The following is a 286,583-nucleotide window of genomic DNA, read 5'->3' on the forward strand; positions in this document are numbered from 1 at the left end:
TGTGATCACTCTAGACATGTCCCTGTGCAGCTTCATACACCACTGAGACCATCCAGCCTCTTTACCTCCTCACCTATTCACAGCTGTCTCTTGAAGGTCATACTGGCAAGGTGGCATTGCTCTTCAGCCACAGTTAATGTCTATGGGCATTACAAGGAAATATCTATTTTTCTGGAGAAATTCAGAGGTTTGACATTTACCAGCAAATAGAGCTGTGGGTTCCATCACGTGCCACAATGAAACTTGGGAAATAAACACTTCACTGTCCACCACTGCTCTCCTAATAGCAAAATATAGCATTAAGAAAACATAACCAGTTTTCCAGGACCAGAACTGTGGCCTAGAGTATGGCTTCATCTACCATCTCCAGGAATAGCTGGAAAACAATGCAGTTAAAACACAGGCTGAGTCATAAGATGGTAAGAAAGAAACTGTGGGTGTTAGTCCAAGTTCTCGAACTCCAAACTATATAGTCTGACTTGTAGCAACAGGAGAGCAGAGCTCAGGATGCAGAAAGATGAGAACAGAGCCTTTCACTGTGTCCAGCCAGTACCTGTAACTCAACAACTCTTGATAGTGTTCTCTGCACGAAACAGAGAGAACATGTGAGTTTATACAAGTTGCTGCTTGCTGACACAAATTTCACATACCATAGCTCCCCTACTCACTTCAGGGGCTGGTTTATATCATTTTTCTCATGACTTTCTCATGCCTACTTCAGACATACTTACTCTCTCCATCCTTGTTTCACACCCGCTCCCCTATTTCCTTCCACAACACCTCACTGCCACTTTTTTTTTTTTTTTTTTTTGCAGCACCATCTGTCTAGCATGGACTTGTGTATGTTTTGCCTCATCAAATTCTTTCTGTGAAGCAAGAGAAGGATTTTAACAAGTCCAAAAAAATCAAAAATCTCAAGCTAATGATATAAAGAAGTGGTTCTTCCTTTCTGGCTCCCCCACGTTCAGAGGTCCCACCTGATATCCTCTGTCAATAGCATAAGAGGAAAAGAGAGAGGAGATAGGAGGGAACTTGTTTAGTGGCAAGGATTCAAACTCTAAATGCTTCCAGTGGTGGAGGGGAGAGAATTATAAAAGATAAATATTCTGCATGTCAGACCCATAGAGCATGTCAGCACAGCTCCGCTGCCATCTGGCTGGCTTTACCTCTTCCACTGGGAAAGTCCTTCAAAGGACAGACCCACAGGATACCTATTTGAAATGCAGAGCCAGAAAGATCTCAATCACATTAAAAATAAAATTTTTTAAAAAATGAATGTTTGGTACCAGTAGTCCAATGCGATTTGCACTGGATGAGAATTTGCTAATGACAAGTTTAAAGATACAAAGAAAACCTCAAGAAATGGAGTTTCAGAAGTAAGAACCAAGTGGACTTACAGCCAGCTTATGAACTCCCTCAGTGCCCTTTACTTAGGCAGCTTTCCAATTAGTATCAATGGAAGTTTTGCCTGAGTAGCAACCAAGTAAAAATAGATCAGAATATCAGGGCTCGACTCAGAGCCTCTAATACACAGAAATAGAAAGACACACACACAAATGCACAGAGAGGTTAAACCTCAGGAGTGATAATGAGCTTTGATTTTTTGTCAGCCACAAAAATGTCAACTATGCTCCCAGAACATTCCACAATGGAGCAATATTTATATTTGATCTCTACAACAGCTTCACGCTGCACGTTACATAAGCCAGTCATTCCCCATACAGTAATGGAAACAGGCAGCACTTGCCACGGTTTATTTTTTGCATCAGGCATTCTTTGGCAGATACTTATGGGAAACAATATGGCAGCGGAATGGCATTAGACTTCCCCTGTGCAAACGCCAGGGAGGCCGTGAACAAGCAGTACAGGACTTTTGCTCTTTTTTTGGAACTGTTGCAGGAGCTAATGGCTCATCTTGTCCTCTCTGCATACCAAGAAGGACTTGTGTGTTATAAGAGCAGATTCACTAACAGAACAAATTTGGTCCCTGTGCCCAGGAAACAACAATGCCAGCAGTGAGCTCCCCCTTTTTCCAATGCAGAAGGCTACCAAAGCTGTCACTCTGCTCCTGCAGCCCATGGGGTAAAAACCGCTCTTCCCATTAGTGCCACTATTTCTCTGGGGCTGCTACTAGAAAAGCATATAAATACAAGACTCTAAAAGATAACTTGCATCTGGAGTTGAAATGCCACTACAGACCTGGTTTCAGCTTTGGCTTTTGACCTATGACAGAGGCAGAATTATTCAGCAGCTTTGCTTGGGCTCAGCTTTGGTTATGCCTGTGCTGCATGTTGAGGTTTGGACAAGTTATTTTCTACTGATAGATATCCTAAAGAGGAGAAGACTGAACCACAAAGAACTTTGCTGGAAGCAGTCTTTGCAGGTTTTATTGACAGGAATCAGAAGACAACAACACGCTTTAAATCTGCCTGTTCTCTATAGCTCACGGTAAGTTGGTTTTTTTTTCAGTGCATAATTGCCTACAAACTCTGAAGGAATGCAAAGGCTGGAGTTCTACCAAGTCTTTAGCTCCCAGCAAACACATATGATTATTTTTTGCATCCTTACTGGAAAGAACAGAGCAGACTGTACTCCAGGACTTTGTCACCTTAGGGCATATGATAAACACTTGCATGTGTCACACTCACACCAGCCTATTAGCAGAGCAGGAATAGTGAAGGCTGCAAGAGGCGAGATGCATTTCCACAACCCTCCAGCTATCTGGAGAAGCACAGACTGACAGAGATAAGCTGCGTGGAGGACACAGGCCAAATCAGAAATAATCCATCATATGCCACAGTTCCCAGATTCCTCAGGATCTTTTCCAAGGAATCTGATGTCAGGTGTTGAGCATGTCAGCACAACTTGCACTTTGGTGATTTTCCATCTGTAGCTGCTGTTTCTGATATCACACACAGGTTCACCACTGACATGTATCAGTTTATGAACAGCTGGAGGAGTAGCTGCCAACCTTCCTTTTCACGCTGGAATTTCTGTGCAGCCAGAATCCACAAGACACACTGAACCACTAAAACATCATAAAGGCAAGGAGAACAGCTTCACTGGTGTCCTGCTGCTCCAATATACTGGCAGTGAGCTGTGCACACCATGACAGTAGTTTTACCCTCTCTTAGTTTACTTCTAGAAAGATCTAAAGGCACAGAGAAGCCTGCAGAGACTCTACAGGCTATGCTGCTGGTTATGTGCCATAGTCAGTGCTTGAGGAATTGTACTCAGGAAGAAGCTGTGGCTCAAGAGTCGCACAACCACTTTAAGAAATACCAAGGGATTAATGAGGGTTGTCAAGAAAGCAGCTGGAAAGGCAGATTTGAAGTTCCTTTGAAAAGAAGGGTAGCTCAGAGTTGTCAACATCCAGTTTGACCAGCAAAATTGTAGACTTTGGAGAAAGAACTAACAGAGTGTCCAAAGGATCACAGAATCATTAAGGTTGGAAAAACTACAACCATCTCATCCAGCCAACTTAATACCACCATACCAGGATGGAAACGACATCCATTACACTAGCCACGTTCATTGGGATGGAGACTAGAATCTTGCATGGATTAATCATGCTTATCCTCTCCACCTACCTCTGCCACCAGCATCCCCTGTGGCAGCAAATTCTCCTGGAAGATCCATTTGGTATCAGATCTGGAAGTAACAAAAGCCCCAAATTCACAGAGCAGGGACAGCATTTGTCTTCTACCCCAAACGTGATCATCAGTTTGGTTCTCCTCATTTTTCCAAGGCAGGTGCCAGATTCCTGCATATCTGCCATGGCACTACCCACTGCTGCCAGTCTGCCCTATCCAGATATTCAAAGGGTGAAAAGAAGGCAAAGCACACCTCTGCCCTGCCTGGATCGCTCTAAGTCCATGCACACACTTCACCATCACTATTCCACTCATTCTTCTTCATCACCATTTCTATCTATTCATAACCATGTTAAGCATTTATACTAGTTATGAGGAGAAAAGGAACCACGCCAAGGAGGTGGTTAAAAGTTAACTGAATTGATGCAGTTAGGATTACTTTTGAAAGCAGCATGTCCTCATGAAAAAAATAGCATTAACAACTAGCCAGCTTCATCTCACCTCTGTTTCCCATATGGTTGGAGCTACAGAACCACAAACCTTACAAGAGGTGGAAAGATGCAACTCTTCAATGCTCAAAAGTAACACTCACAGTCAGCTAAGTATCCTCTGAACAATATGCCAAAAGGTACCCAACAAATGCCAACTGACTGAGGAAAACAGTCACATTTCTCAGCCATGAATCCCAGCTGAACTTTCTGTTCCCTTCTATCATTCAATCCTAGCTTTTCTCAAGTGATCAAAGGGTGCCCCAAAGCAGACTGCGTACCAAGTAGCACCACATTCTTGTTTCAAATTGAATATCTCTCAAACTACTGCCTCTCATATCATCAAAAGGGACTCACAGACATATTTAGGTGCTAAGCAATCCTTCACAGCATTACCAGCTACAACAAAGGTCACTGCTTTTCCACTTCTTGTCTTTATCCAAGTACTTTATATATTATATAAATACAAAACACACACACACACACACACACACCTTCTCTGATTTCAGCAGTTTTTCTTCCCTTGCCCACTCTGTTACTGATGCTTAATGATCTTCTACAAAGTCCTTTTCCCATTTCCAGGTCAAGCTACTCTCCTCCCCCCAATAAAAAAAAAACAAAAAAACAAAAAAAACACCCATATGATTCTTTTCTGTATTCTTATTCAGTTGTTGCAAGCAAGTTCATCTAACCAACCAGATTCAGTGGGCAGATTCCCACAGAAGGCTATCCTCACCTAGATCTCATCCCTCTCCCTTCTCCAGCTTGCTCCCCATCCACACAAAGAGAATTATCTGTCAGGCAGCACAGAGAACAAATTCTACAGCAACAGATGTCACAGTAGTACAGAACCACAGGCTATTCAGTGATCCAGTTTAGTCAGACCCAGTTTTTAGTAACAAACTATCTCACTAATATTCTGAAAAGGCATGGCATGACTTAAAGGAAAAAAGCTGCACATACACAAAGCTCTGTTGAAAGTTACATGGTTAAAGTGCTTATAGAGCTAAAGAGAAGAGCAAAAAGCACATTTGTGAAGAATCATACTGTAGAATGATAGAATGGCTTGGGTTGGAGAGACCTCAAAGATCATCAAATTCCAACCCCATGCTGAGGGCAGGGTTGCCAACTGCTAGCACTAAATCAGGAATAACATACAGAATCGCATCTGCTGGCATTGACTTCAAGCCACAATGCCACGTGCCACCTGAGATCAGACTGCAGCTCAGCACACATTGCAATATGATGACAAAAGCATGCTTGGTCTAGACTGGGACAGCCAAGTCAGGGTGTGTGGATCATCACAGGTTTGCAGAGCTCAGTTCCACCACTGTCAACTACTTAAATTACTCATTAAGGTTGGAAAAGACAACTAAGATCACCAAGTCCAACCTCAACCCACCCCCACCGTGCCCACTGACCACATCCCTCAGTGCCACATCTCCACAGTTCTTGAACACCCCCAGGGATGGTGACTCCGCCACACCCTGTCTACTACATCACCACCCTTTCAGAAAAGAAACTTTTCCTAAAGTCCAACCTGAACCTCCCCTGGTACAACTTAAGTCTATTTCCTCTCATCCTACCACTTGCTGCCATCACTGTTGCCAAACAGTTGTGGAAGCCTGAACCAGACCAGTACAAATTGATGTGGACTAACCATCGGGATCACTCCTCAGGCAGCAGAAGCAGGTTTCTGGAAGGTAAAACAGCATCCCACATTTGAAAGAGTTCTCCCACTAGTGCCTCACATCTGCCAGTGAGAAAGAAGATGGCAGCAGGACCATGACTACAGCAGAACTCTCCTTCTCTCCCAGAGGAGAATCCAGGCATGAAGATCTTAAAGCACCAGCATTCCCACCCCCCACCCCCCTTTAAAAAAACAAAAAACAAAACAAAACGAAAACCAACTTTACTTAACTTGCTCCTGCCCAAACATCTCTCCTTTTAAATAAAACCTTACAGCAGCCTAATTGCAGCTCCAACTCCTTTCCCCATCTCTTACAGGGCCCTCTTGAAAAATCTCAGACTTGCCAGAATTAAGGATTAGACTGTACATGGCTGTCCCAGCACAGAACAGAGAGAACATCATGTAATTTCCATTTTTCTCCCGGTTGTGCTCTTTCAAAGCCCCACACTACTTATGGTTTCCACTCCACATATTCTTCTGTCCGTTGCCATGGCATAGCCACTGGTTTGTCATTAATATTGTGGGTAACTTCAGATCCTTGACCTCAGGGCTTTCAGAGCTTTTCATGGTGTATTTTCCTCTTGATTGAATTGCTCTGCATTCCCAAGCACAGCTAAAACAAAAATAAAACACTGCTGCTTTTGAATGGGGAAAATTCATTTCACAAAGACAGGCTGGCAAAGGATGGAGACCCATTGAAGAACAGCAGATTTAAAGGAAAACAGCCATTCTCTGCGGATGTAGCAACTGTGGGATGGATTCATACTTACCTACAGCGTCTGAGTCAAGCTATGGTCCCCAGTGCCTATGTATGAACTCAATATCTGGCCCAGTTTTGACTCTAATAATATGACATCCCACTGCCAGAGAACCTCAAATCATTCTGTAAGGTCGTATCCACAGATTTTCACAACATTTTTGAGAAGTGCAGGGTTATCCTTCCCAGACTGCAGATGGGAAGTCTGAGGCATAGAAATGGTGTGGTACCTCATACCTGAATGACCAATGAAGCTTACAGCTTTTCATGCAGTTACCCTACCTTGATCTGTGTTCTTCCCTTAAAGGACTGCAGGTGTACTTCCACATCTTTGGATAGATTAGTCTTACAGCAAGCCTGTGCAAATGCTTTTGTGCCCATGATTTTCACTCAGTGAGATTGTTACCTAGAGAGCAGCCAGTAAGTCATCTGTTATCTGCCCTTCTATATATTCAAACCTCAAATTCACCAAGAGCAGAATTTCCTCTTAACTAATTTTTAATTCTAGCAATAATTCTCACTTCAGAAAGCAGTCCACTTCTAAAAGCCATTAGAAATCAATGAGTTCACACATATCAGACTGAGTCTGTGGTATCTCTGCTCAATAAGTTTGATTATTTATTTATTTTTGCAATCTGAAGAAAGGTAACAGCCATCACCACAGAAAACATGACAGCTGTTGTTCTGATGTTCGATTGCTAGAGCTATGTTACCCTTCAAAACTACAAAAAACAAGTTCCAACAACTGTATTAAAGATGTTGATTTTCTATAAGTTTCTATGCTAAGTGAGCTCCAGAAAATGGTTTTGCATTAAAAATGCCAAAGCCACTGCGTTTCTGAAGATCAAACCCTCCAGATCAGTCTGGTAGTGGTTCATTTGTATCCTTCTGGATACAAAAACCTCAAGGGAACAGCATCACTGGCATTTTCCTGTTTTTTTTTTTTTTTTTTTTTTTTTTCCCCCCCCCCCTCCTCCTCCCCTCTTTCCTTCTTTCTTTAAAGGTACAATTTGTAATAAGGGAAAAAAATGCATTATCATCTGCTCAAGGAAGCAAACAAAACACCTGAACCTTCACGTGATACAGCATGCAATAGGCAGGCAGCTCTATCCACACACACACTTAAAGACATCTAATAGCAAGGCTGAGGCTGACAAGAACCACTTGAGCATATTAGAATCAATAGAAATATCTGCCTGGAAAAATAAAGAGCTGCACAAGCCCAGTGAGGTGCACAGCCTGATGGTTTTTCTGTTAGTGCTGGCAGAGAAAAGAATAAGCAAAGGAGAGGAGGAGAAGCAGCATCTCCTCAGATATAGGGCTGGTTCAGCTCCTGCTGCCACTGAATCAATTTTAGGACAGCTCTCACTCCAGCTCTGTGTCCCCAGCCCCTTTACAAGGCCAAGAAAGCGCTATGCTGAGGAAAGAGCGCAGCCATACAATGCAGTGTTTTGGGACAAAACCCTCTCCCTGCTGCAGACACATCCCTTTGCCAAAGGCTGAGAGTAAGAGAGTAAGGCCAATCCTACCACTTCTTCCCAGCAGAATAAGAACTCCCTTTACGATTTGCTCAGTCAAGAGGACATTCCAGCTGGCTTTGCTCCCTCAAGAGGCCTTTGCTCCTGCAAATCTGCCTCACCAGGCCAGCTCTATCAGAGCAGCTCTTTTACTATTGCACTGAGGGCAAGTTTGCTGTGAGATCCCCCAGGCAGCCGGATTGAAAGCCCTTCATTGGGAAGGCTGGTCACATTCCACCTTAGACAAAAACACCGCCTGACAAACAGCCTTGTTCCTCATATCCCCAGCTGGAATTAAGTGGGGAAGAAAAAAAAAAAAGTGCTGTGAAATCCCACAGCTTCTCAGGGAAAAGCACCTCTGTGCGTGTGTGTGTGTACATGTGCTATGCTTAACATTACAAAAGCCACACAAAACGTGTCTTCATAAAAAGACTGTGTTTTGAAGATTTATAGGAGCAGAAAAAAATAAGAGGAAATGATATCCTCTCCTGGGTTAAGTCATGTGAAACGCTGAACACTGCCATCTCCGTATGGATAAGGCACTTAGAACCCTGAAATCATAATATAGTTCTCCTCATTTTAACCAGCCAAACACACCTGTGCTCTTTCTGGACCCAGGTTACCAACCTACTGCTGCCCAATATCTGAGTTCCTTTTCTACCCACTTACAAACAGAATAACGCTGCTAGTGGGATCTCTGCCTATATATTGCAAAAAGCCATATCTAATCCCACACTGTGTAAAATGTGATGGAAAATATTGCAACAACAGAGTAGCACAATCCTAGGCTGCAGCAAATGAGAACAAGCCCAAATCCAACAACAGCGGATACAGAAATATAGGAAGAAAAGCAGTTTACCTTTAGAAGACCACCAATAGACAGAGAGCTCCAATGAGATACCTTTGCCTCCACTATGAACCCTTAAATGAGGTCTGGGAAGGAGTGCAGCCAGGATCCATCCCTTCTAGTCACTCAAGGTACATTGCATGCACCTGAGCTTCCCTGGGTTGGTCCTGCCTTCCCACCAGGTGCTCAATCAGTACTTCAGGAGGCAACTTAGCATTTCAGCTACACAGTGCATCATGCCAGATTAGCCTGATGTGCTCTGCTCTAACTCAGACTCAAAGCATCTGCATTATGCTTCAGGAGAGTGCAGGATGCCCACTGAAACAGTGCTGCCTGGTCATTTCCAGGACCAAATCCAATCCAGAGCACTGCCATTCTATCATGAAGCACAGGAGGCCTTTCCATATCCAGCACTCAGGCTGTGACAGTGTTCAGATCAGGGGCCTGATGTGACCCAGTCAAACTGAGAGGTGATCCAAACCCAAACCTTCACTTATGGTACTGACATACCTCACAGCCTCATCATTCTGTCTATTCAACATACTGACCTGATTATAAGAGATGAATGGAACTGATAGCATTGCACAGAAAAGTCTTGCAGTTGTCTGTTAATGCATTCAAGAAGCTGTTTTCTCTGAGCTTACATATGGCCCTTGAACATTAACAAAGGTGAACTTAACATGTATTTCATTTCCACGTTCTCCAAATTTTTTGCTACCACCTCTGCTCCAGAGAGGTCAAGATTCAGCATGGCCATAGAACTGTGTGTTCGTCCTTATCACAGAGAAAAGACTAATGAGAATTTTTCACTTGGAAGCATTTTATTAGGCAAGCTTTGTCCCACACGTTGAACATGATGCTTGAATGGAAATAGCTTAACCCATTTTGCAAACTGGCTCAAGTCAAGGTAAAGATCAGGTGTGGAGCATATTAGAGTAGCAGTGTTGTTTGCTTCACTTAGTAGATGATGATATAATTTCATTACCATTGATTAACTAATGTTGTTAGCATCTACGTGCCCTGGACAACCAGTTAAGAGGGTAACTTTGTGCTGAAGTAGGAACAAGGTGGATTCTTTATACAGTGGCACTACCCATGGTGTTTGTCTGTCTGTGTGAATTTTTGTCGCAGCTCAAAGTGCTGTCCCCAGAGAAGGAAATATATTTTCTCCCTCCTCCCTCAGCTGTGTTTTATGGTTTTCTTCTAATTTTACAACACAATCTGTGACAGCTGGTCACACAGTGCATCTGGGTTGAATAAAGCCCAGGAACCCTTCGCCAAGCTTCTATGCAATGTGCTGAGCTTAATGAAATGTGTCAGCTCCACTGTGAATCGTGCATTCATGGAAGTGAATGAATCTGAATTTTCAAGGAAAACTGAAGGGCTACAAAACTGCACACAGCAAACCCTGGGAGCAGGGGATGGAAGGGGAGGGAAATCCCAGTAAAAAGCTGCAGCTTACTCACAGCAAAGTAGATCCTTATAACTGGAACTCAATCAATATATCAGAGTAATAATTTGAAACTATTGGTCAGCTCTGATGCTCAGGAGAACACAAGTACAGTGGCTGAGTTAAACACCGGCTCCCAGTGGGTGAGGTTATAGTGCAGCTCTGTCCAACATAATCTCAAGCAAAATCACATCATTTTTGTGCCTCTTTCTCCCACTCATATAACAGGAATGAAAATGATTCCTTTTGGCTCAGCTCGCTTCTCTTGTCTACAGAGATTACCAGCCCAGGAGGACACTGACTATTCCTAATAGCATGGGCCATCAATACAATACTGTCCCCATCCTAGCTGTCCCTAGCTTTGGGACAGGTTATCCACTTATTTGGGATGTGATTTTAACAAAAAAGATCAAAGCATTCAAGATCTTCCTGTACCTTGTCTGTTTGGGAAAGTCACAGTCCCACTGCACCTCCCCCCCTTGTAGTTCCTTGCTAGAAGCCAGTCAGTCAAAACTAAATTAATAGCATGATTCCCATTGGAAACAAATGAAAAGTGAATACTCAGCATCCTTGAAAATCATAGAATCATAGAATAATTAAGGTTGGACACTACTAAGATCATCCAGTCTAAGCACCAACCCATCATAACTGTACCCACTAAAATAACACAGCATATGCTCTGGGAGTTTTCTTGGCATACAAGAGCCATAGAAAGAGTGGGTAATTTTTTACCCTAGTTGATATAAAGAAATAGCTCTGTTTTTTTTTTTTTTTTTTTTTTTTTTTTTTTTTTTCTCCTTAGTGTTTTCAGTTATCTGTTGGCTGAACTGCCTGGAATCTAGACCTGCTGTTATCTCCGCTGAGCACTCCACTACAAAACAGGGAGAACTATATCAAGGCACCTGATGTCAGTAGTTGGCCCCTTTGCAGTTTGCTGTCAGTGTGACTGACACCTCTGTCTCAGACAAGCATCCATCTGCCCTTGTCACCTGAGTTTAGTTGGGAAAACAGCAAACAGCACTTGCACAAACACTCTAAAACTGGAGAACAGATGCCAAAATGTGGATGTCCTATGGGACATTAAATGTCAAATATTTTTTTAACAAAGCCCTGAATTTTTGAATGTTGCTGTCAAAATTTTCTACCTCACACCAGAAGATTTTACTTCAGATGTGCTTTACTAAGGAATTAAGCCTTAAAATATCTTTACGAGATAAGAAGTTGTTATCCTCTTCTACATTAAGGAAAATGGAAGGTTAAATGACTCCTGTAAACCTTTCACCTGTGTTGGGACCAGAAATAAAACCCCTGCTATCTTTCTTCCACTCCTTGGCTTCAGCCCAAGAGTGTATTTTCCCACCTCCTAGCACAAACCCTGCAGAAACACGCCTGAGAAAATCATCTCCCCCTGCAACCCAGAGCTGCAGGCTGGAAACGTGGCTGCAAACTGTGCCAACCTGCCACAACGCACCCGCAATGCTGGGAGCAGCGACAGCCACTGGAGGAGCTGCTGCCAGACGCTGCCCAGCGCCCGCCATCCCGTCTGCAACCCATTCCTTTTTGCCCCTAAACGAGCAGCACCATTCTCCTTGACCCTGAACTCTCCTCTCTCCACATCTGTTGCCTGCAAATCTTCCTGTCACCACCTCCTTTTTTAAACACTATGGCCTTGACTGTATCCCTATTCCTATGGCCATGACCGCTTCTTGCCAGCAAAGTCCTCTTCTCCTTGATCCTCCCCAGCTGCCCACAGCCCCAGTCTCACCAGGTGCAGCACTTCATTCCTCACCTTCTCTCCTCATGAACAAAGGGGAGCCCCATGCTGGTCAGAGCAGGCAAAGGGCTTCAGCTCCATCAGAAACCTGCAATCCCACAGGCTGTGGAATGGAGCCAAATGCAGTGCCAGTGGGATCCAGGACCCACAGCCTCCTAATTTTTGTGATCCAAGAAGAGTCCTGCCCACAATATCTTATCTACACTCCATTGTTTCTGGGATCCAGTTCAGAAGAACCTTTGGAGATTTCTTACTCAGCTCTCTCCCCTGTTCCCAGTTCCTCTCTGTCATGAAATCAACATGCTGCTGGTGGAAGACCCTTCCATGGTCTGTGAAGAATCATAGTCATTAAGATTGGAAAAAAACACTAAAATCATCAAATCTAACCATCCCCACCATGCCCATGTCCCCCAGTGCCACATCTCCCCTTTTCATGGGCACCTCCAGAGATGGTGACTTCACCACCTCCCTGGGCAGCCTGTTCAAGCAATGAGATCTTTCTCTCATCTTCTGCTAATGAGTTTATGAATATTCAAATATATTCTATGTGATTTTAACCAACTTTGTATGTAATTACCAATATCTATCCTCTGCTGTCCTGTGAAACATTGTGGAAATGGTTTAGGATCAAGACTTATTGTAGGCTGCTGCACTGTGCTCTTGAGCCTAATGAAAGCAAGGCTTACCCTAGAGGAGCAATTAATCTGAGTGTCCTCTGTTTCAGCTATAGCAATATTTTTAATCCATGTGTTTATCAACAAGTCAACCTGTTCAGTCCCAATGATCTGTACAAGAAATACAAAATTCAAAGCCTCAGCAGCGTACTGTTCTTCAGCATCTCTGGCTAGAAGTGAAGTGATAGAGCTCCAAATCTTACAGCTTGTTCTTGAAGTACCCCTAATGATGGTTGGGTTCTGAATATGTAGAAGAGGTTTTAATTACTAAACGGAAAAAAATGAACTCAAAGCAGAGCCAATTGCCAGAGCTTCCACAGAACTGACTACATTCACAAATCTTCTAATGTTTTTATGTTCATTATGAGAATACTACATTAAAAAAGAGCAATCAAGTCTTGGCCAACAAATTAAATGCTTATTCAAAAATTAATTCACATCATCTGTACTTCATTAGATGTTCTCTTTTGCCAGGGAATATAATGCAATATTTTCAGGGGGAATAACTGCTGCTGTTGCCAATACCTTACAATTTACTGGCTCTTGCAGCACTGACATAGGATTCACGAGGCTATGCCACAGCTAAAGCAAATAGTGTAGCAGTGTACACTATGTGACATATGGAGCAAATCTGCTTCATTCTGGCGTTAAAAGGCTCTGATTATGACTCTGTGATGTCGCCAAGTGACAAGGGAAAAGCAAATCCATAAATTAATAAAAGTCTATCCTTTTCTGTATCATGGAGGAAACAATTTGTTGCTGATGGGTCTGGATTTTTCCCCCCAGACCATAAATACACTGGGATTCATTTGCAAATCAGAAGATACGAATGAGGAAAGTGTGACTTTTAACTTTGGTTTATCTAACCTGAGACATCTCAACACGGCAATCTTTCCAAGAACAAATTCGTGGCACTGCTAAAGACAGATTCCCAGAATTATTTAAAAGCAAATCAAAACAAAAACAAAACACACATCACACACACACAAAAAACCTCAAACTTCCCTAAACAATTTGTGATTCCTCTTGGAATGCACAGTGCTAGAATGCCATTGGTTATCATGTCTATTTTCACTTTTGTTCAACATGAAGATTTTACCTTCTGTTTTCTAAGCAGAACCTTAATGTGAAAGATGAGTTTGAGATAATGTGCTAGGTGTAGACAAGAAGACAGAACATAGTATTTACGGGAAGTACCCAAATCAGATGAGATGGACTAAATTCTCATGCTTCTTTACGTAGATCTTGGAAGTTAACACTATTTTGAGAAGAAAGTTGGACCAGAAACATCCTAAGGTTTCCTCCACCCACTGTTATGAGTCTATGGGAACTGTACACATCTGCTCCTTTCTTCACCTGCATTGGACACGAAGCACTGTAAGGTAAGAAGCCCTGAGGTATCAGTAATACATGAACCAAGTGCATAGTGTTCTGTTGATAGGGATGGACAGTGCTATTGGGGTTACACCATGTGGATGAAGTCCCTGCTTTAGGGATGGGCTATTCACTGATGTGTTCTTCAACCCTGGCTCCTTATGGCCTCACTACCAAAAGCTGTGGGTAAAATAATCCCATTCTGGTAAAGATACCATTTGGCCTCCTCCTAAATAACTCCTACAAGTCATTTAGGAAAAAGTGATGTTGCATTCATGCTCTATCATCCCCGTGTTTTCCAGACTAGAGACAAAGACACAGAAAAAGTAAGGAGAATTTATGGGTTTTTATTTAATGCATTAAATGAGTGTACATACAAGAGTGAGACTCCTGAAAATTACCATGCTTGGTGCAGAATTGCCTATAGTAGCTCATGGGAAATGATAATTTTTTAGTTTTCACCTCACTGGGAGCTGTTAGTACTGGATTTAAATAGCTACAAGGAAAGTTACACAACACATAGGTATTTGCATCCTTTACTGGATTTAGTTCCTGATCCCTTTTTTATGCCAAATGCCACAGGAGACAACACAGCAATAAATACCTCAAAATAGTGGTTAATTATCCAAGGCCCATCTTTCTTTTCTTCTTTTTCATTTTTTTTTTTTTTCTCAGAGCTGAAGGAGATCAGAAAGAGTATCTAAATGACAAAGATAGTGCTACAAAAGCAAACAGTACAAGTGGGAGAATTTCAGCTGCTAAACTGATTTTCAGAACACAGCAGATGAGGTGGATGCTGGTGGGTACATTGTACCCCAGATTTAAGTAGCCAGATCTTACTCACAAAACAGTCCCTTCCCTTCCAGATGTTCCACTGCATCCAGGTTATTGAAAGACATGAATTTACAGATGTCACAGAATTCGCCTGCAGTGGTAGTTTTCATTTACTATAAACAAACTACCATGAAATCTAGGTGCTACACTGCCATGAATTATACCCTCCTAGGCTGCTTTGGTAGAGGCCCAAATTAAAACCAAATGGTGTCATTCTATTGACTTCACTGGGCACTGGATATGGCCCTGCTTCCATTTGGGAGGAGGAAGCCAGATGCTGCAAAGTGGCCATTTTAAATGGTTGAAGAGCAGAACTAAGCAATGTAAAGCTGTTTTTTGTCCTATAGGAGCTATACAAGATCTGGGCTACCTACTCAGCCTTTTAGACACAGAAGTAAGTAAACAATTTGGCTCCAAAGTAGTTTTATGAAAAATATTACTTTTTGACAAATTAATCCCTTCTCCCCACTACAATCTGCATTGCTTGTTTCTCCCATTGGCCTCTCAGAAGTAAAAGAGGGAAATGGGATTGCTCTGTTTAATGAGCTGTTATTACTCTTATTTTATTATGATGCCCAATAAATATTAAGTTTTTATTTTTCCTGAGCTCTTTCCTTCAGGAAATGTCAGCCAAGCACAACCCAGCAAAAGCAATCTTTGTGTTTGCCTTGGCTTCTGGGGCTCGCCATCTTCCCAGAACAAGGACAGAATGGAATATGGGGCACACTGCCTGCCTCTAAAATTGGGCACTGTCTAGAGCTAGCTTGCATATGTTGGAAGCCAAACCTGCATTATGGGCTTTGCCAAGTCTGGCGCTTTTGCTCCATTTTCCCAAGCCTGTGGTAGCCACATCAATATGTATTTGGGAAAAGCATGAGCGCATCCAAGGTGTTATGCAAATATCCTCTCCTGTGCTCTGCTGCAATACATGTCTTGAAATAACCTTTTATAAACTGCATTGCAAAGGCTTTGCAGATGTCGTCATTTTTGTATTAATTACCAAGCAAAAGCCAACAATTTTTGTGCTTTAATATACATTAATAAAACCAATTAGCAGTGTCTAGTTGTCAAGCAATGTCAAAAATAGAGCGTCACGCTTGGTTTGTGAAAAACAACTTGGACACCATGCTCTCTGATTTTGGCTCATGTATTGTAAACAGGAGGACACTCTTTTTTCTTCAAGTGTGCCCCTGATGGAAAGTGTTCATACTATAAATCACTCCAACTTAAATTACGTGTTTTTATTTTCTGCATTAAAATTCCAGAACATGATTCATCCTCTCATCACTGTATTTTGACATTAATGCAACTCCTCCACAATTGGTGGAGCTGCTCCAAACTGGGGTACTAAAGCTGGCTTTTAGACAACATTTTTTTCATTAAGTCCATCCTATAAGCGACTTCTACTTTCACTGAGAGATCCATACTAAACAGTGGAATGATTCTGTTCTTTGCAAAAAAGCACTGCAGAAAACCAGGGCCTTGTAGCCCACCCCATCACAAATATCAGCCCCACACCAGCACCGTGTGTCCCTGATGAACTGGGTGCACTGACAAATGCCAGCAATTGGACAAGAATAGGAGTTTTCCATTGAAAACCTAGTTAATTCTTTCCTTTATTTGATACTGATAAGAATTAGAGTCTAGATACTTCGTATCTGCTTTTTTTTCTATTTGGTATATTGTGTGTAATTGGAGGACAGCAGCTCCCAGTACACCAAAACCTACTCTCTCGCATTCTTGAGTTTTGACCTTGACATGCTGTGGGGCATAATCTCCCTATAGGAATGTAACTGCAGAGCTTACAGAGGATACACAGCTCAGCTACCAGTGTACTGCTGTTAACTGATTAAAAACATTTCAGTTCACTTATTTGGATCTTTCTGAGAGTATGTCTCAACATCTGCGTACATTACAGAGCTAGACCAGAAAGCTTTTGGCACAATTATTGTTTCCTAACAAGAGAAATCTCCAGTCTTGTGATACCAGCCTACTTGTACCATACGCCATTTTTAAATGCAGAAATGTTTTAACTGGCACAACACTGACCTGAAATATGCTGGGCCTTTGGAAGGAAAATGGAGCAGGAGAGAAGAAGAGAGGGAGGGCCATCTCATTCATCTAACAGGCTGCCTTACAGGCAGTCAGCACGCTGTAGCTGCTCAGGATCCTGGCAGGCTGAGAGCTGTTCTGGGGAAGAGAAGCAGATGGATGAGAACTGCATGCAGAATGCAGTCCTGTCACACAGCAATGCTGCTCATCATTCACATTCCCCTCTTGGACACTTGGTAACATGCACAGATGCTAAAGTCTCTTGGACTTAATTGATGCATTTCTGCTTTCCTTACACATGCTACCATCACCAGAGAGAGACCTTTAGCAACAGCTGAAACTCAGAACACGAAAAGAAATTGTAAGCTTGTGCTCCTTAGTTTTGTCTAAAACATCTCTGATGAGACTTGTTGAACACGGAAGAGAGTCCTGAAACTTCCAAGGTGAAAGCAGAACAGCAAGCATAACTCCCTGACTCCATTTAACACCTCTCACATTAGGATCAGAAGTATTTTTCCAGAGAAACACAGGCAGTAGACTAAATATGTAACTGAGAGACATTTTTCCCTGTCTGCACACCCAGCTCTGCCACTGCCATGCCCCATGACTTCGTTTGGGGTCTTTAACTGCTGGTTGCACTGCCTTCCCTACAGGCAAACAAACACAGGGAGATTGAATGTCCTGGATGAAGCAAAGACATATTAACATGAAGTGCTGGATGTTTCCGAGGCAAGCACTGTACTTGTGTAAAGCATTCAGTGTGCTGTGCAGAGGCTTATTTCTGCCTCTGTTTTTGCTAGTATTGGCAGCTCTGCTATTTATTTCCGCTATTTATAATGAGAAGGTTCACATTGCCTTCTTGAAGATGCACAGTGTATGCTATATGTTATGAGAAGCTGCTCCTAACAAACATCCATAAATCCACTTTGTTCTTGCTTCAAATTCTTAATGAAACACAATTCTGCTACAAAGTCTCCTAAAACATCACTGTGACCAGGAAAGTTATAAGCTGAAATTTTATTGCGTTACACCAATATGGACAACAGACACAGAAGGGAGACATTTCCACACAACTGGAGGCTTGTGACCACATGACAAGAGTTTAAAATGGGATTAAACACATTCAGAGAGTCACAGGGCATTAAATGTCCATCTGGGAGATGGCTAACTTGCTGGACAGTGCTGTGCTGGGGGCAGACCACCCAATACACACCATGCTCTCTGACCTCTTCCTTTCAGCCTTCCTCAACAACTGCTGTCAGACAGAATCATAGAATCATTATGGTTGGAAAGACCAATAAGATCATCCAGTCCAACCATCAGCCCACGCCTGTGACAATTCTAGACCATGTCACTGGGCTAGATAAACCTTTGCTGTTACCAGTAGAATATTCCTTACCTTTTTTAGTACATTAGTAAGATCTGTGTTATTTCACAGTAATACAGCACAGTCTTACACCATATTGCTTCTAGCACTTTGGCAGCCTTTATGGAGCTGGGTACCCCTCCACACCATCTTGTTACAAACCTGGGTTTCTTGCCTCTACTGAAGTATTTTATTTAGCATGTGTATTAGTGTATTATACAGAGGGGGACATTCTTTTGGTCCATTCTTTTGGCTTACTGAAGGGTCAACATGACACTATATAAATATTAGGCACAAGAGGTACTACGGTAAGCTGCAAAGGGAAAACATGGAGACCTGACCTCCAGCCCCCATGATGCATTACACAAGGTCAGCTGATATGACAAACACTGTAAATAGAAGTGGCTTGTTCTGAGCAATAGCTGTTAAACCAGTAACGGAGAAAACTTCGGAGAAAAATCACTATTTTTCCTCATTTATCAAACAAGACTCTGTATCTTTTTATTTTTTCATTCCCTCCTTTTTAAACAAGTTCAGTTTGTGAAGATTGAAGAAAAACAAGACGTCCTTTCAAATCCCTTCTCTAGATCAAACCTCATTAGGTTTCGATGTCAATGGTGCATAGAAGGCTGACCGCTGCCAGCAGAAGTATTTGGCAGCCGGACTGTTACATAATACAATCCTGTCTTTCAGAGAACAGAGATCTCTGTGCTGCTAAATGTGCTAAAATTTAACCCGATGCTTTGCTCCATCCAGCCAAAACAACGCTGTGCATTTTCCATAGTACTAAAAATGATGGTTATAAGAAAATAAAAATAAAAAAGGGAAAGTTTCTGCCGAAAAATAAAACATCCCCAAACACTAAAAATGCATGTAGGTATTTATTTAAGGAAGTACATGCTTCCCTTTTCCCACCTCTGACCAAAATCAGCTCTAAGAAGGGAGATGTTTGTCCCAAGAAAAGCAAGAAGGACATTTTAAAAACTTGTACATCTATCAGAATAAATATGCTAATGAAAAGAAGTGTGTTACTCTCAAACCATGTCACTGCTTCATGGAAACGTTTGGATTCAGAAACTCTGGAAACACAGAATGTTTTCCAAGGCTGTTTACAGTACGCCTGGAGTTTTCAGCTCCCATGAGTAGGAAGAAAATATTTAAACTTCAAAATTTTTTCCAGAATGGCTTCTAGCTGTGCCTGTTCAGAAGAACACTATCAGCTTTGAGTAGTGTAAATCGAGGGTACTTCAGTTCCTCCTCCTAGTTTTTGCTAGTATTTGTCAGTTTGTCAACAAATTCACAGGGCAATCTATTGTGCCAGATACTGACAGGTGATATTCCCACTGAACCCAAGTTTTCAAAACCAAACCATCTTCTCTAAGCCTCCATATGCAACCACTGAGCCATCCCTGGAGCAGCCCCAATATCCTGTGTTCAGCTAATGAATACCCTCCAGCGACACTGACATTAGCATATCTTGGAAAGAGAAACCCAATTACAGGTCTGACTGAAACTGGAAGAAAGGTCTTTGGCACTTGCCTGACAGAAACCAAATGGCAAGAGTTCAGGAGGCACAGCTCTACCCAGTCGGCTCCCAGACACCAGTAAGGTTGATCCAGTGGACCTCTGAGAGCTGAGAAATACTTGGGGTAATGCAAATCTGTGCTTATGCATAGATTTAAGAGGAACTGGAGGTACACTGGAGTGACAGGATGTGCACTCAACTCCACACCAAAGACATCCAGCATGGTGCAACCATAGCCACCTCTCTACTCTCTGGCAAATGTCAAACAGACAGAATCCTTCCCCAAAAAGCCCTGGTGTCAGCTACTGCTGCAGAGGCTGGTGTTACAGGCATGTCCTTGCAAAGCATGGACAAAGGTAACTACATTGCACATGTGAGACCTGACCATACTCCATGTCACAGAACCATAGAATCACTAAGGTTGGAAAAAACCACTAAGATCACCAAGTCCAACCACCATCCCATCCCACCATGCCCACTAACCACATTCTTCAGTGCCACACTGCCAGATTTCTCAAACACCTCCCTGGGCAGCCTGTTTCAATGCATCATCACTCTTTCAGAGAAGAAAATTTTCCTAATATCCAACCTGAACCTCTCCTGGTGCAACTTAAGGCCATCATCTCTCATCCTATTGCTGTTAACAGGGAGCAGAGTGACCACTGCCTTGCTACAATCTCCTTTCAGGCAGTTGTAAAGAGCAATAATGTCCTCCTGAGCCTCCTCTTTTTCCAGACTGAACAACATCCTGCATTTCTACACATTTTGTTTTACTGATCCTGAAGGAGGGAAGATACAAACCAAGGCAGATAAGGGAAAATGCTATTCATAAACCTCTCTGAAAAGAAGGCCAGAAGAGGACAGGGGTTTATACGGTCTGCACTGCACACTGAAGAAGCCACTCTGTCCACTGGAAGCAAACTAAAGCCCCAAAGCTCGAGCTCACCTCTGGGGGCATCACTGCCCCAAATGTCCCAGCCTGGCAAATAGGCCAAGCAAACATGGTCACCCAGGGGACGGTGGTCACGATGGCCTGTGGCACTTCATTGCCCCCAGTTAGAGCTGATGCTGCCACAGTGTCCAGAAAAACTCTGCTCAGCATGGTCTGAATATCATTTTCTTGGTTCTCCTCCAAACCCAAGTGGAGCTGATCATGCTTTCAGCTGAGCTGCGTGTTTCACGGGTGGCTGCTCTGTACCCAGGGAGGAGTGCTAGAGGAGAGAAAGTAGGTGGAAAGAGTTAGTTTTAGGAAAACTTAGTTTACTTATGAATTTATCTCATTTCCCAGAATCAAGAGTTAATTAGTCCACATTGCTCTCTTTGTTCAGATGTTGTGCATTATGCTTTGTAGGCAGATAATGGCCTAGAGCAAGTACTACATAAACAAGCCCTTGTTAATTGCAGCTTGGAGCATGACAGAAAACCTGGGGATATGAACGGGCATTACTCACACAGCCAAAAACCTCTACACAGCCCTTTCACATACCATGACCGCCCAGATCCCAGATGACATCCTGCAGTGCCAGCAGCCTCCTCTGGCCAGAGGCTGGGGAGCAAGTGTCCCTCTGAGCCCCAGCCTCAGCACCAACGCCTCACAGGGATGATCCAGCCAAAACCTGGGTCTTGCAGCCAGCCAGCTCCAAAGTTTCTCTTGGCTTGGAGGCCAACTTGTGTAACTAGGGTGAAGTGGTGTGGGGAGCACAGAGGGTGACAGGGGATCCTGCATGGATCAGGAGAGCTTGGCTGGGTTTTGCTGCTTGTGAACAACGTAGTTAACAGATTAGACTCATTCTGGCTTTGTATGGACGAGGCCTGCTCTAGTCAGAAAGAGCTGGGGATGCCTCTACAGGCAGGGACAGAGGTAGGCCTTGTTCCAGCAACCCTGGTGTTAGTTCCCTTCCTCATTCTACTTCATTCAAAACTAGCATGTTCTCACTCATCTTCAACATTTTACGTTGGTCTAAAGTCACACAGGTCCCTACGAGGTCATTAGAGGGATTTTGAATAACAGTAATTTCAATGTCATCTGTATTTCACAGAATCACAGAATTGTAGGGGTTGGAAGGACCTCCAGAGATCATCGAGACCAACCCCGTTGCCAAAGCAGGTTCCCTACACCAGGTCGCACAGGTAGGCGTCCAGGCGAGACTTGAATATCTCCAGAGAAGGAGACTCCACAACCTCCCTGGGCAGCCTGTTCCAGTGCTCCGTCACCCTCACCGTGAAGTTCTTACGCACATTCGTGCAAACTTCCTATGCTGCAGCTTATGTCCGTTTCCCCTCATCCTGTCTCCACGTACCACTGAAAAGGGACTGGCCTCACCGCTATGGCCGCCACACCTCAGATATTTATAAACCTGGATCAGGTCCCCTCTCAGTCGTCTTTTCTCAAGGCTAAACAGACCCAGTTCACTTAGCCTTTCTTCATAGGGGAGATGCTCCAGGCCGTTCACCATCTTTGTGGCCCTCCGCTGGACTCTTTCCAAGAGATCCCTGTCTTTTTTGTACTGGGGAGCCCAGAACTGGACACAGTACTCCAGATGAGGCCTTACCAGGGCAGAGTAGAGGGGGAGGATCACCTCCCTCGACCTGCTGGACACGCTCTTCTTAATGCACCCCAGAATGCCATTGGCCTTTTTGGCCACGAGGGCACACTGCTGGCTCATGGCCAACCTGTCGTCCACCAGGACACCCAGGTCCCTCTCTGCAGAGCTCCTCTCCAGCAGCTCATCCCCCAGCCTGTATTGGTGCATGCAATTATTCCTCCCTAGGTGTAAGACCCTACACTTGCTTTTGTTGAACCTCATCCGGTTTCTTACTGCCCAGCTCTCCAGCCTGTCCAGGTCTCGCTGAATGGCAGCACAGCCTTCAGGCGTGTCAGCCAATCCTCCCAACTTCGTATCATCAGCAAACTTGCTGAGGGTGGCCACTGTCCCCTCATCAAGGTCATTGATGAAGATGTTGAACAAGACCGGACCCAGCACAGACCCCTGGGGGACACCACTGGTTACAGGTCTCCAGCCAGACTCTGCACCACCAACGATGACCCTCTGCGCTCTGCCAGTCAGCCAGTTCTCAACCCACCTCACTGTCCACTCGTCTATCCCACACTTCCTCAGCTTTGTTATAAGGATGTTGTGGGAGACAGTATCAAATGCCTTTCTAAAATCAAGGTAGACTACATCTACCGCTCTTCCCCCATCCACCCAGCATGTGACAGCATCATAGAAGGCCACCAAGTTGGTCGAGCACGACCTCCCCTTGGTGAACCCATGCTGACTACTCCTGATAACCTGATAAATTTGATTTCCTTACAGTCACAGGCAGGAATCAAATTAACTTTCTTTTTGTAATGTGTAGGCATTTGAGTAGGTTGTAATAGCAGCACTTATCACAGATTGGACACCAGCCTTTTATGGCATGTCTGCCTTCCAGAAACTGTACTGCCTGCCAGAACCTGGCAATTTCCTGCTGAAATCAACATCTTTATCATCTATTACAACACCAGCCCGTGCTCATACTTTATAATCATATGTACCAAACCGTAATGTTACAATACATGAGGTTAAACACAAGAGATTTGTTTACACCCTCTTGAGCTCCCTATGTTCTGTGTTGTGTTGAGCAATTCAACCTACACACACATTGTTAGCTGAGCACAAAGTACCGTGTAAGTAGTCATGCTGCTATTATTGGATAGTATTTGTTTTCCAGGTAAACAAGTAAATAGCAGTGACTAGACAAATGCATTTTAATAATACCTTCCATCATATCATCCAGATATTTCAGCTCTTCAATTAATCACTGATTTCTTGCATCTTTAAATTTGAACTCCTTTTCTAGGCATGTCTCTTTATAATTACATATGCTATTCTTCTTTCCAGATAGAATGTTCAACTGTGTGTGCACCAAAAATGGATAGTCAAACAATAATTCATACCACTTGAAAGTCTACCCTGAGAGATGGCCTAGGAGCTCTAGGAGTTCCCTCAGAAGTAAGAAATCAGGCTTTCAGCCAGCCCACATGCAAAATAATTTGTAGGCTACTAGTTATTGGCTCCTCAGGACAAGAAAACGAACCTTCACAGAATCGTATCTATTCTCAGATGAGAATAAACGGGGCAAGAGAAAGAAAAAAAGAACATAAAAAAGGCACTTAGCATTCAGGGCTTCAAGCTGGAGGCTTGATTTGAATTGCTCAAAGGTTGGCATTTCTACATACATCTCAGATGGAAAGACTGGTAAAACACCCAGTTTGACCAACAGAGCCAGGATCAAAGCAAGATCTTCAGAGCTGAAGCCAATAGCCACTACAAACTGATCAGGAAGTCCAGATTCTTTGAGCTGGGATGAAGCTCTAGAGATGAGCAGAGATTGCTAAACTGCACGTCTGCTAGATGACACATGCTCGCTGTGCCCAGCACTAGGCACCACAAGGTGCCAGGGCTCAGCCCCCCATCCACATTAGAAAATTCCCTGCTCCACCTACAGAGACAAAAACATCTCTAGTACATGAGTACTAAAAATAATCTGAAAATTAAATAAGAATTCTAGCAGGTTGGGACATTTTGTGCTACAATACTGCCCAACTAATGACTTTTTCCTTCTCCCATCTCCAAACTTCATTTGCAAAAGCAGCCTGTTTCCTCACATGGACCCATGTTACTTCAGAGAAATAAACAAGCCAAGGTTTTCAGAATTGCAAATTAGCTACTGCACACGTACATGTAACATTTGCAGAACAATTTCCCAACACGTACATTTGTACTAAGAATTGTAATGTCCCTGCAATGCAGAGTGATTTATATCTGAGCCATGTGCAGCGGATTCATGTTACCCATCCAAAGAGGCTGTGTTATATGCCGTATATCAGTTCTCAGACTTGTTTTCTTTTCATGTTCTCTGTTAAAAAAATTAAAGAAAATGAATTGTGGAATTAAGAAATTCAGTTTGCCAACCTCCCACATTTTTTTTTCACTGGGGTTTAAATAAATCAAATTGGGATTATAAAGGGCCAAGACCAAGAATAACTATTGCATTAAAGAACATTGTTCTGTATCTGGAGTGACTAACAGGACAGCCTTGTGTCTTGACTCATTTCTTTAAACACAAGCTGTACATGAGTAGGTTTCAAGAAATTAGCACAAATAGAGAATTGTATTCCCGAAAATATATATATTGCCAACTTTTTGTTGTTGTTGTTTTTAATATAACAGTTGGGCATTTACAGATTTGGAAAGATGCCATAGTGAGACAGATTGTCCCCGGCCCTTACGTGAGACAAGCATGTCTTGGAAAATGGAAGACACAAGGAGATGGCTCAAAGACAATCACAATCCCCCTGCAAAGTTCTGCTTGGAAACCTCACCCCAGGGCTCTGCCTACATGGCACGTTCAGAGTCAATTTGCACTCATCTACATCCAAGCATTGGATGGAGCATGGTTCTCACCAAGGGGGAGCCAGATTTAAACACTCCTGAGTTTTGGGAAGGTCTGGATGAAAAATCACATGGCTGAGGTCCACTTCTCATTGCAACCAAATGCCCAATTCTGATCTCATTGAAAACAATGGCAAAACTCCTGGAGAATGATCCTGCTCAGAACTGGCCATCATTTCTCTTACTATATATGCTCTTATTTTTACTTTTATACTTGACTATACCCCCAGCTATCTTTGTTTTTTTCCCAACCTGATCTCACTTGAATGACGTCAGACAGGGATAGGGAGACAAATTCAGAAATGCATAAGTGCCAAAGGTGGAATCAGCAACTCCAAGAAATAAATATAATAAGTAGATACAGTGCCAAGGCTGGAAACAGCAACCGAGGAAAAAGGGAAATGTAAAACTTTCTTGGCAAGGGCACATGGATTCATCCAGCTGAAAGAGGCACATTCCAGCCCACACCATTGTAAGCAATAATATATGTCTCCCTTGAGAAAATACAGATGTTTATAATTTTTTTTGTTGCTTTTTTTTTTTTTTTTTTAACTGCTCATAAGAAATAACTTTGTCTTGAAGAATTCCTCTAGGGCTCAGTATTGCAAACATTACTTCTGTACAAACTGTGAATTGCTGATTCAAACTGAACAGAAACAAATTTATATAGAGGGCAATTTTGAAACACTTTCTAATAATAAAAATGTACTTGAATATTAACTGAGACTAATGGATTGAAAACACATTCAGGGTAGAAAAGATGCTATTAGTAATAATAAAGAAATTGCAGTCATCATTTCTTGTCTGTAACAGCATCCTCCTCTTTGGCGTCATCTATTTCAGAATTTTCTTTGCAGAAAAGATACCCATAAAAACTGAAAAAAACCAAACACTCTAACCCTCTTATTTCAGTTGAGCTGATATTGAAGCAACTTTATTGCCTTTTAATCAGATGCTGCTGATTTACAGGAGTGTAAGCGGTTGAAGAGTACAGTCATCACATTCTTAGCGAGGCTTACTGAATTTGGCACCAAGTCCTTTGCTGGCAACTCTCATGATCTGGGGCAGAGAAATATTTTAACTGAAAAGGCCTGATTCTTCTCTGCTCTCCACTATGCATTGTTATTTACATTTGCATGTGGTAACTGTCAAGTGCAGCCCTTCTAATTTTCACATCTTGATGTGAACAGCTGTGTGCTCAAGAGCACACTGGTGAAAAAAGTTGAATGTGCAAATACATTTTGGAATAATTATGAAGACTGAAAATTTGTGTACTTTCTCTACGTTAACCAGGTTGCTGTTTTGAATGCTCTTTTTTTTTCTCTCATGTTCTTTTTTCCTTCTCCTCTGGCTTACAAGAACCAAAGATTCAGCCTCCTGGCTGAGAGTCAGCCTTTAGTTTTTCATCTAGGGAAGATGATAAATTGGAGATTTTAAAATACCTCTTCACAGAAGGGCCCAAGAGCACAAGAGTCACCACTCAATCTGTCAGAATTCAACCTCAAGGCAGACACTAGGGAAATGTGTTGAATCTGCAGCGGATGTAAATCCTCCTGACTTTGTTCAATACTGCCAATTTACATTAGAAGAGAGTCTGGCCCAAATTTTGAAAGAAGTCCAGGATAGACTTAAATGTGCTTATTTGTGTAGTTACATACTTAGAGAAGGGTGAGCCTTTGAATCCTTGGAGATGATGGATGCCTTCTCAAGATCAGATAATGAACATCAAAAATAACATGTCATCTCTGTTTGGACATTGGTACCAACACCGGGAGCACACACTAGTACATACATCCTCTTCTACAAGCATTGAGTGACTACAAGTGGATACCAGTCCTTTCTTTGAATCATCCCTAAATGGGCCAAGGTGGCAGAGAATTCCCCAGGTAGCTCATAGATGCATTGAATTATATTTCCTTTTATCTACCTTATATGTTATGTTCAAAGTGCAGCATATAGCTCCTCACCTACAAGAAGACAGATGAGGAGGATAGAGACGAACAGGGAAGTGGTTTTCCATTATGCTCTTTGTTACCTTGCAACCTCGACCTAAATTTTAAGCATTTCATCTTTTCTACCCAAATGTTTCTCAGACAAGGCCTCAGTGACCTCCTTACTGCCTAGTTGATCACAAGTCAATGTATGTTTCAAAATCTTTCATTTAAGTGTACCTGTGCTTAATTTCAGGATGCACATCTTTTCATGCACCACCTATGATTACCTCTGGCACTGCCCCCTCCTGGCTTCAGTTTTTCCCCCCACTCTCAACTACTCATTTTCTAGTCTCCTACATAAGCCTCATAGGAAACACAAATTGGCCATTTACGATGCACTGTAAAAACAGGACCACTCCTCCCTGCTGAAACAATGACACATGGTTTTATTGTTTCCCAGGCTCTGCTGTGTCAGCAGGTCCAACTGGGAATTATAAAGATGAAATTGCTAAAGTTGGTAAAAGTCACTTTCTTATTAGCATCTAATTATCTACCAGTAGATCTGGATCCAGCCCTCAGTGCCCATTCCACATATTGGCTGCGGAAACTGGAAAGTTTGTGATCTTATTTTTAAGGACTCTTGTGAATAGAAATTGAGGAGTTGGAAAACAAAAAGCCTGTAAACTTTTTGTATTGCCAGAATCCATACCCTTCCATTCATTTGGATCCCCAGATCATCTATTATATCTAACAGATTCACTTTTTGTACCAACTGCACGTCCCACTCATGTAAGCCCCAGAAACTGAGAGCTCTTTTGAGTGTGGAGCTCTTTCCTTCATCTATAAACGTGGGATCAGAAAACAATTTGACCTCTTTCTCCCTGACAGTATTTCCCAAAATCTCTGACGAAGATGGATCCTACACTGGATGTACTTTCTTCTGGGTTTCCTCCACTGAGAGGTATCAGAAAGCCAGTTCTTTCATCAAGGAAAGATAGGGAAGCTTTCCAGATTTGCCAGAGATCATCCACATGTTAACTCCCATTTGCTTTAAGTCCCATTCCTGACGCTTCAGATCTCTTATGCTCTTAATTGTTCCATAGTTTTAAAACATTCGTGCAGAGGAAAAGGATCATCTGAAGTCCTTTGAAGTTGATCAAAAGCCTTTTAAAAGGACTTTAGGAGTCCTTAATGAGTTTGGATTGAAGGTGGGTTAAGCACACCATGTGTATTCCACTTTCCTCATACTTTAAGCACTTTCAGGGCATGACTGAATAGTGAAAATCAAAATCTTTTAAAAAAGCAATGATTATGGTAGACAGGGAATCATCATAGTAGTAGATACATGCACCATAAGTACATTTGAATAACTTGGATCACTTCAAGTAAAATAACAATTGTTTCTCAGTGCTCTGGGAATTCAGACATTTAACAAAAAGGGGTTGTTCTCTGTTTTAAGTAACCTGTTGTGGTTGTTAAAACCAATTATTTTTCTTCCACATCTGAAATGGATTCATGACACAGTTTAGATTCAGAGCCAAATAATCTCCAAATTCAGGGAGCTTGGCTCTAAGATTTGCATCCAATTTAATCCTATATTTTGGTCTATCTTTAAGATTACCACAGTCAGAATTACTGCTTCCAGTATCCAATTCAAAGGGGAGCCCTGAAGTTGCTTAGAAAGGGGTTTGCCATTAAATTTCTTTATCCTCTTCCAATTTTGCTGCTGAATAAAATCTGGTCAGCTGTTAGCAGATTCTTTAGAGTCTTGATTTGTAGAGTTACAAAGTGAACATCATGTAGCTTGCACACAACTGCTATATCTGAGTGTTTGTCCAACACAGTTCTTATTCAAAACTGGTCATCCACCGAAATCTAGAGAGATATTTTCCTTCTTCAGTATGAGAAAAGTTGTTTTTCTTTTCCGACTTTGTTGCATGAAAAAGCCTGGCCAGCAATTGTAAAACTTAACTCTCCAAGGACGGAGAAAATTGTCTACTTATTACTTTGTAATTATTTGGAAGTTCTGGATGAAAATGCCTTCAGTCCACTGTCCACATTTCATCCTGGCTGACAAAGCTGGCAGATGATCCAGCACCAGGAACAGAGAAGTAGGAAATGACTTGGAAACATGCTAGATCTGGAAGAGAAGGCTTTGAAACCGCAAAGGAGCCTCTGATTAAGTGCTCACTCTGCGTATTCGTGACTGATTCAGGTTAGAAGAAACAGAACAAAAAGGCACCTCTTTTCCTGTGCGCTGAAGTGAACTCAGGATGGGGAGTTGTCCTCATCCTGAGGGTGCCTTAGCAAGTCTAGATCTAGAGGGCAGAGGGGAATGGGAAAGTCAAATATACAAAAGTCCTACTATGCAAGCAAAGAGGAGCAGGGTACTTAATCTTATTATTTTCAATTTACTCCAGTTTATATCCTTGCACCTCTCTATTGAGGCTGCAGAAACACTAACTATTGCATTGACACAGGTGTTTCCTCAGCTACATCTCAGCAATCCACTGTGGGTACAGAAAAATGTACGGTGCGTAGGTGCCTCGGAGCTGAACGTCAATATCTGCTCTCCATTTTTTCCCTTTCAGATGACAGTAACAGCACCTTGTGAAGGGGCCCCTGAGTACGCTCACAAGCATAATGACTAATGGTTCCAGAGACTGGGATGGGATGCACAAATTAGAAACCAGGCATTCACACACACACACAGCCACACTGCTATCTCATTTACAGAACTATTCACAGTTCCTTGCAAGCCATTTAAGCACAGCTGCTCTTCCAGCATCTTATTAAATGAGTCGAAATTGCTGCTCAGTTATGAAAAACTGAGGAAATTTGTACCTTGAAAATCTCCACTGAAGTTCTATCCATAGCTTCCTTTCATATCTCATACTACTACAGTAATAATCAAAATGTCATCTTTTTATGGAATTAACAGATTATTTTCTTAGTAATAAAAACAAAAAGAAACCCGTGTTCCAGAATTTAATTGGCTGGTGTCTCCTCATGACAAAGTAAAAACACATTCATGACACGACATCCATTTATCTTCAAACTGTTCCCTTACAGTCAGAGCCATGGAATATGGATCTCATTGAGCAGGGTGGAAAACAACCCAAACATCTTTTGGAAAGAGGCATTACAATTATGGGTTTTCAGAACGGACTGAAATCTAATGATTTCCGAGCAAAAGGACACTAAAGCACTTCCCTCCAGAGAACTAGCTTTCATTGAGGGACATTCCAGGAAAACAGTCTGAACAGATGTATCTTGCTAGCTGTAACATTTTTGCAGACTTAGTTCTGAGTGCCACCAATTCATGGAGGAGGCCCAAAAGATAACGTATTTTACAAGAAAAGAGAAGCATACCAGAAGACATGCAGCTCAGAGCTCCATCGTGAAACTTCTGCAAGTTCCCATTCAGCTCCATTTTGCACCTTTCATATCCACCAAGTCTCACTGCTGCACAAAACAGGAGGAGATTTTCCATGAACTCAGACAAAACTCTGGCACTATTTTCTTTCTTCAGTTCCTCAGCCATGCTGTCAGTCATCTCATATCACCTTTGGTAACCATATCCATCCTTGGATCTTTCCTCCCATTGCAATACTTGCTTCTCAGAAGCTGTCTGGAAATAGAAATCAAGCAGTGCCTCAGAAAAATTTTAAACCCCCCAAGTGACCCTGCTAGACAGCATGCCAAACCTCCTGTACTCACTATCAGAAAGGCCTCTGTGGGCTGCTCCGTCCTCTGTTCTTGAAAACACCAGTCGAGGGACATTAGACATGCTAAGGCCTTTGACTCTTTGTCGCACAGGAAGGGTAAGTTGTCTCAAAACCTGACATTTCCCTTGCAAGAAGCATTTATCCTTTCTTCCAGTGCTATAGAGCATTTTGATCAGTAAGTGAAAAACAAACCATTACACTGAGGTTGTATTCTTTCATCTCTTACAGTTTTGCCTTTGCACCCATGACCACCACTTCCATCTTGCATTGCTTGCGCTATAAGGGCTGTGTCTGCATGTTTTTGTTGGTATGTTTTTGTGAAAACTTGCGTGTATCAGTCTGTCAGCTCTGCTAACAGCTGGACTCACTACATTACCTCTTTCCTTTTCTATGCTAGGATAGAAAACAGCTTAGCACTGCCCTAACTCATCATTAGCTGACTTAGGGACCACATTTGCTCGAGAAGATCAGGACTAAGTTGCAAGCACCAGCATACATCAGACTTATGCTCACCCCAGGCCACATTTAATTTCACATGGTGGCGGTTCCTCTTTGATTGAACAGCACAATGGGCTCTCTGTACAGCCAGTGCCTTCTGCTTTTCTGGACAGAGCTATGCCTCCAATAATTTGGGGGGGAGGAAAGAGCAGCAGCTGAAATCCAGATGACTTGAGAACTTTGCTAACAAAGACAGATTGTTGGAGGCTCAATGAGAATGATGCTTCCTAGAAAGATCTACGATTAAGTAAGTACTGCACAGATGCTAGATTAGGATTCAAATGAGGATTTCTGTACAGATCATAAATCACACCTTGCCGTGCAACAGGTTTGTAGAAGAGCCAACCAGATGTGGAATGATTGGCTCAGTATTCAGTTATGTTCCTTAAACCATAAACCCACTGTGGTACAAATGAAATTCAGAGTTTTTAGGATTCTGCCAGTTCCCAGTCAGCAGTAACTATGGTGTTACTCAGAGATTGACAGCTAAAAAACAGTGAAGGTCAAAAATCTATAAAGATAATTTTTTTAAAACAAGGTTTAATTACACAAACCCGGTCCCACATTCTAACCTTTGACTTCAGCCTCCCACATCACAGCCTTCTGATACAGAATGAAAGGGAAATCTTCCTCATCCCTAGCAGTCCCAAGCTTGATCTCTGGGCTTTCAAACTCAGAAGGGCACATTTGGCCCACACACATCAGACATTCTTTCCAGCTCACAGCATGCTTCTGCCTCTCTGCACAATACAAATACTGCATCAGAGCATAACCAACTTGTGCCTCGAATGAGCCACAGATCTTAGATGTAAAGAGAAAAATGAACCATGGAAGTCTTTATACAAACTTTGTGAATAAAATAGCCAAATAAATGAACCTTTCCATATATATGCTGTAAAAGGGGGTTTGTGAATTTGTGAATATTTGAACTTGTCCCCTATCAGTGAGAAACAGTAAAAGGAGATATAAAAAAAGTATATAAAGGGCCATGAGCTTTAAGACTAAACTTTGAAAATCCACCATTTGATCTACTACAGCATCCGAGTTTGATGAAGCTTCATTTTTTTCAAAAAAATACCCTCCAAATAGCCACATACGTGGCCACAGCATTTCTGTGCAGACAAATGCATCTTTATTTTAGTTACTGGAGCCCTCTCAAAAACGCGCCTATAAATCCTCTGGGAGTGGGGCGGAGTCACAATGGAAAGACTGATGGCTCTGCAACACTACAGCAGCTCACACAGTTCAATTGCCATAAGAGGTCCTTTGTGGATGCAGTATTAGCTGTGTGCCACTAAGCCTTAAAAACACATTTTGAAATGTCCTATCCAATATAGTGGGCCCTGGTGGATGGTTAAAGACAAAGGAGGAAAATAAAGCAGCAAAGAAATATGATGTGAAAGCACTCAGTTCTTAAACAGCAGAACAGGAGCTGTTGTTGAATACAGTGCCTGATGTCTACTGTGTTCTGACTTTAAGATAAAGGATTTGTTAACACAGCCTTTGTAGGTTTACTTAGTTGTACACTCCAAATGAAGAACTGACAGTACTTGGAGGCTCTCCCTGCTACTTTTTGTGACTAGAATGTTCTCCAGCAATGCAATTTCCAATTGACTTATCTTGAGGGCACATGGAAACAATAGGGAGAGATTAATGGCCTAGGAAACCTTGAAGGGAACAATAGCACGATCTTGGGATGAACTAGAACACGTGAAACGTAGTAATCCTGGGGGGGAGGGAAGTAGCTCTGCAAACAGAATCCTTTTCCATAGCTTATTTAGCAATGAGCATAAAAGAAAACGTGCCTAACTGTTTTGATTTAAAATTTGCTGGCTATAAACAATGATTTTGAAATAATGTGAGTCAACGTTATTTTTCTTAAAATGTGACATAAGGTTTAAAAGCCAAGTTCTCCTCTGGATGGACTGATACCACTGTGATCAAGAGCAGAATTTGTGTTGATTGCGTTTGGCGCCTGGCAATGCTCACCCATGAGATGCTGTGACAGGGGATTGTATGTGGAAGTCCATGAATGAGCAGTTTTGATCTGCAAATGGATTCGGGTTGTTCCAACAGGAAACATGCTGTTGTTATCAGTACAGAATTACTCTACAGTAAATAAATCATTTGTACTGCAAGTGAAACTTTATTCAGTCATACACTGAGCTGGGGCTCTTCAGCCTAGAGAAGAGAAGGCTCCCGGGGAACCTTATAGCAGCTTGCCAATACCTGAAGGGGACCTACAGGAAAGCTGGGAGGGACTTTTTATAAGGGCATGTAGTGATAGGACAAGGAGAAATGGTTTAAAACTGGAAGAGGGTAGGTTTAGACTAGATATTAGGAAGAAATTATTTACTGCGAGGGTGGTGAGACACTGGAACAGGTTGCCCAGTGAGGTTGTGAATGCTCCCTCCCTGGAAGCATTCAAGGCCAGGCTGGATGGGGCTGTGAGCAACCTGGTGTGGTGGAAGTGTCCCTGCCAATAGCAGTGGGTTGGAACTCGATATCTTTAAGGTTCCTTCCAACCCGAACCATTCTATGATTCTATGATCAAGGACAAATTCAGCCTTTCCCATTCCTAGTTTTTTGTTTTGTTCTGGTGTATTTTCCAGCATATTAGGTACCTTTCAAAGGCTTCATGAACTAAAAATTAGATGTTAAGAAAAGGCAAAACAAAGACGTTTTGAGAGATATGTGGTATACAAACGTCCACACAAATCACGATAAAACAACTGTCAAGGAACACAAAAGCTCTTAAAATAATCAACGAAATGATCTTTCCTCTGCACTCCCCAAAACACAGCTTTACAACAGCTCTATGAAGAAAGGCAACCAAACCTAAGCCCAGGCTACTCAAGAAAGCCAACATTTTCAGGAGCTTGGCAAATGCTTCCATACTTTCTGGAAAAAATCACACACAGTTTTCTATAGCACTGAATCCTGACAGTTGATCACTCAGCATCACTCAAATCCTTTGTGACACAGAGCTTCTCTGGTACTTCAATATTCAATTCATAGAACAGGCTGTCCAGGGAAGTGGTGGAGTCACCGTCTCTGGAGGTGTTCAGGAGCCATTGAGATGTGGCACTAAGGGATGTGGCCAGTGGGCATGGTGGGGGTGAGCTGACAGTTGGACTTGGTGATCCTCAATGTCTTTTCCAACCTCAATGATTTTGTGATTATTTGGTCATATAACTTCTCTGACACCTTTTCAGAGGTGCTACAGACCTTCTTCTCTTAATTGCTTGTTGCTCTGAAGCAAGCAGGAAGAAAACTACCACCTCTCAGCTGAGTGTAGCTGAAATCCACCTGGCAGAAGGACAGACTGACACATGAAGACAAATGCTTAAAATTGACTGCTTCAGAAAGCTAGGAGTTTGAAAACAAGGTTTCTCGAGATGAATACTTCTTACAGTAAATGTGTAAAAAAAATGGAGAGAAAAGATCCTGAAATATTTTTAAGTTAACATCACAAATATTCCTGAAAAGTCAGAAGAGTTTTTGAGGTTCTGCTGCTCGTGTGCATTGCTTCTCTTGCCATCCAAAGCATTACTGGAGGCAGAGACATTGGTGGGAGGAGGAGAACACCAACACAGGAAAAAATACAAGCTGATACTCAGCTGTTATGGATATCCAGCTCTTGAGGCCTGAAAAAAATTGAAATCCACACTTAAAAGAACAGCACACTCCCTTCGTCTGGAGCAGGCACGATCCTCCCCTAAAGTTCTATTTGCTTTTTCCATCCAGCTTTATCTAGATGAAGCACAAGCCAATCTGCCATTAACTATGTGCTGGAAAGATACCAGCTTTCTTATTCTACTGCACCAGCTCTACTTGCATACTGGTTTTCAGAGCTTTAATGCACTTTCCTACTGGCCTTACATCCATGCTGTGAGACTCAGCTGTCCCTCAGGAATGCATTAAAGGAGCCAGTGAGTTAAGCAGATAAGTTGCCATCAAGAGCTCCCAAAAACTTCATCCATTTCTACTATGGTGAGCACTTTGTACCCAACACAACTGAAAGATGAATATAATACCACTGCTCCTTTTATTTCATTTATTCCCAGAAGAAATCAGATGTTCTGGTATCATCAGTGACATACCTGTTTTACCCAGCTGAGTAGGATTTAGGAAATTTAGAGGATTTCAATGTTCAGACGACATCTGCTATTATTTTGATGACCTACTTCCTGTTACCAGGATGTAATGTGGGTCAGAACAAAGAGGAACTTGCTATGTGCCATGAATTGAGGATGTAGTTTAGTGTTGTGTTTGCTGATTTTCATACAGATTAAGTCTTGTGGTTTATTTCTCTTTCATGCACAACTTAAAGGAAATGGGAACTCACTTCTCCCATCCCCAAGCATTTCCACATGCACATTCAGCCACTATATGCAGGAAAAAAGGAAAAGCAAATGGGAAAATTAATTCAACCTGTCAGAGGCAAACAAACTAAATTAGCATGGACAGCCACAGAACATCTTGAATATGTAAACATTTTTCTTATGTTGGTATGCACTGCATATAACTGCTGAAGGAAGTGATCTGTCCTTGGAGAATGAAAGAGCAGAACAAGAGACAGAAGCAAAGGAAATAGCAGAAACATTGGACATTTATCTTGCATCTGTCTGCGCAACCAAAAGGAGAGATTGTTAACCTACATCAGACGTCAGCTACACAGCAAGGCTGGAAGGATGCTGATTGGAAAGAACATATTCACCAGCTGAAAATACATGTATTTCCCGTTTACAGCAACTTGGATCAGCTGCACAGCATGGGAGAGCAGACACAGCCCTCACTCTGCTTTGAGACGATTAAAGTAATAGAAAAGGAACTAGCTTGAGGGATGGCCAATATTCTCACTATAATACAGCCCTTAAAAGCCACATGTGTCATTCATTCATCATCGATAAGACTTCAAAGGTTTCAAAGACAGGGAGACTGGTTTCATTCAGGGAAGTTAGGGGGGTGCAGCTATGATCACCATTTGGGGGCTTGTTCAGGGCATGCTGTAATGGAAGAGAGAAACTGGAAGGGAAAGATACGAGAGTGGAAACAAGAATCCTTCTGCACCATGTGGGAAGGTGAACTTGACAATGGCCCTGAGAGGAATTTAACGAGTTGGATGCAGAGCCAAGAGGCCACACTGGGTGGAGTGCTAAGTATACAAACCCAACCTGTAGCTGAATGCCTTGCCTGACCTGCAGAACGCTCCCAGATCCATCTCCAGGTCTGTGCAGAAGGGCCTCCATCAACGGGTGAGCAAGGAGTGAAGCAGCATGCTTGGCAGTGCTGGGCTGCCTGGGCAGGCACTGACCTCTGCATACAGCAATTAAATGAGAGCTGCTTTCAACCAGCAGCGTGGTTACCTCAGCATACTTGGCGTGAGAAGGAAATGAAGCTGAAGGCATTTGGTGGTTTTGGAGAAACATATAAAGCCTTATTTCATCAAATATCATCCTTTTTTTTTTTTTCTTTTTTTTCTTTTTCCTTTTTAGGATGTTATGACTGGAATGTACGGATTCCATGAGCTTGTTTTCTTCTCTCTGCTCTCTGTTCCCTTGGACTTTCTCCCTCAGCTGCTTTTTCCATCAGAGGACTTTGCAGTACATCTTTCTTTGTGCACTCTGTTTTCTAGGTGAGTAAACATATCCTCTAGCATCCTGCTTAGCAGAGATGTATGCTGCCTCCAACATTCATTGTTATACATATTTTAAACAATTCAACATACTTATCTTCTAAATTCATGCTGCACTCACTTCTTGCTCAATGCACTTACATGCTTGCATAGATCAGCTTATCTTAGAGTCATAGAATCATTTTTTTGTGAAATGCATCCTGGAGTCATAGAATCACTGAGGTTGGAAAAGACCCCAGTCATCCAGTCCAACCATTCACCCTCCACCAATATTGCCCACTGTCCACTGACCACATCCCTCAGTGCCACATCTACACAGTTCTTAACCTTTGGGGCAGTGACTCCAGCACTCCCTGTGCAATCTTTGCCAATGCCCGACCACTCTTTTGAAGAAGAAATTTATTGTAATCTCCCCTGGCTCAACTTAAGGCCATTCCCTTTTGTCCTATTGCTGTTACCTGAGAGAAGAGGCCAACAACACCTCACCATAACCTCCTTTCAGGTAATTGTATGCGCATTAAAAAAATAAAAGTATAAGTTCAATGAAGATAAGGCACTTGGCCAGAGCCAGAGGTTCTATCCCTTCCATTCCATTTCAGCACAGAAAGCAGAAATAAGAGGAACACTAATAAATAAAATGCACGCCCTGGCTGCTTTGCTACGTGCGTTCCCTGCTCATTTGCTTTATACTGCTTTGGCTCACTACTCTGTCATGTGAGCAGTATCGAAGAAAGCCAGATCCTTTTTACTTGAAAACTGATGATGTGTGTACCCGAGTGTTGATCCAACTGTCTTTATGGCCCAAGAGTAAAATATTTATCTTTTATCTCCCCTCAAGCTTCTTGATATTAATAGGATGGGTCTACACAAAACCATGGCATTTATAAATGCCTTCACTCCAGCTTCCTTTTCTGAAGCTGCTGTGCAGCTTGAATACAATTCCAATTCCAGGCCAAGTGTTTCCACATCCAAGCATCCCACCCTCTTCTTACATTTATACCACTTGCCCTGCTTATTCTAAGTTTCCCCTGGCTGATTTCCCAGAATATCCTTTCCCTTTGGCAAGATAATTGCACAAGACTAAAATTTTGTCACCACAGACCCTTAGCTACAGTATATGCTGCTGTCAGTACACCTGGGGGACAGAAGTGCTATTCCCTGAAGAGCCAATTCTCTTTCATATTCCAGAAATCATGTGGTTTTAAACAATTGCACCAAGTTTGGGGTTTGAGTTTGTTTGGTGGAGGTTTTTTTGTGTGTGTGTGTCTGTGTGTTTGTTTTTTGGTTGTTCTTGCTGCTGTTTTAAACCTCATTCAAGTTTAATTTACCACATGAATAATCTTTTAGGAGACTTGGATATTTTCCCACTTTTCACTTTATTTAGTTCAACACCTAGCTTTCTACTGAAGAGAAGGACAAATGGAAAATTTTACACTGGTGTCTTAAAGTATTTGATCCACTGACACTATGCTAGCAGAGAATAAGTATTACCAGCCAAAATGCCAGCTGACAACACAGCAGAGACTGAAATTTCAGGTCAATGACCTTTCGTGGGTGCTAGGAAAAACTTCTTCCTAAAACCATAGGGTGGGGATGCTGACAGACAACATCTGAGAGCAAAGAATTTCTGCCCTTCTTGGAGGCAATACATTGCCATCAGCCATCACCTCTCTGCAAGCAGCTTTTGAGTCCCACCAGGATATGATCTTTTACCTATCCTGTTAAGGGCAGACTCTTTTTGACTGCCTTTATTTGTTCTTTTGGTGGAAAAGAAAATGAAGGGTGGTTCTCACAGCCAGCAAGAATCCAAGAGGGGTTGTTGTGTGATCTTAGGAGAGGAAACCAGATGTAGGTGTAATTGCAAGGACAACAAACAAGCACGGTAAAACCTCCCTGTCCCAAGCACTTGTCTATGGGATAGTCCTAGAAATCCAGTGAGTGGAGAGGCTGCCCAGGGAGCTCATGGAGTCACCATCCCTGGAGGTGTTCAAGAACTGTGGAGATGTGGCACTGGAGGATGTGGTTCAGTGGGCAATATTGGTGGATAGTTGGACTAGATGATCTTAGAGGTCTTTTCCAACCTTAAAGATTCTATGATTCTATTCAGGCTTTACCTGAGTTGATACTCAAGACTATGTATTTCAGCTGGAGTCCTCTGTTGCCAGAGGGAGCTGAGGGCCAATGTGTAACAGCAAGAGAACAAACCCACGGAGATTAACAGTCCCCCATATGTAATCAGTTTAGCACCAGTATCAAAGATGGGAAACTAGAGACTTGTACTTTGCCTTCTGCCCTTCTAAACATGTGTGACCTCAGGAATCACACTGGGTAAGGGGATCTCATGCTCCACTATGAAGTTTAGCAATAGTAATCTTGCAGGCTTATTTAACTCAGCCTTTTATCCAGAACATCACTGTATACTAGCATTACACCCTATATTCAGTCTCATAAAACCTTCCTCCACCAGGGTAAAACCTGAAAGTTCACCTTCTACAGAAGACAGGCTGTTGGCGTAGAGTTCCTAGTTCTCACCAGAGCCAGGTCACTAACTGCTCTCTATGTCCCTCATCCTGTTATCACAGAAAACAGACCAAGTTAATTCTCTGCCACACACAGATGCACGCACTGGCATTTAAAAGGAAGCACTTCACATTAACAGCAGAGTTAATTGCAGTGGAAAAAAGTGCTTCGGTTCAGCAGAAATCCTGAATTTTGAAAAAGCAAAGAGGAACTTATTATCCAACCAAAAGATTAAACAAAGAGCAGTGATTGCCACACTGCTCAGCAGCTGATCAAACCTGATTGAACTCTGTCCAGGAGGATATTGATTATAACCACTTGCTATTCACTTTGATGAAATTAAAGACGTTGAATTCTCAATCAAAATTGTCCTGCTGTCACAGAACTGGGCTGCACACATCCTGAGCCGGTGGTTCTTTTTGCCTCCCAGATTAGCTCTTCTCACATAGTTCATGGCTGAATCTCCATTGCTAAGCTTTAACAAGACCTGAATGAAAAAGGCAGTTCTTCAAATACACATTCAGGAAAATGTTAAGAAACCAATAAGATATCCAGTAAGTCAGAAGCATGAGTTTTGTGATGTGTCAGAACAGCACGTTATATTTGGAGCTTGGGAAGGGAAAATCTAAAGAAATTCCATCGGCTGGTAGAATCCCAAAGAACAGTTTTGTGCTCATACCCAAATCCAGAACAGCAAATTATACTACAGAGTTCAGCGAGGGAAAAAAATCAAGTCAAAACAGCTCTCACACAAAACCCAACAACCCTTATTCCTGTTTTACTCATCCGCATGAGCAAAAGAGCTGAGGAGAATATTTCAACAATCTGTGTAATTTTATCTTTCCTGTGTTCTTCTACTTCGGATAGTATGTGTCATCTCTGTTTGCACAACAGCCAAGTGCCTGATCCTGCTTTCTCTGCCAGCCCTAGAGATCGTAGATCAAGCAGTGCAGTTCATAAATCACGTGCCATTGAACCAAACTGAAACACCCAGGCAGATGGCACTCTGTAGGAGCTGAAGGGCTTCAATGGGGCTGAGGCATGATGTGCAGGAATAGGTGCAGGTTTCTGCAGCAGCATCCCCTGGTAGGGTTTCTGCAAACACTGGCTCAGCCCCAGCTCACTCCTTTTGGATCATTTCAAGCCCACATGTATTCCCATGTCATATATATCAGCAGTAAAAATGATTTTTCCACTGTATCCCTGTAATCTACTTTGTAATCAGTCTGAGCGAGGGGAAATGTTCAGATTTCTGTAAAATATTCAGTAATTTGTAACCAACAGTTTCATGTTTTCAGTGACATGAAGGTCTCTTTCAGTTTTCTTCCAAGCCCATATTTTCATGAAGGCAACTAATTAGCAGGCTGCCTAGTTCTACTCAGCAAGGCACTCCAGAAACCTTCTCCCAAAGCTGTAATGCAGCCTTCAGTGTACCACTGCTGCTCCTAACAACTAGCCCACAGGGTTGCTCATGAGCACTCCTCAATCTAGGCAAAAATGAGCCAGATCAACCTAAGCAACAGACCTTTAGAACCCCCTCCCTTTCCATCTGCCCTTTTTGCAATGCACTTAGGAGCACCTGCACAGACGTGCCCTGGCTGAGAGGAACCATGCAATGTGCAGCCACAAAACCCACAAACAGGGTTATCAGAAATGGGACCCAGCTCGCACCCCCTGTCCCAGCACTTTGCAGCAATACATCTCTGGATGTGGGTGGGGTGGGGAACATGCTTTGGGGAAGAGCAAGCTTAGAGTGACTCAGTGTTGTTTTTGGCTCTCTGTTTTCAGAGACACGGGGAGGAGAAGCTTAAAAACATCCCCAGTGAGCTGAGAAAATTTTCATTGTAGGTCTTTCACAGAGTTTGACATCTACTGTCATGTGTAGCACTGAAATACATGGATGAAGGTCTTGTAGACAAGGTCACAGACTATGCTGGGTAGTATGAGAATGATAAAAAGCTGGAGACATGGGCACAAAGCCATGTGGAATGATGGGCTTTACCAATGGGCTCCACCATTCCCATCTATGTTCAGTCTCCTTCTACCCATACACCGATCTCAAGAGAGCCATGCAATTACTGAGACATATCATTGCAGTAACTACCACCAGCACAGCCACTTTGCCTCCTCCAGATCCTGACACAAGCTACACACTGAGATTGTGCAGTAAGGGAAGATGTGAGTCACGAGCTGTGCTCAGATGTGCATGTTCCCACCATGCTGACAGGAACAGAGCCCATGTGCCCCAAACCTTCTAGTGCCCTGCTCAAACTGCTCTCAGCATCAGGAAGAAAGCTTGAAACTACACACTGTAAAGTAGAACATGCCAAATTCCCAGCTGGTGGACCCCCGCCGAAACCTGGGGAGTTAAGCAATAGCACACCAGGCCCAAAACTGAATATAAATGATATTGCCGTAAATAAAGGCATAATTTTGTTCCCAGTAATCTTTAGTATTAGCAGTGAGTCAGAAAATTATATTTACTTGTGATTCCTTCCAGCCCTTTCCCACCCCCCCCCCCCCCAAGCTCAGAAGAGTTTGGATCCGTGGGCTTGGTTCAATTCTGCATTCGGATTAGGAAAGTGCTAATATTATCTCAAAAGCTGCCAACAGAGGTAATGCTGAAGTGCATACATGGTCTCCAGAAGGTTAATCTCCAGTGGGAAGGGAATTAGGCTGAGGCAAAGGAATGACTCTACTAGGAAAAGAAGTTCTGCTTCAGCTGTCATACAGGGTTATATGTATGAGCATGCTTGCGGTTAATCAGTATTTTATTTTGGGTTTGAAATGTTTGGGCCTTTGCAGATTTTATTTATTGATTTCTTTTTAAGGTTTATTATTTCTTTCAAAGGCTGAATCAAGCTCCCCTGTGCCCCCATCTGTCAGCCACACAGGGGACTCATTTGGAGCTACGATGGTTTCCGTTACTGGACGCACAGACCTCCCCTCTGCTGAGACAGCTTCACAACACAGAGCTGGTTGCCTTGGGATGCACAGGCATGGTGTGCTTCATCAGTGAGATTTCAGAACCTACGTTCAGTGGACTGAAGCCCTCCTGGATGCTCACAGGTGAAAATAAGCCCCAAGAACTACTTCTGATTTAACCCCATAACTAAAAAGCCAGGCAACAGGAATCTATCTGGAACTCAGCTGGTCCTATGTGTACCTCAAGGTGACCAGCTGTGAAGGAAATCCTCAGCACATTCTCACTGAAGCATAATGAGCAGCTGCCATCCTCCAGCCTTTATGGCAGCTCCAGGAAACCCCACACAAACTGAAGATCTCTCTGAGCTCCCTCAGAGCACAGTACTCTGCTGCATGATGTCTGACAGACACGAAAGGAGGTTGTGGTGAGGTAAGGGTTAGCATTTTTTTCCCCAGGTAGTCAGGGATAGAACGAGAGGTGATGGCTTTAAGTTGCACCAGGTTCAGGTTGGGTATTAGGAAAAATGCCTTCTCAGAAAGAGTGATGAGGCACTGGCACAGGCTGCACATGGAGTGGTGGGGTCACTACTTCTGGAGGTGTTCAAGGAAAGGGCAGATGTGACACATGGAAGGTAAAGCAGGCATTCCCTGATGTTTTTGGTGGTTAGCCCCAGGCACTACAAGACCTGATGTCTAGCTCTGAGCCCGTGATCCACTTCAACATTGTGGGAACTTTAGAAGCTGAAAGAAGCAGTTGTTTTGTCCTTCCCCAAACCCCAGCGTGTTGGATACAGTGATCTGCAGACATCTGTGACAAGCTGCTGAACAATTACTCAACATCTGGCTTTCCCCACCTTACATATAGAGACAACATCAATACCACATGAAGCCACTGAACCGAGGTCATTCATTTCCCAACAGCAAATTGAACTCAGCTGAGGATGATCTTCTTGTGGATTCAGAATAAATAAAAAGCAGAGTGGAAGTAAAGCAGAGCATACAGGTCACAGTTTCTAAAGCACAGTTAAGACCCTTCTAATTCTACAAATCATCTCAAAGTACCACTTCTCTATTTTCTTATCTCCCTATGAGCAGTATCAGGTACCATCATATTTTCACATATATAACAAAACAACAAAAAAAGCCAGATCAACTGTTTTCTAGGTACCAGATGCCTATATATCAGGATAATCCCCACAAAATAAAGAGAGAAGAATGGATTGGAAGAACTTGCTTCATGAAACATATCAGTGTGGACTACAGCAGTAGAACATCGTTGTTAATGGAAGGGAGTGGAAAAATGGGTGTAAACTCCACCTGTGATCCACCACTGCACTCAGGTGCAAGGTTTGCTTCAAAGTGATGCATAATACAGAATGAAAGATGCAGTGCATAGAGTTATTTTGGGTAGGTACCATAGACCAGTTGCCTCCAGTATGGTGTAAACACTTCTGGATGTACATAAAATATAGCTTTTTTCCCCTCTTTGCTTCTCTTGTTTTTCTAAATTTTTATTATCTGCTTGCTAGTAAAAAGAACACTAAGTAGTAGCAACTGTACAGTGCTTTCCCACAACAGTATTCTGAAAATGACACACTTGTAAACAGCTCCATCAAGTAGGGAACAATAATGCAATCTGGCAGAGGCACAGAAGCCAAGTTACACAGAGAAATTATTGTTAAAATTACATTAATCAAAACCAGTTAGGAAAAGATGAGAGGAAGACTCTGGCAGAACATGTCTGGGATGTTTCCAATTAAACTTGTTGTTCTTCCTAAAAGGCAATAGCATTCTTTTTAATTAGCCTCTGTCATTTTAATTCTAACAATAACCCACGGCATGATTACTATTTGAGCTACTTGAAAACTGAAAGCCTGCACCTCATTTCTTTTAAAGATTACTCAATGAACAACTGGTGTGGGTGTCTAGAAACAAGTGAACAGTCTACCTGGCCACTTCTAAAGCTGAGCTATAGCACAAGATCTATTCACTTAAAAACAACAACAACAAAACACCACACAAAACTCACATATTGAATAGTCATCCCAGGGATAGACTAAAGCTGAAGCTGTCTATAGCATAAATCACCTAGCTAGGAGTCAGAAATAAGCAGAAAGATATTTTTTCCTGAGTTCACATTTATTTGTGAAGCAAGACATTGGCAGAGAGCTCTGCACAAAGTGTGGCATTACAGGGGCTCACACTGGGAAAGTGCACAGAGACACAGCTCCTATTCCCGGCGATGCCATTGGCACTGAAGAAGTTAATGCCTGCAGGCTGCAATGCTAATCCTTTGGCATTACTACACTTTGCAACAGGAACACTTGGCTGAAATGAGATTAAACATCTTAATGGTGTTAATGAAAATCTGACCTATAAAAACTGCTTAAGAACAGAAACACTGCATTTTTCAAGTTCTCTGGGCTGAAACACTCAGATTCTCCCCTTTGCTTTAGTAATGCAGGTTCCAAATGGGAAGTACATGACTTCAGACCTTTCAAAAAAACCTGTGATTCCAACAGAGAAGGTTCATAAAGTTACATTTTGTCTCACTCAGCGTGTACCAGATTCCCATCTCATCACTCTTTTCCCTATCTATCAAGGAGGTATCACTCTGTTCATACTCTGTGGTGTGAGCAATGGAAGAGAACTGGGAAAGACGACGGTTTGATAAGAGTTGCACTATAAGCCATGTGAAATCCTCGTTCACATCTGCTCAGACCTGCTCTAGAAACACACTAAAACAATTATATATATTAAGTTTGTGAAATATGTCTGTTCTTGTTGATAATCCCTTTCATACCCTCACTCTGGCCTACATTCTATGCCAAGATAGCTTAGCAGGGAAAAAAAAAATCCTTCAGTGTTTCTAAATTTCTTTACTATGGAAATAAGTCATTACTAAAAAGCTCCCTGACCTTTTCAGTTCTTTTCCTGCTCTTTTTCTTAGAAAATATGGTTCTCTTAAATCCATGAAAAGCAGCTGCACAATGCAAACCTTCATGGTGGCAGCTTTCTGCCCAAATAAATGAATTAGCCCCTTCCCGCCTGGCCACTCTTAATTCCCTTCTGCTGTTACAGAACAGCAAGACACAAAACAAGAACACGAGGAAGGAAGCAGAGACAACTTTTTCCTGGACAAAATACATCCCCTCCCTCCTACTGGGAAGATGCCTCCTCCCTGCACTCCCAACACAATGTACAAGATAGAAGTAAACAAGCACTGTGAGGTATAATGAAGCACATCAGAGGATTGAGAGAAGGATTTAACAGTTCTACAGATGATCAGAAAACATCCGCAGTGACACTAAGCAGGATATGAGAGAATTCAGGCTCCAGGATGAAAGCCAAATGTTAACCACCAGGAATTCAGAAGGAAATTTCTCTAGGTAACAAGACTATGTAATTGTTTAATAGGATTTAGCATCTTGCTCTGAAGCATCTGGTAAAGTTTAGCACTGGATGGAGTACCTGGCTGACCAACTCGTTTTATAAGGGTGGGAATATTACTCTTTTGCCCTACAAATTAGCAGCAAGTTACAAAGAGCTTAGCCTACACCAACCACACTTTACAGTGCTGCATATTCTAGTGGCATGCTGTTTCCATTACACTTCAATAGGTATTTTAAAAGTGTCCCAGCTCTTCTACAGAATACAGTTTTAAAATAGCCCAGCACAAGACCTGTGGTATGCTGGCAAGCACTACGTGTTGGCATCTAGTCCAAGACCAGAGCTGGCAAAAATAGGGCACCTGTTGTCAGTGTTCTACCAAACATGATCCCTTTAATGTCAGGAATGTTTGGAATGGTTTCATAAAACGTCAAATTAGCATCCCAGACTACCAGCAACTCAATTAAATTTTCAAAGTGTCACCAAATGGTTAACTTTGAGCAGACATGAGAAATCTAGATAGTCTTGATAGGCACTCGTGTTTCACCTGTAACTTGAAATATTTACTTGCAAAAAAAGTACATGCCAAAAAGAGTATTTGAAAGATAACCACACAATGCAAACAGGTATTTCTAGTGAAAGCTCCAGTGAATGAAAGGTAATCACTAGAAATATATGCTGAAGAAGTTCAGAAGAACACTAAAAAAAAGCCACATCAGAGATTGAAGTCACAGCCCCAAAGCTCCTGTTACTAATCTGGGCACTCGTGAGCAAACAACAGGAGTGGAATAGCCAGAATTCCATCAGCTAGCATTGCCCTTTCGTGCTCTCCTAGAGTGTTGGGTTTTTTTTTTTTTTTTTTTTTTTTGGAAAGAAGCACCGTATCTGTCTGTACGAGTCAGCATGATGGTAGCTCAACAACAATTTCCAGATAAAGCCATAGAAAATGAATCTGTGAGATGCTCTGGAGAACAGGCGCACTTGGCAGAACCACTGCATCAGCTGTTGAAGCAAGAGGGCATTTAAAGAAACAGAGCAGGAATACCCTGGGTACCACACTTTCCATTCCAGGGATTGCCACAGGCAGCAGTTTGCTATTTATGGGTATATATAGGGATGCCATGTGATGCCAGCATCCAAAGATCTTGCCTCTTCCTGTATGCATATTGCCACAAATCCACCTAAGGCGTTGTTTCTAGGAAGATCCTAGAAGAACAAAACAGCTGTGATTCAACAAAACACATCACCACTGATGTCTCTGCTCCGCCAGTTAGGTACTGCTTAATCAATGAATATACACATGGTATAGATATATATCCAGGAGCTTGGCTAATAGAATTTATATTGGAGAAATAAGAGAAAGTCACTCACACTGTCCTGGGCTCGCGAGATGAACTCCTGATGGAGCGGATCTCCAGAGAGAGATCCTTCCCTACTGGCAGTCAGCTCTTAAATGGGTCTAGGAGAGGTGGAGCCAGGCTCCACCCCTTCCTGCAGCACAGGTGAATTGCCTTCACCTGTGCTCCCATGGCTGACTCATTGCTCGCCTCAGGTGATCAATCAAAGGTTCAGGCTGTGATTCAGCAGCCCCATACAGGTACACTGCCCAATATTGCCAAGAATTCTTTCTACCATTAGTTAGGTTATGAGTTTTCTCCATAGAACTCTGGTTCCTACAGGAGCTCGCTCCAGGGCTCAGTTCAGACTGAAGAAGCACCAAGGTACTCTTGAAAATTAAACTCATTATATAAAGAATCTTTCTCATAATGCAAGCAGGATTGTTTTTTTTTTTTTTTCTTGTTGTTGTTATTGTTTGTATTGTTATGCATTCATAGAAAAAGGAACAGCAGGAAGAACAGTCCTCAAGGATGGTCACATTACTTGGTAGAATCAGCTCTGATCCCTCCATGCTCTGGATGTGACTGGTAACACCTAATGCCATCAGCCTGAGCTGGAACCCAGTCATGACTTCACTCATCTCCACGTTTGTGTTGGCACAGTCAAAGCTAAAATCAGTGCTTTGGAAAGTGCTCAAGAGGAAACACTGTGCAGGAGGGTAAGGCACATCCGTCACAACAACAGAAACAGACAGGCATCCAGCACAAAATGAAAACAAAAGGAAATTACTTTCTCATGCTTTTCTTTTTCTCCTTTGTAGTTATTATTTTAGTAGCACCTTAGCTCTGGCACAGATTAAGGTCTCATTTTGTTTAGCACAGTAGAGACATGAAGGTTAAAAATCCAGGCTATAGCATCAATTTAAATAAAGCTTTGTTATTAACATAACAGGATTTCTCCCACAGCAAGAGGCCATCCCTGCCCATTTTTAATCTAAGCAAGCAAGACCAGTAAAAGGCAGAACAGAAGAGGCAGCAGTAGGGGATGAAGTTCAAAAGTCATGGAGAGGCAGAACTCCAAGTATTGCTTCATGTGTTACAGTCCATCATGACAACAGCAAATTCTGCTAGGCTACATGATATCAGCTGTAGGTAACACAGAAAAAAAATCTTTCCCTTCTTAAGCTAGTACTTTATTTCCAAGAAAAACAGCAGAAACAATGTTATCAACCCAAGAATAAAATTACTACAATTCATCTAAGATGTTACTGTCTTAATTAACTTACTGATGGAGGACATCAGCACTTCGGGAACTTGCCGGCTCCATAGATGAAATATGAGGTCCAAGAAATTCTAGGAGCAGCTACCAGAAAAACTTACAGTCTTCCAGCTCTGCCCTTGGAAAGCTGCCTGTAAGGGCTAGATCGACCTCTACCAAGCTGCAGGAATTAGTATTTGACAATGATGGTGAGCAGCCTCCAGTATTACAGTGCTGTCTCATCACAAATACAACAGTTTCCTATAAAGTAAACCAGGCCATTCTATCTGCGTGCTTTTATTCATCTCACAAGCACAGATACCGGCTGGACCATAAAGTTTTGAAATAGGGAAGAGCTCTCTGTATGTGCACTCCATCATACACTGGTAAGAAGAAGATCTTAACACTGCACAAGTTTTTTAAGTCGAGGTCCATCAAGCACATGTACAGTCTCAGCTACTGGTGCTAAAACATACATTACAACAATAATCAAATTGACATATACAACAAATTTAAATCAATTAGAAATCAATTACTCCTGTTTTGTTTTGTTTTGTTTTTAGTTTGACTTTAGTTACGTTCAGTGTCATTTGTCTGTGAGGCATTTATTCTGTTGGAAGCTTCCACTGATTTATAATAAATATGCTTTAACCATTTCCATGCCCAGTCAGCAGCAGCTCTGCATGGAAAACTCACTGATTAAACACAGCCCACAGCCTGAGCTATGTACTGCACCTTCTCTCTTCTATTCCAGATGATGGGACCTTTTTTGACTTGAATGGCTGAGACAGAGTAACAACTGCCCCACCAGAATCAGGTCCATTCCAGGGCAATTGCAGTCAGAGCTTGTTACCAGTCCTGCAGGTTATGTAAATACCCAAAATAAATAATAGGTCTGTAGCAAACAGACAAACAATGTCTCTGTCCTCTGATACCATAGATGAAGCCCAAGCACAACTGAAGCAATACAAGAGTGACATAGAATGATGACTAACATGAAATGAACACAAACTACATACCCTCAAGTCAATGTAGAATGGGCTCAATTCCAGTATATTCCCAAATACAGCACTAGCTATCTACATCTCTATTAGTATCTGTAGTGGGCAACCTCACTGCAGCCAGCTGTCCCTAGAAGACTATGGCAGATTCTCCAACCCACAGTGCTGCACAGACAGAAAGAAACAGTTATGTGCCAATATCAGGGACAAATGCTCAGGCAAGAGTAACTCAGACTTTCAGCCCCAAGTCCCTTCATTCAGTCCCCAGACTGCTTGGGAAGATGAAAAGCCCTGCAGATATATCCCATTTTCTAACTTTCCTTACAGCTGATTCTTCCAACAAAGCCAACTGTAGTGCTTACCATCTATAAAAATACATCATATGAAAGTAAATAGATTACAATAAGGAAACCGAGGACTCAGCTGAGGATAAACTCTTGAGCATATCAAATAACTGTGGAATTTATGTGTAAAAAGGTTGGGGACATCTCTTTCAGCGCTTTTATGCCAACTCAAGAGCAAACTCTTGGGGCCCAGGTTTTTCCAGTTTCTCTGGATTCAAGACAAATATGATGAGATGCACAGTTGATTTTATCCTGAAATGAATCCTGTTCTGAGTTACATTTCTTCCTTTGTAGTGTTCTTAAGCATTTCCAGTAAAGCATATGCTCAATTTCATAAGAACAGTTACAGCATGATAGTAACATATATGTAACAGCAAATGAAAATTCTGAAGATGACATCTAGGATGCTAAGATACATTCTACAGAAAGATAATTGCTAAAAGGCTCACTCAGCAAATTTTTGTTGCCCACAAACTAGAAAGTACATGGTGAAAGTAGCAAGAGTACTAATGATGGCGATCCATGACGCTTATCTTCATCTTCTGGCAATCTTCACATAGGCCTGGATTACAGAAAACTTCTAGAAACACTGCCACCCAGTTGGTTTCAAATCAAAAATTTTACATAAAGTCTTTTTTCCACTGCCTTTGTTTCCATTCCCCTCACACTTCTGCTGCATGTTTCCCACACAGTGCAGACCCAGATGAGCAGACCCAGCTCCTAACCACCTCCTTCAGTCAAACCTATTGCCTCACTCTACCAAAGATGACCACACTGCCATTTGCTTTGGCATTTGGACCCCAGTCCAACTTCAGAATATCCAAGTCTTCCTTCTTACATATACACTGCTGCATCTTAATGTCATTTCTCTTCTATGATTTTGGAAGTTCGGTCTTGCCCTTCGTCCATCATGAAGAAGTGTTAACTAGATCAGCTCAACTATTTAAGCTCCTTTCCTCCATCAGCCACATCTGTTACCCTTCTGTTGGATTAATGCCATTTTTTTCAATCGACTCTGCCTGCATCTCCTCGTCTCCCCCTTGTCTGAATCCTTTCATTAGCATCTCATCCTCCAGTCCATACTTTTCAAGTCTTCAACTCGGTCCTCCAATTTTTGTATCCCTTTCATCTCTAAGTTTATGGTGTATAGAAAAAGGAAATAGTTTACATATGCATACAGGATGTGCAACGTTTCCTGAGTGAAGTTCTCTGGTATTCTTATATTGTAAGCTCTTTAGGAAAAGAGGCAGAGACCTCTGCATTTGCTGTGGTCAGTAACAGCTCATTTTCATCATCTTCTTTGACAGACAAAGTAGTGCATCAGCATTATTATCCCTTCCATGAAAAGGATATGTCACCAGGGTAATCTCTCAAAAATCCGAGATTTACTTTTGCAGAGCCCAATCTCTTTTTGCTGAGTATCTTGAATAAGGAATTCAAGGACACTCGATACATCTCACAAGAAGTATCTTGGCTGTTGTTGGGTGTTTTTGCATATTTTTTTTAGTCCCACACTAGTTTTACACTTAATCATGCACACCTATGTTAGTGATATTTCATTTGCTAGTATAAACAGTGGTAAAGAATATTTAACGTATAAGGTCCAACTTTCTCCTCACATAGGGGACTATTCTTTCGCAATAAGAACCATGGTCAGAAGAGCCTCCTGCAGTCATACCATCAACTCACTCAGTTTTTACTTTTTTAGATAGGTCACACCTACCCAGAGCGCTGATTAAACTGAGGAATTGTTTGGGAGAGTGCTAGGTGACCAACAGCACGCTAGGAACAATACCAATAATACCATGGTACAGGTGATTGAGCTTCCATCTCTGAGAACATTTCTAAGATGCTTTAGCATCTGTAGGCTTAAAGATTTAAAGCATTTTTCTCCTGCTACCTTCAGTAAGTACAGTACTCATGCAAAATAACAGAGATAATATACATTCTGGACTGACAGCTTGGCACTGCTCTTATGAATGTGCATGCATGTATAATAAAACCTACATACAGGACATTATAAATTCTGTACCTTATAAAGTGTGCGCTTGCAGCCTGGAAGGCCAACAGTGTCTTGGGCTGCATCAGAAGAGGGATGGTCAGCAGGGAGAGAGGGGGGATTGTCCCTCTCTACTCTGCCTTTGTGAGGCCCTATCTGGAGTACTGCATCCAGGCCAGGGACCCCCAGCACAGGAAAGATGTGGAGATTTTGGAGAGGGTCCAGAGAAGGGCCATAAAGATGATCAGAGGTCTGGAGCACCTCTCATATGAAGACAGGCTGAGGGATCTGGACTTGTTCAGTCTGGAGAAGAAAAGGCTGAGGGAAGACCTCATTATGGCCTTCCAATATTTAAAGGGAGATTATAAACAGGAGGGAAATCAACTGTTTATGTGGGTAGATAGTGACAGGAAAAAGTGTAATGATTTTGAACTAAAGGAGGTTAGGTGTCAGAGGGAAGTTTTTCACTGAGAGGGTGGAGAGGTGATGGAATGGATTGCCCAGAGAGGCTGTGGATGTCCTGTCCCTGGAGCTGTTCAAGGCCAGGTTGGATGAGGCCATGGGCAGCCTGATCTAGTGACTTCCTGCAGCAGTGGGGTTGGAACTTGATGTTCCTTGAGGTCCCTTCCAACCCAAGCCATTCCATTATTCAATAATCACATTAAGAACTGCAGACTCATTCACTGCATTTGATAAGTTTACAGATAAGTGCTGCACTTGGATGACAACAGTTCTAAAGGAGAGAACTAAAAGCTGTACATGTCCGGGAAGATTAAAGCCATTATACATTCAGAAGCATACACTGCCCAGTGATGTGTTAATCCTGGTCTATAATAAGGCAGCTACTGACAGTTCAGAAAGGCTTTAACAGCTTGCATGGGACTCAGCTGATAGGAACACACTGATGTTGGAGCCAGCTTTTTGCAGTTCTGCAGTAAAGATAACATCAATTCAGATACAGAGTGTGTAGAGAGCCTTGGAACGCCTCACCTGCTACACCAGGCAGGCAGTGGCTGAACACACATACAGTATACTTTTAAAATACTCTCAAACTACGCATTTATGACTTAGGATAGGACTCCAGCAAACCTTTGCACTTAACTTATCCCCCTCACCACCATCCCCGAACCATTAATACCAGCAGGGAGATACCAAAGTACAAAAGTACAGTTTGCCTTCAGTCGGGCTGGTGCAAATCTGGAGCAACTCAGCTGAGGCTAGCGTAACTGACATCAGAATTTGGCCCAGACTCAACAAACGGAGCCAAATTACCACACTTTCTCTACATGCCTGCATATTAAAAAAGCATGTTTTTGGTTTTGTTGTTTTGATGGTTTTTAAATCTTGAGTGCACATTTCAGCCAGTCTAAAAGTACATTCTGTAACTGTGACAAAAATGCCAACTGACGTAAAGAAGTTCCACAGATTTAATAATATTTTGCTTGGAAAGGGGTGCAGAAACATTTTCAGTGTGCTTTGACTCTGAGCTTTAGGAAACACCTTTCTGAGAAAGAAGGGAACTTTTCTCCTGCATAGAAAGCTTCCAAAAGATCTCAGCAATGAAAACTACTTTTTTAAACTTGGACATATCCATTAGTGCCCAGATGAAGACAATTAAACCAAGATGGACAGACGGAAAGCACACAGAAAAGACAGGAAGATTCCGGGGACATTATATATAATGAAAACCTCTCTTCCTGCCATTTTCCTTCAATTGCTATCCAATAAATACTTGGCTATGTCCTGCCTCTTGATTGTGAAAGCTCTGGCTGAAATGAAGTTATCTTTCTGCCTCTTTGATCTTCTTTCAAGAGCAAAATTGAAGAACTTGCTGAATTCTGCCCCTACATACACTCTGCTAATCAGAGTGTCTATTAATGTATGTGTGCTGTAACAAACCTGGGCACAGCTCTGGATCCATATGAAGAAAGAGGAAGGAGCCACACTCACACAGCTATGGGCGTACTGAATGGAGTCCAAAACACAGCTGTGGAAGGGGAAGGATGATAATCCCCATAAAACAGCATTGCCCACCATGGTACATCATCACACTCAGATTTGGACTGCACTTTCAAGTGCCATGACAGATTTGTAACAGACAGACATTCTGGACTCATACAACAGTAACAAGAATCAGAATCCAGCTCTCAGAGCCAGCACACAATTCCTCAGCAGCAACAGCATCATTCCATTTTCCTCTCCAAGAACCAGAGGTCATCTATTTCATTTTCTCACGTGGCATAGCAAGTTCTGCAGAGGGTGACTGGGTCCTACAGGAATGTCAGCTGAGGAAGCATTCTGGGAAACGCTCATAAGAACCATATTTAAAGCCAGTCTCTCTCTCCTGCTTTACTCCTTCCAATTTTCCTATTACCTCAAGGTTTCAATCTCAAGTGTATGGGATGTACTCTCCAGAAAACTATCATTTCCCCCCTATGCCTCTGTTCCTGCAGAAGGCATGAACTGCTCTTCTCCTCCTCTTCACCTTCTTCCATCCATTTAAAGAGCTGTAGCTGCAACATCAGCACTATCAGCTTCTACATTCTCTTTAAGGCTGCTCCTCACTGCCAGATGTTGCCAAAGTGGCTGAGGAATTAATGAAGTCTGGGCGTAATAAAGCCTATTTATGCTGTCTCATTTAGCACAGCTCATGTTTTGGGGAATTTATTAGGCACTTAGCTGTATGGAAGAGGAAAATATTTGTTGTAGTTTCAATGGCTCTGTATGGTTCTCTGACTCAGTGGCCTCTGAAAGCACACAAATATTTTCCTATAAACAAAGAACTGGTTTCAAACTATTGCCCATTGAAAATGAAAGACTGAACACAGATTCCATTTTTTTCAAGAACTAGAAAGCATTCAACATTATTTATTTATTTATTTATTTATTTTTGCTGTGACGTGACAAAAGTCTTCAATTTCAATATGTACAGAGGGCAACTAGATTGTTAGCAGCCAGCCTAATGTTATGAGCTCAGAAGTACAACAGCACAGACATAATTTTGCTATCACCCGTTTCAAAGAGGACCGAACCAGAGATTTCTTGCATATCAGCATCTTCCAACTCGAATGCACAATTATCCTTTGTAGGTCAAATTTATACAAACATGCTAGCACGTGAACAGGACCCAATGAGCTCTCAGTAGCATGGAACAAGTGGATATCATAAAACCAAGCAGAAACAGAACTGAGTCATTGTGTCAGATTAGTCAATATGCAAAATTCAGTGGAGTCAAAGCAATCGAGAACAACCTCTCTCACAGTGATTAAAGCTCCTTGTTTCTTCAGTAATGACCACAAAAGTTTACTCATCAATTGCTATCACATTCAGATTTCAAGCTGACCAAAAGCTTTTTAGCTCTTTGTCAGCTGGACTAATTTCTATTTTATAAATAACTTCCTACTTGTCTTTGCTTTGTAAGTTATTCACATTCCCTTCTAACTACGGAACAGCCACACCACAAGCCAACAGTGTCAAACCTACTTACAGGCTGGAATGCTGAACTGCACGAAGAATGCTCCAAAAGTAATGCCTCATAGCTTATTGTGCTGGTCCATGATGTCAGAGGTGGATGGTGGTGGTATGGCAGCATGGCAGCAGGGGCTGAAACCTGCCAACATTCCACTACATTTTGTTGCCATGAGACAGATGGCAGCAGAGGGGCAGTCCAACAAAGTGATAACTGACATGGAAGTGCAGATGAAGCAAAGGGCTGGAAATGAATTTCTCCATGCAGAAAAAATGGCACCCACTGACATTCACTGACAGTTGTTGAACATCTATGGAGACCAAACAGTGGGTGTGAGCACAGTGAGGTAGGGGGTGGGATGTTTCAGTAGTGATGACAGTGACAGTGGTCACCTCCACTGGTGCAGATTGTTACAAACGTGTCACGCAGGCTCTTGTTCATCACTGGTGAAAATGCATAGGTAATGGCACTGACTGTATTGAAAAATAGTGTTTTGCAGCTGAGAATTTGTTCATCCAAATAGTGTTACTGTGCTTTTTGTATCTGTTGGAGTAATAATGGAAATAAATAGGATGCATTATTTTCAGAGCAACCTACATCAATGTTTTCTCAACAGATAAACAAAACCCTTGGATTAGAACTGGTGTACACGGGTATTCATGCTGGGGTGTACCTTCTACACCCCCTGCATTTTTGATGTGTATCCCTCTCAGTATGCCTTAGCATTTTCATTTAATACCACTGAAAAGACACAGGTCTGACTGAAAGTCAGGCTCCATTGATATATTCAGTAGAATTAATCAGACCTCAAAGTGGGAGTCTATTTAACAACCATTTACTTATTTTGGGAAGTATTTCAATAAGAATCACGTGCTGATATGCAGAGTAAGAAGTCAGAAGCATTAATACTCTTAACAAAAGGGACAGTCTGAATTTCCAGGAGATCACAGTATGAAGAGATCACAGTATGATACACAGAACTCTGGAAAATGGATACACTAGAAAATGACTTGACCTTGGGCAGAGATAGGAAAATTTATTTAAAAAGGAGAAACCCCTCAGAATACCCTTACTTTCAATAGCTGCAGTCACATAATATTGCTCTCCAACCAGTATTTATTTTATTATGGCTTACACAATATTTAGCAAGCCATATATAAACACAGGCACTGGTGTCTGTTGGACAGACTCTGATGTCTCCTAGGAATGGATTTCTATATTTGTGTACTCTTAATACCACGTGGCATCTGTCCAAACTGGGAACTGGGAAGGGTGTGCACATTTTTGCATCCCTAAGAATGATGAAAAATCTTCTATATGTTAAAAGTTTCCTTCCTAAACTATTTAAAACACTAGGTTCCATTTGTATTTTTTCTGGTTTGTTTTGGTTGCATTTCTAGTAAAATAGTTCTAATATCTCATTACAACCTTGTTTATCCCATAATTAAGGCAAGCTGCCTCTTTTTCTATTCCCAAATGTCTCCAATGAGAAATAAGGTCTCTGAATCAACTTATGTGAAAGAGTTACTCACTGTGAATGACACAGACCAAGCTTCTGGATCGAAAGGAAAAAAAAAAAAAAATCTTCTTTTTAAATTATTATTATTTTTAATAGAAGAATTTTTCCTTCCCTCCACTGGAAAATTTCAAAACTTATTGCAGCAATATCATAACTGTGATTGGAGAGAGATCCTATTTTTATGGAAATAATTTTTTCGGGGAGAGAATGTTTAGAATCAGATCAGAAATTATATTTAGAATGAAAACAATGAAATTTTACAGCACAACTTCCAACTCACTTCCATTTAAAACAGAAAAGGCAACTTCCCTTTGTATAGCAGTATTTTCTATTTTAAATACTGCTTAAGAAAACAAAATTAGCTTCCCACTAAGCGACACAGATTTAACATTTTCAATACAGAAAATACAATAAATCTGCCCTGTCTGATGAGGGATACAGTTGTCCCTGCTCAGATCTTCTCTAGGCCCAGTTTCTCCGCAACGCTGCCCATTTATCAGGCAGCACCAATACCAGGGAATAGCACCGTGATGCTGTAGGGATACACACCTCAGTACAGTAGTCTCATTTCCATCCGCTTCAAAACTACATCCATCCAAAGAGCATCGTCTGCTGTTCACACCATTTTCTCCAAGGGATGCTACTGCCAGTGATATTTAAACCTGTCCTTGGGCTGCTGTATTATTCTTAAGCCTGTCCCTGAACTTTACAGTTTGTAAACCATATAATGCATTTATTACAGAACAGTTTATCAATATAAGAGTTTCCACATCGTCCTCAGCACTGTATCAGCATTAAGCATTGCACACAAGCATGACAGAAGACTGGTCTGTGAAGCTTGCTGGCAAAACCCAACTGTTTGGCATATTGCTTTCCGATTTTAGAGGACTGACACCATAAGGAAGATTCACTCATTCATTCTTTCTTCCTGTCCAGACACTACAACAAACTGGGATCTTTACATCATGGACTATGAATCACATCAAGCTGTGCTGCATTCTGGAAAGTCCTTGATCTCATATGGGCGCAGATGAAACACTTGAATCGTACTGTAAAATGGAAAAAATCTGCCTTTGCAGTATTGCAAATCTCATGATTTCATCTTGGAGCCTGTGATCAGTTCTCAGCCTCGTGATTACCAGAAAGTTCCAGCTTCCACTTTGAGAAGTCAGAATCTTGTTTCCATAGAGAACATAATCCTATCGTACCCTCAAATCCCAAGTGGTTCAAAAGCTGAGCCTCAGGATGCAACATTTAACATTTTATGGGAAAAAGATTTCTTTTTAATGTACCTTAAAATTGAATTCCTTTTTTACTGTCTTCCCTCCTCCATGAAAGTATATCTCCCCCCAGAAAACACTGATCTGAGAAAACATATTTTGAAATACAGAAAGCACTTCTGTTTTCCAAAAGCAAATTCAGATTCTTTTCTTTTTCCTCCACAGTTCTTCATTCGTCAGCATTCTGGCACTCACAGACAGCGATATTTAGAAACTGCTTTAAATACTTACACATTTTAACTACTGTTCTCTACAGGAGAATAAGAGAAAGCTGTAGTGATTGTAGGAAAACTGAAAATGTAACTCGTTGTCACAAAAATTACCATTTTGAAGGAAGCCTGAGTATGGATATCATAGTACCAAGAAGCTGCAGCTTTTAGAAAAGAAGTTCTTCCTTTATTTAAAAAGCAGTCTGCAGATTAAAAAGACAAACTGGCACATCAAGCAGCATTTCCTTCCCTTTTCTGAAGCTTCAAACTCAAACCTTCACTGTAAACTATACCTACTGTTTATCACTGTGCACTTTACTGACTAGGAATGGTAGGAGCAGCCTTGAATCACACAATGGCTTTGGGTTGGAAGGGACCTCAAAGATCATGTAGTTACAACCCAATGACAAAATGCTTTGCTTCTGCTGCTTTTAGAGCATCAGACGGACTTGGAAATTCTCTTTTCGTTTATGCCTGTGGTTTTGAAGTTCCAGCGTACTCCCAGACATTCATAAAGAATAAAAAAACAATCTATTTGGAGCCATTGCATGAGATCCATCCCTCTATTTACCCTGACACCATCCTTTCTCCAAGAGTTCAGCAAGAGATCAGAGCCTCAGTTATCTGGTATTTCAAATTGTTACTGTTTGAAGCTTAAGTGGCAGAAGGGATAACATTCATTCTTCTTTCTCTTCTAAGAAAGGACACTGACAGCATTGAAAAACTTCCATCAGCTGCTTCCAATCTTAAATCCATCCCATAAAGTTAAGTAATTAAGATTCAGTTTAGTAAATGAAGCTGTACACAGAGACGCTAATGGTTTCTTGAACCCTAGTAACAATGAACTCATTTTAACTGTATTGTACTAAATTAGATGGAGAGGGGAGAACAAAAAAAGAAGAAAGGAAAAAAGAAAAAAATTAATGAGTTCTGAACAAGCCCAGATAAAGCTGGAATTTCAAGCCTGATGAAAATACATACACAAAGCAAATCAGATATTAGACATTGGCAACAAGTAGCTTCTAAGCTCACTCTGTGGATGACTCAGGCAAATGTTGTACGAAACTGTCAGATTTATAGTGCACAGATCAGTTGAAAAGCTTTATGCTTACAATAATAGCCTGCATGCGTATATGCCATGACATTCTTTCTAAAGTGCTTTTGCAAGCCTCCCCCATGCAGAGATTCTTCTTTTACCTTTAAAGCAATCAAGAGCAGACAATTTACACAGAACAGAAATTCTACATGGCAAATTTTACAAGAAAGCAAAGAATACTCCAACCAGCTGAGAACTTAGAGGGGAATGAAAATGGCTGTACACAAATAACAGTCTGGCCAGGACTCTGGGATTAGAAACAAGGAGAGATCTTCAGTCCTTTGACTCCTTATCTGCTGATCTCATCACTGCAATTCCTCCCATGATGGCCTCAAGATATTACACTAAGGAAAAAGCAATAATGAGTTCATAGCCAAAATGCATGCTTATTTCAAAACTCTTAATATTGCCTTTACATAAACAGTTTCTGTAGAGATAACTGGAAATTCCACTGTTACAACCAGGAAGGAAATGCCCTTATTGGACTCTCCAACATCACACCCAGCACCATTTGACATCCTCAAAAAGGTTTTCCCCACCTTTTGCTCAGGGAATAACCATCTTTTATGACATCCTATAATGAGTGAAAAGTCAAGCAAACAACAATTTTTTGAGGTGGTCAAAATAAGTCATTTCAACTCCTTGAGCACAAGCATACAAGTCAACAAAGTCTGCTTTAGCAGTGACCTACAGGTGCAAGCAGGCCCCTTAGGCATGAGGAAGAGGAGAAAAGTAAAGGAGTGCTCAGAAGAGCATTATCATCATCTTAAAAGTAGCCCAGGCTCTCTAAAGATATGCAGTGAAAGGTGAGGAGGCAAGCAGCTTCCATACTCCAAACAATTATATGGTCATTTTCTTATTTTCTCTTGCTCAGGAAGAAATGCAGCTGTCTGGAATCCTAATGGTTTTGTTTGGTTTTGCACTACATAATTAAATTCTTAAGTTTCTGTCTCTCTTTGTGTTAGATGCACTGTCTGGGGTAGTAAGCAAGGCTGGTGGGACTAAAACTCATCCATCTCCATGTTTAGAACTACTGTGAGATGCAACACAAGAGTAGAGACTACTCCAGTAGGAACAGGCTGCCCAGGGAGGTTGTGGAGTCTCCTTCTCTGGAGATATTCAAGTCTTGCCTGGACGCCTACCTGTGCGACCTGGTGTAGGGAACCTGCTTTGGCAGGGGGGTTGGTCTCGATGATCTCTAGAGGTCCCTTCCAACCCCTACAACTCTGTGATTCTGTGATTCAGTTTTACAGGCTATGCTGAGCAACCACAAGTCACCCACTGTCTGGGCCTTTCTCCTATCATCTGCAAGCCTTCCTCCAGCTTCAGTATTGCTGGGTCTCAAAGTGGAAGTTTTCAATCATCTTCAGAAGAATTAATAGAGAAAAGAGATTCTCGTTTCACACATCTCCAAAGCTCTCATCTTCCTAAAGAACTGAACCTGTTGTGTTCCTGGAAAGAGGGGAGGGGTGAGCTGAAAAACCCTAAGAGGTAGTGAAATTCTGATAACTCCCTCCTTGAAACAGCCACACCAGGCACTCAAAATCTACAAGAAAACAGATGTGTGGGACCCCACATCCTAAATCAGGGGTTATTTATCAGAAAACAACTGCCACCCCTTTGCTACTGCCACTCTCCTGTTTTTTTCATTCCCCTTTAGCAACCTCTGTACCCAGAGATCATTCCATCTCTTCCCTTCAAGCTGGAGCCAAGTGTACCATCTGCCAGCCTGAGCATGCACGTGGCAAAAGCAGACAATGCAGCAGCTACTCTATTTTTCCATTTTAAACATGTTCTGCTGCTGTTATTAAACTATACCCAAGCTTCCCCCTCTTGGGGCTCTGCACATGACTTTGCCAGATATTTTTTTGTTGTTGTTGTTGGTTAGGTTTTTTTCCTTAGGATGGGGGAAAATAAAATCTTGCTCAGACTGCAATTTAACTGCTACAAAGGTTATGGACACTTTGTCAACACCAAAGCAAATGAGGTCTGTCTTTCTAAACCTCTTACTTAGCATTAGTTTCCTCATAGTCTGACTACTGGTGGATCAAGACAGAAATAAAGAGTTTAACTTCTTAATTTTAAAGGGGCAAGAAGTATTTCTTACCACTCTGCACTTTCCTCTCTCTCCTTTCCCCTTCTTTTTTAGCCTAGCCTGAATCATCCTTCCTTTCTCTGTCCCCATTCCCTCTTACAGCTACTCACGTGTAAAGCAGATTTCTCCCAAATACCTTCTGTTAATCCAACAGCTCAGCAGGGACTAACCCCATCACTTCCTGCCTAATGATAAATAACTGCCCTGGTATAAAAATTGGGCAGAGAAGAAAGGTATGCTCGAGATCAGTAACATCTACCATTGTGGTACCAAGTTGGTAGGGAAGCACACCTAAATAAACATCTTTACCACCCAAAACAATAGATCTGACATTTGTACCCCCTGAAGAACATCAAAACAGCTCCATGTGGTGTGTAGCTCATAAGTGCAGCGTGGATCTTCACTATTTAGCTCTTACAATATTTTCTTTAATTAATCATTATTGTTCTATTTTCCACTCTCACTAAGGCATCCAACCAGCTACTGTTGCCTAATCAATGATAATATTTAAAGTTGACAAAGAGTAAGCTGATGATTTTGCTATGTCAAACTAGACATGGCCATTTGAAGAAGATCTTGGACTCAAATTCTCTCCTATCCCCTTAATTCTCCAAAGACACCACAAAATACTACAAAATGCAGCAGCTTCCCAGAGAAACCAGGTGACTTCTGTCTATGGGAAAAGGTTGTGAGCCTTCACTGCTCATGAAAGGGGGCACAGTAAAAGTCTCAAGCCCATGGCAACACTATTTTAAAATTCATTACCATCCTACACCTTTGAGATCTCTTATTTTAGAGCTACCTCAAGTTTAGGAAGCGAGAGAGAAGGCAAAAGTTCAGTGGGACAGCCTCCTCCCTCTGCCTCTCAGTGCCCTGCATCCAAAAACACAGCACTGGGAACACAATGTTGGAAGAGGAGAAAAAAAAGCAAAAAAAAAAAGTCAAACAGAAAGATTTTAGAAAATCTCCAAGACTTTGAGACTTTGAAAAAGTTCATTCTTAGATCCCAGCTTTGTAGTCTGGTCTTAGATATGCATCTAATTTAATCAGTCCATCTCACCTGTTGGGAAATTCTAACACCCTCAAGGAGTTAACTGCCAGGAACCTCTTTTTCTTGATATATGTGCTTCACTTTCCATTGCTCAATTTACTTCACTAATTCCTCCAAGTTATAGCCTTGTTCTTGGCTGCTCCTTGAGCAATCCTCTTCTTCTATCTGGATACTAATGCCTTCCAGAGAGTCTGTAAATAGCTATTAAACATTTCACCATCTCCCTGATCAGATTAAAGCAGGTTTCTAGCTTTGTTTGTTCTTCACCTGCTAAGGAGAAAGGTGGGACAGAAGACATCAAGGCTCTATGGGAAAACAGAAGTACAGATTTAGTCAAGACATGGGAATAGAGAGTAATGAATGTGGCAGGAAGACTGGATTTATGTCAGGCAGTGATACCTCTTGTGAGCAACTCTGCCTCAGTGGTTTCTTGAATTAGAAGAAGAAAGAAAGGTAACTTGTTATCTTTATCAAACTATAGGCCAAAAATCAAAGAAAGAACATGAGAGGGGCACCAAACATGTTACAGTACACAAGCTATTGCTACAAGAAATTTTAGAGGATTTTGCATCTGTGAAGTGCTTTGCATACAGCAGTTGAGTAAAGCAAGCCCTACTTCTCAGCAGCTACAAAGGCTCCACACACCACAAGAGGCTGAGCATCACTTGGCCATAATACAGATTCATGAATGGAGCAGCCTTTTGACCCAGCTGAGCACTTTTCCCCTCCTCTTTGAACTGTGCTAGGCAAGGTAACCTCAGGAAGTTGTATATGCAACATAAAATCATCTGCTTCCTCCCTTAATATGCTCCCACACCAGTTTTGTCTTCATTTTCCCTGTCTCATCTGACACGTACTCCTCACTTTGATTACCAAGAAATTCAAAGGAGCACAGCAACAAGCCCTCATGACAGCTGCAAACAGATCACAATTACCAGGCAGGAACCAGGAGCTAAACAGTTTGACCTTAACAGTATTTGTCTCAGAAGAGAGACAAAACTCTGAGGCAGGCTCCCAGAGCAGCAGGTTAAGCAAACACCGGGTGTGATTTCTCAGCTGTTTGTTACATGGCATTGATTGAATTCATTTGCCTGACAAAAGCCACTTTATATACAATAGTAATCAAGCAAGGTCGCAGTGACATCTGGTTGTTCCTGCAGCCACTTTGCTCACAGCGCTGTGCACAGCGGCTTTGGGCTCAGGCACACTGATAATCAGCTGAGCTATTCTAAGCCACAGGGCTTCACAAAGAAGTAGAATCTGGCTTCAGACTTAAAATACACCTGCAGCTGACCAAACACAAGGCTCAGAGGCAAGGAGCACTGCTGGAGCCTGCTTATTAATGGGAACTGGGGCACGTAGACACAAGGGACATTAGAGTTGGGGTAGCTGACACCTCAGCCAAGGCATGCATAACTAGCCCCATCCTGCTCAGGTATGCAATTTCATTCTGCTACTGGTGATTGCTGCATTAAAAACTTAAGAACAGGGCTTTATGCAGACGAACAAATGTTTTAATTGCTTCTAAACTCATCTGTACTATACTTTCTCCTATCAGACTTTACCACCTTCTGGTTGCTTATTAACATCTCTGTTTAATTCTAAAGATTTAAAGTTTTGACCTTTGTGTCATACGCAAAGGCACTTTCCTACTGTGTTGACATAAAGCTGTTCTTTCAGCATGTTTTCTCATACCTGCCCATCTCAGAAGTTGCAGAACCTCCAACAAAAGGCTCTGGGCGTACCAACAGATCAACAGGAGAATTATGAGACTGTCTGCATGGAAAAGCAATGTTTATATAGGAGAATGGCAGCTGCTAATCACAGCCATTAGCACTAAAAACTATCAGCACAAGTCCATGTGCAGTGGAACAACGTGTTCAGGTACAATACATCCTACAATAGCTGTCAAGGCCCAATCTGACCCAGTTCCCAGAAGCTGTACTTTCTTAAGTGCTGTGAACTTCAGTGTAGTTACTTACACAGACAAGTGTATCCACAGGCAAGTCCTGATTCAGTAACCTCTATGATAAGACTGACGTTCTGGTATGCGTATAGTCAGCAACATTCAGGATGACTCAGGTTGCTCTAAATATACAGTACCATTTTGTCTTAGAGCTTGAGACATTTTTAAACAACACAGATACAAAGCAGCACATGATGAGTTTGTTCCTATTGCTCTGCTAGGTATTGCTAAACAGGAATGTTAAGTAATCTACTGTGTAGCACATATAGCGCACTACTCCATAGTACACAATGTTCCACCCTTATTCCAACAGCTGCTTGTTATGTAGTTTGTGATACAGTGCACAGGCAGTGACTGTATCTTGCACATTTCATATTTTAAGTCACTGCATAATCAATGACAGATGCTACTAAGTAAGTTACCAGCCCATGATCTATCCCAAACAATACCAATTTTGAAATGGTCAGAGAAGCTTCTGGTGTTCAACACTCAAATGGCCACTACAGAAACATCCCTCTGTCATTTGACTTCTTTATATCTGGGCACAGGAAGGGACAGGCAGAGGATGGATGGGCCATAACTCTTTCTATTTCAGCTGCCATTTCCCATCTTTGAAAACATATCATATCTCATTCTCTCTTGACTGATTTCTCATGCTGAGGTAGGAAAGATAAATCAGCATTCCTGTGCTTCAGACACACCAAAGCTTTACTATTGTGGCCATTTCATATTCATTACAGTCTGAAACATCCTTCTCTACCCAAAGATAGTGAGTGCAACAACCAAAGAGAGCTCAGATGGATTCATATGGAAACAGACCATCTGAGAGAATTATACTTCCTGATGCAAGTTCAACATAAACTGGTCTGCTTGCCCAAAGTATGCAATATAGGCTACATTATACTTGCCACCAAAGTATTATTTTCTGGAACTGCCTTTGTTGCTGAAGACAGCCTCACTCTTTGAGCCTGACTCTTTTCATCCCTGCCCTTCCTAAAGGCTTTCCTAGCCTAGTTCACATCAGTAATCAGATTTACACGGAGGCCCTACAATGCATCCCTTTGGCACAACCCAGAAAGAATAAGCTGTAGGAGAGGAGCAGGCATTCCTTAGACTAGCTTTGTTGATCAAAAACACAGTCCTTCAAAACTTCTCAGGTGAGTCCAACAGCAATAGCCAAGCAAACTCGGAAGTCCTGGCTCCCACCCAGAACAATGCAATTCTTCCAATTTCCAAGTTGTATGTGATCAGTTTATCTCTCAAAGTAGCTGCACAACATACCCTCGACACACACCTTCATGTGAAAATTGCTCCTATATGAACCCAGCTCACAGGCTTCATTATTGAAAATGTGTCTGGACACTGAAGCATTGCAGAGTAAGTAGCAATAAAAGGGTTGCACCTAACAGATTCAGGTCCAATTCAGTTAGCAAATCTCTGTGGACGCACTGGAAATAGCATAGATAACAGCCAAGGTAACAAAGTTTTGGGAAGGTCTTGCTGTACTTTGCAATATTAGTGGGAAATTTCCCCATTTTATTTGGGGAAAAGACAAGATATCTGACCACAGTAGGCAAGTAGGAAGAATATACGCACTGGAAGACAGACTGTTCTGGGAGGTACTCCTCCACCTGTAGATCTGCACACAGAAATTCAGGTGACAGATGCACCATCTCCAACAGTGCACACTGCAGCACGCTGCTATCACCTTTCTGATCTATGAGATAAGCTTTCTTGGACTATCCTTGCCACGATATTGTTGTCTCATGCTGCACATAGTCCAAGTAAATTAATACAGGTATCTGATGAGTCTTACCAGTGCCATGTCCAGGAGAAATCAGGAAAAAAATCTCACCTCAGTTGTACAAGGGGGACAGATGAAGGGCAGCTCTCTCCTTTCCTTAAAGAGATCACTACCAGACACTTAATCATCTGCTTTCTATGGGCAACAGCCCTTAGAGATATGCAGACAAAGGGCAGAGGCATTATTTCCTCTCAACAGCTGAATAACAGAAAAATAAATTATCAAAAGGGAGGACTGCAAATACTTGTCCAGGCACAAACAGCTTTGTTTGCCTGAGAGGGAAGGTGTTCATGTGAAGAACAGCTGCTCCTGTACAGGCATCCTGAGACACAACACACTCACAAGGGCATCTGAGTCCATGTGGAGTGTGAGCACAGGCAGCTCTGCCTCCAGTGAGATGAGCTGAACACTCTTCACTGCTCCTTTCTGCTCAGAAGCTGGCATTCTCAGGCTTGCAGTAGATAACCCACTGCCAGCCAGTTGTCCTGCTATTGTCCCCATTAAATTAAGCATGCTTTATTTCTTACTCAATTTACCTCATATTTACGCGTCACTAGAAAACAGAAGTGGGCTTTTAGGAAAATTACTCCTCTATCATTTGAAGGCTTGTGGTTGGACATAACATCCTACAAGGAAAACAGATCCAAAGGTGATGGCTCCTACAAGAACTCACTTCCATCACCCTAGGAGCTGGAACACTGGCTGGGCTTTAATTGGCATCTTTTGTAGTTCTGCCCAGGGTTCCCTGGCCCCCTCCTACAACAGCTCCCAGCTGAGGAACAACACCGCATGCTTTCATTGCCAAAATCTTGCACAATGTACTTGCAAGTTTTGAAGGCAGACTCTGCTGCTTGTTCTGGGCTGCTGGAGAGGAAGGGAAAGTGAATGTGCCCATTTTAGCTTCAGACTATTTAAAATGCATGATGACAGACGCTCTGCAGCAGGAAGGGCCCTCTGGCTGCTTCCATGGCAGAAGTACACACAGACACGCACACACACACAGTGCAAGAGATGGAGAACAGAGCTCAGTGCATGACCCTGCCAAATCCCAAATAATGGCACACCACAGTGGGCTGGGAGTTAGCAGTCTCCTACCTTCCTCTGAAATCCAAGATGACACCATTTGTCCAGTATTAAAAGAAACAAGCAACAAACAAAGCCAGTTACATAGCAAAGAGTTATGTCATATCCTATCAAACAAGTGCCACACTCCAGCATGCCACTGCATTAAAAAGGATTTCTCACAGCTTGGGGATACTGTATGTTTAAGCCTATATAATCACCTCTCTAACCATTAGTCAGCACAGAGAGTTCAGCTATCAGTCTGCGCAAGGTTGAAGATCAGATCAAGCACCACTGGAAATGAGCATTTCTAGAAAAGGCTTAAACCTCCACCTTAGCACGGGGTGGATCTGTCTGCAAATGTACAGCTGACCCTTAGCAATGGCTCTGGGAAGAGCTGATGAGCAACAGTCACAATACCCATAGTTAACATAGGTGATAATTGTCACACTTGGAATTGTGGTATTGAAATATTCAGCCATTTGTAAATTGGAAAGAATCAAAAGGAAAGAATTAGAGTGCATATTAAGAAGGAAAACATTTTTCTTGTCTTTTTCAAGGTGTGATTCTCACTGCAATTTATGACTCCATATAAAATAACACCTTTAAAAGGGCCCCATAGTGCTACCAGGAGAAACCTACATAATTCCAAAACTACAAAACTCTACCAAAAGCTAGTCTTCTACTCTACAACTTCATCACAGATCTGCAAGCTTTCCTTCAGCCATTTTTGCAGCTTCAGAAACATTTGAGGTGTAGACCCTGAGGTAAGTCTTCCTACGCCCATGATATCCATGTAGGCATTTTTCAAAGTCTCTCTCACTGTGGAATAGCACTGCCTCCACACTTCTAAACACCTCTTGTAGGCAATTCTTGGGAGACAATTCTTCACTGGCCATCCAAGGTGTCCCCAACCGACCATTATTCTGGTGAGATTAAAGATCTGTGACAATAAATCCCCAACACCCTGGAGATGCTTGGACAAGATGTTGTAAGACATAAGAGAGATAATGATCTTGTCATATCAGAAACAGATCCCATCTCTTGCCAACAGCGACCAACAAAACCAGTAAAATACTCCTATTCTCCTTCCTTTTCTTCCTTGAAAATGATTCCCAAATGGATACAGCAAAATGAGTGAATTTAAAGAACAAAGAGTTAAATGTGATGGTACCTTAGCTTCTGTTCTCCCAGGCTTCAATTCCACATACACATATGCCTATGCTTATTTTTAGCACAGAAACATGCTGGGTTTTGTAGCTCAGCTTATGGAATCTAGGGTAAAGACACTCCCACCTGCAGAATGGGACCACACTGCAGCATGGGCTGGGAAGTATTTCATTCTGCAAAATGGAAGTTGGTGGGAAAATGTCACACAGTTTGAGTGAAAACTGCAGGGGAAATCCTGTGGGTGAAGGGCAGCTGCCACAGTGGATGGATGTGCAAGACCAGTTTGATCTGATTTTCTACCTTAGGGAAAAAGCAGCAGCCATAAGAGTTCTCTAGTTCTACATGCACCCACTTAAAACATTGTTGGTAAAACTTATAACTTACAGTCAAAGAATCATTTGAGTTGTTAGAACATAGTACATGCTACAGTAATATAGCAAAAGGGTTAAGGTAAGTTCCTAATCACACAAATTGGAACTAGGAAAGGACAAGCATTCTGGTGGAAAACACAAGCCTAGAGCTAATCTCACCTCAACTCCTGTAGCAGTCACTTTAAGCACGTGCTATAGCTTTTTGTCAGGCTAGAACCAACTTAGCTGCCTATGGGCCAAATTTTGATTACTCCATACTCTATTCATTGTTAAAAGTCATCAGGATGCAAACAAATATTCAGCAGGGGTCAAGGATCTAATGTTTCCTTCACATGAATCACTACAATGGGGGACTCACCACATTCCAGTGATCTCAGTAAAGATGTTTTGGTGAGAAGGACCTTTAAATAACATGAGTAAGTCAGATGATTGCAATGTCATAGTCTACACAGCCTTTTAAATGCATCAGCCTCATCAGATGCAGTGCCTCCTGCTGCAATATGTCAAGCTTCATTAGTAGGCTGGTTGGGGGAGTCACTGAATTGCTATTTTGTCTGATTGCCGCCGTCCCAGACAGCACAATTTACACAGCAGGATTTGTTGCAGATTCATCACAACATGAGTTTCATATCACAGACCACTATCTATGAAACATTCTAGACAGCGTCACAATTTGAGTTGTATTGCTGGCCTTCTGAAGACTTGCCATAACATGTCAACAGATGGTCAATTCTTCATTTAGAGAGCCTTGCTTTTTTCCCATTGGTCAGATTTAGGAAATTGGCCCATCCCAGGTAGCAGCTTATTTTACTTGCTCTCCCATACTGAAGAGAACAAAAAGACATCTCACCCCTTTTACTCCACTTTGAAATTGATTTTTAGACATCTGACAAGAAGATCTTTCTATCTCACAACAAATGAACACATGGAACAGTGTAAAAAGTGATAGTCTCTGAGATTTAAGACTTTCCATGAAACTCCCAGAGAAAGGACTGAATAGACCAGGAGCAAGCCTAGATCTAAAGTATTGGGTCACTTTTAAAAAAAGAGTGGGTCAATGTGTCTTCTTGTATCTTCTGATTGCATTCCTTTTAAAAAAATAAGAAGAAGAAAAAAAAAAAAACTGGCCAGACATTGAAAGGAAAATGAAGGAATGAAATCCGTATTTTTAGTTTGTTGTTCCTGGCTTTTTTTTTTTTTTTTTTTTTTTTACTATATCCATTTTTTGCTCAGAAAGTCAAGCACAGAAGTGTTCAAGTTTCAATCTTCCCTCTTGAGTTACAATTTTACTATTATTATTTCTATATACACGCACATTCTCAGTAACTCAGTAGTTCCTTGCATTCCCAAAAAAGCCCTGCTTCTGAGGACAAGAGTAAGATTATGGAGACAGCATTAAAATATAACCTGGTCAAAATATGAAATTGCAAGACCAGGAAAACAAGACTCGTACTGCCTATAGACAAGGCTACACACATGCCTACCCATTCTAGGTCTTAACATCTCACACACACACCACTTTGACATCAGCTGTTGCTGTGGACATGAGATCTAAAGAGCTGCAGAGGCCATTAGATGCCTAATTACCCATGATTAATTCAAATGGAGCCTTCCCATTCATAGGAGCACTCCCTGCTTCTGAGCTGCAATGTTCTCAATTGTGTCTCAACATGCTCAATCAAGTGTGATGAAAGAAGACAAGAAACTTATCCTGGAGGAAGACAACAGGCTACTAGTGTTTTAATAAACATAAACTTAGTTCTGTGTGAATGCAGACTCCCATTACCTGTGCCAAACCAAAAGCCTTCACCACATGCCTCCAGGACATTCATTTAGTGCTCTTAGACCCTACATCAATGCACTAAACGTGCTAAGGTTTAACTTTTATTTGTCCCTCTCACAGACCCATCTGCTATTCCCGTAGAGTGAGACCCCAGCTTCAACAATATTCACACCAAGAAAGATCTGTTCTGGCAGGTTTGTAGCTACATCTGCTGTTCCTTGCATAAGCCTTTCATGTTTTAGCAGTGCTAAGTCCTGCACTTGGCCCATTCTCATCCGTGCACTGCGGCAGACAAAAGTAGGTTTCCCTACAGAGACTCTACCTTCAGATCACATACAGATGGAACTATTTGTCATACCTATTCTTTTTTCTTCTAGGGGGAGAACATGGATGCAAGCTAAAGATTCTTCAAAACCAAACATTATTCCAGACAATTCACTTCTACAGTATCCAAAGTAGTGCAGTTACAGTGCCTTACATCATTTAGATGGAAATGAACATATTAATGAGAAGCCTGGAGCGGGGGAAGACACACACACACACCAGTCTCCATTAAGTTCTCAAACTGAGACATCCCAAATCATCAGTTCCAACCAGAAGTCATGGCTAGAATCCTTGATGACACCTCAAGCCTTTCAGTGATTTCATGTGTAGTCTTAGCCACTCCCTGCTTCAGTTTTCCCAATTGCATAATCAGTGCTTCAAATTTCCAGGTAAGTAGTGACAAATAGGAAACTAAGATGGATAAAGCAAATGCTGACAAAAGAAAGCAACCAGACATTACAGAAACACATGCCAGGAGCTCCACATACAGAGGGCCCAGCCAGTTCTCTAGACAGTGAAGCACTTGCTCCTTCTCATACACCATGACCAGTTTTTCATCAGTGAGCCAGCACTATGCAGATCAGTAACAAGAGGCCTGGAGAACCCCAGCTGCTTCTCCAACTCTTCCTGGACTATGAGTGCAAAGGAAACCTTTTTTTAAAAAAACAAAAACAGGAATGAAGCTGAATAAATGCAAAGTATTAGCTTGTCTTGTCAGCCAAACCAAAGAAGTTGCATTTTCAGGACTGAGTTTTCCTGACACACCACAACTGCCATCCAGTTTCTTGAAAAGGACCACATAATTGATAGAAGATATTGATAGAAGATTTTGACCTACTTGATTTCCCAGGAAGAATCTTTGGTATTCATCTTCTTGGTATTCATAATTAAGACTAAGAGTTAATTCCTCTCACATGTCACTTCTTTAAAGTACCAAATCTCTGCCCTACGGTGATACAGTTTATTCCATTACCTCCACTGTTCCCAGATTCTCCTCAAAGCTGATGAAGCCACTTGTCTTGTAACTTGATAGGTAAGACTCACTGATACCATGTGCACAGGTCCCCAACTGGCTGCCAGATGGCAAGCAACCCACATGATTTCTATTAACTTTATTGAATGGAACCTGGGAGTTGCAGACCCCCATATCCCACAGCCAGTCCTCAGCCAAGTCCATTCCTTGCTGCTCTCCTTTCTATGAAGATCCACATTTCATGCAGACAACGAGACGCTCTTCTAGCCAAATAGCACCTCTAGCCCTCACGTAAAGTAAATCCAAGTATCTGTATGAATGATGAGACAAACTAAACTGAAGCTCTAAACTACAGCAACTGAGCAGGCACTTGGAAATGAACTCTCCTATGACAAATCCAAGACACCTGCACTGAAATCGTATTTATACATCAGTACTGTCTTCCATGAAAAGCACTTTGAAGACTGTAATGATTTTAGTTTCACTGTTACAGCTGTGGAACTCGTTGTGTGAGCTATAACTGCTCACACAACTTTGCAGATTAAGAGCCCTGAGGCACAGGTTTGTTAAGCAACCCAAATCTATAGTAAAGCTTGGAACAAAAACAACTCTCTGCCTTATAGTATTAAGCTGCAACTATAATAACAATTTTCCTTTATATTAACACCTCCTCTGCCCAGTGTCATCAAGACTAATGCAATAAAAATTGCACTAACATAACTGGAATGGAAATTAATTGGTAGTTTTTGATAGGATTGTTTTCTTTGCAAGGTGATACTGCTTTGTTAGTGTCCAGCTGACGCGTGCAGAACTGGCAATAGCCTTGTGCTCTTGCACTGAGACTGAAAGATTCTCTTTTCCAGCTGAACTTTGAATGAAATGCATTGATTTTCTGACCAGGAGCGACCTTCATGACCAGGGACCTTAAGCAGTTGGCATAAGAGTTCACCCTAGAATTGGCGATTTTGACAGGAAAGCTCTGTTAGATGTTACACCATAACCTTGTTTGAAGGGTGTGGAGGAAATGCTGTCCAACCTGTTAACTGAGTAAAAGGTCCTTTGAACTGTAGTTACCTGCCAGCACAGAGTTCAGTTGGGCAATCCTAATTGTTTGCATTTGATTATACATATAAAGAAAACGTGAAGCTGCGTCACTTTGAACTAAGGTATTTTCAAAAAACATGGACAAACAGCTCAGGAACATGCTGTAGGAACACCTCGAAGTCTCTGCCAGGAGAAAACAGGTAAGAGAGACCACAGGAAAACCCTTTATATTCACTGAGCTGGTTGTTCATCCGTTCATATCATCACCATCATCTTCTACAGTGCACAAAGAAGGAAAGTCTTGAATGGACAAAATACAAAATCTGTATCCTCATGCTATCACTGGTCCTCACAGCATCTTTTGAGCATATTTTGAGAGACCGAATGTTCACCTTATACGTGGACCAGATCTGGACCCACATATGTATGTGCAAAGGTACACAGCAATGTGCACTTACTAGCCGTTTCTGTGGGACTGGTAGTACTGTAAAACACACAAAACAACACAAAGCATTCTAGTTATGCAACATACATGCATTCCACACTCTCTGTGGTCAGGTATTTATTATGTGCTGTGGGGGTGTTAGTAACAGAAAGACTACCACAGCTACAGGAAAGCAGCTAGTTTGGTTCAAAGATGAAACACTGACTGCAAAAAACAGTGTGATGACTAAGGGAGGGAAGACGGAGAAGATGATATTCAGTGTCAAGGAGTCCAATCCATATCCTGATTCTTGGCATTAGAACTTTTGACAGTACCCACATTTACATGGAACAGTTCCGGGGTGGTGGGAGAGAAAATAAATGTTGTTCTGTAGGCTATACGCCAGAGTATTCATTGAGCTGCAGATGATTTATAGTGTACCAAAGACACTGAGATCAGTGCTTGGATCACAGAGGCTATTTTTCAATGGCAAGGCATAGATCCATATAGCACAGAGGAGTGAGGGGCTATCCTCCATCAGAGGCACTCATGGGACATTAGGTTTCTGATGCCAGGGAAAAAGCTTCCTGTTTGCTGCCTCCTGGCTCTGCCCCAGGAGCTGCAGTGTGTTGTGTGCATCATTAGTGTTTCAGCATCTTTGTTTGCTTACAAAGCAGATGTTTGACAGGCACAGAGATAATTCCTTCAAGAACTCCAGCAGTTGTGGCCAGCATTCAGATAAGAGGCCCTATATTTCTACAGCCACCCAGCCAAGGCCTTATGCAACTTGGTTAAATTGCCCTTTGAGACTCTGTCTTGCCAGCTCGAGTAAGTGGCAGACACCTCTCTATGGGAGAAGAAAATCACTCCTTTGTTAGATGCTAATTTACTTTTCCTTTGGGCTTAAATTTTGAAACGCTTAATTTTTCCTGTTGTATTGTTTTTGGGAGGTTTTCATAATGTGGAGTCTTCACGCATCCCAACGTGGGCTGCTTCTGCCCCTGCCAGCCTTCCATGCTTTGGCGTGGAGGCGGGCTGAGCTTTCGAGGCCCTTGGTGTTGAGAGGCCATTTTTATAACCCTGGTCCTCCTCCTCTCTGCATGACAGATTTTGCTCTGTCAGGGCACAGCCTACGGTTGACGTGTGGAATTTAAAGGATTCCTTTTCTGGAACTAAAGTATCATTGTATGACTATTCATTAAGGAAGAGAGAAGAGAAACCAGGCTGAACTCAGCAGTGTCCTTGAGTATCCTTCAACAAGAAGATGAACAATCCCAAGATATTTTTGCAAACATAAGAGGAAATATGGGAAGATACAGAATCATAGACTGGCTCAGGGACCTTAAAGATCATCTAGTTCCACCCTTCCAGCTGTGGGCAGGGTTGCCAACCATCAAAACATGCACTAGGTCAGGCTGTTCAGGCCTGCATCCAACCTGGCCTTGAATACCTCCAGAGATAGGTGGGCATCCCCAACTTCTCTAGGCAATAACATAATACAAAGGTACTCACACTGTGTGGATGTAAGCCATTTACAGCAGTCTAACACTGGCCTGGTATTGTACTCACTTAAAAAAGAAGATTCAGCATCAAGTATTAGTACTTTGATCCCACCACCACCAGGTGCTGTTGACTGGGCTCTTGCTGGCTGAGGTATTTTTATGTTATTTCTACATATCTATGGTGTCATCGCAGCTTCTTGGTTCACTGATATCCAGACTCGGTACACCCAGTTCAGAATTTAAACACACACCCTGTTTGCTCCTGCTTGCTGCAGTCAACAGAAAGTTTACCTGGCATATTTACACGTGCTTTTGGTTTTCAGATCCTAGATCATGTGCCGAGGACATAGAACAGTTGACAGCAAAGACAGAACTCATTTAGTGATCTTTAAACTAGGGAAAAAAGCACAGATGGAAGAAAGCCTTCCATACTGAGTCTGAGAATGAAACTTAGCTCCATCAGTCCAGACAGGAATTTCCTCAGGGTTGATTACTGAGGGAGTGCTCATCACAAAGGCAGATCTGGGAAACAGAACAAACGCAGGGTGAAGTTCAGAACAAATCACACGATCATGCTTTTCAAAACAGGAGTCATAAAAAGCCAAAGGAACTACTAACATTTCACCCTCCTGTTGGAACTCCCTTGAAGACACTTCACTGAAGACACGTGCAAGGTTCTGATGCCTTTACTCATGCACCTAGCTGTGTGTGACCTCTTTTAATTTTATGGTTTAATGTAGCCTGCTAAGTACAAAGGGATCAGACTTTTGCCCAAGGCAATGCCTTGTCATCATTTTAAAATTGTTTTTTATTAATGAAAATATTGAGTCAGAAATTACTACCACTTTCTCTTGTCATTAGTTTTCATATTCAGAGTGCATTGTATTATTTATATTATATTATTTAGTGCACTAAAAGATATGAAGGACTTTGACATGCTCTTACATCTGCTCTTACAGATTCTGTTGCAGGATTTTCTTAGCTCTTCAGCCCTTGCTGAAACGAAGGTCACCCACAATGACAATTCCACAGTGAGTAAAATGTAATGACTACCATAGTGTGGCATTTTCCTATTATTTTTTATAGTAAAAACACTCACAACGGTTCTCCTAGCTGTAGCTGTCAATAAGAAGGATTGCAGTATTGTGCAGTTCAGTTAAATGATGATTCCACTCAGGAACAGCGTCCCTATTTCAGTAGTATGTGTGTCATGATTCTGCAGAAGCTCTACATTTAAAATAATTGAAACGATCTCAGATGTTTTTATGGCGATTTCAAAGTAGTGAAAAATGAAATTAGATCAAATGGGATTAGATTAGATTAGACTTTGTTGTTGTTGTTCTAAACTATATTCCAGGGCATTTCTGAGTGCTTGAAATCCCACCATGAATCCATGTTGTCAAGTGAAAAACACTGGAGTAGAATTTCCAAGAGCTTTTCTGCTGTTTTCCTCAACTCCCTGGTGTAGATCATGTTGATTGCTCCCCTTTAGTCCCTTCCTCCGAATTAGCTTAAAGGACTTGGGAAGGTCCTGCTGAGCTCACTGAGGTAGGGACTGCCTGTACTTTACAAAGACCTTGGCTTCTCAGAACTGCCATAAATCAACCATCATCACTGAAAAATCAATATTCTTCTGACACTAATTCATGGTCAGCTGTTGAAACATACAGTAATACAAGAGATGCTTCAGTAGTTTGCTGTGGGAATCAGAACTAATTAAACATTGTACTTTCATGTTTCAGTCGCTAGCTCACAGCTGATGGATTAGCTGAAGAGGTGATTTCAGAGAGCAGCTAAAAAGCTGGGCAAGGGGAACTGAATCCTCTCATTTATATATGGCACAGAGCAGGCAAAACCATACTTTCCAAGAAGGTGAGGAGGAATGCATTGAAGCACAGTAGATCTGGGAGCTGATTACCAAATTTCTTTGCTTCTTCTTCAGCTATTAATCAAGTATTTCCATTCCAGATGGATATCACTTCATGGTTTTTAGTTTACAGATGTTCTTCAGAATGGTTCATTTTTTCACTTTCTCCCTTTTTTTTTTTTTTTTTTTTTTTTTTTTTTGCTCAACCAGGTCATAATTTTGAGACAAACTGTATTAGTGAAGGGCAAAACTTGGACTGCGATGCCAGAATTTTGCATTTGCAATATTTTTGCAAGCAGATTTCTTTGTTTCAGCCCTCAGGTCAGACATCTAGCTGATATATATAGAAATGACTTTCCATGGACCCAACTAAAATGAAGCTGAGAGTCCAGAGAGAATTATTGCTTGCAACCGATTGCATTCAGAGTTGCAACACAGGCGAGAGTGGATTTTTGCTATTTTGCTTTTTTTTTTTTTCTTTTCCCCTTGTCGCCTTTGGAAATTTCACAACCTTCATTTAGCCAGACTGAGTCTGAGCTGAGGATCTTGCAACACTGGTTTATCAGTGCCACTGAAAAACAAATCCATATCACGTCATGATTTTCATTGATCCAGCAGGTTGGTTCCAAGCTGATAGCAGCACAGACAAGATCTCAGGAAAAAAAGAATCAAGCCTTGTTGATTCAAACCAACCCAGAATTGAAGCCTGGCAGACTCCTGGTCAGCAAATAGACTGCATGGCCCAAGACTTGGCTCAGTGCAAACTACATAGTACAATGAGGGAGGCACCTTCTGTGATAGGGCTTCTCAGAACTTTCTGTTTAAGCCTCTACTCAGAGCAACCAGGAGTCCAGGGTGAGGGAAGGTTGGGAAGAACTAGAAAAATGCTACATATTACAGAATGCATACATTTAAAACAAACACACAAATATATCCCGCACTGAACCTCATGGTCCTATGACACTGGTTGCTGCAGAACATAATGGAGTCCAAAGGCATGTATTGAAACAGTGGATCATTCTATGGCTGATCTCTGGAAGTAACCTAACAATCCGCAAGGAATGTGAGGCTTAGAAGGCCTCTGGTTTGCTGCTTAGACTTTAGCTGGAAGAACAGGCTGTGTCTGCAAGACACCACTACTGGCCACAATCAGCAAAAGGAGCTAAGGCACGTTTGTTGATGCTTTTCTCCCCTGCAACTCCGCCAATGACCCTTGCAATACTGATGCAGACAGCACAGTGGTACTTAGTGCGGGTGGCCTGTGTAGATGTGTGAGCTGGTTACACAACTAGAGGATATCTGGGGAATGGTTTAAACCCCTGACCTGCTGCAACTCTCCAGATTTCTGCAGTAATTGTTATCGGATTGGTCCTGCCTGGGGTTGAGAGTTTGAATTTGGATCTAAGAAAGAGCTTAAGCAAGTAATGTTCTTTGCAGAATTCTTGCTAAAATTTCAGCACGCTAGTACATTCTCTTGGAATTACATCTTCTACACTTACTTCCATCATTTCCATCATCATCCATGGTGAACAAGGCATGTCAGTGTTGGATTTCAGCTTTCTTATCCAGCGCCAGCAGCACTGTGAGTGTGCCAACAGCCATGACTACAGCATCTGAGAAGGTAGAGGTCATGAGGAGGTGACCCCATCACAAAGAGAGATGCCAGGCTCCTGGGACAGGGGGTGCTGCTGACCTGCTGTACCTTTGGAAGCTGTAGTATAGAGTCAAGGACACAGACCCTTCCCAACCAGATAACCACACAAAATCAAGGTACACTAGTTCTGCTCTTGCACAAGAAGAGTTTTAGAAACACTCTCATTGATGCTCTTGGCATATGATACCTTGGGAGCTGTTGTTTTTGTAGGGAACAGCTGACATCCCAGGAGATGGAACCCTGCTTTTGTGTGAAATGCCCCCTATGAATAAACCATTTGAGAAGGGGAAAACGTGAGGACTAAAACTCTGCCATCAAACATTAGATTTTCTTTAAAGCTGGGCTTAACAGGGAGATGAAGGGTTAGGGTATTCACACCAGCTTTATCTCCTCCATCCTGTCTTCTTGACAGCCCTAGTGAGAACATGAGGACTGACCTTTCCTAGAACCTCTTCCGCTTCTCCTAGAAACAAGTCTTCAGTCACATGATTGTGTTTTGCTTCTCTTCAGGAATTCCAGATCCTGAATAAGGCAGACTGTAAACAAGGAAACCTGATACCTCAAGGACAGAAAGAGGGAGAGAACAAGATGTCCATAGACGTACTGGAGTGTGTTCAAGGATTGCAATGTGCTCTGTGGTTTGTTTATAAATGTGTGTGTAAACCTAGAGACATGCACATATATACACTCCTACAGAGTACATACTGTGATTTTTTATCCTGCATCACCAAACGCTGCTTAGAAAGAGCCAGTGCAAGTGAGACTTCCCAGGACAGGCTCTGCTCTTTCAGCCCAGTTCTGACCACAGCTCTCTGTGTCTGCAGCTCTGTGATTTCAAACACAGTTTTTCTCTGGCACAGGGCAGGGATTGCAAGGGGTGCAAGCAGGTACATGAGCACCCACAAGCTGCCATGCAACACCAGTCTCTCTTGGCTGACTGGATATTAAAACCCTGTCTGGCTTTTAAGGAACAGAGACAGCACTGTGGCTGGGGTGGATGCTGAAGAGCAAAGGGAGGGTTTTTGGTACAAATGAGTAGTATGGTTAGTAGAAAAACTGGGACAGATTCCTCAAAAAGCAGAAATTTCAGGAATTAAGGGTAGCAACTGGATTGGTACACCACACCTCTGAGACCCTTCCCCAAAGGGAGGAAAATAACCACAGGGGAACCTGAACGTTTGCACCAGAGCATGGTTTCTCCTCTGAATCAGACACAGTTTGCATTTCTACATCAAATATTCACATTAATCCCAAAGAACTCCTTAATTCTAAGGCATTCTTAGGCTCAGTGTTATCACAAAACTAGCCTCAAACCTAATAGAGCTGGAACCCAGCCATAAGAGGGGTCAACAATAACCTTTTTTCCCTCCACTTATTGCAGAATACTTCTAGACAGTTGGAGACAAACCTTATTATCAAATCCTTCCCAAGTGAGTAAATTTGTTGCTGTATGCACACTGTTGATCAGGGAGCCCTGTTTGCTTTATTTTTTATTTCTTATTTTTTTTTTTTTTAACAGGCACAACCCTCAGTGTACTGGAAGAGGAACATGCAAAATCATAGCAAGCAAGCCATTAATTATAGACTTATAAAAACTCTACTGAAGTTACTGGAAGGATTCCCATTGATCCATTAGATTTTGGGTAAGGCTTAAAATACAGCAACTGAACTAAAATGAGCATAAAAAACCTCTTCTCTCTCTTGTAGGATTTTTGCTGATATTGGTATTTTTCCTTGTGTGTCCAATACCAGAGGAATCAATGACCAAAACCTCTGTGCAGCATTGGTGGTTGGTTTGGGCTGCTGAGTATTGTCTCACTGTCTTCCTCCTGACTCTGTGGTGTCCCCAGAACCTTTGGACACCAACACAGCTGTGATTTTTACAACATGGCACAGTGACTTATTTGTAGTACAATCCCACAGAGTAATGAAAGTGTTTAACTCCAGGTTCTGCTATATCCCATCAAACTGAGTTGAGCTTTACCAGTCAACGTGGACAACAGCCTCATCACTGAACAATTTCTCATAACAAAATTATTTTCTGTACCGTGTGCAGCCATTGCCCAGAGCCACTCACAGAACCATTCTTTGGTCCTCTCTTGTTACACACTGGTTTAGCCCAGAAAGCACCAAGACCACATAGTGGAGCAGCTGAAGCACTGAAGCTGTTGGACAGAAAAAAAAGGACGGATCTCCAGGACTATGGCATTGTAGCTTCTCGGTTAGAGAGCTGCTGATGACTCATTTTGTTACAGCCCTGAGCTAAACACCTGCCAAGTCATTTCTCTGTGTCAGTGTTTCTGTAAAGCAGAACCAATTATTGTTAGATGTCACTAATACTATTGGTACCTAGCCCAAGACATCTAATAAAGTACTGGAAAATTCATGAGCAAATACACATAGAATTGCAAAATGATGTTAATATTCATCTCATAACTAAGCATTCAGCTCCCCTGCTAAATCACTGGGACTATGATGTTTCTGCTATCCCCTCCTGCCTGAGTACAGCTACACAGACAGATAATAGCAAGTTTCTGTCCCATAACCAACTGCCTGTGTGCAGCTCCCATCCTCCAATAAATGTCAGTGGCTTCCTTGGCCATGAAAGCAGGGGAAGCTGCTTTCCAGCCTCTGTGGTGCCAAGGTGGGCAGCTGGGTTCAGTCCAACTTGTTCAGGCAGCCATTGCCTGGAGCCGCTACAAGACTCTTCTGAGCCCACGTCTTCATCTCTTGATCCTCTGGAGATAGTTCTAATGAGCTGAAACATCTCAGAGGAAGATTAGAAAAACAGCCAATGGTGGTATCATCTGCCAACCAGCAAAAATTTTCCTGACAGTCCACCAGTGCGTGGATGCCTGATGGCTTTATATCCCTTCTGATATTTCCTCTTCTATCACATAACTGTGATTTCTCTTGTTAGTCATACTGTAGCATTCCAGCACCTTATTTAATACTTCTTCATCAAAACACCATTTAAACAAAGATTAATCTATTTAAAAATTTCTTCCCTCTGTGCCATATTTATTTACTGCTCTATTCTTTTTTGGGGGTAGTCATGCCAGGTAGCTTTTGTTGATGAACATGCTGCTTGCATATTCCTATTATGGTCAACAAAGCCCCAAAGAGACCAGCAAAAATGAAAATAAAGCTCATTATATGACAGTGAAATAAGCTTTTCTGCAGGAACAAAAGTGTTGTCTGACAGCACAGCATGCCCTATGCTGTCAGACAGCACTTTTCCGTATCATTCTCTTAGTGCCTCTTTAGAAAACATCTTGCTTGCTTGCAAAAAAAAAAAAAAAAAGCACAAATTCCCTAGATCTCACACGAAGGAAGCATAATGTCTCAGTAAGAATCACTTTATGAATCATTAAAAAGAAAAAAAATGCAGGTATAAAGCATTTGGGAGGGGTAGAATATTCCTGCTGCATCTACAGCCGCTGTACAGAGGCAAATTGTTCCCACTCAGGTTGGTGCGCGTGCCCATTCCTTGGCTAAATACTCAAGCATACACCAGGGATGTTTGCAAGCATAAGCTAACTTCTGTTACTGTTGCAAACATATTTGCAAGTAAAAGTATGCAGTTTCAGAAATCTGACCTGATGTCTTTCTCTGTAGAAGTGGCCAACAGAATGGGCTGTATGTGCAGCATAGATATCATTTGGATCACTGCTCAATGCCCACAGGGCCAGGATTAGTAAAGCAAAAGGGAACAGAGCACCAAAGCACTGTCATAACTGTATGCATCAGAGACCATTTTATTGGCTTCTGTGAAAGACCTTTCTATCATCTCATTGCTCAATATTCAAAGTAATACTCGATACTGCTTACTCAGAGATCTACAGTTCCAACCAGAAAAAATGTATAGACTGACAGAAAAGGCAGTGTTAGGAAAAGTCACAGCAAGAGCTGCAATGAGAAAGCATCTAACCAAGGAAAAATATCAGTGATACTACCAGATAGAGGTTGGTCTGGAGTCTGTAATAAATTCAGGCTTTGCATGGCAAGTGTGTAAGTCTGGGAGGAATTAAGAGGTCTCCACAGTAATTTGAAATGGGCTGCTTGTTATTCTCATCACACAGGTAGGAATGAGGGCTAATGGCTTGCCCAAGGCCATATGGCAGAGGAGTAACCAAATGTGGAGCATAGACTTTCCTCTATATGATACCCTTTCGTGCTAAACCTGATTCCATCTATCTACTGACTCAAAGAGGGTCTCAGCTACCCACCCTGTGGACACATACATTCATATGCAGATGAAGCCTGTATATCTTCTTTAAAGAACAGAGAGAGGAAAGTAATAATTAAAGACTTTGAATAAAGAAACAGATTGTAGAGGCTTAACCCCGCTCATATTGTCACTGACAGCCAAAGTCCCATTGCCCCCAGTGGGGTGGTAAGCCTAGCTGTGTTCTGGTACTTGCTGATCTGTGCCTAAAAGAGTCACATATAAATAGATCCATATTTGATTTAAAGTTTTAAACTCCTCTGGACAAGAAACTCTTTTTTCACTGTGTCTGTAATAACATGAAGCCCACTTTGAGCACTATAATATATCCACTACCACTGATAATAATTCAATGATTTCAGTAGCAAACTCCTCTGGCAAGATATAGCTGCCATCTCTCCAAAATAATAGCAGGGAGATGCCCAGAGATGCTCATATTCTGTCTTTTACTCCACTGGATGCAGGATAAGAAACTCCAACAAAACCAGTGAACCTCAGTTGAGTTGGGAGTTCCCCAGGACACACACTTGCTCCAAAATCAGACTGAGTTGTACCAGAGTATGAATGGAGTTTGCCATAGGAAAAGTTTTCCCCTAGCAGCTTCCCAGGGCTGTCCAACAGGAATATCTGAAGCATAGGCTGCTAAAGATCCCCTCGCCTCTCACGGGCTCACGATCAAGTTGTAATTGCTCAGCTATTGCATCTGTTTGTGTAATTAATACCAGCTGTTGCTGTGTTAGCTTCCATCCAAGAAATAGCTGTGCAAATACATTTTTTACTGTTAATGTAAAGAACAATTTTGTGGCCTCTGCCCTAACTAGACCCTGAGAAGTAGCATTTGTGTTTTAATTCCTTCCAAGTTCACACAAAAATGTAACCCTCAAGAAAAGTCTGTTCCTACCCATTCCTATTATCCAGTATGTGAGCCGAGGAGTTTCCCATTTGTATGGATTTATTGCCTAGTAATTATAGTTCATGAAACCCATTCACTGGAAAGCGTGTCTTGGATACTCCAACTCTTCCTGGCAAACCAAATGCTTAACATCATGAGGGGTATAAAAATACCAGCAAGCATGTTTGAGTCACTTTTAACATATCAAATTAGTTTGCAGGGTCTAGCAGTGCTTCTAACATAAATCACACTTTAGAGATAGGAAAATACTCCTAAATTATCTAGTTCAACTGTGTTTTGCAAGAATCTATTCTCTGCTGCCTTCATCTAAACCTAATTTGAGAAATATCTCTATGCATGAGATTTCCACCACTTTCCTTTGGGATTATCCAACAGCTTGACAGAAATCACTGTTAGGAAATATATCTTGACATTTAAGTCTACAGTTTCCACCGCTCAGTTTAAGCCTTTTACTCCTAGTTCTCAAACCTGAGTTACATAAATTAGGTCTCCTGTTCTCTCCCCTCCTTCAACGTTCACCACTTCTCCAGATATTTGCAGAGGGCTCAAATGTCATTGTTCCCCATTTCTCCCAGCCAGATCCCGGGCTGATACGGAGGACACCTTCCCAGCTGCAGCTCACTCTACGTCAGAGATTACCTTATAGCCCTTAGACACAGGTTTCACAGCAGCAGAGAAAAGAAGGGTGAGGACTGCTAAGGACAGGTCATTGGCCAAGGCAAACAGTCCCTATTGCACAAGGGAGCCATTTCCAATATGTCAAAGTATTTCATGCTTTGCAGTTGTTTTCCTTGCTCTGATAGTGCTTCAACCACCTTTCCCTTAGCTGAATCAATCCTTGGACCAAAAAACTGGAGCAACCAAGTGAGACGTTGAGAGTTAAAGGCTGTCGCTATTTGCTACTGTATTTTTCTTTCTCACAGAAGTACTTGGTACATTGTGGCCTTGAGTGAGTAGAGGCAGGGTGTATGGGGCATGTAAAGTACATATTACCCGTTCTGGTCAGGACTTGGCAGGAGGCCCTTAGCAACAGCAGCTTAACGCACAGTTGGGCACCCTGACTTCCTCCTCCCAACACCATGCTTCATCTGGGACTTGAGACACACGAGTTCTCGGTACCCTTTTAAGGACACCAAAGGTGGAGCAGTGACCCTGGCTGAAGTAGTGGCAAAATTTCCACAGACTGCTCTGAGGCCAAGATTTCACTTTAAATGACTGTTCTTCAAAGGCAGTGAAGGATTAAAACCGTGCCACATGAGTGCACTGGTTAAAATGAAAGACTTGCTAAGCAGATACAGGGTCCAAAAAGAGTTACAGAAGGTCAAGTTTCCAGTTCAGTGAACCCTATCAGCTGTCCCAGAGCAGCGTTTTGCTCAGGAGGAACGGACCTGTTGTCAGCACACACTCATGAGAATCAAAGGCTGAGATTTCCAACACTCGTGGTCTTGAAGGCATAAAACCTATTTGCTCTTATGCTGGTTGAGAATTGGAGTACAAGGCAAAGGGAAAATCATTCTTCTCCTGTTGAGCCTCTCTGAATGTTAGGCATTAGGTACTTACACACTCGCACCAACTAGAACGTAATGCCTGATTTGACTACTGTGCCTACTTTCACTATGTAGGAACGTCACCAATGGGATGAGAATAGATATTATGAAAAACTTCTCAAGGAGAGCATTTGGGTGCTGGCACAGGCTGCCCAGAGAGGTGGTTGGGCTACATGATCTTATAGATCTTTTCTAATCTTGATGACTCTATGAAATTCTGGGTTGGAGCATAGCCAGAGGAGCACTTCAGTCCTTCCTACAGACTCCTGTTCCTGGAGTGGTTAATTTCTTAGTCCCCAAGACACACCTCTCCAAGGAGATAAAGAGCCAACTTCCCCACCGTAGAGCTTACAAAAGAGCCCAGGTGAGGTCCTACATAAATTTCCTTGCTGACAACCCACTGCAGAGCTGGCCCCACCAAACAACGTGGGCACATGTCAAACACTTCCCATTTTGAACAAAAGGACCAAGGAGCATTTCCTTGTTCAAAATACCACACATCATCACATTGTGCTTACCCACGACACCATAGGTCAAAGATCTGCAATCTTTCTAACAAACCCTAGCCCCAGCAACACGTGGCCCTGCTGGGAGAGCTGTGTGAAGATTTACACTCCATCCTGTCATCTCTGCAAGATATTTCATCAGTCACCAGGCTGTTCTGCAACATACTGAATTGTGTAAACTCAAAGAAAGTGAAGGCAAAGAGCAACTTTGGCAATCCCTGTGCAGGACAGTGAAGGTGGTGAAGGCTGGGAATGGTCCTGCCGCTCGGTCATATTACAGGTGGTGATAAGATATTTGCAGAAAGTTTTGCAGGTGTTTGCGATCCTGAGACAAGGGCTCTGAAAGGAGATATGTGTGAGATCTTTTATTGAAGCGAGCTGGTTGACCAAATGCAGCAAGCGGAGTAAAGTCTCATAACTGTGTTTTCACCCTTTACTGGAGCTGATACCATGAGATAAAGCTGCGGTTTATAACACCTTTATCAAAAAAGTGGTAATCAGCACTAATCGTAATCAACGTTCTTCTGCAAAACAACAGCCAAAGTAGGGAGCTGAGCCTAAAGGAATGGATTTAATCAGCTTCATTGACATTTGGCCTGATTGCTATAACTGGAACTTGGTCTCCTATCTTATTTAAAGTCTAGGAAACTCACCGCCAGTAATCCCCCAGACTGACAATAGGAGCTAGTCTTCACTTCAGGTCAGAGAAGAGAAACAACCCACATCACATTTTCTTGTGTTTCTATACAGCTTTCTCCTGCTCCAAATTATGCTGCAAGAGCCTGTCTTCCTCAGGCAGTCAAAAAGTGGTTTATGATCTTGGGACATATCTGACTTGTTTCCACATTAAATGCAAGTGAAGATGATTCCAATTAAAGGTGCTGAAGTAGCGGAGACTGAAGTCCTGTATTGATCTCCCAAACGGTCAACGGCAACACAATGTGCCCCAACCCTGACCCATACGGCCAGTTGCTCTTCTGAGCCCTTGGCCACTCCATTTGAGAAAGCCAGCCCAGAGAACAGGTAATCTCTCTGGCCATATAGGGAACACTTGTCTACTGGGTATGTGCATTTACTCCATCATGAGATAGTCATGTTTAACACTGTTAAACAACTCTGAAGTATTTTTTAAGGCCCAAAACCTGACACTGCATCCTCCAGTATAAATCAGCACGGTGGTGCTTCTTTATGGAAGGGTAGCAATACTGGGGTCTGTCTCTGGCAGTTAGCATAGCAGCATCTTGCCCACCCCAGGGATGCTGGAGAGCACAGTACCAGTTTGCTGACAACATGCAGTAATGCAATTGGTCCACAGAAAAACTTACTCTCAATAAAGATTAGAGCAAGTAAAAGCTGACTCAAAAGTTCTGTGGTAGGATACAAAGTCTTTTTTCCCTTAGATAATTGTTGGTAATTACATAGGTTGGTTGATCATTTTTTGTTTGCTTGTTTTTGTGAGGGTTTTTTGATGTTGTTGTAAAGTCAGTCATTCAGATACTTCTCAGGTAAAATTAACTCCATTCTTGTCACTCAAGGCAATGAAATCCCAACAGCAGGCCTCTTACTTGTCATCTCAGCTTCAGGGACAAAGGTGGGCAAGCCCAGGATGAAGACCTGCTTTCTAAGGTGATTCTTCTCTGCTGAGATGCAACCCATGTTTCTGTTATCCTCCCAACAGCAAAGTGGTAAAAGGTATTTTAAGACAGTCTCATAGATAAGATGCTTGTGATGAGGGCTTGTAGTCAAAGGCAGATAAATAAAAAACACAAGAAAAAGGGAAGAAACTTGAAAGCAACTGGAAAGCACTAACTGGACCCTTCAGGCTGCTCCAGCAGAGCCGTTCTGGAGACCAACAGATAATCCCAGGGCTTTGGCTCTGACAGCTTTTGCCAACAGCACCCTTTGGTCCTAATAACATAATCATCACACACCTCTGGAAGGGCTGCTGGAGACATTTGGATTCCCTGGTGGCTAATTATAGATTTTAAAGCTGTGGAGGGAGCGGGTGTTTCCCCTATTAAAAAAAAACAAAAGGTATATTTATACAACTCCACACCCGTTTGCTTTCTAACGCAACACACATCGGGAATCTCATACATCAACTACAAAGTGCCTATTGTTCTATGTCAGCAGATAAATAAGTCACCCTCTAAAGACTTGGAAGCTTTGCTCTCGGTTCAGGATTATTGTTCCACTTGATGCATGAAGTTGGCAGTTTTTCTTTCCTCTTCTTCCCAAGCGAATTGGATCACTCCAAAACTTGAGTAACATCCAGGCTAATAGCTCACCAGAATTGTGTGTGTGTACACACACACACGCCTGTGGAAGAAGTTAGGCTGAGAGGTGATTTCATTTGTCTTTTATTGTCATTTGTTTTTAATTATATACTTAAGCGATGATGTTGCAACTGTTGCCTCTTGTACTTCTTCCAGATGTATTTAAAACCTATGATGCTCTATCAGCCAGAAGTTCCAAGGGAGGAAGAAAGGTCTATATTTCTGGTTTATAATTTGTTTTGCTTTTGTTGTTGTTTTTAAAATCAGAGTGGCTTTGTATTAACATGTCCGACCACAACACTACTATGTAGTCAATGCTGTCCTTCACAGCAGACTGTCATTGACTGTCTCAGAAAGGAAAGGAAGATGTGCTACAATTTAGGTTCAGAAAGCTCATTTCATCAAAGCAGGAGTCCAAATCCTTTCTTTTAGCCTCATTCCTACTTTTCCTTAGTGCAGGAAAAAAAAAAAAAAAAAAAGAGTCAGTACAGACCTCTATCAAGAGATCAAATTCCTAATGTGACTATGCTTTTTTCCTGGTATTGTTAATAGTAATTAAAATTCTCTCAAAGAGGAATGTTTTTCATTTTGGACGAGAAACAGTCTGGAGGTTGCTGGAAAAAAATGCTATTTTTGACAGAAAATGCAGACTCACTGAAAGAGAGCCTGGGAATAGCTTTCACACCAACAGCTCAGTTCTGTCAGGTCCGGGGTGTACTTTTCAGAACCAAAGCAGGAAACAAAAGCATAAAGTAGCAAAGGACAGATGGCCAGGTCACCCACCCCAACACAGCAGGCTGATTCAGGCAGCCTTGGGTCAGACTGGTGGTTGAAGCATAAGAGATTTTTTACACAGACTGAAAGTGATAGGAGAAGGAGAACGGCTTTTGACTAAAAGAAGGCAGATTTAGGTTAGATGTTAGGGGGAAACTGTGGTGAGGCACTGGGCACAAAGAAACTGTGGGTGCCCCATCCCTGGAGACATTCAAGACCAAGTTGGATGGATCCTGGGCAGCCTCATTTGGTGGGTGCCCACCCTGCCCACGGCAGGGAGTTGGAGCTCAATGATCTTAAACAACTCCTCCAGCCATAGCCATTCAATGATAGAGAGAGGACTCAGCTTCCCCAGAAGAATGCACATCACTGAAGCTGTAGCTAGATGCAGCAGGCTGCTTCTGCTCTCCAGTTTAAGAGCTTATCTTCGCATAGAGCAGGACTGTTTCTGAAGGCTTCAAGTGTTCTTTGGGATAGGGGAAAAAAAAAAAAAAAAAAACACATTTCCTGCCAGCTGTATTGTAATCAGACTGTAAAGACTTATGTTTAAAAACAATTGTGAAATAACTCAAACAAGATGCCTTCAAGGATCTCTACTAAAGACAACAACAGCTTTGCCATCAGTTTTGATAAGCACTCAGCTATGCATCTGTAGCCCTACATTTAACTAAATTTCTACTATCTTTCTAAGAGAAAGCACCCTTCCTACCAAAAAAAAAAAAAAAAAAGAAAAGAAAAAGAAAGAAAAGAAAAAGAGGTGTGCTGCTCTTGCTCTCATCCTGGACCTTTGCACGTAACAGAGATGGAGATTCAATTGCCCAGAAATAGCAGTATGAAAGAATAATTGTCCTCAAAAATTAGGAGAGGAATTCAAACCACAGTGAGAAGATTAACATTCACAGAAAGCAAGAGGTTGCTGCTGCTGCAAAAACAACCAGCCAAAAATTCGTCTGGCATTAACTGGCACAGCTGCAGTGCATTCAACAAGGCAATATTGATTTACACCAGCTGAGAAGCCATCCCAGAACTTGTTTGTAAAATAGGACTAGCATTTAGGGTAAATTTCAAATGCTTTAAATGTGGAAGTGGTACAAGAGGAAAAGACCTTCTAGCCAGAAGTTGTATTTGAAAGGGATGGAAAAGCAGCAGCTGAGATTTGCCATGGTGCTGCATGCAAGCACATGTGGAAAGGAGGGCACAGATGAATGCTGTCCTTCCAAAAGTCAGCTTACATTGTACGTCAGACACCTGCTGCACACAGCAGATTGACAAGGGCATGAACATTCACGTGCCAGAATTACACTGTGTACAGTGATAATTCCACAAGGAGAACAAACGAGTCTGTTTGCTTTCTTAAAACAACATCCCTGAATGCCTTATAGTGCATGTCAGAGAAGGGCACAAAATTTAAGGGCTTTTTTTTCTGAACAGTGCACAAGAGCTGGTGAATTGGGATGGGGTTGCGCAAGGATTGCATTAAACCCCACAGTACATTTCCAAGCTTTGTTTGTCTGAACAATTGACTCTGAGCACAGACACTTATCAATAGAAGCCTAAACAAATTTCAGAACAAGCTTTATTTTATTTTTCGCTGACTTGAACATCAAGGTGTTCCAGGATTGCAGTTGCTGTAGCAACAGGAAGGAGCTCATTAAATGATCAACCTGAAGGCCAAAGCTATCAGAGTTGAAATGGACGAAGGTTAATATTTAACCTAAATCTTCTTATTTGTTTAAAAACATGCAGCTCACTTTCTATTAGCAGTTGCCTTGTGGAGCTACTTCAGAAATGGCTATGGAGCTGTGAGACCATAGAAATTTTCATACATGTCCCAAATAACGTCCAGTCCTGAGCTGTGCAGGCTTTGATGGCTGTAACCTACCAGAAATCATACAACATACCTAGGCAGAAAGCTATTTCTACTGATATGTTATGTCTGACAATCATTTGATATGCATGCTGTCACTCTTAAAGATTTCCACAAACTAATAGCAACACACATTATTTTTAAGAGCTCATGAGAATGTGTGATCTCTTTTCAGCCTCCTTAGATTCTGTCCTTCAGACAACCGTTCTGGGATGAGTTACACTTTGCCTTGGGCCCAGCAAGCAGAACCAAATGGAAATAGATTGCTGCAGCAAAATGAAGTGACCCATCCCCTGCTATTGCTTAACCATGTCTAGCCTCCCTCAGTGATGTTTCACACGTCTGGCAGGCTACTCTTTCCCCAGCTTTCAATATTAACTGCTATTTTTCATCAATGAAATGGCATCTGCTAACAGCCAGGAGGGACCTCATAGCTTTATGCTCGCCCTCCAGTTGAACAAGGACACTTCAGGGAAGGCTGCATCTGAGAAACATTGCTTGATCAGCTCCTGCTTTAGGAACAAAGCAACACATCTCCTTCAGTACGTAACTGCTAAAGAACTTCAGCAGACCATTACTTTCAGCAATTTCCTGTAGCTCAGATCTGCCCAGACTATACCTACCCCAGCTGAACCTAGCTTTTAATGAAAATGCTAAGGAACAAAACTTTTCTCTACTTTTGTCTCCAAAACTTGTCTCAAGAAAGGGTCCTGCCTGTTTTGAAGATACTCCCATGGTTGCAGTTTCATTCAGGGACATCTCATTGCAGATAGTAGCCACTAACGCAAAACATTTGGATGCAATAAGAAACTGCACAGATAGTTATTTGCCAACTCTGCCCTGTCCTAACAAAGGCAACAGATTTCTCTAGGAGCAACTGAGGATGGCAATTTCATTTTGCAGTGTATCTCCAGACCACTTAAGGTCTTTCAAATAATCATTAACTTTGGAAAAAACCTCTAAGATCATCTAGTCCACCTGTCCACCCATCACCAATACTACCCACTAAACTATGTCTTTAAGTACCACATCTACACATCTTGAACACCTCCAGGGATGGTGACTTCACCATTTCCCTGGGCAACCTGTTCCAATGCTTCACCTCCCTTTTGGAAAACAAATGCTTCCTAACATCCAACCTGAACCACCCCTCACGCAACTTGAGGCCATTCTCTCTCAACCTACTCTTAAAAAGATGGAAAAAAAAAAAAGTGACAGCTCGCTGTTATTTGTGATCTGATCAAAAATCATTTTGTGATTCCGATTGGGCACCAGCAGAACCGAGATAGAATGATAGAATAGAACACACAGATCACTCCAGCTATCAGCTACACACTTCATCAAACCATTCCCTTTTCCAATGCTTTTCCTTCCTATGAATATGAAACCCAGAGGCAAAACCACACCAGTAATTTAAACATTCGAGTTATTGGTCAGTAAAATTGCCCTGTAAAATAAAGCTGTGAATCATGATTATGTTGTCCAATAGTTTCATAAAAACAATTTTTGAGATTGCTGATGGCATAGGGGAACACAAAGTTCTAAGACGACATTACAGGAGCCAGGCCCAAGTTACAGCTCTGCCAGTAAATGACTGTGGGTCCAACTAGAAAGAGTTCATGTGGGTTACCTCAACACTGATGCTGAGAAAGGACCACTCCGCAAAGCGGCACAGAGGTTTCTGCAAGGGTGAGGATCAGAACACAAGCTGAACCATCCTGAGGACGAACCCTCCAAGTGGTAAACCCCAGAAACAAGCAAACAATAAAATAACCACAAACCAAGAAACTACCCAAGATCAGCTTTGCTATTGCACTGTCTCCTGGATGCTTTCTGAAGCCAGTCTCCAAGGAGGAAGAGCACTTGGACTTCACACAGTCAGTGTTGAAAAAGGCTGGGAAGGATGCCTGCAGGTCTCTTATCCCCCAGATTCCCTCCCCCATGCGATCTAGCTGTGCTCTGCAGACCTGCAGCTGTCAGAACTGACTCCCAGTGCTCAGTAATCTGAGGCTCTGCAGGCAAGCGCTCATTGCCTTCCTAAAGCAACACTTGCTCAGCAAACACAAATATGTTTACTGTGGAAACTTTGTACTTGCCTTACTGCCCTCGCTCTTTGCCAGGTGTTTTTCTTTTTATACCCACAGGAGACACAGAGCCATGTTCTAATATAGAAATATAGATTTGCACACATTTATTAATAAACAGGTGGGTAAATCTATTTGCTCATTGCCTTATTTGAGTGATTTATTCAGTTATTTTTAGCCTTCTTAGACTCAAAGCAGCAGCATCAGGCACTGGCTATTGTAATATAACAAGGCTACAGCAACGAGTTACCTTTTATTCTCTGGAACAAAACAAGTAGATACAAGGGCACCAGTCAAGCCCATATTTCTCTCACCACTTTTAAACCAGTGTCTTCCATAATATTGCCCTGAACTGCTAAAGATAAAACAACAAGAAAACGGTGGCCAGGTAGACCAGGCTCTCTCCTAAGGGCTGCAGTATAGAATAATGTATTCACACCCCAGTAGCACAAAAATACGCAACTCTAAACAATGTATATATTTATTTTTCCTATAGATTATATACATATACACACATGAATAGACATCTACTAAAATAAGATAAAGGATGCAGCCCCCAGTATTGCTCCCTTCTCCACATATGGGAAGCAAGCAGGCACTGGATACGAGCACAAATCAGCCCTGCTTTGCTGAGATCAGTACTCAGAAGGGTCCTCTCAGACAAAAATCACCTTGACACCCACTTAGATCATTCGTGGGAAAAAAACAAAGATCAAGTGCAAAACATCCTCTCAAGGGTGCAGTACTACCCAAGACCACGAGGACATCACAGGAGGAGACCTGAAGAAGCACTGTCAGACAAGATGGGACACAAAGAGCTCCTCAACTCTCATGGGTCAAGGTCTCCCAAGAAATTTCACTCTTATAAAGCCATTTTTACACTCCTTCTGCCTACTGCACAGGACCTCCTCAATTTGGCTACTCTGGGTTTCGTGCCCCCTCAGGGTGCAAGCCCAGCTGAACAGGCATTTTCACTGTTCCTAGCATCCTTCTGCTACCCCCTGTTGCAATAAGCAGAGTTAATTGTCTGCCTCAGCCAAACAAGCAAGCATAAATGCCAGTAAAACAAAAATTGCATACATCTCTCATCTGGAAGTTATTTTTGTTTGTATTTATGTTCCCACTTGTTGCCAGGGTGATGCCTGGGCTCAGGCCCACATGTGGAAAAATCTGGACTGTGCCCTGTACTAGGAAGCTCTCTAGCTCAGAGGCTGAATTGTGCTTACTCTTCCTCACCTCCCCGCCCCCCCCCCCCCAAAAAAAAAAAAAAAAAAAAAAAAAAAAAAAAAAAAAACCAGTTTATGTACTTAGCCTTACATCTCAAAGCACAGCCTCTTTTATCCTGAAAAGAGGAAATTAAACAGTTGAGCTTTATTTCCCCAGTGTGACAGGAGAAGCAGGAAGAAGCCCTTCCTTCTATGCCAGGAGAGGAGACAGGAGCACATCCCCATCATGCTTTGTAGCACAGTATGGATCCAGCCACCTGAACCCATCTCACATCTCCCTGAGCACCTGAGCAAGGCCAAACTCAGCCAGGGCCCTGACACCTCAGTTAGGGAGCTTCCTCCTAGCAAAGCACAGTTCAAAACCACACTGGCGCAAACACAAGTAAACCACCTTCACCAGCCAGCCTCAAGCCCCTTCCACCACTATGGGATCCTTCTTTCCCTCCAAATAAGCCAAAAACCTCAAGATATTACCTGCTGAAGGCTCATTTCCCAAACCATCTCACCCACCACCACCACCACCTTCTTCTCTTGAGCATTCCTTAGAAGGGTCTGTGCTAAACCATGTCCTTTTGCACAGCCCCAAGCCATACACATTTCCCCCACATTTCAAGTTCCTCCCCTCATTTGGGCTTGGAAGCACCCTCAGCTGAGCTCTCTAATTAGCTCCAGACCCTGCTGACAATCCCAGTTCCCACCTGGGCCCAGCTCAAAGTTATCTGCCCTGAATGGGAAGGCTGCCTGAGGGCAAACTAGGGTTGAAGCCATGGCTCTAACCAGTTTAGGTTTTGGTCATTGTTAGCAGAGCTGGGACTTCACATTTCTGCATTTTTGGTCTCTGCACTCAGAGTCTGACTGGGACAAGCTCCAAATCCATGTGCCGCTTATCAGCCTGGCAGACACAGGCTCTCAGATTAAACACAAGATAGGACATCAGATCTGCAAATCACGTTTCCACCTCTGTCATAAAATCATAGGATGGCTTGGGACTATAAGCATTTTCTAGCTCCAACCCCTGCCATGGAGGTCACTGCTGTCCTCATGCCTTCCAAAAAATTAGGAGAGAAAGAGCCACTGCATTGTCTAAACAGGACTTCTGACTAGAGAAAGCAAAGCACAGTAGAGGTTATAATGTAGAAATGACTGAGAATATGAGATAGGAAATTGAAGCACCTTTTCTCTGCAAGATTTTCTCCTTTCCCTCATGATGGTGGCTGTCACTTAGCCATGCTGATCAGAAATATCACGCTGTTGTGGATGGATCCACTTGAAGGCCCTGAAGGCTTCAGTTGAGTCTTTGCATCTCTTCAGTTTTGCATTTGTCTTGGAATAAAAAAAATGGCATTGTCATAAAAACAGTACTTCTTAGGTTGCTGAAAAGTGAAGGAAAAGTCAAATTAAAGGATAACAAAACCAGACAGTTCTCATGTAAATTCCCATTTGACATTTTTTTAAATATTATAAAAAATGACAAAATCTGATGCTCATTTGACAGAAGTTTTGACTGGTGGCAGACCTTGACCAGGCAGGAGGAAGGAGGCATGGACAACAGAGAAAGTGTCTTATGGAGCCCAGCACTGCCTGTTCCAACCTTTGTGCCCCATGGTCCCAGGGCTCCTCCATTAATGTGGGCACAGATGTGCCTCCCCATAAAGGATCCTCAAGGAAGAAGTCTGACAGAAGTGCAAACACACTGCTATGACGCAGAGACCCTATTTGTGAGAGTCTCTGGGGGTTACAGGTACCTATGTACTCACTATGAACAAGGCATGTAGAAAGCTCTTTCTCAACAACACATCTCTCTAGCTTGTGACTAGATATTTGTTGATCTAATTAATTGCCTTGAAAGTATTAATTAGAATTCATCACAACAAATAATGGAGTTTGTTTATTCCAACACAAATTATCTTGCAGAAGTTGAAGAAAAGATGAGAATAAACAGCAGAGATTAAATTGGACTAGATCTTCTGTATCAACCTTCAAAATGAGCACTCTTATGCAATCTGAAATGTTTGTGTTAATAGATAACAGCTAGAGAGATAGCTCACATATGGTGCACCAGCAATCAGTCGTTTTCTTTAAAACAGATGTGTTTGAGAAGATTCCTGATAAGCAGAAAATATCAAAGTCAAGGAAGGAAAGGCTGCAGGCAGATGAATAGAAAGATCCAGCAAGGTGCAAGTTAGATTTTAGCACAAGGAAACCCCTGAGGTGCTAATCAGCTTCCTTTTGATCACACAATAAGGGTGAAGTCTTAAACAGTGTCAAAGTGCTTTATGGAGTGACAAAATCAGTAATAAAAAGAAATCAAACTGAATTTCTCCTTGCCAATTACTGTTGAGCCAAATGGTCCCCACAGAAGAACACAAACCCATCTGCAGAAGCCACTGAGGGCCATTGGAAGGAATCAAAAAGCCACAGGCAGACAGAGCCAGGCTGTCCCCTCCTGTTCCCCAGGGTCCTGCAGAAGTTGCAACCACAGCCCGCCCGCTCAGCACCACTCACGCTAGAGCAGAAAAATGCATGCATTTGTCATCCCTTGTGCTCGACCTCATGGTTTTCTACAGTGCAGATATTAGGCTTACACATCTCAAAATCGCATCACATGATTAAGCTGTGACTGAGGCCTAGGACTGTAGAATGAACTGGTTGCTGTACATCTCTGCTACACAATCCCTGAGAAATATTAGCCAAATAATTTAAAATCCATTTTCTGCCTTTGCACAATGAAGGTGACAACTGCTCTTCAGGGGCCTTGAAAGTCTGAATTCCTCACTGGGAAGCGTGTTCTCCTCCTCAGCTGGAAAATGCTAGTGAAGTGCCAAATATTGTTATTAATTTAGCACAGCTAATTTGTTCCACAGAGATCAGCGTGCAACTGCTGGAGCAAAGTGAAGGAAGTGGTTCCAGCTCTCTGCATTGACCGTCCTCCAGCTACACCAGGGATCTGTGGCATGGTATCAGGTAACTTGCATGAAGTCATCAGCACCAATTCTAATTTGCGAACCATTCCCTGAGGCATGACACAGATTGATTCACATTAAACTTTCATGGATGCCTCTGATCTCATGCACAAGGCTGGATTATCTACAAGGCTCTGCCAGCAACGCTGATCGTGGGGCAAGCGCTCAGGCAGCTGTGCAGTGCTTGAGATGGGCTGTTGTGAGCTTTGGTGCCAAAGAAAACCCATGCTCCCTTGAAGAGAAATGTGTTACCAATGTGTGTTTATTTATCAGATCTTGGAATACACTGTGAGGAGACTAAAGGTCCCCATGGCAGGTAAATGAACACCCTCCAGTTGTGCCATTAATTTCTAGAGAGTGAGAGGAAGAGTACGCCAGCAAACTTGTTGGCTGTAAATCACTAACTGGCTTTTCTGGAGAAGACAGATCTCTTCTTGCCCTGTGCTCTCCTTCTAGCCAAAAGCAGTCCTCCTCAGCAGCCCCTGCCCCTTCTAGAAGAGGTGAGGATCTGCCTTTCCCTTATCAGAGGCTGTTCCCCCATCCCTCAGGCTGAGAGGTCTCACTGACAGCAATGGACTCCCTGCATCAGCCCTACCCTGGAATGCTCACATCCCGTCTCAGCCCCATGGTGTCACGCTCAAACCCCGGCTCCGCTCTCCGAGTCCACGTGCAGACACGCTGCTGCCCTCAACATGTTACAGCCCGGGTGTTTTTCCAGCTGCTCTGACATAACAAAATTTCCAAGCCCTTTGCCCTCCCCAATGCATTATCTGCCACCAGGGACAGTTGGTCTGAATGAAGCAAGCCCCAGCCAGCTCTCTAAGGTCCAGGACATGTTGTCCATGGAAAAACAACACAGCAGAGAAACAAAAAGTGAGAGACTACCTGGCTGCTGTTTATAGGCTTCTCAGAAAAAGTCAGCAGTCAACAGCCAAACTTGAACATGCACGTCACTCCTACGCTTATGGAAGGCGAGCATGCTGAATGCCTGGCCTTCATTCTGCCCAGCAGCCCCATCTCTGCATTTGAAACCGTAACACTGGAATAAGGAGCAGAGCTCAAGCTGGTGCCCATTGGAGTCAATTGGAGATGCAGGTGCCAGAGGCTTTTTTAGATACAGAACAGTGATTCTTTGTACCTTTTTTTAGTGTGGGTTGCTGGTCTCCACCCTCACTTACACACAAAACAATTCCTGGATGGATATTTCTACTAAGGATCTGAGAGTGCCTTCTAATTAGCGAGTTTCCCAGTACTCGCGTCATATGGATAAATAACTTATCTGCCTCAGGAAGTGCTAAGACTCACTCAAGGCCTCTCCAATCAGCTACAGAGTCAGGAAAAGTGACATTGTTGTAGCAGGAAGGATGCAGAGGACCAGCAATGAGCCATCCCAGCCCCATTTCTCCATCTGTCTGTTGCAACCCCGTAATATGCTTTAGTTTCTGTTTCCATTCCTCCCTTTGCTCCCTTCCAGGAAACTATAGGTCACTTTCCCCTTGATTTTCTCTGTCTGTCAGCACATGAGCAGAAGAAGAGTTACACGACATGCACTGGTGCAAGCAGGATGAGAGCTGGCTTCCCCATCAGTTCCTTGTCACTCCTGTGTTTCACTCCCATTTTACCTAATGACTTGGCTCACAGAGATGTGAACGCTGCCCTCCGCTCCTGCTGGCCAGAGCCCTGCTGGATGCTGTTCTGCACTGCAGGATGCTTGGATAGCAAGCTGGGGCTCAGCGAGACGCTGGCTAAGGCCATAGCGCAGGACAGGGGAGCTGATGAAAGCTCTCTGCAGCGATGTCTCCAAGGGCTAAGAGTTTCATCCAGCCTTAGCTATGCAGGAGACCGAGCACTAACAAGGTTTTGAGTCAGCCTGACCCCAAACCACTGAAAAAGTGGTGCTTGGGTAGGCAATGTGGTGAAAGCTGGAAAGGTGCTCTAACTGTGGCTGGAGGAAGACCTGCAGAGTTGGCAGAGCAGACCAAAGCTCAGCCCTGTGAAATGTTGTGCACTGGGTAGCTACAAACCCAGCAGTATAGGAACATCAGACCAGAAAAGCCATCAAGTACCATCTCTGTAGCTGCATGAAAACACACGCAGTGTAAAAGCCAGAATATTCTTCACAGCATCTATTTAGATTGGATTGGATTTAGATCTAGAGATTTAGAGATCTGGTGATTTAGATTGAATATAAGGAAGAAGGGGTTTTTTTTGGAAAAAAAAGGACAGTGAGGCACTGGCACAGGCTGCCCAGAGAGGTGGTGGTGCCCCATCCCTGCAGACAGCCAAGGTCAGGCTGGATGGGCTCTGAGCTCCTGACGGAGCTGTGGCTGTCCTTGTTCATTGCAGGGGGGTTGGAGCAGATGGTCTTTAAGGTCCCTTCCAACTCAAACAATTTTGATTCTATTTCTATTTTTCACACATCACACAGCAGAGCAAGCTGGAATAAAACTAAGACCTGTGAGATAAGGGATTGAGAGCCACAAAAGCACTGATGTCCCAGAAGGAACAAGCAAGGGAAGCCAAAGACCTGCTGGGATCTGCAGTCTCTGCCCTAGCTGGAAATTTTTCCTTGAATAAGCCATGGCAGTCACTACCCTTGGTTTGCACTGAAGTCAGTGGGAGCTGAGCATAGCTCATTCTTTAAAAACAATGTCTCTGAATGACAAGAAAGCACAGCATGGCAGTTGCTGAACTGAATGAATAATGGGTTTCATAGGTGCTGTCAGAAAGGGAGAAGGAAAATCTCAGCTGTCTCCAAACAACTTTCTCTGCACACTGGCAGATCCTTGGTATTTCTCCCAGATGGGGAGTGCAGGTCCAAGCCAAGTGCCCATGGTACAGCATACTCAGGCTTACATAATCCTAGGGGCCCAGGGTAATAATTAACAGTGGCTCATTGCCATTGGCTTTATGCTTGAGTCACCTGGCTGTTTGGATCAAACGTACAGCAGCCATTTAGACAACAAGAAGGCTCCCAGCAAGAGGATTTAGGTAAAAACAACCCGTAGGGAGGTTATGGAGCAGGGGCTGTTGCAGACATTTAATGTGATCAGAGGAGAGGGACACTTTTTAGGCAGATTTTCCTGGGTCAGTCCCAAGCGCAACACACTGGCAAGCAAGCTCTCACTTCTCTCTCCTTGGCACCTTTTCTAAAAGTGGACATTATCAGTGCAGCCTGATTTTATCTCATGCCCCGTCTTTACCTTTCTTTCCTTATCTGATGTCTCACTTATGTGTCCTATCACTCTTAGCCTTCTGTAATCTGCTGTGTGCTATTGATATTTGGTCTGTGCCACTGTCTGGGGCAAAGGAGATTTGGGACGTCTTGGTTCTGTTCCCATTTCCTTCTGCTTTGCTTCATGGTCTCAAACACATCACTTCACTGTCCTCCGTTTAGCCAAAGGTCAAAGAAATCAGGTCACCTTACAGAAAGGTCACTTTACTCTCATTCCTTACACTTAGTTCTTACCTTCAGTGTGACCTTCTCAGACGATGTCTGCTCATAACACCGTTCCTCCACTGCTAGCTCTGGGTCTATAAACAGCCAGAAATTGCCAGTAAAAGCATTCAGAATTACACAGAGCACTCACAAGTGTTAGGAACCGCCTTTCAGTCACTATATAGAAGCTATAATGCTGCATATGCCCATTCATGCCTCCAGTTACAGATGCCTTAAGTCAGTGAGACTTAGCCATATGCGTAACGGTGCCATGCTGTGCTTTACCATTCAGAGTTGCAAAAGCAAAGACATAACAAACCTTTCTATGGTTGTGGCACAAATGCACTCTAAATAATTATTTATCTTCAGGTGTGTGGACAGTAATCAAGCTTAAGGCAATGACACTTTTTTCATGAGTCAGCAAAACCCACAGTAGGCCCAGGCAGTCCAGTAATTCCAAGTAAACTTAGTCTTTTTTTGAAATTTTACTTTTTTTTTTTTTTTTTTTTTGTGGCAAACCTCTGAAAACATCAATAACTTTCATGCAGAACTAACTCTCCTTTCACAGCAAAAACAGCCCTACTCTTCTGGAACAAAACGTTGAAACTTTTGCTTAAATTTTCCTACAGGTAAGCCTTTAAAACCAGGGAAAGAAAACCAACAAACCACAACAAACCATACTCAGAAACTGTACTTAGAACAGAAGAGGGGAAAAAAAAAAAAAAAAAAAGAAGAAGAAGAAAGAAAGAAAAAGGAAGTGTTTCATAGAGAATATTCCAGGCTAAAACATAGCTTAGATTTCTGCACTGCTGTTCTCCAGCAGTGGGCATTTTGCGTTACTCCACTTATGCTCTAAGTATTGCCTCTTGCAGACAAAGAACAACTTCTGCCCCAAAGGCGTTGCAGGGTGAGTTGCCCAATATTACAGCAATATCAGAACTCCAGAGGAGATGGGGAGGAGACTGGTTAAAAGAAAGCAACTGTTTTAATGCATTCTGTTGGTAGGGTGAGAACAGAAGGGAATTGGTGATCCTCTTGGCACAGGTTTGCTAATTAAAGCAAGTAAGCAGTTAGAACACTTGAAACAGCTCTCCTTAGGACTCTAGTCTTCAGGCTACATCTCAGGAGGTAAAAACACAATAGAGTGACCAGAGCTTGCTATGCCACGTCCCTCAGTCCTCTTGCTGGGCTCCTAGGGGTGCTCTGGGAGAAATAATCAAGATCTGGAGATCCCTGGCAGATCAGCTGGCATCTTGGTGGCTGTACTTCAGGGAGACACTTTCATCCCCAAATGCCCATCAGTCTAAGAGTAAGCCTTGCTGGGAGATCTGGACCTGCTGCACTATTGCTCCCGTGGATACTCAGATAACTTTACTGATTTCTTCTTCCAGTGAAGACTGAACACATTACAATGATGTTCCAGCTTGCAAACCACAAGAATCTCATGTTTGTGCCCATGTTGTTCTGCATAGGAAGCAATGGTTGTTGCAGGACAGGGCATCTTCTCCTCAGGCCTGAGGCATGCTCCATACTGCAGGTCCCAACACCACTCTTCCAGACGTAGAATTCGCAGCAAAGCCAACCAAAGCGCCTTGGCACCTTTGCTGTGCTGAGCTGCTCTTTCACAATCCAATCCTGTGACTGTTGGTCTTACTGCATGCTCCTTCCATCTAAGGATTATTCATAAATCAAGTCTTACAGTGTCACCGTGATGCATTCACCGTCCCCATTTTACAAGAAAGGGAACTGAGGCACATGGCAATAGAGCCCTTTGCCCTGGGTCACGCAGTGAGTCACCATCCCAGCCTCAAACAGACTGAAGCCCTCTTCCTTGACGCTAGCCACTAGAGCTTGAATTTCCTCAAAACCTCAAAACCTGCTTGCTCTAATTTATTAACCGCAGTCTGGCTGCAGCTGCAGACCTGCTCCACAGCCAGCAGAAACCATAGACGGCATTTGGGTCCCAGCGCTGCCAGGCGAGGTGTGAGGGCTCCGGCGAGACAGCTCATGCCTCCCAGGAACTTCGGGATGAGAAAAACTGAAGGCAACTCGAGGTGTGCTCCACCACCTCTCTGTTAACCAGCACCTGAAAGGCTACATCCAGGTGAATCAAAATTTCCAGCACTAACGTCTTGATTACGGAGCTGGTGACAAAGGAAATGGATGAATAATAATTTCAAAAAGGGATTTAAAATTTCCATTTTCATTTTATTGTCAAAGTATTTTTTATGAAGAACAAAAGAAAATATACAGAATTGTAACTTATGTACACTGGCTTTATAGGTATTTTTGTTTCCAATTTACACAAATTTTGATATGTTATTAAAAGATATTTTATATAGATATGCATCTATGTACAGTTTTATTTACATACATTCATAGGATGTGATATAAACCAGTCAATAGATGATAGTTCATTTATATTAATTTCTAGAGGACAAAAGGAATGCATTCGCCTTTGCTAGACCTGCTGTTCCTGCACAGTGCGGGCTCCCGCTCTGCCTGGCGCTAGGATCGCAGCTTTCTATTTCCCATTTTGCCAACAAAAAGACAAACAGATGCCGTCTGCGAATGGAAAGGAAATGCAACATCCATTATAAAATCGCTCCTAATTACTGAATTCTATTTTCTTCTACAGCTTCTTACAATTGCCAGAGTTCAAAAGGAAAAACGAAACAAGAAGAAACACAATCACTTGCCTGCTACAATCTGATCATTTGCTTAAATTCCCTTCTTAGCCAACTACCATACAAACTGATTTCTTTTGGCTGTTCTCACCCATTCGCCCACCCCAGCTGTGTGGAGCTCTGACATGGCTGTTGGTAAGGAAAAGTTCAGCGCTGAAGCTCACCCTGGGACAGAAGATCTCCTTGTGTTTGCTCACCAGGTTGGCACCCACTGTTGGGTACTGGGACACCCAGACAGATGGACAGATAGGGAAATGGAGCCTCAGCCCCAGCCAGTGAGGTATCAAGCTGAGCAGGCAGTGAGTTCTCAGTGCTCAACAGGTGCAGAGCACAGTCGTTTGTAAGCAGCCTCCTGCTGCCTTACATATTAGACAACAGCTCTTCTGCTAAAGGCAGTGGATGCTTCAAGGCAAAGGAAAGCAGATTTTCCTTCGATTTGTGGGCATCCTTTCACCCTCAATGGTAGCACAGGACAGGAAAAACATGCACATGGGATGCAGTGAGTCACACCAAAAGGCCTCTGCGCCAAACCATTTCATCCAGCCTGAGCTTTGGGTTTGTTTGGGGTACATCATAGCTTAAATATATATATATATATATATATATATATATATGTATGTATGTATGAATATATATACATAAATATTTATATATAGCCCTAACCAAGGAAAAGGTAAATGCAAGCTGGAGAAATGAGAGCGGTGTAGAGGCACGTTCCAGTACTCGCATGTCTCGCCTCTCCCTCTCCCTGACTCCCACTGTTCCTCCTCCTATGGCCGGCCCCTACAAATCCTTGGCTCAGGCGACCCAAAAACAAAGGAGTTGTTTTCATTTCAAAAGGAATTTGCTGTTTCCAAACTGGACAAATAGAGCAGCTTAATAAAAACTCACAATGAATGGCCTGTACATGAGCAAAGCCCTCAGGAATGCCAGGGCTATAATTAACTAGCAGAAAGCAACCCTTACATTTTCCTGTGCAGCAGAAAACAGCTAAAAATAAAAATTTCCAAAAGAAGCAGCAGCAAAGGAGGGAAAGATAGAAAGAGAGGAAAAAAAAGCATCCTTAAAGAAAAAAAAAAAAGGGAAAAAAAAAAAAGGAAGAAGCATCCCCCTCCCCTGACCCCAAAATATCTTCGTTCTCAAATCATCTTTAAAGGACACGGTGGTATCAAGTAACAGCATTGACTGTTCTGTGAAGACAAATAAATTATCACTAGAAATATAGTGAGCAAAGTGCTGTCATCGGCTGCTGTGGGACGGCTGCGGGAGGGGAGGTGGGAGCAGTCAGTTCACGGAGCGCACAGAGCGGCTGCTTCGCGGGAACCGATGCACCTTGACGTGTTTGGACAAGTGGTCGCTTCGAGCGAATTTCTTCTCGCAGACGGGACACTGATAGGGTTTCACCCCTGAGTGGGAGCGCCGATGCCGAGACAGCTCATCTGACCTGGAGAACCTGCAAGAGAGGAGAAGGCTTTTGAGACAAGTGAATAAATTCCCTTATGGCCTCAAAACATCCCCTCGGGTCACTGGGAGACTCTCCTTGTGGAAAAGCCCAAATGAGCAAACTGAAAGGGTCAGGACACACAACAGAACGACTCTGGTCCCAACCAGTGGCCAGCAGCAGTGATGGAAACACACAATTAACCCGCATAAACTCTGAACTTGGTGCAATGCATGGAGGTAATGTTTGTGTGTAGAACACTTGCACAAAGCCCAATAGTAAGGGTAAATAATAAGGGAACAGCTCAACCGAGACAGCTCTGCTGCTTATCCCTCCGCAAGTCCCCTTCAAAGACAGTCCCTCAGTCTCTCTCTCGCAAATCCAAGCACAGATCCTTCTCAGGCAGTGGGAAGAACCAACATCCCACAGCACTGCTCCAAGCTCCATCACCAGCATCACAGTAGATGCATGCTGAGATGGGCCCCAGATAATAGCCAGACACAGCTACACAGAAGCTACACAGTTTATCAGATTCAGCCAAAAATTGGCCTTGGTACATGTTCCTGCTGGCTAAATAAAGACTTAGTACATCAGTACCAGAGATGCTCAGTGTTATTACAGTTGAAATCCAGGTGAGCTCCAATGACCATTAGCATTGATACTTCAGGGGCAAACTGAAATCAAGATGGAGACTCTAATTCCCAAATTTATCTCCCTGAGTCATTTTAATTTTAGATGTTTCCCAATTTCAATCTAAACAGAAACATCCCCAGTCAGCCATCGTGAGTCCCACATTACGCATTAATGAACTCAACTCAGCCAATCCTTTGGTCTCAGCAGCTGGCTCTTCTTCCAGTCTGGACATGACTGGGAACCGCAGGGTTAATTAACAATGTCACACTAAAACAGCCCTGTCCAAATAGGTACAAAAAATTTGCTGCTTGACAAAGGGCAATTAAGAGTTTTGTTGCCAGAACAGTAACAAAGAGCGGTACAGAAAGCGAGCTTGCAAGAAATGGTATCAGCTGTCTATTTACAATAAATAAATGAAGTCATGGACACTAATGGAATAAATGGGGGAAAGAACATGTAGAAAAAATGTGCCCTTCTGAAGCAAAATATCACATCATCAAGCAGGAGGGTACACTATTTTTATGAAAGGGAAAAAACATGACTGCTGGGCTCCTATGAATAAGTCCTTCATGCAAAGAAAAAGTTTCCACATAAAGGTTTTAATTAGCAGAGATCTCCTGCCATGAGCTGCAGAATGAGGTGTGGGCTCTGGGAAGGGTTCCTTCCATTCCCACAGCACTTCAAACAAGCGCTGCTGCTCAGAAAGAGCCCTGTGGATGGAGATATTCATCCTGAGCGAGGCACAGAAAGGATGCATCCATCCCAGGGGTTTTTCTATGGGAAAATCCTTCGCCTATTCTCTTGCTTTCTTTGCCTTGCCCTTGCTTCTGGTGTCCTCAGAGTCACAGGTACCAAGAAGAGCAGCAGGCAGATGCGCTAATGGAGCCACCAATTCATTCCTTGCTGTCTCTGTGGGATTTGGCTAGGCAAGGAAGGGACCAGTTGCCCACAGTGGCAACCACATCCAGGAAAAGAGGGAGCAGAGGGAGGAAATCTCCTTTGCATAGAGCCGTCCTCTTATATACCAACTTATCACCCTGAGGAAGAGTGAAACCAGATGTGACTGTGTTGCCTTGTCCCATGTCCTTGGCTGTTAAGGTCACCATCTGCAACATATGCAGCTAATCCTGACAAGAGCTTCACAAGCACATTTCAGTGGGAAATGTGTGGATGGTGAAGGAGAAAGAGGTGCACACTGGGAACAAGCGGCTCTGCTCCTACTCGGGGAGCTCAGATGAGTTCATCCGATAAAAATACTCGCTGCTTCATAACGATGTCCTTAGCTGAAAAGGCAGGAATGTTGCAATACTGTTCTCCAGCAGTCATGGAAAGATCATCTTACGGAGCCCACAGAAATAAACGTCAAGCTGTCAGTGTGTTTACAAAAAAACAACGCAAAGGTTAGGACAAGGAAGCCGGGAGATCTGGTGGCCTGGCTCCACAGCGACACGATATTTGCAGCATATTCTGGCACTGAAACCATCCCCAAAGATGCTGTAAACAATCCCTGACGGAAAGCCAAATTCAAATGAAAACAGGGCACCCCCAAGGAAGACCTCAACTAGCCCAGCTTATTGCTTTTTGCAGGATTCCTCCTTCAAAAGAAAGTTAGAGGGAACTGGGCAATCCCACAGAAACTGAAAGTCTCCTTCATCCCTCTCTCTGGTGGTTACCTGTAACCATATCTCCCTCAGAGAACAATCTTGGAGCTCTGCAACGCATGGGACTCCCAGCCATGCAAGGACCCATGGTGCACAGGGCATCAGGGTCAGTACATTCAGCTGGGACTCCATGGTCCCAACCATGGCCACCAGCCCCAGGGCCACCACAGGTTGTGCCTTTGCCTTCTGGTGCAGGGTAGGCCCTGGATGCATCCTAAGCTGCTCCCAGCATCTAAATCCTCACACACAGGCTGTCTCGTGCAGAGTGGGTTATGGGAAGTGCTTCCAGATGAAGGATGTGCAGGACATTTGAACAGTATTGCCTAATCCCACAGCTTTTCATGCTGCTGCCAAGTGGAAGGACAGCAAGAGCTCTCCAGCTCCTGACACGGCAGAGCTGCTGGGCCATCCCCGCATGCTGATGGAGCCATCTCAAGAGCAGAGAACCAGAGGCTGCCAATGGCAGAAGACACGGATCAGCACATGGGTACAGAGGAGTACGGAGCACAGTGCGTTACCTCAACACCTCCTCCACTCTGCCAAGCACATCCAGTGCCAAGATTCAGCCTCTTCGTTGGCCTTCCCACTGTCACAGGGGCTGAGGAAGGGTCTGCAGTGCACACAGCCCTACCCTGGTGTATGCAGCTTCCACACAGCAGCACTGCCCAGCAAGGAGGGTGAGATTCAGTCCCCCCCCATATAGCAACCTTTGTTGTATTTTTGAAATGACCATCTTCAGTGAGCTCACACTTCAGTGTCTTCAGAGAAGAATAAATACACAAGCACAAGAATGTGGGGAAAGGGGGAGGATGCAGAGCCCAGCAGTGCTTTAGTGTTTAAATTCATTCAAGATGATCTAAAACTGGGGGAGGACAGAGGATTTGGATGCTTTGACGTAAGTCATGTGGGACACTGCTCTGACTGCACTTCTGGAAAAGGCAACAATTCTGTACTGATGGAAGGGGCTGAGCAATTCAGCACTCAGCAGGGTCTGACATGGGAGCAGGGTGCACAGAGCCCTTCTGGGCTGCTCACCCGGAAGGATGCTGCAGGTACGGCCACCAGCCTCAGGTCCCCCCAACAACACATCCCATGCCTTAACCCCCGCAGCACCCAGCTGCAATGCTCAGCCTCCACCCCTCCTTGCCTTACATGCTTCCCCCCAGCTCTGCAACCTGGAAAATGTCTTCTCTACAGAAAGAGAGAGTTAGAGCAGATCACCCAGAGGCAGCACTTCGCACTCCTGATCCTGAGCCACAGAAGTCACAGGAAGCCCTGCTGTAAATCTCGGCATGGACCAGATCCAAACCTCACGTGCTACATGTATTTGCCACAGAAACTGGATTTTTGTACAGGGAAACCCAACACAAGACCCAGGGGCAGGATGAGTATTGCTGTCTCCAGCATGCACACTCACAACAAAATAAATGGGAATGAGTGCCATTGCGACAGGCCAGGGGCAAAGTGTCTGTGCCTGGTGGGACCAGTGGGCTGAACAACACGGTGTTGCTTTCAGCACATCCTGAGCAGCCACTGAGCCCTCTGCTGTGCCACACCACTCACATGCTTCGAAAGAAAATCCCCACCCATCCACAGAGCCTCGCAAATTGAAATGGGGAGGAAAAATATGTATATATATATAATAATCAAAGAAATGAATTTAATCAAATCATCTAGGAGGCAAACTTCAAATTTGGGCCAGTTTGGGAACAGAGGATTGTGCCACATTCTGACCTTTTCCCTGCATCCAATTCTGCCATCTCTAACTGCTGCCTTGTCTCACAAAGTTGCATTTTTACTCACAGTTTCTCCTGTTACTTTTTACCTTGTGTTACCCATGATCACCACCTATTTCCTCACTAGCCATTGCTCATTGGAGCTCTGAAGGATATTCTTTGAAAGAAATTTGGTTTAAGTTAATACAAGGGAGTTAAGGCTATGTTTTGCTCCCATCATAACTCGTGGCTTTTTATTAACACTTGCCAGCAGGCAGACTATTAGCGCAGCTAATTGGAAGGAGAGACAGAGGCCTCCATCAAAGTCTCTGGCAAGAAATTCAACTTTTCTTCTTTAATTTTTTCAACTAGTATTAAGAAAAAAAAAAATTAGAGATTGCCTCTACAAAATGCTTTGCTCAATCAAACCTGCAATCTTCCATTCAATTCCATCTTAGCCTTCTGGGGATGCTGTTACATCTGACAGTTTTCTGCAACTTTGAGCAGCACCCACGCATTTTTCTCAATCAGTGCAGAGAATAAAACCCAGAGAGCCTGGAGTGCCACTGCCAGCACTTGCAGAAGGCGTGGGATGGAGCGTGTTTTCTACAAAACTGCACAGAATGCTGCTTTTCTTAACCATACTCACTTAGCACAGCTCTTCCCCAACCACGTTTAGCCCCATGCAGCCCTGATTCACACCATGATTCTGCCCTAAAGCACCCCGCTCATTTGGTACCAGCTGAGCACCTGCAGCAGCTGCCGTTTTGCAAACAGGCTATCACAGCTGCAAGGTATTGCCTGCAGTTACAAGCTTGATCTGACCATCTTAGTACAAAATACCAGTTATAATAGGCTTTTTCTTTTCCTTTTTTAAAAAAGACACTCATCCAACTGGTGGCAGCAGGTGATGCTCTGCCATTTAATATATCAAGTCCATGGGATTACCCAACAGGAAAAAAAGGTCTTAATTCTCAAGCAAACCGAGCCAGCTTTGGGAACAGAAATTGTTTATAAATGAGAGTGCAAACCTATTTGTTCAGCAAGTTAGAGGGGGGGGATCAGACACTGCTGTGCCCCGATACTAACCTCCATCCACAACCTGGCCACGTGCAAGCAAAAGGCTTTTCTCCCGTATGCCTCCTCAGGTGGGCTTTCAAATGGCTGCTTTTCGTGTACATCTTGGTACAACCAGGGAAAGAACATTTGTGCATTTTAATGAGTTCTGCTGCAGGGTTCTTTTGAAATTTCTGACCCATGATGATTCCCGTCTGACCCTGGATCATGCCTCCTGGCCCAATTGGCTTGGCGGCGATGGGGACGGGAGCAATGCGGACAAATTTAGAGGGCAAGTTCAAATTGGATGACTGAACTATCTGGGGCACAAGGGCAAATGTCTGTCCTTGGATGTTGACTAGGAGCTGTGCAATTTTAATGTTCTCCTGTGCTGGTCCTTGGGAACTAGGGCTCGTGGTGGACTCCTGTTTGATCTGTACAGGCTGAATTTGGAGCATAACCGGTATGCCATTCTCCAGGGACACTCCTCCATTTGAAGCTTGGCCACCTTCCGTCGAGCTGTTCAACTGTTCATTTTTACTCTCTTTTAAAGTAGCACTGGGTAACATATGGTCTTTTTGCTGTAGCGAAGCAACAGAAACTTGGCTGCAAGCTCTCAAGTCCTTGGTCTCACTTTTAGGTCTTTCTTTGAGCTCCAGCTCCATGTTTTCTTCCAGAAATTCCTCAATTTCCTCAAGCGTGGGCTGAAATGGTCCAGAGTCTTCCATATCCACAGCGAATTCAGGCAACCTAAAATACTCCTCTTTCACTATGGGCTGAAGTCTCCTTTTGTCCCACCATGATGCAGCGGTGTTCCCCAAAGATGCCTGGGACAGCAAGTAGTCTAAGATGCTGTCCTGACTCTCCGCACTGGATGTGCTTCCATAGCTAGAGCTGAGAACCTGGGATTCCGGGCTGGAACAAGAACAAAAGCTGGACGAGTCGCTGTCATCTTCTGACAGAGGAGAGGGCAGCATTTGGTAGGACCTCACCCCTGCTGTCATGTCCCTAAAGTATCCCAGAGAAGATCTTGTAGATGAAAAGGATTCATCAGTAGGCACCAGGTGATCCACCATTCCTGGGCAAGCTCTTACAGGTATCCCAGCAGCATATACCACACAGCGAAGGTTCAGGTGAGAGCCTGGGTGCAAGGAAACAAACCAACAGCAGTCAGAAGTCAGTTTAATTATTCACCTCCATGAACTAAACCTCACAAAGCCCTCCAGCTTGCAGAAAAGTCCGAAGCACACAGCCTCACCATGCACATGCTGCTGCACGCTTTGCTACGTCTTTGCCACCCCTAAAGGACTGCCAGGGCTGAAGCATTCTGCAGGATTGCACCACGTATTTGCAAAAGAATTCTTTCAGAAATCATTTCACAACTGCATGTGCTTTAGATTTACAGCACCCTTCCAGAATATTACTGCCAAAAGGAAATAAATTATGGGCTCTCACCTAGTAGTGAAGCCAAGAGCCAAAGAAGGGAAGGGGAGAAGAAAAAAAAATTGTTGAAATTTTTACCACCCCAAAAAACAGAAAAACCAACAAACAAAAAAAGAATTTTATTGCCGGGGTCCATAAAATGCAAATCCTTCCCTCATCTTGTAGCTTTCCACCAACCTTATTTTTAACTTCCTCCGTTCCACAAATACAGGCTAATCAGCGTAATGCAGGGATCAATCTGTCAGGAGCCAAAAATATTTACTGTGCTTCAGCATTCACTAGGCGGATTTTCCCCTCCAGATGTAATGAATCAGTGTGCCAACGTCATCATCACCTGCACTGCCCTTAACAAGGTTGGCACAGCGCTGAGCTAATTACCATGGCCAGCTGCCGGCTGCCTGCACCCCATCCCTTCACATCCCATCCCTTTGGGTGCGGAGATCCAGGTAACCCAAGCCTTGTGCTGGATGCTGAACTGGGAAGGCTGGAATGGTCCCAGTTCCCCCTGCAGAAGTGGCATCCTATGGGACTGCACTGAGCACCAACCCCATGGCACGCACACAGGCAGCACCACAGCATGCCAACAGCCGGGCACGTCCCACGGTCTCCCATTCAAGCTAAGCAAAAGGATATTGGGAAGCGGGGAAGGTAGAAGGGGTATCTGTGGGTCTGTTGGTTTTTTTTGTTTGTTTGTTTTTTTTCTTTCCTGCTCCCCAGGGAAAAGAAAGAAGTTGCTTACTGGCTGGAGCCTGTGCCCCTCGCAGTGACCACATCCCCCCGCACGGAGCGCACAGTGGCCCTCAGTCATCGGCTGAAGGTGACTGACTGAAAGCAGAGCCCTACGTGTGCATAATAAAACAACTCTTTCTGGGGAAGGCATGCAGCGGGCAGAGATAGAAGTCATTTGATCAGCCTATGAGGGGTGCGTGTGTGAATTAGGAGGCATGTGACCAGCGTGAAGGAAATGCCACTCAGGCTTGCTACACGCTGTCATTTTCCACAGGCTTTGCCTCTGCGCTTTGGACGCTTTGCCATGAATAGTCAATAGCTCCGTGCAGGGACAAGAGCCTTCCTGCTGCTACTGCAGCCCCAGCTCCAAGATTTGCCCATCTTTGCCTTCTCTGGGGAATAATGAAAAGCCGTATGTGTGCTCAGCAGCGAACGTGGCACACAGCACCGTCAGAGAACTCCATCCCACTGACAGCATCTATTCATATTTTACAGGAAACAGAGGGGGAAAAAAAGCCTCATTTCTTAAAGACACAGCTTCCTCCTCCATCCACACATGGAGGCTGAAATTGCTTAGAAGCGAGCCCGCGTGTTCCCCTGGTTTGTGCAGTTCCGAACGCTCACATGTGCTGAGCGCGAGGAAGTTCACGCAGAGGTTAGCGCTCAGCCTATAACCATATCCTATAGTAAAAGTGAAGAGCCAGAAGAGCTGAAATTTGACACACGGCTCAAAGAACCAACAACAAACCGAACACTGCTGGAGGAACTCTCCGCCCGGAGTGCAGCAGAGCGGTGCTGAGAGCACACCGTGTTTTTTCTAAGAAACGCTGGCGCACTCCGAGCAGCTGGCAAGGTTTCCTTTTGCAAAAGGAAAAAGCTCAGGTTTTCTTTAAATGCCTGCAAGAGGCAGGAAGCCACGTATCAGCACAGTCCTAAACACAGGGAATAGAACTAAACCCTGGTGTGAATGAGGGCTGAAAAGAAGGAATGCCAACAGGAGCAATGAGCAGCAGAGCTGGCAGGGGACAGTCTGTGTGCGCAGTGCCACCTGCGTCTCACGAGGATGGGGACTGTCAGGGTGAACACATGAGGCACAGCGCACACCGGGGCTGCATTCCACGCTCCCAAAGCTCGCGCAGCAGCCAAGCGGATTTTGGGGAATGCCTGGAATGCAGGATCAAGCCCAAGCTATATTTTATCCTAAAGGCCAAGCCAACAACCGAAGGCTTTCATCCCTGCTTCGTCCGAAGGCTCAGCCAAAATCAGGAGCTTCAAAAACAAAAACAAAACGCCAGGGCTACGTGAGCTATGAGAACGAATGATGGTGTTTACATAAAGCACCTCCATCCCTGACAGCAATGTGAGCACGGGCAGCTCAGCACGGGGCAGCAGCTGCTCAACTGTGCAGCACCACAGCCGCCTTCGGAGAGGTCCAAAGTGATAGGATGGCCCCCGTGCCAAAAACATGTTGTTCTGCTGAGATGTGTCCATCTAACCACCGGCTTAAAGAGCAAAATAATAATAAAGGGAGTGAGAGGGTACATTCTGTCTCACAATGACACCAAACGTTAAGCCCTGGGAATTTGCTGAGAGCTGGGGACTGTTTCCCAGTTTGTCACTTCTGGACTGTCAGCCCAACACTGCCGATAACACAGCGCTACATGGGCTCAGATGCACTGACACTCATCTGCTATGTGTGTTGCTGCAGCTCTTTCAAGTTTAGAGCCGATCCCTGCAGGATTTACCCTTGCTCCATAGGTTGTAAATCAGTGCAGGCTGACTCCTGCCACAAAGTGAGCGGTGAATTTCTAACATATTAAAATGGAAGTCAGAGGAAAAAGAAATAATAATAAAAATTATATATATATATATATGGAACGAGAAGCCAAGAGCCAGAGAGCCCATCTGCTCCCAGCCCTGCTGCAAGGTGGCCGCACAGCTTATCGGACACCAGGGCATAACAGCACTATTTAGGGGCCTCCCTGCCTTTTTCCAACCCTTTTGGGAAGCCTCAAAACCCTCCCCAAGTCCCTATTTTCTTCCGACCACCCCTTTCACACCCAAACTTTGGTTTCTACTCAAGGCAGCCAGCAGCGTCTCCCCCCCACACTGAACCCCCAAAACAACACGTGCTGACATGGGGGGCCCAGGGGGCACAACTCACACTCCAACACGAGCACAGCTGTATCTCCACCACTGCAAAGCATGTGGTTGCTTGTTTTTTTAGTGGGTTATTGGTTTTGCTTGTGTCTGGGTTGTTTTTTTTTTTTTGGGGGGGGGGGGGGAAGAAGGAGGGGGGCTGTTCAGTTGTTTATTTGTTAGTTTTCCCTATTTTTAATATATTATTTTTCCTCTCTCCCTCCTCAAGCTGTTTTTTTCCCACCGCTGGAAAATGTGACCTTCCCGGATAGGCAGCCCCTCGCAGCCCCCCCCCCCCGCCCCATGGCGGTACCGGGGGTTCCTCTGCCGGACCGCGCACCCCTCGCACGCCCTTACCTGAACTCCTCCGCCAGCCGGCCTTGGGGGGGTAGGGGGAGGAGGGAGAGAGTAGAGACGGGAGAAAACGCCGAGAATTCTCAAACAGCGTTGAAAACGCAAAACGCGATACCAAAACGATTAACGAACAAATAAATAAATAAATAAATTTTAAACCCGGAGAATCGAAAAAACGGCAAAAAAAAAAAAAATTAAAAAATAATCAACCACTTAACCGCCAAACGGGCGGAAAACAAACAAACAAACAGAAGAAAGAAAAAAAAAAAACCCCGCAGAACTAAACCGAAGAACGACGAAGACCCCCCCGGTCCCAACAGCGCGGCGGGACGCGGAGCGGAGCGGGCGCAGCTCCCCCGGGAGGCGGCGCGCGGTGCGGCGCGGCCCCGCGGCGTAGTACTATAAACCCTCCGGCACGGCGCCGGCGGCCGCGGGGGGGCCGGGGAGAGGCTCGACCGCGTCCGCAGCCCCCATTGGCCCCGCAGCGCCGGGGGCCGGCCCGTGTTCAGCCTCAATGGGAGCCGCGCATCGCACGGCCCGGCCCCCGGGGAAGGCGGTTCGCGGCCACGTGCGGATCTCCGCGGGTGTGCGAGTCCCGGGCTGGGCAAGGCTCGGGGGTGTGCAGGACCCCGGTTCTTCTCCTGCCCGTGGGAAATCGCTTCTGGCTTTCCCGGCATTATTACGATCGGTTTAATGTACGCATATAAATTACTGGTTTTATATGTGCACAGTATTGTTTGTGTATCTGTATACACATAATATATACACAAACATACACATACAAACACATATGTATATATACACACACATATGTGCAAACATATGTATATATACACACACATATATGCAAACATATATTCATATATATGTATACACAATATGTATATGTATATATACATATATACACACAATACTATTGTCTACACATATGTATGTATGTACACTAGTTATATATATATATGTGCATGGATATAAAATCATAGAATGGCATAAAGATCATCCAATTCACACAGAATAACACAGAATCATAGAATGACCAAGGATAGAAAAGACCTCCAAGATCATCCAGTCCAACCATCCATCACCAGTATCACCCACTAAACCACATCCCTCAGTACAACATCTAAATGTTTCTTTACACCTCCAGGGATGGTAACTCCACCACCTTCCCGTGCAGCCTGTACCAGCACCTGACCACTTTTTCAGAGGAGGAATTTTTCCTAATATTCAATCTGAACCTCCCCTGGAGAAGCTTAAGGCATTACCTCCTTTTATCACTGTTAACAGGGAGCAGAGGCCGACTCCCGCCTTGCTACAACCTCCTTTCAATAGAGAGCAATGAGGTTTCCCCTGAGCTTCCTCCACACTGAACCATCCCAGCTCCCTCAGCCGCTCCCCATCAGACTTGTGCTCCAGACCCCTCACAGCTCCGCTGCCCTCCTCTGAATACGTTCCAGAACCTCCATGTCCTTCTTGTATTGAGTGAACCCCTCAGTACTCAACTGAACACAGTACTCCGTCCCAATCCCTCTGCAATGGACACACTATTTATATATGTTATATACACATTTCTAAGTTACATATGTGTGCTCAAACACACCACCATTCATTCACTATGTCTGTTGCTGCAGCTCTCACTTCTTTAGGACCAATCTCTTTAGGGTTTTCTCCTGTTCAGTGGAAGATTTTAAATCTGCTCATCAGCTGTTTTTCAAGTTCCATTTATATGTTTCCAACCCTGGAAAGGCCCAAGCCGGGCTACCAGAACACAGCTTCATGGCAGCAAACCTGTACAACTTTCTGAGATCTCCATTAGGAAAAATTAGGATATTAGGAACAATTTCTTCTCTGAAAGAGTTGGGATGGACTCGCAAAGGCTGCCCAGGGAGGTGGTGGAGTCACTGTCCCTGTAGGTGTTCAAGAACTGTGGAGATGTGCACTGAGGGATGTGGTTATGGGCATGGTGGGGGTGGGTTGGGGTTGGACTTGGACATCTTAGAGGTCTTTTCCAGCCTTAACAGTTCTATGATTCTGCTCCTCCAGGACTATGGGCTTTGGGGATGACTCGGCAGTGCCCAGGCAGCCCCCATGTTTGCAGACCTGGGGAGCAACAACAGCTGGGCTGGGTGGGGGAAGGAAGCCCTGTGGGGTCACAGAAATGGTTTGTAAGGGGGGTCCTGAGGGATGGGAGGGCTTTGTGCCTTCTCTTCCCTCCGGGTAAGTGAAGTTTAGCTTGATGCAATGCAAAGGCATTAGATTGAGAAATTCTGATACAGCTAAAATCCCAAACCCTTAAGATTGATCTTATTAGAATGAGAACTGCTTGCTTGTTCAGACAGGAAATTACCTTAGAATGTTTAGTACCATGGAAACAAACAAAATTTACAACCTTAATTTTACTATTATGACCTAAATATGCACTGGGACACGTTAGAGGTCTCTCTAAATTTTGGACAACTTCTTTAGATTTAAGTTCCAGTAAATTCCAGCTTTCTACTTCAGAAGAGGGAGGGAAATCACGTATTTACTCACGTGCAAATAAAACAGTGCATGCCCCAGTTCTGCTTTTCAAGCTGCTTTCACTTCACGAGGCCAAATCCTTTCCATTTCCCTACCAGCACCATGCAGGGCTGGCTGCATTCTGCCGTTACACAAAGGCTGAAGTGTGCAGAGGGCTCTGGCAGACCCAGATGCGTGCAGCTGCTGAGATGAGTTGTCCATCCGCCTTTCCTTGTGCCAGTGTACAGCTGCACGCAGAGGCAGTGGAGGGACCCGTGGCTGTACCTGCTATGGACGAGTCATTTTGAGGGATGGGTTGAAACCTGTTCAACCAGGTAACGAACTGGTGAGGTTGAGCCCAACTGCGCTGGTTCATGGGATGAGTAACTTCAGCCACACTGCAGAACCCTGCAGAGCATTGTATCCATTTAATACTAGGCAATAGCAATCACTGGGAAGCAAAATGCAATGGAAATAAGCACACGTGTAACTAGAGGTTTTGTAGTTCTCCAAGATTTCCCTGGGGAAAAAAAATATGCATGTAGGCAACACACAGGGAAAATGAGTCCTCAGCATCCAGGGTGAGCCTCTGATCTGAGCTTGCTTGTGCACTGTGTGACACATTCTGGATGCACCAACATTCTTACATGTCCAGATGCCCTCTGCCACACGCATGGGATTTGCTGTGCTGGGAAACTCCAGAAAAGTCCTTGCACATCTGTGTGGTGCCTATGGGACCTCTGGGTGTTCAGTAGTCTTGCAGATGTTCCTGCTCTGACCAGGCTACTGGACAAACATCCAAAGTCCGCTTTTTCTGCCCAGGCATAAATTCTAGACAGACAAAGGACACGCTGAAAACAAACAAATACAATATATGATAGCACGAGTTCTGAGGTTTAATTTCAGCATAAAGAATTTCACTCCTGTGCAACTGTGCAACAGAAAATAATGAGAAAAAATGCGCAAGTTTTTTGTGGGTGTTGCTTGGAGCCCAGATCTGAGGTCATCCTTTGTGAAGGATGTCCACAGCTTCATCCTCTACAGCACCTTTTCTGAGCTGAGATTTTATTTGAGGAGTTTTCTTTCCCAGGATGATCACACTGAGGTTGTTGTGTGGCCTCAACCCACAGCCATGGTTCTGGGGTCCATAGATGCACTTTTGGGCCTAAACCAAAATTGAGATTTACATGTGACAATGGCAATACCATGCACCTCTCAAGCTGTGAACTGATCTTTTGATCGATTCCTTGAAGCCCCATGACAGTGAAAGCAATTGGCACACAGCTGAGCTTTGCTCTTGGTGTCGGAATCACTGTGAGGTTTTGCTTAACAGCAGAAGAAATGCACATATCTCCATCAATACAATGACTTCTGGTCATTTCTGACTGCCAGCTCTCGGTGCAATGACTGCTGGCCTGGGACAGGCTGTCAGGTTAGGGTTAGAGAGATCCGTGCTGCTGTCACCAATGGCTTTGGATCAGCTCTCTTCTGCTCGATGGCTTCATTTGGTACTGCAGCAAAACTGACCCCTGCTCCATGCTGTAAGATGCATTTGTCTTCTCCCCATCTCACGCTTTTTGTGCATTAAGACACTTCCTTCCCTGTTCATCTCTTCACTGGGAGTCCTTTTAAAATCTGTTTACCTCTGTCCCTTGATCCTGCCTGGGGATTTTCCATTTTCTCTTTGCCACCTTTCAGGAGGGAATTTCGGTCAGACTGGTTCTCCTGCTCAGACAGCCTCTGTGGCATTCCTCTGCCCAACAAATGCAGGGCCCAGGTGAGGTTAAGGGACTTTTCATTGTCCTTTGTCTCATAACTGTATGCTAAAGATCCAGTCGGGAAAGGCTAACACAGCACAGCATTGGAGCCTTTTAACATTTTCCTGGAGATAATAATAGCACAGCATTATCAAGTCAAAAAGAAAATGCAGGCTGATGTTGATCCCAAGCTGTTATGCACAAAACTGATAAAGGTGGGAGAAGGAGCAAAAGGCTCATCAGCTCTGTGCTCAGCTTCACACACTGTTTGGCTCTGCCCACACACTGCCTTCCCATCTGTGGCTGTCCCAAGGCTCATTTTTCCTGCCTCAGGTTTTCCCATCTTCTGTAAGTTGCTCAGTATTGTGTTACAGATGACTTCCCATTTCTGAGTGGGCTGGAAGGGAAAGGAAGCTTTGCAGATGGGCAAAAGGAGAGATTGTGCTGCACAGGTTAAGCAGTGTGCTGCCTTAGAGGTCACCTGCTATAGTTCTGCACTAGCAAACTGTTAGTAATGAGGCAAGCACACTTGGCAGAACAAGGGTTAGTTGGGCTGCATTGATTGCTTGCACACTTCTATGTACAGATTGACGTTGCTCTTTTCCAATGAGAGAAACAAAAATAATCAGGCAAAAAAAATTGAGGACTTCAATCCATCAGCAGATGGTTCTCATTTAATGCCACAACACCAGTGCTTGGACCCTGCTGTCCTGCATCTTTCAGCCCCATTGCAGGGACCAAGGGGAGAACCCAAGCCTGTCAAACTGCAGTAGCACTGTGAGCACTTTAGCTCAGCAGTCCTTGACATTCACAGATAAGGACTGCAAGTTCTTTTGGTACTACAGAAATATTGACACAAAGAATATGTTTATCCCTGACTGTGGTTCTGCAGGACAAGGTGGAAATGGCAACAGCAATCTCAGGGCTTAATTTCTTTGGCCTTGCAAGGGCATCTCTGCTGCAGACAACAATTCATTGATTCCTCTTTTCCTTCTTTTCTTTCCTTAACTAGTTTGGAAATTATGTTTTCTTTTTAAGTCAGAATTATAGGACTAGAGATAAGATAGAAGAAACTCATCCTAGGCTTTTTTTTTTTTTTTTTTTTTTTTTTTTTTTGTTAATGCTCTTTGGAATATTAAAGACAGTGGGGAGCTGAGCAGAGTTTCTGATTTTCTCCCAAACTTTCTGCTCATTAAGATACTGAGAGAGAACATTAGCTGACTTTCTGGCTGTTATTTTCCCAGGCTATGTTTAACTAGGTCCACGTCCAAACTTGTCTTTCTAAGCACACCTGCATTTCAATATATGGTCAAACACACCTAAGAGAAGTGCTACACCCATTGATATGCTGAATGGACCAGGGAATCAGACCACCTCCTGCAGCTCCTAGAGGTTCCAGAGCAAGTAGAGCAGCCCAGTTCAAGCTGTCCCTCATGAAGATGACTCAGGAACAGGCAGATCTGTCAGTGTGACAAAATCCATTGATTCACTTTGAGATTCAGCACCTACCTCTACTGCGTTTAAAAAACCAAAATAGACTGGAGGACGTACAGGAAGATCTGGGCCATGAGTAATCCTGGCTGTGGTTCAGGAGCAAATCTGCAATAAGCTGTATTCCCCTGCCCTCTCCTGGAAGGAATACGCAGAGTTGGGTGTGTTTATGCAGAATCCTTGTGCTAAGGACTCCGGGAAGCAGTTTGAGGTGGTGAGAGAAGATGGTGATTTTGAAGACAGTGTTTAGAAAAATGAAAAACTTTGGCTGTGTTGTATCCATCATGTGTTGCCAACACCGAGTGTGTGCCAGAAATTGGCATATCTCTCAAGAGAATGTGAATGTTCACAAGGAAGAGCTGCCCTGCCTGTCCGTTTGCATTGAATTGGGAAACCAAGAAGATGACCCAACCAACAGAATCCAGAGCCTCTCCCTCACCTTAAACAGTAAACACAGAGCCTGCACAAAAACACTGGTAACCTTCGCTCAGGTCACAGAGCAGTGACAGGTCAGAAATGCAACACTGACAGGGGACAAGTGGAAGAAGGCACATGAGAGCCCATCACTTGGCCAAGGACATGGTGAGAGCCCAGCAAGGAGATTCTTCTTTGTCCCAAACTCCAAACATCCAAAGCAACACTAGTCCTGTTTTAGGAAGAGGACTGGTTAGGAAATTGCTGCTGTTAAGATAATAGTGGGAGCAATGAACCACAAAAGATGAGTGTGGTCACTCTATAAGTAAGACTATAGTTCAATAGTTGCAGTGTAGGATTATGAAACAGGGTCTCCGGAAGGACAGAACCAATCTCATGTGCACTATTTAACCTCAAAAATTTTCTCACACTTTGAGTTTTCTTTGTCCTTATGTTTCACCATGTCCTTGTAAGCCCAGCAACATGGCAGGCAAAACTCCTCCACCATGTCATAGAATCATGCACATATTGGAAAAGACCAGTAAGATTACTATGTCCAAATGTCAACCCATCCCCACCATACAACTAGCCATGTCCCTCATTGCCACATCTTCAAGTTGCTTGAACACCTCCAGGGATGGTGACTCTACTACTTCCCTGGGCAGCCTGTTACCATGCTTTCTGCAAAGAAGGTTTTCCTAATACCCAAACTGAACCTCCCCTTGGTGCAACTTAAGGCCATCATCAAGAGCTGAGTCCCCTCCATGTTGCTGAGGTGCTGCTCAACACAGGAGAAAATGACGCCATACTCTGCAGAGAGACCATGAGTGAGTACTTATGGGTAGGGGGGCTTCATCTTTCAAATCTTGGCAGTTCTTTCTTTTTTTTCATGTTGGGGAGTCACTGAAGACCACGTCAGACATCACATAATACCTCAACAAGCTCTACAAGTGGGTCCATTTCCCATAAAGCCTGTTTGCTGGGTTTGCAGTATGTTCAGGATATTTCTCTGCCCTCCCCTACACCATCTTGTCAAAGAGATGAAATCAACAAAGCAGTTCCAGCTGCCTTAAGAAGAGAGAAATCTCCTATTTTCTGCTTCAGCACAGGGGTTAAGAACAACGTTTCTGTTCATCACAGAAATAAACATTAAATGAATGTTGAGTTATATCCCTCCTGTGACTAATGTTCTAGCTTGTTTTCTAACATTAATTCTTCATATTTTTTTCCCTCTTACATTTGTCCAGACTCCCGTGTTCCTGGGGGAATAATTACCCACTCAGCAGTTACTCTGAAGTCCAATTGTAATAGTTGGCAAACCTCCATTCTTCCATGCAAGCTTTCAAAATAATACTTTAGCTTATTTCCAATAGTACCACTCTCTGGAACTTCTTCCCAATTTGCTTTGCCTTGGATTGATATTCATTTCACTGCTTGTTGAGAGCTGACCGCTTTGCTTGTCACAAGGCAGATATTCTCAACAGAACAATTACAAAGAAACAAAAAACAGAACAGAGGGATGGCGTGTTTAAAAATGATCCATTGTGATGTAATGGTCTATTTCCTCATCTAATGAATCCTTACAAGGAATGTAAGCAATGAAGAAAACACTGATTCAAACCTGGATTATACTTCCCCAAAATACAGATGTGATCATAGGAAGTATTTTCATTCACACCAACCTTGAAGTTGTCAGAAAGTTTGGGTAAATTTTAGTCATATGTTCTGTGATCTAAAAATGCATGTTTTCTTATTCTGTAGGGACTTGGGGACAAAACATTCACTGTACTGGCACAATAAGAAATAACTGAGAGCTGAATTCAGAATCACTGGGATATACTTCTTCCTATAAACACTGCCTGGGTGGAAACAGCGTCCTTTCCCAACTGTGCTACTATTTAATTTATGTTTGTATGACCAGAAGCAACCCACCTCATCTCCTTTCTCTCCATCTGTTCCCTGAGGATAATAGTCTTGGCACTGTATGATACTGAACAAACTGATGTTCAAAAATTGCATTTAGGTTGTCTGGTGAAGAATATAAAATCAAAAAGTTGATGACAAAGCCTTGTCTTCGGGACACTTACGCTGTTCCAATGTCATGGGGAGTGTGGCAGATCCTGGAAGAAGAACCTGGAATCAATGAATGGGAGAGAAGAGCACATCTTATTTAACTATTTCACTCTTCCTTAACTCTACTTAATGACATGCTAACTCAGTTTTTTCCTAAAATAAAAAGAGATGGCTCTAAACCTTTGAACATCACCCAGTGTTTGACCAAGTGTCTGGATTTCACTTTTTTTGGCCTAAGCCTGTATTTAATTGTGAGCATTTCATGAACCAGTGGATGCAGTAGGGCTCCTGTCACTCAACAAGCATCACCTCCATTTTTATAGTTAAGCATTGATCATGGTAACTTGTCAGGCTTAGCTAAACTTCACTACTGTAATTCCCTTTTGCAAGCAAATTCCTGTCTTGATATCACAGCCCCTAAGGTAAATGCAGAAAAGTTTCTGCTCTGCAAAGTATCACAGTGCCAGACCTACTCACAACATTGCTAGGGTGACCAGTCAAGAACACTGACTTTGCTTTTACTCCAGAAATAAGAGAGTTATCACTGATCTGAGAGGACAGAAAAGAGGTTGGTTCTAAGACATTATTTTTCTCTTTTAGCGTGCAAAGTCAATTATAATCACAAGTGTATGTTATTTGCAACAACCAGTACTAACCAGGAATTTCACTGCTTGGCACAGAAGAGGATGAAGAAATCAACTGCAAACTCTGTGTCTTTATCAAAATCGATCCTGTAATTAAATATTTACCTTCAAGACTTGTCCAGCACAAAATTACCTTTTTTTTTTTTTAAAGGATGATATCCTTCCCTCTGCTCCTACACGCTAAACTCAGTGTATGTGGATTATTTAAATCCTACCAAATTTTACTCTTTTTCTTTTTATACACTTTTAAATCTTCCAGTGTCTTCACTTCATGAACTCTCGTAAATGCTCCTGCTAACATTTCAGGTCACTTCTTTGTTACTTTCCCATTCCCCCTGCTGCTTTTGCCCCATGTCCAGCTTCTGCTGAACAGCACTAATTCTGCTTGAAGGAGAGGACTGCACTGCCACAGTTACACTGGAAATTCTGGAAATTCTGTTGGACTTTAAACTTGGAAAACTCAAGCATTTCCAGAATCTTGGGAGCCATTCTTAATCTGTTAGGAATGATCTAAGAACTGCCTAGGCATTCATAGGAAAACTGAAACCGTCAAACACTCTTTCCTTCCTTCTGATTTATGTGCAGAGTTGTCAAGATGGACTGTTGCTTGGGCCAGCAGACAGCCAACAGCTGAATTACAAGCATCATCTCAACAACTTGAGGTTGGAATCTGCCCGTTTCAACCCAGGCCTGGCAGATATGCATTGTCAGCAGTGCTGTATCAGGTCTGATAAAGGGCCAGCGAGACATACGCAGTGCCAAGTCACAGCAGATCCCCTCCTACAGAGCAGCTCCACATGTTTCACAACTTGCCTGTCCTGCTGTAGCCACTGGGGACTGCAAGAAGTTGGGGTGCTGTGGGTTGACGGGATGGAGGTCTGTGACACCTGCTCAGGTGTACATTCTACCCCTCCCCACAGCACCCTGCTGCAAACAGCTCCATATGTGCCACCCTGATTTCACCGTGGTTGAATGTAAGTTGAGGCTGCTGCTTTATGTCTGCCTTCAGCAGAGCTCAGCAGCAAGTGTTCACAGCAGCTGCTAGTAGATAACATGTTCATGTTCTCTCCATCAGTGCCACAGGGATGAGCACCATGTTTTACTGGCACTCTCTGTGATGCTTGCTGCTGCAGCTCTATGGCAATTGGCATCCACTCGTGCTAGCCTGAGCCCCAGGCATGGGAAAGGCTGCACATCTGCTGGAGTTTTATCCCAGCCATAGGCTGAAACACAAGATCCTTTTTTAAGCAAATTCCATTTGCTGGAACTGCAATTTTTGTGCAGGAAAGGGCCAGGTGTGCAAGTGGATATCCGGCGTGCAAAGGTGGAAGCAGTGTGGCCTCCAGAAAAGCTGCAGCAGCAGCCCAGTGCCAGACTGAAGTACAGTATTGCAGCCTTTGACGTCATTCCAGAACAATCAGACTCTGGTGTCTGCCCGGGTAGGACACTGCACACAGTCCCCCCTCCCTGAGAACAGGCTCGTTGTGCAACACTGAAACAGATTTCACTGAGGAATCAAACCCAGCTCTGCCCTGCAGAGAATTGGCTCAGCACTGCCAGGGATCAGGCCTCCACTGCACAGAAATAGATTAAATCGGTGTCAGGCTGCTCAGAAAGCTGTATGATTATTTGTCTTCAGGCAAAAACATTTTAAAATAGAGGGAACACCAACACGCAGCAGCAAAATGATGGATGCAAGAGGTGTTTGCCCTCCCAAGCTGAGCTGTTTGCGTGAGGCAGAAGGAGAGGATTTGAATACCACTTCAATTTGTTACTGATAGGACAGTGCTCACTGCAATTGGGCTTGGGCAAAAGAAGTAAAGGTTACCAAAATCTGGGAGGCATATAGGATAGAATCATAAAATCATAATGGTTGAAAAAGACCACTAAGACCATCCAGTCTAACCATCACCACCAATATCGCCCACTAGACTGTGTCCCTCCACATCACCATGGTTACTGAACTCCTCCAGGGACGGTGACTCCACTACTCCTGGGCAGCCAATGCATCATCACTTCTTCTGAGAAGAATTTCTTCCTAATATCTAACCTAAACCTCCCCTGGTGCAACTTAAGGCCACCTCCGGGTATTGCTGTTACCCAGATGCAGAGGCCAATCCCCACCTCACTATAACCCCTTTCAAGAGCTGTAAAGAGCAGTAAGGTCTCCACTGAGACTCCTCTTCCCCAGACTGAACCGTCCCAGTTCCCTCAGCCACTCATGTCATCAGTCAGAATAACTGCTTGGAGATGTTTATGTCTTTTCTGGGATAAAGGAATCAAGGGACATTCAAGGGGAAGCCAAAAGACGATGATATTTTGGGGCAGGAGGTGGAAGAAATGAGAGCATAAGGTGCAAAAGGCACAGGAAGAGCTTGACACAGGCAGGAGCAAAAAAGGCCTAAGGGCTCCCAGGCAGCTCTATTGGAGCAAATGGCTCAATGTTGGACTCGGGCATGGGTTGCCACCTCCAAGGAGAAGGCTGAGGGCTGGCAGTTCCATTCAGCCAAGAGAAAAGAGCAGCAGACGGGCCTCTGGCCTGGAGGATGGAGCAGCAGCAAGGTGGGCTGTGCAGCATGGGTGAGGCACAGTGCTGGAAGTGGGGATGGAGAGGTGTCCCAGCCCTCAAAGCTCAGTGAGTGAGACAAGTCCTCATAAAAACATGAGCCAGCAGGAAAGTTTCAGCAACACAAAAGAAGAGGTGCAGAAAGGAATAAAAATGCTGAGAAGTCACCTCAAGCAGAGGCTCCTGAGCCGCGTTGGAAGGCGGCCACAGCATGGGACAGGGCCAAGCAGAGAACTTGGCACTTCTCAGCCCTCTCTGGAGCCTGCTGAGACAGTAGACAAAAAGTTTTGTCAGCTCAGTTACTGCAGCCTCCTCCTCCCTCTTCCCCACCTTCAAGAGGAAGATGTGCCAGGAGCTTCTCTGGCTGGCTACAAGGCCACGTGCCTGCAGAGGAGCCATGTGGGCTGCTCCAAGGGGCCACAGTGAGCAACTGTACACTGATGGAGCTGCAGGATTCACCTCTGAAAAGAGAATGCGCTATGACCCACAATGCGCAAAGTCCCAGATTTAACACAGCATATGGGGCATGGAAGGTAGATCAGTCAAACTGCTGCAGTTCTCACTGGGCTGATCCCAAACAACTTGAGACCTTCAGTTAAGAACTGGGCTCTGTTCCTTCTGCTGCAACAAAACATGGATATATTGCAGTGGTGAAACTGCTTGCTTCACACTTTACCATTGCCAAAGACAGAAGATGATTTACAAGATGCTAGGAAAAGCATCAAGAAAATAAACAAGAGACTTCAACTAGCCCTTGAGAATGGCTTAGCCATAGCTCAGGCTCAGTAAGCGCTGAAAAGTCTAAAGGAAACTAAATATGAGGATAACAGAAACCTAAGCATTCTTACAAGAGCCTTTCCCACAGCCACCACTGATCTGAGCAGCTTTAACAAGCTTCATTAAATTCTATTTGGGAAGCTTGCAAAGGGGTACTGGCCAGAGGGGCTGGATCTGAAGGACAGGCACCAGCTGGCTTTCACTGCAGGGTACAGCCTTGGGATCAGCAAACTTCAGTCTGTGTAACACGTGGCAGGCCACTGGAGAGCATGCAGCACAGCAAGCACTTGCAGGCTCTTCTCCATGCCTGGATAGTGTCCTGCTGCGTTCCTATAATTTGAATGTTAGCTGCTATATCAAGACGTTTCCCAGCGAGACAGAGACTGCCAGCCTGAGCCTGAACAAAGCTGCTCCAAAAATTCGTGATTTACTTTGGACACGCTGCTGCTGGCTGGGGAAAAGTGATGGGAAAGCAGAGAGTCACTGAGCTGCTCCTCTGGCACCAGCTGAGCAGAGCCAACATTTCACAATCCCTGGGGAGATGGATGGGAAGGGAAACCATTTCAGTGGGCACCTGAATGCAATCAAGCCTCTTCAGCAACAGAAATTACTGTCATCCCTGTGCCGTGCCTCAGCCTTCCAGTGTTGCAAAATCCCTCCTCATGTTATATGCAGGCAGTAGGGTTTCTAATTTAGAAGCTGTGCTGGAACAAGAACAGAAGAGGCATTCAGGGGTGAGGGTTTCATCTGGCACAAGTCTGCAGTCACCAGCGAGATTGCTGCTGTACCTGAAAGCAGCTCCCATCAGAAGCTCTGAGCACTGCTGCTCCTGTTCCCTCAATGACAAGTCCACCTTCTACTATCTCTGGTATGGCCATTTAGATGTAGCAGCTACTAGGATCAACTCAAGGAGAGATCACAAAACCTGTGGAGGAGCAGCCCCCAGCCCAAAGGCAGCAATGCTGGTGCTTGCTCCAGGCAGCCCAGCTGTGCTTAGCACACGGGTGCTGATAAGGAGAGATGCTGGTGCAATGTGGGAAGTAAACGTAAGGAGGAAAACATCAATTAACCTTATCTCCTCACCACTAAAATCAGATAGCAGCATGGGAGCTCTGTCACTAAGCCCTCAGTAGTCAACAAGACACCTCCAGAAGGAGGATGGGCAGAGAGCTCAATGCAGTGAGAACGAAGTCAGACAGAGCCACTTACCTAAGGCACCGACCTCAGGAGACATCTGTCTGCATCTCAGCTGTGAGGAAAAAGTGTTTTCCTGCAAACCAAAGGGACCCATGGGGAGCAGGTGTCATTCAGCAATGACAGCATTCACACTTAGGAAGAGAGAACAGCCAAAAAAAATGAAGTTTACATTAGAATTAGTGTTGGCAGCACTGCTATGAGAGAATGCTCAGAGGAAGGAGAGAGGTTTTAAGTCCTGTCTGTAAAGGCAATGGGGACAAGCACCATTTAGAGTGTGACCAGTTCTGCGTTCTGCGTTCTTGGCAAAGAAAGAGGGTGACAGCTCAGGAGGACTCATCCCCTCTGCTGTGGGCTCTGAGGACAAGAGCTTGATCCAAGTGAGCCCATCTGCACCCAGCACTGGAACAGGAAGGGCAGGAGCAGTGGTAGAGAGTCGTTACCCAGATGATGCCTTTCCTTTGTCTCTTGGAAGGAAGGAATTGGAGACAAGGACAAGACCAAAGAACTGCCAATCTGCAACAGAGCAGCAGTCAAGTACCCGGCTTCCAGCAGAGGCCAAGTTTGGATGCATTGGAGGAAAATCTTCGATAGCATCCCAGTTCCAGGAAGAGTGCAATACGTTGAGTGTTTGCTCATGTTAGGATAGCTACAGAACCATAGCAGGGCAGACAGGCTATTTATAAGTGTATCAGATGTCAGCTAAGCTCTCTGCACTTTCTGCAGAGCACACAAGCCTAATGAGAAGGGACACAGGCAGAGAGGAGCAAATGTGCACAGGTTGAAGAGGTGTCCATTAATACAATACATATCAGGAAGAACAGCAGCTGGCCCCATGCCCAGCACTGCTTACAAGGCCTCTCCAAGCCAAGGAAGATCACTTTACTACCAGCACCGTGAGAAAAAAGGGCTGAGAATGCTGAATTTGGTGGCTGTGCATTATTAGATGGAGAATTGTTTGCCCCTGAAAAAAAGAGGATCCAAACCTATTCATAGATATTTCATTATGCCCTAAGTATGTGGTGTGTAACAAAACAAGAGGCCTGCTAAAGAGTTACTTACCTCTCTCCAAGCCTACTACAAGAGAGCTAAAATAGATCTAAGCACAGTCAAAATATAGTTGTTCCAATTAGTGTTCCAGCTAGCATCTGCTCTTTTTAATTAGTTGAAGCCTGGTTTCATCTGGAGACAGAATTGCTGAGCAGAAGCACGCTGGCTTCTTTTCTGCTTAGCCTGCTCTTCTGATCTCTCTTGGTCTTTGGAAACTTTTTCCCCACTTCACAGAGGCTAGAGCCTCTTGTGCACTCAGTGCTCACAGGTTCTCCATACATTTCATTGCAATCAGCTTCAAATCTGTTTCCAGTAGGGGGAAAACTGAGTTTTTGCAGATGGCCTCCCTACCACGCACACACATCTCTGTGTTTGTGCATTGTTTCATTTACTGATAACTCAGTTTTCTTCTGCCTGCAGGCATTTTTGTTGAGCAGATGCAAGTAGAAGGAGAAGGGCTCCCCAGAACCTGTTAACCTTCCTGTTTTGCTCGAAGGTTGCTGATCCTTCACCTCACCCTTTGTAACACAACCTTTGAGGATCTGCGTGTTTCAGTTGCACACAGATGAATAATTTACAAGCCACGGCTGTTGGAACAAACAAACTCCTGCTCTGCCCTTCTGCTCTGTCCAAGCCCTCGATGGCTGATCTTAAATTTCCCTCACTTTGCTAAAAGCTCCAGGATGTCAGCAGCATTCAGAAACCTTTAAAGGAGAAACTGGTGAGGGAACAGAGTGGCATTGCAGAGCAGCAAACAGCACCCACAGCAAGTATTCCTTTTATCTCTGAGCAGGGCATTGACCTGTTGTACAAATTCTGGGTAGGAAAGCCACTGGCAAGGCAACCTCAGATGTAATATTTACCCAAGAGGAGACATTTCAGTGGAAAACAAACTGCAGGATCTGCTGACATCCTGGTGGAGAAAACAGTGGGCATTCACTCAGGTGCAGTCAATGGGATAGGAACAGGATGTGGAAACTTTCTAGCATTTCCAAGTAACAAGGCTGTCCTTGCATGAGTTTTCACTATCCTTGATTGCAGCTGCACAGCTACAAGATGCCCCATGTGGTATCAGTGCTTCTCTGAGCCTCACAGCTCCACACTTGAAGCAGAGATGCAAACTGGAGGGTCCTGCAAGAAAACAGCCAAGCTGGCACCAAACGTTTACAAACCACTATGACCAGTACCCAGCGATGCCTCATTCCCTGGCAAGAGAAGGTAGATCCTATGAGCTACCCTGGGGATATGAGCCACAATTTTGGATCACAGATAATAGCTCCTGTCAGAGTTTCTCTGGAGCAACAGACAGACAGGATTGAATCAGCTCTGGAGCAAAGTGAATAGCAGGGTTGTTTTTATCTTTAATCCTTTCCACATGAGCAGAAATGGTTTGGAGCCATAAAGCATGTGCTCTCTTTTGCAGCTCTTAGAAATCAGCCTGACCCATGACTTTAGGAATCCTTCTTGTTCTGACCCACATGCCCCTCCGAAGGAACTGTGTGTGCAGGGTGCATGGGATCACCGGTTCCACCACCACAAACAGCAGCTTCACCATCTCCCTAAGCACAGACTGGTACTGACAGAAGCAATTCCACCATCCCATGTCTCTTCCTCAGCCCATCATGGTGAGCAAAATAAAGGGATCTTTTCCTCAGGCAGGGTATTTTTCAGCTGGATTGGTTCCCATGCAGTCACAGCAGCTGTAGTTTTGCCACAAAGCAAGCGCCAGGAAAACGGCTGGAATGGTGCCTTAAGAGCTTAATGTAAAATCATGAAGTTGCAACCTCATGTTCCTGGGTCAATTGTCCCTGCAAATAGCAAGAATTTATAGCCCTGGTTAGGCAAGTCTCTTTGGCTTCAGCTCTGTGGCTCTCTTTACAATGGGCCAAATGCAAACTCCTAGGCCCCAAATGTACTTAGCTTTGAGGGAAAGCTGGAACTATTTTTCGATTTGGGATTAGGGCTAAACAGTTCTTCAGAACTGGCCTTGAAATTGCAACAATATCATTTATTTATATCATTACCAAAGCAAGGCAGTGGGGCCATTCAGGGGCCCAAGGTCAGCCTCCTAGACCTTACCTTCTGTTATTTGGAGAACATCTGAAATCTGCATCCTCAGAGATTTTCAAATCAGCTGGGAAAGGCCTTGGGCAGCCTAAGTTAGCCCTGCTTGGAACAGGAGGTTGGACCTGGGATCAGGAGCTAGCAGAGCCTCACGCAAACACGGCTGAACCACAGAGCAATACCATTTGGGAATGACCACCGAAGGCCTCTGGTCTTCATGTCCGGTGAGGTAGCCCAGGAAGACACTGGGAGTAGGGATCAGTGGCAGGATGACCTGAATAAATCCTGCTCCATCAGCCTGTTTGCCAATATGAAAGCTGAGCTGGCAGGTCTTCTTGCAGAGCAGTCTCTGGGGGCATTTCTCCTTCTAGAGCCAGAGGCTTTTCTTGGTGCTCCTCATGGCTGGAAAACTCACTTATAACATAAAAGGATGGGAAATAAGGGTCACTGAGCCCTGCAATACAAGATTGCTGCCAACCTGTGGCTGGCCTCCAGCTAAAAAAATTCACCTTGAGATAAAATCCCTCCTTGAAGAAAGCTTCAGATGAAGAGAAAGGGTAAGCAGCAGTGCTACTGGCAGACCACAATCAAACAGAGCTGGCCTCGCCACCTCCAGTAGGGCACTTATACCGTATGTGCTATGGACACTCAACGTAGCTCCCTTCCTCCTGCCTTGAGTGCTACCCTGGAAACTGACTCTGATTTGCCTTTCTTCCTCTTGGGATGCTCTGGGTTCTGCAGATGCACTGTTCAGCAGGAAACAGAAGAACAAGAGCTCCAGAGAAAAAAAATAACCACCAATCCATGTGGTGTTTCTGTGCCATTTGCTGTTAGTTAGGTTGCTCCCCTTGTGTGGTGTGTATCAGAGCTCACTTTGAAGAAATTGAAGTGAAAAAACTTAAACAAGTGAGTCTCCTTGAGAAGACTCCAGGCAATGGGGAGATGGCTGCTCAGTGACCTGTGCAGTATCCTGGGTACACAGGGAGTTTCCTGTAAAGATAAGACTACAAAGGAATATTTATTTACCGAGATACTTCTTTAGCTTTCATCTCTGGCAGCGTTTCTCAATCAGCCGTTTCAAAATGTTTTGCCAACACTAATTAACCCTCACAGCACCTCTGGGGTAGGGATCAGCATCCCCATTGTCAGAAAAGGAGGAGAGAAGGCAAGCAACTCCCTCCAAGGAATCATAGAATCACTCATGTTGGAAGGGACCTCAAGGATCATCAAGTCCAACCGCAGCCTAACCATAGTACCCTAACTCTAACAACCCTCTGCTAAATCGTATCTCTGAGCACCACATCCAAACGGCTCTTAAACACATCCAGGGACGGTGACTCAACCACCTCCCTGGGGAGCCTATTCCAATGTTTAACCACCCTTTCTATAAAGAAGTGTTTCCTAACGTCCAACCTAAACTTACCCTGGCGCAACTTGAGGCCATTTCCCCTCGTCTTGTCATCTGTCACCAGTGAGAAGAGACCTACCCTGCTCTCACTGTAAGCACCTTTCAGGTACTGGAAGAGAATAATAAGGTCTCCCCTTAGCCGCCTCTTCCCCAGACTAAACAGCCCCAGCTCCCTCAGCCTCTCCTCATAGGGCTGATTTTCCAAGCCCTTCACTAGCCTCGTTGCCCTTCTCTGGACCTGCTCCAGTACCTCCACGTCCTTTCTGTACTGAGGTGCCCAAAACTGAACATAGTACTCGAGGTGAGGCCTCACCAATGCCAAGTACAGGGGCAGGATGACTTCCCTAGTCCTGCTCACCACACCATTCCTGATACAAGCCAGGATGCCATTGGCCTTCTTGGCCACCAGGGCACACTGCTGGCTCATGTTCAGCCAACTGTCCATCAGATCACCAAGGTCCCTTTCCATCAGGCAGCTTTCCAGACACACCTCTCTAAGCCTGTAGGGTTGCCTGGCGTTGTTGTGACCAAAATGCAGGACCCAACACTTGGCCCTATTGAAACTCATGCCGTTAACTTTGGCCCAGTCTGTCCAGGTCCCTCTGCATTGCCCTTCTCCCCTCTGGCAGATCAACACTCCCTCCCAGCTTGCTGTCATCTGCAAACTTACTGAGGGTGCACTCAATCCCCTCATCAAGACCATCAATGAAGATGTTTAACAGAAGCGGCCCCAGTACTGAGCCTTGGGGTACACCGCTCGTGACCAGCCACCAACTAGATCCAACTCCATTGACCACGACTCTTTGGCCCGGCCATCCAGCCAGTGCTTCACCCAGCAGAGCATACACCCATTCAGACCATGGGGACCAGGAAGAAATAAAGGGAGCAAAGAAATAAACATATCACAGAATCATTAAGGTTGGAAAAGATCTCTAAGATCATCTAGTCCAAATGTACACCTATCACCAATATTGCCCACTAAGCCATGTCCCTAAGTACCACACCTACACGGGTCTTGAACAACTCCAGAGACTGCAACTCCACCATCTCCACCCACGTCTTCATTTGGAGACAAGAATATCCTGCAGTCCCAAGTCTATGCCATAACAAAACCTTCTCCTAAAGGCCCCCAGATCTGCAGACATCATCCTGTTGGAAACACAAGAGGCAATCCTCAACTCTTATCATGCAAACAGCTTGTCTTCCCCAGATCTACATCAGGGAAGCACAGACCAGGCATTTAATAAGACCCAAAATGCAGTGCCCTGAAGCTATACTGCACAACCAGAAATCCCTAATGAGCTACAGCACCAGTCAGCTGCACAGCCTATGCCACCAAGCAGCCTTTCCCATGATGTGCACATGATATTTATTCCATTCATTAACCAAGTTAATGGTGGCTAAGAATAGACCCCAGATGTCCTTCTAGCCTTAAAAACTTCTTTGCCCTCAAGGAAACACAAAAGCTTAAGTGGCTTATGGCACGTTGGGGATACGAGCCACCAACACCATGAGAAGCTTCCACATTACCAAATATTCCCAAAACACATTTCTGATTTTAAATAATCCCTGTTCCAGTTTTGGGAAATCAGAGTTTAGCACAAAACAGAGCAATGGATATATAGATATCTACACGATGTAGGGATTAGGCCAGACAGAGCTGTAGCTGTTCCAATGCCTTCGTTCTCTATGTTATCTGTTTCTGTGATAGCTACTACTGCAAATTTGTAATCCTGTAATAAACTGGTATTTATGAACAAAGGGCATTTGATATTACACCTTTAGAAAAATGCATGTTAAGTACAATTTACTCCTAAATTATTTTTTTTGGTAATGGAAATTATTCTACAGTCTTATTTTTGATACATACTCCCAATACATCTGGGAAATTTCCTAAAATACATAAAAAAAAATCCTATGATTTTTGTATCAGTGCTAAGAATCAAAGTACTCATGTACAGAATAAAGATTTTTTTTTTCCTCTGTAAGCATTTCCCTTCTGTTGCCTAAATCCAATCTCTTGATAATCAGCAATCACGGAAAAGAATTAAAACAATCAAATGGGATTTTGCACTTATAGAAAAGTGTGCTATTTATTGCATGACTTATTCAGATGGAAAAAACTGTTTGAAAACCTATCTGTAAATAAAGGAAACTGCTATTTTGGAAAGCCAAAATTATTTTAATAGAGAATCTAAAGAAGAATATGATCCATTTGGAATTGATTTGGTCTTCTCTGAAGCAGGAAAGAGAAAATACAGAAACCGAAGATCGTTTCCTCCTTAAAACGCATTACTTTCCTCAACTAATAGTTTATCAAGTCATATAGAATCATAAAATTGTTTAGATTGGAAAAGACCACTAAGACCATCCAATCCAACCATCCCCACCATGCCCACTGACCACATCTCTCAGAGCCACATCTCTACAGTTCTTGAACACCCCCAGGGACGGTGACTCCACCACTCCCTGGGCAGCCCGTGCCAGTGACTAAAAACTGCAGTCACTTCCACTGTCAGAGGGCTCCATCTCCCAGTTCCACATCCCAGTGCTTTATTGTGGAGATGGGGTTAAGCACCTGAGCCCCTTTTCTACCTGAGAACTTAGGGATGCATGGAAATACCTGTATCGTGATGCTTCTCACTGCAGCTGACCCTGTGAGCCTTCTCTCTGTTGCACCAGGCCAGGAACGCTTGTCCCAGACGCAGGGAGCCCAGCTACACGTGTCACCCAGCAGCAGGAGTGCAGGTTTCTATGGCAGCACAAACAGAATATCAACAGCACAGTGCCAGCCGTGTCCATGCCTCTGTCCCCGTCCAACCACGGCTGTGAGGAGCGTGGAGTCCATGGGGTGAGAAGCCAAAAAATAATGGGGGGAGGGCACCTACATCATTTTCTTTTGTTGTCAGTGTCGGATGTAACGCTGTGCTCAGACAAGAGGAGGCAGCGGGCGTCTCATGGGAGATCTCAGGCGTTAGCAGTCTCTGCCTCTGTGTGTGAGCTGGGGTTGTGCAGGGGAACAGGGCACATCTGTGGGATAGTGCCCCGCAGATCCAAACTTGGAATCACTTCCCTCCTCTGCAAGTTCCAGCACTGTGTATTATTTGAGTACAAAACACGAGCTTGTCGTGTACTCTGGGAAGATGGTGGATGAATCTTCTGTCATTTTTAGAATTGTTTGCACGTTTACTTGGTTATTCTGTGTTGTTTTTTTTCTTTTTTTTTTTTTCCTGCTGCACAGCAGCTTGATGAAAGGGAAAAATCACTGAATAACTGTTTCTGTAGATTAAAACCCTGAATGCTTTATCTGATTTACGTCCTGCTGGACACTGATGTGTAGCTACTGAAGCATAAAAATGTAAGAGGCAGTGAGATATATATGCCAAATGATTCCAGCAACAAAGCAGTTTCTATTTGCATTATAGAGTGTAATAATTGTAATTAGCACAACCAGTGCTTCTGCAGCTTTTGGAATTGTTTCCAAAGTGCTGTGCAAACAATCTATTAGAAAAATCAACCATCTCAGACCAAGAATGTCTTCATAAAGTGAATATTTATAAAGTTGATCTTAGAAACAGCTCTGTATCCTTTGCTAAAGGTAATATAAAGTGCTTTTTATTTCAGGAAGCTTCACTGACAGATTATTTCCCACCTGCCAGTATCCTCTGCCTAGTCCTGCTTTCCAGTCCTATTCCTTGTGGCAGAAATCGGAACAACCCCGTGGAACAGTAAGGTTTTTATGGGAAGGCTTTTGGGTTACAGAAGTCAAGCTGTGCTCTAAGAGGGCCAAACACTCAGGTGTTTGCTACAATCACCCCACATATTTCACAAAGTGTATTCACCAAACACTGCTTTTGGGAAGGCTTTTGGAGTGGGTACTTCAAGACCAGAAAAGGAGAGAGAAAACATTGGGGTGCATTACAAACTGCTTTAGTTCTACCTCAGACTGTGTCTCACCAGTGCTGAAAGTCTGACACCTGAAGAATAAGACACTAATTGGGCAGCTACAGAAACACAGCCAACAGGAAACGCATCGCACCAAGGACATACAGGGAAATTAGGCCAGATGAGTTTAGCTCAAAATACATAAAAACTGGAGGCTGTTCAGAGCAAATAATGATGCTTTAAAATAGCCTTAAAACTAGCTCAAGCGGAAGAGGATATTTTCTGCTGTGCTTACGGTTGTGTGGATCAGGAATACAGCAGCAGAATTACATCAACTGAACCAGTACCAGGACTCTGCCTTTTTTGATTCAAGGATAACTGTAACAATGATCTATCTGTTCTCTGTGAATGAGATCATTACAATTATGCCTTTTCCCCTAGGACCTGCAGCAAAGACTACAAAGGAGACTGGTTTCAGAGAAACTAAAAACTAACTTTTGTCGCTTTGCCAGCCTAAAATTAAACGCGACCAAATCTCCTACAGCATGTCTGTGCTGTCCAGCAATCATTCAGCCTTATCACAAGAAACCCACAGCACTTACAGTGCTGGAACAACTTCTGGTAAGAGCTTCAGGGAGTAAAATTGTTGCTTGTGAACCAGCAACGTGCAGACAAAAGTGTGGGTTTGGATCAGAATTGGAGCTCGGTGGTTAAGATTCAGAATGCCTCGAGGTCCATTGCTGCTGTAAAACCTCACTGCATCAGTCTCCGGTAGGTCCCAGTTGATTAATTTGTTTATGGTTTTCTTTGGGCCAGAGTCAATGATGCCATCTGTATATGAAGAGTCAGTCTGTGAGAGTCTCTCTTCTAAACCTGGAATGGAAACCTACCTTGTGTCAGGTAAGGTCATGATGCTCCAGCAGCTTTCTGTTCTTTGGTCAGAGAGGTCTGTGTTCATACTCTTCTACCCATGATCAGATAAGATAGGCTCCCAAAAGCTTCAGTAAGTGTTCTGCCCGAGGAAAACAGTGAACAAAGACTTCAGTAAATGAGGTAGGGTACGGGAAGAGAGAATGCAAAGGAACGCAGCTCTTGGCTTTGTCACTAACAGCTCTGCAGAAGGGCAAAGGAATGAATCTTCCTTCTGATAGATCTCCTAGTACAGCCAAGGTCTGAGGTCCTTACTCCCTTTTTCTTGATCACTCAGATACTAATTTGAGCTTGAGCATCTATCAAAGTTGATTTTATATCCCATCATGAAATCATGAAGCCAAGTATCTCCTTGCATAGGGGTGAACAGTGCCCTGCTCTCCAGAATCAGGCCTGGCTAAAGCTTTCCTACAGATAGGAAAACTACAGATAAACTAATTGTCTTCAAGCTTTGACAACTGACTAAGGGCTTAAGCTTATATTAACAGTAATGACTTATATCTTAAATTCACCTCACTGCCTCTCCCGAGAAGACCACATGCCTACCAGTAACAAGAGACCCAGGTGGCATTTAGTATATTGAGGTTTCTAATCATGGGTTTAGTTTGTTAAATGCTAATATTAAATGTTAAAGTGAGCAGTCAATTGCCACCAACCAGAAGCCAACTCAAGAGACGTGTTGCCATGATGCAGCAGATCAGAGTCCCTTTGCACTAGGTTCTGACATCCTGCCTTGTATCTTCTACATCCTTGTCTATTCCTTGCAGAATTCCCAGAAGAGGATGAAGAATCCATTTACAAAAATCCATTTACAGTTCCTCCAGATATTGATATTTTTGCAATAAGGAACAAGGAAAGAAAAAAGGCAAAGGAGGTATGTTTGTTCTTTACACCCACGTGTTACTCAAGGGGTCCACTAGGGCAGGCAACCAACCAATGTAAAACCAGACCAAGGATAAGAAATACATGCATAAGAAAAACAATACCTGCTAAATTCAGCTCAGATTCCCCCTTATCAGCTACAAATTCACTGAGATCCATGATGTGAGATTAACCTTACACAGAGCAGTGTGAGCGCAGAGCTGCTAGTTGCTATCGCACAACCTACACACTATCATTTTGCTTCCATACTCAAAGGTAGGTTTGCCACTTTCTCCTGTTCCTGGAGAAGATGCTTGCTAGTGCTGCTAGTGCTGATTCTCTACAGAAAGTTTTGGTGCAAGATCTCTCTCCTTCCAGTTCAACAGGCCTAGGAAAAAGGAGAACATGGGCTTCACGACTTAAGTTTCTCTCCATAAAACAGTGAATTACAACCCAACAGAGCTGGGTCTCTGGAATGTCTCTTTCTTCCTTATTTCCACTGAGAATTTTCTCTAGGGCACATGATCCAGCAACACTGGGAAATCACAGAGAGGTTATGATGTCTCAGAGAGGCCTAAGCATTGATGCAGCTGCAGAAGCCAAACAGTGATGTGAAAGCAAGAGGTCTTTGTTACTAAATCACAAAGGGAAGCCTCCCAACAAGCTTATGCAAGCCTCCTCAGCTGACTGATAATTTGATTTTAGCTTGGGTTCAAGGTCACTAAGTAAGTATGGGGAAGGACTCAGCAGGAAGGGCACCAAGGATGTCCGCTGGGCAATGCCCTTAGCACACAAACTGTACAGAGAGCAACGAATTACAGACTTCAGCCCATGTGAAAGCACTGAGCACGAACAACATTTCACCTTCCAGAAAGCTTTGGAGTGGGTTTCAAGAAACTCTCTTAACCCAGACTTGGGCATTTAGATCAGCAGGTTATTAGTAGCTACAAATTTCTAGACTGTGAATGAACACTTGATGTCATTAAAAACCACAGCAGACAAAACAGATTATCAATTTGTCCACATAACTGACTTCTTATAGGAACGTGAAAAGATGAAGACCATGAAAATTCATGAGAAAATGACTTACTCCGTTAAAAACAAGGCAAAGGAAAAAGGGTTTAGGAAAGCTTTGCAAAAGGAAGAGGAAGAAGAAAACAGAAAACAGGCAACAGACGAAGAGAGACTGAAAGCTCTTCAGGAATGTCTTTCATGGAAGATAGCCATTAAAAAAGGTAGGAAGTGATTCCTGTCTTTGTAGCAGTGATATTCAGCTGAAGAGCAGCCTAAATCCAAAATCAAAAAGGGGATGGGATTGGCAGTTAGCTCTAGCTGACCTTGGTGAGCTCCTATAGGCACAGTAGTTATCTGCTTCACCTTGATAGCCTGTATGTGGCTCAGCTGTATCCATATCATGCTTTTACATTTGCAGCAGATGTCACATCACCAGGGCAGCCTGGGTTCCAGCATCCCCTGGGCTTCCACAATAGCTGTGAGCCCTGTGAGGCAGCACAGAAATCAGCTGAGAGCTTGCAGGACCTCGTGTCATAAGGACGTCTTTACTAAGCTGACCTGGAGCTGGATTTTGGTGGACATGAACCTATCGTTTTCTGCCTTTGGCAGAGGAGTAGCTTTGCCATTAATGTCTAGAGAACCAAATTTGATCTTTGTAAGGACAAGATTCTCCCCTCAATTCTACATGTTTTTACAGAGTCCATTTGAAACTGATCAAAACCAATGTCAAAATGGTATTAAAATAATCAGTTTTGCTAGCTTCAGTGCCAACCACATCCATGCTTATAGCTGCTACCATATTCACTGCTCTTTGCATCACCATATTTCTCCCTGTAGTCTGATGAATTTTTTGTCTTCATTTCAGATTATCCATTAGAAAAAGAAACTTTCCGTGACTACATAAATGACAGAAGAGAGATATTTTTACTTGAGGTACTTGGTTTTCTTTAAATGAGCAGAGAGTAACATTCTTAATTATCCTTCATTGTTGCCATGGGTTTTTGTTTGTTTTCAAGAGACCCATTGCCTAGAGGTTACATCAGCAGGGCATATATCAGATCTCACTAACTTGATTGTCCAAGCCATGTGTTAAAAACACTTGTAGTCTACAGACCGTCAGTCCACTAAGAAATGAAATAGGTCATTCACATCACCCAGTGGCTGCCATCCAATTATTTCCCCCTTAATTTGCAAAATACACACATATACTGACCTTCTGGCTTTTGCTCGCCTCATATAATTTATTCCTGAGAGCCATTATGAAATTAAAATAACGTTGGAATATCCCCATTATTCATCTCTATTGTTGTGTTATAACACTGCTGAGTCATCTTTGTCACTGCTTATTTGTTGTGTTACTTCTGAAATACCTCCTGATCTCTATGTGCCTAGTTTGCACTAAGACATGTCTTGATTTGAATCATTACCCTCTGCCAACAACTAAAAGGCAAGAAGGTAACCAAGAACAAAGCCAAACCAACACACCTTTGGTATTAACCAATCACTGTGACCATGTTATCTTTTGGGTTCATTTCAGTATGCCATAGCCGTAAAGAGAGAAGAGATTCAAAAGTTGGAGAACATAGCAAAGAAAGAGAAAAGAAAATTGGAAAAGGCTGAATACAACCTGGAAAAGGATATTGCCACATTTGATGAGTTCCTGAAGGAGAACCATAAAAGCTCCATTCAAGCCCTGAAAATGTAATGGAAGTTGAGGGAACCATCCATGCAACTCTTTTGCGTTGGATAAAGGAGGTTTTTCACTTGACATTTCCCAGAGGGTTTTGGATAGCATCCAACTCAGATTCCCTGCATCTGGGTTTTTCCCAGAGTTACAGTCCTGGTAGCATTTTCTCTCCACACATTCAATGAAAGAGAGGAAGGAACCAGTAGCTGGGGAATCCCCTCATTACTGAAGCCTTCAATTTGTCTGCAGTGAAGAATCCACCATTGTTCCCGCCACTTCTCACAATACTTACAACAGGCAGACTCTTCTCCCTAACCCCTCACAGCAGGAACAGTCCCCGAAGCAAAGCAAGCTGGGCATTTTGGCCCATTACATAAAGGCAGAGCAGAAACTGATGCTTAGCAGCAGGCAAATTAGGAACACCCTGACCTGGAAGTGCTGCTGGACCCCATGCTCCCTTTGCCAAAGCAGGGCCTTCAGGCAGGAGACAAGTGTCACTGATGATATGTCTTTACCTACAATAGAGAGGTTTCTAGGGTTCCTCCCCATCTTTTTATCCATGTTACATGCATCTCAGCTCGCTACCTCTTTATTGCTAAACTGTTTTGTGGCTCATTTTGCTGTATTTTTCTCTAGTGCTGAAAAAGAATCTGCAGTGAAAGCAAAGAAAATAGTAGAGATCCATGCAATTAGTTCCCAAATAATGAGCCTCCAAAGGTAAGAATCACACACTATCCCTGCCTAGCCTTTACTAGTCCCTGCAACATAGAGAGGTTCACATTTATCTCCGTGCGCACATGAGGACACAAGCTCCCTGTCCCTTCTCTAGGTGTAGTTGAGCATCAAGGGTTAAAAAGAACCCGCTCAGACAGGGGCTTTCCTCCCTGCTAACAAACTGCCCGCTTTTCCCACCCCAGTGATATAACCAGATTTGAGAATTCTCTGCGAGAGTACAAGATGTACAGAGACTTCCTCTATCAGCTATCTCCAAAAGAATGGCAGGAGGAATATGAAAAAAAGCATGAAAAGAAGTTGAAAACAGCATCCAAAGCTGACAAAGAAAGTGCCTCAGAGAAGGGTAAGTGCCGTGGCAGAGCTGCCCACTCCTCTACAGGGCAGCCTTATGCTCCAAGTGTCCATCTCCTCTTGTGTCCAGGCCATGGTCTGACTATTGGGATGAATATAAGAGGTATAGATGTGCCAATTTCTCTGCTGTCTGCAGAAAGTTTGAACTCAAGTTTATCATCTGGGACCAGACCATGGCTCAAAAGTCTCCTGAAACCTCTCACAACAGAAAATCCGTAAGTACTTGACCAAAAACAACAACAACAACAACAACAACAACAACAACCCAACCTCAACAAACTTAAATAATAAAGAGAGCACTCAACTGACTGGGAGTTTGGTACAGAGGAAACCTACTCCTCAAAGTAGGACCTGGGCACTGTCCTGGAGCAAAGCTTCTCTGTGCCCTGTTTGTGGCTGAGTTTCTGGTTCACGCTGTTGGCCACAGTCAGCTGTTCGGTCATCAGTGGAGGACCAAGGACACAGTAGACATTGCATTTGCCATCTTCTTTCAGTAATAGGCCGCAGGCAGTAAGAGGCATCCGTACCACAGACAGGGTCACCCCTCACACGAAAGCACTGCCATTACTGGGCTGCTGCCACATGGCAGCAGCAATGTGGACACAGGTGGGCCTGGCACTATGGGGGACACAAATTGAGGTTTTCGCCCCTCCTGTGGGCCAAAGTTACAGCTCCTGCTGATCCCTCAGCAGCCCACAGACAAGAGGAGCCATACTTGTGAATGCTCCAGAGACTGTTCAGCAGCAAACGGCCAATACGGGAAGCTGCCAGCTACCTGCAGCTGGAGCCAGAGGCTGCTTGTAGGTGTCAGCATTGGCTGTTTGCCTCACTCCCCGTAATATTAACAAGGTCTCTTTTGAGTTGTCGTTTCTCTGAGGGCCTGATAACACAAAATGCTTTTTCAGAAATTCACCGGAGGATCAAGAGAGTGAAGCCTGCTCGGATGAAGATGAGGTCAGAAGCCTTACACTGAAATATTTAACTTTGTCCTGTGTCACATTACTGATTTCCATCACCTTCTAACCATTTTTTGTGGGGTTGAGGTGTTACCATAGCCAAGAACTATATGTTTATATATGTATGAATATTCATGGTTTTAGCAAGCCTTATTTTAAATATTTTGGCTTAGCTTTTCTCCTCTCTTATCTGAAATCCTACCATCATTTCAAAGCTCCCCACCCTGCAACAAGATATGATCACAATAGGAGGCGTTGGGATTAATGAAGTTTTCACTATATCCAAAAGGGAAGATTTCTCACTCAAATGTTTGCAACACTTTTTGCTCCCCAAAATGCAACCTGAAATGAGCCTTACCACCTGCTTTTCTTGAGTTCACCACATTGGCTGTTAAGGACAAATCTCAAATCTCACCACTAGGCGAGGGTCTGCTCGGTAATATCCCTTAAGTAAGCACATTTAATTGGGGTCACATAGCAGTGCTTGGGGGCTGTGCCTGACTGTCCTGCTGGGGGAAAACCACAAATAACTCCAGTAAGCAAAGGCACCAGGGGGCATTTCCCTCGTTCCTCTCACCCAGATTTACATTTTCATCTGGAATAGAGAGAAAAGGATCACAAAAACATTTTATTTTGATATTGAACGGTTTCTACATTCCAAAAACCATGGAAACGTCTCTTTTTGAGAGTGAGCTCCAAATTACATGTTATTTAGGCAACGTTTCTGTAGAAAAATAATACCTTTTTCAATACTGACCAATACTGTTAAACAACACATGCAAGCTTTAGGGCACTTTCTTCAAATCAAAGCAGCAGAACAAGGATGAGCTGAGGACAAAGCCTCCAGGTTTACGTAGTTATGTTTGCGTGGGCAGAGAAAGAACAGCTGGGATCAGGAGCACAGGCGAGGCCCTTACCTTGCTTGTAGCCTTACTGCAACACTACACAAGCAGTTATTTATAGATATCACACATTTTCTGTTCCAGGAGCCTGAGCTGTATTTTACTGACCCCCAACAACTGCTGTCTATTTTCTCGGAGATGGAGGAACAGAATTTCTCCTACCTCTGTAATTTCCAGGAGATACAGAAAGAAATGAACGAGCTTCAACACATCTTCATCAACACACAAAAAAGGAAGTGAGTGTGATCCTGTGGTGAATGGTGGGAGGGGGGTCCCTATGCCCTAACTTTCAAACAGTCCTTTGTGTTGGAAGGGTCCCTTAAAGGCCATCAGTCCAACTCCCCTGCAATGCACAGGGACACCCACAGCTCCATCAGGAGCTCAGAGCCCATCCAGCCTGACCTTGGCTGTCTGCAGGGAAGGGGCACCACCACCTCTCTGGGCAGCCTGTGCCAGTGCCTCACCACATTTATTGTAAAGAATTTCTTCCCTATCAGAAGCAGTGTACTCACACCTTGGTGCACAGCCCTGAAGGCACAGGCTGGGAAGCTGATGTGTGTAGCACTGGGGGATGTAAGCCAGGAAGGATGGTGTAATTCTTCTAAGGAAAGATCAAAGGCAGAACAAGGCTCATCCTGAGAGATCCAGACCAGCGCCTGTTTTGACTCTAATCCTTCCTAAAGGAAGGCAGCCGAGACCCAAGTGTGAGTGTAGATGGCAGGTAGACACACCTATTCTCATTTGAAGCGCCTCCCATTTGAAGTGAGTCCTTTTAAACGGAATCTGCTTCCCACACTGACTCGTCACAAAACCTACAGCATTACTTAGCTGTGCTCCCTCTCCCCCCACACACAGTAACTGCTATCCCGGAAAAACCCAATCTGCTCTCAGCCGAGGTGCAAGTCGCCCAGAAATGGGGTGTAGTGATGCTTCCACCTACCGGCAGCAGCGGGGACAATCTGGGTGGAAGCAGCAGAGGAATCAGATGTTTTGAGAATACTGTTTTCCAAACAGCTCCTCTCTCTTCTGACCCAGGGATCGGGAAACAGCACAGCTGAAAGAAGTTTTGCTCACCTTGAAATCCACTGTCACCAAATTGGAAGAGAGAACAGCAGACCTGAAGCTCAAAGTTCAAGACTTTTCCTCAGAACATAGAGCTGATGTCCAGGTACACCCCAAGGTCGAGGTACAGTGGGATAAGCACAGCCATGAGCTGCTCCTCCAGCCATAGCCATCCATCCCAGGCACTGCTTCTCAGTTTGCTTAGCAAGCAATCAAGTTCTAAGAGAAAGCATTCTGGTTTCCTTCTCTATTCTTTTAGAGGGATATAGTGATTCTAACCAGGCAGGATCCAGCTGGTGCATCTCACTGTGTCTCCTCTTTTCTCTAGGATAAAATGCTTGCAAGCTTGAGAAAAAAGGTGCGGGAGGTCTATGGTCACTGCATTGGAGAAAGCAGGGAAGGCATGGAGACAGTGGAGATGCTAGCAGCAATAGAAAAAAAGCTCATTGAGTTACTGGACAACCTGGAAAGAATTCCACCTGCAAAGATAGCAGAGATTGAAAAAGCCAAGAAAAGAGAACAGAGAATGAGGTAAGACAAGAACTCCTAGAACGGAGGCCTCTATTTTTAACTACTGACAATCAAAATCAAAGCCCCTGAAAGAGCCAAATTTGTCAGATCAACCTAGGAAACATTAACAGTAATCTGAAAGCCCAGAGGACCCACATCCCAATTTAGCCGTCTGATAATTTCACACTCCCAGTGCTTGCAACTCTCGCTCAGCAAGCAGCAGCCCAGAGCTGCATTAGGAGAAGCCAGGAAAGTGCCTGTATCATGAATGGGAGGGCAAGATCTGGAAGAAGAAAATGTCTTCTGTGCAAATTCAGTGAGAATCATAGTTTTGAGAAGACAATTTGAATTAATAATATTTGAACTGATTGAACAAAAAATGACTCCTCTGTTTAAGACTATGTGGCACTTGTAAGCAATGCCAGCTTTCATATGTTTCTTCTACAGATCTCTGCAGTTTAAATTGTTCTTCTTAATTAAAAAAGGAGTCAATTAACACAACAAATTTATGTTCCTAGACATTGCATTGGCTCTGTTACACAAATGGAAGTTCCCATGCAAACAGCAAAGACTTAACTGAGGAGATGACCGTATCTGGCCATCCCTGGGTAAATCAGATTTATTCAAGAAAAGTAGTTTGAGAATTTAAAGCCAAAGTGACGTTTTCCTTCTACTTCTTTCTCTGAGTCTTTCTCCGCCTTTATGGTAAAAAGGATGTGACACTTCCTCCCTACATTCTGTGAATGATTTTGTACTCTTCACTTACAAAAGAAATGTGGCCCTGGAGACACCCATGGTCAGGCTGGACGGGGTCTGAGGACTTGATGGAGCTGTGGATGTCCCTGTTCATTGCAAGGAGTTGGACTAATGGCCTTTAAGTGTCCCTTCCAATTAAAATGACTTTGTGATTTGATGAAGCAAGACACACTTATTCTGTTCTGGGGATGGAACAGAAGAATCTGTGAAGGAATCTGACCAAACCTTGGCCCCTACCCGCCTCCAAAAATCAAAACAAAAGAGTAACAAAACAAAAATCTTCAAAAAGCATTTAAAACCCAGCATCATCTATATCCAAATCCCTGCGTTCCAGTGGTCTTACACTGTTAGACAAGGAATGGGTCAAAAGCATATTTGTATATCTGTCCAATTCCAACCTCCTTTTTTTGCTCCCTTCAAAAGGCTGAGAGAGGAAAAGGAACAACAGCAGAAGCAGCTGCAGGAGGAGAAACTGCAACGGGCCCTGGAGAGAGCACAGGCACTCACACAGAAAAAGGTAAGCGCAGCGATCCATAGGAGCACACCTCACCTCTGAGCCCACTTCGGGGAAGATGGGGCACCCAAACACCAGGCATTAAATGGGGGAGGGACTCAACCCTGCCAGGAAAATAGCTAGCAAGGAGCACAGTCCCCAGCAGCAAGAGAACCCTACAGCACGCGTGATTCATGGTGCTTCTCTAACAAACACATGCTGCCTCTTTCTCCACAGACTGGCAGAAGGCTGATGTTCCGTTCCAGCCCACCTGCCAGGAAGGAAAAGAAAAAGCACAGCCAAGAACAAAGCGATAAGGAGAAAGAAGAAATACTGTACTATTTCACTTGACAGCACAGCTTTTGCTACTTTACGTAGGGTTGATAGCACTCTAGAAAAAGGTTTCTGTAGCTCCAGTCTGAGCTTAAGCTATTTGCAGTGTGAGAACTTCATAGCCTCATGAAACTCCTTCTACCTCTGCAAGACCCAAAGGAAAGGAGCGTCAGGCAACCACTCGTTGTTTTTCTTAACTAAGGAAATAAAATAAAATGCTCTTAATTTGCTTCTTTGGCTCCTGCTAGCAACGCTTTTCTCATTCAGTTCTTGATGCAAATAGCTCTATCCCTAAAAACCTGACCAGTGTCCTGGGTAACAATTTTGCCATGGCACAACTAAGCCAAGCACTTACCATTTACTATAACCACAAATTAGGTGAACAGCTATAAAATGAAGTCTCTGCCTTAATCTGAAGGATGGATTGGTGGACTCCACTCCACTACTGTGAAGATACAAACAAAGGAGAAGAAAAAAAACCAAACAAGCTCTACAGAAACAAAGCCTCTGACCATTAGCTTTATGTCAGGTGCAACCATATAAAGAACAATACCCAGTGACAAACTGACCATAAAAAAAAAAAGCTTTATTAACCCTTTTGCACCAGTAGTTCTTCAGGCATCCATTGCCAGCAATGGACTTCAAGCCAAGTGATCCAATCGTTGGCCCCAAGAGGTCAGCACTTTACATTCATTTACAAAGCTGAGTGAGGTACATTTTCAGAAGTAGAAAGATTTAAGTTGCAAGTCCCATAAAAAGATGGTGTTCCTTGGCCACTGTATTAGATTAAGAACTGGTATGGTCCTTGAGAACAGAATAACACAGGCATTGGCAGCTTGAGGAGTCTCAGCTTTTAGAGATAGAGCACAGTGAGCACTGAGCAAGAATCAGCTGTCCCTTCAGCGTGATTCCTCCTCAACCTTCCTACCTTCCAGGAGAGGATTCTATGTTGTGGTCACAACCATCAAGTAGATGATCTCCCCTACCAGCAAGTTTGGTTTGGCAACCCCACCTGAGAGGGTAACAAGAATCCCTGGGCATAAGCTGTAAACTCAGGATGAAAGGAACAGAGACACCTCAATGCTCAGATACTTAAACAAAAGATAGAAAAATAAAACAGGTTCAACCAGAGGATAAAATACTGTCTAGAAATTGGGATCCAAAGTTGGATGTAACCTGCATACTTTTTTTTTTCCCCCATTAAATCATCAACCAAAAAGAGCATTTTTCTGGACACATACATAGTTCAAAAGGCACAGGAAGTAAAAGCTTTTCTGAATGACCTCAATGTGAATTCAACATCAGTATAACCATCAAATAAATATGTGCAAGTTAGAAAGATCACAATGTTCTTCTCCATGACATACCTTATTCTGTAGAAAACAGACACATATGTGCACACATACCTCATTGAGAATAAAAAAAAAACCATTACATACACCGTTTTATCAAATTCCTATACGTCATTTTATAGGCATTTAGTACACCACCATGAGAAACCTTTAAATTACTACCTTATAATGTAACGAAAGGCTGTTTTTATTTCCCCTCTATACAATTCTACGCTTACTTAGGTGTTTGCAGTCCAGATAAGTTCAGTATGTACAACCTCTTCCACTGCCCTCCAGTAGAAATAGCAGTTTTTCAGAGGGGCAGATCTTACTAACTAACAGCTCTTTTTCCCTTCCCATGAATTTCTAACAACTGAATATTCTGTAAACCAGCCAAAAATCCCACATGCATGTGATACTCTGAGATATCAGTGAAAAACAAGTGTTGACAGAGTTAAAAAATAATAATAATAAAATATATAAAAAATAAGAAGGTAGTGGCCAGTTTACAAGCAACTTGGCAGCAGTTCGTAGATGAGACATAATCAAGGTGCTTAATTTACGTGACTGTCAAAATCCCTCCCAAAAAAGGGAACACAAAGATAAAAACCAACCTCTCTCAGACACTGTTAGAGTCTCAGCTCATCACTTACAGTGAGTACAATTCTATTGCGTTTCTCTTTCAAGTTTTGCTGGAAGAATTCAGCAGATTATTTGGGATGAGGGAACAAGGAAAGGGAGAAACTCAACATGAGCTACAAACTGATTCACAGCTAAGTTAACCTTTAGAATCTAGCTTGCTAAAACAAAAACTTTAGAACGTTTCATTTTCATGGTGTAGGGTATCAGCTTTGTTACATGTGACACTTGATTCCAGTTTTCTGCCAAAACATGGGGGCCAGAACAATCTGTGTGCACGTGCGTGCGTGTAAAATATCTGTAAATTTTAGGAAAGTTTGAGCTGTCGTAGGCAAGATTATTAATTTCTGTTAGCTGCAGAATACTTGCTTTCCTCTGAAAACAGTAAATATTACCTCAGTTTGAAGTTTAATCGAGTACTTCTCCCTGAAACAACACTGTACAGCAGCCTGCACTGGGCTGTGACCACTAGGCAGATGGGTTATACTACACAGGCACATCAAGTAGGACTTGTTAAGAAAACCTTTCAGCTGTAACTGTCTTTAGCAAATTGCAGAAAGCGCAACCATAATCCAGTACTCCTAGTTTTCCTATTTGCTTCAGAAGAAGACCCACAGAGTTATCTTATTTTGTCAAGACATGATTGCTCAACTGGCTTTCAAGTAACTGTCCTTAATTATGGTCATTCCAGATCCTGTAAGTTTATTGTGCTTCCAGTGAACTGAGAGTTATCAGAACCTGCATCGTCTTCAGCAGAATTGTGTGGTTCCTGTTGAAGAAAAAACAAACAAACAAATAAAAAAAACAGCAGAGAAGTTCAGTACTTTCACCTCTTAATGCTTATCAGTAAGAACATCCTGACATTAACCCAAGATCAGAGAAATGCTCTGAATTGCCTGAATTGTTCCGAAGCTTTCCTACTTTGGTGACCCACTCAGACACCACTTTTCTGTTTTCTTCATCTAACTGCCATTCCCACGTAGACACCTCTTTGACATCTAGGATCAAGATTTTGTTTTCCTCACTTCCCATCCTTCCTACAGACCATTACACACATATCAGTTCCGACACTCTCTTGACCTGCACAGTATCTGAGGAGAGGATAATAAGGATGGGACACTCCAATAATAAATGAGTAACGTTCTGTTATTCATTACCCACTAACAGACGTAGAAAAACAACCACCTGTGACATGTCAAAGGTTGGTAACACACATAAGATAAGCCTTGCAGTACACTTCTCTGCTTCCTGCAACTGAATCTGAACTCCTAATAGTAAACAAGGTGTTTCCATTAAGCAGACCATCAGTGTTTAGAATGAAGTATTCACTTTTCAAGCAAGGCCATAAAACCCAGTGGCTCTGATATGCTGTACCTGAAGTATGTGGACAGGTAAATCCACCGTAAGCTGAGAATGTGATGAGGAGGACTGAGAGCTCAGCTGAAAGGGCAAATCTCCCTCTCCTGAGGGATCATCCTGTGAAGGCAGAAATGTGATGCAGTTAGAAGACTCCGAAGCATCTCAGAACAATAAATTCCACTCAACCCCAGAGTCTTAAAAAATTATACGATAAAGCCACTGCACTGTACTAGTATCCACAAAGAAATCCTAACTACTGCTTAAATTCAAACCTTATTCAGTACACAACCTATTGTCCCTATTATAATTAACTTGGAAAATTGTCAAGATCTAAAAAGGAAGAAATGGTTCACCTTTCATTATATGTAAGGCTCAGACATAGGCTACAAGTTTCACCATGCTACGTGAAGCTGATACTTAACAGAAAAGTTACATTTACACCCATCAGAAAGAGACGAAGGATTCCCCCCATTGCTTCTTCTGTATCAAATCTTGTTAGGAATAAAGCAGAAAGAACTTATCTCTACACAGATATGTACCAGGCTAAAAATGTACTGTTCAAAATACTCCACTAATCAGTCCACACAGATTATTAGGTACTTTCAGACAGAGAAATCTTAATTTTTATTTCAGCTGTTAAGAGGAAAATCAGTTTCAGCTGAAACTTCATTTTGTGGGAATCTTCACATCACCCTTATTAACTTTGTATACAGGAGAGATGGAGCAATGCAAGACATTCAGTGAAAAGAGGGAACAAGAATAGAACACATGCATTCTCAGCAAAGAGAAAGACTGGATGAAAAAGTTGTGCTCAAGAAGATGAACAGGATGCTCCTCCCTGCAGTTACAGTGCCCACTGTATGATCCAGGCTGGACTGAAAATATAAGCACTAACAAAATAAAAATATTTATTTCCACAGCCCATTGGTTCTAGTCCCAGCAGCTGCATGATTGAATCAGCTGTTTTCAGGCTTTTCCAGACCTCTCTAAAGCCATTTTTCTTACAAACTTCCCATGAGAGTGTGGGCAAGTGCCCTGATGAACAGAGCACACACTGAAGATCGCCGATTCCCATCTAGAGGAGTACACGTTTAGCTTCTTCTACAGATGCTCCAGTTAGAATAACAGGGTAAAGATGTTCCCTCCCCTCAGTTCTCACCTGAAGAAGCTGAATTTGCACATACTGTGCTCCCGTTGCAGGGTCCCTTATAGTCAGCCCTCCATTTGGCAGAACAACGTTGCCACCCAACCGACCACCAGGAGCAGACGATGAGAAATTGGTGGGGCTTACTTTACCACCCTTGCTTTTCCTCTGACCAGAGCCAGTTGTCCCTTAAAAAATAAAAAAGTTTAATATTTAGGTGGTCAGAAGGAATTTGCCAAAGTTTCTTGCTCGTGTTTTTCAATTTTATGCAGTCAGTTTACCCTGCACCACTAACTGCACTACGTGGGAAATGCCTGGAACAGTACAACGTAATGAAGCACCACCTGATAGCTAAAAGGCCACGCAGCAATCAGTCACTGAACTCCAACTGCTGATGAGCAGTTATTTTACATGAATGCCATAAAACCACATCACAAACCACTAAGCTTAGGGCTCTCCCCTCCGGTAGCACAGAAATGCCAATACATTTGCCCAGCTATAGAAAGGAATTGGGAAGTGAAATTGCATTTTCCATTTTTTATTTTTCTATTTATTTCCTGAAAAGTTATGTACATCATTTTTTCAAATCATAAAAATAATAATAAATCATAGTGAAGCTCATCTACTTCCAGAAAGAAATGCAAAGGACAGGATGAACCAGCTTTAGACAGCCACCAAGCTAATAAAAAACCAACTTAATGGGTAAAATCCTGTCATCCGTTTGTCTGATTTTTAATCTACAGTAAATAAAAGGTTCAGATAACTTCATTTTAAAAACAAACTTCACTCTACAGTGCTTATGTAGCTTAGTTAAACTAATGAGAAATACAAGACTTCCGATCACTGTGAGGATCACATCATGGCATTAAGGCAACAGCAGCTGGTGAGAGGCTGACTACCAGCAGACTAGAGTAAGAAAGGAAATAGGGATGTTCTGAGAAACAGGTGCAGATTTAGTACAATCATCTGTATAAACAAATGTACCAACACTGGGTACATGCACACTTAGAATTAAGCTTCATAAAGCAGCTCTACCTGCATGATGGCTCACTGAACCAGACGATATGAACGGGTACAGATGATATAATGAACAGTGTGTACAACGCTCAATTCAGAACTAGTCACTTCACTTACCTTAACAATTATCACCTTCCCTAGCAGAGCTAGCAGATACAAGAGGCAGCGAGAACTAAACCATATATAAAACAGAACCGATTTTCCATCACAGCACCAAGGGGCAGATGTAATTCGGACACCTGAGATTGTCTCCAAGCACGGTGAGCCACCGATCACATCTCATCTGACATATCCACATCGGACAGCTTTTACTTTTTAAGAGAAAGGCAACACATCTGAAATAGTGACCTAAAATATCACCCTGTTCTCTACAAGGCTTCTGTGTAACGGAGAGTTTTGAGTATTTCTAGATAGCTGAAGAAATAAATACGAAATAAATTCCTTAATGCTACATAGACATTGTTACTATGCAAAAAAAAGAAGCAAAGCAAATCCTGCTGACCTCTTCATTATCTATACAGTACAGAAGAGAACCTACAAGGTACGATCAAAAGCATGAACAATGGAAAGCAAAAAAAATCCTTTTTTGGCTGTTTTAATAACAAAAATCAAAAGCAGATGAGGGGACAGAGGGATATTACCTTTATAACAACCACAGAACATAAGGCGAAGATTTCTTTGCAAGCTTACTGTGGAACTGGTGTTCCACACGTAACAGGTGGCACGCCATGTGCGTAATTATTTTAACTACCAATAAATGGACATGGTACTTAAAAGTGTACTCAGATACCAGTTCCTATTTCACTGCCACACCTTTCTATAATTATGTTTAGCACATATAACACGATGCCTTCTCACCTGTGCTGCTCCCATTCCCTTTTTGTTTTCTTTTCTTGGCCAGCTGAATGGCTCTGTAGTCTGTTCTCGCAGACCCACTGCTCTCCTAAGTTTAAAAGAAAAAAAGAAGAAAAAAAAAAAAAGGAAAAAAAAAAGCCAAGAAATGCAAATATTTTGAATGCAAGAAAAAGCCAAGACAATGAAACCATACTGATGAGTTTCCAGTAGTGGTTATCTTGTATTGCAAATACTGAATTCTATATTCCCAAACTCTTCTGATTAGTTTCAGTGAGTTCCCTGTATTTAATATCTTGAGTTCAACACAAAAGGAAGTTATCTTCATAATTATAAGCATTCATATTTTAATAGGGTAAACATGGCAATAGAAGGAACACTTCATGCTGTAAACAAACAGGCCTCCAACAACATGATAAAGCAAAGAGGGAAGAGTATTTGAAACAGCTATGGGAATGAAGGCTGAGGAGAAAACGTTTCAATTTCTCTCCCAATGCAAAATCTTTCCCTGTACGTAAGAAACGTGAGATACCACATCTTCTCGGCCTTGGATTTTCTTGCAAATCCCATTTCATCCTCAGATAAATGGGTGGTTGCTTTCTAAAACCCCTACTCTAAAAAGCCTTCACTTTACTCTTCCCACCAGAATTCCAATTTTTCTTAATCTTTCTTCCAAATTTTCTCATCAGCACACTGCAGCTACTTCTGACAACACACTGCTCAATGTCACATTCTACATCCATCATCAAAAACCAGCCAAAGCACATCACCTGCAGAAATCAAAAGAAAGGCCTGCCTAGAAGGTGTGAGTAGCAGTGGATATCCCCAAATTCAGGGCATCTCAGTCATCTAAGGGTAAATGAATATAGCTACTGCGTACCAAAAACGAGCTGCCAGTCATTGTGCTAAGATCCATTTCTTTCTGAGCGCTGTAGCTTCCTGGAGGGTTGGAGAAAACAAACTGAGTCACTACTTTGCTGCCCTCTTGCTGACCAACAACATCCGAGCCGGGAAGCAAATTCCGTTCCATTTTAGTTGGTGTCAGTAACTCAGGCACATTGGTACCACCAAGGCTGCTAGAAGGAGTCAAAGTGGCTGTGTCTATTGTTAAATTATTGCTGGACGTCAAACCGTGCACATCCTGACTGGGATTCCTCACTGACAGCGATGCCAGTGAACCCAAGGCTTCAGCATTGACAGTCTGTACATCATCCAAATTTAAAGTGCTTTGCTGGAGAACTGTTGTCCCACTTCCCAGCAAGAGAGAACTGTCCAGGCTCTGCGGCATATCGCTGCTGGCCACCAGTATCAAGGGATCGACTGCCTGGCTTAAGGAACTGCTACTGACAGGCAGGTTTCCTCCAAGAGTTGAGCCTACTGAGGCAACATCTATGGTGACAATTCCAGAGTTCACTAATGCCATGTCTGTTGAGATTCCCGAATTGTTGCTGGACACATTGGAGAACAGGGAAACGAGGTCTATGTTGCTGAGGTCGCTGTGTCCTGGACTGGTGAGCTCACTGCTGGGTGTGAGGGAGCTGGTTGCTTCGAGCTGCGTCAGGAGATCTGCAATGGAATACAGTTTGGACATTTTTAATCGCTGGGACAAACAAAGAAGGAAACAGTTTGACTTACCATGAAGAGGAGTTGTGAAAATTTAAAAGAAATCCAACAGAGTATTACCCATTCTTAGGGAACCCAGTGACAGTAAAACACACAACAGCACACTAAACTTTTTGGGGAAGGTTTGGTTATAAATCAGAGTTTTCATCAGACACTGAGAATGAAAGAATATGAATGATCAGAGGAAGAAGCTTTTAGAGACGTTGAGTTGGTCTGCTGTACCTCACACAGTTTGAAACAAATCCCCTACCTGGGCTGAAGTTGTGTTGTTTGACCATATGCGTCTTCATACTGTGCTTGGAAGTGAACAATTTATTACAGCTGGATACAGGGCAGCGAGACTTTAATGAGTCCACATCCTGAAGATGTTTTTTGGAATGAATGTACAGACTACTCCGTGCTGAGAATTTTGCACAACAGCCTGCAAGAAGATACAGATGGCTTTAAGGATTCAGCTAGTTTCAGCCTGACATTCAGGCTTAGTGTCCCTACAAAGCAAATCACAACAGTGCTGCAGAACTCTCTGTTGGTCTGTAGCATCTGGACATACATTCAGAGGACTCAGAAGAAAGCCAAATATACGACCTCTCGTTTTACATCAAGGACATCTCAGTGGATAGGACAGCTCAGCAAGCCACTTCTAACAAGAAGAAATGCTAAGTCACTCAATATATTCTTTCCCCGCTGTGGCATTTTAAATGAAAGTGCTTGGTGACAACTGCTGGTAAAACCATTAAAAGGAGAAACAACCACCAAGAAGAGCTGTTTTACTTTGTGAATATGAATATTCCAGATCATACCCAATCTTCTACATTCCTGGAGTCCAACTGAAGTGATGGACCTTCAGTTTTATCTCTTCAGACTGTTAGAAGTCTCCCTCTGATCCTGTAACTAGCTTGCATTTGGGGAAAAGCACACAACTTTCCTCTATTTACACAGCACACACCAGTTACCAGCAAGAGTTGAGCAGTACCTTCTACTGGGCACTCAAATGGCTTTGTACCAAGGTGGGTTATGCTGTGGCCTTTCAGGTGTTCTGCTCTTGTGAAAGACTTCCCACAGCCTTCTACCGGGCACGTGAACCTCCTGTCATCTTCATGTTTCCTACAAACAAACGGAATCACCATCAGCAAGACCACATCCACTGTTCGACTACTGGAAGGAAAAACAAAACCTAACAGAGAGGGACTTAAACAGCACAATCTGAAAATGCTACCTCTTGTGTCGCAGCAGCTTGGACATGCTGGTGAAAGACCAGCCACAGCCTTCGAAGTCGCAGATAAAAGGCCTCTCACCTTAAGCAAAGAAAGGTCACATTAACAATACCAAATCACACACTAGTATTAGATTAAGAAATCACCAGTGCTGCTCAAATTCAGTTATTTTAAGACTACAAGACTCGACCACCATCTCAGATAAGTCACACACAAGCAGTGATGCCCTGTTCCCTCCTCTACGGTCAGCACTTTCTTTACCTCAAGGCCACTTCACATCTCCATATGCATCACAGAGCATAGATTGTTATTAGCACATCCAGTCAAAAACCTATGGTCTCAGTTTTGTGCTCTTTGCATTCAACACAGCCCATTCTACCTCTCCTCGCCTGTTTTCCAAAACCTGACCTTTCTCAGTGCTCTCCCCATTTTCCCCCAGATACTTCCCCAGTACTCCACAACTACCTTGAATGTGCTCAGATAACCAGTGACGGCACTGTTCAAAATTAATGACTGGAAGCTCTTTTCCTGCTTTCATGACCCACAACTCTATGCTGATTATTACAGTACAAAGAGCTTGAAGTTAGTTGCATCACTTCTATGACCCTTCACTTAATCAAAATGACACTTCTTACACTGTAGAGCCATGAAACCAGGAAAGCCAAAGACAGCAACAAGTATACGACAGCCCACACCATCCCTCCCACCTCTGTGTCCTTCAGCCCTTCCAGTACACCAAGTCCCACTGTTCACAACCCATTCTCTGTGCCTTCCCCAGGCACACGCTACCCTCATGAGTACCTGTGTGGCTCCTCATGTGGATTTTCAGCCGACAGGCTTTGTCATATTGCTTGTTACAGCCTGGGAACGAGCAGGAGAACTGTTCCTGCTCCCTGAAGTGGGCCCGATTGTGGGAGAACAGCGCGCTCACTGTGATAAATGTCCTTTCGCAGCCTGGGGAGAGACAAGAAACAAACAGAGCACCAGGTTGGTATGCAAGTGAGTCAGGAAGGATGCTTTCATACAATCGTTAAGGCCAGAAAAAATCTCTAAGATTGATTCCAATTGTCAACCCACAACCACCATGCCAACAACCACATCCCTCAGTGCCACATCTCCACGGCTCCCAAACACCTCCAGGGACAGTGACTCCACCAGTCCCTGGACTGCACTACCAGTGCCTTATCACTCTAAGACAAAAGTTTTCCCAATATACACCTCCTCAGTATTATATCCAGACACAGAAGAGACAAAGAGCACAATGCTGAATTATGTTACTCTCATGGATTACAGTTACTCAGCCAAAGCAGGCAACCTAAGCCTGCATAAGGTGCCCAACCCAAGGCTGGCGCTTCCACTGCTGGCGTTCCACCGCTCCGGCACAGCAGCACCCCCGATCCCAAACCTCCCCCTTGTTAACGAGGGTGTCAAGCAGCGAGGCATCCCGGAGGCTCCAAAAGGAGAGGAAAGAGAAGCGGCAAGGAAACAAAAAGAACACAGCTGGGACCCCGGGCTAACCCGGGGACGGACGGGACGGGGAAGGCAAGGAGCCCCGCGGGCCCGGCTCCGGGCGCGGCTTACCGGGGAAGTCACAGCGGTAGGGCCGCTCGGGCTCCAGGTGGCTGCGGCGGCGGTGGGCGGCGAGGCGGGCGGCGCTGGGGAAACGCTGCCCGCACGCCTCGCATTTGTGCGCCGCCTCCTGCTCGTGGGCGCGGCTGTGGGCCCGCAGGTTGTAGACGGTGGTGAAGCGCTTGGAGCAGCCGGGCGCGGCGCAGGCGAAGGGCCGCAGTTTGTCGTGCGAGTGCAGGTGCCGCCGTAGCTTGTAGGCCGTGGCGAAGGACCAGGCGCAGCCCGGCACCGGGCAGCCGAACGGCCGCGCCGCCCCCCCCGCCGCCGCCGCCCCGCGGCCGTCCTCCCCTCCGCCTCCGTGCGCCGTCAGGCGGTGCAGCCGCAGCTGCTGCTTGCGGGGAAAGGCCTCCCCGCAGCGCGGCTCGGGGCAGGGGAAGGCCGGCGGGGAACGCGGCCGCGGGACGCCCGGCGGGGGCTCAGCGGAGGCGGCGGGCGGAGGCGGCGGGGCCGGGGGCGGCGCGGCGCTCGCGGCCTGCTCGGCGCCGGGCCCCAGCGTCAGCACGCCGTTCTCGATGCGCACCACCAGGCTCTGGTTGTTGATGGTGATGGTCCCCGAGAAGGAGCCGTCCTCCGCGCCGCCGTCCCCGTCCCCGTCCCCGTCGCGGGGCGGCGGGGGAGGAGGAGGCGGAGGAGGCGGCGGCGGCGGCGCGGAGCCGGGGCCTTCCTCGGGCGGCTCCGCGGGCGGAGGGCCGGGCCGGGCGCGCCCCGCTTCCCCGCCGCCCGAGCCGGGCTCGGCGCTGCCGCGAACCACGTTGAGGACGAGCAGCAGCCCGTCGCTGTCGGGCGCGGGGCCCGCCGGCGGAGCGCTGGGGCCGGGAGCCGGGCCGGCGCCGGGCTCAGGCTTCTCCTCCACCAGCAGCACCGGGAAGCTCACGTAGAGGCCCGACGCGGCGCTGCTGGCGGCGGAGGAGGAGGCGGCGGTGGAGGCCGCCGGGTCCCAGTCGGGCGGAGGCGGAGGGCGGCCCGGGGCGGCGGGCGGCGCGGCGGGGCCGCCATGTTGGGCGCCGGGCCGGGCCCGGGCCGCCTCCGCGGCGGGCAGCCCCTGCGTTTCCATCTTGGGGGTCCCTGTAGCAGCGGCTGAAACCGGAGCCGGGGGGCGGGGCCTGGCGCGGTCGGCGGGGAAACGCGAAACGGCGGAGCGGAGCGGAGCGGAGCGGGAGGCGCCGGGGAAACCCGGAGTGCGGAGACACGGAGCGGGGCTCCGGCGGAAAGGGGCCGCTCGGGCCGGGGGATGCGGCGTGGAGAGGGCTTGAGGGATGCGGAGCTCCTGCTGGAGCGGGTGGGGCTGCTCCTGACCCAGGGAGCCTCGGAGCCGGGCAGCACGGGGAGCGAGGGACCGCAGAGGGAAATGACCTGTGAATGAGGAAGGGAAGGAGGACAGAGGGACGGGGAAAGCATGTGATGGTAGGAAAGGAGCTCAGAAATCATACTCTGATAGTGGCGTTGGTTGAAATCAGGCAATCGAAAGCCCTACAGATCTAGCTAAAGAAAGGCAGCTGAGTGCTTGGTTGTTTTATTTTTCATTCTACTTTTCGTTCTCATTTTCAGCTCTGTTCCGGCTCTCCGGTCTTAAGGAGAAGGAAGAACTGAGCCATGCTTGTGGTGGGAATCAGGCTTCGGCGTGAGCCCTCCGAGCGGTCCCAGCAGATGGTGCTGTGATCCTTCCAGAGGGCAAATTATTTCCCCAGAGCTATTCGGCATCAAATTTCTGACAGCAAGCAACGCGAGCTGCTGTCCAGCCGCAAGTGGCTGCGGGGTGCTGGTGCTTCCTGCAGTACAGCTGTGAGCACACACAGCCCCTTCCTGCAGCTGCAGAGCTGTCTGTGCAGCCTCAGCCTGGGTGCTTGAGCTCAGCTTGCCCTGAAATCCCCGAGCTGTCACAGGGTCACAGGGCCTGGGTCAGCCCTGCTTGTGGCTGCTGCTGGTGCTCCTGGTCTCACTGCAGAGGTGTGTGCAGTGCACTCTTCTTTTACTTCCTTCCTTTTCCTAGGAGGAAAATAGCCTTAAGTTGTACTAGGGGAAGTTTAGGTTGGATGCTGAGGAAACTTACTCAAAATGAGTGGTGAGGCAGTGGCACAGGCTGCACAGGGAGTGAGGAGTCACCATCCCTGGAGGCGTTCACAAGCTGTGGAGATGCGGCACTGAGGGATGTGGTTATGGGCATGGTGGAAGTGGGTTGGGGTTGGACTTGAGAATCGTAATTGTCTTTCCAACCTTAATGAATCTATGAAAAGAAAGGCCTGCCTAGGCCTTTAGTGCTCAACCGAGAGGTATGCACCCTGATGGAAGGATGTCAGATCAACCTGTGGCAAGCTTTAAACCTCACTACAGAAATTAATCTCCTCTGTTATCTACTGTCTGGTCTGATACAGCAACTGCAGATGTGTGTTTTGAAGGAGACTACTCTGCCTGTATTGAGTTTTTCCAGCACTGAGAACATCTGCTTAGAAATGACATCAACATCCCCACAGAGTGAGGCAGAACAATTGTCCATTCATAGACCCAGTTTCTCTGCAAACAGCAGAAAAACAAGGACACACAGCAGAGCTCAAGGAGTTTTTGCCCTGGCCAGGCCTATGGCTTCTGCATGCTGGAAATTACAAGCTGCTTCATCCCAGCAGGGGGTGACAGGTTACTGTTATCACAGTGCTAAATAACACAAAGGTGAAGGATCCATAATAATATTTCTTCAACATTTTCTGTGGTAGATTTTTCAACTCAGAATTAAGATGACCATGGAACAGCTCCATAGTACGTTCCTGTACTTCCATGGTATACAAGGACATTATATTTTCTGGATGTTCCTATGACAAACAGTGCCCCAGTTCTTTTGGGCTACAACAACTAGAGTGGTTGTATGAGATAGAGCTACCACGATACCAACCCAGTGTGATTATTAATAGGTAATGCCTAACATATGTTAAAAGAAAGGCTGTCAAAGCTGGCTGGCGACTACTCACGTCTCAGTGGTGTGACTTGCCAATGTGTACTTTTTTCCACAGTGTAAAGCAATTCTGGTAACTGCAAAATGCACTTCACAGAAGGTTTGGTTGCAAGCAGATGCCAGCCTCTCACTGCTCATCTGGAGATGCACACTTTATGTGAACAGAGTAAAGAACTGATTTCTGAAAATAAATTAAAAAAAAAAACAAAAAAACAAAACAAAACAAAAAAAAACCGAAAAACCAACACTGAGCACACCAGGTTTACTGTTTTCTTTAACTGGCACCAGAAGTAATGCGTGAGTGCAGCAAGTACACACTTATTAAGTACCAAAATGCCATAGGGCCTTAAAGTTATTTGGTTTCTTGAGACCCCACAGTTCAAAGACTGCAGCTCCTCACTCCCCACCTGCAGCAGCCAGAGCAGGTCTCTGTGAGTAAGCTCCCTGCCTATCGCAGAATGCATCAGTGAGTTACTGTTAACACGCATATAATGGGAAGTTGAAGTGCAAAATAAGACATTTCTCTTGGTTGCATCTAGACAGCTAGATTATTATTTTTTAGTTTTATTTCAAGGGACAAAATTTCAGTTCCTTTCCTTACAAGGAGAAATTTCTTATTGCAAATACTCCCCCAAACATGCCCTACTAATGGGTTAAAAGGAAAAAAAACTCATGTGGCAGAGACAATTGCAAGGCTTTTATCATTTGCACATTTTATCATACGTTTCTGCCAGCATAACATTGCAGTTGGAATACCACTAACATTTGAGGGCTTGTTCTAAGATGTTCTCATCCACCACTTTTTGAGGAAGAGTCACCTTCAGTGCAGCATTGTCTTTCATTGCTTGGCAGATCGTTTCATACGCATAGCCATTACCTGACCAGCAGCGCCTCGCAACCTGTCAGACCAGAAGATCAATGTGTAAAAATTGCCCATTTCTCATACCACATCCCATTTTGCCTGATATTTGTGCAAACACCGGCACTCAATTTCATCACAATAAATCTTTCAACTCTCTGCCAGTTTCTAGTTTCTCTATTGATAGCCTTTTTTAAAGGCTACTTCATTGATAGGAGAAGCATTTGGATGGACTTGGTGCATTTTCATGCAGAATTGCATTGCTGGACTGATTACATTGGTAGAGCCAGGCTTATAAACTTCACAGAATTCCCTCTACAAAACACTCCGTACTCCATCCCAGTTCTGTACAACCAGCAGTTGCTTTAGATAAAGTATGATTTTTACAACTGACGTTTTTTTAGTTGGATAAATATTTAAAAGGGCAAATTTCACTCAGTGCATTTTCAAAATACGAAATCAAGAAGCCAAATTCTCTGCCAGCATACCAGGGAAGTTCCACAGACAGGGAACTATAAGTCCTTCTGCATTTTGACTTGTGTGTAAGAAAAGTTTGCCAGATGAAGAAAAGCACCAGGACCACAAGGAAGGAGTGCTTACAAGGAAGCAAGTGCTTCCTTGTGTTCAGTGCCTTACAATTCCCTGCATTATGAATCGCATAACAGTATCTGAAAGATTCGGACACAAAAGTGTTTGAGCAAAAAAATCCCTCAGTTCCAACTTAGCAAAATATTTAAGCATTTGATTAACATAAGGCTTGTAAGAAGTTCTCAGGATCATAGCGATAACAACTAGAAATGACCTCTCAAGTCAACAAGTCAATTTCCCTGCCACTCACCTGTTATTATGCCTGGCAGTATATTTCAAGAGTGCACTACAGTTTCTTTTCAGTCTTGTATATAATGGGGTAATGTTCCCAGATTGTCCTTTTTAAACACGTATGTGAAGGAGCAGGACTCTTGGTTGCAATAAATCAGAGCAGCAAGAGATTTACTGGGTTTTTAAAAGGCTGTCTGTGATACACAGTGCTTGCTAAGGGTTTGTCTTCATTAATTTACAAATTAATATCATTGTTCTCCTTCCTCAATAGTTTAGTAAAGATATTTCAGATCTGAGACAGGGAATATGTTCAAATTATTCCTCTTCCTTTAAAGACACTTTGATGTAGAAGTTAGGAAGATAGTGTAGTGAAGGTATATAATGAATTTTGCTTACCCCATTGGAAACATCCCAGCTGAGCATCATCTTAGCTCGTTCTTCAGCCTCCGTGGACCCATCCAAAACCAGGCCAAAGCCACCATTGATCACTTCACCCCTAAAAAAAATAGAAGTGTAAGAATTCAAATCAAAAGAATACAAATCAATGTCAGATAACATTGTGGATTTGATCAGCTGCATTGGAGGAAGAAGGATGAGAATACTGTAGAAATGGTGCTGAATAAGGCATTGGCATTGACCTTTCATACAAAAAATACTCCTGGTGGACTAAAGAGTTTCTTATCTCACTAGTTTGAAAGTTAAGCTCTTTGTGTTTTCTATGCTAGAGCCTGCCATATCCAGAGGACTGTGAGGACTGTGTGCTTACTGAAACAGACAGATGGATCTGTTTATATTCTCTTGGGACAAATATGAGCGTGTTTCATTTAAAAAAAGTGTTAAGCACCACTTCATGCACATCTGCCTTGATCATTTCAAAAGCATTTATTTCTGTATGAGATACATAGATGTGTAGAAACTGCAGTGCCAACATTTCAGGAAGCAGATTTATTGGTAGAAGAAATATACTACAAACTAACAGACTATACGTGGGACAAATACCAGTCTGGTTTTATAAGGACAGGGGAAATACATCTTGTCTCACTTCAAAATCTGGTCTGCTCTAGTTCCTGTTTGGTTGCATATGGTAAATTCAGTTGGAAAATTATTGGTTGCTGTAAATCCGTAAGAGACTTCTCGCATTATAACTCAGCATCAGCAATGTATGAGATGGGGCATATCCTACCTACAGCAACACGTGGCAGGAGAGACTAAAAGAGGTTCTGGAGGCAGGGTTTCACCCTCTGCATTTTGTAGTTAATATAATGAATACATCCACAAAATTTACTGCAAGTAACATCAGATATATCTATGAGTCAGACAGACTTAGGTGTCCTCCAATCCAGACAAGAATCATTTCTTACTGTCTCTTTTCCAGCACTAACTTGAACTTCTTATGAAATGGGAAGATGATGCTGCACTCGAGCCTCACAGACTTGAGATCTGCTTCCCCAACCCAGTACTCATGTTTTCCCCTTGTCACTGTAATGCAATGTACTTACGTGATGCTAATTCCTTTTCACTCATTATATGCACTACCTGTGTGATAAGTAGGACCTTACCACATACCTGAGCAAAGAACTCTCAGCTCCAGCTCTCACAGTCACTGTATCTTTACTGCAATTCCTTCCACTTCATTAGATTATTAGATATACTACTATTACAAACATTTTCTGTTGAAAAGCACAGTTTCCTTGTAACTGACAGTGCTCATAGCAGAATGTCAGCAGATGAATGTTTCCTTCTTCAGCAGGAAAATTTCAATCATGTTTTCAGCTGAAATGTTTGAATAGTGTAAACTCTGACACAAAATGATTCTTTCTGATCAACACTCAACAGTAACACAAACAGCTCTTATTGTGAGAAATCTTTAAATCTGCTCTTCGTCTCATTTGGGGATGAAAACAAGCATCCAAACGTTTGCACTTCCTGCCATTTCTGCTTTTAGAATCAGTATGGCATCACAGTGCAATCAGGATCACAGTGCGATCGCACCTCAGGACAGCCCACTGACAGTATCAGACAGCAAGAGGCCTCCAGAGTGATGCTTTATAAAGATTTGCCACACTGGCAGCTGATGTTCTTTCAGTGGCAGAGATCCCTTCTGTGCACAGCATCCCAAAGAGCATCCTTTGAAGCTCAGCTATGAACAGCGAGTGTCTGATCTCAGTTGCACTCCATAAATTTAGAGTCTCTCCATCAATTTCCATAGAGTTACTCCAATGTAAATCAGAATCACTCATCAGAATCTGTCCTACTGTCTAAAAGTCACTCAAATTGAATGCCACCATTCGTTAGAATGGATTCTCTAGCAAAACCTCTCACTTTTAAAGGGGAGTTCTCTGCCTTCATTAGCACTGGGTCATATTTTCAGGTAATTAGAGAAACGTGTGGCATTTTGACCTAAGCTGCCTCCTATAATTTCCAGATGTCTCCTTCCGAGGTGATCAAAGAAAACAAGGCCTCCCTCACAAACAAGATGTCACACCGTCAACAGCACAGTTCGATTCTTAAATTACTTCTGCCTTCTTGTACTGCAGGTTACTCAGACCCTGCGCTATTCATTCTGCAAAAAAAACAGGCAGCAAGAAATGAATAACATTCACTTGCAATAATCATAGTCAAGACTATGCTAATCTTAAGTCTCTCAAACAGCACATGATACAGATTCCAACTAAATGAATATTAATCCTGGCCTTTTTTTTTCCTCCCCCCTTCTTTGCCCCACAAGGCTACAGCACAGAATTTCTGGTCTCGTACAGAAGAAATAGCAGATCTGTCAGCAGTTCCAGCCAAGCCCAGCTTCTGCAGGGAGGACTGGGAGCTGGACGCAGCGCAATTGCTGTTTCTGATCTCCCAAAAAAGAAGTAGTCCAATGACAACTTGATTTCCTTCTAATTACACACATTTGAATGTGCATATATCCACATACAGGTATAAGCTTCCACGTGCACTTTTACATCTCCACATCAACTGACAAAGAGATTTTACCAGGCACATGGAAATTTCTTCATGGCAAAGTCAGCTGTATCTTTATCTCCCTAGAGGAAGCAAATCAGTCCTAAAACCTAAAAGCATCCATCTTTGCAGCAAGGAAAGTCATTTGTAATAGTTGGGGGATGGTTTTGCTTCTTTTCCCACCTTCAAATTGTTCCTCTTTTTCTCCTTAGAAGGCAAAGGGGTGCAGGTTTAACTGGCCAGGGTGGTACTGGGATTAGTTAACCCAAACAGAACCACCTGTCCTGCACGGCTTCTGGGGCTCCACAGACCGTGGCATGTAATGACACAGCATTGTTAGCACATCTGAGTCTCAGCATGGTGAGTGCAAAGCCTAATTTTCAGGCTCCACATTCTTCACTGAAACACAGTAATTTAATCACACAGGCAATGACCACTCCAGAAAGCAAGGTGAGCAGACACTGTTCCGCAGTGGGAATCCTAAGCAGCCACAGGAACTGGTTAAGAGGATAATCAAGCCCTGCTTTTCTGTGGATATTTTGATTTCAGGGAATAGCCACTTGCTAATTTTCCAGTTCAGTACAGATGACAGCACCTTTGCTCTGCCTTCAGGGATTGCTTCTTTCCAATGACGTAGTATAAGGAGCCAGGGCAGTCTCACCATTCAGCCAGTTTGAGTTGCTCAGAGGGCTAGAAATGTGCAGGAGGGATGGGCTTTGCAGAGGCCAGAGACAGGGAACAAGATCATTTGTATCCTTCAGATTCTGACAGAGCATCATCAGTGCACAGAAGAACATTTGTGGCATAAGCAATTACTTCTTCAGTTCCAGTAATTGTAATAGCCATCATGAAAATACTCAAAATATTCTATGCAACAGTCACTGGAACGTGCTTTTCTTCACTTGTATTCCAGAAGCAGATGTTTTAAAAGGTTAAATTCAGCTAAAGCCATTCAGAAAGATGTAGTTCGCTGCTATCTCGAGTCTGTAACTGAGATGATCACAGTAAGCAGATATTTCAGAATGTATTTTCCGTTCAGAAATTGTGAATAAAGTCCTGATTATTGTGGTTGTTATTACTGACATCAGTAAAGTCATATTTTTCACTGCATGTGTATAAGCCCTCAAAGTTTTCTTATCCCATTGTTCAGTTTTTCTCTTGCATACCTTCCATTCAGTAGTTATTCCACTGAAAAAAAATCAAAGGAGTACAGGGAAGGGAATGCATCTGAGCTGAAGGGTTACTTTTTTAGTTCCAGCTCATCTGGACAAGGAATAATTATCATCAAATGTCTCTGAGGATAACATCTGCAACAAGTTCTTTAGTTTGCTGCTGTTGGCACGCTCCAGAACTGGATGAAACAGTGAAATGAGATGGATCACTAGAGTATTTTGTAGAGGGTTGTCTCTCTTTGGCTACATCAAAAAATGAAGACGTGGCTGCAGTCTTTCGTGCTGCCAAGCACACGCAAAGGGAGAAAGAAGACTGAGGGTTTGCTGGTACCTGAGCTGCTTTGCATCAATAACCCCTCACTGCACTTTAGCACATGGGCATTTATATTGGGGTCCTAAGGTCACAGATTTAAATATAGCTTAAGGGGAAACCTAAACATAATCCATCCACTAACACTCTGACCGTGCATGCGCAAAGACAACTTTGGAAGTGGGATCTGTTCAAGAAAACCACAGCAGACCGTCCTTGTTTGGCAAATTAAATTATCCAAACTGTGCCGTGGCCAATGTCCAAAACACTTTTTCTTGACATATGGAAATGAATTAAAAGAGCCTCACACAGAACTATACTTCACCTTGTAATGCATCCTTTCAGCCCTTGCCTCCAAACCCACCCTTCCCATGATCGTAGCACCATACTACACCAGTGGTACAGTACACTGCTCCCCTCTTGTCTCTTGCTCCTCCTCCAGCAGTGATAACTGGTTTAATAATCCAGCTTTAGAAACACCAACAAGTTCTCACCAGCCAACTCCACCACCGTTGTGCAAGGCAACCCAGGTTGCTCCTCTGAACGCATCTCCTACGAAATTTTGTACCGCCATGTCTAGGAAGAGAGGAGAGGCGTTACCATGGCTCAGACAAGCTGCATTTGTTTTCTGTTGGCTACTCACTTCCTTCCACTGCCATCTCCACTGTGGCAGTATGATGGCAGCATTCTCTGGCCACAGAGAATTTTGCCCTGAACTGCTTGAAATCACAAGGGATGTTTGTTTCAAAAATGAAGTCAAATGCATTATTTGTACTGATACATTCACTAGAGTTTCATACATTCACTACAATTTGTACTAAAGGATATACCCCAAAAGAGATACATACGGAAAACAACAATGTAAAATTTACTGAAGACATTTATCTAGGTTTAATTCAGAAGCAGTTGCTTTTAATGGCAAAAATATGCTAGCACAATACTCAAACTGGTCACACTTGCAAACCCACAGTTAGTATATATTTGATGGAAAAATGAGTTTACTTGAGCACTAATCTATGTTAAACCCTGTCAAAAGCCCCATTATGGCATCTTCTCTCTGGCATTATGTCAATTTAATAACCCAATTATCATAATTACAGTGCTGTCAGGAGGGAATGGGAGATATTCAATTCCCTTTATTCTTAGCACATACGATTTTCTTCCTCAGCCAGCAGATGATAAGAATGGAGGTTGGAAAAGGAGCATGGCAAGTGGGATAACGATGTAATAACGTGGTCCTCCTTGGCTTTGATAAAGGTCACTAACTGTGCAAATGTCTGTGCTGAAATACACTTTGCAGAGCAGCGGTGGCCCATGTTTGACAAGGATCAGACAGAGGTACTTATTGCAGAACAAAATTACACAGGCAGAGACTCAAAAGTTCTGTGCCAGAGAAGAGCCATTTCAACGGAAACGACTCAAATGTGGTGTTAAAACAGCAGGAAGGGAGGGAGAGAAGAGAGAGGAAGATCTGAGATGTAAGGTGTTCTTTAAGTACCTCCAGAGGCTCACTTGGTTTCAAAGACCAGCAGAATCAGTGGCCAACAGGATTTGGAAAAGCCCTTGCAGGAGGCAGATAGTTCATGTAATTCAGAAAACTCAAAGAAAAACAGCATAGTAAGCAATTGGGTTTAGCAGGCTGCATTTCTGCTGCCCTCTCTTGAGGACATTGCCTGGTGTTTATTATATGGCTAAGCCCTTCAGTGGAGGCATCCGTTTGGATTGTTGTTCTCTGTGCAGCTTGGCAGGAACAAACATTATTTCAGGCCTCTGTCCATCTGGCACATTGCAACCAGCCAACATTCTCAGAGAAATGTTGAAGTGAGACTGATAGGCACTGCTAAAAGCCTCATTTCATCAGGCAGTCCATTTAAGATAGCAGGGAGCTTTTCTATTATGAATTTCCAGTCCTAATGGCAGTTGTTCAGTATTCCCAGCTACCTCAATCATAAAGTGTCCTTCTACAGCAACTTGCATCCTCCTGCCTTGGGTCATTGAATGATTGTCAATTCACAGCATGTGAAGACACTACTGAGCTAAAATTATTACCATAATTATGGATGGAAGATTGAGACTTAGGTAAAGAAATGTTTAGTGATTCATTCATGTTTCACATCCGTACTCTGGTATCTGTTGGGTTTACTTTTTCTAAAGCACCATTTCTTCATTTCATAAAAGCAGATTCTGGTTAGTTCAGGTCAGGTATGCAGAATTAAAGGCTCATATTGAATAGCAAACATACATAATTTGCTCACAGCCACATTGTGAGTGAGAAACAGGGAATGGGATCTAATCCAGAATTCCTGACTTCATTCTTGTGCTTTTACTATCCAAGTACGTTCCTCTGTGACCAGAAAAGCTCCTTTCAGAAACACCAAGCTTTTCTTGAACCCCCAAGCAATGAGTGAACAGAACTGTGAGTCTTGATGCTTTAAGAAAAATGCTATTTGAGGTCTGATTTTCATTTTGTGTATCGCAAGAAAGCCCTGCCATAACTCTGCTCACATCACTTGTTGGAAAGACAGAGATGCAAAATTAAAATCAAACACAAGGCGCAGTTCTCTAAGACCAACTGCTCTCCATCTGCATTCAGGTAAATCCGGTACATCTTCACTGAATTTTCAGCACTCTTCTGAGCCCCTCCTATTTAAGTAGCTCCACATTCATTTCTGTATTACTTGACAGCTACTATGCTAAGTTCACAAAATCTGATTAACTGGGATTAAAGGGTTGAATAAAAACATTTTAAAACATCAAAAACATATATGTGTATCTCTCAAAGCAATTTCCTTTTTTGCCTGTACAGACAAGTCTCAGATGCTCTGCTGACCTGCACAGAAGGCTGATCCATCATAAATGTTTGATGTTTCTCTGTAAGGACTGTCAGTCCCACTCACATCGTGGTGATCTCGGCTGAGGACTACTGGAGCCTGCAGAAGCAAAAAAGACAGCAAATGGAGTCTAGCATGGGCTGTCAGTGCTATCATGGGTCATCTTTTGCTGAATTTGCTTCTACTTAAGTCATTAAAAAAAAAAATCACAGCTTTGTCCCACCTCCTAAATCTCCTGAACCTCTCTCTCCCTCCGAACCTTTTATTACAAAAGGAATGCTGACACACTATTCATGACAGCCATAATCATTTCACAAATGAGAACATGAGTTAGTTTTTATGTAAATTACATCCTTAAAAGGGAAAGGAGAGGAGAAGCAGTGTGGCTATTTCAATACCTGAAATGTTTCTCTGCTGAAATTGCAAACACATTTCAGTGCAGAAGAACTCATTCAAAAAATAGTTATTTTTCCAAACAACCATAAATAAATAGTTGTTTGTTTTGTTTTTCATTCTTTTGGAAGACTTTAAGACTACAAATAAGGCAGCAAGAAGAATTAGTGTTCTCACACAGATCAAACAAGCCCATTCCTGATCTGGAATTTAACTGACAGTATAATCTAGATCAGTTTGCAGGGTTTCGTTACCCTTCACCATGCACACGTTTCTATAAGAGTCATTCACTTTCTTGGCATGGTGTGGTCTGGAATTAGTTGGCTCTGTTTTATGCTGGCATTAGATTAGAAAATAACTGAAACTAGATATGAGCACCCAGCTTCCAAGAGAGTGAATGGAGATTTGAAGAAACACAAAAAAGGACAAAATCTGAAGGGCCTGGGATTTTGACCTTGTCAGTCGTAGCTCCAAGGGAGTTCTCTGTCTGGTCAGGTTTACTTTTTAAGATTAGCTTGCAGTGACGTTCATTTTGAATCCTGAGAAGGTCAACAGCTCAACATTTGAAATATTTTAACAAACATTATTTGAGTAACAAAAACACAGACCTTTCCTTGATGGAATCCATTCTAAATTTGACTTGAATTTGCCTCTTTTAAAAGGGTAATTATTCTAGTTTGGCTGTAAAAGACATGAAAATGAAGGAGTGGGCATGCCTGGATCTGACAGTGCTGTATACACACAATCAGGAAACAGCAGGGCACTGATGAAGCCTATTTATGAGCAGAGATCGCAATCTTTCATAAAGGTTTCACCATCCAGAGAAGGAAAGAAACAGGAATTTGAATCAAATCAACAGATGTGAGGTTACTAATCTGAATGTTTCAAACTCAACACAGCAATTCAGCTGTTGCAGAAATTCCCTTTTTTTAAAACCACTGAATGTTATTCCCAATTCATTTTTTCCCCCTTCATGCTACAAAACCACAGCTTATGTTGTATCTATAGACGGTCAAATACCAAATAAGGCAGATTCCCAATGTGAAATAAAAGGTAACATATTTCAGTTTCTAGACCTGCCTTGTTTGTTACACAACACAAAACTGATTACTGACTGAGAGGAGAACGGAACATGCTAACAGAATACTGCATCCATGTAAATGTCAGGCATCTCTGCTCTTATTGGTAGAAGCTCTCTCCTTTCCCACCTGCCACCCTGCTATCAGATATAAAACACAATTACCAGACCATATCAAGAGGAAAAAGGCAAACCTTAATCCTTCCTTCAGCAATCGCTCGATTAATAGCTGTGGCTATAGACACACGACCCCTCTGATCAGAATATAAGATTCTAGCTTGAGATCCAACAACCTATAAAATAAGTAAAGCCACAGTGATAAGGTTTTCTGTGCAACCGGCTTATCTTCAGGCCCCAGACAAATGCAGTCAGAGGATTGTTCCCTTCTGTAGGAGAAAATACAGATTATTTGTTCATCAACTTCCAGAAAATAGAAATTAAGGCCTCTTTGAACAGAGTTTTATCTCTGCTCGCACAATCTGCAAGATGTATTCCTGTAATCAGCTGCTACTGTCCAATAATCCCACTTTTTAAATCAACCCCATTGCTAGACTACCAACAAATGCCTTATCAACAGCTGAGAAGCAAATGTTTGGAACTGGTGATGGGCTGAAAAGAAAGAGAAATGCAAAGGCAAAGAATGGCAAAGAACATCTGTCCTGCACAGCTATGCTCCTCTTCAGCCTTTACTCCACAGACCAGTCTGGCTCCCAGATGAGGAGAGCACGTGTAAGCCCTTCAGTGTTACCAGTTAGCTTCGCAGTGAGAGCCCGGCCTTAAAGAAATACAAAGGATGCCTCATCACCATCCTGCTTCAATGTAACACAACACAGTATACCAGTTTTGGAAAGGGTGGTGGGAACTGCAGGTCCAATGCGGTCAGGGCAAGTGAATGCCAGAAGATACAATCTGAATGGTGCTGAAAGGCAGTTACAGATGAGGTAGAGGATGAATACTGCCCTGTTTCACTCCAGATATAAGGCTAGATCTTGTGTATTATTTGAACATTTTCAGATGGGGGGGAGTTGAGGGAAAGAACCACTTCAGCTCACCCTAAAGCCCTGCTGTGGAGAGATGCTTGAGTTATCACCTGTATTTACTGCTCATCTTTTCATTCATACCCATACCTATTTTTCATTCCAACACTGAACTGTTTGGACCAGGAGCAGCTACTTGTCCTGAGGGAGGCTCTGCACTTACCAAGCTGTGCCTCCCAGCTTCCCGAATCCAACGGATGTTGTCATGGTACTGCTGCTTCACAGATGTGCTCACTTGCAACGGAAAAGCAAGAAAGAAATAGGTTTTGAAAATGAATGCAATATGCTCTAAGTTAAATTAAATTCATCTGACAGCACTAGCAAGTTATATTCCTGCTCTCTGCTACAAGCACGCATATAGGATGCTGCATTGAGTCTTCTTTGCAGCCAACGCTGTAATTCATAAAATATATTTTAGAGGAAGGTATGAGATGTTGCGCAGGAGGCAGCTGGAATAATAACTCTCATCCAGATCTTTAGCAAACTCAATTAAACTTTGAAATATGGGTTACACATATTGTTCTTTGTTGGTGACTTGGCCTGCTGCCTACTAAATGCCCAAACCCTTTCTGAGCCTTTGTTAAGTTAGAAACTTTAACAAACTCTGTGATATGGGGTGCATAGTTCAATGTTTTATCAGGTAGTAAATAACCCATTTGGCCATCAATCAGAAATTCTCAGAAGCAGCTGGTAATATATACTGAGGATGAGTTACACTAGTGCTGGGATGTGGATTTATAGCACTGCAATTGCTCTATACTGAATTGCCTACGTGAACATTCTCACCCCAAGATGAGGTTACTTATCCTACAGACAGAGTTATGTTGCCTCCTATTACTATGGAGCACAAACTGCACAGAAAAAGCATATGACAGATTAGCAACTCTGCACATAAACCCACCCTATACCTTCTTTAGGCATGTATATTATCTGAGGAGAGAACTGCATACAACAGCTTAACCACCCTCCAGCTTCTGCCCGTGCCAAGCTAGTGTATTCCCTACCACTTCCCATCTCTCACCAGTTTTCAAGTCAAATTACAATGTACAAATGACTTACCTGTGAAAGTCAAACTGGAGTAACTGAACATTGCTAATTTGAAATTGTCCCAGGTAACTGAAAAGTGATTCTATTACACAGTTTGACCACAAATATATAGTAAAACTAGAATTATTCTGGGTTAAACATGCCATTAGAGAGAAATACAAAATACAGTCATTCTTGCACAGGCAGTCCTTCCACACAGTTTTAACAATCCTAAAAGGACCTGTCAGTGCTTTATGGGTTGGTTCCACATGAGAGTTTCCAAACACAGCAATGAGGATTAACATGCCAGCTCTTAGATTCACAGGCAGAGAATGATGAAACATCTGCTTGTTTAGAAAACAGAAACGTGAAAAGAGTTCCTTTCTGCCACTTTTATAAGCTCTCTCAGAGAATACTTGTCGCCTTTTATACTTCACAGTGCACTGACTTATGGAAAAGATCTGTCTGCTAATCCTACAGAATGTCCCTAGAAGGGAAGGTATAGGAGCAAACCAGCTGCAGGGAGATACCAACATAACACGTCTGTCTCCCACAGCCTGCTCCAATAAACAGTTATATTCTGTCCTAAACTGTGGTGTTGTCCAACTTGGATATCATCTGTTATCCCTGGGGAAGGGAAGAATTCTCCCTTTTATTTCGTCTTCCTTCCTGCAGCTGAGAATCTTAAAGCTTATTCTAGAAAGAGCTTAACTTTAGCTCCAGGTGTCCCATTTGTTAAACTGCTGTCAGCCCCCCCATCCCACACCCCAAAGCAATCTCTTTCTAATCCAGGCAGGCTACTGTGTCAGTGCTGGTATTTCACAGGCATTTCTCTACTTATTTAGGCTCTGCAGATAGTAAAAGATATTGCACTCAGAGGAATAGCACTCAACATCTCCCTTTTGATCTTATGAGATTTGTATAGTTAACAGCTCAGCCTTCAAACTACCACAGAGGTAGAAAATATGAATTAGGCTGCATCTCTTGCACAAAGGCCAATTTAAGAGCTCAGGTAGCTCAGAAGTGGAAGCAGATAAAACCATGCAGGATTTTTTTTTCAGTCTGTGAGGATGAAGCATAACGATTCATCTCCCCAAAAGAAGAATAGTTAACATCAGATTTGAGCCCAGGTCACAAGTTTGGGTTTGGAATGCAACAGACGCCAGCTCTTTGGAGTTTTCTTTCAACCATCATAGCAGATCCTTTTAGAAAATTCAAAGGAGGTTCAGATTTTAGATGCATATGTATGTGAGAATATCCAGATCCTAGAATTTGGTCCAAGCCCAGATCCCTCAGGGAGCAAGACAGCAAGCACAACAGCTATGAACACGAATCCATGAATGCCTGCTTACTTTCTGGCCAGATTCTGTTTTCTTCTTCCCACTATCCTGCCAAATGCAGCAGAAAATCCAATAATAGCATTGCCCTTAAGCCCATTTTCACCTGTTGGGATTTTTAAAGTGTCATTTTTTTTCATTTTTTACATTCTTAAAGAGTATATGTGTGCCAAAGTACAATTCATCATTTTTTAATGAAAATTCTCTCCTCAGCTCTACATTAACATCTATATAAACCATCCATGTATCACTGAACACATAATAACTGATTCATTTCCTAGTCTTGCAGTGCAAACCATCCAAATGTGATGTATCTATTCAGTCTTGAGAACAGATGACTGGCAATTTTAATACAAGACAAACTGCTACAGATTTCTGAAAATATTGCAGTACTGGATTTCTCCTTTCCTTGAACTAACCCAAGAGATCAGGTTTAAAAACATGAAAATTTCATCATCCACAAAACAGAGGAGACACATTAGGATCAGAGCATTAGAAACACCTAATAGTCCAATGCTATTTCTTCAAGATAATAATTAAAGAAAGTTTAAGAAAACAGATGGAGCTGACAACCTTGTAGTCAGACCCCCTCCATCAATAATTCACTTCTTGCAAAAAAGTATTAAGGCTAATATCCATCCTCGTTATAGGAAAAGAATAGCAGCATTAGTTAAAATGAGAAATGTGTCCAAATGTGGTACATCCTTACAATACTAACCATTCCAGAACAAATAGAAAAACACTTAAAATCTTGTATTTACACTCCAATGATTTCTTTCATGAAAGAAGCAGAAAATATTTTAACACAAAAAACAGGAAGAAATAAATTAATCAGATAGAAATATGCTCTCCTCCCCATAATAATTTGGATTTGCAAACCATTTATTTCTGATTCCAAGGAGTACAAACCCCCCCTGTGTGGAAACAGAAGAGCAGAGGACTTCAGTGCTGTAGGACAATGACACTAAAAAGTCTGAGTTTGATGTCCAGCTACTGTGAAAGCAGACAAAGAAAGGGAAAGCAGTAGAACTTCAGACTGTAATCTTGGAGACTGGGATTCAGCTTGCTAACAGCCTTGTCTCTGTTCCTATTCATAAACTGGGGATAACAGGAACACCTCACTTTCAGTGATATGGAACAATGCAATTCCTAGATAGCAGAGCAGTAAACACAATGTGTACTCTAGATTCTACTCATTGATGAAACCAATCAGCTGTCATTTTATTAAAAATTAAAAAAGCTTTGAACATCAAAATTGTAATCACAAATAAGTGACACTGGATGGAGCACCAGGCCCAATGAAACCTGGGTTTCCTGAAAGTGACCTGCTTTCTAACCTCTCACAAATCTCTAGATTTGTATCTCTCATTCCTCTGAGAGACAGCAGCAAAGCAATTTGACTCCTTTGTAAAACACATGGAGATCTGATGAAAGACACTGTTTGCCTTAAAGTTACAAGGTGACAAAGTACAGGAAAACAACAAAAGAACAGAAATGCTCTCAGCCAAAATCACCATGATAGTTTTGGGATCAATAACCTCTCCAGATGGTGTTTCTCTATCTTACCTACTGGTTATAATCCTTACAGGAATTTGGGGAACAATGACATCTCCTGCCCACATGGAACAGGCAAGAGACTGCTCGTTATGGTTTCAGCCAGAAGCCATCATGCTGCAAAATTCTGATCAGTTTTCTCTCCAAAATCACTGCCAGTGATGAGGACATGTGATGAGGTTGCCTTACCTCCCTGACGAATTGAGTCCTCCAGCACAGACATGGCAATTGAGTCAGTGGTAGCAAGGTCCTGTGGGTCACCTGAAGTACAAACCCAGCGGAATGGCCCAAATCCCAGGGAAAAAATGTCCCTGAGAAGAGAACGTTCTTCATTAAGAGATGGTTGAAATTCTTTCTTTATTTATCCTGGCTGCTAGCAGTGCTTTTCTTTCATTAGCTAGAGACAGAAGAATTTCAAACATTTTCAATGAACTAATCTAAACAGAAACATCAAGAGCCATTAACTAATTAAACAGCGATGTTTCATACAGTCATTGACTGGAGTATAAAAATACAGTCAGACCACCATTTGGACAGTTCAATCAAACAAGTGCATCATCAATGAATTGCAGTTTTAATTCGGTTTCATGAAGTGTACTTTTACTGTTGCCTGGTCTTTTCCTCCTTAAGCCATGCTAACCCTGACTGTAGCTACACTATCAACAATTCCAGTTCTGAACAAGAACCCAAGTCCAGACATTTGCTGGAAGGAAATGTAAGGAAGATTTTTGATTTGGCAATGTTTTAGCTTATTGTTCAGACATCTGGCATCCGTTTATGTATGACTTTTTAATCCTAAAAAGGATAAAGCTTTACACCAAATTATCAAGATTTGTCGCGTCACGTCTTTCACTACAGAATATTAGCAGAACACCTCTGCTACTAGAGCTTCATAGTAACCACACATATTATGTCCCCCTAGGTCTAGTTCTTCTTTTTCTCTATTCAAAGGAAAATGTGAGGAGTAGCTCTACTGAAACCAATAGAAAAGACGAGGATGATGCTTCTAGCCTATGGGACATCTTCCTAAGACTCATTGGGAACTACTCCAAAATAGAGGAAAAAAAAAAAAAAGGAGTAACTGACATACCTCCTGTGAGAATAAGTTTACTACTGCTACAGTTACCTCCTTTTCATCTTGCGCAGTACATTGCAAGATATGCACTAAATGGCATCTCCTTAGTACAATACCTCTAGACACCAATAGTCATAAAGCACTTGAGTGCTTCATTGCAGGATCAATCCAACATACCCCATGATGTGCTGAACATAGGAAGGATATTTGAATTCTGTTTTATTGGCTCCTTTTTTCTCAACATCAGCACCTATAAAAGGAGTTAAGAGACAGTAAGTGAGAGAATGGGAAGGACTAGAGAGTTTGTACAACACTGTGGCCAACTCCTATCCTATCAAAGAATAGGGATAGGAAGATGTATTCCAGACTGTCCTCATTTCCACTTTTCCAGGATCTACTCACCAGCTCTTTGAGCTTCCAAGAGAAAAGCATTGCCATAATCCCAAAAAAACATGCCTTTATCAGTTAGTCTGTTAATAGCAGCCACATGTCTCCTCAGACTGAAATAAAGAAAGAAACAGTTATTCTCGAGATTGATTAAATATCAAGGAGAATATTATCATGAGCTCACAAAAAGCAAGGGAATAGAGGGAAACAGGTGAAATGTAAAAAAAAATAATAATAATAATAATAAATTCAGACGAACCCACAGAAGACTTAAGATACTTTCAAACTCTGCAGCACTTGTTATCCCCAAATCTTGAACTGAGTCACAGCCATTGCTGTGATATTGCATATCTAACAGAGAGAAGTTATATCTTTCAGTAGAGAAGTGCAGCCAGCTCAGAGGAATGAAATAATGGCAGCCTACACAAAAATCTAGAAACATATTAAGGAGTTCAGAGATAAAGTATGCAAAGTCAGAAAAACTGAAAATGGCCACGTATCACTGTTCTGGTTTCTTCTTTGGTCAAAAGAGCTCCTTCTTCTACTGAAGAGCGATACATAATACAGGTCAGAGAAACGTCTTGTGAGAAAGACCAAAGATGCAATCACTTGCATAGCAACTAACCTTAAAGCATCACTAAGACATTTTACCTCTCTTGTACCAGAGTTCGGAACTTCCCTGGATTGGTAGACAGGAGCTGCTTTGCTTCCTCAAAGCCAAGCTGGACTGGATAGTATCCCCCACTGAATGGGTTGTGACACGAAGTTTGATCAGACCCCAGATCAGCTAGCAGCTCCCCTGTTGTGTCCAACTCATATGCAAGCCTCTCCCTGGGGGGAAGGGAAGATAATTAACAGAATGTTTGAACAGAAGCTGTTATTTCACATTCAAGCTCCTCTTTCAGGTGTGATTCTTCCACCACAAACAGCTGTTTATAAATATATGCCCTTGGCAAGCTGTCTTGTTTTAACAGTCAGGAGGTGGGAAATCATGGTGAACATCTGTGTGCAACTCTAATTTTCCTGTACAGGAACACCAGTAGATTAGTCAAATACCAGCTGTATTGGTCAGCCCTCGGTACATGGGGTAAAAGCAAAGTTTAGCACTGGATAAAACCTTCAAAGGGCTAGAATTCATACCCATCATCTGATGTTTTTATTCTATCAATGCCTCAATATTTCGACCCTTCACTGAAGTCAAATGTTTTCTTGCTAACCAGTCAGTGAAAGGTTAGAAGAAAGTGGGTTAGGGGATCTTCATTTGAAGACAAATCTCAGCGATTTCTTCCCTAGGAAATTCACTGTTTCATAAGGGAAACAAAAACAGTAACAAAGCAGTAACATACCCATCACCCATATATACTACTTACCACAGGTCTACCACGTTCCCATGGTAACCCAAACTGAGGGCAATTTTATTCTTCCTTGCATCTCTAGAACAGATTTTAAGAGGCTAGTTGAAAAAAACAAAAAACAAAAAAAACAAAAAAAAGCAAACCAAAACACCATGCACTATGTTGCAATAAACACATTGCAAACAAAACTAACAGTCTACATGCAATTTCCAACACCCAGCTAGGCAACAGAACTTTTGTCCTTTATGCAGTTGTTCATCAGTGATTCCAGAAAGAATGATCAATTCTTGCAGCGTAACATATATGTAATTGTTATATGCACACTGATGGCACTGTGAAGAAACACTTAACACGCAATATAAATTATATGAAGCATGAGTAACAGCAAGTATTAAGCATTGGTAGTCACTAATATGGATGGATTCACATTCAAAATCAGACCTGGGATAGGAGATGTCCTTCAACCCCTCTTCTGTGCATACTAAAATGGCACAGAGCAGAGAGATGTAAAGTGAGGAATAGAGCATAAAGTAGCTGAGTAACGTTACAAGCCATACCTAAGGCGAGCAATGCAGTGGTCCAAGTCATTAGAAATTTCCATGAGCCATCCCTGCTTGTAGCGTTTCATAAGCGCTGCTTCATCAACCTGAGACACACAGCAGAGACCTTAAAACCCTCATTTTTTCCATTGAGTCACTTTTACCTTTTATTTATTTTTTAATTGGCCTGGAAAAAATAGCAAATTAGTAAATCAGTCCTACATTGGTCTAAACACAACAGAGTAATTGTTCAATTTCTTATTTTCCTCCTCTGATTTTTATTAGTCCTGTTCTCTATTACTTCAAGCTAGAAACAAGGAAAAAAAAAAAAAAACCACTTTTGATTCATCACTTCCCAAACATTTACTACAAACAAGACATTCTTACTGAAACTGTACAAGAGTTAACATACCTACAAATTTAAAATTATTTTTATTGTTACTTTTCATGATTATACTGAAAAATGAAAAGCAAGATTTAAATATATATTATTATTATTTTAAACTAACTCAGACATTTCTGCTGGACTGCCCAGGACAAAGCAATGGTGTGCTGAAATTGACCCTCACTTTCACTCTTTGAACTGGTTAAAATTCTCAACCAAATATGGAAAAGAGAAAAGCTTTTCTTTGTCCCAGCTGGCTGATGCCTCTGTGAAAAATGGAGTGGATCAAAACAAAACTACAACTTCAATCCCTTCTTGCTTTGAACTTTGAATCTCCAAACAAGCTCAATCCCAAATCGGTACTCTTGTGGACTCACTTTCTGTGTGTATGCATCAGAGACAAGCTGGATAAAAATATAAATGCATACACAAATTGTGAAAGCTTTGGCACAGATTCCATATTAATGATTCAATGTCCAAACTCACACATCATTAAGACTTTTATAATGAGCTATTAGTGGCATAAAGCAAATGACAAAATTAATTCAAGCCATTTTTCCGTGGTAGCAACTGATTTAGACACTGGGTGGTGTGTGCCCGAGAATGCACAACCTGAGTACCCTACAATATTTCATTAAAGCATTTTTACTTCTCTGTAATCCACCCCATCACTTCCATTCCATTATTTCTCATTAACAAAGTATTTATATGTAAATTAAATAAGTTCTGTATTCAGGAGTTGCTTGAACACCAGGAAACCTTTTCTTCCCCAATTATTTCTAGCATGAGAAACCTTCCATCATTTCCCGCATCAGTAATAAAGACTATCCTTCCAAAACCCCAGATTATGGTAATAGCAGTGTCACTACCAATAGAATTATTCAATAAGAAGTCAGGTGCCATGAGAGACAGCTACTTCGGGAGTTATTTAAATCAGGACAGGGAAAAGAGATTCAATGCTTCACATGAATTACAAGAATTGGGTTCATTTAAAGCTCTGCGTAACACAGAAAATCTATTTAAATTCATTACATATTTTATTTCAGATCTGACAGTCTCGGAAAGACTTTCACAGACTTGCTACACACAGGAAAGCCAGCTTCCTTCAAACTGTTTTCAAATATACAATAAATAAATAAAAAAAAAACCTCTGTTTTAACATTTGCTCAACCATGATGAGCCAATATCACTTCCAGTGTAACCCCTGGAGGACATCATCTGGCCCTCCACACTGTTATTTCATAAAATTACAATCTGCTTCATGTCAAACAGAAGAGGTAAAAGACTTGCACCATTAATCCCTTCTGTCTGAACTTCGGAAGCCCTGGCTGACAAAATGACATCTCTTGCACAATTCATCAGTGCTATTTGCATAAATAGTTCCTTAAATAAATAATATGTACATATATATAGCTATCCACATGTGCTCCTGAGACTCATTTCCGACAAGGATCATCTCACAGAAGATAAAAACCAGGCGATATTCAGTCTCCTGAACAAAATCATCTGCAGCCATGGAGATGAAAAGGACAAAAGACTGCTGTGAATAGCATTCACTAGAATCTCTCCTTTTGTATTCTAGCATTTGAAAGATCACGATGACACAGTAGAAGTCTGAATAAGAATTTATTCAATAAGAATGTTTTCAATGATAAATTAAATAAATTTATTTCATCTTCAGGGAGCACTTGATGAGGTCTCAAATACATGCAAAACTCATGTTTTGCTAACAGAACAAAAAAGAATGAACAAACAAAGAACTCACACTTTCGCATCATCGCTGCAGAACAGCTGAAATCCTACCATTTAATGAGTAAGGCTTCAGCTAGCTAGAGCAGGACAAATCTACTGCATGCCACATGTGCAGTCCAACCCATTATGTTTTGAATTTTAATTATCATTATTACGGGTCAGATTGCAATATTCTTAAATTCTGATTGCAGCAAGTGAAATGCCTGCAGCAGAGACCTGCCAGCTAATTCTCTTTATAAAGTAATTTGGCCAAGAAGGTTGCACTCCCACTCCAGTTTGTCCTAACTGGAGTTTGGTTCTCCAAATCTTTCTTCCTCTAGCTCAGGCACTGAGCATGGCTCACTGAACAGAATCATTCTGCGTTATCAGTGAAGCAACTCTTAAGTAGTAATCATTCATATCTTTACAGTATTTGCTTGCTCATTGGGTCAGAGGGTGGAATAGCAGTGAGAAATCTCAGCATGAAAAGATATGCGCATCTTGGCAGTATCTTTTGAGTTTGGCCTGATAGTGTTATTAAAGGGGTCTGTCTGATCAGAAGAAAGAGCTCTAATTCAGCCCATGAAGAAAAGACAAAGAAAAGAGCACCACTCTTACCTCTGCAATAATCCCCACACACCCAGCAATGACTGCAGCCTTTGCTTGAGCCCCACTCATCCCTCCAAGACCAGAAGTAACAAACACCTTTCCAGACAGGTCTTCTGCCTTCAAATAGCGACGGCCTGCATTCAGCACAGTGAGCTACACACAACATAATATAGCAATTACCAGGAGTTATTTCACCCAGTGTCCCTGAAATCTAACAAAACAAAAAAAAAAAAAAAAGCTGCATTTTTCCAATTAACTTCCGTAGACACCTGGAACAAGTAGCTGTTTGCAAGCAGGACTGTTAAAGGTACTCACAGGCACTGTTTTCTATATCCAAATGATGTGTTCCTTTTGCAAAGGACAGTTTGAAACTGTGGAATTGGCTTCAGAGGTCACTAGGACCATGAAATGGCGTTAATCTTTTAAAAAGGAACCACGTTACAAAGGTGATGTTACAAAGGTGTTGGTTTCAACCATCTGTACTGATACCTGTTTCTGCCACTGCCAAATAGAATAATGAGCAGTTCACAATACAAAGACTTACTCAAGATGGCTGCTAAGGAAAACAAGCCTGCTGGATACCTGCACATAACATCCTTCCACAGTGGTTCATTTCACCCCAGTCACCAGCCACAGTTACCAACTAATCAAGCTTTCTCCAGTTTCTTACCACGGTTCCATGGACTATTCCCTGGGGTCCAATGTAGCAATAGCTCCCTGCAGTCATCTGACCATACCTAGCAAGATCAAAGAACATGATGATGCCATATGTTACTCAGGCAGAATGAAGGCTGTATACATCAACATGTATTTCTAGTATAACAAAAAAAACTCCTCAACCTAACAAACACACAAAAACCAATCTCCCGTACTTCTAGTTGTTATTTTATATTACCACATTCCCAACTTAATAGACCTTCATTAACAGTGCTTTCAACATGCTTTCAGAGGATCATTTAGCTCTTTAAACTACTGAGTTTAAAAATGTATAGACTGAAAAAAAAAAAACCATAAATTTTGGTTTGGCATTTAGCATGGGACTAAGACACAGATTCCTTCACCTTGAGGCATCTTTGTACCACTGGTTTTCAGTGCCAATCCTGCTTCTAAAACACAGTCATTTTAGAAGTTATAACCCTAAATGTGGCCTCAATTAATTTCTATGAAATCCCCAGATACATGGTAAGAGACACTTTGAGTGCTTTCATTTCTTACCAGTCTGTACACATTCAGCTCTCCCACAGTTTTAATTGATTCTCTTCATGGCAAACAGCAAATAACCATCCTGTGCTCATCAGATAGATGAACAGTAAAAAAGCAGGCAAAAAATCATTAAAAAAAAAATAAGAAAACCCTACAGCATTCTACTTCAAAGCTTTCTCTTGATGTAAAGAGAAACAAACACTTCATAACTTATGGTTTTTGCAGATTGCAAAACAACCACTGCAAAGTGTAACCAGCCAGTGCTGTGTGTAGGTTATGGTTGTGGCTTCAGGCTGTAATTCAGCCAAGTCTTATAAATAAACCTAATTCTAATTCCTAGCAGACCTCAATTACATCCTTATATGTGTGGCTAAATGTAACTCAAGCTCCTTAGTAATTGCACTTAAATGTGCATTAATGTGTTGCAGCATCAGGACTATAAGCAGCACAGTTAAAGTCCATCTGCATTAGATATTTTAAACAGCAGCTGCTTGATATTTGAATTAAATTTTAGATAAATATTTGATAGATTTTAATAGTAAGGTGTCTTCTTACATTGTTACTCCCAAAGCAAAGAGCTTCTCATATTCATCTCTACTAGAATAGTTGGGAATAACCTAAGAAAAGAATAAAAAGAAAACTCAAGTAAGCAAATTAGAGATTTAAGAAAATCTTTTTCACTATCTAAACTCTCTATAGCTGAACTGTTTTGATCAAGAACATGTACAGCTTAGGCTCATTCAGAACTAAGTCCTCTGATAAGGAGAGGATCTTCCCTCTCTCACTGCAGATCAGCTCACCTGAGGTGACAGAGACTGTACTGCAATAAATGCTGCAGAATTCAGACCCGAGATTCTTCTGTGAGCTATCATTAGTTCAGGTGGAATCAATTACCTTTTAATTCAATAGACAAATGAAAACTAAATAGAAGAGGAGGAAAAAGAGCAAAAGAAAACAAGATGCTAACACCTACCATGCCATTAGTAATGACTAATCGCGGAGCATAGCGATGGCTGGGAAAGAGTCCCAAAGGATGTCCACTGTACATTACCAGTGTTTGCTCTTCGGTCATCTCTGACAAATATTGCATTGCCAACCAGAACTGAAAAGGAAAGCAAGGAAAGTGAGGGAATCTGTTTCCATGGTGCATTTATGTTTCTTCATGAAGCTGCTAAATGGAGTACGAAGGCAGCTATAGAGATAACGAGGTGTATTCACATATGAAATAACAGCCAGAGCTCTCAACACATTCTTGCTTTTAATGAAGTCCATTAAGAGACATCACTCAGCAGGAAACATAAATCAACGAGAACAGGTCTGAATAAGTTCCAGAATAATTTCTCCAATATAAACCCCAGAAATGCTTTGCTAGCTTTTCAATGCATCATTTTGAAAGCCATTCTAATTTTATCTTGAGATTGACCATTTGGATGTGGCACTTTTCTGGCAATGTATCCAAAACCAAACTGCAAAATTTCCCCGTAAAAGAGATGAAATACTCATGTATATTTTTTATCCAAACCTGATACAGATAATTCAGTCTCTTCTGGTGCTTGTCATCTTTTCAACAGATGTATGCATTTAAATTTTTTCTCAAACCAAACAAACAGCTTTCACTATGGACAACGCTCCTTGAAATACCAAGGAATGAATAAATGCACCTCCAATCCATCTTCATAATTCAATAGTTACTCTTGGTTTATGCCACAGAGTATGACTGTCTAAACTGCTATAGATTTAACTCACATCCATCACTGTCTATTACAAAGCCCATTCATTATATTTCATGGGCCAAGAGTATATGATAGCCAGGTCTAAGAAGATCTTTTTTATGGGACACCGGTATTCAAGAATAGCTTGAAACAGTGTTTCTGCAGTTACACAGAAAAATGGATCTGCTGATCAAAGAGACAGCAACATCAACGACAGGCCTGCAAGCTTGAGGACAAGTTGGTAAGTGGAAATTCACCTCTGGTTGTTTTGTTTGTTTGTTTGTTTCTTCAAAAATTATTCAGGATAAAGCACAGGCCTGTGTGGATGACATAAACCAAACTCAGCCTTTTCACTGGGAATTTTGCAAGGACAAATTTTCAAAAAGCATGCTGTTTTTAAGCCACAGAGAACAAAATGTTCTATCATAACTGAATCATTCATGTGATTGCTACTCCAAATAAGCAAGACTAGAAAGGTTTTGTTTGTTCTGCTGTGAAACAACCGCAGGTCAAAGCTCTAACTTGGATGGGAACAAGAGAAAAGAAAATACTTCTGTCTTTGGCAGAGCCTCTCCTTCACCTTGCAGCCTAGCATCTGCCTGATGGATATCACCCCAGTCAGGCCCACAGTATGAACTGCCAGCACTGGTCTCTTGAGAGATGCTGTAAAACTTTCATGCAGTGCATTGACTGACATAACTGACATTTATGAATTAATGCACAGAACATCAGGAACGGTGTGCACTTTAAGACTGACAGTCGTAACTTAAACGTCCCAGCTCAGATTTTAGATAGGGTGTCACCCATTTGCCATTGCCATCAGAAGATCAGAATTAATCCTGAAAATAAAAGGCACCATCACCTGCCCAGTCAGCATGTGAACAATTTCAGCTCACCTGATTTCATTGGAAGGACTCAGGGCTGCACTTCATTACAGCCTCATTTTTGATTCCTCTGTGTATTGTGAAAAATGTTGCAAAAGTACCAGAAATAAACAAAAGATACACTTTTTGTTTCCTAAAATTTATTTTGCATATAGATTATCTGAGCAAAGTACAAACACACACACACACACACACACACACACACACACCAGAGAAAGACAAAGAGCTTTCTACATCATTTTACATTTTTTGAAACACGGTATTTCTATTGGATTGCCTGTGCTCTCTTTACTAAATAAAGCTCTTCCGGTCTACACAGCTCATAACTGAGCATTCCTCTATCCAGACAGGATGTTTTGGAGTATTTAGAGACAATGACTGCCAAGAATTATTGCAAACTCTGCCGAAGCAGAACGTGCCTGGGGGAGCGTACAACGGGATTCATGACAGAAGCTGCAAAAGCAGCAGCGTCCTACCTGAGCCCAGTTGCTGAAGACCTGCCCATTTCCTCCGTAAGTGACAAGCTCCTGTGGAAACTGAGAAGGATAATTCAATGATAATAAGGCAAGCACGTTTCTGAAATATTTCTCTGCGTCTCCAACACTAGCTGTTCAACATGTGCTGTAGGAGCAGTGTACTGAGAGCTGTGCTTTCTCACAGACAGCAACCAAGCTCCTGTGTATTGTGGGAGCTGGAGTGAGCCTTGCTAGCACTGCTAGAGTCCTCAGAGGTCTAAGGACCAAAACCCACAGTGCAGAATGAAGAACTACACATTACAGTAAGCGATAGATATTAGCAAAAAAGACCCAAAACGCAGAAATGAAAACATAACCACAGGAGAAGTGGTCGAATCACCCAAATTCTTCAATTTGTGTGCGAGCACTTACAGGAAGTAGCTTGCAGATTTGCTTCTGCTTCACGACTCTGACTTCCTTTATTGTCACTGCAGCTTACCTGAGCCACCGAGGGATCCAGATTATTCATGATCATCAGCATGATGGCAGCAGCTGATTTGGTCTTGCAAGGATAGTCTTCTATGGGGTACGCTCTGAAATGGCATTCATCAGACTTTAGAACGCATGTAAAAGAAACAACAATAAACATCTGACAGAAGTATCCCCACACGTCAACACATTCCTTTGAGTTAATATCTTTTATTAAAGAGGAGAGAAAAAGGAAAAAGGAGAAAGTGCAGATGCCTTAAGAGGCACATCAGGTTTCAACTTCAATCAGAACTAAGCAAAGAAAAAAGAACACATTCAGCTTGTCATTTGCTGAGTCAGGTAGTCAGAATGGGTTATAAATATGGCAGCTGTGAGATCTCATTGCTTTTCTACTTGGATTATTTGGGCATGCTTAAACCCAATTGCCAGGCCAAGGAAAACAGCATCAGTGGAAGTTGCTTTTGGGCTCTCCAGCCCTTACAAACTTAAGATCCCATCTAAAAAGGAAAACACCTAGCTCAAAATTCAGTTCTAAAGAAATCCCCAGAACTTACCTAGCTATGGGAAATATGAGTCTTTTTACTGAATAAGTTGTATTTCAGTGAGAAATTTGAGAGGTTGGGAATAGGAAACCCTTACAAGGACTTGAATCACTAATGTGATTCACTACCAACTTCTGCAGTTGCCTTACATATATTCTCCTCCATAATCTATTTGCTTTATCAAGTTGCCCTAAAACTTCTAGTCTTAGCTCTGTATTGTGTACATAGATGTACATATATGCACATATGTGTGTATATATATATTTGTTTCCTCTTCAGGCATGGGATGGTTCCTTTGCTGTGCTTGTATAAGTCTGAGTACAGTTGTATCAAGGCTGCTGAGATATAACACCAAGAGTTATAATCAAGAGTTCTGCTCTTTCTTTCTCTGTAAGCAACAAAACCATCACAGGTGCTGAAAATTCCTGAAGGCAGGTAGGAACATTTGACATTTTGTAATGCTATAATGCAATGGAAAGTAAAGCAATAATAGTGGGGCTAGCACAATCCTAGGCTGCAGCAAACGAGGACAAGCACAAATGCAACAGCCATGGATGAAGAAACAAAGGAAGAAAATCTGCTTACCTTTGGAAGGCCTCCAGAAAGCAGGGATCTTCAATGAGATACCCTTACCTCCATTGCCAACTCTTAAATGAGGTCTGGGAAGGGCTGGATCCTGGTTCCACCCCTTCCAGTCATGCAGGGACATGGCATGGCATGGCATGCACCTGAGCCCCACTGGGTTGGCCCTGCCTTCCCACCAGGTGCTCAATGAGTGCTTCAAGCCGTGACTTAGCATCTCTGCTACACATGTTCCTTAAACAATCTTCCTTTTACTGGGCCATAGATCTTCAGTGGCTAGATGCTTTCTTTATGCAAGGAAGACAGCTACACTGAAGAAATTATGCCAAAGAGTGCAAATGGCAAAGATAAATAGATTCTATGGGCTCTTCCCATGATCATATGCACTTTATCCCAGCTATTTACATTAGGATACTGAAACAAAAGCTTTGCAGTCATTGCCAAAACAAGAGGGAAAGCCTTTGAGCTTTTAAAAATATATTTTTTAATTATTATTAATGGTTTTTTGCTTTTCTAAGTTTGAGGTGATAAAACAAGAGGAATTATGTGGAATGATACTATTTCATCAAGAGAAGTCATTCCCCCCATAAGATTGCTCAGAATTTAAGAAACCCAATGTTCAGGAATGGACTGAGAGTGTTTATATGGGGAGAAGGGTGTTGTGGGTAACAGAACCAAATGGGACTGAGCTCCCTGGGATAAGCAGAGCAAAACCAAATACTACTAGACTAGACTAAGGCAACAAAAGATAGGTCTTAATCTGAGACTGTAACAGTCAGCTGGAAAAGGAGAGCTGTAAAATCATCACAAACTATAAAGAAAATATTCGAGCCTGTCAAGAATCACTGATGCCAGTGATGGAAACGAGCTGGTGGACTGTCTTATTCAAGCTGAGAGCAGAAGGCGTCTTCATTTGCATTCAGGACTACTGTCCTCTGCAGTCCAGCTCTGCAGTATCTTTCAGATTCTCTTACAGTTGTCATCCCCTTAGCTAATTTCTGCAAGAGCTGACCCCAGATAATGGGCAGCACAAAAACATGGATGTCTGTGGAAATTAGAGTGCTTTCTTGTTGCTTGCTTATTCCGATTTCTGTATAGACATTAACCAGGCCCCTGCTGGATGCAAAAAGGAATCAATCAGTCTAAAAAAAGAAGCTAGCCCCTGGCAGCCCTTTACAAAACTGTTCTGCTTCACAAACATTAGCCTCCTTAGATGTGTAATGAAGTGATGCTTCGAGATCAACAGGCACTGCCTATTACAAGACAGGGTCAGATACAGGTTCCAAGCATGGAAAAAAATGTGCTGCTTCTCTTTCAAGCCCAGGAAGTCTTCTCTGAGAATGACAAATAATCAGTCACTCACAGCAGATCCCAAAGTCATCCACTCAACTGATCTTACTTATTGGTTCATGACAACTAGCATCATCTCAAGGCTAGTGCAGGCTTCCTGTTCAGGTTGCAATCAGAGATTTTTGAAAAGTGACTGGTCCCTGGAAACTCTAAGATTTGCTATAGGATAGAGCATATGGCATCTCAGTGTAATGCCATCTCAACTGGCATTACCAAACACATGACCTTATTCAGTCCCTTCCCTGTGTTAAGTGGTGCTGAGCTTCCCAGCAGCAAGACTGCACCAGCCCTGCCAGCACCTATCCAGAAAGGTGCAATCTGCTTCCCTGCTAGTCCATGAGACTCTCATGAGGACAGAAAATAGGACGAAAGCTGAAGGATGAAGAATGCAGCTTTACAGAAGAGTACGACACACATTAGCAATCAGTGGAAATCATACCTCTCCTGTCTAAAGACACACAGGACATCCAATTGCAGCATGAACCCTTCACTTCTTACCTCATCTCAATATCTGGGAAGAACCTGTACATGTAGATATGGCCATACAGCCTGAGTTCTTCAGCAAATTCCAGCACCAGCTTCTTTTGTATGTCAGGTGGGAAATAACGCAGGGCATTGCGCAAAGCTAGCTGTCAGGGGGAAAAAAAAAGACACAGTAATCAAGATAAAAGAGAAATGGAGGCAAGTGGGTGGCCCTGAACTTTAGACTCAGCTGGAAACCTATGCCAGCTGCCACCAGGATGGTTTAATTTAAAAGGCCATGCCAGGGGAGCCACCCATCTCCATCTTTCCTTGTAGATTCAGTGGATGTACACATGCAACCCACCTCTTCCCACTCACCTCAAATCTGCACGGAAAGACCTTGGAGATTTGATAATTAATGCACAAACCTACAGACGTCTGATAGGGATGAATCCCCTCTTGCAGTGCTAGGGGGCACTGAACTATCAAGAAAAGCTCTGTTCAGAAACCCTTATTGTGAGATCCTGAACTCCCAGAGGCTCCAAAGACCTTACTGTACCTTCAGTTCAAACAAGGGACCTTAGCCCTGAATTATGTGACTTACAGAGGAAGATGTTCTTGGGTTAAGTTTCGTTATGCATGCAGCATACTAATGTACTGCATACTATGATGGCATACGTTATTTTACTGAAGTCACAAACATCACTTCCAAATTAGCTACAGTGATTAGTAGACGCTGAATTAAATTCCACAGATGACAGTAAGTGGCTCATCCTTCCTATTACCTTCAAAGATATTATCCATCGTTTGCAAAGTACTGTGTGTCCTTTTAGATGAACAAAAACATAATAAATCACTCTTTTTAGTAACAGTCTCTTAAGTCATGTCTCTGTATTCTATGTTCCATTTGATTAAAATCATAATGATAACAAATATTTTGTAATCTTTAAAATGCCAATTTCACGTGAAGATACTAAAAACTCTTATAAGTTCCTTGATATATGACAATACTATGGAAGTGACTCTTAGTGAAAGAGATTCATACATTTCATCTCTTCATTAGGCTGACTTTTAAGGGCTGTGGATAAGACGGGAAGGGATCAAATTTGCTACAAATCTGATAGCAGCCAATATGACCAGGGAAGCCCCGTTTGAGAGGGCTGAGGATGAAACCTGCTGCTGTCAGTTCCAACCTACTTGTGCAGCCTGGTGTAGGGAACCTGCTTTGGAAGGGGGGTTGGACTCGATGATCTCTGAAGGTCCCCTTCCAAACCCTACGATTCTGTGATTCTGTGAAATATTCACTGCAAGAAATGAAGGGGCGGCCTGCAGCACAGCAAACAGGTATCCAGAACAAAGGCACATAGAACCATCCAGTCTGGGTATTTCACTCTGCTCTTCTGGGAGGAAAAAGACCCTGATAAGAATTCCTGGAAAGGGCTACAAAGTCTTTTGTTCAGCTCAGTGAAAAACCTTATTCAGCGTGACTATACTCTGACTCTTAGGGCTACAGTTGTACAGTCCCTTCACCATTTGAGCTTGCTGGTCTCTCACACCTTTCAGCCAACATAGCACAGTATCTCGGAATCTAAAAACAGTCCATACTAAAAGATGTTTTTGTTGGCGTATTTGCTGCCAAACAGGCACACAGACCCTTTCACATCAGCAATCCCTGCAAATGAGCTTTGCCATTCCACACAGAAAATGACAAGGAGGAAGACCTGTCTAAAAGACAAGCAAATGCAAATTCCCTTTTGATATACAGCCTTATTCTTCTCCAGCTAGGTAAGTAGTCATTTTTCAAAACTGTATTAAACACAAAAATCCCAGCTATATCCACACAGACAAAATACAAGGGGACTTTGAAAGTCAGTACCTCAGAGGCAAGCAGCCTTCATAGAGGTTTCTAATTCTAAGAAATTCCTGAAGTGAGAATAAAATCAGTTACATCTCTTGTAACAAAAAGGAAAGCAGCGATATGCTGAAAAGGGAAAAAAGGTGCTTCTACATTTGGCCTTTTGGCTATGGAGAACTATCAGGATGAAAGTGTTTTGCTTCCATTCTGGCAAGGCTCACCTAATCTCTGATCAGTATATCTGTTATTTGAGTTACAATGAAACTGAAGGAAAAATAGCATTTTTCTTTGCTCTAAAAACACAAGCAGGCAAAAACTGTCTGGATTTTCAAATAAATACACTTAGACTGAGCCCCTGTCCTATTAGTGTTCCATGTGAGCACAGACCTGAATTTTGATGATGCAAACATTAATGAAACATGAACTTCAATGTTACACGAGGGGTGAGAAGGGCTCCTGGGTTGCTCAGACAATAGAGAGCTGATCTTATAAAAGAGGACTAAGACTGTGCCTTGTTTAGCTTAACAGAACAAAGGTGACATTTGATTGCTGTCTTACTGCAGGATAAGTGTCAAAGTAGGAAGCAGCTTCAGGGAAATGCTGGAAAGAGGAATAAATGGCTGTAAATTAGCCATGAAGAAATGTAGCCTTGAAATTAGAAGAATTTAAATAACAGATCCTGAAGGAGCCTCTCAATAGCAGCACTGGGTCTCTTAAAATTGCTTAGATAGAGCTTGACTGCTTCATGAAAAGGCAGTTGGCATATGCATCAAGGAGAATTTTGCATATTCATTACTGAATCAAACTGAATAACCTGAGAAAGGCACTTAAGGAGCAAATTCAAACAGACTGATCATCAAGCTTTCAAGGAAAGGCAACACTTGGCCATTATTCCTTAAGTTTCATTAAAGCACCGTATGAAACGCTATTGTGATCTTTAAGATTAATTGTACTCATAGCTGACACATTCCCCTCTGATATTAGACTGTGGGTATTTCATCTGTAGGTGTTCCTGTTCGTAGCTTCCTCAGCCAGCAGTCTGATTGGCATCTATCTGCTCAACACCTAAAAAATCAGCTCATCAGGGTGATGTCCAAGCCTGGGGTGAGGCCAGGAAAGCAAGTTAGGATCAGGTGATGGTTACCAGGATGAGATATGGCTCAGAGATCACCAGGCAAGCCAGTAAAGGCAAGACAGGCCCAAGGCCAAGTCAGCCTACAGGCTGGGGCCCATGGATAGGCATTTTTCTGATTCCTTGCAACACTGAGAAGTGTGCATTCTTCCCAGGTTGCACCAGCTTTAATAGAATGTCAGCAAGTTCCAAGAATGCAGCGTCCTTGTTCTGCAAAGGACGCACCACTCATAATATTTAAGGGCTGTTTTCCTTGCAGTGTATTTACATAAAGATACAGAGGCTGAGAAACAGAAAACTGGGATTTCCTGAGCTATAGGGGGAAAGAGAGAAGTGGCTTCTACAGGCCTCAGGCAAAGAATGCAGAAGAAAGACGACTCAGGAAACATAAACAAAAATCAGTTCTGAGAAATGGCTTGATTTATCCAAAGAGATTAAAGTTGATATGATAGAAAGCATTGTATATCTCTTTGGCAAACCCCAAAACATGCAGAAATGTATAAATCTCGCTTAAAGGAGTTCCTCTGTAGCCAAAAAAGGAAGCCCAAGAAAGTAAAAAAAGAGCAGTGCTAAGGATTATTATTGTGAAAAAAGGGTAAAATTGGAATGAAGGCATGTGGACAGAGGGACAGATCCCTAGTCTGAGGAAATTAGCAGAGCATTATTAACTTCATTTCTGTCAATATTAACTTCATTTCTGTCAAAGCTTTCATGAGCGCCTCGATTAGAAAATGAACACAGTGTTATGAGTGAAGACAAGCCTCACAATGTGCTCAGTATTACACACTGCCAACAAGATCTGGAAGCCTGTCTCAAGACTTTAAAACCACCTTGTAGACAGACAACCTGTCCTAAGCACGAAACACTTCTTAAAAAGGAGATTCAGCCTTTCAGATATAAAATAAATACCAGCTGAGCCTCTAACCCTGTTAAGAGTTGAAGGTGGAGGATTAAGAGTAAAGTAAATCAGAAAGGAAGCTTTTAAATTTTTAACAGGCTAATAAAAAACTGAGCCAGTATGACCTTTTATCACATGTGGTAGATAAGAAGGAGAGCTGAGGGAGGAATGTAAGACAATAGGCTGGGTCCAGAAAAGCAGCCTACCGCTGTCTCCTTGCAATGCTGTGGGGGCATTCAATCCCAGTTTCCATATAGGCAGTGAGGGCTTTGTCATTACCAGCGTTTCTTCAGGTCGACAGTAAGGTCTGGCATTGCTCTGAGAGAAATACCATCTCCTGTCCTGCAGTATGGATTTCCTTTGGTGCAGTGTACTCCTCATGGGGAAAATTGATTGAGCAAAGGCAGGGGACAAAATGGGGATGTTTGGCAATCTGTTGCCATGCAGTGAAGTTCACTCTCCATTCCTTTATCTTCACATCCACCTCCACAGCCCCTTCCTGCATGCTCACAAGCCACATCTGTCTGAGCTGTCCCAGGCACAGACTGAAATGCCCCCACCACAAATGCTCCTGACATTGGAGGTAAATCCTCTCCGGATATTTCACAGCTGTTCCTCTCCCTACCCAGATAATGGGCTCTCCTCTGCTTCTGGAAACGGGCTTCGAAACAATTTCAGAGCTAATGCCAGGGGGAACTCCCACAAAGACAAGAAAGTTGCATGCAGCTCGGTGTGGGTGAGGAACTTCTGTGTTCTGACCAGAAAATCACACTCTCAGCTATGACATGTGATGAAGCACAGGCTTTCAAGCTAAGGAACCCACCTCATCCTCTCCTCAACACAGTTCCTAAGGATTTCTACCCACTGACCGATTTTTTCTGCTGCAGATATTTTTTTTAAATTTCCAACATGAAATACTGCAATGATTGCTTTAGTGTGTACATAAACTATTTAAACAAAAAGAGACTGGAAAAGAATTACACAACGTAAGACAAATAATTAACTCAATTCCTTATAAACTTGTCTCAATTCCAGGATGTTTCAGACTACTGGTTCAAATAAATCATCTCTGGGTCGTTATGCAAACATGTAGATAAGTTACTTGTACCAAGATGTCAATTTGCCACATTTCATGTTTACTGTATTGGAGGGGTTAGCGTTCACTCCCATAAATACACAGTGTTTTTGCAACAGCCTTCATAAATTCCTAAAAAACAATGCTGGACTGACAGCACTGAAGTTAAGGCCCCTTCAGCCATTTAAAGTCATGCTAGCTGTTGTGCAGCAGATATTCGTATCAATCAGCTCAGGGAGAAAGACAGAAAGAAAGAGAGCAGAAGATTTTCCAGTATTTCGTCCCATTGCTGAAGTTATAACACAAAGGAAATACATTTGCCCATGATCAGAAAAGCATTTGATGCTGCTCCCCATTGCATTTATCTGAAAGGAAGAGAAGTGAGCCTCGTGAAACCCCACATTACCTTTTTCTCCTGAGCAGTAAGATTAGGGGTTCTCACAGGTGCATGGGGTATTCCTTTCCTCCGACCTCTGTTTTCAGGCAAAGGGTTTAAAGGAAGGCCACGACAGATTTCCTTCAGGCTAATCATGGCTGCTAAGGAAATACAGGAGGAAAGGAGAGGCAAAGTGGAGAGGCGTGAGGAGAGAAGAACAAGGGCTGCAGGCAAGCAAGATGCACAGCAATTGAGATGTACCCTGCTCTGGGGAATCTACAGATGACAGCCCGTCCTCTGGCTTTGGAAATGCCTGTGGAGCACAGAGGGCAGGCAGTGCAGATGACACACCTACCCTATCTGTGCCGTGCCATTGGCCCTTCTGTCCACCCCCAAAATGAATGATTCACAGTTTTGCAGTTTCTTCTCTGGGTGCTTTGCAGCAGGAGCTGTACTGAACCATGAGAGCAGTTGGTCACTTTCCCCAATCATCCAATTCCCACGGGGAGTCATGCTCTGCAGCACAAACCTTGCCTGAGATCACAGGGATTGCGTTTTCACATTTCTATAGCTGAGGTACCAACTGCAACTAACCATCATTCATGCCACTGTTCATGCACAAAAGATGGACAGTCTCTATTTGAGCACCCTGGGTATGGGCTGTTCTCAGTGCAGTCCAGGTGTCCATCCCCTGGACAACAGCAGATGTCAAGGATCACAGTAACATTTCCCCTTAGATGTTAGCTCCTCTTAGCCCACAGGCATGCCTGGATTTCAGTAGTATTAAGTTGTTGTACTAGTTTTCTCAAGACAGGCAATAATAGGGAAGAGGAATGAAAGCTTTCAGTTTTAAAGCACTTTTATAGGCCACAGTCAACAAGAGCTGAACAGCCTTATGGTGTTGCCATCCAGACATCAGAAGTAAATGAATATGCTTCACTTTGACTTCCCACTGTTTTCAGCTGCTGTACAAATTACACAGGAGCTTCTTGACCTTTATTATTACATCCACAGAACTACAATCATGGCCAGCGAATTTTCCTCAAGTGCCATAGTTTAAGTCTGATGAAATTATCTGGGAGAAACATTTCAGTTAGTAATCATTACATAATACACCTAAACTATGGAAATAAAAAAAAAAAAAAAAAAAAAGCTGTGCTTTCCCACAAAGGCAGGAATTGACAAGCAAAGAGAACAAAGCATGGTTATTAAATGACAGCTCATTAATATCACGTTGGCTTTAGCTTTAGGACACACTGTGCATCCCCAGTTCCCACTGAAGATGTTGGAGTTGAAAGAACTCAGAACGTCCCAGGGGAGCTGAGCACACAGCAGACTCAAACCTTCTGAAGGATACACTGTCATGTATGGCAGAGAATTGTGCTTTGTGATTATATGTTATTGTTACTGTTTTCAAACAAAAGGCAAAGACAAAAAGGAAGGGGAAATTCTCCTTCCTATCTCAGCATTTTCTATTTGATTTCTTTATTCAAGAACATAAAAATTGGAAGATAAGGGTAAAGTCAGAAAAATCTACTTCAATACAGAAAGATCTACTTCGATACTTCAATAAATAACCATGCCTTACATAAACCTTTCCTTATTCTTTTTTCTATGACCCACACTCTGCAATTCCCTCCAAGGTCTGATTCTATGCACACACGGGCAGAAGAATAACTTTGACTATTCCCACTGAGCTTCACTCTGTGACACCAAGCAGAAGTTGATGTTATTACACCGCTTTACAAGCTGAAGAATCATAGGATCATGGAATCGTTTGAGTTGGAAGGGACCTTTAAAGGTCATCTAGTCCATCTCCCTTGTGATGAACACCTACAGCTCTATCAGGTGCTGGGAGCCCCATCCAGCCTGACCTTGAATGCCTCCAGGGATGGGGCACCCACCACAGAAAGAGAGAAGGAAGCTGGAGGAGCTGTGGGAAGGGCTCACTGCCTGAATTAACATTATTTATAGGGTGCAGCATCAGAACTAGAGTACTTTAAACCCCAGTGTTGGAGGCTCTCTGGGAGCTTTCCGTTGGGAATTACCAACTCCAACAAAATCCGAGGCTAGGATTCAGGATCAGGATCGATGCTGCCAAAGGCAGGCAGATGTTCTAGAGGTACCAGGGCAGACACCGCAGAAAATCACAATTCCCCTCACTGCCTGACTTGTCCCAGCTCCTATCTGCGTTGATGGAAAGAAACTCGACGTGAGTGCCCGAGCAATTAAAAATCCTAAAGCCACCTCGTTTGTCCCCGCGCCCTTCTGGGGTACGGCTATGGGGTGCCGGGCAGCGCCCGCTGCAGGGCGGCTGTCATGTGCAGGGCGGGCGGGCAGAGGGTGCTGCAGGGACAAGGGACAGCAGGAGCGGCCGGGGCGGGCTGAGAGGCTGCCCCCGCCCCGCACGGACGCACGGACACACACACGGACACGGACACGCACAGCCCGGCTCCTGGAGGAGAAGGAGGAGGAGGAGATGCGGCTGTAGAACAACGCGTGCGTCTGAGCGCAGCGAGGAGCAGCCCAACACCGGCGAGGAGGTGCGGAACCGATCCATTCTCCTCCTCCACCCTTTAAAAAAAAAAAAAAAAAAAAAAAAAAAAAAAAAGCACATATAAAGAAAAGGACGATCACATGTTACAGTAATCCCCTTTGCAGCCAGACAGGACCAGAGAACTGCCCCGTTAGGAGCTAGAGATGAGCTTTAGAGGCTGAAAGGGAGGCAGAGGGAAAACTTGAACAACTCCCCGACCCTGGGAGGGAGGGAAGGACCCCGAGCCCCCAGGACTGCCCTCCGGCCCCTTCGCTCCCCTCTCCCCTGGGCACCACAGCGGGCACGGCCGGGGGGGTCCCGCGATCCCGGAGAGCCGCCCTCGAGATCGGGTTTTCCCCTCAGCCCCTCCGCACGCTTCGCTGTGTGAAGCAAATCCCTGGCAGCCGGGGGAGTAGCGGCTTCCGTGACAGCGGAAATAAACTAAAATAAAGCAAAGCAAAATAAAAAGAGAGAAGAGCCAAGGAAGCACTTGCTTCTCATCATCGCTTAGCGAAGGGAAAAAAAAAACCAACCAACCAACAACAACAAAACAACCAACAACTCACTTCTTACAACCTTCTGCTGCAGAGAGCAAAGGGAAAGAAGGCACGGGGCAGAGCCGCTAACAAAGCAGGGGTCGGACCCTATCGGCACCCCAACTGACAGCGGGAGGGGTGAGGAGTAGGGGAGGCTCCGGCAAAGCCAGGAGCAGAACTGAAAGTTTCGAAATAGCATTCAAAGAGCCGCAAAAGCCCGGAGCGATCGGAGCTCTTCCTGCGCAGCATCAGCTCCCCATGGTGCATCCCCGGCGCTGCAGCGGGGATGTGAGCGGCCCCGGCCCGCTGCGTGGAGCGGGTGAAAGCACCGAAACTCCCCGTTATTTATTTATTTATTGGAAGCGATGTACGGGTGACACCCAGAAGGCATCTGAGCCCTGAGAGGGAAAAAAAGAAGAAGAAAAGCCTTCAGATCCAAAAGGAAAACAAGAAGAATGAGACAGCAGCCTTGACCCCTACACTGAGGGGAAGGTGAGCAGAAGGAAAGAAAGACAACACGCGAAAGCCATGCAAGCACCAAACCTGTAGATTACTGCAGCTATTTTTGCTTCACCGAGGACAGATATTTTACTGACAGCCATGCAGCATAAAGGCATCATGCTGATTGTGTTCTTGGAATGTTTTATTTCTGGCTATGGAGAAGCAGGTAAGTCAAATAAATCAATGTTGCCATTCGTGAAACAATTTATCCTAAGCTGGGCAAGCAGAAAGGGAATAGAAATCAAATCTGTGAAGCATGATAATTCTTTTTTTTTATGTCTAAATCATTATTTAGATTGAATTTTGCAAGGAATCTGGGCTAGTGAATGTATACAAATGCTTCTTACTCCCTGCAATATGCTGCTTTATAGCTCAGCCTCATCCCAAAGACTTACAATAGGAAGTACGTTCCATATATTCTCAAAATAATTTTTAAAAGTATTATTCTTGTGATAGAAGAAAAATTAAAGAGGTGGATGGATTGAGATATGCTGAATATTTGTTTTGAGGAAGAAACACTGCTGTCCCTGGCAGGACAAGAATAAAATGACAAGATCCTTGGACAGCACCACTGAAGGAATCTGAGTTTTTATTGTTAACTTCATTTTGCATCATTAAAAGTCAGAGACACTGAATTACCATTAATCCAAGACAACCCATTCATTCAGGGTACTCCCTGCTTTGATAGTTAACATGCAGTGGATAGGATTAAATGAGCAGAGAAAAAAAAAATGAACTAGGGCAGAAAGAGAAGTAAGTTGTGTGTGTATATGTGGGTGTACAAATGAGCACATATAGGAATGGTATAGCAGTACTGGCATTTACATAGGGTTCTACAAATAACTGGATTATGGTAGAGACTAATTCCTTACGGGAAAGAAAGCAAAGCATTGGATTGTTTTCTTCTTCCTATGATTAACACATCCTTAAGGTTAAAGGGAAAGAACTGTGCAGGTCAGATGAAAAAATATAAGCAAGCATTGATAAAACAATATGACCTTGGTGACATCCCAGTGGGATAGTGGTTTGGGAACTCTGTAAGGCAAAGAATCTTGGTGGTTTAAATTCCATCTGTGCACTCCGAGTACTGGGACAGGTACAAAACTCCTCGTGGTGATTTTAAAGTGACTGAAGAGTTCAGATGTCATGCAGGTTCCTGAAAGCCAAAGGCACACCAGGTGATTTCAGCTCAGGCTATGGCATTGTTAGAACCTTGTTGATGACACTGACATCAGGTTTCCATAAGTGCAAGAGTTATTTTTGTAAAAACTGAAAACAGCTCATAAATTTATAATCCTGCCAGATCCTCCTGTGACTCACTTGGGAAAAAGTTCAGCTATCGCAACACTGCAGGGAATGATCGGAGGGAGGATGTGGTACCTCTGTGCTCTTATGACTTACCCTGGGCATTCATTAGTTTCCCAGGCTGGGACTTTCCCTATAAGATACATATAGTGGCACATAGCACAGGAGGGCTACGAGACATCTTGGAAACTTGCTGATGCTGTTGTAGAAAGCAGCTTGTTATAAGCCAAGCTGAACTTGCTCTGCATCCAAGTCACAAAGTGAAAATGAATCTGTGAGGAAATGCAGCCCACAGCTGACTGCTTGGAAAGTGAGTTTAAGGGGAGTGGATGCATTCTGCATGGAGCTAAACAGTCTCAGAATAATGGTGTTAGGACACAGATTAATGGCAAAATAATTCGATATCAAGGTGATGACATTAAGGATTCACAGTCACTTTAAATAAATATACATTGCGTGGTCAAAAGGTTGCACAAACCACCAGCTCATGAAAGGACAAGGGCTACTTGTTGGTTTTCAATTCTTTTCTTAATTCTATCTATTTGTTGTTGGTGTTTCTTTTTTGTTTTGTTTTTGTTTTGTTGTTGTTGTTGTTGTTTTTAAAAAAAGCAAGATAAAAATCCTGAATTAACCTTCAGTCTTAACAGGTCCTAGCAGAGGCTTCGTCAGCACTGCTGAGATTAAGGCTGTCTCTGACAGCATTTAGCCCATCCATGTGAAACATATGCAGCCTTTTCCTGAGCAGACAGGTGTACAGAGAAGTATGTCTTTGATATATTTCATTGCTCTATGCAGTCAGTTCCCTTTTCAGCACTATAGTTGGTCCGTCCTGGTCAGAAGCGAAACACATTGCTGGGCAGTTGTGTGAGGATGCATGGGGTACAGTATTTATGGGCAGAGCCATGGCTGCCTTCTGTGTGCAGTTGTCAAGATTGGATCCTGAGATGTTTAAGTACAATGGAAACAGGTAGTTAGGCTGGAGGAGTCACAGAGGCTTGATGCAGGTGGAGGGCTTTACTGACCTCACATGAACTCTGTAACAACCTGGAAACTCCTGCATGGCAGCTTGCCAACTCACTGCATGTTGGCCTCAGACAAACCAAAGGGTTATAACAATTCCCTTGTCACCAGCATTGAGAACTGAGGTTAGATTAAAAAAAAAAAAAAAAAAAAAAACAACTTGAGCAACTCATGTCTCTAGGGTGGTTAGCTTTAGAACACTTCTTAAAAATTTCTTATTAAGAAGTTAACCAGATGCAGAACAAGTGAAATCTAGGTTGGACATGGATGCTGAAAATGCTGCTCTATCAACAGAAGATGCCACATTCTATTTGGGTCTGTGAAAGTTGCTCTCCTGTCCCACTGTAAGTGACTCAAACACACACAACCCTGACTTCTGTATATGGAAAAGGAATAAGAATCCCACTTCAAATGACTCAGAGAATATTAGGCACCTTTCCAGCCCTGTCATCAGGTTTTGACTCAGATGCCATATGACCTTTCTCCTGTTGGATATCCAACAGAGGGTTAAAAAAAAAAAAAAATCAACTATCTAAAAAACAATTGAACATGTTTTTAATCAATATCCATAAGGTTACAAGGCTCCAAAGTAAGAGACCTGTTTGAAATGGTGCCCCAGTCACACCACTAGTGTGACCTTCCCTGAAATGAAGGGTTCCTTACTCATCAGATAACACCATTCTTACTCATCAGATAACACCATTCTTACAACACGTGCCTGGTGCCTCTGGCCTGCCACTCTGCCATGGAGCCCAAGAAGAGTAGAAAGAGACAAACTAATGATATCATTTATGGAGCCAAGCTGCCCAACATGGAGAAAAAGCTATTCAACTTCAATAACATGCAGCACCCACACACAATCAAACTGTTAAGTGTTTAAGAATTACTCAGCGAGCCCTCTTGGGGTAAGTTGCTCATTTTGCCTGGCTGCTGTTTCTTTTCTGCAGCGTCCCCATCCCTGTCCAAATTCCAAAGTTTCATGTTGTTTCCACAGAATCAGTGAGTGATGGAAAGACTGCAATATCCTTGTAGCCAAGCAATGTTCTGCCAATTGATTTCTTTGAATGCAAAGCTTTTAATCGACTGCAGATTTTGCTGTCCAACATCTCTCCTTCTCTCAAACTCACTTCTGCTAATTTGCATGATGCTCTTCTCCCATTTTTCTAATGACATAGCAGTTTGAACAGGAACTGTTTATGGATGTGGCTGCATTAACGGGCAGTGCAGATAAGCCTTCTTGTGACTGTTGTTCAGAAATACAACCACATTCTTCCTTCTTTTCCAGACTCAGCTGAAAAAAATACAAGACTGATTGTCCATTTATAGGAAATAGAAAAAGCAGCCATTCTTTTTTGCTTTCTCACATTGTTGTCTGCAAAGCTTCCCTGACGCAACTTCTTATAGTTACAACTCCAGCGTACCATTTGCTCTGAGAAAGCATCCATAGTGTGATGCGTCAGCAAAGATGGACTTCCTTTTAGTTATTGTAGTCTATAACCCAATAATGTTTGTAACATGAGTCCACTGCTTGTCAAAACTAAGCAATCTAGACCTCTTGTCCAGACTATTCCAGAGCTAATGCTTGTTCAAAACACAGCTATAAGACTGGTCCCACTAAAATTCTCTGGATGCAAAGACGATACCTTACCACTGCACTGAACTAAATCACTCACTCTCCAATTTACTTTAAACACAGAAATTGCTGTGCTTTTCTTATTCCCAGTAATTTTTAGCAGAGCTTAGACATGAACAAGTCAGACACCCCCACCTTACCTAGTCTAAGTGCCACTTACAAAGACCTTCTTGAGGCATTGCAGTTGCAGGTCATTATATTTTTGCTGACCTGTAAGATGGTTTTACCTTTATTTTAGGAACTCTGCATGACCCAGTGACATTTACTTTTCAGAGCAGAAGGATTTGGAGTGTTGATTGTTCTGCAAAAAGAAGAAAGCTCTAAATATAGTTTGTGGGAAACCTAAGACCTTTCTTGTGTAAGGAAATACTCAGAGAAATTGCAAGCTACTCTACAAATAACAATCTCTGAACCTCTACTAGCCTCAAATAGAATAAGAAGTTTACAATCAGAAAGAAAAAATAACTGAAATGGTCACCAAGCAGCCAGGATGATGTGAGGGCGCAGTGGAGGATCTCCAGTAGTGCTAAGAACCAACTGCTCAGTTGAAGATGAGGAGCAAAGAGCAGAACTGATAGAATCAACATCATCTCTTTTCTTACAAGCTGACTTCTGAAAGCCCTTTCCCATAAAAATTCATCTCTGTGCTGGCAGTGGTGTTAGTCTGAAGAGATCCTTTTAAGTACTGGAAGGCTGCAGTCCTTAGTACACAAGATGTTTTCCAGAATAATGTTCATCCCTTGCTCTTCTTGCCTGTGCAGAACTGTCACTGAGGAACTGAGAACATAAGCAATTCAGAAACAACACCGTGCAGGCTGGATGCATTTTGTCACCTTAGACAATCTTCTGGGAAATAATAAGACCTGTTTCACCCACATACATTCACAATTTGAGTAATTTTCGTAAGACTGAATCAAAAAGCATTTTCTTTTGCCTAACCAGACTTGAAATTCTATTTTGCCTTGGGAAAGACCAACTATAAATTGAGTAGGGATTTTAAAATTTCAGCTAGAATCTTGAACTAATAGCTGACTTTTGAACTGCTCTTACATTAGCCCATGTTTATGGTCATTCTATGTTTCACTGGAAGGATCATTTCCTGTGGGACATACACTGAGTCATCTGATTTGCAACCTCTTGAATTAGATTTATGACCTTGCAAGGTCAGACTTTAACTCATTCTAGGCAGGTAAGTTTCAAGGAGAACACTATATCATTACATATGCAGTTTTCTCCAGTTTGGTAATAATGTTTTGGGGCTGACCTGCAAACCTGGTGTCACAAAACACTAATATCCAAACAGCATCTCCGCCCTTTCATAATTTAGAAATAAGTAAATGCATACATTGGAAATACCAAAACTTTTCTTGCCAGTATTTGCCAATTTGGCAAATAGGATACATTCACCTATCTCCGTGTCAAGGTGTTTAAACAAAAGAGAGACTTTTTTTTCAACTCTGCCAAGCATTTGCAGCTTCACCTGATCTCAGTAGGAGCGCGAGAAACTCAGCACCTCTCAAAGTTAGGTCAGTAAGACATAACTATAGAGAGAAGTGCTTTCTTCATGGTTTGCCTGCATAAATAGTGTCTGTAATTTTTCTGGGGAGGAATCATCTCTTTTTTAATGTATCTATAATGCAGAATACAATTCAGTTTTCCTTTCTGATTACAGTGAAAATAAATGCTTTGCATAGAGTCAGTCCTCAAATAAACAGCTGTACTAGAGTGAGAGTAAGAAAACAAAAGATAGTCTATTAAGTTATGTTTAACTAACGCAACTGCATTTTCAACAGCTATCAAGGACTTTCAAGTGCTTGTGGGTAAATGTATTCCCTAAATACCTTCATTTCCAAGTCAGGCATCAAAAACAAGGCCTAGATGTATAGAGAAACTCCCCCCAGACTTCATATGAAAGGATGAAGTAGCTCTCCTGAGAAGTCCTCTCGGATGTCCATCCTCACACAAGGACTCAAACCTTTGCACAGTCACCTGTTTTACAGCTTGAGAACTATTTGAGAAATTCTGCTTAGCATTGTTTCCTTTGTCTGTCTCTCAGATCCGGTGAGGCTACGAGCCTTCCGCTGCAGTGGCCGTTCCTGCAACCCTCCGGTGGGAAACCTCGCCACAGGGAGGACACCCAGCACTCTCACCACGTGCGGGCAGAACAGCACAGAGCTATACTGCTCCTACCCAGACCAAAGCATCCTTCACCCAGCCTCCCATGGCTGCGGGCAGCCTCGCTGCACCAAGTGCAATGCCAACCAGCCTGATAACTCCCACCTCCCTGCTGACATGACCGATGATTTCTTTGCAAACCCAATATCCTGGTGGCAGTCTGCCCAAGGGGTGCACAGGGAAGAAATTAGGCTGGACTTTGAAACGGAGTTCTACCTAACGCACGTCATTGCTGTGTTCAAGTCACCTCGCCCAGCTGCAATGGTGTTGGAAAGGTCCCAGGACTATGGGCAGACGTGGAGGCCCTACAAATATTTCTCCGTCAACTGTACTGCGACTTTTGGGCTCCAGGATGACCTCACTGAGGAAGGCTCCATGTGCACTTCCAGATATTCAGATGCAGTACCCTGTACCAGAGGAGAGGTAAGCAATAACTGGGGTTTGGACAAAGCTTAATGTCAAGCAGCTCAAGACTGGTGAAAGTTGGAAAGCATGTGCTCAGAGAGATACCACGCATGTAAGCTGAGAAAGGTGGGCACTCCTCAAAAGCTTCATCTTAAGGAAATAAAGGGAAAGAAAGAGAAACAACATCAGTGAAAATACTTACATTTCTTTTATGAGTGTTGCAGAGGATAGAATTAACATTGCTTATTTTTACAATGCAGCTTATAATAACTGAAGTAAAATTCTACATTGGTAGAACCTAATTTTCTGTTTATCACTTTTAGGGTGACATGAACATCACCCTCTAAGCTCTTTTTTTTTTGTTGTTTTTTTTTGTTTTTTTAAATGCTTTTTTCTATACAAAAGGCCCCAGATGGTTCAAATATGTATTTCTCCATACATTTAATGCAACCATTCCTGCTAAGGGTATCATCTCACATTGTACCTACCTATAAACCTCAGAAATAAGACAGGAAGTGGGACTGAGTAACCAGGCTTCACTAGTGAACTGGAGGAAAGGGTCCTCCCTTGGTATGAATACTCTAATTAAATAAGCAGAGGGCTTTCCTCTAAAATAAGTATACAATTGTTCTGAGACATTCCCAAGAAAAACATTACTGATGTTATCAGTGTAATGCTATAATACAATGAAAAGCACACACAGTAGAAGGGTAGGAAAGTCCTAGGCTGCAGCAAGCGAGAAAAAACCCAAATGCAGCAGTCATAGACACAGAAACAAAGGGAAAAATAATAATAATCTGCTTACCCTTAGAAGAGCCTCAAGTAAACAAGGACCTCTAGCAAGATACCCTTGCCTCCACTGCCAACCCTTAAATGAGGTCTGGGAAGGGCTGGATCCCAATTCCATCATTCCAATCACTCAGGGGTATTGCATGGCATTGCATGCACCTGAGCTCCCCTGGGTTGGCCCTCTCTTCCCACCACGTGCTCGATCTCTTGTTCAGGCCCTGACTTAGCATTTCTGCTACAATCAGATACTTAGTTTAATTACAACCCTTTTAATTCATTAATCTCAAAACAATGTAGATGGGAAGGAAGGTAAGTATGATTGGTATCTTTTTTTAGAGGAGATAGAAAAGCACACCTAGAGATTATGAGACATTCCTATAACCTCACCAGAGACTGGAATCCTTTCGCTTCCTTTTCTCTTCCCTAGAGAAGTCACAGTCCTTTTGGTTTCCGTGTCTGGAAATGATCACACAGGTTTGGCATTAATAGTACACTGCAAATTAAGCTCAACAATTCCAATAGTCTTCAGAAGAAAAATTAGTGTACTTACTGAGACAGAAAAAACAACAGTAAGGAGACACGGAGTTAATATTTGTGCAGCAAAGCTGGAAAACATCTCTGTGTATTAGAAATCTGGAGCAAATCATATAACTACTGTCTTGTTCCCGGAGTAGTAATTCTGCTAGTCAGTTGTTAGAATACATTTAAGTCAAATATATCCAAATGTCTCCTGTTGGGAGATTACAGTTTGCCACGTCAATATAGAATCTACGCAGCTATTAGGATTTTTTACTCTTTTGTGCCTTCCAATTGAAAATCTGGAAGTATTTTCAGGATCTATTTAAAGATTTTCAGCATACATTAAGGGTCCTGTTGTCATTTCACAGATGATGAAAGACTAGCACAGAAAGGTGAAGTGGTTTGTGGTGGAACAACACAATTCTGGTGGAATAAAGGGTAGAATCCAGTGTTTGAGACAAATGGTTTGGCCTTATACAAAAAACAACTCTTCCTTCTATATACAGTATCTCCTTGTTGCCCTACACTATGTTGGTTTTCATGCTTGCTTAACCTTGGGGAATATCATTAAGACCATGTGTTGCTGCTAAAACAAATCTGAGAGTTGGTTGGCAGAAAATCAAATAATAAAACATTCATCCAACACAAGCCTTTGTGATTACAGGTGTCAAAATGATTCTTTCAACTCAGGCAGCAACCACACTGAAATGAATACATGCACACTTAATCAATCTGTGCTGTAGTGGTAGATGTTAGAAAACAATAGTAACAGTAAGAATGTTCATAAATGTACAGGCCATACCTCTGCAGGGTTCCCAAATGCTTTAATGAATTGTTACAGGAATTGAATACCTGCAGAGGTCACTTCCTCCATGGGATGGAGAGTTGAAGTTTCAAAGCAGCACGCAAACATCTGGACAGCAAGACAAATACTGTTTCACAGCAAACAAATCCAAATGGATTCTAAGGCTCTGGATAGACTTTACAGAGACCTCTTAACCCATCCATGAAATACTGCTGTGGAAAAGGTGTAAGAGCACTAGACTTTTCAGGTAAACAGTATGATGCAGCAAGTTCTTTTGTGAATGAAAGTATAAGAAGACAGAGTCTAGTTATTTAAAATTATACCTGATCAGATTTGCCTGAATGACACTGCTACTCTTACTACAAGTCTCAAGGGAGCTTTGCCTATGAATCTCAGAACTCCAATTTTACAACTTATTATAAAGATCTCACAGATATCACCAGCCCATCCCCTCGAGCACTGACTCTCAACTGAGGTGGACTGAAGCTGAATCCCCACCAGTACTTTATGTGGTGTTCTCTGCTTCTTTTACTGTTGCTCTGACCTATCCAGTTACTGATGTTGGATAAGCCTTGAAGAACTGAGGAGCTCACATCACAAGTTGACACTTCTGAAATGATCAAAATTGTTTTCAACTTAAATGTTAATTAATGCCCTGAGATAAATGTCAGTCTTCTCTACTGAGGAAGTCAAAGTCATTTCTACTGCATAACAGTCAGGTTTTTCTTGGCCACCGTTCTAGTCACTTATAAAAGCGATGCAAATTCCTTTTTAACAGGGCACAAAAGGAATCGACAAAGGGGATAGCTTACTAACACTTAAGTTCAAAACCTATAGGAGACATATCATGGGAAAGACTTCTGGCCAGTTGGCTTCCAGAACTGAGAATGTAGGTAGAAGCAGAGAAGCAGAGAAGGCAGTAACTTACATGCATCTATAAATTGAGATGTGTGTCCCTGAATCAGCACTTCAGGATCTTTCAGGATCACTGAGAGAGGCTGGGGGCATAACAGAAAAGGAGGTTAGAATGGAAGCAAAATACATTGAGGTGGGTGATGTTTCAATGTCACAAAAACCCACAGTGCATCATTAAATTAAGCTGCATTGCCATCTCTTGTAAATTATCCTTTTATCTTTCACCTTTTGTCAGGGTCACACATCTCCATCTCACATGAGCCATAGCTGAGACAGACGGTGTCATACTTTGGGGAACAAATGCTGTACAAGTGCAAGGGGATGACTTTTTAATGTCCCTTTTGCAGTTTTCATTTATTCTAACATTTATTATATTCCTTGCTCCTGGACTTTTGCAGCTAGAATCTCAGGTCTTGGATCTCCTCATTTTAATTCTTCTGGCAAAATAAAACCTTAAATCTATTGATACTTTCAGATCTTGGAGTCAGTGCAATTTATTCTCTACCAGTTGCCTACAAAACATGTGTTTCATCTGGTCTATCTCTTCCAATAAGAATCTCCATTAGTTGAATTCACAGGATATCAATCTGAGTATTTGTTTCTCAGCCACAACGAAACCCACACTATTAGCTCATTGGTTATGGTGGTCTCACAAACTTCCTGCTCTGCTTCCAGAGATCCAGTTTTCAAACTCAGTTTTGACCAACTATTCCTTCCTCATTCATTGTTGCCATTAGATATTAATAAGGACCTTCTACTTCTCTAGGTTGTTCATCATTGTCCATTAGTTATGTTTGCACACACCCTCAACAATGTTATGTATTTCATAGATCATTTTAATACGGGTAAGATAATCATCCAAAGTCATATAACGCTGAAATCTGAAAGTGAATAGTGGGCCTGACACCCATTCATTTAAACTCCACCAGTTCAGCTTAGCAGCCCTGCCATTAACTAGGAGAAGTACTAGACATGCTTCCTTAATCGTTTGTAATACTGTATATAGTATGTTTTGAATTGCAGCAAGGAAAGAAAAAAACTACAAAGCATGTTCAGATCACTGCAAGCATTTTCTTTCATTGGTCTTAGTCTGCAAGCCACTTGAGCATGATACATTGGTGTCTTGCCACTCTTCACTAGAAGTCCTTGTTTTTACTGAGCATGCCAAAAACCTGCGTCTCCATAGGCCTTTGCCAGTTCTAATACATTTTTCATCTTTGTCTCCAAGTTGTAGCTGAATCAGGGCCAGCTACTCTGACAGCCGGCTCCAACCATCATGTAAAGGGTTGCAATCACACCTTGATAGGTCAAGTTAATTAGGGGTACAGCAGTCAAACTAGTTTTAAAAATCAAGGCCTTTTGTCTGTCCCATTTGCTTATCATAACCCAATAAGCATGTTACGGAGTCTTTCCTTCCAAGAAGGTGGTGTGTTGAGGTAGCACAGTGGAGCCTCTAGTTTCTCTGGGTAACAGATGAGGTTGAAGCCTAAAACGAACCTTCAGGTCAGCTAACACAAATCAAATCTCTGGCCCAAACAAAAGGAGAAATGACCACAACATTGTATGAGTCGTTAGTGTGACTTACAGTTCAAACAGCAGCTGGGGGAAATAGGGACCAAAATATTTCAACCTGCATCCTGACAGCATGTGCAGTCAAGGATCTGAGAAATTAAGAGCACGTTTTTAATAAACTGAAATATCAGGAAATGAAAACAAATGTTCTCTTCCATTGGCAATGATGTATGCATGAAAGGAAGACATTAGCATGCAAAGCTGGGTATAACACTGACACTGACCTGCTTTTAACCAGAAAATCCAAAAGAAGTCACTTCTACTATTGGGTCTGGCTAGTGGAGGGTAGTTTTAAATCAAAGGCTGATCCATTTATGTCTGTGTGACAGATGACACCAATGAAGTGTGATATAATAAACCCATTACTGGAATTCACTGGGGGGCTGGAAGAATTGTGTACGGCTGAATTAGGTAACTGGTTTCTATGGCAACATGTTAAATGTGCCTTGTGCAGAAGACCTGTTCATTCTCCATTTTGTAGCCTGTGGTGACCTCTTTAGGGACAGAAGTCCCCAGCAGTGTCTTTTATCAAAGATGAGTGGACTTGCTTTGTAGTTAAAAGACTTTAGTCACTCTTCTAAACACACTCTGTGAGTATCAGATGAAGACATGGTGTGATGGGACGCAGTTCTATCTGCTTCAAAAGCCACCAAGCTGTTAGAAGCCACAGCCAACCCTGTGAAAGGTCTTTGCCTCTATATGGATATTGTAGATCTCTGCTGCCTTTTTCCACTCACAGAACCTCTCTGAGAACAATTACTGTAGAGGGGAACCACCTGCACACAGACACCAAACCAGGCCAGGGCTCTAAGTGGAATGTATGTGATCCTGTTCCAACCATCTACAATTTTTGCTGTCTTTTCTCAGGCTTTTCCTTTACTGTATTCATGCCAAACCTTTTGATAAACAAAGAAGGATCCCCCTCCCCTCCGACACATACCTCATTAAGTGGCAACATCAATAATTCAAGAGGTCACCACTAAGGCTTCAGTGACTTCTTAAAGTCTGTTCTCATACAGCGGTGGGTCACTAAAAAGAAAGGTGCTCAATGCCTCATAAGGTTGAATTCCTGGTAGCTGATACACCAGGATGGGGTCCTGCATTGCAGTGAACTGTCTGTCATCAGGGCTGTCCGTTAAAGTTGCATGATGTTTTTCTGACTTTCAGCCGGAAAAGATTCCAGGAGGGATTAGTCAGTCCTGAAAGTAAGTGCCCGGTTGTTATGACTAGGGCCGTCTGTTCAGCATTTCGTTTAACTTGAACTGTAGAGGAGATAAAATGCAGAGACAAGTTGAGAGGAAGCAGTTAACACCAGCAGTGTAAACAAACAGATAGCACTGCCAGGCCCTGCTTCCCTGGAGGAAGAATTAAGGGGCTCAAATAGTTGTGTCTGAAGGGAATTTGAACTGACGTGAGACCAGTCCAGGATTCCCATCCGTGCAAGTGAATTCAGGAGGGCACCAAGTGTCCTGCCCTGACCTGGTTTTAATGAGCCATTGCAGAGACATTTGGCACCTTACAAACCAGCCAGGAAGGCACAGCAGCATTCTGAGCATTACTTCTACATTTCCTGACATAATAGGCAGCAGATATCAAACCATTTTTTCTTTTCATCCTGTTTCATAGAAGCTCAGTGAAGTAGCCATGACTTTTTTTTAAGTCTCAACTGTGAAAAAAAATTCTTGTCTACATCTACATATCTTAGAAATCCATTGTTGTAACTTTTGAACTCCTGGCTAATGAGCACTTACTGTTAGCTCTGTTGTTACTCACGTATCACTGTCATAGTCAGACTACATCCTTTACTAGGTCTTTTCACGTGTGAGGTTTCAGCCAAGGCCTAAAGAGGTAAGTGGCTCTACTGAGGAGAAATGGATGCTCTCCTATGAGGATGCTGCTTGGTTGACATTGCTTGACACGGATGGTAACTCGGTGTTGAACTTTCCATGACAGAAGAGTGAAATGAGACTCTTGTTCTCAATCTAGGTCCCAGTAGAGCTGTCTGCATCACAGAACTCCTCATCCCCCTATGCCATTTCAGAGCAAATATCTTTTCTCATAATGAAAAAAGGACACTGCGCCGTGTGTGAGTAAGGAAGTGTTCTGAGATCCTCATGGAATGTTGTGTAGAACAGAGATAATGTTGTCCATTCCCTGTACACAGACTGTAAACTGGAGTTTGTTGTGTCCAGCAGACTAGATTTTGCACTCTGACTACATTTTCTGACTTGATGGAAGACACTGTTTCTCCCTACAAAACTTGCCATAGACGTAGGGCTGTGTATATGTAGATAGGCTGAAGCTACAGAAAACAATTAGTTTGAGGAAAAGAAAAAAGTCTGCATGTGTCTTCAGCTTTGTCTGTCTCTAACCTTGATTGTGCAGTCTTTCCCATCATCATATTGGCAGCAATGCCTGAATATTAATATTAATGCCACACTGGCTGCATTACTGAGTAACCTCAAAACAAATGTAAATTAAAGGGATATTGGCCATTTTTGTTTTGGAAAAGACAGAATGAATTCAAGACACCACTGTACTGAAAGTAGCCAGGTTTAGCTATATCAGATAACTTTTAAAAATCACAAGCATAATTATTTCTTTAAGAAAGAAATTATTTATTCTGTACCTGCTACTAAGTCTTATTCTCCAGAAGGACAGAGGAGTGGCGGATGTGGAATAAGAAGCTCTATTCCATGAATCACTGGAGTGAACTTTCTGACAGTTAAGAGAATACCTAGACTTTCTTTGTGCTTCAGTCTATACCAAAACAGGAAAAAAAAGACTACTTGTGTAGTAAACTTTACTGTTCCACAAGGTGGAAGAATTTCAGTCAAGAGGCTCCATCAAATAGATCAGAGGATATTTGCCACTGGGTAGGAAAAATTCTGAGACACAATTGTTTACTATTCCTTTATGAGCAAAATCAACTCACATGAAAATCTCTTAATGTAGAGGATTTAGGACTGATGAGAGTTTTTATTGCAGCTTCCTTCTGAGGGGCCTAGTATAAGCATGCAGACATTTCTGACCTCATTAACCTGATTGTGTGCAACATGATCAGCATAGCTTAAGGATGATTTGTAATACCAAATTCTTGTTCTGCACAAGGATCTTCTTTTGTATGAGGCCATGAATTGGCTCTCCTCTCCATTTATGTCTCATATTCCTTGACCTTAGGCTATAAGCTTGCAAAGGGGAACTTTTGTTGTGTCCACATCTTTTCTGACTAACACTGGCTGGAAGATCAGGTTAAGAAAACAGAATTATCTGTATCAGGAATGGAGAGGCAAAACATGTGGCAAAAAATCAAAAATCTGAGACACTGTCTCTGGAATGAAGATGACCTCTTGACTGGGGATAAAACATCACCCTATGTGAAGCTGTGCCAACTTGCGTACAACAAAACCATCCTTTAACAGTGGCTATCATTTTTAGCTTTGCACATTTACAGCATTCTCCAAACTTCCTTGCTCTTAAAAAGGTCAGGAGAGGACAGGGTAGTGACCATCTTTTTGAGGCGTAGCTGATTGACTTTTGAAAATGAGAATGACAAATATGCGCTTGATAGCAGATATGCTGATAAGCATGAATGCCCTACTCAGCATTCAGCTCCAGTGTCAGCCCCTGATTATAGGGAAACTCAGGATCTAGGATGCATTTCCACAGAGGGTTGAGCCCATAAAGGAGCATCACACATTTCTATTGAAACTGAAATATTTCTACGTTGTGCCTAAGTCTAAGTCGTTCAGCCCTTAACAGACCTAGTCACCAACATTTTCTTCTGTGCTTATGCTACTTTTATGAAAACTACACACGGATGCTAAGAGAAATGACTGGGGGGAGGGGGCATTAGAACAGTTTTAGAACAGAAATGATATTCAATGATTCAAATAATGAAAATTTTGTTTTCATTAGAACAGAAGAAAAAAAAAAAAGGAAAAAAAAGAAAAAAAGAATGGAACTTCCATGAAGCTTGATACCAGACAGATATCAGATATTTACTTAAATGAGAAATGGCCTTATGGTGAATATCACTGGGAAACTCTTTTCAGAGCTTGCATCTTAATTATTAGAACATATTTCTTTTTCATCACATTGTCTTAATTTTTTTTACTTGAATATAATGGAAGATTGCAAATTTGCAAGATATCTCTGGGAGATGAAGAGTGCATCATGTTTTTCTTAAGCTAGGCAAAAGGCATAAGCCAAATGGCTTCAGAAAGCAAAATAAAATCTGGTGAAATAAAAAGAAGAATAAATAACACAGTGGAGAGATGGAGCATCTCTTCCCAGAGCTTATGAGTCTATGAATTCATTAAGTCTTAGATCTATGTCTAATCTGATCTTTCAAACATTTATGTAGAAATGATTGAGACTGCCAAATTCTTGTCTTTGACCTATTGTTGTTATTTTTAAAATTCTACGTGCACTGAACATCCACATCTAGGGATTCTAAGAGAATTTTACAGATATAAGTTTATTAATTTAAATTTATTAACTTTATTTCATTGTTATTATTTACTAATTAATCTAAATTTATTGATCTAATTATGAAGAGGGGGAAAATTCAATTTTCAAGTTTTATACATATATAAAACAATGCTGTTATTGATACTAACTAAAACTGTGCTGCTTCAATGCAAAATGCAGCTCACCTAAACTGACTCAGATTGGCAAAACAAAACTACTTTAACTCTCTTGACACAAAATATTTTTAAGTAACTCCTCAATATCTTTGGCTGTTTCGCATCTAATTTCTTAATGCTGAATTCAAGAAGAACATCTATAACTTCCACTCCCAAAAGATTTCACAAATGTTATGCCACCCAAATCAGATCTTTAACATTTAACAAATCTTTCTTTGGGTGAGAGAAGGATGAACAAACCCAGCCTCACCGCTGAGCTTATTCCAGACAGAAATATGTCATGAATTAATCATACAAGCAAACTCTTGTACCTCAACTGGAATGGAATACTCATTTTTTCTTAAACAAATGTTGCAATTCCTATGGGACCTCTAAGCTATAAATATCCCCACTCACAAATACCACTGATAGGTCTAAGAGAATATCAAAGCAACTCTCCTGAAGAGATGCCATTGACATGGAAGTCAGGTGTGAGAGAGGAGCTTATAAAAACTGGTTATCGAACAATTGCCTTACCTCTTGACTCCTCTGTTTTATGCCAATTTAAAACAGTTTCACAAGGACTTTTAGCCAATAATGCCCCAGTAGTTAGCTTTTAACCTGCTTTGAGATCTTGGAGCTTAGAAGGTCTGCAGAGCAATTCTATTCAGTTCACTGCCTTGGTCTTGGATGAATTGGCTCACCCATCCAGGAGGAGGATGTGTGTCTGTACATCACCAGGTGCTCAGGACTCTGGGAAACGATTCCACCTCTATGTGGTCCACAAGGGACTCGGAAGAAGGAGAGGGGGTGCATAAAATTGCCTTCCACCAAAAAGACCAGACCACGTGGGATTAGGGGAACCGGACAGAAGAGATTTGGTCTTTGTCCTCTGAATCCATCAGTAACAGGAAATGCTGGGCACTGGACAAAACAGACTAGGCCATTTTCTCATGGTTCCATTGACTGGGGGAATGTAGACTTTGGTGTGGAAAGGCCTAGGCTATTTTGTCATGGCTTCTTTGGTCAGGGGAATGTAGGCACCTGCATTGCACAGCCTGGGCAAACTGCCCATGGCTCTATCAAACAAGACACCTCTGATCTCACAAATGTGGGTATCTGTAGCTTTGTAAACAGCTGACAGTACAAGAGGAGGGAATTAAAAGGAAGACCAGAGCTAACCAAACAGAAAATGCTGCAGGGAGGTGGGAAATGTACTGCTGCCTTCACTGCATTACTGACAGGTGTAGCTCTGTGCAGAGCCTGGCAGCTGATCCTGTTGATTTAAGGGGATTTATTTCCCCACGTGCCATCAACATCCAACAGAATTATCTTCCAAGCATGTACCACAAGCTCTTTTCTGGCTCCTATGAGCAAAAAGAAGAATAATATTTTATATGCTACAAGTGTTTAAATTGTTTGGTACACCAACTAAGAAAGAAACAAAAAAATAAACCCACATTTGGGTTTCCATATGGGAATCCATATGGGAATCCATATGGAAACAAACCTTTCACTCCCATAATGGAGTTAGACAGAATTAGAATGGAGTTAGTCATCACTTAGAAGACAGTGCTAAAGAACCCAAAGTTACAATTTGCAGACAGCTGGAAGGCACAAAGCCTTGCAGTCCTGTGAGCAGATTGCAACATAGCTATTTCTCCTCTTCCAATGAATAAACTAGCTTGCTTTGTTAGAAGACTGGTTTCTCTCAATGCCTACTCACCCTAAGCCAACTTGTATTTTCTAGTGCATGGTTGAAGGGACTATACCAAAAGTGTGGTCACAGTTCTCACTTCTGTCACATATCTCTCTAGCGCCTTAGTTTACCTGACTCTGGAACTCTGGTGGAGCCATGTGCTTAAAATGCTTTGAAAAAATTGGATGGCATTAATGTTATATTAATGCCAGTAAGCCTTGGTTTTCTATTTCACATACGATGGGATGAAAGCAGGTACAGTCACCTGCTGCAGCAGGGCTGTTGGTTGGTAACTGTGGTCGTGCTCAGGGATCACTCACAGCCAGACAACTGTTAATGTGGAGCCTTCTCAATAGGAACTATTACTTTTTCCTGAACAACACCTCACAATGTTTTCTGCATGTGCGGACCCCTACATCTTCTCCTGAGTGTGTATCTTCTATATTTCAGGTGATCTATCGTGCCTTAACTCCATCTAACAAGATTGAAGATCCCTATAGTCCTGAGGCTCAAGATCTCCTGAAACTCACCAACCTCCGCCTCCTTTTGTTAAAAAGACAGGAATGTCCATGTCGTGGTTTGGGATTGGTAGAGAAACCTCAGAGATTTGCCCACTATGCTATTTATGACCTGATCATCCGGGGCAGCTGCTTTTGCAATGGGCATGCAGAAGAATGTGAACTTGCCAACAGGACAGGAGAAGTGGAGAATGTGGTGAGTCCATGACATTCACTCATTTAGTAGACTTGAGTATCCTTCAACTTGCTTAAAATTTGTTAGAACCTAAAATAAAAAGTAAAAGAAGCCAAACTTCATAGGAATATTCTTCCTTAACACCACAGCTGTCCCCTGTTCAGTATTTATATGCATACTTAGATGCTGCTATTTGTTGGTAATTACTGCTGTCTATGTTTTGATTTAGCTACAAGTACTATATAGTAGGAGTATAATAACAATCCAAGGGAAATGATGCTAACCAAATATCCAAGTTTGTCAAAACACATACATCACTGAGAGAGCTCAAGCCACTTTAAACTAGTCAATGATGTCACTGTTCCAGTAGGATGTCTGTCTCTGTAATGGGTTTTGAAAGCCAAAATAACCTGGTGTACCCTAACACAATAGACCCAAGAAGTACATCCTCAGCTAATTTCTGTCCCATTTGATGTATGGTTTGGTTTATTTTCTTCTGGAATGTGTATTCATTGTCTTCCTTTCAGGTTTTCTAGGTTCAGATGCAGATATTTAACAGATAATTAGGATTGTATAACTTTCACAATATTTGCAAAATCATTTCTGAATCTGTTCCATCTGTGGTATTAAGCTAATTTACAATATTTTAACATTGAGATGTTATCAGATTCTGATAACTACTAATATAGACCCACATAAGACAAAATGTGTGGAGAAAAGCTGTTTAAAGAGTGCATCCTCCACACTGCAAACTGTTAAATACACACATGGTGAAACCAAGTACATGAATAACAGGCTAAATGAATACAGCTGGTGGAAGAATAAACACTGCCCATCAGAAGAGGAAAACAAAAATATTGTGTGTATTACTGACATAGCCATTGTAAACTGTGGCTGGATCTTTTTTTCTTCTGGTCACAAGGGAATAGAATCTTCTTGTGCCATCAGTGACTTCATGGGGCAGAAGGTGAAGCAGTTTTGATGAAACACATTTCACAAGTGAGTCATGTCTCAGGAGACAAGGGGGTGGATGCATCTCAGTATCCAATACAGGCATAGATATTATCCATAGATATTATCAACTCTTTGTCTAATCAGGAATTCAAGAGCAGCAGGAAGTGAGAAAAGCCTTCCAGAGTTTTAACTACCTCTAGAATTCTAGATGAGGGCTGGAGAAGACAATGGTATAAGACCTTGCATTAAGGTATTATCAGGCATTCCTAAGCCATTCAGCCATTCACTAGTGAATGCCTGCTGAACTGTTTTTGTTGGGTTTTGTTGGTTGTTTTTTTTTTTGTAATTTTGATGAAAGAGATTCAACAGCATCCTTCAGTAACTGTTCTCACTTTGACAGTTTGAAAATTCTTTCTCAGTGTCTGCCAAAATAAGGTGACTCTTTCTTGTCCCCTTTCTCCCAGTCATTTTAGAGAGAAGTTGATGTTCTTTCTGCTGATATGACTGGAAGGTTCTTACCATATCCTTCCCTGCTTGTTGCTTTTTTGTACTGACCAGAGAACTGTGGTTGAAATTGAAAATTCTACTCCCAGGTCACATTAGCTGGGAGTAAAGCTGATCATATTATTTTACTGCTATTTTCTTTCATTCATACAGTGAAAATCCACTAGAATGAGGGCATTTAGGTAAGCATACAACTCTGCATCTTATGGTATGGTAACATCCTTGCCTATGTGCAGAAGGAAAAGGCCTCTGCTGTTGATTGGAAAACACCAATGATGCATTTCATATCAGCCAAACTACTTTATAATAGTAATCTTTCTCATCTTGTAATTTTCCTTTCTTAGTAGAGACATGAAAAGTGCTCTGCTTTTCCATAGTGATTAAAGCAGAACAGAGAAAAGAGATGTTAAAAACAACACTGATTCATTCTGCTGGCCATATCTAATATTTAACACACACACGGGCAGAGAAAGTCTCAAGACAGTTTTTTTATGGATAGTGTGGGTGATATCACAGCATGAAGGCAGAGCAGATTCATGTTTCCTTGTCTGCTTTCAAGTACGTAAATAAAATGCTGGAAAAACATGGACCACAGAAAGGCATAAGTAATAGCAGTCTCAGTCTCTTAAGATTTCAGAATCTTTATGTGATGTTTGTTCTTTTTTTTTTTTTCTGTAGTTAACAAAAACAAAAACAAGTCTATGTAGAAAACAACAGTAATTGTTCGCCATGGGATAGGCCCAAAACTTGAGATCATTCTGCACTTAGGTCTTGGGAGGTACATAACTCTGCTAAATCTGTTTTTCTTACTCTTGAATGAAATCTTAATTTGTAATAATTGTACCATTGCTATACTAACACTATACAGAGCCTAAATAATGGAGAAGACTAAAGCACATTTCTTGACAGTTTTAAACCAACATTTTCAACTCCACTTTGGAGGGAATAGATGATGTATTACTATTAGATGATCTGCCAATTATCAGCTTATTTGTGGATCTGCCGATTCAGACACGACAATCCATTCTTCTTCTAGATTTTTGATAGAGGATGCCAATAGGAAATGCAGCTGTATGACAATTGCCATCACAGATGCCATGGTATCATAGAATCTAATGATACAAGACAAATGCAGATTGTCAGACTGACCTCCAAATGAGATAAAATTATGTTAACTTGGAATCTTAGAAAGTGTCGTGCATGCTCTATTTGCTCATAGGTCATTAGCAGAAACTGAGTGGAGCAAGAATAATGTAGTCTTTTTTTCCATAGGATACAATGGAAATGTCCTTTGATCCCTTAGTTAGACAGCAGACATCATCTTTTTTGGTAATGAGTTATGCAGCCAGCTCAGTGCAATTTATCTAGATCTTATTTCTCTTATTAACTACCAAGAATATCATGTCAGACAGAAGAGAGATTTGAGGAAATGAAGATGGGAACTGTAAGCAATAGGCAAGAAACTTCTGGGCAAACATATCTTGAATTTGGAGTTTGTTGCTAGAAACAGTGATATTTTCTTGTCTTCTGTATCCTTTCCTCATACCAAAGATAGATGCCATACCCAACTTAAGTAGCTTCTTTCGGTAGCTAAGGATAAAATTCTGAATTTCACAACGTGTAGTATTCAATTTTTTTTAAGGTAGCTCCTTTGTCAGTGTGGGAAATCGTCTATTGACATTGCATTTTGCTGCAGAAACCAAAGAGGTGCATTTTCTTTTAAATGTTGGGCAATAATATGCCCTTATAATGGAAACAACTATTAGGATCTGGCCACCTGAATATGGTCTCTTCCACCATTGGGAAGTACTCCTGTCCCACATTCTGCTGTTGCAGGGTATACAAGTATTGCTTTGTAGCACATGGTTTCTTTATTGAATTCCAGCAAAGTCAGGAACAGTTTTCAGGTTTAGAATCTGCTTCAATAATGTATTTTATCTGAGCCCAGGGTTGCTTCCAGAACATGCAATGTTTACAAAGCAGAAAGTGCACACAGACAGAATACTGAATCTAGACCAAATTCCTTTCCATTTGCCAAACATTTCACAATTATCTTTCTGGTGCATGAGAAATAACTATGGACAGAGGAAAGCAAATGTAGATTAAAATGTTTTTGACGAAAGCTTTAGGATTTTTTCTTTTTGGTACCTTCACTGCCAGGAAATACTTACAAGTTGCCTCAGATGTTTCTTTTGCCTCTTTGTCCTGTTTATAGAGACAAACTAGACTCCCTGTGGGTCTGATGCTCCACAATGAAGCAAATGGGAAGTTTTCCACTTACTTCAGAGGGAGCAAGATCTGGTCCTAAGTGAGATTCCTTGTTTGGCCTAAAGTAGGTTACATAAGGTAAAACTTGTTTTTCTGCAGAGATTTTCTAGGCAACTTGGCTGTCATACTCTTGCAAATATTATCTCCTCTGCAAATATCTTGTGCAGTTCTACTGACAATCCCCCAATGAAGTTTTCACATTATCTGATTCAAGCTCTGCCAGCCTGTGTGTTATCCAGTACTCAGAGCTGCCTGGAAGTGAACTCACTCTGTTGCAGTTGGCAACAAAAAGAGTAGGTTTTATGAAGAAAAAGTTTAGTCTGTGTATACCAGCTATGCCAGTAGTGTAGGGAGTGTTTAAAAACAAAAATCTTCTAGATTTTCTAGAATAAATTCTAGAAACAGATGCCTATGCCAACATACATATATATTTTTAATTAAAACTGAACAAGGCCTTAAAGCTCTGCCCATAATGATCCAAAAGCACAGGATCATATAAATTATGGACTAAAAAGTAGCCATGAGTTATATGAAAAGAAAGTGGTCTCACTGACATCTTTGCTACCCACAGTGGATTAAGGCACTCCGTTAGAACATGTGGGTGGATGAGAAAGTTTCAGATATTTGTGTTTAGAGATGATCAGGAAGATGACAGGGGAGCATCATGGAAAAGTTCTTCTTAATGTTAGCAGATAACTTCAGTGAGTTCCTAATTTCCTGGGGGAAAATAGACCTCAAAGCCATACTCTAAATGAGAGAAATAAATTAAGTTCTCAATTACTTTAAGAAAATCAGAAAAGGATATTCAGACTTCTCTTGTAGGTCACATCCAGAAGATCCTATTTTATCACATTCTCACAAAAGCCACTGGGAATATTAACTGAAGAATACTTGAATAAATCTAAACAGGATCTTTCCTATATACCCCATTGTTCTCTTGCTGTTTCATAGAGATTGAAGACTGCCATATTAAAGTAACACTTCTGTCACTGCCAGGAGCTAGTTTATGGCCAACCAAAAACATCAACACCATTGTCTCTCTGAGTTGTTTGTGAGGGCTATTTCATCTTACGAAAGACAGCTAATTTGGCTTCTTTGGTGTGCCCTGAAAATGAATATGATGGCATATTGCATCTTTACTTCACTTCTTGAAGATTGGGTGTGTGGGCTCAGTGTGCTTAACTTGATGTCCGTGCAAGTTCTCCATGAGCACTACTAAGAACCTGTGGTTTGCCACCACAGCCTCTGGCATTCCTACCATCAACATGAGGTTTTGAGTATGGTTTAGAGAACAACCACAGTTTTGATTATCAGATCCACGTAGTGGTTCAGCCAGCAGGAATTCTGCAATTATAAAGTCAACAAGTTTTTCCTGCACTTCATTACTGTTGTGGGATATCTTTTACTACTGCTAAAGCTGAAATCAGAAGAGCGTGCCTATTTAGAAATAGTGTTTGAACTCATGCCTGAATGCTTTCCTGAATCAGGTCTCAGGGTAGACCTTCTATGCAAATATGCATATTACTTGTAGCAAGTTATCCCTTATTTCTTGAATAGCAAACACTTTCCTATTTGACACTATTAGCCTTTAAAGGCAGCTTTTATAAGAAGCAATATCAATGGAGGAGCTATTTAAAAGCACTTCATCACTTAATTGCTCTCATTAGTATTTTTCTGTTTGTTTTAATCACTGAGTTTATGTTCTCTGCTACTGTTATCTGTGTGAAAGAACCACAGTAACTCTGCTACTAGAAACATTTGATTGAAAACACTTGTAAATATATTCTACTGCTGGTAAAATATGACTTGCAATTCTCTTAACAATTGCTTTTCATGTTAAAGCTTCAAGAATCTGTGTGTGTGTGAGAGAGGAAGAAAAAACTGCTTTACCCAGAGCTATCAGCCACTGCTTTCTGCAAACACTTCTCCATCATTGCAGTACAGCACATTTCTGAGGGCCTTTCATTTGTACATCTTCTAAGTGAAGCTGGACGGCCAACAACACTAGGAAGTTACTATGATATGACAGCCACAGGCTTCTGTGTTTGGCCTTATACATTAAGTCTTTGTGAACAGATGCCTACGCTGTTTCTGTCCTCAGCTCACCCATGTGTTTCCAGAACAAAAGCTTTCATTCCTTTACCAAGATATTTGAGGCCTTTCAGCTGATGCACTCAACCCCACAGAACCTCCCAGTGACTTAAGCAAATATTTCTAGAGCTGTACCTTGTGAGTACGTGGAGTTTGCATTTAAGTGATTTGGAGACAGGTGCACACAACATATGGAGAAAGTTTTCAGAGGATTTAAAAAAAAAATCCATATTATTCAGGACAAAAGTTATAAAATCCTACATACATTTCCTTGATTTAGTTTACTTACTGTGCTGGAAGGGACCTAGAGATCAGTTTTGGCTCATTAGGGATTTTGAATTCATCTCCTTCAATGCAGAAGTTTTCTGCTAAATCATGGACTTTCTCTCCCTTTTTCTCCCTGTTGTCGGACAGATTCCTCACAAATTTGGCTGGTTTGGTGCTATGTCAGGCCTGCCCTTCCCCCACTCTCCAAACTGCAGCCATCTGTAGAGAAGTTGCAGAAAACTATTTTTCTCTTGGCTTCATCTGTTCCATTACTCAACATAATTTCACTTGAATGGGAGCTATGCATGCTGCCAAGTTAACTCAATACAGAAGTAAAAAATCAAGGAAGAGCTCACAGGCTCACTTTGAGAGTGGATTTTCCATTACGCAGCCCTAGAATCACTATGGTTTAACCAGCAGAAACCTATCTAAGTTCAGACAGTGATTCAGGTATTCACCTATTAAAATATTAAGCCCCATTTCACTTTCTGGTCTCTCCATTCTTAAGACAATCACCAAGATCTGGTGATCTGCTGTAACTCAGGGCTTGCACTTTGGTGTGACAGCTGTTTCTTGCATGCAGTTTGTTGCAGACCAATAATGGAGTTGCTGGCACTGTAGGTAAAAATAAAAGGACGGCTCAGCCCAAAAATGAATAAAAATCAAGCTAGCACTGAGGAAGAAAGCAGTAAAAAAACGGAGCAAAATGTGGGCGAAGACATAGCCAAGCTTGTGTCTAAGGACAGCCAGAGGTGAATCAGGCAGAGGATGGAGCTGTGTCTTGAAACCATCCCACGCTGAGGTTAGTCTGCTGCATCCCCTCACATCAAGCATGGATTTTGTACCTCTTCCGGTCTATTTATCCTGTTCCTTTGTTACTGTTCAGATAGGGGCTTAGTGATGCCAGTCTGAATATTCAGCTAAACACTCACAGATATTTTTTTTTTCACCATTACCTGTTTAGTGAATTTGGAACTGTGGCAGTTAGCTCACCCCCTGCTGTGGATCCCAAACCCAGTATGGTCTCAGGTGGCCTTGCTACCAGCGTCCCAGCTCTCCTTCCCCCTGCCAAGTTCCCTCGGACTTCATTTACCATAGTGGCCAAGTACAAGCCAGAAATTCAGTTCCCTCAGAAAGCACCCATATGTATACCAGTCTTCAGACACATGTACTTATTAGACTTTCCCCAGAAACCAAGTGACACAGGAAAATAATGGCTTTTTTCATTCCTGATTAGAGCAGGAATTTGAACTATCAACCTACCCATAGCAAGCACTGTAATCTGGGACTTACTCCCAAGCCACCTATTTTTTTTAAGTCTTTGAGAACTTGACGAACTCGAAGTTTTTTTGTTTTTTTGTTTTTTTTTATTTGGCCTCTTAAAAACTGCATGTGCTCTCCTCAGGACCTGATAGAGAAGAATTTATTATAAATCTGCACAGATACATCACAGCATCTGGAGATACAATGGAGCCCATTTGAGCTGCGAGATAAACAGAGGGAAGGGATGCACTGTTTTGTATTTAACCATTCAAAATGACCCAGAAAGGGCTGTTTTGCTAAAAGCAGGTAAGGGACCAGCCTCTGATGTCATTGCAAACTGCTGTATCCAAAACTGTTCTGGCGACATTACAAAGTGAATACAGAGCCCAAAGACAAACATTTTCTCTGAATCAGCAACAGTTGCTCTGTTCTGGAAGGCTTCCAAATGTAACCTTCATTCATTAGGAAAAAAATAAAATAGACTGAGAATAGCTCAGGAGAAAGAGCAACAACCACAACGTTTAGAGAAAGGATAAAAGGTAGAAGAAACTAAGGGGGCAATCAGAAAGCAAGAAGCTTGAGGTATTATTCTTGGCTGAACAGAATTTAAAAATAAATTTATTAAAATTAAATTAAATAGAATTTACAAGGTATTACAGAGATGGAACATTTCTACTTGTTTTCTCACCTGAAGAGCAGAATTCAGGTGAAATAATTTTTGTAAACAAAGGCGGCCAGATATCATTTTTAAACCATTGTACAAAAGCAGGATATGGTTCTACACTATTCACAATAAATCAACCAGATGTTATTGAGCTCCATGGAAAAACTATATGGATGAAATTCATGGCTTTGTGTAGCAGGTTGATCTAAAAGATTGGAACTGATCATTCTGGCATTAAAATCCATGAAGCCATAACCTCCTCTGTGTCATGACTCAAGCTGCTCAGGTGGTAAATGTACAAATCAAAGCCTTTGGCAGCAATACCAGACTGTTGTAACAGCACAACCGTGCTGTGAGTCAGATCAGGGAATTAAACCAGATTAAAAATATTATTGCCAAGGTTAAAAAAACAAAAAAACAACTTTTTAAAAAATATGATTTAGTTCCACAGTCCAGTTTACACATGACTCAGGGCATGATGCAAAAAGTGGCAACACAGAAAGGAGCAGTAAGGAAAGCAGAATGTTTTAAATCGCTGTCTAAAAATAGAGCTGCTACGCCAAGACACAAAAGGAGAATTTGCTTTCAAGTGGCTGCTAAATCTGAAGATGGTGCCTTGAACATAGTATAACATTTGTGTTCCTTTCCTGGATTGATAATATCCTTAGACAGCCAATATATCAGCAACTTTGAACCTTTGCAAAAACTGATCAGAAAAATGGAGGCTTGATGCAGGCAGGATATTAGGATTGAATGCTACAGTTTTCATTTTTGAAGCTCATCACGTGCATTAGTGACATGAGTAACCTTGGCTGAAAGCATTCTGAAAGCAGGACTACAAGAACACAAACCATTACAGGTTGAGCACACAGTACTTCAGATTGGTTTTATGAAATGCAGTAGTTTGTATGATCACACAGACTGCCTGTCTGTGAGTGCACCTATTTCCCTGATCCGTTTGCACAGTTTTGGAAGGTACCGCTCAGCTTCAAGCAAACTGGTCAGACCAACAACTCTTAACAGAATGACACTTCGAGAAATGAGAACCATCCTTGGAGACAAGTGGAGTTAGCACAATAATGAGGGGAAGCAGATGAAGAGAGGTGTTAGAAAAACAAATTCTGTATTATTTCTCAAGTACTAAATTTTTGCAGCTATGAACACTGTGGAAAAGCCCATACAGGCTTAAGTATTTTCATATCTAAGGATCAGTAAGCGTTGAGTGATGTGGTGTCACATGTTGAGTATTAAAGTGAAATATTAGATATGTGAGATGCAGATCTCTTGGATCTTAATCTTTCACCTGTTGTACCAATACATTTATATGTAGTCATGTAAATCCCTGAAATAAACTAATCAGAATTCAGCTTAATGTTGTGGGTTTATTTCTAGGCCTGTCTCTTGCTGCTCCTGAACAGCCATGGTTACCTTGATCGTGATGTGTCTGGGGCTGTCAATGGACCCTAATGCCAGCTCCCTGCTACCCATACTGTGCTCAGTGAGAGCACAATCTCTGCCAGGATCACTCTGTAGCTCCACATCCCTTCATGTCCTTGCTATTCTATGATAATCATCCAATCATCATTATCGATGTGGACTTCAACCCTGCTTTCTGGAAGAAATTAAAACACAGTGTAGTACCCCCTCAATCTGTATTGTTTGTTCTACTATGATTTGATCATTGAATTCCAGTGAGATCCTGAGGTCTCGTGTTGTGCAGAGAGCACAGCCTGCTTTGTGGACTCACCTAGGAGCTGACAGCTTACTTCAGCAGGGAATAACAGTGAGAGGCATGCCTGCAGTTGTGTTGAGTCTGATTCTCACATTCTTCTTTCCCTGAGCAGATATCCCATTTCCTATTTTATCTGACATTTTCCTACATATCATTCTTGTTCCTTCCTGGACTTCAATCCCTGGCTACCTTTCCTATCTCTTCCTCACTAAAAGAACAAATTGTTTCTCTTGTTTCTTACTGCTGCCTCTTCTATCCTTATTTCACCTCTTGCTTAAGTTTAAGAGGTCTTTTCACAGCTTGATTTCTCTTCTGTTAACTAGTCTTTTAGTCATAGCCACTTAGATCCATGAATCACCTTTCTTGTCTGAGAAACAACTCAGCTTTCTACTTGTTTTTCTCTCTTCTTTTGATCCCATTTCTGTATTTTAGTGTCACCTCCTGGTGTGCTCTCCTCTTAGCTATTTTTTCTTAAGAATGCAGTCTCCTAGATGATTCTCATTGACTAAACTTTCCTATTTGCTCTGAATAATTGTTCATGAGTGTTCACACCATCTGTGCTGTGCACTGTAAGCACAGGGTCCTGTGGAATAATGAATATTTGATCATGTCATTCGAGGCTAAAACAAGATTGCATAGTTTAATTCTGCCATTTCCCAGCTGTACAGTCTCTATTTCTCTCGTGCTTTTTTTTTTCTCCTTTTTCATATAGAATAAATGTTTATTTTGTATACCTATTTCTCTCTCTCTTTTTTTAAGTGAACTTACAGTGTATTTCATTACAAAATTTGTCATTTTTTCTTAAATTAAGGGATGATTTGATCTAAAATTTTGGGTACCAGTCCATTTTGGAATGAGTTGTAAAGTTCTGATGGTCCATAGTTCATGGACACTAAAAAGTAGTGTCCCCTAATAGTTCTGGGTCAGGCTTACTTTTTCTCTAATCCTGGTCCTTTTCCCTGTTTTGTGGCTCTTCTGAAAAGGAATCATTGCTGTTAAATCCCTTTGTCCATGGGAGGGAACTAAAAAGCCTGGAGAACCAAACTCAAATGGGGAGAAGCCCAGTATTGTTGCTTATTTGTATTATTGTTTATTTCTAATTTGTCATCCTATTTAGGGCTTTGAACATGGATGACTTTCCCGGACAAAGGTCTGGAGAGGCATCACATCATGTGCTACAAGCTGTATCCTCCTGAGGTTTACTGGTGTTGAGCCCTGACAGAAATGCATACCCTGAAGTCTGTGCTCAGTCTTCCGTGAGGAAGCAGCCAACCGCTCTGTGCAGCAGCAAATCTGCCAGCTGGCCATAGAGGGGCAATGGCATCAGCTGCAGCCTATTCCCTTTGCTTGCTACATGACATATCTGGTCTGGTAGGATTAAAAACCAGGGCAGCGTGGAGCAAATTGCTGCAGGGAGATGGCTTTGGGGGCAGGGGAGAGCATTCATGCAAGGGTTCTTTTGAACATTTCTGTCTTCATCCCAAGCTACCTGCTACATGGGATGGGGCTGGGGGAGGACAGCAAAGGGGAAATCTGACTTTCAGGAAAGACCATGAAGAAGCGTAATTCACATTAATGGTGAGATTAAAGGATTACATTCAATTCATACTGCAGTCAAAATGAAATCTCAGCCTCTGCTTTTTGTGTACTGTGCAGTGGCAGAGCTGTGATGGTGGGTGGTTACAGTGCTGTGCATCCTCCACAGTGCACAGAGGGGACAGTCTGGTTCTGGATTTTTGTTTGCCACTCTCAGTACAAGTGTCTGCACCTCTTCGAAGTAGCTCAGGATTACAGAACCTTGTGCACCACATTGAGGCCCATAGTACACACTTTAAGGCACAGTGCTTTTTTACACAGTTCAAAGCTTAACTGGGCCTTTTCATTACTGCTATGTGATAACACTGCAGGTGAGCTCCAGGCTCTGCTGGTCTCTTAATAGTGCTCCCAGCTGTGGGAGACCAGTGCAGAAATCCCTCTGCCTCATGAGGCTGTAGGGCATATTCCACCAGTTAATGCCTGTTGCTATTTGAACGTATTCTTTCTCCAACAGGTCCATGGGAAGTGTGTGTGTAGCCACAATACAGCAGGGGACCACTGTGAGAAATGCGCACCACTGTACAACGATCAGCCTTGGAAGCCAGGAGATGGAAAAAGTGGGGCACCAAATGAATGCAAAAGTAAGTGGGAGAGAGCTTAATGATCCAGGGTGTCAGGGTGAGCACTCACTCCACCAGCAGGCAGTCTTCTAGCTGTGATTGCATAAATTGTAGTGTTCTGAGGTTTTTATAAAACTTACCATACCATCAGATTGGCTTGTCTTACTGTAAGATGTGGCAGCTAAACTTCTTGGTTAGGTGTTTTTTGGGTTGAAATTGTGATTTCTTTTTTAAAGAAATATCAAAGATTGCAAGCAAAGAATATGTGCTACATTCAGATATATGTCCTCCATGATTCACAGTAGGGAAATTATACTATTTGAACAGTATCATTTGTTGTGCCTGTTAGATAAGCCTGAAGTACATTTCTGTGTTTCCCATCAGAGTGTCGCTGTCACAACCATGCTGACAGCTGCCATTTTGATCTGAGTGTTTGGCTGGCATCAGGGAAACGCAGTGGTGGAGTCTGTGACAACTGCAAGCATAACACAGAGGGACATCGGTGTCAGAGGTGCAAACCGGGGTATTACAGAGATAGAGGGAAACCCATGTCTTCTGCAGAGGTCTGCAAACGTAAGTGATCCTGTTCCTTCAGTGAAGATAAGTGAATGGTGGAAGCTCGTTAAAAGAATCAACTGCTATGGAAGCAGTTAGTGGTATTACTATTCTTTGTTTGTTCTTTATTTCTAGACCATAGTTTTCTGATCAAAAGTCATTTTCCTGATTTTCTGTGTCTAGCCCTCAATGGTATCACAATTTTTATGATAACTGCTATAGTTCACTGGTGCACTACATTCTGATGAAAGGTATATTCTTGTGCTTGCATTTAAAATAATGTGATTCTGTTTTTCATTTGAGGCATGTTTTATTTAACGACTTCTTCTGCATCTCTCTTAAGACAGTGGATGGTGTGCCTGTGTGAAAGATATTCTTAAATTCCATTTGATTGTGCAGTATCTGTGAACATCAGTGTTACAGTAATGACTGCAGGGATGCGTACCCCTATTGGAACAGATGAATCAGAGCTGTCAGACTTATCTCTGAATTCTACAGCAGTACCTTAAGTGCTCTGCCCAAATTAATTGCCTCATTAACACTTCAGCAGGATGTGTTAGGCAGTAACTCAGGCACTAACATGAGTGTATAACCTCTGGATCAAGGTAGTTTGCCTCCAGCCAGCCTGGAACATAGCCATAATGAGCCCAAATCTCTCTTAGTCTAGATGTTTCCTGAGTATCCCGCCAAATTTCACACTTCTTATTCCATCTGGTATTTATTTGGAAGTTGCTGTATCCAAGAATACACATGAATTCATTTCTTCCTTTGGATAGTCTCCCTTCCCTCCAACTCAGACATCAGTTGCCAACACTGGGAACATCAGCTTCTGTCACTTATACTCATGCATGTTTGGTCTTCATCAAGATTTCTCTTAAGCACTCAGGATACAAAAAGTCCTCTCCCTTGAGCCTAATAGCCTGTGATATTGCTTAAAGCATGCACAACACATCTATATATTTCTGCACATTTGTATTCTTTCCACTGGAGCATCTTTCTACCTAGCTCAGACTTCCACACAACCCTTTCTCTTTTATTTCATAATTTCCAACCAACACTGACCAACAGACGGGGTTGGGATGAACTTATCTAATTTACCCCATATGCTGTAGTGTTATGATGGCCTCTCTCCAGTCCTGTTTTTATTCAGAATAGATTTGCTCAGAAGTGAGAACAGAATTATATGCCAAATTAGTTTTCAGTCTTACAGTATCTGCAAGAATTTGTGTATGAAGTGTTTGCGTTTAATACCAGGGTGATGGTATAGAAACCAGCAACATAACCACTAAAGTCAAGGAGCACAGGAGAAAAGCAGAGAGGAAAAAAAACATTTGAAAATACAGCTTACCTGTGTGGGAAACCCTAGAATGGTCTGCCTGGGTGAAATCGACCTTGATTCTACCTCTGCATCTTTTTTAGTCTGGTTACAAGTCTCTCAGTGCCTCCTGCATAGCAAAAGAAAAACTGTTCAGATGGATAAGCAGAAATTCACCTTGTTAAAAGAACTTTATTACGATCATGCCAGTCAGCCACAAAAGCATTCTTTTCACCTGGGAGGGTGCTGCCACCAGCAGCAGGACCTCAAATGTAATCGTGTGCACTCAAGCCTTGATTGCTGCCATCCTGAAATTTAAATGTCTTTTCCAGATTCTGTGTACAGTCAGTGAAGAAGCAGTAGGATGTCTAAGGGACAATTTATTGTGTTTTAACACCGATGTCTATGATAGACAAGGTGAACTGCCCTATAAAGGGTATCTATTTATGTTCCCTAACTTTAGAGGCATTCTGGACCATTAGCCTGCACTAGAGGGTTTCCATTGGTTGAGATGAATCTAACAGGTTTGATTCAGCATTATTATCAATAAGTAAGTGTGACCTTATCTGTACATAAGTTAAGTCAGAGGGACTCCTTCACAGGCAAGTAAAGTCATACATGAATGCTTGTGTTATTCAGGTACAAGGGCATGTAGTTCACTCTAGGTAATATTAGTTTTACAGTAGACTGCATGCGCACAGTGCTTGTACTTGTATAGAAACAAATGGGGCATCAGTGACAGAAAACGTGGAAACACCAGTGTAGACAGGCACAACTGTTTGGATTAGAATATGATAGAGGGGAGCTTTCACCTCCAGGACCACTAACATCAGCTCCTTAAGCCCAGTGCAGACTTCATGCAATTTGTAACAGAGACTCTCTTCTCCATTCTTTATGTTGCAAAACCTGCACTTAATCACCCAGATTAAGCTTAATCTGAGTGAGCAAATTGTTTAGCTTGTGTGACCCTAAAAACTCTTGTTACATGTTTTGTTTTTTTTTTAGCCTTGCTAATATGTATGAAAGATGACAATCAAGCCAGGTACATTTCCCTCAAACCTTGGCCTACTGATCATAAGCAGAAGAACTGCCAATTCTGAACCATAATATTTGTCAGGATTTACATGTACTGCTTCCAAGCCATCATCTCAGTTTGAGAAAACCACACAAAAAGTCCTAGGCTTACAATAGTCAGCAACTCACATGCTGGGCAAGAGCTGAAAAGCAATAATAAACTGCAAACAGCAGAGTGAATGGATGATTTTTGCCTGGTTCTCAGCTTCTAATTTTGAAGTCAGAGAAGAAAAATCTCCATGGGAGATCAAAACTTGACCCATGTGTACAGTGGATACTGAGCTGGGAAAGGAAATCTGATGAAAAAGCTGAATGAAATGCTGTGCTAATCCCTTTGAGAAAGCACGCTTGAAGAGTGCTCTGCCATCCAGAGCAAAGTCTAGGTTCAGCTGTGACAGCCCCCTCAGGCTCCCAGAAAGTTAACAGGACACTGCCCAGGCCCAGAAAGAGTCTTTAAGCATTAGTCATAATAATGAACAGCATTGTCTATTAATCACTGCTAGGAAAAAAAAAAGTTGTATAACAATTGGATGTCCTGGCACTATCCAAACCACCCTTTGCTGACCCTCCAGTGCGAGACTGCAAAGACATTCCCTTGGAGGAAAAAAAAAAAATAATAGGTTGAGATTTGACATGTAAGTGTGAATCTGTTATTCCTTTTCATCTGCAGAGATAGCCTGCCTCTGATCCCTTTGCTTCTCCCTAGCAGCTGGAGGTGAATGAGAGCCAGGTCATGTACAGAGCCTTGTTTTGACACTATTTAGATTTATTAAAAAAAGACATGAGAAGAGTACCAGAGCAAAGCTCACACCTGCTTGTTATTGGGGGTGACAACACAGGATTAAGTGGTTTGAATATAGATTTGTAGGACAGCTTTGACTCAGAAGCCTAATCGTTTCCTAACCAGTGATTAGAAAAGCTGCTGTATCCTTGGCTCTTTCCTGTGGCTTATTTGGAGGCTTAAAGGATCCTTCTGAAATGGTACCATCTTTTGTACTCACACTTTGCTTAGCTTAAATAAAATGCAGGCATGTAGACCCATTAGAAAGGCTGTCCAGGAAAACAAACTTTTTACTCCAAGCACAAGGGTTGAAAATTAAAATGTGGCCAGATGCACATGCACACACTCTGAAAAGCTCTACTGCTCTTCCTTTTACTTATGAGCAGAGGCAGTGAACTTTTAATTGTAATATCACAAAGGCCTGATCACATCTTGGTTCAGCCTGTTTTAATCAGCTCTGACCACACACACAGCTGTCTATCTTACTGCCTTCATTTAAGAAGCATCATTGGCTGAGTCAATCCCCACATCTGACATGCTTTAAAAACGGCTCTGATTTGTTTGTATGCACAAAAGATGCACGTGTGTATATTTCAGATTCAAAAGGTGTTGTTGTCTGTCTTTCATCAAACAGCCAATCTGGTCATAGCTGTTTCTTATGCAGTACTAGACAGAAGTTTAAGGGGATATACATCCTGGTTCACTGAGTCACTTGAAGCATTTACTATTTTCCTGTAACTGAGGATCATATTTTTGCAACCAATATTACATTTTTACATTTGTGTCTAATAACATGGGGAAGACAGCTGTGCTGATGAATAATTCATATTTTTTTTATTCCTTGTCTCCCTCTTTTACAGTATACAACATCCAGTAGGATAACAAAAATCTTAGGATAGGAGTGAGAGTAAAAGCCAAGAGGATGCTTTGTGATACACTGTGACTGACAGCCACTACTAATACACAGTGAAGTGTTTTGCATTACACTGCTGTCAAGGGGGGAACCCATATAACCAGCCATCTCTGAGCCAGAACTGTCTGCACACCGTCCCTAACATAATTGATGATGCCTTTGACAAACAAGGCTATTGTCATGTTGGCTGGTGTTTTGTTAGACGGGGAGGCGGATAGAGAAAACTAGCGTTTGCCAAGAGGAAAGAAACAAAAATCAGCAGGGAAAAATTCTTTGTTAAATATTGGGAAATGTAAAAAGATGAGGTTTTGGAAGTTTGCTTTTCTGTTTCTTTAGTTGTAAGGTTTATCTGCAAATCTATGATACTATGAAGCAGATAAAACTCAGTCATCGTCAGCTGCCCCTTCAGCATGTGACATGTGAGCTCTTATTTTGGGAGTTTCCTTAGATGCACAACGATTTTGGCCATAACACTCTGTAAGCCAGACAATGTACACACCCAAGCTGAAATGCTAAATAAACACAGACTGAGTAAAGCATTTGCAAGCCACTTGTATAACTCATCTGAAAGTGTTGTACATTAATTGATCTGGCCTGCTCTCTGATCCACCAGAAGGCTGTCCCTGTTTCTAATTGGGGAACATGTTCATTTGGAACATTAGTTTTCCTGAACTGCAGCCCTGAAATAACTAAAACAAACAACAACAACAACAACAACAAAAACATGCATTTTTTCTACCTCCTTATTAGTTCCTGTCAGTGTTGTAGTCACTTGCCTTCAGTACTTTCCCTAAGGGATAAGATGGGTGAAGGTCTCATCTTGAATTGGAATCTTGCCTTGGTTGGTGACAGGTAGGCTAATGATGTTAATGACTTACCCATCTGTCCTGTGACCCTAACTGATAAAACCTGAACACTGAAAGATGAGAATAAAAACAGATCCAGAAGTTGCAGAAATATGAGAAAATTTATGTGAAAACTCCACAGGTAGATTTTAGATACAGAGATACTGGGATGAAATCAGAAATCTGGATTCAGGCCAACACAGATGTTGGCAACCTCTCACTGCTTGTGGCTCAGACCTGTCTGCACTAATGGAAGCTTCTTGTCCCCAAATCTAATACATTTTCAGTGTTGGATGGAAGTTAAGTGTCTCCTTTTTTAGGGTGATGTAGTCAGTCCTACAAAAATCTGGGCAGAAGTAATTCAAGTTGAGCAGCAACAAATCAGAACTTGCCTTTGAAACTGTCAGTGCTAATGAGCACTTCATTGTTACACCTGCTCTCCAGAACTGACAGCAAAATCCCTGGGTTTGCTCCCAAAGTCAAGACTGCTTTGTGGCAAACAGGCGAGCCTGCTGCCATCCGCCAACCAGCTCATTGTGTTGAGTACATTGCCCATGACAGCACGCTTATTTTTTGTCCTTAGGCTATTGTGCTAGTGTCCCTTGAAAACAACTGACTGAGATCTGTCTACAGCAGAGTGTAATAATATTATTAAAAATACTGGCATAAAGAACACAGGGCATGGTGAAAAAAATAACTACGTAGTAAGCAGATCATAAGAGAATTGCCTATTAAACAAAACTGCTCACTCTTTTTCTCATATGTTTTTGAAAGATATTTTTTTCTTGAGCATCAAATGTGAAGTTGCAGATGAAAGTGAATCTGTGCTTGCTACAGTTAACACTCTTTGTAGTCGTATACTCCCCCCTTGGAAAATGATGTGTGCAACCAGAGTGTTCATTTGTTCTACTATCTGTGAGCTCATGAAGAAAAGTAGTTTGATTAGTAGCAACGATGGGCAAACTTCAAAAGCTTTGGAGATTGTGTTTGGTTCAGATAAGCATCCAGAAGGCTGGCCCCTGATCCAAGCTATCCAAACACCTTGGGTGTCCAGCATTTAGTTGAAAAGCTCTATTAAAGCAGATCTTGGCCACAAGATTTTTATTTCCTCCCTTTTACAGATGGATGATATAGTGATATATTTCCTCTTAAGACACTGCTACAAGGAAAAAACAGGGCAAGCTTCTTTGTTACTATAAAAAAAGAACTGAAATACAAAGGCCTGGAGTTTAGCTCAGTTCTCATTTTAATCAAACAGGTTTGAATAGGAAAAATTAGTGCGTTTGTGGCTTGTATTTTACAAGCCATTGGCTCAAGGCTGAACCATCTCAGTTAACATATTCCCTGATGAGGAGGAGTCAGCTGAGCCTGGCTTTGCACCACCAGAGATATAAATAGATATAGATACGATTTTCCACCTCATTCTCTGATGCTGTCACATTGGGAATGTACTGGTGGCATGGGACTACGACAATTTGCTGTATTTGAAGGAGGTGCCCCATAGGAGCTGTAAGTATCTGTTTTACTATCAAGTCGTCTTGAGTTGCTCAGGCCAGTGTTAAACTGCCCATAGCATTAAGAAGATCTCTTGTATTTTTCTCATATTGCTCTTCAGCTACATGTAAAACACGTCTAGTGAGTTTAGAGATCCTCTCTCATTCTGTTTCCTTTTCTTTTAACAAGTTTATTTATAATAAATTTCATCAGCTTTCCTACATGTATACAGTGGTAAAATGCATGGTAAAATTTCTTCTAGAACTCACAAGGAAAGAAATCTGTAGATAATGTAGAAGTAGACGCTGAATAAATATTTCAGATTTTCTGAACCACCTGTATAAGCCACACCTAGCTCCAGAGGAAACACTAGCTTTGTGCTGTCTGTTCCCAGGAAAGACTGCAGGCAATAGCTATCATTTGGGACCACATCCACGCTAGTGAATCTTTTTGCAAGCCATTTGAAAAATGAACACGCAGTGGAGGCCTCTTTCTACTGCTTCAAAACCCTGTATGTTCCAGATTTGTATACAGGAAAGAATTGATCTAGCTGGATTTATCTTGCTGTGCTTAATGAGTTGAAAAGATAAAAAATACTGCAAGTGTAGGTTACCTGTTCTGACATAATCTACACTGTTCTGACATAAAGCCGTTGAGCATCAGCAGGGCAGGAATTTAACAGCTTTGCAAAAATGTCACATAACCAGATGAGCCCTGGGCACATAATTTCAGTCACCTCTTTCCATATCTCCATAGCTTGCTCCTGCCAGCCAATGGGTTCAGCCAATGCAACGTTCAGCCGGAGCTGGCGATGCCACCCCAAGACGGGATTCTGCTACTGCAAGCCAGGTGTGGCGGGCCCCAACTGCGATAGATGTCTCATGGGCTACTGGGGCTTCGGAGAACATGGCTGTCGTCCTTGTGACTGTGCCAGAGACTGCGACCAACATACTGGAAACTGTTTCAATAGGTAAAGAAGCCCTCATTTGAGTTCAGTTTGAGATGGGGTTCTGTAAAAATGAAATGAAGGTTAAACAAAATATGGCAAAAATGACAGTAAATGGAGGATGCTGGAAGAGGCCAGGGAATGCATATCATTTGAAAAGGTGGCTGTAAGTCATAAAAGGTCTCTTGGATTCCATTTGATGGCTAGCACACTTGTAAATCCATTGTATTATCCAAGCCGATCTTGAAATGATGACTTTTGCTAATAAGAAGCAACTCCACAACCCCATAGGAGTCTGTACAGTATTCCTAAATACATCTGTTTGCCTTGGAAATAAATGGAAGAGTCTGGAGAGCTTGCCTCTCCTCTGTGTCCAAGGTAAAATGTGTTTCAAGGTCTCTCTTTTATGTCTACTACTGGGCAGGTATATGCATCCCAAACATGCTTTAATCTCAGTATAGAAATCCTATGACTTACTGGCTGCAGTTTTACCAGTCCTGTAAGTGTCCTCAGTTCCCACTGACATCATCAAGTGATCACTAACTTAGAGTTACTTGATTCAGAAAAAAATAACAAAAATAAAGCCCAAACCTATGAACCATCCAACCAGAAGGAAAAAATGACAAGAAGGCCTCAAATGTAGTTATTTAAAAACAAAAATGCTAAGTCAGCACTGGTGAGGTCTAAATAAAAGCATAGATCTTATGGTTTCTCTACAAGGTATGAAGTTTTGCTCTTACACTTCCAACCTGAAAAGAGAAAGCTTAACTATTTGGATGCAGCCATAATCTGCTTTTCTGTGTCCTAACCAAGTCTTCTCCTCTTTGTGCCCTTCCAGCTATGACAACGAGCCATTCTTTAACATCCCCATTGGGGGACGAATCCCTGACCTTGTGCAAACACCAACTAATGAGAGTGAAGATGAGTGGAAATGGAATGACCACGAGCAGGGATTTTCTGCTCTGAGACACCCAGGTACAGCCCAGGGTCTGGGAATGTCCACTAACTTCACTCAGTGCCAGCTCCTTCTTCTTTCCACCCTGACTTAGAGTCTGTCTCATCTTTAGCTTTACTCGTCCTCCTGCTGGCAACATCTCTTGATTTGAGCTGTCATTGGTTATTATACCTATGTTGTTATTTTCCAAACAAGGTTCTGCTATTCAACTTTGGGTTTTGGAAACCAATGAGTCATAAGTAAGATTGTGTGAAAAATATTCTCCATTTGTATGCTTAATTATTGTCATAATGCTTATAAATTTACACAGATTCACCTCAATCACTCAATGTGTTGTTCAGTGTTTCAATTGCTGTTTGTAAAAAGACTATGTCAGCCATCACTGAAATTAAGCCACTTCTGAGGTGGAACAAAAGTGATGTTAAGAATAAGGCATCCCTCATCGCCCAGCAGCTCAAGACAGAAAGTAAAGAATTTTTATACTGTATCCAGATGTCATCAAGTAAGCAAGGTTACAGAAGAGGTAGAGCCTTTAATACTTGAAATGCTGTCAGTATTGCTTGCCACAAGTGAAAGTCCACATTTACCAGCATCAATGACTTAAGACCCAGAAGTAGTAGCACCAGCTATTGTATACCTCGACTTTCCTGAGAGCAATATTACGTTAATAACAGCGAGGTTCATCATTTCTTAGCTTAAAGGATCAAAAAAAGGATATTATTACTTACTTGATTTAAACCTGGATCTGATTCTAATAAAAATCTTTATTAGTATCAGTTTATTAACTATCTAATAGACACCATGATGGCCTCATTTTACTTGACAGCACTGTTCAGATCTCAAACTAATTATCATACTACCAAACAAGAAGCAGATTTGCAAATAAGTGAGCTCACGCTCAAGGACTATTCAAGTCCATCCAGATTATGGGAGTTACATACATAAAACTTTATAACTGAATAGCATTTGCTTCTCTTCCCTCCCTCATTTCCTGGCTCTTCTCCGATCTTTTGTGTTTTGTGATTCTTCTGCTAGAAAAGTGTGTGTGCAAAGAGAAGGTGCTTGGAAGCGTCACTGACTTCTGTCAAATGAAATATGCTTATGGTAAGTGCCCTCAAGGTATGATACTTCCACAGCATTCTTTATGCATGTTATTTGCTGTTAGCTGATAGGAGTGAAAAATTACAGAACTGGCAAATAAGAGGTAGGATTTCTTCTGTGCTTTTTGTATAGTGATATGTCCAACTTCAGACCAGAGCTGATCAGTGAATAGCTTGTTTCACGCCAGGCTCCGTGGTGTCTCCTTTCCACCTTCACTTTTTACAGCAGGAGTGCAAAACTCTAAATCTGTGGAATGACTGACCTCTGCCATTGCTTCTGCAGTCATTATGCAGGCTCAAATGCTAGCTTACCAAGAATGTATTTAATAGTGTGATTTATCAACACCTGGTTCATGCCGTCGCATGAAGCAAGAAAGGAAAGCTTCGGCATCCAGAGGTTCAATATGCTTCTGTCACGACACAACAAAGCCTGCTCATGGGACCAAGCTGGATGAGTCTACCCTGCCAAAAAGTTATGGGAGCCTATTAAATTAAAGGAAATCTATCATGGCAACCAGATGTTAGGCCACAGAACAAAAATACTTCTTCTGGTTTGTTGTGCAATCATGGAATTTCAGCCATGTGATATGTCTGACAGGAAACTTCCTGACTTCCTTCCTGTGGAGCAGACTGTCCCTTCCCACTGGACACAAATACAGAAAGACTAATGTTAAAGCTATACCATTTCAAGACGAGTTTTCAAATTGTCAAATATAAGGCACAGAATCAGTGGAATCAGTGTGCTTCAAATCAGATCATTAGCAGCTGATCTGTTTTTGCACCCTTCCTCTATATACGTACAGTTGTTTTCCTGTGATCTCCAAATGTCTGACAGCGCCCCACTGAAGAATAGTTGATAACTACCACGTTGAAAGGATCAGTTACTTCAGCAAAAAAAAAAAAAAAAATCAGTTTCCCTTCTCCAAATTTATGTGGAAGGAAACATGACTGAAACATACAAGCACTAGAACATGCTTTTGGTACAACTGCAGTGTTTTTTCATGCCTTCCTTCTTTCAAGATGTTAAAATTCTACTTTTTAGCAACATAAAAAAAACTTTAGAAATTCTGTGCTGGTGTCCATCTTGTTATGTTTCTTGGCAGTGATAAAAGCAAGAATCCTGTCGGCTCATGACAAAGGGACACATGCAGAAGTTGTTGTGAAAGTGAAGAAGGTCCTGAAATCCGGTAAAGTGAAAATTGCTCGGAGCAACAGAAGCATTTACCCAGAATCCTGGACCAACAGGGGATGTACTTGTCCCATTCTCAATCCTGGTAAGAACAAAATGCTTTTAGCACTTATTCTGTGGGATTAGACTCAGGCTGTTATGGCGCTCATCAGACTCATCCTCCATCTGCACCACTGCAAATCAGGAATAACTCTTCTGAAAAGAAGGAAGTTACACAGCATGAGGGTAATGGAGATAAAATCTAGCTGGAATAATTCACTGTGGTACAGCAGTTCCAGGTAGCATAAAGCACAGTGAACCCACTTCTTTCTGTTGACTACTAAAATAAAGGACAGAAAAAGTAATTCCAGATTTAAACATTTAAGTACAAAAAAACATTTCCTTGTGGTGGATGTGATAAAAGGCAATACATGGGATGCTCCTCTATCCACTGGACAGTAACTAGACTGAAACTACCTTCAACAGCTACTTCATAAGCAGTGCAGCTACACAAGCCAATAGCTTGCTCCTCCTGTAAACAGTGGTGACAATTCATTAGGAACATTGGCTACAACTACTGAACACTTCTCATTCATCTCCATCAAAGAGATGGAGTAAAAAGCAGTAAAAAGCACTTTCTTGTCAGATAACAAAGTCATACAAAGAAAAAAAATCAAGTCACCCTGGAGATCTTTCACCTTTTGTGAACTGATTGGAACTTCCAGGTTATTTGTGACTTGAATAATTTTTATGAGAAAAAAAAATCCAAGTATTTTTATATTAACAAGATTTCTGAGGAACAATTCATTAAACATTTGTGAGACACGGTGACTGTATGATCATCTGTTAAGATGCCCCATTGGCAAGCATAGTTATCCCTCTCATGCTGCAGTGAATGCTCAGTGGTTCCATTTCCTAGAGATATCTGAATTGCTCCTAACAGAGAAGGAGAGGACTGCTGTACCAGAATACACTGCTGCCATGCTGACCAGCTGTGTCAGCCGAGCTGCACAGGGCACGGAGATTAATCTGGCCCTTTAGGCTGCTCACCAGCCAACCCCCATGCAGCCTCTTCTCAGGCACTTCAGTAATTGTGTTTTTGTTTCCCTCAGGAACACTAACAATGTGATCTTTCTGTTGCCAAGATTTTCAACTCTGCGTTCCTTCTTGTCTTTACTCCAAAAGTTTCATTCCACAGATGGAACCCGAAGAATTACTCTTTGGCAGTTAAGTGGGTGGATATAAAAAGGCTGTCTGCCTTCCATCAGGATGGCTGTACTAATCTCAGTTAAGGTCAAACAACCAGGGCAAAATTTTACAATAACAAGAAAAACAAACAGAAAGCAGTAAATATGCAAAAGAAGAGGTATAAATCCACCTATTCTCTGTGTAGGACTTTAAAACACTCTTCTTCCCTGAACACCTCCACACGTAGGCTGCTGAAAATATAGGCTGAATACAGTAGCAGTTTCCATGTGTACTGAGATTGAATTCTGCTACTCATGCCCATAAAAGCCAGGAGTAAAGCTACTGCAGCACACAGAGTTACGCTAACTTAGAACAAAGGTCAGAGAGATGAGACTCAAAGCTGGTTATCTGTGCGTGGTGGTGGTGAGTCTGCAATTGCTAAGCCCTTCAGAACTAAATCAACCTGTAGTTATAATTTCTGCATGTAATCATCTCAGCTGTTACTCCAGGAGTGAGCACTGACAGCATGCACATGCATGAGTGCATACACACAAGATTGCATGTGCACAAACTGACATTTAAAAACGACATGAAGCTGGCTAAGATGCCACTTATGAAATCCTTAAAAAGGAGAGAATTTCTGCATTTTTCTTCTACTCCGTGTTTTTTTCTTTCCTTCAAATTAGGTACCGACTACTTGATAGCAGGCCAGGAGGACTCTAGGAGCAGCAAACTTCTTGTGAACATGAACAGCCTGGTGAAACCCTGGAAAGCACATTTGGGAAAACAAGTGGCAGATATTCTTCGAACAGGGTGCAAGTAACTTCAGCTTCAAAAATTACAGTGAGGAACTTTGCCTTTTAGTAACGCTGCAGTGAAAGGTATAGCTAGCTCCTACGTTCCCAATGAATGTGCTCCTAGCTGAAGTAATGAAGGTGGGCTCACCACCCTTTCTCCTTTCATTTCCGTAGAAAATGCTGGGACATGACTGCTTTTTTTCCAAAATGCACAGACTTATCACATAGCATCATCCATAGGTTACAGTTTTTAATTTCAGCCTGATTCCGTGTACCCAGAGAATCATTTTACAAAGCAAAACTGAAGGTATGGATTAGTGTTTCCACACTTCCAGTCAGAGCCTGATATTAATACATATAAGCTGCTTACATATACATTCATTACTTGGGTGTAGTTTTTTTTTAAATAAGTGACCACTAACAGGCAGCAATTTTTTTCAGCTTCACAAGTGGCATAATACTAGATAAGTATGTCGAATATAATATCTACCTAAAGGAGCTCAGATATTTTTATTTACCATCAACGATTATGCCAGTATAACACGCTGCTTTCTAGAAAGCAATACAGTCAGATGGCTGAACAGAAACAAACTAACACAGGACTCATCTGGGACAAGGCTCTATAGATGTACTTTGCTATCATCAGTGCTTAGTGATGAGCTCTGCTGCAGAACGCTCCTTATTACAAACTTCATTCCAAATCCAACTCTTGCTCTCATTTTGCTCTTTGCTGTAGTACTCAAAACTGCAACACCAGGCAAAGGTTGCACAGTGATTACTACCAAAAAGCCTTATGCTAGGAAAGAGCCAAAATGTGATGAACTTTAGCTGCTCCTATGTCGAGTTTGTAGTACTACAAAAGCTACAAAAGTAGGAGGTAAATGGGTTGCTTGTACTGCATATTAAATGAGATAGCTATAGTTACTGTGAGAGCAACCTGGCTATTCAAGCTGTGCTCAAGACCATTGACATTTGATTTGCACTTAGTGCTTTCATTCTGCTTTATTTCTCTTGGACACTCTTGAGGTTAAAATACTGAACTTCAGTTGCCTTCCTATTGTACACGAGGATTTTTCTCCCGCCCCACAGAAGTACAGGAGAGGTAACATCTGCACTCTAGGTGGAAATAGTCCTTTCCTGCAAAAGCATTCTTTCTAAACCAATTTTTCCCTACACCACAGTAATGAAGAGGTAGCTATTTCAATCGTTTCCTAACAAAATATTTTGAAGAAATTGTAGTTCTTGATTTCTGCCCCTTAGACAGGGAAATCATGATCAAATGGAGTTCATTTAAACACATCATCTCATTAAGTAAAGCAGAAATGATAATGGATCAGTCTATACTTCCAGGTGGTCACATGTGCTACTTCTGCATATATCTTATTCCACGCCTACAATTTGTCTGATGCTCTCAAAAAGAGGCACTACCTTAATTTAGCACTCCTGACGGGTACGTGGGAAAATCCAAAGCTAATGCAAAGGGGTGGCTGTTCTGGGCTACAGGTTTTTTCTCTTCATCACTGGGAACCTGAAGAATACAGCTTTGTTAATTCTAATTGTACCTGTTTTCCTTTTAAGTCTGCATTGGTTGAACAGCAGAAAAACCTTCAGGTCATTTGGAAATAGATGGCAGGCAGGTATAAAAAAAAACAACACTGCTTTTCTGCTGACAGTGTATAAAGTGTCTCTCTTTCCCCTTCCTTTCTTCTCTTGCCATAGATTTTCTTTCCTTCTGTTTGTCTTCCAAGCACTTCATTATTTATTTGTTGTTGCTAAAGTGGTATCCAACAATGTGGCATCTCCAACAAGCTTTTAATTAATGCAATAAAACACTTTTTAAACAGAATATTTGGCTTAATTTGAAATGTCAGCGTATAGAAGTCAGGCGCATAACATCCTTTCCTATCATCTTCAGGCTGTTTGAACAAGAAGACTGACTAGCTCTCTTTCAAACAGGAATAAAGACATGTTCATGAATTTAAGTGTTTTCAAAGGGCCTCTCACAATAATTGAAAATTAGGTGTATGTTTATAGACAAACTAAGGAACATACCTTTCAACACAGGTCATTTTACCTGTGAGGCATCTCATTTACCGTGATCGTATTCCATTTTGGTTCATAGTCAGTACTGTATTACAGCAAACTTCCATGTTTTAATTGTTGTGCCAGATTGGTGATGTTTGGGGAGAGTGAACAGCTTCACAGTTCCTTTTGGTGGGTGAAAATTATTTATTAACATGGTCATTCGCGACTATTTCCAGCAGTTGCTAGTAGAAACACTATTTGGAACACAAATATTGATACCCTAGTATGTTCTCCTAGTACGTGCTGTAATACTGTAATGATTACCTTACTGCAAACCCGGTTGTGTGCAAAGACAGCTGTCAATATGTTGCACGCTCAGAAATGAGTGACAACCATAAGCATACATTTTAGAGAGGTGTAAAGCAAATGAGGTGGTGGGAGAGGGAGGTAACACCAAAAACATTCAACAAATTTATTATCCAAATTTCCCACTCTTTGAATCTCTAATTTATTTGCTGGTGGCTATATAGATAAGTTTCCCTCATTCCCTCTGTTAGTCAGAAACATGCACATTTTGTTCCAACTACAAGCTCTCATTTAATGGCTTCACATGTACAGGAGATAGTGCAGGATGAGTGACAGAAGCTGCTGCATGTTTCTCAGAACAAGCAAACATGGTCATACATAGCAAATTTAAAATAAACTACCACAAAAGATATCTCTTTCCAAGATGAATTGTTTTGTAGGTCTGCGTGCAGTACCAAGTATCTTTCGATTATATTTGTGACTGTCTCTCTTAGGTGGCATAATAATATAAATAATACTAATACAGAAAAGAAGATGTATTTTCCCTGTACAGAAGTGGCTGTACTGCTTCTTATAGTAAAATAGGACCCTCTTAAAGATGCCTTTGTGAAAAACCCTACAATGCCCAAATGCACAAAGCATCTTATGAGCAGTAGCAATCACATACTAAACAGTAGCAGCAATGCATCATTTGGAAATCCTGTATAAAGATTAAATAAAAGCATCTGGCCACAAGGAAAGCCTGGAAAGTTGTGAAAAATGCATAACAGTGCAGGTAGTCACCTGAAGGAGAAGCACATGCAACTTTCCACACAACAGCAACAAACATGGTATTGTTGCTCAAAGCAGTTCTGTAACAGCTGTGCAGTACATCCATCCATGAGCAAATGACCATTCTTACAACATGCACCTTTAAAACATGGAAGCAGTTCATTAAAAGGTGAGTGCTGAGCTCTAGTTCCTGTGTGGTAACATCCCATCACTAATGCTTCATCTTCTGCTCTTGGCAAATGGTCAAGAAGGAAAATATACCTAGCAGAACTTTGTGCAGTGCACTTCTGAAAATAGTTCACTGCTATAAAGAACAAGTTTTCTCTGTAACATTCACCATGTCTCATGACTTTTCCATTCTGCTTGATGTAAGTTTTCTTTGAGTTGATATAATTTATACAAAGTGCTCTCTGAAGACCCCCCAGACCTGGAAGAGTTAGTGTGTTATTTGTTACGTGTTGTAGCACATTCTCTTTTGTACTTAAAACATCAATTAAAAATATTCAGACATTTACATTGATGTCTGGTTTGGGATCTATTTTTAGAATTTTGAACCACACAATCCTCAAACTACATGCACATTAATACTTTTTAAGTTAATAAACCACAATGATTACAGAAATCATCGAGGCTCTTGCTTCAATAATATCAAGCACAGAGTTTAGCAAATGCAGAAAAGCATTTAGCAAATAAGGCAACCACATTACATGTTTAATACTGAGGAGCCTGCAGGGAAAAAAAATGTACATTTTGTATGAAACTGTACAGAATACAGACAAAACAGGAGCTGTTAATTTATGTTAGTTCAATAATTAATCAAAATTCAACACTGCATGTACCTACACTTAAGATTTCCAAGTGTTTAATTCTCTATCAAAATAAATACATCAGGTCTGCTAAGGTCTAAAAAGATACCAAGTTCTTAACTCCTCCTTTGCATGTAGTTGACTTGAGGGGTACAAGGCATAAAAACAGAAATGTATGAGAGGTAGGCAGAAGATGCCTTATCCATAAATGCTCAGAATGTAGACGTCTGCTTTGCTGGTTCCCAGGCTTAAAGCCAAACCCAATCTGTCACCAGAGATGCATCTTTGCAACTCTTTATGACACCTGATCTTACTCTTTGATGCACTTTAACAAGTTCATATCTTAGCTGTGTATTTCTATTGAGACAACTGTACCTTTAAGGCCTACCTTCATTCTTCACACAGAAATGACATGTTATCATCATCCACTTACAGCTTTGTGATGAGAAATGTTATGATGTACCACCTCCCAGTGCACAAGTCTGAGTACTGGATTATGTTATTTGTCATGGAAGCACTGCAACTGACACAGAGCTGCTACTCAGTACCCACGCACATGGACAGTGTACAGAACAGACTAGATTCTCCAAACCGCAGCTCTCTGCACCTGAGAAACTGTAAAGCCTAACTCTGAGAATCACAGAATACCAACTCATTCGTAATTTGGCTCTTTATGAGAAAAAAAAGTAAAAATCACAAGCATTGAAGATATTTCAATCTTTAACTGCGCTGATGACACCTGTTAACAGGTGTACAAACTCCTAATACAGAAACACAATGGCTATAAACAGAATTCTGAACCAGAACAGCACTAGAAATGCAAACTGCAAGCTCTGAATCCAACAGACAAATTCTGCCAACCTTACTTGTCCCATGCAGTACCAAATGAGAACGATACCAGCTGGATCCAACCTAGTTCATTTTCAGACACTTCACTCTGTCCCAAGGAGAAAGAAGTGAGGGCCCCATAGGCCAGAATAGAGAACAGAGCCAACACCAGTAAGGAGAAAAGTGACTGCCTGCAGGGGATGAAAAGAAAGTGCTATTTGGGAACATATGAGGAGACAACATAGAAAAGGAACAGGGTGGAAGCAGCAACACTTAACAGCAAGAAAAAGCTTAGAAAACACAGATGTAGAAATTAATCTCTCATCCAGCACACTAAGAAAGGTAATGAGCGTATTTAGGGTGGATGCATAAGGGACATGTCCTTTTAAGAAAAACAAATGAACAGGACCCATCATCAGATCTGGTACAGCAAATCCTACGTCCAATTATCCTTCAAAATCAGTGCGGCATCCCGGTTAATCTGCAATGCGCAATCATTACAAATCTTCCTGTGCTCTTTGTTTTGGCTATAACAGGGTCTTCATGAATGGGCCGCTCACTGATTCATCAAGTCTAGTCTGTAACGTGCTATTTTTACTTTTTTTTTTCAAAATACATTTGCTTTTTATCTAGAGATTGCCTTTCCAATCTGGCTCTGGCTCCTGACTTATGCTAAAGAACATGGGATCCACTAGAGGAAACACACAAAAAGAAGAAACAAAGGAAAAGTCCAAGGGTTCTTGAGGAAGGAAAAGTTAGCAGCAAGTGGGAGAAAATCAGCTCTACATGAGGCAGCTGTGGCCATACATTCCACCTCTGGGGGAAACTTGCCACCTCAAGTTTATTTTCTTTCAATTGCAAAAAATTTCTTTTTGTGTATCAAGGAGCAACAGAGACTGCACTCCCCGTAAAAAGCAGGACAAAAGGTCCATTGTGATTTCAATTAAATTAGCAAATGGCAGAAAATTAAGCAACATTCCAAGCATTTTAGTGTGTTGCATGGGGCTACTTTCCGTGGATGTGAATGCATGAAAAGGCCTTTCCAGCCTGAACCACTGGATGAATGCACAGGGTACTCTATAATCATAAGCCCTTGTGCTTCTGGCAGTGATGGGTGCAAAATCCAAGGCAAGCTTTTAGTAGTGCTATTAATATGTTAATAGCAGCTGCCTAAAATGCAGTGTGTAAGAGCAGTTACATACTACATTTAATAATACCTAATTCTTGACTATTTTAGCAGTCTTTGATCTATTTATTGATCTTCATAGTATCAGGATATACCAGCATTTGAGAGACGTGTTTTTTCTACTTCTTCCAGCTCAGCTGGAGAACTGGAACTCTAGCATCTTACCCTTACCCTGTACAGTCAGAATTAGTCTACAATGAATAACAAGACCTCGTAACTTCATGCATGAGCTATGAATTCAATAGAAAACAAAACACATGGTTTGACATTTTAAATCGTTTAACAGTTGGTAGAGTCTTGCATTAGTGGGAAAGAACAATAACATCAACGTTATAATCATTGCTGCATTTCTTCATTCTTCGTTTACTGGGGGGTCTTTTCTCTTGTCAGGAAAAACATCAGCTCCAGAGGGGTTAAGAGCAGCTTAAAAAAAAACCACAACAGCAGACAGGCTAGTACTGTTCTACAAAATGAAGTCATGTCCAGTGAATAGAGCTGATTAAGAATAAATGACAAACTGCTGGTAGCTTCTGTACGCTGTCCCACACTAACAGTGTTAGAATTTTAATGAGGTAAAACGAGTCTAAGAAGCATATACTACCCTTTTTTCTTCCCTAGGAATAAGAAAGTAGGTTCTACGCATTTAGATAGCAACTTTCCTCAAAGAGATTCATTGACATGTGATCAGATAAGTGTCTTAGATGAACAGGAGACATTGCTGTAAGGCTCAACAAGGACATTCTCAGTAAGAACTGGATAGGATCTAGATCTTGTTTCCTGCACAGCCCTGCCAGATTCCTAGATGTAACCATCCTTAAAATAAACTGCGAGATATACATCTCCCTCCTGACACCCCTATGTGTAGTATTGCTACTGCAGGGAGCAAAGCTAACAAAGGTCACTTTCATATCTGAAACAAGGTTGTATCTGCAGGAAGGTTACTGAACACAAGTTAAAGCCAGCACTTTGGAATGGAGATAGTATAGCATAGCAAAGTAAAACTCTAATGAACACAGTTGTTTTTATGTTTTGCTTTAGGATAGAGAGCAACTGACAGGCAAAGAGTTAAATAAAGATCAGTTATACTGAAAGCTTTCCTCCAATGAATCCTTTTTGACATGACATAAAAGAAGTACACAGTAATGCGTGTACAACACCTCTAGAACTCCATGCAAGTGATTTCTCAAAACCATTTAAATTTACTACTCACCCCAAGATTCAGAAGCTCCCTCATGGTGGAGACAGAACCAATACAACAGTTACATAAAACTAAGGAATACATTAGAACAAGACAGCATTATACACCTCCACAGCTTTGTATCTAGACAAAAGAAAGAAAAAAAAAAAAGAAAAAAAAACTTATCTGCTTATTTCACAAGCTTGCCACAAATTGCTAGGGATCATTCTATCATCTTTATGACATGCTAAAATAACCACTGATTGATTTTAGATTTCAAATTGGACTATAGAAGGAAAACCACATCAACAAAGTAATGTTGGGAAACATAATAGAAACAAGGAGTTACATTAACTGCACAGACCAACACATTCACTTTATATACCAAAAATATATGTATATTTTTTATATCTGTATATATCTATATTCCAGACAATGTATTCTTCCCCTTCATGTAGTCTGAAAGGGAAAAAAAAAACAACCAAAACCAACCACAAATCCTAGATACAGAGATGGACAGGAAATTTCTATGCAAATTCTGTAATAGTTTCAAGGGATATAAAATTGTCAAGAGAGACAACTTGACCCTAAAACTGCACAATCAAGGCCAGCTGCAGAGTCCACACTGAGTATCTTCTTTCCTTACTTTCATGGGTATAGCAAAGAAGTGGAAACGTATTTACACATGATCTACCTTCTAATTCCTAATCTTTTACTGAAGTGCAAGCATTTTATGTTTTGTACACAGATGCTAAAAGTACTCATACAGAGCATAAATCTCAAACTTGCTGAGCATAGAGGCAATGTGGGAAAGAAAAGCAAAGCAGAAAAAATAAGACAAACAGTTCTTAGAACAGAGTATCCCTTCACAAACTGTTCTTGCTTCTTCACAAATAATGCATTGGATTTCCATTTGAACAACCAAAAGCTTGAGTGCATATGACTTTTTTTTTGTATTTGGTGCCCAGTGTTTATCTGATTGCCTAAGATTACGTTTTCATGGTCCAGCTGCCTCTGTGCCAAGGTTTATCACTGCTGCTTTTGTGCCCATTTACTCAGGTTAACTTGGCATTTGTTTTCCTGCACACTGAAGAGTCACGGTGAGAAGTTCTGTCACATTTTGTTTCTTTTATAGGGCGAGATGCTGAGAGTACCTGCTATCCATCCCCTCAGAACGGAGCTGTCAGTCACCTAATTCTCTCAGGATTTTTTTTTTAAAGGACTCATCTGCCATACCAAAATATAAATGGTTCATAGAAATTTTGGAACTTTACAGAAGTTTCCCTCAAACATTCGGAAGCATTCAGAAATAACTTATTCAAGAAAGATACCAGAACATTATAAGGAAGCAATGTTTCTGAGCACTCAGGATTGCTGCCCATCAAGACAGGCAAGCATTTAAACATTATTCCATTTACTGGCCCTGCATCTTTTTATACTTTGGTTAAGTTAATGAATACACGTAGAGGGAATGTGCAATGAACACATACTGAAGCCACCGGGAAAACTTGTTTTGTAGTGCAACTCTCATAGCCCAAGGATTGCAATGAAAGAAAAAACTTGTAGCATTTCCTTATCCACAGGTATTAAACTATAACGAATGGCTATTAAATTATTTGCATCTCTAAAGGAATTCCCACATAGTTCATTAGCTGTTCAGCTTCTCTATAGCGCTACTGGCAGCACTTTACATTTTTTATGCCTGTTTTTATGTTTTTGGGTATGGGAAGAAAAGAATGGGAATAGAATAAAACTCAAGCAATTGATCTTCACAATAGACAAACCCATTCAGTCCGTTTACAATGAAGTAGAATATCACAAATACAAACAGCCTTAGTTTAAAAAACAACAACAAACAACAGCATTTAATGAAGGTAAAAAGTATTTACTTTTTAATATGTATTTAAGTCACAGTATTTGTTTTGAGATCTTTACACCAGGTGACATTTTCATTGTATTCTCAAAGTATTTTCTAAGAGCCTGTCTAAATACTGAAGAGGCAGGCTTTAGCTAAGGGAAAACAAAAACTGTGCTGACAAACTGACAAAAATAAAGCTAACAATCAATATTCCTTCCACTCATTTATATCAATGGTTGTACAAGTATTTTTCAGAATTTAAAAGCCATCACAATAAACAAATGAAATCAGTCATTTCCTTGTGTGTTTTTTTTTATTTGTTTGTTTGTTGGTTGGTTTTTGTAGACCTTACCTGATGTCAGCACAATGTAACCATCATCTAATCTTATACATTTTAGGTTTAGGTCATTTTCACATCCTGTATCATTGTGGCCAAAAAAAATCATTAAGGAAAAACAATCATTTAATGTGATCTCTATTAGGACAGAAAACATTGCAAAAGAACATCTACTGATCAGAGCATACTGAAATGAAGATGACCTGGTACATTAATGGGATTTTTGTTATCAGCTATATAGAGTTAAAGAGATTATTCAAGTCAAAACTCAAGAAGAACTTGATGTGTGAAAACAGCTGATAAAGTATTAACTGTGTCTGGTAACAGGTTACACAGCACACACATACGTTGGTGCCTTTTGCAGTATTTATTTGCAAGACTGTCACACTGAGATTTCTCCTTCCACAATAAATTATTTACTATGATACAGTGTATAGAACAATGGTGAAACATTTGTTGACAACTCAGAAGACAGACACACTGCAAAAGTCTGCGTCTCTGAAAACGAGAAATGGAGACAACAGCCTCCTTGCATCTTCATTAGCTAGATCCTTTCTCCTCTTTGGCAACAGAATCTTCCACAGGAGTAGCTTCCAAATTTTTGCTCGACTTCTCCTCTTCGTTTTCATCTTCTTGAGGGTAAAGATCTGGGTATTTTTGCATGCATTCTTGCATAGCACGGAATTGGTCCACACAGTCTGATCCCTTTATTTCTTCTGTGCTATAGTGGAAACAAGAAAAGGCTGACTTGAACTGTTCCCCACAGGGACCACTAGCCATTCCACCCAGACATGGGCAGTTCCAATTGATATCTCCATTGGGCAATATCAATCCTGAACAAATAGAAGAGAGAAGTAAAGTTAAGTGCTCCTTTCAATAAATTAATTACATTCAACGAAAGCTGCTAGGAAGTATTAAGAATACCGTAGGAGTTCTGTAGCTTCAGGAGTGCAAAACACCTTCCATTTCCTGGACTGTTTACTTCTCTCTCTGATCTTTATGATCCATCACTGGGCACAAGTTAGAACAGTTCTATATCTTTGCCTGAATTAAGTCTTTTTCCACTTGCCAGGCTCTGTCAGAGAGGCATGCGAGCCTTAAAATCATGCAATGTAAGAACTTAATTCCTGTATTAAGATTAGAATTCTTTTGAATCAAGCTGGAAGAATGCTTTTTCATTGTTTTAAATGAACTCTAGAACGCTAACACAGAACCTTCCCCCAAAATTTGAGCAGGAAATCCAGAACGGGGGAAAAAAAAAGCTATCAGTTTAGGTAAGAACACAGTTAAAATGGAGATAAATTTTATCTATTCACATCACATGTCTGCAGTGAACAGGATTACTGTCTTTAATCCCCCAAATTAACACTTCTTTCAAATGCAGCCTCAATGTCACTGATCCAGTGAGTCATAATCCATTGGTGCTTGCACCTGGGGAAAATACCCACTTGTTTACATCATAGGAGACTGAGGCCTGGGTTAGCATTTAATTGCTGACCTCACACAACCTATTCTTTCTTAGCTTCTAGAATCTGTTGGTATCATGGATGAAGTCAGAAACATGCATTTATGTCAATATGTGTATTACTACTTCCTGTAATGAAGCCTCACTATTGTACTGATAAAAGTTTCTTCCATGTTATATACCAAATATTCCACTAAAAATCCAAGGATCCACAATGTAAGATGACAGAAACATAGGAAGCAGGATTGAATGGAACATCATCAGTCATAAAGAAAACCAGTTCTGTACATCTGATCATTCATCAAACTCTTTCTTAAAAGAATTTGGGTGTTTGCTTTACTAGTCCTTTGTGGAAAACACTTCAAGACTTAATCTCTAAAATAACACAACTAGAATAAGTTTGGACAAACACAGAAGAGGGAAGACAGCAACTGTCTTTGCTTAAGGTGCAATTTCATATGTACTTTTAGCCAACTCCCCCATCACACCTGTAATGCTAACAAAAACCACTTTTCATGCACAAATCTCACTAGTGCCTTCTTCATACACATTTAAAAATAATTTTAAAAATTTAATTGATGGAAGCAAAGATTGTAATGAAAACTGGATATCTTTTACTTTAAACTCTTCCACATTCTACATACAAGACCAGAAATAAGGCCTTCAGTTAGAACATACTTGGAGATATACTGCAATTCAAAAAGCTATCTTGAACCTACCTACTTTGTCAGTCTTTCCATTTCTTTTCTTTCACAACTTTTAGGTCAAAGTGACTCTACATATTCCTGTTTTGCCTGCTGAAATCCCATAACAGATAGCACAGAATCAAAAAAAGAGAACATAATACAGCTCTATTTTTTCACAAGGGAGATGGAGCACAGGTTTTCCTGAGTGGTCCAGCAACTAAAACAAGACTTCTCGAAGACTCATAATGTCTGTTAACTCCAGATGCTAAACTCCTGAAGACATAAGGTTATGGCATATCTACATGATAAATCTATTATTTTCCAGATATAACAATACTCTATACTACACAGTAGAAAAGATCAAGAGAGGCATGATGGTAGATCATGCCACAAAACTTGAACACTGGCAGTCAAGCATTCTATTAAACTAGAAGCTAAACAAGAAAAGTCTGCCTGCGACTTTATACACAACAAAGTCCCTTCCAATTTTCTTTTAAATAAAATCCACGACTCAGAGCTTCTGCAATTCAACATACCCTAGAATGTTTTGCCCATATCTCCTTCTTGCCTACAATCTTCTCTCCCATTAGATGTGGCTCATACTGTGACATGTGAATTGTTCTGATCTGCAGCTCTGCAGTCTGACGCTGTTCAAGTGAGAAGTTTTCTGGGAGCCCTTAAAACATGGCAGTAAGTAACCACATGCTAAGAATAAGCTTATTAGAGTATTTAAACACAGAGTTTATTGTTCTGAATCATATAGTTACACAATTTCACTGCAAGGTGTCCCTGATGTAACTAGCTTCTAGCTTTCTATTTCTTCTATAGTTTAGGAAGGTGATGTAACATGCTATAAATACAGAATCGATAATAAAAAAAGAACTATCACCTTCATTCTTCACCACAGCCTTTCAATACCTAGCAAAATACATATATGAGGAATGAATTAAGTCATTCAAACAAGGAGGAAATGGTTTCTTTAATTTTTACTAGCTTATTACCTAGATAAATGGCACAATACACTATAATCATTGCATATGTACAACCAGAGAAAGAACAACTCAAAATCCTGAGTGAAAAATAGCTGTTATAGTTCCAGGACCAATATGCACCCACATGCAGTTGCTAGATCAACACCTTTTGTTAATAGAATACAATACTTTAATTATCCCCAAAGAAAGACCATGAATAATTATAAGGGGAAAGACAGGCAAACTCGGAATGACCACATGTAACATCAATACAGCTTGCATGTATGCATTTACTTAGCTAAACAGCAAGCTACTTTGTTTAGCCAGACATACATCACACAAAGTGACTTAACAGTTCAGTGAATGATACACTCTCTACGGCTCTGCATGCTTTCCAGATGTGGTTTCTAGGGAAAAAAAAAAAAAAGTTTTCCTCCTCTATTTTGCAAGCAGTCTCCAGTTTTTCAGAGGAAGCAGGAAAGCACAGAAAAACAACTGTGAACTTAATGATGCCATCTGATCATTAGAGGTCGTTACCTCTTCACTTAACAGACCAATAATGGATTTAAAATTCGTCTGACAGGAATTAAAAATTCAGATTTTGCTAAATTTCTACACACTGTACAAATCAGAGTAAATACTTTTCAAGTTATGCCTCCTCAGACACTTTCCACAAACCACTTGCATGTTTCATCTTCCACCCAAGTCAAGACAGTAAAAGATACCATTTGGATTCTACAGCCTGTAGGTGTCTCCGTGAAATTTTCAACAGCTGAAGCACCGCTGCCACAACAAAAACAATGCTAAAGCCCAAAGCAGAGATTGTTTCCATTAAATAGGCAGGTTAGTCATGGCATCTCAGTGACACAACTTCCCTGAAAATAGGAGAGATGGAGGAATTCCTGACAGATATTAAATTGTAGCTTCTAAAAATCTTCCTGAAATAAGACATAGGGACTTGGGGAAGGTTTAGGGAAGAGCAGAGACAGGAAGAACATTTTTTCTCATCTCAGGTTGAAGGCTGTCAGGTTACCTACTTGTCAACCCTACCATACAGTCAAAAAGCCAGTGAAAATTATTGCAAAGCCTGAATAGGCAGCACGCATCCTTTATTATAGAGACAAGAATATCTTCTTGTAAGTACAATTGAATTTTATGTTTAATGAAACAAAGTTATGAAAACAAAGTTATTTTAACGACATAAATTAAAACTACATACTACACCAGCTAACAAAGCATCCCCTTGCACTACACAGCTGCTAAACTGTGCTTAAATACTGCCCTCTGGGGGTCACAGGGACACTTGCTTCCAGTTTCTAAGAAAATTTCAGCCTCAGCTAATGTGAAAGCACTGAAATCATACAAAATGACAAGGCTAAATGGCATTTAAGTATAAAGGAAATAAGAAAAAAAAATATAAATTCACAGACATTCAGAACATTTTATTAACATAGGCAAAATGTACTTAATCCTGACAGGAAACAAGATATTTCATCATTAAAAATAACCTAAAATATGCTTTATGCAACCAAAATATTACCAGTCATCCAGAAATACTCTGATCTCTTAAGCTTCCTGAACTAGTTCATTTGCAGGTTGGGTAAACTCTGTATAAGAACTGTAACTGTCATTGAAAACTTGCCTCTTCTCAAGGCAAGATCCTTACAGTTGAAAGCTGTAATTTGAACTTACCTGTCATGAAATTAAAAGATTACTGATTATTTTGCCACTTGTACAGTAAAGAATAAGTCATATATATACAATTTACATTAAGCAGGATACTCAGAGATCACTTGTGCTGCACAGAGGCAGGCAACAAACTCCTAGCAATGACAGTGGCATGTAACTCACCTCAGCCATTTTGAAAATGGCACTTTAGTCATTTGAGATAGTTAAGAAAGACAATCAGAATGGCTCTAAGTATGTTAATACAAGAAAAGACATTTTTTTCCAAATGTTTCACTGATGTGAAAAGATCAATGACCTTGATGAGGGGATAGTGGCCACCCTCAGCAAGTTTGCTGATGATACGAAGTTGGGAGGATTGGCTGACACGCCTGAAGGCTGTGCTGCCATTCAGCGAGACCTGGACAGGCTGGAGAGCTGGGCAGTAAGAAACCAGATGAGGTTCAACAAAAGCAAGTGTAGGGTCTTACACCTAGGGAGGAATAATTGCATGCACCAATACAGGCTGGGGGATGAGCTGCTGGAGAGGAGCTCTGCAGAGAGGGACCTGGGCGTCCTGGTGGACGACAGGTTGGCCATGAGCCAGCAGTGTGCCCTCGTGGCCAAAAAGGCCAATGGCATTCTGGGGTGCATCAAGAAGAGCGTGTCCAGCAGGTCAAGGGAGGTGATCCTCCCCCTCTACTCTGCCCTGGTAAGGCCTCATCTGGAGTACTGTGTCCAGTTCTGGGCTCCCCAGTACAAAAAAGACAGGGATCTCTTGGAAAGAGTCCAGCGGAGGGCCACAAAGATGGTGAAGGGCTTGGAGCATCTCCCCTATGAAGAAAGGCTAAGTAAACTGGGTCTGTTTAGCCTTGAGAAAAGAAGACTGAGAGGGGACCTGATCCAGGTTTATAAATATCTGAGGAGTGGCGGCCATAGTGGTGAGGCCAGTCTCTTTTCAGTGGTACGTGGAGACAGGACGAGGGGAAACGGACATAAGCTGCAGCATAGGAAGTTTCGCACGAATGTGCGTAAGAACTTCTTCACGGTGAGGGTGACGGAGCACTGGAACAGGCTGCCCAGGGAGGTTGTGGAGTCTCCTTCTCTGGAGATATTCAAGTCTCGCCTGGACGCCTACCTGTGCGACCTGGTGTAGGGAACCTGCTTTGGCAGGGGGGTTGGTCTCGATGATCTCTAGAGGTCCCTTCCAACCCCTACAATTCTGTGATTCTGTGATTCTGTGATGTACGTGAACAGGCGACTTTGAAAGACTATCCAAAAGAAAAAGAAAACACATTTGGAAAGTACGTCATTTGTGCTGTCCTAATCTGGAAGTTAAGGCTGGGAGGAATCTGACTGTATATTTACTAAACAGTTTTCTAAGTTTACTGAATAAAGTGTTTATTTGCTGAAACCATTACCCTACTATCTCAGTTCTTTAAAAACGAATTAATATCTTTAGAATATGATATACGTGGTGCATCAATCTCTACTTCCATTCTGTTCAACTACTGACCTTGTTCTTCATAAGGGTCATCTGGATCGTCTGCAACCAGTTCAGCACTGCTTGGTGTCTCATGGTCCTCCTTAGTCACAAATATAATTTTGTCTTTTCCTGTCATGTAGGAGACAATAAGCAAAAGATCAGGAAAAGTTGAGACTAAGTAACATACAGAGTGGCCAACCAGAACACAGTAATGAGATACTCAACACGATGCCCTGATGTTAATATTGAATGAATTGAGCATCTTCAATTTTAAGTTCCTGGTTCACAGGAACACTTATATAAAGACAAACAGGAAAGTATTCATAGGGAAGGTACTAAAAGTTATAAAAAGACCTGGAAATTAGACCTAGGGGAGAAAATCAAAATATGCTTAAAAAGATCAAGTAGTAATTTATCTAGGAGAATAGCGAATAAAACTGATCCTGTTGTCTTTGTACCACACTCATGTAACTGTAGGAAGTTATTCTCAATGTTCACTAAGAACTGAACAGAAAACTGAACAGAAACTATCAAGTTCTTTTCTTCTTAAGTTCCACTTTTCATAGCAAAGTACTGTAACAGCTGTAAATCACTGTACAGTTCACTGATCAGCGAGGTTAAAAAGCTGTTTTAAAACAATCTCAAACTACTGCTCTCTTAGGAGAACAAACTCGGTTGAAGGGGAGTTTGAAGGCTGAAGAAAAGGACCAAAAATGAAAGGAAAAACTATCCTGAGCTACAGAAAGTGTTCGGCAGGATACTCATTAAGATCAGCAGTCTCCATTACAGAGTCATGCCATAATTTACAATAATTATGTGAATTAAATACTAAAGGGCACTTTAACGGTCTTAGAACAGGCTATGTTGAAAGGTGCTGTGAACATTACCAAGGGCAGAAAAACAACAGAGCGTACTTCCTGCTCTTGTGCCACTCTTGATTTAACAAAGTAGTTATGAAGGGGGGAGGTGGAGGGGAAAAAAAGGCTTGGCTGTTGGCTGACAACCAGGGCAAAGTTTCCCAACAACTCTGGAAGGCTGTAAAAAAACCGCTCAAAGGCAAAGAAGCAGAAAAGTACATCAAGTACATCTAACAGAAACTTTTGTGAATGCACAGCTCAGCATTCACTGACTGGAATGAGCTCCCCAAACACTTCCTCTCGATCTCCAAATTCAGAAAGGCCACTACAATGACAAAGCACGTTACAAATTAGCATCCTCTTGTCCTTCAACATGACCTCCACCAGAAAACGTTCAGTAATTCCCTCTGCTTTGCATTCATTCATGTCTTCAACATGTGTGAAAAACAGATAAACCTGGATTCTTTCTAAAAGGAAACTTTTTTGTCAGCTGTGTGGCATTCCAGCCAGCTTTACAGCTGAGATTTCTTACACGAAATGAACTAGAAATGGATAAAATATCAGCACTGTTAACTGTAGCATGACCTATAATCCCATCTCTGCAGCTGTAACACAAATTGTAACTGCAGTCACCGCAGCTGTCATTCTGCAAGATGCCATAAGGCAACTGACAGACCCAGCGAAGACACAAGATGTTGTTAAAGCAAGTTAAAAACATAAGGCAAAGAGAACCATAAGTTACCACAGTATACAATCAGCATCTAATGTGCCAAAGTTTGTCCTTTCAAAACAACACTCTTTGCAGCTTGGAACTCCAGACATTTCACCAAAAGGGGGAAAAATACATCCCCCAGGTAAGAAAGTGGTCAAAACTCGTTAAGCATCACGACCAATGCAGCTCCGTATAGAAGCGGCCTCACCCTGCCCGCCTCAGCGCTTTCCCTGGCTGGGCACACAGGCTCTGCTCGCTGCGGCCGTCAGCCTAACGACTACGGGAGCAGAACACGAATCAACCTCGGCCCGGCTGTGCCCCACTCGGCCGCAGCCTCTTCAGCGCGGCCCGCCCCGCGGCTTCCCGCCCGCCGCGGACGCCTCTCCACCCCTGGAGCTACGCCGCCTCCGCGCCTCAGGAAGAGACGCGCCGCGTGACATTGGGAGGACGCCGGCGCGTACCTTCTTGCCTGCAGTAGGACATGGCGGAGCCGCCCGCTGCCCTCCCGCTCAGTGCGCCCGCAGACCGGCTCCGCCGCCGTCCCGCGTCCTTCCCGCTTTCCCTACTCCTCTTCCTCCAGCACTGCCGCAGCGCCGCGCAGCTCCACGCCGTAACCTCTGACCTCCGGAAGCACACGCGGTGGCCCCTGACAACCGGAAGCGCACGCCCTGACCTCCTGCTCCCGCTGCCCCTCGGCCTCTCCGAGGCGGGAAAGGAGCAGCCAATCCGGGCAGAGCGCGCCTCGGCGCTGGACTACACCTCCCGGCGTGCCGCGCGCGCGCAGCGTGGGAACTACGTGTCCCGGCGTGCATCGCGGCAGCGGCGGAGCGGGGAGAGCTTGAGAAGAGGCGGCTGTGGGTGTGGCTGCTGGTGAGCGGCTGTCGCCGGCGAATTCTTCGGGCTGGTGAAGGAAAGAGGCTGAAGATGTCGAGGAACGTAAGTTAGAGCGCTGCGTGTGGCAGGCTGCCCGTTCCCGTTGTCCCGTTGCCTGAGGCGCGGTGCCCCGAGCGGCTGTCAGGTCCCGCGCGGCTCCTGCAGAGCGGCCTCGCCTCCTACCCTCGCTGCCCAGAGCTCTGGTGCGCCTCACACCCTACGGTGTTCGTTCTCTAACGTAGCAGCGCCCAGGGAGGCAGCGGCGGTTTGTTCTGAGGTCTCTTCTCGTACCCCGAGGTGCAGTGATTGTGTGGTGTGCTGGCACTTGGAAATGAAACGTGTTATTTATAGCTGTGCTGTAGCTGGTCTGGAATTTGGGAGTATTACTCAGTTTGTCACTGGGTGTGGATACCAAGTAGGGAATGTAGAGACAGACTGAAGGGATGTACTGAGCTGCTGTTATAGCCGTTGTTTTCCTCTGTTAAGGTTTGTTTATTGACTGTATTTCTGGTGTCAAAATTGTGGCAAGGTATTTAATAAGTGTGGGGAGGTTTAGGTCCAGTGCAAGTGGTGCAGTTTAGCAGTGGTTAAGCAGTTTAGCAAAGGTAAAAAGCTCGTTCTGAAACACACTGTCCCCTTTTATACCAGTGTTACATTTTTGGTTTATCTCCAACAGTTCTCTGATACAGGAAGCAAAAAAGAACATGTCAAAATCACAAGTGAGGCCAAGCCCGGGTTCCTGGAGAGGCTCAGCGAGACTTCTGGAGGCATGCTCATAGGACTTGGGACATTTCTTCTGTCCTTCTACCTTCTTTTTACCAATGAAGTAAGTGAAATACTATCAGTGCTTATACACAGCTGTAAAATGGTAATGCCAAGGTGACATTCAACTAGTTTTGTGTGTATAGTGTCACAGAAACGGTCGTGCTGAAGTTTTATTACTTCATCAGTGGGAAGAGAGCAATGTGCCTGGAGAGGCTGATGCTCATGCTTGGGATGTAAGAATGAAATCATAGAGCCACAGATGTTCTTGCTGTGGAACAGCATGTGATAGAAACAGTGGTTGTGTATGATGAGAATTAAGATCCCAAACCTATGAGTTCCTGGGGCTGTAGTGCTATTGAAAGAAGCTGAATGAGCCAGCCATGTTCAGTTCTTCTGTCTCTACCTTGAGGGAACTCATTTTTAGAGCTGTTAGAGTTTTGTTAAAAGAATTCATATTCAATGTTGTGAAAGTGAGGGTGTTAATTAATCTCATTGTTATTTTGTTTTGCTTTTGGATTTGGAGGAAAATGGTGAATCGCAAGCACTGGAACAGGCTGCCCAGGGAGGTTGTGGAGTCTCCTTCTCTGGAGATATTCAAGTCTCGCCTGGACGCCTACCTGTGCGACCTGGTGTAGGGAACCTGCTTTGGCAGGGGGGTTGGTCTCGATGATCTCTAGAGGTCCCTTCCATCCCCTACAATTCTGTGATTCTGTGAAGTGTGTTTTCAGATTATGCCTTGAGGATGAACATCTGAGAAGTCCTTGGGGTCTGCAGATCACTTGTCTTTTACCATTTTCACAAGATAATGACGTGCCATTGATTCTCCACAACTTGATTTTGCTTTTCTTGACTACAGGGACGAGCTTTGAGGACAGCTAAATCTCTTGATGAGGGACTTTCTCTTGTGATCCCTCTTGACAGTATTCACAGCGTGTCTCAACAAAATGAGGGGAGTCTGGTGCACTTAGCTGGCGCTCTGAGCACACAAAAGGTAAGTAAAACTAGCATCTTGGATATGGGAGAATTTCAAGTTTGGAGGGATTGGAGTGTTGAAATGCTCACAGATACCTCACTAATTCCTACTGACTTGTGTTTTCTTTATATTTCCAATAGCCTTTGTTTGATCCCAGCTATGGGTTGTCCGTCCAGGCTGTCAAGCTTAAGCGCAAAGTGGAAATGTACCAGTGGGTAGAATATGAAGATTCCAGGTGAGTGAAACAGATCTTTAAAGGTTGTTTATAGGAATGTTGTATTAACAGAATCAGTTGAAACATGTATTTTGCGTTGAGCTGGTGCATGTGTGTGCTGTTTTGCTTCACCATTTTTCTTTGCAGGGAGTATGAAGAAAATGGTGAGATCAAGAAAGAGACAAAGTACTCATACAGTAAGTTGATCAACAGAAAATCCTTTTGTTTTTATGCCTGTAACTTTGGGCTTTCCTGTATATCTATCTTGATTTTGTTGAAAAACGTTTATTTTTTTTGTTGGGAAAAAAACTATTTAAAGAAATAAGTAAAGATTCTGTTTGCTAAGCGAATGGCAGCGCGTTGAGAGTTTTAGTGTTCATATGAGCTAATGAAAACCTTCAGCACCTTCTGATGTGTGTTGAGGCATTTGGCAAATGCTTTTTTGGCAGGAGGAGAACTGGAACTTCTAATCTACCTGATGGTGGAAAAATACTCTGAGTCATCGTATCTCTGGAGCTTATTCTCTGTGCTTCATTTATCCCCAGCTAAAGCCTATGGACATGTATGTGGGTGTGCAGTGATTTCTGGGTGTGATCATAAGAATACTCCAACTCAGTGAAGCATGAGACCCTGCAGCACAGAGATAGCTAAGGAGCAAAGCTAGTGGTGGTGTGAGCTATGAGGAACAGCCATTAAAGAAAAGAACAACAAAAAAATAAAAGCTGTGCTCTCAGAATTGATGGATTCTGTCCAGTTGAAGTCTGTATGTTACCAGGTGTTGCGGGTTGGCCTTGACTGGCAGCCAAACAGCACACTGCTGGTAGCTTGTTTCAACTGCAGTGGGACTGGAGGAGACGGTAGGAAGAAGAACAAGAGCTTGTGAAGTCAGACAGGGAGGTCTCTTACCATCGTGGGCAAAACATGCTTGTTTTGAAGAGGGCTAACAACACATTGTCAACAAAATTAAATACTTAATTAGTGATTTGGGTAGTAGCAAAACACAGTTATTCCCACTGTTTCCAGGCTCAGATTCACTTCAGACATCTCTGCCCTTGTTACCGCTTCAGGTTACACTTGGTGCCTTAAGTGAGGCAGGGAGCAGTGTGGGTTTACAGTCTCTCTGCTACTCTTTACTCCTCATCCTTCTTCCCTACTCCAGGAAAGGCCACAGATGCCACCCCTGCAGCTCTCCCCACAGGTACCAGAATCTTGACACATAAACCTGGTACACTAGAATATCCTGTACAATGATCCCCACTCCAGTGTTTAGCCAAAGTCTCTTCCTTCCTCTCTTCTCCTCTATGGAAGCATAGAGCATAGTATTTAGTACAGAGACTGCTCAAAAAAAGGGACTCTAGTTTTGTAGGAGTTGCAAGAAACCTACTTATACCTATAAGGTACTACTTATAAGGAATGCGCTCGGGGTGTGGAGAGACTGCTGCGACTTGAATCAAAGCAGTGTTATGCATCTGTGACAGTGGTATGTACAGGTATCTTCTCTGTTTTACTTGACTCCACTGAAATCTGCTAGCTCTGGCAGAAATCCCAGCTTTTCCTTGCTTGCTCCCAAAGTGAGGAGCCAGGAATTGAAGCCTGATCAGGGAAGATGCCAATAGCAAATCTCCCACCATGCAAAGCTGAGTTATAATTTTATTCCTGAAGTTCCTTTTCTTCCTAAGTCCTTCCATTTGTTGTTAATGTATTAGGAAATCAGATTTAAGTATCATTATAGACTATCCCATTATGTACTTGATTTTAAAAAGAAAAATATGAATGTAATTTGGAACTGATTCACTGATTTAGAGATGTCATCAGTAACTAAAATCCGAGTGGCAGTTATTGCTCTCTTCTCAACCTTCATATCATTTTCCTTAGATACTGAATGGAAATCCGAAGTTGTGAACAGCAGGAATTTTGATCGAGAAATAGGACACAAAAATCCTAGGTAATTTACCACCTAGCTCAGTCCCTCTGGATTCTGTCAGTGTATCCAATTGATGATGAGAATTCAATGATAAATCTTCACGACATAGCAAAGTAAATGGAAACTCTTTGTCTTTTTGTAGTTGGGAGAAATTAGGAGTAGACAGCAGTTCAAAGCTGCCTAATGGAGCCAGAATCCAACGTTCCTGATGGAATGCTGCTCGTTAGTAATGGCTTACATCAGGTTGCTATTTTCTGGTGAACCATGTGGATTGCATATGGGAGAACTGAATGGGTTTCTTTTTGACTTTGTCTGCTACTAGTTCTTCTATTAAAAAGAGTGAGAATAGCAAGCATCCCACAAGCTTGCCATACCACTTGCCTGCTGTTCTTCTAAGTTAGCATGTATGAACTCAGGCTTATTTATAGGAATTGCCCACATATAATTAGTTTTGTGTTTCTCTCAGCTGCAGCATTTTAATTATGCTACAGTGTGCCATTTTTAACATTAAGTTTTAGCTTGCTTGCCATTCTCATAGCACATGTTTGGTTCCTTAAGATGCAGGATACCATTTGGTAAAAAAAACCCAAACAGGACTTAAATGAAACTTAGAACTCCAGCTAATGTCCAGAACTTTATTTTGGTATGTGGGCTCATCTGAATAAACTGCCCATTATTTGGAAGTTTTACCTTGGGAAGAAAAGTGAAGACCTGTATTTCTAGTTATAAATCCCAAGTAGCGTAGACCTGTTAAGATGAGAGGGAATGCAAAAAGGATGCACAGATGGCAAACCTTGTCTCTCTTCTCCAAACGCATTTTTTTGCTAATGAACTTCTTCTCCAAGCATTCTCCAGTAAATCCAAATTTACCCTTGAATGTAGGGAATATTTTTTATTAGTACTATTGCAATATATAATTAAAAAGTGCCACATCTAAGAGCAGTTCCACTAATTATAGTGGTACAAACCTAAGTGTGGTGGATCCTTGCCTGAAACAGAACTGTGTATGCAGACATGCTGAGCTGTAGAACTCATACATACCATTAATGAGACTAATGTAAGTGTGTGCTGCACATCTTCTTCCTTCTGCCCGTCCGTCTTCTCTGTTTATGTGACTTAGGCAATTTTGAAAATAAAATCTGTTATTTACTGCCAAGGACAATCCAGTAGGACTGCTTACGAAAATGAAGTCAAGTCTGTAAGGAAAGGAATCCAGAATTGGGAATTTAGTTACTTGGCCACAATGTAGAAGTATCCCTATTTGGATAAGGTTTGTGATCTAGATTTCTTTAGCAGATAAGTTAAATATTGCAAGTATTCATCTGGGAATGTGATTAATTCAATGTCACTCAAAAAACATAGGGTCAGTACAGAAAAAGCTAGTGAATTCTTATGGTGTGAATAGAAAGTTGGTCTGGCTGATGAGGTGGTCATATCTTGACCCAACTTATTTTAATGGTTCCAACACTATAAAGTCAGGATGCAATTTCTCAAGGATTTGTTCTCACATCCATTTAGTTTTTTGAGTTTAATCCTGATGTTTGACACAGTACCTTTTATGTGCTTTATATTAAATACTGTAAAGCAGTAGTTTGATCATAGTTACAGAACTAATCAGGAGCTGTTTCTGTTCCCCAGTGCGATGGCTGTGGAGTCCTTTACTGCTGTTTCTCCTAACGTCCAGGTTGGCAGCTTTGTTCTTTCCAAAGGTAAGAATTGCTTTGTGTTGACTTTGCGTTGTTTGTTCCAACAGCTGCAAACTTCACTTATTTCTACAACGGTTACAAGTGATACTAGGAAGCCAGCCTACAAACTGGCTGTTAAACACCAGACCTGAGCTTGGTTCTTTGTTCTACTTAGGTCTTGTGGATAAGATTGATGACTTCAAGCAGCTCAGCTTGGCACACCTTGAGGATCCACATGCTGATGTTACCCGGGGAGGAGATTATTTTTACCACAGCGAGAACCCCAGGCGTCCAGAAGTAAGATGAAAAAGATAAAACCAAAGCAGCAATTACTACTGTGTGAAAAAAGAGTGCTGGAGTATGTCCCATTTCTTTTTAAACATGTAGAAATTGGAGTGCAGAGAATCGCCAGGACAGGACCATTAGTATGAGTGACTCCCTTGCAGGAAGCTTCTGATCCTCCTTGCACTTTCATTTTCTGTTTTTGTTTCTTTTTTTGTTTGCCATGCTTTTAGATGGAACAACATAGGATGATGTTAGGAGGTGGTTTCTACTTCTGCCTTATTGAGTACAAAGTTTGTTCCCAGTTAGTGCTGCCCGCCCTTCTTTGCCAAAAAATGAAATTGCAAGGGATGAACGTAGGATCTATTTGATGTTAATGTGTTCCTGCACCTAAATCAGAGAGGATACTGCAAAGAAGCATTTCAACTGTCTTGTTTTAGGTATCAACTAGACCCCCCCCCAAAAAAAATGCAGCCTGGCAATCCTAATGGTATCCTTTGGCTTGTCATGAGTGCTCAAGAAAAGTGATGATACATAGAGTGTTCCAATTAAGTTTTCTTTCCTATGATTCTCCTTTGTAAAGAAAACTCTCTGTTGATTTCCAATGTTATCCTTATTTGTAGGTGGGAGATCTTCGTGTCTCATTCTTCTATGCCGGTCTAAGTGGACATGACCCTCACCTGGGCTCACCTGATAAGGTAGATCTTCAGCTACTTGTGTTATCCAAGCTCTGCCCCCAACTCAGTAACCAGTAACACTTTCCCTTTCTTCCAAGGTGACTGTGATTGCTCGGCAGAAAGGTGATCAACTCGTTCCATATCACACCAAGTCTGGAGATGTTCTCCAGATGCTCTACTCTGGGGATCTCTCTGTTGAGGTAAGATATGTAAGATATCACACTCTATCAGTAAGAGGTTGAAATTGCAGATGGTAGTGCAGAAGCAGCAGTGAAATAAGCTTTAATTCTCCTTCAGGCCTGTTACAGAGAAGGAGATATAAACTTTGGCTTTTGTCTGTGCTATATCCAGGTCAAAGCATTATAGCCTGTGTTTTCCTTCCCAGTTTCTGCATGTTTTTGTGTTGCTGCAAAATGCTGTACTTTACCTGTTAGCGGTATATAATTTGACTATAGTTACTTTTGTTCTTTTTTCCCTTTTTAAAAGTAGCTATGGCTAAAGTAACTATTAAAAAAAATAAGTCAGCTTAAAGTAACTATTAAAAAAAAATAAGTCAGCTTGTGTTTCTGCTATTGAACATCATTTACTCTAAGAACTGTTTCTGTGCCTTCTCATTTTGGTTTGATTTGATTTTTGGTAGCGTCCCTCTTGCACACAAACACATGCTTTTGAAAAGGTCAAAAACAGTAAAAATCAGGCTTTAATTAAACAAATCATAGGGGAGCTATCCGCTCTTCAGCCTCTCTTAACAGGGAGTTTAGGCTTGTTTGAAATGTTTATTGCTACTCTGACTGAGAAAGGACCTTCAGGCAGTGCATAATGCTCCAATAAATCCTGCATGCTCAGGCAATTTGGTGATTCATTGACTCCTTCTAGTAGGTTGATTTCCATTAATGATTGCTTTGTGCCCTGCTGTAGAAGTCCCAGATGTCAGGAATGTACAGGATCTGCCAAAAGCAGACAAAAAGGCTTTATTTTTTTCCGAGTTGAAAGGGAGCAGCAGTAGAATCAGCTCTCTGCTGTGAGCTCTGAACCTTCATTAATTACAATTTCATTTCATTGGAAATGAACTAAAAATGAATAAATTATGGAGTCCTTAGGCATATAGGTTGTCAATCAGTCATTTCTGTATCTCCCGTGAGTGCTTTATTATTTCTTGGCCACCTGCATATGTATTTTTTTATATAGGAAGAGGGGCATTCTTGCAAATAGGTGCTTTATGTTGGTGAAATATACACATACCTTTTTATCTTTGCTTTCCTGTACACTGCTTGTTTTCTTATATGCACCTTTCCTTCAGCCATCTGTGGATCTTGTTGCCTTTTCTGTCTTGCTGGAAACATAACATGAAAGAAACACCTGATTTTGTTACATGTACTACTGCTGTCTGATTTTCCACAATAATGAGCACTGAAACTCTATGCTTTCTGCTGTGAGTACAGAGAGTGCCTGAGGGTGTGTGTCTATCTTAATTTAGATAAATGCGGGTTTCCTTTGTGCTGCACTTTGAAATCTTGTGTAGTGTGCTTGGATATTGATGTAAAAAAGGCCCTGAGGAATGAGCTGCAATGTATTTTCTACTGTTGGCTCTGACTTGCTTTCATAATGTGCTGGAAAGAGAGAGATCTCAAGAGAACTTAAGTATCATTACGTGCACCCTGTTACTTGCTTTCAGGAGGTGTTTCAGAAGGAGCATGAGAGTAACACCATGAAGACCTGGGCCCTCCGTGCAGCAGGCTGGCTGACAATGTTTGTAGGCATCAGCCTAATGACCCGGATTGTTTACACTTTGGGTAGGTTGGTGACAGAAAGCTAAAATGATTTAGAAATAGGATCATAATCTGGAATGTCCTATGTTGCTCACATGTGAGATGAATTTATTTGGAGGCCAGGAGGAATCTTGTTTCTTTGATCTTTGGTTGGATTCAGTCTGAAAGTTACTATAAAAATAGTAGATAAACAGCAGCTCAGCACCATATGGCTGCTTTGTGAACATAAACAACCACTTACCTCTCTGCCAGTCTCAGAAGCTCCCAGCCCCGTGCTACCTGAAATTAGAAGCCAGAGCACAAGTTGGGCTGGTTATTCCAAGTCTCTCTCTAGCTTCTGCAGTCCACCCACTTTCTACACACATATTCAAGTGGTCTCCCCTCAACAGGTCTTAATTAGTGGTTACATAATAACTTGTCTTTCTATTCTGTGGTACAGTGAGTGCTGCAAAGAGAGTTTTGGTTTTTCTCTTTGATTTAGAGGAATGCTGGAATAAAAGCTTACAGAAAAGTAGGATGATGCCTCAAACTTTGAACATCAAAGCTATCATTTTCTTTGGTATTCTGTGTGCTGGTTTTTTTTATTATTGTTATCAGTATATAGGCAACTGCAAGATCTATTATTGCCAGAAATTGCTTTTACCCTGCAAATATTCATTGCCATCAATTTGTTCCATAGCTGCAAGACTAATAGTCTGTGTTGCCTCATAAGGCTTGGATAAGACCTCAGACTTAATTTTGCATGACTTCCTGTCTAAAGAGATGAGGACGCTATTGTCTTAGATGTTCAGATGTTACTTATTTATCAAATGCCTTGAGGATGTTCTCCTGAAATGCCTTATCCAGTGCCCTACTTGAGTCTGCCTTTCAATTGCAATAGATTGTGTGAATCCTAGGTGTAAGCAAGGAGTCCTTGTAAATGACAATCAACTGTTTTATTCCTTCTTTAATTCTTTCTGCAGTGGACTGGTTTCCTGTTGTTCGAGATCTGGTTAACATCGGATTGAAAGCTTTTGCCTTCTGTGTGGCCAGCTCACTCTCACTTCTGACTATCTCCATTGGCTGGCTCTTCTATCGCCCTGTCTGGGCTTTGCTGATTGGATTGCTCTCTGTAGTTCCAATTGTGGTCGCAAAATCCCGTATTCCACCAAAGAAGCATCAGTGAGAAAGAGGTACTCGGGTTCTGCAGTTCTGCACTGTATCCTGGTTAGGAGCTTTTTAAGTGCATTTCTGTTCTGGTGATATTGCTTACAGTACATCGTGCTTCAGCAGTGTGAGCCCAGATTTGGACAGGGGTTGCAGTGTGGCTGTTGATAAATGTGCTGTCTGTGAAAAAGATTTCTGTGTTACTTGTAGGAATTCAGTGACACTGACTTCAGGAAAAAATAACAAACATTGGGGAGCATCTGTATTCATTATAAGTCAGTGTAAAAGTAGCATTTATCTTTCACCTCTTACTAATTCACTCTGATTTGAGAACTGGCAAATTCTCATTGGCAGGTGGGACACCTTGTGTATTATGGACAAAGTGGCAGCTTCATCGCATGGACTGATGTGAAATCCTTGGGAAATGTGTGTGTACCTGCCTCTGACAGTCCCTCCTTCTGCTACTTTTCTCACTTGTACAATCATGTATACTACGTTGGCTGAAGTATTTGAAAGTGCATTGTTAAAGGAAAAACAACTTTTGACACAATACTTCAGTAACGTGGATGCATTTGAGCTGGGGATTTTGAGAGTAACTTGGAATCTCAAGTGGCCAGGTTAGCAGTGCTCTGAGGCAGGGAAGATATGTCAGAAAGCAGTGACTTTTCTCAATTTTTAAAAAGGTCTCTGAAGGTGTTATTGGTTAAGCACCCAAAATGATGGAGTTCTATAAAAACACTGAATTGCTCTTATTTAAGGAGACACTCAGAGGTCACTCGCCTTTAATTTTAAAAATAAAGCTTGCTGCCTTGAAGTACAATTCATTAACTTCTATAATTGAATGTATATTCTTTAAAATATTTGGTTTTGCTGTATGTAGTTTGTTTTTTGAACTTTGCTTGGCAAGAACAATGAAAATATTCCGTGAAATTAAATAATGAACACATTTCTGCCTGATTAGATTTCATAGACATAGTAGCTTGAATTTTGAGCTTTATATCATGTTAATACAGCTTCCTGTAGTGTTGCAATAGTTCAAGCTTACAGGTTTCTGCTGTAAATAGTTCTTGAGTTCAGGCGACCTTGTAGTGTTTTGAAGTCTCTCTAGATAGCTAGTTTGGCTTCCAGATGTGCCCTACCTACATGTTTTTCCTTCTATAAGTACACATAATTCAGTACAAAAATGTCTTCAGCGAATACATTTTTCGAAACAGAATTACGACTGCATTCCCCATACCAAAGGAAATTTGCTTCTATGTCTGTTCAAGGTAATGTTTCCTAAAAATGTTACTACATTGGAGGTTGGGTTTATAAATCATAAACATTTTGAGATGTAGGAATTTGTTATTAACTTCAATTACCTTTAATTCTTTTCATTCTTGTGGTCTCATGTTTTCAATTTCAGCCTTTCTGCTGGTGAAAGCAGCAGTAGTGAGTGAAAGGCAGGGCCTGAAGCTGACCTGTGTTAGTGACCCCGGGCAGTCTCTATCTGCTGCTCTCTTTCTCCATCCACTCCTCTGGGGAGAAAAACAAGTTTTGAACAGCTGTTCTACCAATGATGCAGGAAACTAGCATTACCATATTGGAGATGAAGGTGTAATTTTCTACAGAAGTGCTGAGCTTTTTGTATATTTAATAAAATACAATTTTCAGAAAGTTGGTCTGCAGGCTTCTTTTTCATTACCTTTAGCACTGCATATTTCATGTCCAGGAACAACATCCAAGTGCGTGGAGGATTAGTTTGTAACTCTGGATGAACAAGTTTTCCACTGTTGGTGGAGGCAAATTTGCAGTTGGGTTTTGTATAACCTGTAACCTCACAGCTGTCATCTGGTCCATATGCTTGATGATAAGGCTGATCCCAGCCTACCAGTGGTGTTTTCACTCCTCTTCTTTGCTCTTAAGAAATAGCTTCCTTGCCTCCATAGGATCATCTGAGAAGTATGGTCATTTGACTTGACTGGAATCAACTTTTTTTTTTTTTTTTTTTTTTTTTAAGAGAGAGTGGAGGCTTACTTGTGCATGCAGCAGTTTAGAACATTTTCATCTTACATGCTCATCTGCACACAGAAATGTGCAAAACTGAAGAACTTAGTGTTTCCCAGGGTAGGTATCCAGGTGGAGCCAAAGCTCTCTTTCATTGCACGTACACAAATATTTCTATTGAAACAACTGAAGCAGTATTTTTCTTGCCTGCTTAGCACAATCTGACAGAATGTGTATCTGCCTGTCAATAACTGTTCCTTTTTGCTTTGCTCTCCCTTAAACTATATCTACTCATCTTTTGCATGCTTAGTTTTAGAGAGCTGTCTGAACTCCTAACTTCATGCATTCAAGTAAAGTAAGTTAGGAAGTGCTGAGTCACTGTAGTACAGCTGCTACCAGCTCCCTTTTGAAACAAATGAAACATTACTGATGCCAGCTGGACTTGGATCCTTGCATTCAAAATACTCATAGTGTACCCTGCTGTGTAACTGTGCGACCATTGCCACAGAAGGAACTCTGTCCTCTCCCGTCCACTGAACTTTTACCACTTCATGTGAGGTTGTTTTTTTTTTTCCTTAAAGTCTTCTATGCAATGCTGCCTACCCACCAAACTCAATGTTTTCATTTTAGAAGTCAGTGGTAAAAAGATGACCCTTAACATTAATTCTGCAGTATCCTGGGACCTGATTTGTGATTTCTAGAAATAGCACTCTTACAGTGCTTACTTATATTAGAGAATCCTTACAGGTAAACTGAGCTGCTGCCACAAGAGAGGAGTGATAGCATTAATTAGTTTATTTTGTTCTACAAATATAGTACAAAAATATGTACTTTTTTAAGATAGTTAAATGAAAGCCATTTTCTTGCATATATAGCCTTTCTCTGTAACAGTATTCAGCAACAAGTAGACTGGATTAACCTCTATTTTTAAAGAGACAGTGTACTTTCTTTTTAAAAATACAGCAAAAGACAAAGGAGTATTTCTGCCTGTATAGAGTTAACATTCATCTCCTAACAGTTTTTAATTGTTTAGGTACTGGATAACCTTTACAAAAGCTGAGTTTCACTGACTTCCACTTCTGGCAGTAACACTTGGCTCAGATCTACATGTTTGGTTCCAGAATAAAACTAAATAGTCTTGTTAATCAAAGCTGAAACAAACGTGTATATTTTTGATTGACTTAAGATGACATATTTAATCTTAAGTTTGCAACGAAGACAGGGCTTCTTCTTTCTAATGCACAAGATATCTGAAAGTAAGGGAAGACTGTAGACTGAAAAGCCAAAGTTGAGTTTTCACAAAAGGCACATGTATTCTTTAGAAAGGAAGTTTTCAGGTTCATCCAAGTCTTGATTGCAGGCTGCACTCCACATGAGGTGTTTCCCCTCTCTGTGATGCTGAGACTAGAACTCTACTCACTACTGATTTGGATAAGGTACGATTAAAACACCAAAGAGGTTGTAGTGGTCTCTTGACTAGCTTAACACAGACTGTTAAATAGCAGCTGCATACTTCAGTTCTGGGCAATCAGGAAAAAAAAAATGGTGAGGAGAAAATTGGGAAGAGGCAGTGCTAATGGAAATAGTGCCTCAGAATGCATTTGTAACAGTGTTGAGTGATACAGAGGAGCGCAAAAAAGCCCAGTTGTGTACAGATGGTGATCTTGGAAAGTACAGCAGCACATCTGCTTCTCCTAAGTTCAAGGATAAACAGATGAACTTAATTACCCACAACAGCAAAAGATTCTTGGTGCTGAATTTGGTTGATTCCCCGATAGCTCAGAAATGCAAATGAACAGCAGACTAAGTCTTTAACTGGCATAGGATACTTTTGTTGTGACAATTCTGTTCTTGCATTGGGAAAGAGCAAGAAATGCTTGTACTTATCACAATTTCTCAAAAGGAAACAACTGTGCTGCTTCGTCCTTCTTTTCCCGCTTGCTTTTTCTGGTTGTCTTCTCTTTCTGCTTCTCTGCCTGGCGATTTCGGGGCCAAAAAATTTCCATATCCCCTCCTGCAGTCCCTGAATTTGGGCCTTCTTCATCAGAGGAGAATCCTGCTCCTTTCTCTGTCTCAGGTGCTGATGGCTCAGCCTGGGGGAAAAAAAAGAAAAAAAAAAAAAAGAACAGGCACGAAAATGGAAAATAATCATTTGTAGCTGCTCCTTTCTAAAAAGGCTCATTTTCTATCACAGTGACTCTCAGTGACATTCCAGAAGTTGGATGCTCTGGCTTGGGTTTCTTGGCCAAAGCAGTGTGTTTCTATTTCTGGATGTCAAGCACTCTTTCAACAACAAGCTAAGTATTTTTGATCAGAGATGAATAAAAATAAACTAGCTTTAAAAAGATCATGCTTTTCACCTTTCTAAGTAAGGAAAGGATTAAGAACTAAATCATCTGATTTCGTAAGAAAAGAAAAAAAGTAGCCCGCTGACCTTGCTAGCTATATACATGGCTTGGAGGAAAAGATCCAGGGAGGGAGATAAGTCAAAACAGAAGAGCAGTATACAAACAATGATGCTTTGGGCAAACACTAGTCTCTTCTTAAGCAATAATTAATCTTTCATGGAAATGACTGTGTTGGTTTTCTGCTGTAGGCTTTTTTTAGTTGCTAGTCAAACATTAAGAGGAAAACTTCAAAATGTAATTGCTTAAAAAAAAAAAAAAAGCCAGTGCTCCTCTGGTAGACAGTTGGAAATACTAGAAAAAAATTCTCTTAGTACAGAAAATGAAAGCACTAACAGAGATGCAGAATACCTTGATGGAGAAGCGTTGCTTCAGTCTCTCTCTAATGAGAAGTCCTTTTGTCAGCAACTTCCAGTTTCCCAGAGCTCTCTTCTCACGCTTCTGTTTGTTATCATTATTGAAAGAAAAAAAAAAATACTATTTTAAGTTCCAATGTATTAACACTCACAGAAGACAGAAATTTAAAGACTTTAAAATGGAACTGAAAAAAAAAAAAAACACCACAACACAACCTCCAACTTAAATGTGTCACATCAAAAGATTATAGGCTGGTAGGATTCTTAGGAATAAAGTGTATTGGTGACTGCATATCTGCTAAACACATGAATTACTGTCACTTGCTGATGTGTGTACTGACTGTGTAAATTACACTGGAGCCTCCTTCAGAAGTTTAACCTCATACACGTATGCCTTACTTTTGTTCCTCAGCAGCTATGGAAAGCTATTCCAAAATACACTCTATTTCAGAGACTGCTGCACACTTGTTTGCACTGCAGTGCTAAAAGAAAACCCCAAATGAAGCATTCGGGAAATGCAAATTGCCTCTCTCTTCACAGAGCTCTGTCTGTTACATATACAGCCTACCTTTGATTGTTTACAGCTTAAATTGAACTAAGCAGTAATAAGGTGCCTGCAAAAATAATTCTCACCTCCTTCTCCTTCTTTTCTATTTCTGCTTGTTCATTCTCCCAGGCAGCAATGAGCACCTCTTTATATTCTTCACAGACAACATAACCATCAGTACTAGGAAGGAAAACAGAACCCCCTGTCAGCTACTAGAAGAAAAAAGAAAGGGAGCAAATGCTTGCTGACCCCACCAAACCAAAAGCTGCTGACCGAATGGGCTAGTTGTCTCATAGGGTGTAAATGTGTAATTTATCACCTATTCCACCCCCCCCAGCCCAAAGTGCAGACCCTATGAGTGTATAAGGTCACTTCTGCGTGCCAGGGCCATTGACTCTACCACAGGTAGCACAAAAGAGAAGGATGTGTCCTCCATGGCACAGAGAATACAACTTCTGCACATCAACATTCATCGCCTTAAATAAAGCACCTTTACATACACTGCGTGTGAGTAGCCACCATGGAAGTCAAACCCAGTGACAGCTTGAGCACAGTCAATGTCCAGCTTCCGTGCCAATCTGTTCAGGTTGGGGAGCCTAAGCTGCACACAACCAACAGGTAACATAGAGGGCAGGAAGAGATAGACGTTTCCATATTCATTCCGAGGAACCTGGTATTGCAAAAAGAAAGAGAAATGATGACACTCCTGCCTTCTGGAGAGAGGCAAAAATCTCTGCTTCAATTCAAGGTCTCTCCCCTCTTTCTGACCTGTTGCATTCTACTCCGGTATTCTATTAGTTTTCATATGACAAGGCACAGGCTAAATTTTAACTGCGTGGTTGTCTCCTAATTATGTTCTCTGACCCGGCCTCGTTACTCTGGCTATAATGCTGAAAACTAGCAAAACAAAGATGAAGTTGGAAATTACATAGATTACAAAGCTGGACTTAGGAATAAAAGGCATCAATGAAATTTTCACCATTCCCTCCTGGGTTTATTTACCTCAGAAATCTTAAGCCTGAATCCAGATATTATTGACTGATCTCACCTTTGAAACGTGCAATTCTCAAAAAATAAAGCCCACAGCTTCATAAGAAACAGTTCCTTTAACACCAGCCCTCTGCCTTCCTGGCTACCTTTCCATCCACTGCTATGGGCGGCTGATACTCCTCTGTCTGCCAGCGACCAAACAGTGCCAGGTCCGCTTTGTCCCGGTTTGCAGGCTCTGCAAGGCGTGCCTTCCTGGCCTGGTTGGAGTAGCCCTTCACCATCTGTGCAAATACAATGATCAAACTTGTAACAGCACACAAACAAGCTGTTAGGGATTTCAGACTTTCCCAGGATAGCAAAGGAGAAGACTCTGGAAAAGAAATAATGCCTACTTCCTTCCTGTCTTCAGTATTTACCTCTCATAAATGATAACCCACAGCTACTGTGCACTATGGAGCAGGATTCTCAGTTTAAGTGAAAGTCGTAGGATGCCTTTGAAGATGAAAAGGGTGCAGTTCTACAAGATACCCTTGGGGTACAGACACAGTGAGTGAATGGAACCACAACACAGATACCACATGCAAGCAAGAAACCCACATCTGCTAACAGAAAGAATAAAAAAAGAAACCAACAACAAACAAAGCTAAGCTTGATCTTCAGAGAGCAGATGTTGCACAGGAGGAAGCCAAACCCTCTTACTTTGTAAGGCACTTCTCCAATCCTCACCACTCGAGCCTGCTTAAGCCAAGTGTCCTTGGAGTGAAGCGTGTGTACACAGTCTCTAAAAAGACCAAAAGAAAGCAAAGACTAGCATCAGAGACTTCCAAACCGTTATTCACATGCTAGGAATGGTTAAAAAAAAAAAAAAAGTGTACCTAAGTGGTATGCAAATTCTGAGTAGCTAAACGTCTCATGCTGTCTGTGCATGTGGCCTGTGTCTACTGCAAATACCACTGTGGTCAACACACAAACTAGCTCTAATTTGTTACAAAGATCACAGACACACACAGCTATGTGCACCACTCACCTCGAATAAACAGCCTCTCCCCTGCAGTACCCTAGGATAGCAGCTGACTCAGGATAGATGGCCTGATATTTCAAGAGATGCCTCTTCAGTGCATACAGAGGGTGGTTTTTGTACTCTCCAATTGCTGTTGGTAGAGGCTGATCCTGAAGCTTAACCTGAAACTTTACGAATTATGCAAAAAAAGTTATTTCATAACTACGTTGCACTAGGCTTTTCAGAAATTAAGAATGATCATAGTGTGGAAAAAACATTAGAAAAATAATCAGATGAACCGAGGGACCAAAGAACTCTTGTTGCAAATAGACAGTTAGCTGTGCACCCACATCTACGTATCTTAAAGAATCTGCCCAAGAGTAATACCAGGCTGTACAGAAACCATGTCATTAAGTTTCCAACATGGGCTGCCCAGTGCTTTTGCCGTCCAGATTTCTCTGAACAGCCTCCAAGCCTCCATTTGATTATTACTTTAATCTTATCATTGCATGCTCCCTTTAAAACTTGCTCATTCTGAATATTTCAAGCTCAAATACAAACCTCCTTCCTCATGGAACCATTCCTAATGATTTTTGCCTGAACGGAAATCCAGGGACTGGGCCCATGCTATTAAATGTCCCATATAACTTATTATCATTTACCTCTGTTTCCTCCTTCTTGTCTCTGTCTGCAAAGGGACTTTTATATGGCTGCAGTGTGTCTTCCCACCACTCAGGATCCACACGTTTCTTCCTTGTCGTGGTCATCCACACTGGGTCGTATCTTTGTGTCACATCCTTGACGCTCCCATCATTGTCAAATCCCACAATGTAGGAAAGTGGCTTTGTGGCATACGTGAAGCACTGCTGGGGCTGGCCAACAATGCCATGAACGCAGTCTACACACACCCACCTGTCCTCACGTTCAAGAAAAACCTCTAGCCACTGGTCTGTGCCAACCACTTTCTGTACCATCTGCTGCCCATCATCCTCATCACTAGAAATTATTTTGTTTCTCTTTCTCTGTGCACGAGGCAAGCTTGGAGCTGCGGTTTTTGCTGGTCTTGGCTCAACTCCCAAAGAACATCTGGATAGCCTTGATTCCGAAGTCTCACTTTTGGGGCTTTTCATAGTCATTACCTTTGATTTCTGGGCACCTCGTGAGCTTCTCCGCTTTTTAGAGACAGTTTCAAAGTCCTCGTCGGAGATATCACTTTCCTCTCCTGAAATCTCAAAGTCAGAAACACTGCCCTCATCACTTCCACTCTCTTCTTTGTAACACACTTTGGAGGCCACTCGTCTCCGCCGACTGTTCTTGGGTCTGACCGGCACATCTTTTTCCCCTAGACCACTGTCCTCATTCCCAGTCTCCTTCTGTTCCTTGTTGCCTGTTGTCAGTTTTGACTTGTGTGTCCTTTTGGTCTGAGCACTTTTTGTTTTCTTTGACTCCTCATTGTCTTCTTCACTCCCTGATGATTTCTCATCCCGTTTGGCTTTTTTGCAGGGGCATTTTTTTGCCACAACTTTGGGTGTTGTGCCTGAGCTCTCCTGCCCCTCAGAGGTACTGCTGAGCGACTTGGATGTGCTTTTTTCCTGCAAAGAAAGAGGTTAGGTCACTTTTACCACGCATAAGAATACAAAAAAAAAGAAGAAAAAAAAAAGACTGAGGTCAGCATAAGGTAAATACAGACCAAAGACTGGCCAGAAACACGGTCAATTTGCTTATCTTAGGGTCTTGAAAACTTCAGGCAAATGACTGAAGGAAGATGTACTCCAGCAATATTTGCTGTGAAAATTTTAAAGAAACTTAAAACCACTAAAGCATGAGAAGTCTTTGCTTAAACATACACAATAGGAGGTGGTTTGTTTTTGTTTTACAAAACAGGAAACCTAAAGATTTGCATCTGCTGCAATACAGACAAAAAACACTGTCGTAACAGTGCTTCATGCAGTGATTCACCTCAAGTTATAACAGCCAGAAAGCTTTGTTGCTCTTTTTCGGGAGCAACCAATTAGGGAATTTTACACACCGAACAAAAACTACCTTTGCCTTCGTCTCCTTGAGAGGAATAGGCTGTAAGGACAGCACGAGGCGACACAGCAGCTGCAACGCCCTGAGAATAATTAAAAATATCTGCAAAAGATAAAATAAACCATGTTCAAACATTTTTTATTTTTTTTTTAAGGTATATGAAAAAACAACTTGAAACTCTTTCACATCCTGGGTTCTGTCAGAAGCCATTTTCATTCCTGTCTTTCACCCAGTGCTGTAGACACTGACACAGATGTGTAGCCCAGCTGCTATAGCATCAAAGCACTGTACTGTTTTCTCTGGCTCTTATTTATGTTACAACAGTGACAAAGCTCCTGCTGCTAACTCACAGAAGAAGAGCCAAAGCCTAAAGAGGCTAAATGACTCACCCTGATAGAGCAGGCAGTAAGACATCCAAATCCCATCTATCCTCCACCTGCCTCCCATTCTTGAAGCAAATTGAATAAGATGTCTCTAAATCCTCCCTCCTAAAGGTAGCCAAGGCCAACTATACACCATCAACTGAACCCAGAAGAAACACCAGCTATTCAGAGCATGTCATTAAAGTCCCAGCTGAGAACTGCCAACTGCTTTCCTGCATGGGACTCAAAAGAAGCTGCCATGGTGAGTGTCTAAGCAAGGCTTGCTTTGTCTTTACCTCCTACCACAGAAAGTGACATTTTGTATTTGCACAGCATGGTTGCAAAGATCACAAGAACCACTTCCTGCGCTGCAGCACAGAAGCTGCAACATCTCACTACATCAGCAACAGGGCAGAGCTGCAAGCCACGCACCTGCAAAGCAGCAGCTCTTTCAAATGTCCTGTCAATTTTATCTCCTGTTTCTCCTTCCCATGATTGTTTTAACAAAATAATCCAAGAATTTTCTTACTCAAATTAGTACTACAGGAGAAACCTGGTTTTCCTTGACTTATACTGCTAAAAGCAATATGAAGAAGCCATAGCATACCTATAAACAAGTAGTTCTATGCACTATGCAAAGCCATCCACGGAAGAAGATAAACCATGCAGTGGTACCAACAAGAAATAGAGGCTTCAGTTTTAGTACAGTTCAAACTGAAGAATTTAATCGCAGAAGGATTCCAGATAAAAATACAAAACAAAGAAGAAAAAAAAGGAATCACCTCACTCACCAACCTGTTTCTCCACTGATTCTTCAAACACCACTTTCTTCACAATGATCTAGCATCCAAATTCAGCAACCAACCCTGCACTTCCCAGTCACTTACATGAACCAACTCTTCATCATCTCGTGCAGCATAGATAGCAAAGCGCCTCTCCAAGGTCGACTGAAGGGGCTCTCCTTTTTCACTGGAAAGTTCATCATTGACAGTGAAGGTTCCAACAAACCTGAAATGTGAGATACCTATTTACTGTCTACTGTTGTGAATGTACTCTTAAACTTCACAGTTCATCCTTTCCTTCTTTATAAAAAACAGTCTTGTGTTTAAAATCAAAAAAATCAGTGAAGAATTGTAATTACATGTACCCCTGTCCCTGAACCATGGCTCTATATTCTATGTGATAGTAGGACTAGGAGAGAATATATTACCATTTCACCAAGTTGGAAATGTAGAGAAGGTCCACTTGGCCTGCAGGAACTTTTGTGAAGTGTATGGGGATGATGGATAGACCAATGGCATGAAGATCTGGCTGGCTGCAGATCCTGTTCCTATAGAAACCATTTGCTAATAAACACAAGAGGTGAACCTGAGAGAAAAAAGTTTCTATAGTGAGTTCACAAGAGATGTTCTTTGCTGGAACTATTGTCCATGGTGATGACCAGGATGCCTCTAAACGCTCCTTTTGACAGAGACAGGCAACAGTGAAACCTCCCAAGGACAAAACGGGTGGGCACAGGACTGACCAGTATCCCAAGGCAGTAAAGCCTTGCAGTACCTGTCAGTGTCTCCTGTTCTAAATCTGACTGACAGTTTAACCCAAGTAGAACAAGCAGGTGCACACAGCAGAGAAATATATACCCTACTTGAATCTTAAAAGTTTACTAATTCAGTGACTGATGTTTCTAAGTTACAGTTGAGGAGAAGGCCAACGAGCACCTGTCAGGAATACAGCCTTTTTATTTTTTCACTTCTAGCCATGGCCCCAAATTATTTTATTCAAAAACTACTCTCTTTTTCATTACATATCAGTTCAGAAATCTCAAGCACAATTTTTTCTTTGTGACCAATACCTTGTGTGTGTCCTCACGAACCTCCTTAGTGAAACGTTTAATCATTCTCCGAACATAAGTCTCAAACTCAGCTTTCCTTTTCTCTCTGTATAAGATTAGAAAATAAAAGGATATTATGGTTTCTTGTGTATCCGCCTTCCTAGATTCCTGAGCTGCTCTCTACTGCCTTCCGTTTTTACCTTCTCTCTCTTCTCTTAAGTTGTTCTGGGGTTTCAATCTCTATCTCAACAGGATTGCTTGGCAGCACCACTGCTGGAAGAACAGCACCTTCTTCTAACTTATCTATGACAGGCTCCTGGAGTTCTGGGAAAAAAACAGAGTATTACTAGACAATACATGAACAATGAATAATATGGCAACAAATAGTCAAATTCAAAGCACTACCTTTAAGGCAGTAGTTGTATGTTTCTTTCCTGCTTTAGAACTATTCCAAAGTATTGAGAGATAAGAGCTTTTAATACAGATATGCATGTGAGGCATACTCTTAAGTATACAAAGTATACAAAATGAGGAATGGCTCAAAAAGCAAATTAGAAAAGGACCTATTGCATACAAGGATATTTAGAACTTAAATAGACATGCAGTTGTTACCCTCCACATCCTCCCATTCATCTTCACTTTCATCATCATCATCATCAGTATTGTCTTCATCCATTTCTTTTTTAATAAGAGATTCTCTCTTCAATTTTATCTCCTTCTGAGAGGCCTTCGGTGAGTCACTATTAAAATTAAAAAATTGGCTTTAGCAGCAGGAAGTGCAGAGACTTGTTCATTTAAAAATGGAAGAGAAAGAAAACAAAAATGAGGAAATAAATGAAGTATCATCTCTGCATCAGTAACAACAGATGCAAAGGTTTTGAGTATTTGACAACTGAACTGTGTGTGTATGTAAAGTGAGCAATCTTTGCCGTGAATAACTGCAGAATAACTGTTGAGCAACAGTGTTTCAGTGCAAACACAGGTCCTGGTTCTGACAGGTTTTTTGAATGAAGATGCCTGAACCTAAAAAAAAATGACCCATCTTTCCTAACAGCTTGTATGAATGAGTTCGTTCAACCATTTGTCTTTACTGAAACTTCACAGCGCTAACACCCAATGATTTGGTTGGTCAGTTTCATTCTTCTCATTAATACATTCCCCATAGAAATCTCCACAGGAAGACCATATACCTCACAGCAATGTTTCTGTTCATGCTAGACACCATAAAACCTCCCTAGTCTTACGTAAAAATAAATGAAATACTACCTTACAATCATGACACTGATTTGAAGAGGCTCAGATATTTGCTTCCCATGCAGACTGCCTTCCTGAGACCGATCCTGCCATCAGGGAGGCAGTACTTCTGTACAGCTGTGTGTCACAAAGTAAACCAGCCTGCCAGCTTAATGTAACCCCTTCACGTGAACATCTGCAGCAATGGCCCTACACAACAACCACAACATCCGACCCACAGTGAGGTACAGAGAGCATGTAATCATCACGATGAACAACAGGTAAGCTCACCTGCACGTTTGCTCTTTGTGACGAGTCCCTTTATTTTCAGGGCTTTTCTCATTTTCTTTTGCTCGCCGTTTTTGTTTTGAAGGCTTATCTGCTGACTTGGCAACTCCAGCATCACCATCGTCCTCCTTCTTCTTAGCTGCAACTCCGGCTCTGCTCTTCTTTACGCTGGGTTTTTCCTCCACAAAATCACCTGCATTGGAAAGAAAGACGTTTTCTTCGAGGACACGATCTCACCCCTACGGACACCCGCAGCGATACCTCCGCAGGCTGCAGCAGGGCTGAGCTGCAACACAGCCGCCTCCAGCCCCGGCCAGGCGGAACGGCACCGTCCGTCACTGGGGGGCTGCCGAGCTCCGGGCTGGTTGGCCGGCAGGCTGACACTCCCACCCGAGGCACAGAACCAGGCGTCCCGCACTCACCCTCTTCGCGTTCCTCTTCGCGTTCCTCCTCGCCGTCCCGCCGCACTCCCGCCCCCCCCGGCCGCCTTTTGCCGGCAGGCTTCCGCACGACGGACGCTTTGCGCTTCCTCGCCATAGCGGCGAGCAGCCCGCCCCCTCGAAGGGGAAGAGGCCGGGCCATAAAGTCTCGCGAGAGAGCGCGGGAAGCGGTTTGAAAGATGGCGGACGAGGTTGATCAGGTGAGCGGGTCCGCGCTTCTCTCCGGGCGAGCGGCGCCGCTGCGGCCGGCCCGGCGGCGGGGGCCTGAGGAGAGGGCGGGCGGGCTGGTGCCACGTCCGCGTGCTTTCGTTCTGCCGTGCGGGCTGTCTGCTTCTGTGTGGATACTAGCATTTGAGGGAGCTTTTCAGAACACCTGCTGGCAAAATGGGCAGTGAAGGAGTTAGCGGGCCGCTCCTGTGTGAATAACTCCGGTTGTTTCGGTTTTGTTTTCAGCAACAAACAACAAATACCGTCGAGGAGCCCCTCGATCTCATCAGGCTCAGTCTGGACGAGCGGATCTACGTGAAGATGAGGAATGACAGAGAGCTCAGAGGCAGGCTGCACGTGAGTACCAATGCCAGGACGCTGCTCTGTTATTGCAGTGTGCTCCAGCAATGCTTGGTTTGTGCAATGCTCTGCCAGAGGTTCTGAAGGTGCACCTTTGTCCTTGTCATCTTCTAAATGATTCCGAGTGATTTGTTCCTCTGGTTTTGGCTTCTGTTTCCTGCCTGTGAAATAAGCAATAATGATGCAGGCATCCTCTTGTAAAGGGCTCTCAGCTCTATTAAGAGGGAAATGTGTTCATCGAACAGTTATCTTGTAGGGCAGAGTGACTGTGCTCTGTATTTGACTGGGTTCTCTCCAAACTTCATTTGTTTTGTGTTTCCTTTTGAGAGTGATGTGTCTCCTAGTGAGACAAACTTTTGTGTCATCCTTCTGGACTATGGTACTGTGCTGAGGAAGAGAACCAGTTTCCCATGTGTTAACTGGGCCTCAAATTCATTTGGGAACACAAAGGTGAGGACAGATCCGTGATGCACTGGCATAATTCCTAACTTCCTTTTGTAGAGTGTTTGGAACATGTGCTTAATTAAAATTTTTGTACCATTGTTTGAGTTACAGCTTTCATAGCTGTAAACAATCAATCCCAGAAATCTGGGCCGATTGAAAAGAACATGTAGTTGGATTAATGCTAATGACAAGAATAAGTGTGTCCACCTCAGAGTTTGTCCATGTGCTTTAGAAGGAGAGTTTCAGTGAATATAAAAGCCTTACTTATGCTGTGGAGTACTGTACTGTTTGTCAGTCCTTATAGTTGAACTTACAGCTAACTGATATGTCATGCTCACACATGCTACATTTTGGCCCAAATCAGATTAAAATAACTTTGTTTGAGTACCTTGCTAAAATTATGGTTTTAATGAGTTTGTGCTTGAATTTTGGAAGTAATAAACTTTGTTCCTACAGGCATATGATCAGCACTTAAATATGATTCTGGGCGATGTGGAAGAAACTGTAACAACAATAGAGATTGATGAAGAAACATATGAAGAGATTTATAAAGTAAGGACTTCAGTGTCTTTATGTCCATAGAAAACTTCTCTCAAGCTAGATTGTCACGTAGTCAAAATAATGTATTGATAACTACACCTTTTGGGCTAAGATCTAGCAGAAGTTTCAGGCAAATTGTTATGAAAGCACAAAGGACATCCAGGTGCTTGTTGATTTTGATATCTTCAGCAGAACAGGAAGTTGCATGTTTGACCTTACGTTTGTAGGAAGATGCTTCTGGTGTTTTGTTAGGATTGAATTTTGTCACGTGCTTAGCAGATGTGTTCTGTATACTGCTCTTTTGTAAATGTAATCTTTTCTTTGCTTCTTCATAGTCTACCAAAAGGAATATTCCGATGCTCTTTGTCAGAGGTGACGGCGTTGTGCTTGTAGCTCCCCCACTGAGGGTTGGCTGAAGCAACCAAGGATTGAACCTTCTTTGAAGGTTTCAGGCTCTTGGACGATTTGTTTTGATCATGTCTCAAAATTGTGTACACATTTTTATAGAATGTTTTTGCCTGTTCTTTGTGGAAGAGGAATGAGTTTTTCTTGCAGAAAGTACTTGTCAGCTGAAGCAGTGTAAGAACAACTTCATTTGCCCTGAATTAATGTAACTGCTGTAAATGAGCTGTGTATGACATAAGTAAAAGAACCCTGTATTTTTCAATCTTGGGAATAGCAGTGTCTTTTTTTGTTTTAAATAAATTTGGCTTATCTTTCAGATTTGATGTGTTATGTTTTTGTTGAAAAGGCAATTTTAATGAACTTCTATAATGCTAATGCTATATTAAGATGTGGGAGGTGGTTTCACTTCCTGAGAAAGCAGTGACTTATGTTGTTTTGATTTTTGTCCTTACTAAAGTTTTGCAGATTGATGTTTTGGAGGAGGGCAATGCTATGTCAGTCTATGGTGCACTGATTTGTGGCTTTTCTGATGGTAAAATTCTGTAAACGTATCCTTATAGGAGGGAAATAGTGTGTGTGTCCTACTTAAAATACTTAAAGAGAATAGAATTCTTACAGTGTTTTCAGATACTTGTATTGCAGCTTTGTTAGCAGAGCAATGCTCAGCAATACCATGAGTAGGAAACAAATTGAGTTGCCCATTGTATGCATTCATCTGCCACCATCTGTAGCTGGTTTCGGTTCTTGAATGCATTAAATTCTGTAGAATGCCAAAGATGCTTCCTGGTTGTCAGTGGGTGCACAAGAACCCTGCACACTGCTTTTTTTTTTTAATATGTAGTTTCTCGGGCCTTCCCTATTTGCACTTAATCATGTGGAGGGAAAAATGACTTGAATGTTTTACCTGTGTGGAATGACTATGGAATGTTTTACAAGTATGTTTGCAAGGCATACTACAGACATAGATCCACTCAAGGGCATTTCTTGACATACCTTGACGCACGGCTTTATGAACTTGCCCAGGTTCTTAGACATGTTCTGTACAATCATCAAAAGCAGCTTCCTTTGACACTGTCCTATAGTAAAAGTTTTTCCTATCCTACAATGTCTAACCTGTGGCAAGGGTGAGAAATGCAAGGTGGTAAACTTTTTTAAGTAATAACTTATTTTGGCAATAAAATAGATACCCTTCAAACTTGAATGCGTATGTTATACTCTGAAATGAGTAGGGACTTCAAGAAGAAAACCCACAAAAAAAACCTCTGGCCTCTAGGTGCCCTTTGTTCTCACAAGTGCCCTCTGGCATTGGGCTAGGAGTGATACCTGAAGCTGAAACTGAAGCTATTGCTGATAATTAGTGTCAATTACCGTCTTTTAAATATTTTATCACATGCGCATTCCTTGACTGCATTCTAGAAAATCAGAATGCATGCAAGAATTTGTAACCTTAAAGCTGTTCATGAGGCTATTTTCATATATAGGTGTCTTGTGTGCAAAAGAAGTTATCTGTAGGACTGCTATGATTTGAATGAAGAGCAAGTTTGCAGTAGTCTTGTGAGTAGGCATCCCTCATCATAATACCTTTGATTTAAATTGGTCAGGGCTGAAAACAGCTGTTGTGTGATCCATGTGTGCCATCTCTGCAGGGATTGGTGGAGCTGGGAAACCACCTGTGGAATTCCTCCATGGACTCATTGTAGATTTAACCCACACAGGACGCTAGGTGGTGGTGTGTCCTCAAATTTAAACTGGGTTGACTTTGCTTGATTTTGATGTATGTAGCCTGTGTCAACAGGCCCTGTAGTTGTGCAATTAGTCATTTGCTTTTAATTAGGATGGCACTTGCTGACAGTTTTAAATTAACTCTGCTGCTCACTCGTAAGTCAAAATAAAAGTTTGTTTGGATGTTTATGCAGACGCAGAACAAGCCTGCAGAAGGGTTAAGTAAAACAGTATGTGTGCCTTGCATTGTGAAACTGTAAAATGCTTGAACTCCAGCATGGTAGCATTAGCTGAAGGAGTACACC

General features: G+C 42.3%; 9 protein-coding genes and 2 long non-coding RNA genes across 27 annotated transcripts; 6 read left to right on the plus strand and 5 right to left on the minus strand.

Annotated features, from left to right (window-relative positions):
* Positions 1-36,718: 36,718 nt before the first annotated feature.
* LOC146543419 (uncharacterized) lies at positions 36,719-44,084 on the plus strand. Its single transcript, XR_014886354.1, has 3 exons — positions 36,719-36,797; positions 37,038-37,177; positions 42,549-44,084. It is a non-coding gene; the product is annotated as an uncharacterized LOC146543419 (long non-coding RNA).
* A 58,540-nt stretch (positions 44,085-102,624) lies between these two features.
* On the minus strand, positions 102,625-134,988 carry KLF15 (KLF transcription factor 15). Of its 6 annotated transcripts, none has more exons than XM_085235928.1 (4): positions 134,856-134,960; positions 122,544-122,589; positions 109,664-110,771; positions 102,625-104,577 (listed from the first exon to the last, which is right to left on the minus strand). In XM_085235928.1, exons 2-4 carry the CDS (start codon positions 122,557-122,559, stop codon positions 104,409-104,411), a joined length of 1,293 nt encoding a protein of 430 aa, XP_085092054.1. In that variant the 5' UTR covers positions 122,560-122,589; positions 134,856-134,960; the 3' UTR covers positions 102,625-104,408. The 6 variants fall into 6 exon arrangements, with proteins under 6 accessions (XP_085092054.1, XP_085092057.1, XP_019475674.1 ...); XM_085235931.1 differs by lacking the exons at positions 122,544-122,589; positions 134,856-134,960 and adding exons at positions 113,800-113,812; positions 116,873-119,418; XM_019620129.3 differs by lacking the exon at positions 122,544-122,589 and having other exon boundaries at positions 134,856-134,988.
* On the plus strand, positions 134,962-146,932 carry CFAP100 (cilia and flagella associated protein 100). Of its 5 annotated transcripts, none has more exons than XM_085235927.1 (17): positions 134,962-135,083; positions 135,857-135,960; positions 136,559-136,738; positions 136,934-137,017; positions 137,815-137,921; positions 138,951-139,143; positions 139,788-139,855; positions 140,460-140,623; positions 141,246-141,326; positions 141,527-141,687; positions 141,832-141,910; positions 142,601-142,649; positions 143,638-143,789; positions 144,589-144,721; positions 144,944-145,146; positions 146,305-146,398; positions 146,612-146,932. In XM_085235927.1, the coding sequence occupies exons 3-17, from the start codon at positions 136,663-136,665 to the stop codon at positions 146,723-146,725; spliced, it is 1,758 nt and encodes a 585-aa protein (XP_085092053.1). In that variant the 5' UTR covers positions 134,962-135,083; positions 135,857-135,960; positions 136,559-136,662; the 3' UTR covers positions 146,726-146,932. The 5 variants fall into 5 exon arrangements, with proteins under 5 accessions (XP_085092053.1, XP_085092050.1, XP_085092049.1 ...); XM_085235926.1 differs by having other exon boundaries at positions 134,963-135,083; positions 141,766-141,910; XM_085235924.1 differs by having other exon boundaries at positions 135,857-135,965; positions 141,527-141,910.
* Positions 146,933-147,272: 340 nt separating this feature from the next.
* ZXDC (ZXD family zinc finger C) lies at positions 147,273-159,058 on the minus strand. Its single transcript, XM_010718650.3, has 10 exons — positions 157,468-159,058; positions 156,688-156,840; positions 155,889-155,967; positions 155,646-155,776; positions 154,923-155,093; positions 153,930-154,615; positions 153,056-153,140; positions 151,196-151,368; positions 150,052-150,153; positions 147,273-149,446 (listed from the first exon to the last, which is right to left on the minus strand). The coding sequence occupies exons 1-10, from the start codon at positions 158,567-158,569 to the stop codon at positions 149,360-149,362; spliced, it is 2,769 nt and encodes a 922-aa protein (XP_010716952.2). The 5' UTR covers positions 158,570-159,058; the 3' UTR covers positions 147,273-149,359.
* Positions 157,568-161,477, plus strand: LOC146543420 (uncharacterized). The gene is made up of 2 exons (XR_014886375.1): positions 157,568-157,693; positions 159,064-161,477. It is a non-coding gene; the product is annotated as an uncharacterized LOC146543420 (long non-coding RNA).
* On the minus strand, positions 161,004-230,559 carry UROC1 (urocanate hydratase 1). 5 transcript variants are annotated; one of them, XM_085235921.1, is made up of 24 exons: positions 230,460-230,559; positions 210,578-210,899; positions 209,651-209,726; positions 208,079-208,148; positions 206,214-206,282; positions 189,627-189,757; positions 186,665-186,758; positions 186,187-186,246; positions 184,088-184,216; positions 183,670-183,731; positions 182,582-182,648; positions 181,921-182,064; positions 179,205-179,293; positions 178,663-178,725; positions 177,944-178,123; positions 177,308-177,405; positions 177,083-177,155; positions 176,020-176,141; positions 172,077-172,147; positions 171,071-171,169; positions 169,405-169,504; positions 167,069-167,150; positions 162,534-162,633; positions 161,004-161,358 (listed from the first exon to the last, which is right to left on the minus strand). In XM_085235921.1, exons 6-24 carry the CDS (start codon positions 189,656-189,658, stop codon positions 161,218-161,220), a joined length of 1,806 nt encoding a protein of 601 aa, XP_085092047.1. In that variant the 5' UTR covers positions 189,659-189,757; positions 206,214-206,282; positions 208,079-208,148; positions 209,651-209,726; positions 210,578-210,899; positions 230,460-230,559; the 3' UTR covers positions 161,004-161,217. The 5 variants fall into 5 exon arrangements, with proteins under 5 accessions (XP_085092047.1, XP_010716852.1, XP_010716854.1 ...); XM_010718550.4 differs by lacking the exons at positions 206,214-206,282; positions 208,079-208,148; positions 209,651-209,726; positions 210,578-210,899; positions 230,460-230,559 and adding exons at positions 194,957-195,087; positions 195,188-195,237; XM_010718552.4 differs by lacking the exons at positions 206,214-206,282; positions 208,079-208,148; positions 209,651-209,726; positions 210,578-210,899; positions 230,460-230,559 and adding exons at positions 194,957-195,084; positions 195,188-195,236.
* Positions 197,328-243,533, plus strand: LOC100541214 (netrin-4). Its single transcript, XM_031555575.2, has 10 exons — positions 197,328-198,665; positions 204,514-205,055; positions 216,415-216,678; positions 228,451-228,577; positions 228,941-229,129; positions 236,290-236,503; positions 237,318-237,454; positions 238,470-238,538; positions 239,638-239,808; positions 241,577-243,533. The coding sequence occupies exons 1-10, from the start codon at positions 198,599-198,601 to the stop codon at positions 241,711-241,713; spliced, it is 1,917 nt and encodes a 638-aa protein (XP_031411435.2). The 5' UTR covers positions 197,328-198,598; the 3' UTR covers positions 241,714-243,533.
* Positions 243,534-250,650: 7,117 nt separating this feature from the next.
* CHCHD4 (coiled-coil-helix-coiled-coil-helix domain containing 4) lies at positions 250,651-259,520 on the minus strand. Its single transcript, XM_003210123.5, has 3 exons — positions 259,285-259,520; positions 257,285-257,383; positions 250,651-251,814 (listed from the first exon to the last, which is right to left on the minus strand). The coding sequence occupies exons 1-3, from the start codon at positions 259,304-259,306 to the stop codon at positions 251,522-251,524; spliced, it is 414 nt and encodes a 137-aa protein (XP_003210171.3). The 5' UTR covers positions 259,307-259,520; the 3' UTR covers positions 250,651-251,521.
* An 86-nt stretch (positions 259,521-259,606) lies between these two features.
* On the plus strand, positions 259,607-270,787 carry TMEM43 (transmembrane protein 43). Of its 2 annotated transcripts, none has more exons than XM_010718554.4 (13): positions 259,607-259,759; positions 260,373-260,522; positions 261,318-261,452; positions 261,575-261,669; positions 261,796-261,845; positions 263,524-263,593; positions 265,211-265,281; positions 265,433-265,554; positions 266,163-266,237; positions 266,315-266,416; positions 267,892-268,009; positions 268,948-269,157; positions 269,486-270,787. In XM_010718554.4, exons 1-12 carry the CDS (start codon positions 259,748-259,750, stop codon positions 269,148-269,150), a joined length of 1,203 nt encoding a protein of 400 aa, XP_010716856.2. In that variant the 5' UTR covers positions 259,607-259,747; the 3' UTR covers positions 269,151-269,157; positions 269,486-270,787. The 2 variants fall into 2 exon arrangements, with proteins under 2 accessions (XP_010716856.2, XP_085092059.1); XM_085235933.1 differs by lacking the exon at positions 259,607-259,759 and adding an exon at positions 260,088-260,182.
* Positions 270,788-271,897: 1,110 nt separating this feature from the next.
* On the minus strand, positions 271,898-282,750 carry XPC (XPC complex subunit, DNA damage recognition and repair factor). Of its 2 annotated transcripts, none has more exons than XM_085235920.1 (16): positions 282,583-282,750; positions 282,164-282,353; positions 281,252-281,379; positions 280,840-280,963; positions 280,661-280,745; positions 280,019-280,176; positions 279,696-279,816; positions 278,459-278,548; positions 277,078-278,007; positions 276,443-276,603; positions 276,115-276,196; positions 275,562-275,696; positions 274,926-275,095; positions 274,512-274,605; positions 273,874-273,963; positions 271,898-273,210 (listed from the first exon to the last, which is right to left on the minus strand). In XM_085235920.1, the coding sequence occupies exons 1-16, from the start codon at positions 282,740-282,742 to the stop codon at positions 273,004-273,006; spliced, it is 2,925 nt and encodes a 974-aa protein (XP_085092046.1). In that variant the 5' UTR covers positions 282,743-282,750; the 3' UTR covers positions 271,898-273,003. The 2 variants fall into 2 exon arrangements, with proteins under 2 accessions (XP_085092046.1, XP_003210173.4); XM_003210125.5 differs by having other exon boundaries at positions 282,595-282,749.
* LSM3 (LSM3 homolog, U6 small nuclear RNA and mRNA degradation associated) lies at positions 282,677-284,874 on the plus strand. 2 transcript variants are annotated; one of them, XM_085235934.1, is made up of 5 exons: positions 282,779-282,800; positions 283,054-283,164; positions 283,497-283,617; positions 284,068-284,163; positions 284,487-284,874. In XM_085235934.1, the coding sequence occupies exons 2-5, from the start codon at positions 283,136-283,138 to the stop codon at positions 284,565-284,567; spliced, it is 327 nt and encodes a 108-aa protein (XP_085092060.1). In that variant the 5' UTR covers positions 282,779-282,800; positions 283,054-283,135; the 3' UTR covers positions 284,568-284,874. The 2 variants fall into 2 exon arrangements, with proteins under 2 accessions (XP_010716857.1, XP_085092060.1); XM_010718555.4 differs by lacking the exon at positions 283,497-283,617 and having other exon boundaries at positions 282,677-282,800.
* The last annotated feature ends 1,709 nt before the right edge of the window (positions 284,875-286,583 follow it).

This window comes from Meleagris gallopavo, chromosome 14, assembly GCF_905368555.1.
Source record: "Meleagris gallopavo chromosome 14, MGAL_WU_HG_1.1, whole genome shotgun sequence".
NCBI lineage: Eukaryota > Metazoa > Chordata > Aves > Galliformes > Phasianidae > Meleagris > Meleagris gallopavo.

Excerpts from the sequence above, each read along its gene's own strand:
- LSM3 (XM_085235934.1), top strand. The coding sequence starts at position 283,136 with ATGACAGAGAGCTCAGAGGCAGGCTGCAC. Across the intron at positions 283,618-284,067 it reads ATTCATTTGGGAACACAAAG|GCATATGATCAGCACTTAAA; the intron begins GTGAGGACAGAT and ends TTGTTCCTACAG. Across the intron at positions 284,164-284,486 it reads CATATGAAGAGATTTATAAA|TCTACCAAAAGGAATATTCC; the intron begins GTAAGGACTTCA and ends GCTTCTTCATAG.
- CHCHD4 (XM_003210123.5), bottom strand. The coding sequence starts at position 259,306 with ATGTCCTACTGCAGGCAAGAAG. Across the intron at positions 257,384-259,284 it reads GTCCTACTGCAGGCAAGAAG|GAAAAGACAAAATTATATTT; the intron begins GTACGCGCCGGC and ends CCTACATGACAG. Across the intron at positions 251,815-257,284 it reads TGACCCTTATGAAGAACAAG|GATTGATATTGCCCAATGGA; the intron begins GTCAGTAGTTGA and ends CTATTTGTTCAG.
- LOC100541214 (XM_031555575.2), top strand. The coding sequence starts at position 198,599 with ATGCAGCATAAAGGCATCATGCTGATTGTGTTCTTGGAATGTTTTATT. Across the intron at positions 229,130-236,289 it reads TTCTGCAGAGGTCTGCAAAC|CTTGCTCCTGCCAGCCAATG; the intron begins GTAAGTGATCCT and ends ATATCTCCATAG. Across the intron at positions 236,504-237,317 it reads ACTGGAAACTGTTTCAATAG|CTATGACAACGAGCCATTCT; the intron begins GTAAAGAAGCCC and ends GTGCCCTTCCAG.
- UROC1 (XM_010718550.4), bottom strand. The coding sequence starts at position 195,082 with ATGATTAGCCTGAAGGAAATCTGTCGTGGCCTTCCTTTAAACCCTTTG. Across the intron at positions 184,217-186,186 it reads TCTTCAGCAACTGGGCTCAG|TTCTGGTTGGCAATGCAATA; the intron begins GTAGGACGCTGC and ends TTTCCTTTTCAG. Across the intron at positions 172,148-176,019 it reads GGACTCAATTCGTCAGGGAG|TGAGCACATCTGTGAAGCAG; the intron begins GTAAGGCAACCT and ends TTCCGTTGCAAG.
- XPC (XM_085235920.1), bottom strand. The coding sequence starts at position 282,742 with ATGGCCCGGCCTCTTCCCCTTCGAGGGGGCGGGCTGCTCGCCGCTATG. Across the intron at positions 281,380-282,163 it reads CACAAAGAGCAAACGTGCAG|TGACTCACCGAAGGCCTCTC; the intron begins GTGAGCTTACCT and ends TAATTTTAATAG. Across the intron at positions 275,096-275,561 it reads CCATAGCAGTGGATGGAAAG|GTTCCTCGGAATGAATATGG; the intron begins GTAGCCAGGAAG and ends TTGCAATACCAG.
- KLF15 (XM_085235931.1), bottom strand. The coding sequence starts at position 117,016 with ATGGACAACTCATCTCAGCAGCTGCACGCATCTGGGTCTGCCAGAGCC. Across the intron at positions 104,578-109,663 it reads TGGCCAGGTTGTGGATGGAG|GTTCTCCAGGTCAGATGAGC; the intron begins GTTAGTATCGGG and ends CCTCTCTTGCAG.
- TMEM43 (XM_010718554.4), top strand. Across the intron at positions 265,282-265,432 it reads CAGCTTTGTTCTTTCCAAAG|GTCTTGTGGATAAGATTGAT; the intron begins GTAAGAATTGCT and ends TGTTCTACTTAG. Across the intron at positions 265,555-266,162 it reads AGAACCCCAGGCGTCCAGAA|GTGGGAGATCTTCGTGTCTC; the intron begins GTAAGATGAAAA and ends CCTTATTTGTAG.
- ZXDC (XM_010718650.3), bottom strand. The coding sequence starts at position 158,569 with ATGGAAACGCAGGGGCTGCCCGCCGCGGAGGCGGCCCGGGCCCGGCCC. Across the intron at positions 155,777-155,888 it reads AAGCTGCTGCGACACAAGAG|GAAACATGAAGATGACAGGA; the intron begins GTAGCATTTTCA and ends GTTTGTTTGTAG. Across the intron at positions 154,616-154,922 it reads ACAACACAACTTCAGCCCAG|ATCTCCTGACGCAGCTCGAA; the intron begins GTAGGGGATTTG and ends ATTCCATTGCAG.
- CFAP100 (XM_085235924.1), top strand. The coding sequence starts at position 136,663 with ATGTCTGTGCTGTCCAGCAATCATTCAGCCTTATCACAAGAAACCCAC. Across the intron at positions 137,922-138,950 it reads AAAGAAAAAAGGCAAAGGAG|GAACGTGAAAAGATGAAGAC; the intron begins GTATGTTTGTTC and ends GACTTCTTATAG. Across the intron at positions 139,856-140,459 it reads GAGAGATATTTTTACTTGAG|TATGCCATAGCCGTAAAGAG; the intron begins GTACTTGGTTTT and ends GGTTCATTTCAG.